The 243,793-nt window shown below is 42.7% G+C and overlaps 2 protein-coding genes across 4 annotated transcripts; one reads left to right on the top strand and one right to left on the bottom strand.

The window, feature by feature from the left end:
* The first annotated feature begins 1,063 nt into the window (after positions 1–1,063).
* On the top strand, positions 1,064–4,432 carry LOC126872426 (alpha-amylase-like). The gene is made up of 5 exons (XM_050632374.1): positions 1,064–1,258; positions 1,894–2,324; positions 2,713–3,079; positions 3,646–4,134; positions 4,227–4,432. The coding sequence occupies exons 1-5, from the start codon at positions 1,079–1,081 to the stop codon at positions 4,236–4,238; spliced, it is 1,479 nt and encodes a 492-aa protein (XP_050488331.1). The 5' UTR covers positions 1,064–1,078; the 3' UTR covers positions 4,239–4,432.
* Positions 4,433–5,611: 1,179 nt separating this feature from the next.
* LOC126872429 (uncharacterized) lies at positions 5,612–192,034 on the bottom strand. Of its 3 annotated transcripts, none has more exons than XM_050632377.1 (8): positions 191,133–192,034; positions 184,629–184,897; positions 182,248–182,301; positions 90,219–90,454; positions 86,863–87,089; positions 83,802–84,103; positions 82,363–82,640; positions 5,612–9,974 (listed from the first exon to the last, which is right to left on the bottom strand). In XM_050632377.1, exons 2-8 carry the CDS (start codon positions 184,675–184,677, stop codon positions 9,687–9,689), a joined length of 1,434 nt encoding a protein of 477 aa, XP_050488334.1. In that variant the 5' UTR covers positions 184,678–184,897; positions 191,133–192,034; the 3' UTR covers positions 5,612–9,686. The 3 variants fall into 3 exon arrangements, with proteins under 3 accessions (XP_050488334.1, XP_050488335.1, XP_050488336.1); XM_050632378.1 differs by having other exon boundaries at positions 191,425–192,034; XM_050632379.1 differs by lacking the exons at positions 182,248–182,301; positions 184,629–184,897; positions 191,133–192,034 and adding an exon at positions 157,236–158,928.
* Between the last annotated feature and the right edge of the window lie 51,759 nt (positions 192,035–243,793).

Raw genomic sequence — 243,793 nt, 5'->3', positions numbered from 1 at the left:
AACTTAACGAGGATGTTTTGACACACGAGTGATGTATATGTTACAGGAACAACGTTAAAAATATTTGAGAATTAAATACCTCGTTTGTTTCTTGTTATAACTGAGCGAACGATGCTTCGTGAATGGTGTTTCATTACGATAATCGAGCTCTAGGTGTTTCAAGCATATATTTTTAGTAGCCTTTGAACTTGTGATTAATTATGCATTAATTATTCGCGCAAGTCACGTACTTCTATAAATTATTATTCATTTGTTATGGCTTTCATTCACGTTTGTCATGAGTCAAGATACCTATTCGTGATAAATATTGCAAATTTATTAAACAGTGTCGTATAGAGCAATATTTCTGTAACAAATGTTTTGCAAATGGAAATACTTAGGGTATATACACAATCGAACTATCATTTTTATCAGACAGAATGGTGATTCAGAAATAAATATCACGTTTCATGATACTCGGGGAAATATATCATTGAAAAGAAACAACGGTTTAATAAAAAATGATACATTGTTTCTTCCAAGGTGTTTTTCACATTTATAGACGTATCTTATCATTCGTAACCGTAATGCACTCAGATACTTACATTTAGCCTTTCTTCCAATAATATTACGATACTTGAATACCGATTTTTCCACGAAATCGAGAACTAGGAAACGATAGTTGTATTTAAAACCTTTTGCTTGTGACAGTGACAATATTTTAATCGATTCTATGATTAAATAACACTAATTGTAAATGAATTCTTATTTAGTCTAAACAAATTTCCAGCATCGCACTTTTTCTTTATATCGTGTTAAATTAAAATCGAAGAAAATTTATCCTAAACCGAATGAAATCACAACATTAAAGGCTCCACTGTTCTGCTTGCTTTAACAGCTCTGTTTGTTTCATTGTCACGACGATAAGAAGATAAGTACCGTGTATGATTTCGTGGGATAGACAATAGACCTGAGTCGTACCGATAAAACGTAGTTCGTGGCAGAGGGGTGTAGACCTTTGGATACAGAAAGCGATTATGTAAGCGACGATAGGTTATATATTAAGAAGCAGAGCATTTTGCAACACAAACTGACCACGATGTTGGCGACTGCGACGTTTTTAGCTGTACTTGTATTGGCAGCGAGTGGAGCCACAAACAAAGACCCCCACTTTGTTCCTCTCCACGATACCATCGTGCATCTTTTCGAATGGAAATGGAACGACATTGCAGAGGAATGCGAAAGATTTCTTGGGCCAATGGGATACGGTGGAGTGCAGGTATGAAATAAAATAATTTCCCGATACAAATACTATCCGTGATAAAGCCAAGTGTTTTAAAAATTGACATACATTTGGTTCGTTTGACGTATAAAAATTTCTTGAATGTTTGTTATCGATTAAATTATACGAATAAAGAAAAATGAATTATTTTCAGTTAAGTCTCTAATAGAAAATTCGGGTGGTTTTAGAATCTCTTCTCACAGGTGTAAATAACAATAAAGCCCTGTATCAGCGATATCTTCAGCCGCATTATTGTTGGATTAATTTATCATTTATGATTATTATCGATCAAGTGCTTAATTAGTTTCACACAAAAAATGATATCGGAGAAATGATATCTATAAGAGGGAAACAAACATAACTCTTTTATCTGAAACCTGATTTTCACGCGTCATAATCACAACATAGTACTAGAATACAAGATAATTATCCCTTTCTACTAATCCTATTTCACAAGTTAGTAATTTATTCGAAATAAAAATTTCTTCGAAATTCATTAAATATGTACATCACTGGCTAAACTCTTTTTTTACTCGTGAATCTTCCTATTTTTTTTTTTTTTTTTTTTTTTTTTTTTTTTACAATGTATCGAATGCATAGAATTCATTATCAACGAGATTCAATCACTGCAGGTATCACCATTACAAGAGAATCTGGTGATCGCTAACAGGCCATGGTGGGAACGTTACCAACCAATTTCCTACTTCTGGACTACGCGATCCGGCACGAAAGAAGAATTTATCAATATGGTTGCAAGATGCAACAATGCTGGTGTCCGAATTTACGTAGACGCTATCTTGAATCACATGTCCGGCAATTTGAACAATGCTCATGGCACTGGAATCTCCAAAGCAGACACGTACCACTACGAATATTATCAAGTGCCTTACCACGCTCAACATTTCCATAAACCTTGCTCGGTTAACAACTACAACGATCCACAGAACGTGCGAAATTGCGAACTGACTGGTCTTCATGATTTGGATCAGAGTCAAGAATACGTCAGATCGAAGCTGGTGAATTTCTTGAATGAAGCTGTCGACGCTGGTGTTGCTGGCTTCCGGTTCGTATAATATTTCAGGATAGATTGTCTTTTTCAGCAAAAATATTCGTCATTTCGATAAATCTTAAGAGCCGAAATATATTACAATATAGATGCTATTTATTAATTAATTATTTGTTAATTAGATTTTTGGTGAGGAACACTTGGGATTGTAGAGCTTTCGTCAACAATGATCAAGGAATTATTTATATCACAAATTGTGAATTATTTGTGTTTTAAAGTTGTTACGCTTGACTCAGTAAATGGAGTAATTTTTTTAATTTCTAATTTAAATCTCAGGTGCTCTTTTCTACCAGAAGTCTATGCTATTCTATTTTAATTAAATAAATGATTTCAATGTAACAATGTAAAATCGCGTGGGAAATTGCTAACAGTATATATAATTCAGAATCGATGCTGCCAAGCACATGTGGCCAAACGACTTGAACATCATTTACTCGAGAGTAAAGAACCTGGACACTCGGCATGGTTTCCCTCCAAATTCCAAGCCATACATATACCAAGAAGTGATCGATTATGGCGGCGAGGCAATTTCTAAACGCGAGTACAACCAACAGGCTGTGGTAATTGAGTTCAAATACGCCTCCGAACTCTCCAACTCGTTCCGGGGTAACAATCTTTTGAAATGGTTCGTCAACTTTGGAGAGCAATGGGGTCTTTTACCCTCTGAAGATGCCCTCGTGTTCGTCGATAATCACGACACGCAACGTGACAATCATCAAATACTCACCTACAAATCATCAAAACTGTACAAGGTAAGCCCTGCGTGAGAATTTGCTTTTATATTCCAAGAAGTACTTAATTTTTTAGCGTTTACGTAAAAGTGTTTTCCTTTAAGTAATTTCGCGGTAAGGTAGGCAATATTTGGAGCTTTGGAAATGATAATTATCGTTCATTTGGCTTGTAAAGCGTAGCACGAGTCGTGTGGTCACGAGGGCGTGAGTCTGCAAGTAGAATAGGTCGTTTAGTTGTCAGGCATTAGGAAGCAAATAGGAACGCTTTTCCTTCGGTGTTTCATGGGATACTCTGATTATAATTTTGAGATACTTTTGAATGAATTAGGTATGAATTACGAACACTGAATTACGTATTTCGAGAGTAATATAGAGTTCTAATATTTTATTAGATTATTTCTATGGAAACATGAAATTACGTATTCTAAGAGCAGTATAATAAAAATAAAATACCAGTATTTCTCTGAACTCTGCAAATTAGGGTGAAAAACAAAGTTCCATAAAATTACCGAATCATGGCTAACAATTATCCAACGTTTTATTCTACGATCATTCGCCTGTTATATTTTGAACTAAACTACTTGCAGATGGCGGTCGCCTTCATGTTAGCCCATCCCTTCGGTACACCGCGAGTGATGAGTTCCTTCGACTTCCAAAGCAAGGATCAAGGACCACCTCATGATGGTAATGGCAATATCATATCTGCAACTATCAATCCAGACAACAGTTGCGGCAACGGTTGGATCTGTGAACACCGTTGGAGGCAAATTTACAACATGGTTCGCTTCCGCAATGCAGTTAAAGGAACGAGCATTAAGAACTGGTGGGACAATGGCAGCAATCAGATTGCATTCTGTCGTGGAAATTCTGGATTTGTTGCGTTTAACAATGACCGGAATGATTTGAGAGCCACCCTCAAGACCTGCTTGCCTCCTGGTCAATACTGTGACGTGATTTCTGGTAACTTGGAGAATAGAAGATGCACTGGAAAGGTTGTTAACGTGCAACAGAATGGCGATGCTTATATCGAAATCTCTAAAGGAGAGGAGGATGGAGTTCTTGCTATTCACGTTGGGGTGGGTTTGTTTTAGAGATGATCGAAAGAGTATAAATTATCATAAAGTTAAGGATAATGATTATTAGATAATTGGAAATATTTTATTTTCAGGCTAAACTGTAAACGAGTATGAAGTCAATCACTATGAATGTCGAAAGACACGAACAAGGATGCTGAAATTTGCATTATATTAAGCGATGTCTCCTGTTTGTATTACATAGATTGATCTAACGTACAATTACACGCGGACGCATCTTGTAATCAAAGAAACATTGTACCTACCTTATGAGAATAAATAAATGTTATTTAAAGTTCAAGCACATTTTTATTTGCCACGTGTGACACATAAAAACTAATTTACTTATCAATTTTATAGCACGTCCGTTTCAAAGATAATGACGGACCTCTTTCTCATTATAATTATTGTTATTTCAATAATTCGAATTTCTAATTACGAAAATTTACATAGCTCGTAATGATTGAATTCAAAAACTAAAACTCACGAAAAATGTACAAGGTAAGCCCTACGTGAGAATTTGCTTTTATATTCTCCCAAAAGTAATCTATTCCAAGAAGTATTTAATTTTTGAGTATTTACTTAAACGTGTATTTCGTTAAGTAATTTTGTAGTAAGGTAGACAGTATTTGAAGCTTTTAGTTAGTTTTATTTGCAAAGTACAGTACGAGGCTCGGCGTGAGTCTGCAAGTAGAATAGGTCGTTTAGTTGTCAGACATTAGGATACAAATAGGGACACTTCTCCTTCGGTGTTTTATGGGAATGCTCTGATTTTAATTTTGAGATACTTTTGAATGAAAACATTGAATTACGTATTCCGAGAGTAATATAGAGATCTAATATTTTATTAAATTATTTCTTTGAAAACATTGAGTTACGTATTCTAAGAGTAGTAGAAATAAAATACCAGGAAAATTAGGATGAAAAACAAAAATTCCACAAAACTAATGAACATTGCTAACAATTATCAAACGTCTCACTCTACGATTCTTTGCCCCTTGTATTTTGAACAAAACCATTTGTAGCTGGCTGTCGCCGTCATGTTAGCCCACCCAATCTGTACATTACGAGTGACGAGTTCCTTCGACTTCAAAGGCAAAGATCAAGGACCTCCTCTGGATGGCAATGACAATATCATATCCGCAACTATCAACCCAGACAATGGTTGAATCTGTGAACACCGCTGGAGACAAATTTACAATACGATTCGCTTCCGCAACGCAGTTAAAGGAACGAGCATTAACAATTGGTGAGATAATGGCAGAAACCATGGTTCACCAGATGTGCCACATAAAAAATAAATTTGATCATAAATTTGCTTCGAAGATAATGGGAGATTTCTTCCCAAATTCTCTGCCCTTCAAATTTTTGTATTTTTCCCCCCGAAATTAAACTCCTATTTTTGTGAAATTTTTCACACAATATCGCATAATCTTCGCGCAATTTCGGGTCTGACGAAAACAACTTAACCAGGCATAGATATTTTTCAACAAGGTTTATTTTAACAGAAACAATGTACTGTTCTTGTTCTCTTTTCACCATTAATTTCTACTATACATAATATGACAGTTAATCAGTAAAATAATACACGACAGGTTCGCGATGGAGAAATAAAAAAGGGGATGTCGGAAGGAAGTTTTTCATGGGAGAATGGTAATGATTGGATGCGGAAATAAATTGCAGAAGGAAACGAAGGGTGAAAGAAGAAAAAAAAATAGATGGAAAATAAAATCATCGAAGTATCACAAGATTGCCTTATCGCCCGCTTCTTCATCCCTCTTTTTCTCCAGCATGCTCGTCTCATTCTGTACATATATTCTCTCATTTATATTTTTTAAATAAGTCGATATGCATACGAATTTCCTCTCATACTTCTCCTTTCTGTATATCCTCTCCTTTCTATATCCACTTTCTTCTATCTCCAGCAAACACAAACACACGTATCTCGTAGCTCGCTACTCGTATGTCCGTTCGCACCCCAAAACGATCCTGTTGCCCGACAATTTAACGATCTCGTGCTAACGCGGTAATGATGTGCATGAACCTCTGCTACGAAACTAAATAAAATACTACGGGTTCTTCTTCTGTAAAAGCACGATATAAATAAATGCTTAAGCATTATGTACAATGATCTCGTTTTAAGTAAAAGCCGCTAGCTCGGTTAATGTCCGCTCGTGTCGTCCAACCTTCCGTTTATACATTTTTCAAAATGTTTCGCAGATCGTCTGTTCAATATAATAAAATTTTCGAGAAACTTTGTACTTGTCTAATAAGAACGAATGAAAGGAAACAATTAAGAATTGAAAATGAACTCTGAAAAGTGTAATATCTTTGGGTCGCAGGTAACCATAACAGTTTGAGTTTGATTCGGGACAGGTTGTTTAATTTTAATCTGTGTTCTATACCTCGTCCGATATATGCCATTAATTGTTTTACTAAATTGTTAACGTACTACTAACATGTAACGGTCAAAGTATGTAAAGGATCGCGGATTTACCGAAAGCTGGAAGTACGAGCAGATGTACTGTGCGCGAGAACGCGCGTATAAGTGTATGTATACATAATATTTATAAACGTATAATAGTCTGCAGTAAATTCAGGCTAATGTAAATCTAAAAATACTGCTCGTCTCACGACTTATCAACTCTTCCATTCTAACAATCGTCCTGGGCGACTCGCTCGTCTAAGAATATCTCTCTTTCTATTTACGACTAAATTGTTATTACATGAATACAATAAGGCAACGGGTTTACTGCTAAATAAATAAACGTTAAACGTTGTAAATAAGAGAGGGAGAAGATTAATTTACAATGTTTTCCCTAAATTATATTTACGGGTCCGTCCATCTCGTAAATCTATATCGATTTCCAACGTATCGGCTTCTAATTTGTATTCTCGTGTTTCTGTAATGTCGTGTCTATGCGTGTATGTATGCGTTTGTGTGCGTTACGTATACATATTCTTTATAGGTATATGAATGTTACCCGCTCGTGGATTTTCTCCGTGTGGTTTGCACGTAGAACGTTAGCAAAAATATAATTTAGTATATTTTATCATTTATAATTCATTCATATAAAAACTTTGTTAAAATATATAAAAGAAACAACGATTTGAGCAAATACGTATCATCCTATCGTACAGCTAGATATAAGTACCGTGTCGAAGAAACGTTCCCTTTCGTCGTTATTGCACATAAATTCTTCATCTTTCCTTTTTCTTTATTTCTTCGCTAATAAAGTGTTGTCTCTTTTTCATTTTTTCTTCTTAGCATACTTTCTCTCACGCTCGCCCTCTCGTTCGTACAACTGTTTCACTCATTCGTTTTTCACACGCTCTCACTAAACAACAAATTGTTCACTTAGTTCGTTCGATATATTATACCTACTGCGGTATGTACTTATTTAATATTTCCTTTTTATTTCTTATCGTCGTTTACGATTTTAATTCTTCACACAACGATGAAGATTAGAATCGTCGTTCGACGCTTTACTATCTGTGTTTGTCGGACTTGGTGTTTCCGCGAAATTATTCGAGTTCATCTTGGATGACTATTATCGCTTCGAATGCTTCTAACTGCATTATTTAGAATATATTTACAATCTCTGTTATCCAATAGACATTTTTTAATGCTTTGCATTAATGAAATTGTACGTAGTATCGCAGAATTATTTTATTATTATTTTGTATCTTATCTTTAATATAGCATTTCATCCCTTGTACAGTATTCAAATTCAATTGAAAGATGTTACAAATATTACTAGGACATTTTATATTTCAGCGACAAGCAAATTAATGTATTTGCTTGATTTCTAATCTACAAATTTATCGTACAACAGAACTCGAATAATTTTTCTCGGTACAATGAATCTTTCTCGCTCGAAAGCTTCAATTTCAGGTAACAAAGAGCAGCATCGATGAGCATTACGAATTTCTAACTGACGTTAAAAATTGCCAATTGTCTCCATTGTTTCGTTCATCTAAGAAAGGCTAGCCTTGTGGAAGACTTTTTAAAGATAGAGGCACTCGTTTCGTTGATCTCGCAGAATGTACATTAATTCGCGCTTTAATCATTCTAAAACGTTAATTTCCATCGCTAAGTCGATATTCCGGAGATTTCGAGGCTATTAGTTCCGCGTGAAATCGATCTTGAAATCCTGACACGTTAATTGCTCACGAAGAATCGAACATGTTGCTTCCGGTTGGCCATTCTTTTTTTTTTTTCTCCAACCGAAGGATGTAATTTGAATAAGCACGCAAACCAAGCGGTCTAATCGCTAATTACTATCCCAATTAATTTGATTATCACGCAGCGTCATCTCTTTTATGCTCATCGCGTGTCTATTTCTAATTTATAAGCGGCAGAACGCGAGAATGCTAACACTTGTTAGTCACCCTCCACTTCCTGCTCGTCGAAGAGAATCTGTTAGCATGACCAGCGGTACAAGTCTCTTAAGAACCGGACAAAGGAATTACAAATTAAAGAGAATCGCACCGTTGGAAGATTTCACGAATGAAACTCTGAATCGGGCTGCCCAGATTCTCTGGACAAGTATTCTTGTTTCAGGCACTGGCGATCATCCTAAAGGTTCACGATTTAATTAAAGTATACGGTAATCGTAGATTGAAAATTTCATTTTAAATTCGATGGTTTGCCGAGCTTTCGGATCAGCGTGCGGACAAGAAGTTTACTAGAAGATGTCTACTTATTACACTTCCTTTATGTTTCTTCCTTATAATAATCGTTGTAGTCCAAAGTTATAAAAATTTGGATGTAGATAAAGCTTACGGTTTAACGATTTAAATATCTGAAGATGTAATTTTATTACATCAAAATCGCACGCTACATTCGTCGGAACAACGTTATATGAATAGGAACGAAAAAAGGAATTCATTTATACGTACGTAACAATGAGAATTCTGTCAAAAATGAAATCAAACATGAAATACCATCTTCATTCCAAAAAGTAAAAGAACAACAAATCCTCTACAAACTTCTTATCCACACTTCAAACTCTATATCGAATCAACGTAAAAAACTAAGTCTTCTGGCTACTCAACCTTCGCATTTCCAATCTTCGCTCTCTTTCTCGAAGAGTCACCTACTCCCACGCACAATTTCACCCGATTCCACGAGCCAGTCATCTATAAGTAAGTACAACGCAGCAAAGTGAAATTTCGCCTCCGAGACGGAGCAATTTTTCTCCAGGTACTCTCTCTTTCTCTCTCTCTCTCTCTCTCTCTCTCTCGCTCTCTCTCTCTCTCATAATATACATATACATATGTATATATACGAAACTCTTTCTCGTTGTCGAACGTCCAAGGAAAAAGGAATATAACATGAAGGACAAGGCGGAGCCTCCGGAACTCCACAGCGTCCGCGGTCACGTGTACGCGCTGTCGCGTATTCCGCGTCACTGTTTGATGGGCTTCTTGAAGACGACTTCCGGCTTGCGTATGGGACGTGATACGCGCCGTTCTATCCTGAGGGCCCTGTTCGGGTCCGTGGAGGGCGTGACCGTGCCCTCCGGGCCCAGAGGAGTCTCCGCCATTGTTTGTCAGTTTCCTGTGCTGCTCGGCCGCCTTCCAGGCAACTGTTGTTGCTGCGGTTGCTGCTGGTGTTGCTGTTGCGACGCGGCTGCCGCAGCCGCGGCCGCGTTCAATGCCGGCAAAGGTGTCTGATGGCAGTGTGCACAGTGCAAACAGACCGTGCAAGCGCCCAGCTTCCGGGCTAACAGCGCGCGAAGCTTCAGGGCTGGACCTAGCTTCATTCCCATAGGCCCGGTTAAATGATCCTCCGAAAGAAGGGGCAATGCCGCTCCATCGATCCGGTGCTCGCGGAAATTCTGCAAAAGAAACAAGGACGATGGTTATTTCTATTTGACAGCTTTGGTTCTTATTGGAAAAAGATTCGACGGTGTCTGGATGCAAAGGTAAAAATTTGTTGCACAGTTCCTAACAAGGTATATAACGTTTTCAAAGGACATTTAATAGATTTATCAAAGTGATCCGCTCTTTAAGTCTGTGTCAAATGTGAAAACGTGACAACGACACGAGGTTTAAGAAACACGCGACCATTACCCGTAGAAAGCGGAACAGAAAGACGTGGGAATTATTTCTACCATAATTCAAACCAACAAAAATACAACGAGGTCTCTAAACACTCCAAACCGCCTTAAAATAAAATGCCAAAAACAAACACTCCGCTCCGCCAATTAAAACCACCTTCTCTTCATGCTCATTCACAATGATCATGAACAATGACACCCACGCGTGCACCCACCGGTCGTCTGAATCAGCGGAACCCACGCGTGTTCCTGAACGCGTGGCGTGACCCACGACCCAGCGGAAGGTCGCGCGTTCCGCGCGGTGTCTCTTCTCGTTGCGCAACAAGCGGCATCCTCAACGGCGTGGAACGCCGCGCAGCGCTCGCTCATTAAACCTCCGTTCCGCAAAAAGTCGGCTCGAGCTGCCCGCTACGGATAGAATCACGGTGCAGGACGTAGCAAGAGGAAAGAGGCGAAACGGCGGAGGAAGGAGGCGGAAGAAGAAGAGGAGAGAAAAAAAAAAGGACGGGCGTTTCATTCACGGGGGCCACACGATCGTAATTGCGGCTGCAACTCGCCGCGATTTACCCCCGCTTAGCGTTGCACGGTTCGCGGCCACTCACATCGTACTACGATCGTTTGCCCGTGTGCGCTCCGTTCGCGAGCACAGAATACGCCGATCGCTAGCTTATGAATGAAATATTCAGCGTTCTAACGCGAACGCCGCACGCAAACCCCAGACCGGTCTTCGTCCTGGTCTTCGTGCATTCCGCGAACGCCAGCCGAACATCCAGATCCAAGTAAGTCGAGTGGTCGGCTTTTACGAAGCTGAGGAACGATTTAGATTTGTTTCCAGCTTTTGTTCACCTTTGGTGGCAAAAGGGTTCGAAGATAAATGTTCGCGGTAGTGGATCTCTAGGTTGAATAGTTCGCATCGACTTGGAGGACGAAGCTCCGGTGGAAGTTTTCACTGTACGAAGTTATTTCGAAACCCTACGAAGTTACAGTGGGAAGCATTCGTTCTTATTCTACAATATGTGTTAAGATAAGATATGTGTTATGCAATAATATAGATAAAAATGAACTTTTTACAAGTTACGGAAGACTTGGAGCGAACTAAACAAAATAAACGGCTGTGGCATTCATCTTCGATTAGAAAGTTCCCTTTCGTTAACTCGAACTCAAATTTTCAGAGCGCGTTAACCAAGGTATAATCTCTCACAATCGCCACTTTGAAAAAGCCAGTTTCTCCGACCGTTCTCAGCACACGGTTACAACAAGCGCAGGCAACCGAGTAGCGAAGCTGGAAAGTTATTCCTCGTCGGCCGGCTCGCTGACTAATTACAAGAAAAGGACAAGAAGGAGGATCAACGAACTTGCACAAATTATCCCGTGCCGCGGTTCTCGCTTTACACGCCGTTTACTCGCGTGAACCTCGCGGCTCGGTGCACGGCTAATTATCCCGTTTCTCCCTTGCAGCTGACACTGTGATCGCGCCAGAATACGGCCACGGGGAATACACAGGGCCATCTATCACGGGCGACACGGCCAACATTGTTTCGAATTTCCGATAGCCACGCTAACGGTATGCGAAAGCGGGCGAGCGTAAGAATGGAAGCTCGTCGCGCTCACCGTTTTCTTACGCGTGAACGTTAATTAGCCGAGTTGTTAGCTGCTACAAGACAAAACAGGGTCATGGGATCGTTATTAGATGCAGACGCGAGGCCTGTTTCACGCCATCGAATCGTGCACGCTGGTTTCGGCTTGTTTGGGCCAAAGCGCAACAAACTGTATCAGAAATATTCGTACGAGCCACGAAGATCTATGATCACACATTCCTCTAAATATTTTCGAAAAATGATAAGTCGAAGAGAAGCGTTTGATATTTGTCCATGTTGCTGTATATTGCGATTGGATTTAGTGATTTGGTTGAGGCGTGGATTTGAGATATTTTTCTAGTCGAACAGATCGCGGATGTTAGTGCATCTATGGAAAATTTAAATACATTGGACGTGGAAAATGATTCTGTGATTTCAACAAGTTAAAGAGTATGACCGTTTTTCTCGTAGAATCTAATACAATTCAATTTCACCAAATCCCTGAAACTCTCTTTAATCTCCTCTCTCCTTTCACGTTATAAATTACAAATTTCATATACGCAACCTAAAAACATATCCTAAAAAACCGTTTAAATTTCTGTCTACTCTATCATACCTTACAAGACACGGTTGCATCCCTCCTTCCGTGAACGATCATCGCAAAAATACCACATTACCAGTAGAAATTAACTAATGAAAACTTGCACCTGTATTACCTATCGTAATTTCAGGTGAAACAAACTCTCGAACTATTTCGTTATTAAAGCAAGTATATCAGAGAGACTAGCGCAAAAGACGTGGAAATTATAACTCGTGTCTCTGTGTGCTACGACGTGTGTTCTTTTTTTTTTCAAAATAGAGACCTGCCGTGATGTTTTTGCCGCGCGTTAAACATCGTAGAGAAATCGTCGAGCTGTATCGAGTGCCGTGCTACGAGAAAAAGGCGTACTTTTATTATATTAAATTGCGGTACGGAATAGAATGTTGCTACGAAAGGCAGGCTTCTGCTCGCGATCTCTTAGCTGATTATTATGAATTACCACTCTGAAATCAGGGTATCAATTATGCCTGCGAGCCGTGGCGCCCCCAAGTAGCAGGAAATTATAGTGCACGATGTCTCCTCGTTGATCGAACCGCGGCTTTTTGCACCGTGCAACGTTCGCGTGGAAATTGTCGAGCTGTGCAACGCCGTGTAGAACGTTCTATTTCATTAAAATGTATTTAGGGTAAAACGTTGCTCCCGGAACACCGAGATTTTTCCCTGATCCGTTGATGAGCATGAATTAAAACCGCCGTCTCCCGATCGTTTTTACCACCCTTGCTCCGTAAAGGCTTGCTAGATTACATACGAAGTCTGTCTGTTCGTTTTGGCCGACTGCGTGCAGAAATCTTGTCAAGCGACAGCGGTCTCTCAAAGAGAGAAAAAAAGATGTTTAATGCGAGTCGTGGCTCTTTTCTTTCCAGTGGGATTCTTTCTGCCTGGGATCAGATGAAGATTTTGACATTTAGCCGAGTGCTTGTAAGATTGGAAACGGGGAAGGAGAAGAAGATGAGCCGCGTTGAGAGATTTTCATGAAGCAATTGGAGCGTTTCCGGAATTGGAAATGCAACAGAGGATCGTTAGGTTTGCGTTGAAAGAACGATAGAGTAATTTCTGATACGATTATTAACACGGAGATAATATGGAGATTCAGTGGAGCCTGGAATCTTTTAATCCATTAGTCGGTAATTGGATACCGTGGAGGAAAATACTGTAATTCATAATTTTACACTTTTTACGGGGGCGTAATATCATACGTCAGACAGTCTAGTCTCGACGATTAGAACGTAATTTGTTAACGCTACGTCATCGTAAATTCCAACTCTACGAATACAGAAAATTTCTTCGAAGAACGCATTCCTTCACGATCGGACTAATATCTAGAAAAAACTAGCATTGACAAAGAAACAAGAAGAAAGTGAAAGGAACCATAAAAAAGTTCGAGGATAAGTTGACAGGAGGTCCTTCTTGGGGGCAGACGTTCAAGATGGCAGAATCCACAGGAATCTCATCTCGGCGCATACATCTCATTGTCTTCGAGCAGGGATACAAGCAGAAGTTTCGTAATCTCACAAAACCTCGAGCCAGCCGTGGTGTCTGTGTGGTGCAGCTGCAGTTGCAGCGAATATATCATCCTCGTGTTGCACCGCGGGCGACCGCGGCCCTCCAAAGGCCCAGCCACGAAGACAACCTATATTTTCTCCACCCAGTTCCAAACTCTTAAGGGCAAACGCGATCCCAGACCGGGTCCAGCATCAATTATACCTTCCACAAACACGCTCTTATCTCGCGCGCTTGCCAGACAGCGCGAAATTCGAGCGCAACAACTTCCAGGGTGTGTTTAATGATTTTTCTACGTTATTGTTCCACAACTAGATATTTGGATTCCATATTTACACGTTACGGTGGACAATGCGATTCTCGAACGGATATGGAAGATATTTTACAGAGAATAATCGATAGAAAGAGGCAAACTTGACCTTTTCTTGACATCTCGCTGATAGAAAGTTTTTCAAGAGAACCGTTTCCTTCCTACAAAATTTTATACGAGGAATATTTCTTCGATGGAAAACTTTGTTAAAGGAAAGGAAGTGATAATTGTTCGATAGAGAATTTTATGAAAGGAAAATTTCTCTGATACAAATTTTCACAGGCAAAAAATTTCCTACATACGCGATTTTATGGAAAGAATATTCCTCTCACAAAAGATTGTGCAAAGATAATATTTCTTATTACACGTGTATGTGCAGGGTAGCAAACGTATTAAGGAAATCGCATTGTCCTATTTGCAACGCGATTCGAACGACGATGAAGCAAGAACTATGGAAACGGACAGGAGAATTCTTTCCAGTCGAGGATCCACAGAAAGTGTTGGTCGAGCGTGAAAAGGATCGAGGTTCCTCGAAAAATAACGGCTTGCTTCTTGCCAAGTTCGAATTCTTGACCCCGAAGGATCTCGAAGCCGCGGTTATAACCTCGGAAGAGCACCGACTCGGAACAGCGTCACGTTAACTGGTCGCGATGGAGCCGTGGAATCTTTTCTCTCGGTCCATCGGTTTCTCTATGGGGAAAAACAGTCGCTGTAGCTTGCCCGTTGCAAAATCGAGTCGAGGCCTCCGGGAACGAATTTATGGAATGTAGCACTGCCGATACTCGTCGACGTTTTATACCTCGTTCTTCGGTTGGTTAAAGTTTCGAGATCTTTCTTAGATTCCCTTCCTTTTTCGTATAAATGATAAGACGACTCTGCATGAAATTGCTGTCTTTCTTTTATATTATATATTATAATTTTAGTTTTCTGGAATTTTAATGTCTTCATACGTTTGTTATGGAACTATGACTACTCTATTCACAGAATTGCAAATATTTTTCGTGGGAAGTGTTTTCTTTACTTAAAGCGATAACGATGGTTACCATATATTTTCTAGTGCTTTGTTTAACTTTGCTCGCTTTACCAATGTGAAAATATTTGAATTTTTTAAGTGTTCGAAAATGTCTAATTTTGTATCATGCACGTGTTACCATGTCGCGTACAATTTTCTACGAGAATTACGATGAATTCTGTAAAAAGCTAAATATTTAACGCCTCTCGACGCCGATTTACGACGCGTAAAATACGTCCTTTAATTATTCTATGGGTTTAAATCATCTTCCATCAACTATACCATGTTCTTCGAGGTAGGTTCGTAATAAAAGTCGCGTCTGTGACATCTAGAAGCCTCGTCACTACAGCTGTTGTGCAATGACAATGACGAGTTAATGAGATGAACGTTTTACGATATGTGAAAAATTCCAAGATGGTTAGTCGCTGACAAATGACAAGCTAGCCCTGGTGAGTAATTTGCCGAGAACATAATGGAATATATCATTGGAAGTTTATTGGTCCATTATGGGCTTTTTGCTATTAAAATTCTTGATCCAAGAAGATTTAGATACTTGTCAAGAAATTTAATTTATCTTTCAAAACCAGACGAAAGATTTGTTTTATGCCGAATGTAAAAAGTCCCAATGATTTTGTCTCTTGCAATGATAGAATAATCTGCTCGCAATAAACTTTGCCTAATTACTATAATATCGAAGAAAATTTTTTAACCATATATCTTCATCAACGTAGAAATAAATAATTTCTTTCTCGAGACTAACATTAAAAAGTATCATTAAAGACTATATAATTAGATTTTACAGGATTAAGCTCTATATTGCAGGAATAATTATCGCTGTAATTCTTTTTCTCGTAGAAACTTCGATATCTTTTCCAATCATACGAATATTATCTTTCACTTTTCTCTAATCCAATACTCCCTCAAATTGACGTACATTACTTTAACAATCTAAGATCTAGACAAATATTTCACAGAAACCTGATATGTATCAGATATATTTCGCATGTCTGTATAATAACTATAATTGCGATATAACCTAATATAGTTGGCAATCTTGCCACAGCTGACAATTCTATACGCTAATCTGCACACGTCGAAGAGAATCTTCGTGACATTTGTAGCCGGACATGGAACGGTTGTTCGACGCAAAGAACAAAGTATAAACCAGCACGAATCTGGGACATAGGAGGCGAAAAACGTCGTAACCGCTGTTATAACTTTTGTTAACGCTATTGCATCCAGCTGCTGCATTCGCTTCGGGCTGTTACGCGCTCACGGTACCGCCTTATATGGCGTTGCAGTATGCAAAACACGACGTGGAATGAACTAGGATGAACCGATGCTCGGAATTTACGTTTATGACTCCCTGTCGGGTTGTACACTACTGGGCATACAACGGATACAGTTTGTAAAAACGAATGCTATCGCTCGTACCTTCGTTCTTTCCCGAGTTTAGATTCTAAGACGTTGCTGCTTCTGTAAGTTTGGAAGTGACTCATCAAAGTATTTGAACACTTAGCGTAGAAAACTTTCGCGAGTGTATCGTACGCGTTATATGAAACATTTTGGAATTTTATTACCACTGTGATGAGACGTGACTATAAAATTTGGAACCGATTCCTAGATTTATGTTACAGAGGGTCCCACTGAACACCGATATCTATTAATGCAATAGATAATTGATTATTCAAATACTTTCTGATCTCTGTGAGAAATACACTTGCACCAAATATCATGCAGTTCCTTTGTCTAATTTCACATTTGTTCCAAATATTATCAACGTGATCTTGATAGTCTTATCACGTCCTATGCTATACAAAATCGTTGTGCATATAATACGTACAGGGAAGTATATTATATGAATTAACGAGGAACGAAGCGTGGAAGGTTTTCTATGGAGACGTTGAATATTATCAGAGGTTAGGAAATGTAAAGGTTCCCCTACCGCGAGTTACTAGCGAGATAAAGGTCGCGATTAACGAAAGGTGGAAGGTGACCGGAATTTCAGATACCTGTTCGACACAAATTCCGGGCGTCGGTTGAACCTAGCATGGCGCATCGTTACATAAAGGAATACCACACGAATTTACGATTTCTCCGCACGCATGGTATTTTCGACACAAGACCAAAACGTACATCGAATTATCTGCAGAGATAACGCTGACAAATTATCGGCTAAATGTTCTACTGGAAACTATTTTATCACATAAAGTGATCGATTTTGTAGTACGAAATATCTTTGCTCTTTTAAATTCTTTAAACGAATTCGATGTAGTTTAGATACCTACCTTTGTCGACATCAGGAATTACAATCAGCGCTCGAAATTTTTTAATACCCAATGGTAGCTCAAAGTGCTAAAGAAATTCAATATTAACCCTCATCAACAATCGTCTACGTACTGGATCGTTTAAGCCCATGTAGTTGTATTTAGATTCTTCTGTTTTAAAAAATTGACAAAACTTCTTGAATACTCTTCGAGGATTTTTCGAATACCATTTAATAGCTTTTATTGCTACATGTTACCTTAACTTGTTCCAGGAAATTTAAACAAAGATATTGGAAAAATAGATCGTAGCAGTGGTATGATTAAAAATGTGATCGTATCAAAGAATTCTTTAAAAATTTTCAAAAGAAGCAAATAGTTTCCTGTAATGTCAATTGAAAATGGAAATTGAAATTTGACTATCAGGTTTTCCGTCAAAATTAAAATTGAATAAAAATGATAAAACAAGAAAACCAAGGATCTACTTGCCTCGCAAATTTTAAGTTCAACTATGACCGCTTTAAGATTCTCTCAATGGTAGAACGGTTAAAACTGATGCTCGCAATGGAATCACGCAGAAAATTCCTCGCAGCTGGCCTACCTTAAACCCGATCGGTGGCTACGCCACTGTGCACCAGCGAACAAGAACCGGTGACCTGCCACGCCCTGTCGAGGTCGTCGCGCGCCTCTCTCGCCGACGACCGGCGTACCGACGTCGACCGCGGCGTACCGACGACCGCTGCCCACCAGCCTAACCAGATCAACATCGCCCCACTGCTTCCCGCTACGCTCTATCTCCCGCTGTGCTTCCGTCTCTCCTCCTTTCTCCGCTCTTTCTTTATCCCTCTTTCACCGCTTCTTCCCTTCTGCTCTTTACTCTTGCCATCCAACCTCCTTTCATCTCGCTTCATACCTCTCTCTTTCTTTTTATATGTGTCTTTTAACTGCCTTTTTTTTCTCTTTTTTATCTTTGACGATGAATTTGTATTTTAATTCACTTACCGAATTCTTGTATTTTAAGATTTTTAGACGACTCGATTCGATTTAGTTACTTCGTCAAGTTTTGTAATTTACATATCTGTTCTCAGGTGTGTTTCGTCTTTTCTTGTTCGGCTGCTAACGAGACGATCTAGTTTTTTTATTTTATTCCTTTATTTTTAAGTTGAACTATTTCCATTTCCTCGTGGGTTACATTAAACGTCGGCCTTCTTCAGGCACACGATTTTTATTTCTATCTTTGGTTCATTTACTGTTCTCAGCTTCCTTTTAAGCGACTTGTTCCTTTTCTACTTTCTCCTCTCGCGATAGAAGTCATTTTCTTTCTCTTATATTTCTCTTTCTGCCATCGGGCCAGTTAAACAAAGTGTCACACACCGTTCTTGCGACCGATTCATTTTATCCTCGGGGTTTCGTCTTCCTTCCCCTCTTTCTAAGTTACAATCCCAAGTTAAAATGTGCTCTGCCTAGCCGCACCCAACGTGACGTTTACGACGAGATTCCCTCGCTTTTTTCTCTCGTTTCTTCTCTCGCGCAGGAAGTCGAATGAAATCATACCTCGAGTTTCTTGAGTGTTTCGCTTCCTCGTGGAATTGCGGTTACCGAGAAAAGATACCGAGGATCAAGAGGTCAATCGGCTGACTCGCGACATCGCGCGATCCCATCTTTTCCTCTTTCGGTCCTTTTCTACCTCCACGGATGAACTTCGATTTTACAAACAAATGTGCGTTCGATCGAGCGAGACATGTTCTCCGGTGTATAACTTCTAAGCGACTAGAACGAAGGTAACAGCGAGGCGGATTAAAAAATTCTAACGTTCCCGTTAACGAATGTCAGAATTTTCAACGTTACATTTTTCCATATTTGTAAATTCTTTGTTCGATCAAAATGTAAAAATACACTTGTTCAGATATAAAAATACACAAACTATACGAATGCGGTTCATCGATATCTGGAATAATTTTTATTTTACAAAATTTCGGACGCCTGCATAATATACCCCCTTAATCAACGTTTACGCGTTTAATTAAGCATCCTGTTCGTTCCCTTCGTTCAACCACGAAACGCAATCAGGCACACAACCACGCCCAGCCTATTGCACAATCGTGAGCTTCTATTTTCCACGCGCGATTCCTACCCTGGATCGCGTCGGGGTTCGTTAAATCGTTGTTATCTCTGATTTCCACGCTGGCAGCCAGCTGTTTTGCGCTATTTTTCATCCAACCGTGTTTTAATTATTATTCTAGCCCGTGTTACCAAACGATATCGAATCTGGAGTAATTAGAGTCAGGACGGCAACGAGGTAAATTAAGCTCGACGGAGATACGAAGTTATTTAGATAGACTACAGCGTGTAATCATGTCGCCTGGAAAAGAGTCGTGGCTGCTACGGAGAGAAAACCGTGTTCCATGGATGAAGGAACTCGCTTTGGATAAGTTAGCGTGGGACTATCCGTGATAAAGTTGCGGTTATTTTTGTGGAGAATAAATTGAACGATAGGAATTAGACGGTTTACTTTATAGGTATCTAAGGATCGTAAAGGGTGGTTTAGTTTCTTTTGTAAAGAGATACACCACGTTATAAAAATATCCAGCCACTTGTCTATTTTTGTCAAGATTTAATTTACTCGTGAAATAACCGATAAGATATTAGTACAATATACAGACTGTTTACTTTGAAATCCATTTTCCTTCGTTTTAAAATATTCAGGTGATTGCGTTTCTATCGATTAAAAAATCATGATAAGGTCTATTTAGTTTGTTTTTTTTTTTTTTTTTTTTTAGAATTAACAGGGCCAATATCTTTTTTCAGAATCATGAATGGGCTTACACTAATTTCAAAATTGACGAATTGCAAAATAAACGATTATGAGATTCCATTTATCAACGAAACTTCAATTGATTAAAACGAACAAATATTTTAAGACTGAAATTATAAATTGTTTATAACTATTATATGTGAATTTAAAAAAAAAATGAACTCAACAGCGCTTTCGAAATAAACCGACCCTATATATCTTTATTTCCGCTTCCCTTTCGACTTTACACGATGATCTCCAGTTTGCATTGTACAAACACGATATTATTATACTTTCCATAAGAGACGTAGCAATCCAGGAACGTAATAGTCCTTTCTCACCTCGCAATTTCCAAATTGCAACACGATGCATCGAAGTTTCAACCGCGAATTATCTATACCAAAGATATTCTCCGTGTACTTAATGAAAGATCCATCGAGCATAGTCTTCTACATATACGCGAGGATATCCGAAGGGTCCAGGAGGACATAAAGAGACCGGTGGCATCGTGACCGTGAGCGTGGCTTCATTACCGGGAAACCTGTTAGTTATGCTAATATCGGCTTACAAACCCTTCATTACTGCTGATGAGCAATTAATACGCCTGCCTGCCCCCTGGCCAGCAGCGCTAATGCACTCTGAATGTCTCTCAATTACACGACGACACGAGCGTTGTCCGCAAGGACGGCCGTAGTCGCGAGCTTTTTCGTCGTTGCGCCTTTTTCACGCTGGCCTTGTTTAATGGGAATTTAGAGGCTCGTTACGGGACAATTTCCTCGTTGTACGTTCCGACAACGGATGGAAATGAAGCGATATACGAAGTCGTGTTTGCTCGATGGGACTCGATGCAACGAATAGGAAGTTGTACATCTTTTAAATGGTTTTCAAGCGCAGAAAGATTATCCTGTTCGTTGGATCGGACAAAGATATCGCGGTTATTGCCGGTGTAGTTAAATGGTAGTTTGCAAGGGTAGTTCTTCTCGTCTGATTTATCTTTGATGACGTCGTTTCGAGTTTATTGAAGGATAATCAGTTTACGTTTAAAGCCTGTTAATACGTTTAGGACTATTCGTCGTTAAATTTAATAGTATAATGTTCCGGTCTACTTAAAACCAATTTCAACGAAGACTCGAATTTTGCTTACTTCGAATAAAAATTATTTTCGTAGCATCCTTCGATCTTCTGTTTCACTCGCGAATCTTCAAAACTTTATCTCCCTAATCACCCGCCGACGAACAAACTTTTGTAATATCTTCGTATTGAAAATTCTCGGTATAAAATTTCGAAAAATTTCACAAGTCAAAGTTCGCAAATTCCATCGAAACTTGTCTTCGTTTTATTCGAACGGAAATATAGAAACGAAGAAAAAATCAGTGATATCGAGTAGTGGATTCTCTAACGGAAAGTTAGATGGTAAATTCGTCTGGAGAGAAGGAATGCAACAGGAGCCCTATATTTCGATTTTACGTTTTCACTGAGAGATAGAGTCGGACGATAGCTAACTCTTAATTAGCGAGACGTGTTCTTCAGACGGTAGCAAGTTCGAGGCAATCTGCGGTTGATTTCCACTTGGAATGCAACTGCCGCTTTTACAGACCAACATTTGTTGAGATTGCTTAAACACGGATTATGATGCTTTCGAGCATTCGGGTTAATTGATGTTTGCCTAATGGGATTGTACAGTGAAATATAGTATAATTACGAGATTTGGTAAATAGCAGTTGTTCGACGGAAACGTAATAAATTGCCACGAATATAATATGCATGAACGTAATAACCAGGAGGAAATAGTTGCTGACGTGTAAAAAGCTGGAATTATATTGTAACGTTAATTACACAATTACGATAACCTATGCTTAATACAGTATTAAGTCAGAATTAATCTCAATCTTTTAACAAGACAATCAATTTGCGTATAAATTACGTTAAATTCCGATTTCTCAAAATTACATTTTCATCGTAACCGATACGCTCAATATGGAATCCAATTACGTTCAACCAGACTTCCAATTTTCACAAATACGGGAGATACAATCGGTCAACACGGATTTCGCTTGATTTAATCTCTAAAAGAAAACTGCGAAGAATCGCACGTTTGTATCCTACATCTATTCAACGTGCAGCAAAGTTTCTTAAAAACGAGATAATTTTCTCCTCGATTTTAATGGAAGAAAGATTGCGTATTACCACATAATTTATGGCGTGCAATATGCCCGAGGGTGGCTCTTCGCTCTAAAATTCTTTCTTCATCTACTCTACTAAGCACCGAGTCTTTAGAATTTGTCTCTATCGCGTAATGCTTGAAATCGTTTCATTCTGCATTTATCATTAAGCCTTGGAAACCAGTCTTTTCACAATAAATCATACTAACGCTCGAACCAAGAGTATAAAAAGCGACAAAGATAAAATATCAATAGTTATCAAATGCTAGATCTACCTGACCAGTCGTCAATGTGATAACTGAATAAATCCAGCCCAATACATTATCAATAGATATCGATATCAGCGTTCAAGACGTTCAGCGATATTTATCGATCCGTTTAAAACCGTCAGCGAGCCAGCCCCAAAGAAGATCGTAACGACGCGCTTATCTGCTCGACAGAGCAAAAAGGGATCGCATTTAGAATTTAAATTGCGACCGATCCTGCGAACTATCAGCGTCATGGCCGTGGACGATCGACTTCGAATGGCGCCACGACACCATTACGTTCCGTCGCGAAGGAAATCGCACCGGATCCGCCGTCTCGAGATTTCGAGCATCAAATTCGCAGCTTATGTGCCCCCTTCTTATTTCGAGAAATCGATAAGACCAGGTCACGTGAGAGGAATAAATTGCCGGTAGCCCTCTACACGGCCCTCTCTCCATCCATAGAAGAACAATCGGAGAAAGTATCGAACGAGAGGTCGAGGGAAAAATGCACGAAAGGTCGAGGCGATAACGAGATCGCGATAGCCGCGACAAAGATCTGTGTCGAACGGCCATGGTATGCATAAAGGCAAGTCTAGGGATTGGTTACTTTCTCGAACAGAATTGATAATTGACCCTTTCCACTTAATTTTTATACGATCGATTGTTATAGCTTTTGCAATGGTCTTTCTGGAAATCAAAGATTTAGATTCGAAAAGGAAAAGGTTAGAAGCGTTTATAGGTCCGTTTATACGACAAGTCTCTTCCTTTTGTATCTTCTTTATCAGCGAAAATAATATGAGAGATAAATTTGAGATTATCAATGCCGTTGTTGTGGCCAGAGTAGACAAAGGATGAATATTCTTGAAGGAAGATCATATTAGACTTTCAAGAAACGTTTTCGAGAAGAAACTTCGCTTCTTGGCTTCCTGTTAGCATGTATAACGGTACGGATATTCTTTCGCGTGCATCGGTTATGAGGCAGATAACAGTCTTTGATAGGAAGATCCAGATTAGCGTGATCTGCATGCAAATTTCAATGCACGATACTTGAATTGAATGTATCTTTGATACCTGCTGATGATTGTCTTGTTAGATTAGAGAATGCAGGTGATTTAACCGATTTCCGCTGAATAGGTTACATATGTGTGTTCTACAAAAGAAACAAGTTTGTTTCGTGAGTTTTAAATGAGTAAGCAAATAAATCGTGTACAAATATAAATAGGGAAATGCGAAGTCTTCGATATATCTCGATGTAACAAACTTTAACTTAAATTTTTGTTCTAAGGGATAGTACGTAAAACTGTGGTTATAAAGCGTCACACAACGTGTCATTTTTATTCATTTTGATGCACAATTCTTTATATATATCCAAATATATAAAAATGGTGAATGTTTTTCACGATATACAAATAGAGAAAACATCTCCTCTTCGTATGTATCGTATATATCGTTAATATAATTTTATGTTACTAATAAAATGTACATGTTGTTAATAAAATAATAGTTAAAAGTAACAAATTTTTCGTCGTAAAAATAGCTTTTGCCCATTGCTTTCTCCACCAATCAATACGAGTTGTCAACTCGTGGAAAAGGGAATTTCGCTATTTATATACTCGTCACTGTATACTTAGACAAAACTGGTATCTGCTGTTGGTATTCGTGATAGTTTGGTCTTGGCGTTTATTTCTTTCAAATACGATAAATCACACAGTGTTTTACTTTAATAATATTCGCCCCTCTACATACAACTTGTAAATCAACACGAGACTTGTAAGTCGACAAAACGATATAGAAATTAACATTCAACTTATGAACGTCTAACTGTCTCTTCGAGTAAATAACTAAAGAACTAGATTTACATGGTTGAATATTTCTTACCTCTCCGTATTACAGAAAGAGTAAATAACTTGCTGGAATATCGTCGAAAAATCATAAAAGAAGTGCTGAAATCTGACAGACATCGAGGTTAGATTCCAGATCTGTGATTCCACCCCATAGACGCGTTGAACGAGGGAGGAACAAGGAACGAGACGCGTGGGTGGTTACACTTTATTATCCGGCATTGTTACAAATTGCCGCCCCCGCGTACTGCTCACGAACCAGCGCATTCTATTATCGGCTAAACCCCTGATAAATGCCTGCCTCTTTCGCGGCGTGGTCCTCGGCAATAACTCGTTATTAAAGTGCGGCTCGCGATAAACTGGCGCCGATAAATCGGCTCGATTCGTGCCGCTCGCAAATTCTAGTTTCCTACATCTGCGCACCCATTTCGCAAATCGACAAAACTCAATGCCTCGGGCAGCATTGATATTTTCTACTGTTATTTTCATAATTTGCCATTTTTGTGCTGCCGGCACGTTCTACCGTATTATTTATGCTATAGAAATTGTAGCGTGAAGTAATATAATATACGCGTATAGCGTAATATAATGCAATATGAAGTAAATTGAATGGCACCGAAGTAGATTGAATAATTTTTTTTATTCCCAGTCTAATCTCAAGGCAATGGGAATTATTGGTATCTAACTAGCCGCCCGCAGCTTCACCCGCACAGTGTTTGCTCGTTTTTATGGTAATTTATGTGTATCACGTTCTGTTTTGATACCATTCCGTTTCTTTTTAAATGAGCAGTCCGTTTGCCGAGTCCCAAATCTTCAGCTTTAACGGATATAAAAATATGGCTATTTTTCGAGAATAAACATACCTCTAAGAGTTGAATAAGTATGGCGAATTTCACGTCTGCAATTTTGGCAACTCGCGAGACACGGTCATACTATCGAAAGAAAATTTTTACCTCTTTTTATACCTTTGGGGTACGTATTTTCAAAAATCCTTCCTTATTCCCCGTGTCTACGTCATGAAAGAAGTATACTTTCCAAATTGGACGTTTCTAGTTACAGCGGTTTGCACCGAGCGTTGATGAATGAACCGGTCACTTTTGCCTTTTACATACAATGTCTAGATAACATTTGTTGATGGATTTCTATCGGATACAGAAGACTTAATTAAATTATGACTAAGAGGATTAAAAGTGAGTAAGCTTTGAAAGAATTAAAATATCGAAGCTTCTAGTTCTATTAAAACTATTCAGTTTCTTAATGTATATTTTCCTCTTTATCTTCGCTGGATATTATTTATCTCTTTGTGTATAAAGTCACTGCATGGTACTAATATTAGTAGGAGGAAACTTCAAAGCTACAACGATTAACAGAAAGAATTCATTAATCTTGGTCAACGAATAAATAAGCAAACATTAAAGAAAGAACCTTTCGGTTCATCGATCGATCCATGGCGTTTATCAAATTTCTCCAGGACGTTGTACGTATTAGTGCTTGTCAAATCAGTGAATCATTAATTCATGATTGATGAGGTAAACCTCGATCCGATGGGTATATTCAGCAGAGGCCAAGATCTAAATTCGTTCAAGTTCGACACATCACGAAACGCATTATCTGCCGGTGAAAATCAACCAATCGATGATTTATCGTTACGATGTTCCTTCGATAATAGTAGAATTCTTCTTCATCTCGCGTAACATCTGTTTAATGAGCTTCTTTTAGCTTTCCGTTGTAAGAACTTATCAGATACTCTCTGCCGTGTGTCTAACACAATTTCTTTTAATATTCAAACGTGTACTCATTTTTCAGAAGAAAATTGAATCTCTGTAGATCCGGCGATAAGTATTTGTACGTTCTCGATTCTGATCGCTACACGAATACTTTAATATTTCGAGTTTCGAAACGGTGTGCTACATTATTTCACATTAGGTGAGTCAATCGTTCGTAGTTACATCGCGCTTTTATTTATCAAATGTTTGTCGATAGAATTATATAGATCGCCATGAAGAATACGATCAAAAAATTTATATCGGCTCCTTCGCTGTCAATTTATTCAGTGGGTAAAATTTTTCTCTGCAATTTTCCTGTCTGTGTTTCCATCGGTTGACGATAGTTAGAAACAGAATTGTTTAAAAATGGAAGCAAACTTCTACCCGTAATTCTATCACTGTCTTCCGATAAAACGTTCTAAATATTTTAAATGTTCCATCATAGAGCTACGTATGCGAACAAGAGTGTTAGGTAAATTTAACTCCGTGTTAAATCAAGTTAGTCGTTCGGATGAAAATGCACTTGCAAAAGGTAATGTTCGAGCGCCTTCTGGCAAAACAAACATGTTAAGCAACAAATTACAAGCTGCTTTTCCTTTCACAGCAGCGGCAACGGTATTCTACGCGGCGAAAATTCCGATCGAACCGATTTCCCCGCTTTAGCCGGGAGCTATCGTTTCCATCGATCTACAAGCAGCTATTTCCCGTGCCGCTTTTCGTCGACGAGCGTACGCACGGACCCGTAGCGAGTCGACCCTGAACTTTCTAAGCTAATTTAAATTCTAGAATGGTGCTCGTAGGTGCGTCCTGACCTTTGGTCCCGACCTCGACCGCTTTACTTCCGGTGAAAACTCGTGCTATCAATGTTCACCTCCGGTTAACGCACCACCGAGGCAGTGACGGTCCACTGTCAGGTGTACGAGGGTACTGTATGTCATTGGAACGATCGACGAGATGCAAACGTGTTAAACTGATTAATTTTCTGGGAGATTAGAAAATCATTTTTTGTTTGATAATCGAAGCTACATTTCTTTGAAAATGGGGAAAAAATAGTTTCTCTTGAGAGGAAGATATTTATTTGAATATCCACTGAATTTTGTAAACATATTTAGCATTGCGTTTATGAATATTTTTATTAGATATATAATTTTATTTGGTCCTTTGAATCTTGTCAAAAGCCGCGGTAGTTTCTTACTATAATTTCGATTAACTGTATTCAAGACTTAATTTATCTCATCGTATAAATTACACGAAATAGGGGAGGAATTCTGAGGGGTAAGATAAACTTGTTGGAAACAGTTAAAAACTCAATCCGAGCGAGTACAAGCGTAAGATCCATAGCTGGCGAGCTTGATACCGCGTGTTCGCGCTTTTCCTTGCTCGAGGAAAGATCGAGCAAGCTGATTTATGCCCAGTTTGGAGACAAATTAACGGCATGACGTCTTATTCCCGAGCTCCGATGGTTTCCCTACGAACATATTTTATCTAGGCTGGCGAAATTTCTCGGAGAACCGACGTTCCAATGTTTTTCAAAGTCGGTGTCGTGCAGAGACCCGCGATCCTATCGACGAACTGTACAGTTAAAACGGTATAATGGATGAAATGCAAATTATCGGTGTGATTTATTGGCCGGGAATTCGTGGCCGGTCAAAGATGAAAACGGAAACACAAAAGAGACTGGACGATTAGTGTTCCTGCGAACACGTGTTCGAGATTTATCGCAGTGGAATCTCCGAGTCGAAGTTCTCTATTTGAATTTCGTATGGCGAATAAACTTGGCGCGTGATTTTAGCGGAACGAAATGTAAAGAGTGTGGTAGAATTTTATTGGGCAAAAATCCGAAGAATTTTTAGAAAGTCGATAATTCGTTTTTGTTTAAAGAACTTACGAGCGGATTCTTAAAAACTTGTTGGTAATACTAAAAATAGGAAACATACAGGAAATATCGAGTAAACGTCTATAAACACAGCAGTCAAAAACTCAATTTCGTACTTCAGTTTAAACTAATAGGGAAGGCGTTACAAAGCAACATATCATTATTGCTTGTTAGCTAGAGCGCCATAAACGTTCTAGTAGAAGTACTAGAAACTGTACTAGGTAGTTACAGTCACTCTGTCAATACAATTTCAAGCCTGAAAAAAGTACAACTGTACCATGCAATAAATTACAGTACTCCATTACTATATACAGGTACTTGGAGGAAAAACAAATACAAGCTACGGAATATTAAACCGTTCTAATTTCCAACAACTATCCGAATTACATCGCCATGCCACAACACTTAAACAAACCTAATCCAAACCACCTTTCAAAGAACCACTCGGTACGTACTGATATGTACCAAAGATCTTTCGTTTACCAAGCAGTCTCTCCAAAAATTTCGGTGGATCCCTCAGAACGCCTTCGTCATCCCTCGGATCGTCCACCCACACGTCTCGGGGCAGGCACAGAGCGGCCCGTAAAAACGTCGGCGCAGAAAGCGCATCGACCTCATCGCGGGCTTCACCTTCAACCTCCGGGGCTGGCTCGTTGCAGCGGCAACACTCGAAAGAGCATAGCAGGGTGATCAAACGGGGAAAGTGGTCGCCCGGAGGAGAGGCTCGGCTGTTCGAGGCGGTCTCTTCGAAAGGCAACCTTGCAATGACCTCCGCTGAACCCAGGCTGCACTCGACGGCCACGGAGGGAACGAGCGACAGAGAAAGGCCAAAGAAGAGAGGGCAACAGAGGGACTATATTATACAGCCATAACCGTGGCTCTCTCACACGCATGTACACCTACGTACGTAGATCTCGTATATGCGAGCACACACACACACACACACACACACACACATACACACACGCTTGTGTAGTCAAGGGGAGAGCGCACCTATGGCCACCGGCGGACCTCCGTGCGGTCGCCGGTTTATCTGCAGGAAATCTACTCTTGTAGGCATGCCAGCGGATCTGGGCGGGGGCGTGCGGGGTTGCAGGGACGCGGTGGAGACCCCACGACGGCCTGATGTCCCCCGTGGAACCGCAGCCGCCGCCACACTACTGGCATCCGCGGCGGGGAGAAGCGAATGGCAGCGCCGCGGATAGAGTAGAACAACGTGCTACCAGCAGGGGATCGCGGCCCCGATACAAGATACTGCCACGTGTTACACGCTGTTCGCCACCAGAAGAAACGCTCGCCTCTGTCCCTTCTTCCTTCCCACCCCCTCCCCCTTTCTCCCCAGTACAGAGTCGTTCCTCGTGGTCTTTCGGTAGTAGCCCGGATATCCAGGCTCTGGTGCCGGTTGGCCACCTCGAACAATGTGCTTCGATCGTCTTCCGGGTGTTTGAATAATGGCCAAGCATCGACCGGGACACACCATGCTCTCGCGCGTCCGCCATACCGGGGATGGCTTGAGTTTACGACTATTGCGTTGAAATATATAGTATCATATATTTTTCGAGAAATATCGATCTACATCGGTCTTGACACTTCGTACCTAGACATCACCTAGACTAAAAGTTACAAATTCCCATAGCTTTGTCAATCCCTACCGTCCAGTTGTTAAAATCAACTACCTGTTCCTCTCATGGCTTCACGCTGCTTAAATCAGCCGACCACTCCACCCGCCATCCCATTAACCCGATCCCTAATCAAATTAAAGTACCATATCGTTACCCTCAGCCCAGCGCCACGCTCTTCCCAAACCCTCCTTTACTTCAGAACCACCTGTTCGCCTCTCTCTCTCTCTCTCTTTCTCTCTTCATCCCAATTGCACACCCTCCTCGCGAGACTCGTGAAATCGTTTACGCAACAGGGAATTTCGCGGAAGAACCGCGAGGCTCTTCCATGGCAGAATACACCGTGGCAGAAAAAAGCGGCTGGGGCGTGCTAATATCGGCGTAGCGAGTGATTACACAGGCACGCACGCGGCCATTCGACACGCGAAGGGTCAGACAAGAAGGCTACCGTCCGAGCAACCAGCGTTCAACTTTCTCCGGCGAGTTGTCATTAGCTCGTCGCCCGGCTCGTTTATCTCGCGCTTCATCCCTACGCGCGCGGAATAACCTCGTTTCCTTTCTCGCGATTCCACCGGCCGGTTATCGCCGTACGATCGGCATACATCGTGCATACACACGAGTACATACTTTCCAGATGCCATTTGAGATTACGCAAATGAACGACGACGATACACCACCGAGCGGGCAAGAGGGGGAAAAAAAGGAAGAAAAATGGCAGATTAAAGGAATTGAGATGTTCGCGGAAGGGGACACCTCGCGGCGACAGCCAGCCCTTTCTTTATCGAACCAGCCGTAAAGCCACGGGTTTACCGATAAATGAGGGGTTTCGCTGTAATCTGTATCTACCAATTAGGTAGCTTACACGGCCTGCACGCAAATTAACCTGGCACCATCGCTGTCATCCGACCACGATTATTAGTCTGCTTCCCTCGCGGACGTGTTCTTAATGCGCGCAACGGTTCAGAGGGAATTTGATTTATACAGAGCGTCGAGTTTTATGGATTTTATGAGTGGCGTGGAAATATGCGTTCGAGAGGAAGAGGATTATCGAAGAATCTTGGATTTAACGACAGCCCTCTTCTGTTAAAGGAATGAAATTGTTCGATAAAATTTCCTTTCTACCAATTGAATTCATAAAATTCATACGATTTATAAAGGTAATGATTCTCCTAAAAAAGAAAAGAACAGTGAAACGTCATAAGAGATCTCGCGTTGTAAAGTGAATTTAAATGACACAAATAAGCCGAAGAGAATTATCCGAAGAACTGCAATCGCCTCTACGTAAGAAGAGAAACTTCCATTTAATTTATCATTGCTTTTCTGAACTCAGTTAACGTATCAAAGCGTTTCCCAATACGCCGTTGTTCCCATTACATTCTCAATATTCCACGCGATTGTTGTCATCGAATGGCTGCAGGGTATTTTCGTAGTGTTCGTTTCCATTCTACTCGAAAATGATGCAGTTAATATCGTGTGCACGCGTCGTTTCCCATAAAGCCAGAAGAAGTTCACGAGAAGGCCCTCTAGCGAAACGCAAAACCGGGGTTACATCGATCACGTCCTTTTCAGAGAGTGACATTTAATACCGTGGGTGGTGGGCGCCACGCCAAGAGAAATGTCATGGGGCAAACGGGAACGCCGGCAGCGGTGCACCGGAGAAAAATACCCCCGACAGTGACATAAATTTGTCAGTCGAGCGATTCCAACCGGACAGAATGATACATTCACCTCATTTATCATTTAGCATGGTTTTGCGTCTAATTTCATTTTCCTTGTTAAGTAGTAGTCGCGTTTGATTAAGCCTTCGCAACTCTCTGTGATACATTGCGAGTAATAAATTAAGATACCTTATTAGACAAATCGCTGAAACGTTAGTCGAAAATTATATAGTTACTTGTTCGTCTTTATTTCTGGTTTAATTTCCTGTTCGCTTGATTCTTCGTCAATTTTCCTCCCATATCTTTATATAGCTTTATATAGCTATTACTCGCTGTTTCTTTTTTTATTTGTAAGTAGATCTTTCCAGGAACGAATCTAAATTAAAACAATATCGAGCTAAAGAAATTTGAATTGAAACAGAAAGGCGCCACTTGCAGCGTAATTCGCTTTGAAATAAACAGATCAATAATACTTGGCGTAAATAAGGCTGATGATCATTTTACACTTTCGAATTAACAAGTTACTATGCAGTAAGTAGAATGGCCCTTCTTCATCAGCCGCTTTACAGCCACTTCATTATATCACGTCGTCTCTAGCCAGCTCCCAATTAAGTTTAATAATTTAATAGCAGATTTCGATGTCGGAAATCACTTTACGCTTTTACAGCGTCGTAATTCACAGTGGCGTGCAATCGAGTGAAAAGTTCATTTGATCGACACTGGGTCGCGCCTAATTGAACCGAGTTTTTGATCGCGATCAACCGGTGAATACGTAAGTCGTGTTTACCTAACAAGATTTAGCGGCGCAAGTAAAACACAGCAGTTTTGTACGTGACGTTCTGGTTTAACGATTTTTCGCTTGGGAATCGCAATCGATTTCGTTATTCGTCGCGAGGTGCACGCGTGTTGGCGTATGCGCGATAGCATAAACGACTTTTACGATCGCGAAATTTATATTGCGGTCCGACTGAAATTTTACGAGTTCTCGCCGTGTATCTCTTACAAATTGCATTCCCCTCTAACTAACAGCGCCCGTCACTCGTCGCGATTCTAATTTCTATGCTACTACGGTTTATTATTAATCGTGCAGGGGATCTGGTTACTCCTGTTCCTACCAAAGGGTAATTCTGGCTATAAAAAGCGTTTGAACGATCATACTACCAAGAAAATGCTTCCTTTAACGATCAGAAATGTTTCATGACCCTTTAAGAAGATAAATGCACGCGTGCTAGAACATCTGAAATAAAAAGTTGCCAAAGATGAAATATTCGAATGTTTTCTCCGCACAAGCTAACGTTTCCACTCAAATACTCCACTGTGGACCGTACTGTTTCTTCGTTTTACGATTTTCGACTTGCCCCAAGATCCTTAATCTTTCGATATCGATTTTACGCGAATTCACGTGCCGAGGATGCTGCGGAACGGCAGAACTGCTCGGTTGCACACGAAGATGACGTAACGGCCGCTCCCACATACGTTCATACATCACGCGAGTCTCGCGAGGAATGGATGTATGTATAAAGGCACCTTTCCAATACGCCGCGTGCACGGGACATGCAAACCGCCAGGCTACTGGAGTGAGATATTAACTGTCCAATCGGTTCGCGTTAGATCGAGTCTTGCCGCGTTGCGATAAACGCGATTTGGTAGTCGACGAATGGCGTTGTACGGTTTGCTCAAGGCGTTGCTTGGAAATTTGGAACTTGACGAAGCCAAGAAATATAGCGTTAACATTGGAAAGATCGCAAAATGTATATCAGCTCGTTGATTAGAATAAAGTTCGAATGTGACGGCGAAATGGGAATTTTCAAAAGTGTGAGATATGATTTTTGGAAAATTTGAAAAATCACAGTTTCACGATGTTTATGTAGAAAGAAATACGTAAGTCGGTAGATGAACGATCTACCCAGGTCTTCGTACCTGGAGCCGTTCTGTGCGAAAAGAAAACTACTAGCGAATCACGGCGATTTCTCCTTCGCCGTGCTGACACGATAGACTTCGCCGGATTAAGAGAGGAGTATATGGCAAAAGGTGTCTGTGGAGCAAGGTGACAGCGACGCGTCAGCGTACTCGAGAAGCTACAAGCAATATCAACCAGCTCGTACAGCACCGCTAATGAGACAGCTGCCCTTTTTGCGAGCGATTCGCCCATTTCGCGAGTAATAAAGTGTACGCTGCGCCTCGGCGTTTGCTGCAGCCACATCATAAGACGCGTATGACACTTGAGCAGAGACCGCTGAGATAATGACATTGTGAATTATCTCTGCGACGAGTATAGTAAGAACTGCAATTATCGAGATTCGTGTAATAATCAAAGACAGAACCGGCTGATATTTCGCGTAAAATAACGCAAACGTTCCTTTTCCCTTTAACGAATTATTACGTCAGATTATAGCAGATTTAGCTATGTACCGGGAATTTAGAAAAATGGGCGGAGAATTCCCTAAAAATACGTTGCACGTCGTCATTAGTCAAAATTGAAAAGAAATCTTACATTGTCCGTTCCAAGCCGTGAAAAAAATGTTATTTCGAGACAATTCCCCTGTACTTTTACATTCAGTACAGAGACCCGCAATCACATAACTTGGCCAGGTCAGAACCCATGCTTTAAACTAAAGTGGCCACTTTCGAGGGGTCTGGCTCGTTTTATGGTGCATTCCTAAACCATGGAACGTAGAAGGAGATGGTTCTTTCTCGTTGTTTAACTGCGGAATCGATGTTTCTGCCTCCGTACCGTGGCTTTCTCATAGACCTAATCCGTGTTGAAGAAGGTTACGATGGAACCGTAGGAGAAAAGCTTTCCTTCGTGGAACAGAAAAGGAGAGAGGCGCTGCGTAATTCAGCAAGCAACTCTCGGAAAAACTGCTGTTAGAGTAATTGGCCGTTTTAACGGCGTTATTATTGCCGTGCGCGTTGCGTGCACTTTGCGTGCGTCTAGGATTTCAACCAGAATTATAGTTGCAACCGAGCGATCTAGCCAATTTATCTCTGGCCTCAGCCGTGGATTGCCTGTTGCGAGGCATCGAGAGTTCGAGTATAAAGATGCTGGGCTTCGATTTAGATGATCGTAATTAGGCGCCTGAGTATTTTATTAATGTTATTGAAGATGTCGTGTCGAGATACTTGACATCGGGGTCACGAGGAAGATGGAGAAAATCGAGTTTATATTGGTCGTTGTATACCATTCAATGAGAATGATGCGAAACTAATATGGGCTGCTGTTAGTATTAGTAATGGTAGCGTTATGCTAATGCTACTCGTTTTGGTACCTTTCAATTACTCTTCCAATTCGATTTGTATGCATTAGAAGAAAGTTTATTTGCACTCGTATTTATCTGCTGGATATTTATTAATACCATCGGCATCTGGTGTTTATATAGTTTTCTGACACGTTTATGGCTGCTGATAGATTTAATATTGGACTGTAAATGACATTCCGTTATTAATGATAGCCACGTGTCGTGAAAGTTAAAAGCATTGATTAGTTATAAAATAGGTATGTCTCAAGGCAAAGAATTAATACATTGCAGTTACTAAACAATCACGAGCTAACATTCTTATTGTGTTTCCAGAAGAAAGCGGTATAAATATGACAACGACAGCTTATAAACGGTTCAACTTCGTAATACTCACGTTCAAGAAACGCTAGTACAAATAGTTGGTCGTCTGACACGCGACGTCACATTCTACTTAGAATCCGACCGCTAAAGAAACCTCGCCATTAACGTCTAAACGAACAAAAAGACGTTACGACGTTGTGATTCTACGCGTATGACGTCGTACGATTCACTGCGTTTATATTTCTAACGGTGCGCTATCTTACGCGTTGTAACACTAACACTTTATCAAACTGCGTAGCTTTATCGATACGAAACTGTAACGATGTCACGTTAAATCATGTTTTATACCAACGCGTGGTCTTCAAGGCTGTAGCAACGTCGCATCCCTCATCTGCATCCAGCCTAATCCGTATATCCTGCGAACAAATTTTATTCAGCCGACTCGGTGAAGCTAGCGTACCCATATACATTCGCCGAACAAGCAGCGTGCATCCATTAAAAGGATGCACGGTGAAAGAATCGCGTACAAATGTTCGTCGAACGAAGCGGGGCCCGAGGGGCGGCGAGGCTGGCAGAAAACGCGCGTCGATGAACGGCGAAGGGAGAGGAATAGGAAAAACCACGCCGACAGTGGGAGAAAGACAAAGAAACCCCTGGAGACAGAGCGAGAGGACGAAGCAAGGAACGAAATAGGAGGATCGAGCAAGGGTCGAAGGTTCACCGATCGTTCGTGTTATGATAGGCCGCGGGCCCAATAAAAGCACTGGCTAGTGAACAGAGAGGAAACTATCGGAAAGAGAAGGATCGTGCAAGACAGAGAAAGCAACACGAAGAGAACTAGACGGAGTTACACGCGGTATTAGAAGAGGAAAGTGGAAGTAAGAGGAGGATGAAGAGCGAAATGAATGATAGGCGTACAGAGACGAAAAGGAGGAAGTGTAAGAACGAGGAGAAGGAGAGTGTAACGAGTGAGCGAGATGAATAGAGAAAGTGTGAGGTATTGGCGAAGACGGAGAATGATGGTTAGTTGGAGAAAAGAGAGAGACAGCTGAGGGTAAAAAAGTCAATCGGAGCCCTCCCATTACCATACGTTATTGGCCGGCTTCAGGCCGGTCAGTGTTTGCCATAACTCCAGATAAATAAACCCCAGGGGCAGATAAATCTGCGTGCGCGCCGCGGCGTGTATAATGCAAATGCAATCATGTCCGCGATCCACCGGTCCTACGGACCTTAAAACTCGGACGTGGCCCCTTAAGAGCCCTTGCCTATAAAGGGCACGCAACCGAACCGCGGGGCGAATTTACAACTTCGGCTCCGAGCGACACGCTGTAACCCCGTGCAACCGAAAGAACAAAGAAGGGGGCAGAGAGGAAGAAGAAAGAGGGAGAGACGAGTAAAAAGGAAGGAATGAAACGAGCGAGATGTTTCGATGCAAGTAATTAAGACAAAGAAAGGGGATTGTATTACTGTGGCTTGGTTTCGCCAGTGACTTCGACAAGTTGCTGTTAAAAATGGGGTTGATAGAGAGAAAATGTTCATTGTACAATATTCGACGACGAATATTTGGATTGCTACAAGTCAAATTTAGAGAATCAACGTTCGGAATTTGATAAAATATTCGTTAATTGCGATTCGTTAATTGATCAAGCTACGTAAACCTTAATGACCGGAATTTGTATGGAAAGAGCTAAAATGAGTATTTCATGGAAGCCACGCTTATCGAGGAATTATATTAACCGAGAATACCGAGTTACACGAAACACGGAATTGAGAGAAGAGCGGTGTACATGAGGGCCGATGTATCTGCCGATTGTATCGATCGATGAAACGATTTATGGTTAATTATATCGGCCCGATAGATTTTATTGGGACCACTGGCTTTCGATGAGGCAACGTAATGTCTCGATTTCTTGAGTCTCGACGTGTATCGCGCAAAAACGTTTTTGTTCATCAATTATATACGGCTCCCTTTCTCCTTTATTGGACACGAAACTTGGTATTAAAATCGAAACGATGCGTATGGACCCGTGAGAATCAAGGAAAGTAAGAGCTGTCAGCGTGAACGTGACATTTATCTCGATTATATGAGAGAATGCCTTGTGTTCATTTCGTTTCCAACATTATAATGTCGATTGGCTGGATGATTATCTTGATTTCATTGCTTCGCTTCTTGATTATCTTGCTTTCAACAGAATAAAGACGTTAAAACGCTAAAGATTCGCGATTGAATGTTAATAATCGGGGATCGAAAGGCTTATGGAACATCTTAGTAAGTTCTATTTAAAACACAGACCGTGGAACTTTCTTAGATACCATTCCCACATCGTAAGTTCTTATGCGAACAAATAAAGAAAAGTTCTCTGTAAGAAAGTGTATCAGTTTGAATAGAATGTATAATACATAAAATGAAAAATGTTTATATTATAGGAACAGGTCGTTCGTTCATCGATACTAGAAGTTCTCAATTATTATAACAGATATTTAATATTATTCAATGAACAGTACTGTAATAGTATTAAGCAACTATTACAATTGAATTGATAGTTTCAATATGTCATTTATATTATTTCTGTAATATTTACGTAGATAATTCACAGTTCAAAACTCATTTGTGTTTCTCTTTGAAATGAATAGTTAGGAAGGTAAAAACAATTTACTGAATACAATCACATTGAATAGAAAAGATTAAATGGCATAATAATACACAGATAGTACGTATTCATATATTCTATTGTAGAAATATACAAATTACACATAAACAATGTAAATGTGTTTGTAATTAACAGACGTAATTACTGTTGAACTCGGCGAATGTAAATATGTTTGTAAACTTTCATTGAGCTTTCAAAGGTTCATTAAAATCGCTCCAAAAGAACTATACAGTTTTCCTCAATGAAATTTCACATCTCCTCGAGGGAACATCCTTTGTAACTGTTGCAACCTGCGCGATAATAAATTCCTCAATTAAAACAAATATCACCGGTCGATTGATTTATCGCAGTCATTGTTGAAAACGCACGGTGCTACAAGGCTGTCTGGTTAGTAGTATATTAATGACGATCTTCCTTGAAGCCGTGTGCTACAACATGCCGCAGCGTTCTATACGCCATAATAACGAGAATGATGATCGCGCTAATGCACATAATTAAGGCCGGCGTCGATTCCGTGCACGTTGGTGATAACGTGTCGTTCGTGCATTAGATTCACCGTGTGCAAAATATCTGGCTGTGTACCAGGAATCGATATAAACGATCCGGCAAGATCATCTTTTAGGACCATACGTCGTTGAACATCGCGCGATAACGGGAATGTGCACAGTCGTTTATCAATCATCGTGACACTTTTCCTTATTCTGTCATCTTTCTAGCGAAGGTGAGGCACTCGTGAAGATTTTTATTATTTAGAGAGATTATTATTTCTTTTATCTCATAGTGAATTATTATCTGACTTTTCATAATCTTTTTGGAGCTATAAAAGCACGCGTGTGACGTAATACAGTGTTAACTAAGAAAACTCTAACGAGATCTACACAGCATTCGAACCGACGAAATAACGAATGAAAATTGTCAGTAAATTACGAGAGTGTAAAACGAAGGTGCTTCGTCATTAAACGGAGGTCCTCGAGCAACATGATAATTACGTTATTCTTGATAAGATCGCTATTCAACGTTAGTCGACATCAGCCGTCATTAACGCTACAAGAAGAGTTAATTTCACGATTTGCTAACACCCTCTATCATCGCGACCATTAGACATCTAGCTTTCACTGAATTTATTTTTGTCAGTGTCAAACATGCATATGCTATCCTCCCACGTTTGTATACTAAATATACGCGCTGCTTTCATCGTAATTTATTAGAACGGATTCATCTTTTGAACGTTACGAGTCTTTGTAGGTGGCCAGAAATTAACTTTTAATTCATACCTTGGCACCAGAGAAGGCATTACGGTATGGCGTGGATAATTTTCTTACCTGCAACAGAGAAAGAGAAATTTTGGTTAATTAAAATTGTAGAAATCTCGTATTACAGAAAATTGCGAAAGATCGACATGTTGGAAATATTATAGCTTTCTTCGGTTAAAGAAAATTTATTTTGTGACGCTGTGGCGTCATTTTCTTTTCAGACGAGTAATGCTTGTTTGAATTCTTATGAAGTTGAATCCTACAACTTTTAATTATTATTTTTTACGAATCAGTTTAACATCTGCCGCTGGATACAGGTATGCTAGAAATTCGCAATAATCACAAAAGATCGCAGATGGTGCAAATCGAGCTGACAAATTACGAATTCTAGGACGAATTCTTTTCGCGTAATTCAAACAGGAGGAAAAAACATTCAGATTCTCCGACTATCGATGCGATATAAACGCAGGGAATTTTCCAACACGGTTTCTTCGATTCAAATTTAACAGTTTCATAAAGAATGCCAGTGGCAGGAAGAATGTCCATCATGTTGGGAAATTCCGTGGAACGACGTTCTTCCCGTGGCACGCAGAATATATCCTGTTGTTACGAATCTAAGAAATTTCCGAGTGTTTGCAATTTGACCTAATTATCGAACGATTTCCCGAAGGAATTTCTGCGAAGAACTAAATTCTTGCGTTTGAACGAAATTCGTTTCAACAGAACAAGAACTTCTTTTCAATTTATATCACTTTGATCTTTGTATTTCCATGTTTTTCACTTTGCGACCATTTTTTACCGTATTAATCAATCTGCTTTTTATTCGCGTGAAATATATTCACGCAGAATGTAAATCAGAGTATAATGAATCCTACGTAACAAGGACTGGTAGGTGTAAAAGAATGCACGACCTACGTTGCAATTTTTAATTAGAATCGCACAAAAGAGTAGATCGATCAATTCATTCCCTGACACGATTCTGAGAAATTCTTTGAAAGAGTCGATAGCTCGCTGACAAGATAAAAGATCTGCCGCAAGAAGAGGTCATGCTACGAATTCTTTTTTGCCCCGATTTACTTCTTTTCGCAAGACAGTTAAAGAAGAAGAGAAGCATTCGTTATCCACTTGGACCTAAGGTCTTGAAATGCTTCACATTACGAATTAAATCATACTTCACCGTGTGTTCCGAAAGAAATCAACTTATTAAAATTTTTAGTTGTAGAAATAATTTACGAAAAGAAAGGAATATTTCTTTATATGAACTAGTCGTTATCTTTTACCGATTATTAAACGCTATCCATTATAAATTTCTCAAATAAATATAATAACTGACCTTAGACTTTTGAAGCAGGACATGTACCTGTACCTGCATTAATCCAGCGATAAAATCTCAATCAAACCACCATATGTGTCACGTTCAAACACAAAATTCAAAGTCTCATCGAGTTCCCAATTAATTTCCTCGCTGAACAACACCCTCCACTCCGCTCTTCCCTGCAGCCGAGGAACATTCTAAACCGATGTAACGATATTTCGAGAACCATTAGGAGAAGAGTTCTCTTCACGAGCTGGCTCGAGAGATAAACGAGGTACACGGAGGCGCAGCGATCGCTTGGTAGAAAGAGAAAAACGTGACACGATGAGATGGCGAGGAAAAGGAAGGGTGAAGCGCGACATTAAATTGGGATTAGCCGTTGGTTTAGATGGCTGTAAGTACTGGGAGACACGGTCGAAGATCGGCAATGGTGACAAAGCTCGGCCTTTGGTTTAACCCCTGATGACCACTGCGGCACCGTCCACGTGAAAGAGAAGACAACGAGTACCGAGATCGCGACGTGTGTGGCCACCTTTAAGGACGCCTCGAAATGCGCCACGTCCTCCTGATCATCGAGACGCGATGAGAACCGCCCGACCGAACCGCCGCAAGAGCGATCTGAAACCATTCGAAAAAATCCTGTCCCCGATCATGTAGATCCATCGTCTCGTGTACTCGGCGCAGTGTTGCTCGCGAGATCGATGATTTTTCTGACTTAATCCATTTTTCTTTATAAATATCGATTTGTTAAAAATAAATGAACTAGAAGTAAATAAGTTGCAATTATCGTAGTATTATTGCGTTAGACAGCGGTAAACGTATCTGTGTCACTGTCAGATTCTAATATTGATGCGAGGTTATCCATTGAGAAAAGAAAGCAAGATAACGACTATATGTAATACTTTCCTCAATCTCAGGTTTGCACTTACGACCCAATATAAAGGCAAAGCTATTATTAATTTAATAATACCTTAAATGTAGTAATAATTGCATTTAATTATAGCATTTTAATTTAATCGTAATAATAATAATTTAATAAATGTAATAATAATTTACGAGTATATTACTGATTCGCATTTAAACGACTCGTTCACATTCGAACATGCGATATTACGTAAGATAGAGTAAGGTTGGGATTACATTTGCTATCATTTGATTCTGATTGTTGGTGCCTTGTCTAGTTGGACAGCGTACAGATTACAGGAAATGAACTAACAACACCATTTGCAAAATAAATGATTATGCGATTTCATCTATTAGAGAGATTTCAATTGCATTGTGATAAAACGAATATTTTAAGGTTTCAATTATAAATTGTTTATAAATCGAAAGATCACGTTAAAGTATATGCAAATTTCTCGTCTTCTCAATTTCTTCGAGAAATGGCTGCCATTTTCAAAACAAACGGTTCAATAATCGATATTTGTAACAATAGCTGCAATATATTTTCAAATATCTAACTTGTTGCGTTTGATCTTGACTTGCCCTATGTAAGATATAGTCTTTTGTGTTGGAAAGTTGATTTGACAGAAATATATTAACATGCTCGCTACCATGTGGCGTGTGGAGAACCGACCGCTTCAGGTTTATTGTGTAGATACAGTTTATTATAGTAGTAAATCACAATGTGCTGCACGATTTCACTCTACGTACGTACAAAATGTGTTAAACTGACAATATGTTCAAAGCAGATTTCAATTATTTAAGTGATCAGAAAATTGAAAACCATGGCTGTCACATGTGTATGATGCCCGGCTGTCACGATGAATTAGGGCCATCGCGCAGATGTCACGACGGTAGCGAACACGTTACTCCTTACGAAAGTATGAAAATACAGACAGATAGTTGAAAGCAGCTGGTAAAATAAAGTTTCCAAGTGGCTCGAACAATAGCAAAGAATTTTGATTGTTACAATCTTCGCGTTGTGATCCTAGGACAATGATTTTTACATGGAACAGTGAAGTAACGTTTAAAACACAGAGCGTGGAATAACTAAATCCTCTGAATCTCAAATCAAAATTAATCGATGCTATTCTCCGATGATAAAATTAAAAAATCTATCCTGTTCCTTAATTACCCTCTTCCTCCGAATCACAGAAATCCACATTCCTTTCACACAAAAAGAAGAAGAGGAGGAAGAAAGAAAAAGTATATTACCCAGTCCATAACTCAACTCCAATTCGCAAATCGAAGCATTTTGTAGATGCAGAGCGGGTTTTCACTTCCTGCACCTGCAGCTACCGTCCGGTTCATCGGCTGCGGCGCGCGCGCGCATTCCAATAAGCAATCCTCATAACTTTGGTACGGAGGCCGGGGTTGGCTCGATATTTCATCCCGGCGAAAGAATCCAGCCGCGGACACGGACGGAAAGGTGGGCATCCGCATTAATGCAGATCGCTCTCGTCGGGTCGTTGCGGCATGGAACATAACGACGATACAGCATTGCCTTCGGGATAGAGCCCCTGGCGCGATTAATGCCGATTAAAAAGGCAAAAGTCCCGCCTCTGATCATTACGCCGATGGAAGCGGCACTGGCAATTCCGTGCTCGAAGTAAGGTAGCCGTCGCGACCCCTCTTATTCCCTTTTCTTTCTCTTCTTACCTTTCTTCTTTTTCTTCTTTCCTTCTTCTTTTTTATTTCCCTTCGTCCCTTTCACCTTTCTCTCTTCCTTCTTCGCCATACGATACGATCCTTCCTTTTTCTTACTTATCCGCTCTTCTTCAACCTCTGCTTGTAACGTGTTCTTTTTCCTCTCTTTCTTCTCGCGTCCCTTCTTCTTTTTCTACGACGATCTCGGCTAAGGTCGCTGCCGTTCCGGGGCCCCTCCAGGGCCGAGTAATTACTTCTAGTCCGGCGCTGAGCTTCGCCGGCGGTTCGATAGCCAAACTTATAATTTAATGGTTAATTATATAAGGAGTCCCCCGCGATTCGGCGGAGCCACTGGGCGGACACGGTGACGTGCAGGAATTCCTCTACCGAAAAGAGAGAGAGAGAGAGAGAGAGAGAGAGAGAGAATGTACACGGTGTCCGTTTTCCTGGGCCACTCATGTTAAATCCTGGTGTTGCAACTTCGTAGCATTGAAGTTGATGTGTTGGGCGGAATTTGGTCGCGGTTGAACTTCGTCAAGTTTGTGAGACGTTTTCGGGCTGCTCGAAAGATAGTTATATTTCTTTATTTAGCGCGCTTGAATTTTAATAGGCTTCTGAATTGTAAAGTCAAAGAAGAAGAAATTTATATGGCACAAAGGTAATGATAATAGAAATTTAAATAGCGTATTCCCAATCGTGCGGACAAGCTACATCGTTTAAAATCGTGTTTCAAGTTTTACTTCCCAGCAACAGGTGACAGACACTCTTCGAGCTATTTTATTTCTTCGATAGACGATCAGGACAGCACTACGTTTAATTCCACCGTTTTCTCACTTAATTTCTTGCTACTGTCGTTACACATCCCGGCGAGTATGCTCATAAACGTTAGATTTAAATTGAACCAGAAAGCAGATATTTTGATATTAGTTTATTGAACTCTTCCTAGAAACTATCTACATCTTCTCTCTCTAGAAATTATCTACGTATTCAAGCCCGGCTTTAGATATAACAGCTTCTTGAATACGTAATATACCCGATTAATTAAATCTTATCTCGATACACCTGCTGTGCCTTCAAAAAAAAACCATGTAAACATGTAATATCAAGCACAAAAAAAATATGTAAAGAAGAGCTTAAAAACCTATCATCTTGGCAAAAAGTACGACTCATTCGTAGGAAGAAAAAATCAGTAGTCTGGCATTTCGTCGAAAAAGAAACGATCGTACGTTGTCGAGGAATAAGGAGAGCTGGCCGATCGAAAAAGATTGCTACAAGCTGATGGAGTCATCTCTCCCTCCGCGAGGGAATGCCTTGCATGGGAATTATCTAAAATCGTCGGCGAGCAATTTCCAGGAGCGAATTTGGTCAACGTTAAATCACAACGTTAAGCGCGAGTACACGGCTTGGCGATCTGGCCGGGCTCATTTTCGAATCGGCCACGGCTGATTGATATGTATAACGCGAGCTGAGCATACGTTATGAATATTGATAAGCTGCCACGAATATCTGACCCACGTCCACCTGGAACGCGTTCCACGGCCTCCAGCGACGATTTTCCAGTCTTTTTGCGGACGTGGATATAACACGAAAACAAGGATATTAATATCGTCTGATTCGGCAGGGCCAGGCGTGATTGAATAAAATAAGAAATGAAAGACCAAGATTCTATAGTTGCGCGGTTATGTTCATAAAAATAGTAACTGCGGCTACCGCTGAATCAGCGAAACGCTATATTAAATTTCGATCACTGTGTTCCTCTCACTCGCATTTACCAATCAAAATCAGCAAACAGGTTAAAGAGACTAACGATAATAACCCAATTTGTAACAAATTACCCGCAAACTACCGTTAATTTTCCAATTCCTTTAATTCGCGTAATTTCAATCAGCAAAAAACAGGCCACCGAGGGAAAAGCGGACACGACCGAACACGAGGTTCGTTAAAAAACGCGTCTGAATGATCATCTACTTAATTGATACGATACTGTCGCAATTACCTCGAGTTTTCTAAACCCGCGGGAGCATCCACTCTACCCAAAGAATAAAGAGGCAAAGTAACTGTACTTGAAGCAACTGTATCCAAGTAAAGGGATCTATGGTAATTATCGATGATGACGAAACGAGGGACAAAGTGGAGCAAAGCGATTACCAAGGATCGATGACTAGCTGATACGCATCTGTCCACTAGGTTAACGTAATAAGTATATACTAGGACAAAGGAGCGATCTAGTAGGTGGGTTATACCCAAGGGGAAAAATGCCAAGTGACAGAATCCAAAGATTCCATGGTGAACCTGTAACGTCGTTCCGCGTCCTCGCACACCAGGCGTGTCTCTTCTGTTTCTCGAGCAACGAACGCCTAGAGCGGAATCTCGAGTAAGCTTCTTACTCGATTTCTGTCCATCTCGCCTGTCCATCAAACCGTGTCCGCGCGATAGATTCCTGGTCACGCTTTAAATCGACCGTCTCTCGATTGCGACCGTCCTCTTGCCCTCGATTTTGTCGTTCCATACCAGGATATTTCTCGCGTTTGCATAAGAACGAGAGTATACACAGGGAAGATTGACTTTTTTCTCGAAGAAGTAAAAATCTGATGGATTTTTCGATTAGTTAGTGAACGTGTCTCGGATACTTTTTATTTTTATTTACCGAAGTTGTTTCTCTACGGTGAGGATGTCCGAATATTGCTCGCGTTTCATAATATTTTTATTTAATCGTAGGATTATTCGAGTAAAACTAAGTTTCCTAAATATCTCTGACGGATATCAGTGACGTTGATTAACAGCAATTTTAATATTTGTTTGGCAAGTTAAAAGTTTCGAAGAAGATGTACAGGATATATCGGATAAAAATCTACAATGCGCTGAATCTTGTCTTTTTAGTGGAATCGACAAGCTACTTCCTAGCAACGTACCGTTTCCCTGAAAACGTTCGCGAGTCGAATTACCACGATCTAGCATACGGGTCTCGCCGATTCTATCGTCGTTCCTGTCGACAACAAGTTCCATTCTCATCGAGAACTTCAGAAGCTACTCTCGGAACACTCGATCCCGCGACGATATCATCGTTTCATGTAACTTCTGCCGCATGAGAAATCGAAACAGAGGAGAACGCGATTCGTTCCACGCAACGGACGCCACCATGGGAACGTCTAATCACCATACACTCCTCGTCACTTTTCAAACAATCACGCTAACGTCGAACGATGCACCGTGTCGTGACAAGATCTTTCTAAGAAATCGAGAAGCTTATTATACTTTCATTGGTTTAATTTTGCGCGTTAAGTGCAAAAGAAATAACAATGTGCTGTTTTAGTTTCGAAATTATTCCGGCACGAGTTGAAGGATCCAACATAGTTTGAAATATGTTTTAGAGGATGAGAAATTCCAGTAAAAATCGTAAATTCGGATTAATTCGATTTTCCCCGAAGTTCACGATCGATGCTCGTGATCGTCGCGATTTATGCAGCTTCTGGCGCTTTCTCCGCGCTATTACGTAAACCAATGCGGCAAAAACCGTGTAATATAGTCTGGGAATTCTCCGTTAGAACGGAATTCTGCGTTTTCTACCGCGGTTTCTGCCCGATCGACCGAAAGCCAGCCGAATTTAGGAACCGAGAAGGATATATTTTAATATTGTTGCTAATTTAAGATAATTATATTACTAAGTATATTACTTTATTATACCGTCGTATAATTTGATATATCGATTATTATTAATTTCTACGAGCTTTCAAAAGAAAGATATATCTTTCCTTTTAATACACCATTACGTGTACATTATCATAAATTGTAATTTTATAATCTTGTTATCGAAATTGGTCTATATTTATCTTCTCCCGATAACATTTTTAATATCGGTAGTCAATAACCATTACCTAGCAGTAATTACGGTCATAAGTTTCTAGATAGACGCAACTGAACGAGCATTAGAACGCTGTTGACGTTCACAAATAAAGACGAAGGAGTCAACTAATCGTTGCAAAGAGAAAAATTCGAATCCTGTTAGAGGGAAGCTCTCCCCCCGTGGAAAAGAGTCGACTCACTCTGTTATTTCAACGTTATGAATAATGCATTCGCGATTGGTACCCATTGATATCGAACGAGTACATATAATTACAATGGATCGTGATAATTGCCAGGAACGCCGAAAGAGATTCTACAATGTTGGATCGAGCAACATTCCAGCGCCCCTAAAGCGTCTTCTTTACTAAATAATTTGTTTATTTCCTTCCTAAACTGACTGTACTCCTTATCAAATTTAATTTAAATTAATAAGTTCTAATTAGCTTTAACGGATGAAAATTCCAATCTTTTAACAGGATAACTACTGAATTTTCATGAATTTCTAATATTTATGAAAAATTTAATGCAAGAATTCCTTTAACTACGTCCATAAAAATGTCCATAAATTTACAAATAAACAGCCGAAGTCTACATCGGAAGTACTCCCAAATCTCGAAATAAATTCTAGAAAAATTCCAATGTTATTTAAATTTCCCCATTCTCCTAAAAAAAAAAAAAAAAAAAATATTTCTATCAATCTTTATATCATAAATTCCACAATGGCCGCAAATCTTGGAACATTCCAGGCATTCCAAACGTTCACAATTGTCTCGCCAAAGTCGTTCGAAATCCTAACAGCCCTTCGCCAATGGTGTAAAATTAATACCGGACAGTGAGCCCGCAGCGAAACGATCCATAACACGCATACGCAATTATTGTCGTTAGAACGAAACTAAATCGGTCGTTGGGGCCGACTACAAATTGCACGTTCCTCGTCCAGGCAAATTAGCCGAGGTGTAGCTCGTCGTCCTGCGAATATATCTCGCAAGGAATGCGCTTTCGTGACGGTTTTATCTGATTCTACCATCTAGACAATGATTATGAATTATACAATTGTCTGTCCGTTTCGGGGACGAGCGCCGTTCTCTGCTTCTCGTTTATAGAAACTCCGATTGGTTAATTATACCGTGATCGTGCATGGCACGTTCTATTGTTGTCGGCATTGGAAACGTTCGTTCGTGCTAGGATTAAATTTTGGTAACGAGCAATTACTGACCTCTATGAATTACGCATACGTGATTTGATAACGTCGATGCCTGCAAACAGTTCTTGTGTATGTAATTATTGGCAAAATGAATAGGTAAAATGATCAGAGCATATAAAATATTTCGACGATCTCCTTCGTTGAAGTTCTGATTAAGGTTCAGGTTGATGTCTATTACATGTCGTAGCTTGCGAAATTAATAAGTTGTTTAACAAACTTCGATTTTAAATACGCAATTAGTACCTTAGTTTCACGCTGGTTGATATGATTGAAGAAACCTGTAAGGCAACTTCTGTAATATCTGTCATAATTCTCGTGTGCATATCAAACGTGGACTTCACATGGATATGTTAGACCTTTGCTGTATAATAAAAAATTTCCAGTTAAATGAAAGATAAATTGCAAACTTATGTCTACGAAGATTAGACTCGCAAATACGTGTAATAGACTTCAACTATCTCGTCGGAAATATTTTCTAGATTTCGATCAACGCTCCTTCTGAATATGTATAAACCTGTCGCTAATAAAACCCCAATCAAGCAATCGTTAGAAAAATATAGATTTTTAAATGGCCACGATTTAAATGTAGATTTTTAAAACCAATATCGAAGAAACCTTTGACGGTATCCGGAATCAACCTTAAAACTTTCTAAATTCTAAAATACTCTAAGTAGAACAAAATTTTCATCGAGATCTCGCCGAACAAAAACTCTGTACAAGAACCTGTCGTACAAATTGGAAACGCCTTCCGCCTACGGAAATCCAGTTAAAACCTATTAAAATCACAGACTTAAAATACGTTTGTTCTCCGTGACAAACATTTCCAAGAAAATGAACCGTGACTGTGATAAATAATCGGCGAAGTCTCGAGTGGTACACGGTCTAATGAAACCTGGACGCCTCCCGGGCGCCACGAGTTCCACGCAAGAAGAGAACCGAGCGGAGCGACAGACGATCGTAAAAAGATAATGAAGAACGACCGCGGGTGTAGCCGAATAAATCGAGGGGCCGTTAAATGGGAAGCCGAAATGCCCTAATTGTCGATACAGAGACCCCCTATTGGCCTCGCGGTACGTATAATTACACGAGAATGACTCGGCGCGACCAAGAGCGCTGCCTTCCCTTCTTATCGCCGCGGCTCGAGCCTGTGGCTTGGCTCGATCCCACCAGACAGTCATTTAATCCCATGACGATCAGTGGAGGTACTGACCTTCGGCTCCGGTAACGTGTGTCCCAGACATTTTGCGGATCATACTACGTCCGCGTCGCCGCTTCCAAGCTCCATCCTATGCTCCAGCTCGATTGGATATCGAGGCACGATTTCCATGCGATCGAACCGATTCTTATCTCCATAGTGGCAGGTTATTAATTTTCTACGAAGATCATGCAGTATGTCATAGCCTGTACCATGGACGTGCGGCTAAGCGTGTGAAGGATGAGGTTTATGGAATTGATCGGGAATCGATGGTGAAGCCGAAGAATTTAAAATGCTTCTCTGGAAGCTGACGGTCTGCAAGATGTTCCATAGGTTGAAATTTGAAAAGAAATTTTATTTACGCAAGGTAGTTGATCGCGATGATAAGAAACGAAGATGCGAGAATTTCTTCTTGTTTCTAATAGATTCTAAGAACGAAAGTCTTAAACTGATAATAATGGACGTTCTTTTATTGGAATCTTTGATAAATGCAAGCTTTCTATCGTAGTGAAATTGGTGAAACTTTAAAACGTGGAGGAACAGAGTTTCGTTGCAGGATAAGCAATAATTAAAAAAGAGTTATTTCAGTGAGAGTTAGGTGGTCGAAGGGTTGTGTGCAAACTCGTGCAGGTCTACATTTCCATCGATCCTGAAGAAACGGCCGAGCATAAGCCGGAGGAGAGGTCGGCCGGGGCGTATACCAAAGCCACGTGGCGTGCGCGCTTCTGTGATTGCAGAGTTCGGCCTGTCATTACCTGACCCTAGCGTGACCTATTCGCGAGAGGCCTTCGAGGTTCAGGCCGAGCGTGTACGTGCGCACACGACGCTGCCAGCCTGTGCAATATAGTAAGAAGATACATGAACGCGTGTTCCAAATCGTGCCAAATGGAAACTTCCTCTCCTGACCCGTTTATTGAAAGTGGGTACTAACACGGAGATCGATTTTTGAAATCGGTCGAGGAATTCTTTCGTGAGAATTAATCGATGGGTTGGACCGAATGTTGGTTTTCAGCAAATGGTAGAGCTTCTTTTTTCCAGAAAGGAATTAGATCGTTAAAACGTATTAGTTTCCAACAGTAGTTTAAAGATTGCGCGCTAAATATATAATTTTACGTTAGGAAAACTTCTAAAGTATTCTACATCGAACGAAACAATATAATTATGTAGAAGTGAAACTGGTCTTGCAATTATCTTGAGCAAGACAAAACTGGAATGAAAATATGAAAATAATTCACGAGCAAAAAAGTTAATATACTAGCTAAAAGAATCTCTAGGAATTAACATTCTTTTGTTATAAAGAAACTCTCAATTATTCCGTACAACCGCTCCTCTATTTCTATATCGAACGCACGTAACTAAAACGAAGAAGAATACCTAATTTCCTATACAACATAACCTACAACAACGTCGAGTCTCATATTACCATAAGTAGTTTGGTATACTTTGCCACGTCGCCGTGTATCCTAATTAAAGAAAATTATGCAACCTGCGATCAAACGGGGCGGCTGATTATAATTTCAAATTAGCGCCCGTAAATTTCGGCGACCGCGAACACCGCCTCGTAAATCACAATCGAATACAAATTGACCGTATTCGCGGCTCCGTTATCTGCTCTTTTTAATCGGTCAATCTTCAGCGTATCGATATCTCTCTCTCTCTCTTCGCCACAAAGTTCTTATACGTGTAATTCGTCATTAAAGGATTAAAATGAAACACATAACGGCCATCGGCAACTACCGACTACCGGCGAAAGAGGAAAGAAATAGCAAAAAAGGAGAAAGAGCAAGAGAAGAAAAAAGGAGGACCGAGGGTCGAGCGAGCACAACTACCGCGGCTGAGTGCATTTGTTTGCCGTTTCCATGGGTTTCGACCTTAAAAGCGTGCCGACGAAACCGACATCGCGGATATCCTATCTCGCGAAGGGATCTCTCCGGCAAGATTTTTGCGGCTCGGACCGCCTGCGCCAGAAGGAATGCGTTTACGCGCTCCTGCCTTCGAGTAAATCTCGTTAAAGGCTTCCCGTGGATTAAAGGGAAAAGAGAAAGAGAAAGAGAAAGGGGTTAGACGTGCGAGAGGAAAAGAAACGAGAGAGCGGAACCTATAGGCTACCTATCCCAGTACTTCGGTATATGCATAACAATTTCGCAGGAGGTTTCATGGGCCAGCTGAAAGAGAAATTCACCGGGAGAGATGGTAATCTGATGTTGCGTTATCGGGGAACGCTGTGAACAGGTCGGATTATCGTTCCACCGACGTTCCGCGCTCCTCCTTGCTGTAATTTAGTGTATAACTGTTCGCGACTGGCGCACCGTGCCAGGGATAACTGATACACGTGTATACGCGATGATTAATGCGTTTACGATGCCACGTCGAGTGAAACGTTTTTATGAATAGTCAGTCAGTCGTGATGGGTCATTGCGAGCCGAGTGGAGACGGTTCTTTATCACATCGTTGTGCGATCCTTCTTTTTTCCTTCTTTAATAATGTACGGTTATGCGAGATAAACGTTATTCGATTAATCGTAGGTAAAGATGTTTGTCACAACTTCGGAAGGATATAGTTGGCTGTCACATCTTTGTGAAATAGAATTGATATTTCCCCGCTTTTTCACAGATGTAGAATTAAATAAAGAATCCTACTTGTTCGCTAGTAGAATGCAACTTGCTTGCCATTTGCCAGAGTAAAGAACCCTTCCTTGAACCTTCACGCTCTCTGCACCCGTACACATCGAAAGACAAACCCGTAGATTTTCTTCAAAAGGACCACAACAAGCCAGAAACTTCCTCCTACTACCATTAACCTTGGCATCACACACGGCACACATCCGCGTGTTCGTAACTGCAAGTGCAACGTGCAACATAATTGCAGACCAGGCTGATACGTAGTAGCCAAAGGCCAGGGCAAAGCGTAGAAGCGAGTCGGTGAAGCACCGTAGACGCGGTCGTTTCGCTCTAGAGAGGAAAAATTAATTTCGTGACCTCGTTCAGGAAGAACCTGCCATGGCGGAGGCGGAGGTGGGTCTGGACAGTGGATGAAGAGGAGTAAAGAGAGTCATGAGCTCCCACAGGGGCTGACCTTCTGACCCTATCAGCCGGGCCTCTCTCCGGTATTGTTTATAGCGCTGAACCGTGCACCGGCTACGAGACGGCCATTGTTTCTTCAAGACCCTATTGTCTCCGGACCTGGCTCGTTCTTCACTGGCCGCCACCGTCGCGCCAACTTGCGAAGATACAAAGACCGGCTCTAATTATCATTCGATAATTGCTCAATTCCAATTGGACTACGATCATCGATAACGCGACAACTGACAATCTCTCGCGGAACTTCACGATTACAAGTACGAATGGACTGTGAATGTTTATGCATTTACATAAAAACGCCTAACTCAATATGACTCGATCGATTACTGAGACAAATGGCGTCACGAACACATAAGGATGAAAACAATACCCGTTTCCCGGACAGATTTTTGATACGGGCAACTTAAAAAACACGGAATTCGTGACATGTTACTTTGTACGTTCACGTGGTAGATGTACACAGAATTTATACGATGACGTATAAATTTATAATTAATGAACAAAATATTTAAAGTAAAATATTATAATATCTAGCGAGTAAAATAAATCTCTATTAACGTTCTTTAATTGTATACATAAAGACCTGAATTTGCATAAATATATCCACGATCAACTTTATATTCTACAAGATAGAAACTAGTTCTTTGATATTCAATAAAATTGCAGCAACTTTCTTTAAGATACACGCTTGGTAGCATCGACGTACAATAAAATGAGCTTCGATATTTGTATCGAATAAACTCGAGAATTACGAGGAGAGAGGATTCGCCGTACGCTGATTTTTCCAGATGTTCGTTTCTCTCGATGATCGGCGCTCAAAGTGCGACAGTGCGTGAAATTAAGAACGCCGCAAACGTGACACGCGTGTCTGTGTGGATCGGTCATCGAAGTCGTAATCACAGTGATCGAAGTAAGAGCTAGAGGTCGAAGACTCGTGCTCGTATTCCTCGGGGGTAGAGGCACATCCTGCTTCCCCCTCCTTTTTCCGCCCTCATTTATGTCTTATTTCTCCCTGCCTCGTGTACACCTTTCATCTGGATGCAAATGCTGATGTCCGAGCCGTGTACGACTATCGATACGCTGGTTCGATGTCCTGATAACGTTAAATATAGTCTTGCAGATTGTGTCAGATAATTGTGATGGCGGATGAAGTTCGCAAAGAAACATAATTAAATATGTAGCATTGAAGATTTACTCTGAAGAGGATGATAATTATTTTATAGATAGAAAGCGAAGATAGATTTCTCGATGATCCATATTCTTCGATAAAATTTCATGTTGTAAAATTCTTCCAAAATATCTCAAAAAAATTCTATAAAATTCAACAGGTCTCTGAAATTTATCAAATCGATAAAGAATAAATCGTTTAGGGTTCTCGGCTGAGAGATCTTTAAGTATGTCGTAATAAGGGTCTTGAAACAGGCTTCCAAGTTGAATTATCCGACAATTTATAATACACGAAAGTAGCATAGACAGAGAAACAACGAAAAGAAAAGGATCTCGCAGCAAAGGAGCAATCTGTATCGACAGAGAGGAAACCCTGTCCGTCGTCCCCTAATAAAAGGCTTCCCTGTGCCATGGAAAAATAGAGTAGCGTGCAAAGCGAGCGAGAGAGCGCAAAAATTTGCGTACGCGGCGCACCGTATCGACGACATAATCACTGTGATCGACGTAACGTCGGCAAAAGTAGAGACTCCGGTATTCCTCGAGGACAGATTCACGTCCTTCTTCAGCTTTCATCCCTCTTCCGTTGAACCCTTATTTTCTCTCTCTCTCTCTCTCTCTCTCTCTCTCTCTCTCTCTCTCTCTACCTTTCTTTGTCTTCTCTTTCCTTGTACGAGTTTTTCATGGCCTTGCTCGAACGGCAGAACGTTGCATCGCAGGTGGACGAGCGAGGAAGGATCGTGTGTTTCGAGTTTGAAAAGTGGCGTCGCGCGGCCTACCTCTAATGACAATGTAGATGTGGATCAAGGTAATGGTAATGCGTGGCTAGGCCGACATGCTGTACACGATTCACGGCTGCGAGCGCATCCGTGCGTAAATCGCGACCAGAATGACGGGCAAGCTGTTGACGTGTCACGAGATGCGTTCCAGAGTTTCAATTTCCTATAATCATGTACTTGAATTCGTAGTTTTTCATTTTTCGTATCGATGAAAATGTTATCCGCGTTCGCTTTTAACGACGGCCAATTATTTCATAGATTAGGGATAATCCTAGCGTATCTAATTTTTCTATAATGTGTGGGCAGGATCTTTAAAACACACTGTTATGTAGAATATATAGGATCGACAGGCGATAAGAAGAATCAGGATCAACGTGCATAGTACAGTGTTGCGTCACGGATGTAACGAAACGCTACAATGCAAAGGGTTGAAATCAGCGTTGAGAGAATTCTCAGAAAGCCTCTCACTGCCTCTTCAAATTACCGATACCGACGTTCCATGGCGGAATGTCTCGATTGCTTTCATCGGAACGTCGGATTCTGCGAACTTGCGGGACGAACGGTGAAAACGCGTCTTGGAATTGGAACGATCGCAATTAAAAAGAAGAACTACACGTGCATTGGCGCAGAAGCAGAGGCACGTAGTCTTCTCTGTGCCGAGTAAACGCGATTATCCTGCGTTTCTATGTGCGTCCACGTACACACGTACGAACGATCGTGTACCGACTGAACTTTCACCGCAATTAAACTAAAAGCGCAATTTCAACCGCGTCCGCGTTCGCTCCTACTAGGGTTAATGGCACGGGGTAGCGAAACATTGACGTAACGCGGAATTCCGCGAGCTACGGGATGAAAATTGGATTATCGTCGCGGCGAGTACATCGTTCGAACGAACGATGCCTCGAATTGATCGATTTCGAACAACTCGCTCCGACTGATTGCCGTTACGCAACGTTGCTGTCGATGGACGATTTTTCGCCTCGAAATCTATTTACGAAGATATTGCAAATAGTACGATAGATCTTTTGCATTGTTTCGTCAATAGATATTATATTTTTATAAATACTTGAAAAATTTGAATGTTCGACAAATAAACTCAATAAACTCGCCTAAATTCATCTGGTCTGTTCTAATATTCTTTCCTCCAAATATCCTGAAAATGTTTTATATTTGAAAAACACTAGGGGATCTCGAAATCTTTATCAATCTGCATCAATCAACAGCAACAAAGTACCAACTATAAACGTCTGGATGAAGCCATCAGTATTGCTGACGAAACGCGAAAAAATGATTGCCAATAAGAAGAAACTTACGCAAGGAATTGTCCAACAACATCGATCTCGCTTTTTTCCCTCTATAAACGCATCGACTAAGACACCAGGATCTGCCAACGAACCGTAATCCACGGAACGAATGAACGAGAGTCGCGCGGATCTCGAAGCGTAACAGATCCTGACGTTAATCGCGGATCATTTTCTCGCAGCTGATGCACAGCAACGGGCTCCTCATTACCCATTAAGATCAATCATTGTTTTTATTAGACCTGGATGAGGATATAGGTTGGCTACGAAACGAGCGACAAGAGGGTGGTCGATCTACCGACTTTCCATCCACGAGCATCGTTCAATATCTTTCTTGCGCATTCAACATTCCATCCGCTTCACGCGCGCATCGTCGATTACGCGGTGATCAGCTCGGCTACACGCTTTTTACCGCTTCGATCTGGCTTGATTAAGTTTTTCGCGTTATGTAAACAGTCGAAGGTGGATACGTTGCACGGTAGCTACCGTGCGTCTTCTTCTCTGTAGACGAGAAGACAAGTAATGCAATATCAGTTAATGGCTGTCGTGTTAGGGATGGATCGTAACGTTTGCTGAATGAGCTTCTGCAGGCTTTGACGTAAAATGGATTTGTTAAAAGGAGTAAACAGGATTTAAGTGGTCTTCTTTGAATTTTACGACTCGAGTGAACGGAATTTTTTAGTACAATAAGCATAATTTTAACGATGGAATTCCCTTTAAAATTGTCTTTCTAAATTAAATGCGCTCCCTTTAAAGTCTTAGAATCGTAACGCTTCTATAGAATCTTACAAGTAAACCGAAGAACTCGCATTTTGGAATGTTTAAAACGATTGTCTATGCAACCATCTGGGAATCTTACAAATACACTCAATGAAATTCCATTTTGTCATCCTGCAGACGAGCTAAATAAAATTCGTGTTCCTTCGATTACCGAATTCCCGCGTCAATTTATTCAACCCATATCCCGAGATTCGCTCACGTTCAAATACCTGAACACCATTCGTATGTAAAACGCGGTATATCTCCTGAAAAATCCTTTGAAAACGATTGAAACTCCGATCATAGCGACGAACCTAACCGCGAGAGGCCGCGACCATCCGAATCTGATCAACGATTACGCACAATCGAGCCAAAGGAACGGGCATACCCATCAAATCGGTTCTTGAAATCCACCTTTCCCCGGGTAATAAGCACCTTTTTCAAGGATCGTGAATCCTTGAAGCCACCTGGTACACCGATTTACCGTCCTTCTATTGCCGTTGGTCGCGGGTTCTCGTCCTAACGCTCCAAGACTCCGAGAGATCTCTCCAAACGGCCCGGGGCGGTGTTCCAGGAAAGGTGAAACTGGGAGGATTTTACAGGAGGATGGTCGAGAGGTGGACGCACGCGCCGGGGGCAACCAGGGGCTCGCACTCTGTAATCACTTTTCCCTCTTTCTCTTCTTCTTCTTCTTCTTCTTCTTTATTCCCTTCCACGTCGTTCGCCACACCGCCTCCTCTTCTTTCTTACAGAAACGCACACGTGTGCTACACACGTAGAGGGGCGAGGGGGAGGGGCGATGGGGCACCGTGTTTCCGTTCACCAAGCATACAGATTTGTGTATGAGTACAGAGTATGCTAATTCCGGACAGACGACCTCTATGCATACGGTTTTGTACGTGTACGTATGCGTGTAGGTGCGTTGGAGGTGTGCACGCGCACGAGACTAACAGAGGATCCTGAAGCTGCACGACACGCTCACGCGTCCCGCTCTGCCAGCCACACATCTGCGTAATTGTCCCCGCCGGCAGCATCCGACCGAACGTTCTGTCCGACATGCGCTTATCGTACAGGTTCGTTCAAAATCGTGCAAGATTTCTCCAAGGGGAAGTTGATGTTCTCGAGCAACAGAAATCTTACGACTCGTAAAAACACAGAAATCATATCGCTCTGATTTAATCGTAGACTCGGATACCCAACGGATAATTTGAGAAACATTGAAAAACTTTTCAGTGTAGATAAGAAGGATAGCGAGATTATGAATAGAGAAGATATGCCGAGAGAACCAACGTAAAAGTTAATCCTCATCTTTTCCACTTCTCGCGCACGCGATAGGATCTTTGATCTATTAAACGCAACATTATCATAAATTCAATGAAACTCGCGTAGGAGTGGTTGTATCGCGTTCTACGGTGGAATCTGTTGCGGAAGATTTATCAGGCTGTTGCGCCCGCATTTATCTAGCCGGATAGTGGATAATTTAGTCCTACGTACGGAGGTGTAATATTCTGATTACATATTGTGATCCGGAGCGTGGGCCGATGGTGGGATGTATCTAATTGATAGTTTCCAACAAATTTACAAGCTACTGAATGGATTGGAGATCGCAGCAGGCAAACGAACGCGATCACCGAGATATCAAACGCTGGGGAATAATCGGCGTTTATTCCAGAAAGCGAGCTACATAAATTTACCCCTTTAAAACGCTAATTTTCGTTCAACGTGGCAGCTAACGAAATTCTTCCGTTGGTTAGTAAGTAAGATCCGAGTTGTTGGTTCGTGAAAGCACACAGTCAATTTCGAAAGCGAAAGTCACGATCGTACAGTAAGAAGGAGAAAGATTTAAAGTTTAAAAATAGACGACAGAAGACAAATGCGCTTTTAATAACTGTGCATTTGCTTAGCAAAATGACGATAGAAACCATTCTAAGATAACAGAATTAATAAATCTCCACAAAATAAAAAGGGAACAATTTTTATAGAAAAATCAACCCCTTCAAACCCTTCGTGCGGCTAGTGGTAAAATCATCTAAAAACAAAGTATCCGAACGCGTGGTCGTTTTTCGTAAAATCCAACTGCCTTTGGTGGAACAGAGAGGAACAGAACCCAAACAATAACTGCCATTCTGTGGACTACCTCTTCGAGTGGTCTGTCCATCGCAAAACCGCCCCCGCTTGATTTAAAAGCTTCCGCAGGACCGGAGCACCTTACCGAGCCGCAGGTATTCCAAACGAGTTTTCGATTCTCGCGAGTATTCCTAAGTATTGGATGTGGGTTGGGTAACTACCAGCCATCCGACGTAGCACACGCTGCCTGCATAAATCCCTTGGAGCTACGTTGGCCCGTTCTTGCGGGTCCCGACGTTTCGATCGCCTCTAGTATTCGTCGGAGAACGGAAGACAGAGAGGAAGACCAGGGTCTAACGATCGATGGTTGCGTGATTTATTTTTGGAAATGGCCGCGTCGACGCGGCGAAGATAACGCCGATGATGATCCAAGAAACGGGGGAGAACGGTGAATCGATACTTTGGCTCGGTGTTTCGTGCCCGGAAGCAACGTCTAGGATCGTTTTGCACATTTTAGCCGCGCCTGAGAACCAGACGAATTCTTCCTTCCTGCCTCTTATACCAGGAAGAAAACTGATATTATCTCTAGCATAGGTTCGAGCCTAGAAGGGATCCTCTATCTATGGCTAACCCGTGGGGATAGAACAACCGAGGAAGACGAAAGAGTCAAGGGCGAATTATGGGTGAAAGTTAATGCATTGTGCTATGTGGATTATGATGGGATCGTTGGGAGGGGTTGATCGGTATTGTGATCGTGTTGATCGTAATTAGAGAAGAAAATAATTTAAGAAGCCAGGGATGTTTTAATCGTATTGGTGTTCGTCTTAAAGAGTCTATCTGTGTTCCAGAACTGTAAGAATTTAATTAATATCGGTATACAGTTGTAGCTCTCAACAATGTGTAGAGCAAAGTATGCACTATGAAATATGCTAAAGAATAACTTGAGAGTTGTTTCTCTCGTATGATCTCACGACACGACATTTGAGAAGATTCAGTGGCATTAGGCTGTCAGTGAACCGAGCCTCGAAACGTCAGACATTATTCATTTCTCACCTCTCAAGTGTAATAAAGCATAATAAAAATCAACCGTATAATAAAAAGAAAAATCTCAGCTATGCTTCGCAAATATTTTTCATTTATTCGCCGACAGCAAATCTTCTCGCCATTCTCATTTCCATGACGAACAACAGCCCAAAGAAATTCAAACTTCTAAATTTATATTCAACTATCTATATCCGAGAGATATTGCTTGACTTTGCAAATGGCCCCAATTTACGAATTAACGATTTAAAATATTTCTAAACGATATCTCCTGCCACGTCCTTATTGAAAATCGTCATCGACATTCCCCGAATTCTATCTCAGCAATTAACGCACATATTTCAAACGTTATTTGCTCCATCTTAGCACCAACGACACGGTCCTCCATCACGATCCGTAATCCTGGCAATTTCGAAAGACAAACGCATCGCGCCACGCCGTTAATCAGGGAAACCTATAAAATCCGCGTCGAAGCCGACTAGGGAGACACGTTTATGCAGTATTAATACCGTTCTCGGCGACGAGGAACAGCGAGAACGGTATAAATTTCCCATAAAATCGCTGCGGCTAATTGAAAAATCTCCGATAGCAATGCATCATCCTCGCTTTCTAAATTATCCTAGCGCGCTCCCTCGCTCCACTCGGCTCGGCTCGCGTGTGCACGAGAAATGACGCATTAACAGGTAACGAGAGACAGCATGATCACGAGCCCACGATCGCGAGCTACGAGACGAGATACAAGGCTGGCCTATGTATGCATCCAGGCAAAGCGCACACGTTCCTGGGCGGCCTGGATCATTCTTCTTTTAGCCCTCTTATACTCATGAGTTTTCGTTCGCGGCGCAACATGTGTTACGATTTCGACATGGTCGGGGGCCCGGCGCTTACCACGCGTTTCTAAATCACGCCGTCGTCGACGCGATTCGTTCTGGTTCTTGCGATACGTCCACAGAAATCGAACCCGCTGCCTCGTCACGATCGTATTCTCGTCGTGTTCGTACTAATGGGATCGAAACGACATCTTCGACAGTATCTGCGGTAAGACAGTGCAACGAAAAAACTGGAGGATACTGCGATCCGTTTGAACGTGTGCGGTTGAGGATTAGTCCAATCTACGTGTACCTGGCAAATTTTCAAATTCGATTTCACAGGGATTCGCATGAGAAAATCTTGCTCTATATCTTCGATTTGTTTTGCCGACTATTCGCTCCTATTCAATCGTGAATCATCAAAAATCACCAATATTTTATTGAAAATTTCTCAAATTGAAATTCAACAGAGATTTTGTTCTATACAATCGAATCGTCTTTTCTGATAGAATTGCTCTCGTGTAAGTTGTATCGCAATTACCGAAACACCATATATTATTGTACATATGAATACGAAATAAATTAAGGTTTCAACATTCATTCATGATCTTTCATCACAAAATGCAAGTTTGCCTCTCGTCAAATAAACGATACTTAAATATTTTAGTAGCAGCGTATCACTTTGGTTCTCGGACGTTTCATGAAAAGTGTAGCAATTTAAAAAATTATAAATTCTACAAACTCGTATCTGTCTGTGTTACCCCATCCTGTCGAAGTTTCTCCAATTTACAATATTCCGGACAGCTATACAACACACACGCAGCTTCGTCTCGCCTACGGTGGTCGTACAATAGATACGAGTAGATACAAAAGAGATACAGACAGCTAGGAGCGGGCAAGATGAAACGGAGAGCATCTCTCGCAGGTCGGTCCGGTTACGTCTGCCAGGGAAAGTGTGCAGCTCTTGCGGCCAATAAATCTTCGGCACACTCGGAGGTGGAGGGCTCCTCGCGTCTATTCGCTTCTCCGCTCGCTTATGACACTTCTGTACTACCAGACTGACGATCATCGCGTTGTTCATGCGACCGTCGCTCGCTTGTCGCGCGCGAAGCTCGCTCGCTCGCGTGATCGCGCGATTGCGACAGAATACGGTGGGGTGGCGCGATTGCGCGACGAACCGGCCATTTGTTAACCCCTTGCACTCGCGTTATTTCTTTCTCAGCTTCTGCATGTGTGTCTGACAATGTATATGCATGTATACAGGGTGTCTCGCGTAATATAAAATTGAACAACTTTTTTTTAAGGTGTAAGGAACATTTTTGTTAGAAATTGAGCATTATAAATTGCCTTGAAACTGTATTATATTTAAATATGCATGATTTTTATGAATCAGAATTTCTTCGTTTCGATTTATGAGAATACTGATGTTATATTTCATAGTTTAAACGCAGCTACGATGTCTGTTGCGGATTTTTTATTATTTCGAGTCATGCAAAGGAAACCGAGATGGCGAATTAAAATGGAATGGGAAACGTGTAACGCGATTTATCAAGCGGTCTTCTTTCGAGACAAAGCAAATTTTGCGCTCGCTATCGTAGCAGAACAACAGAAGGTTAAGTTGCCAAGTGGTCACAAACGATCAGCTCTATGCATAGTCTCACTTTGTCATTAAGCGAATCAGAATGCATTCGCACAATGAGAAATCTGATACGCAATAACAATGCAAATTTGTTTCATCGTACGTAGCTACGTTTACAAGATAGAATGCAATTCGAACGCTTACTATAACTCAGTACTGAGCTCTACCATGACGTGATAAGCTGTGAAACTTTTAAACGTTTGTCGTAATTCGTTCGAACGCAAAAGAATCGAAAATCTTAAAGATACGAATCTTAGAAAAAAGGTAGAAACGAAAAAAGTGTAAAGTATAAATTATATAAATTACGAAATCCTATTCTAAAATTCCTTAGTGGAACTTATACGAGCCACCCTGTATGTGTACATATATAAATACGTCTGCGAAGATCTCCGAAGTACAGAGGAGGTAATGAATGAGATTTATTGTGCGCGTCGATTAGCTGCTCCTCTTGTTTTACGTTTCACTCGCGCGCCCGGCTGTTGGGAAAGCTCGGGTTGGTTTCTTAATCGCGACGCTTTGTGATTTATGTTCTGAGTTTTCGTTTTTTTTTTTTCTTTCTGTTCGTTTCAGACGATGATGTTAACGTAATAATTCGCGAGGTCTTAGGGAACAGGGGCTGCTTCGTTGGGGCTAATTGGAAATTAATGAGAACTACGCCAGGAATGCGTGTTACTTCTTATGACTTTGTGTTGCTGTAGATGTTCTTTTTAGAATGAAATTGTTACATATTATATGTTGAAAGTCGAAGAACTTGAACACTATAAAATGAAAATGATACTGTGCGTCTGTTCAAGCAACGTCGGTGAATTTTCTTTTGGTCAGAGCTGCTAGCACGATTGTGCAATACACAGGAAAGATACAGCAATTTCTGAAACGCTAAAAAATTTCTACCAATCCTAACGATAAATATCAACACGTACTATCGAAGAGTATCAAATTAAACTCGCACGAAAAAGAAGCAATCACGATATTGTACAACCTAACACGAACATCCAATCAAATTTCACCCAATAATAATCCGATTGAAATACCCATTCCCCTATCTGGCTCGGAACTCGCCGTCTAACGACTTCATCTACCACGTTCATCAGAATCAGCCGTTAAATTGATCGTGCAGGCGTCGTTTGTCGCCCGAGCCGTAGCGTTGCATTTATGCAACCGTGCATTTAGATGACGAAAGATAAAGCCACTAAAGGAGCACGAAACGAATGTAATAATCTTGTTAAAATTCCCCCTATAAAAGCAATCGACCACGAGTCAACTAATAAACAGGCGCAAAACCACCTCTCTCGAGCGAAAAATTAACAAGACGGAGATTTATTAAAAATTTCATCGAATAAGAGAAAAAGAAGGGGGAAAAATGGATCAAAGTACGAAATCTCGTGGAATTTCGATTAATTGCAACATTGTGGCTCGCTCACGTTCACGACGTTAGCAGTTCAAAAGGTGAGACCAAGCGAATAAAAGTGGTTGCGTCAGTGTTGGCCGACTGAAAAGATCCATTGTTTCCGCTCTGCGTTCCCGAAAGGAAAAAAGAAAAGTTCGCTTGTGGCTTTATAATTGCCCGGACCTGGCCTCGCTATCTGTGTACGTTTTATCGTTGCAAGTTTATCGGGCCGCGTTATTTCTTCATGGTTCAAGTGGTACGGCCGCACTTATGCAAGCATTACGAATCGAAGTCTCCGCGTTACGAGCGGAAAACAGTCGGCGAAAAAGGTGAAAGAGTCACGATCTCCCTCTCTGCTTTTTTCCCTTTCTTCCTTACGATTTAAAGATCGAGAATATTCCGATCTAATCGCAAGATTTAGGCTCCTTGTTCTCGAGATTTTTATCTAATCAAATTTTTTACTGTTTCCTGTGGAACGTGTACTACAATGAACATCGATAATTCATAATTTTAATAACTAAACTAGTCGGAGCAAATGGAAATATATCTTTGCGATAGCTAAAGAAGGTTATCTCGATTGTATTCAACCGCTCAACTAATCAGCAAGATCTTCGCTATACACTCGTGTTGGCTACTCTTTGAACCATTCGATCTAATAAAGCTACTACAAATCCGAGAAAGGATATCCAACGAGACCAACTGAATGAAACGACTAAGGGAAGTAACAGGTCAAGAGCCAAGCGACTCGAGAAACTTCGTCAAAATCTATCGGGTTAAGAGAAAATGCAAAACCAAGAGAAGTACCGCTGAAGTCCTGACCACAAACGAGTGAAACGAAGTGAAACGGCAACGCAGTAATTTAAAAAAAAAATACCAATCTTCCTCGTTGAAGAACCACCAAAGATCAGATCTTGGACCTTCGCGAAATTGCATTCCCGGGTGACTCTGTCCCCGCAGGATTATAATCGTCTATCTCGAGCGAGCGACGCTCTCTGTTCTGGGTTCTTCGAACCCAGAGCCTCAACAACCGAGCGCAGGTACCGTTCGCCAGGGTCAACACAGGGAGGAGAACCGGAACGGTAACGCCATAGTAGGTGACGTTATTAATTGGTTAATGGGAAGAAAAAGAAGAAACCGAAGAAGGAGGGCCGGTGTGTACGAGGAACAGGAAGAAAGAGGAGCGCGCTTGCTCTCCAGGCTGACCTCAGGCGCCTCCGACGTTGACCAGCCGAGGTCCGGTTGAAAGGAGCGGTCCCTGCTGGATTAATTATCATTACTCTCGTAGAAGGAATGGGATCGTGTGTACCCCACCTAGCTTCACCTTCGCCGTGACTGGCTACCGCGCCCGTGCCACGACCCACTTCTGTTCCTCCGGGTATAATGAGAAGTCCGCTGGCAAGAGGAAGGAAAAGAGAGCACACTGGCCACATCGGGCCATAGAACTGGTCCGACGAAGACGACAACAGTGGCTCATTCTTCTTTTTACGACAGGTTGATGCTGGACGTCGCGGAATCTTTTCGCGGGTTGGTCCAGATATGCGCGACGCGTAAGGGTTTCTTGAGTATTGGGGTGTTGTTGATGGCGAACGCGATGAAATGAAGGGAAATCGGAGGTTCTTGTGGTTGATCGTGGATGGTTCGATGGTTTATAGAATTTTGGTTCACTGGGTCGCGAAACGTAGATGGAAATGTTATAGTTCGGGGAACTTGAAGAGTATTATAGAAACTTTTTATGGTTCTTGTGAAGTCGAGTGATGTGAAATGAATGGGGTAAGAGGAATTTCGAAATCCTACGTCGGATAAATCATTCGCGATTCCTTTGAATAGTCTATCAGAATTTACAATTACCTCCAACTGCTCGATATTACGTATATCCTAAATCTACCTTGTCGTCTGCAAAGCTATATCCCGAATAATCCCAATCAACTGCACCACCCGTTGAAACTGCAATCCTTAACCAAGAAACACAACCTTCGTCCGACGTCATTCCGCAGCAACTAAATCACTTATCCACCTCGTGATCGTCTGCCCGCCGGTTCTCTATATACGAAAACCTTCGGACGATTCTCTTTCTACGTTGTGCGAAGCAATCGAACCGAAAGGTTCCGAGTTCCCTCGGTTCCCTGGCTGACACGCAAAAAAGCAGACGCATTAAGGAAGAAAAGAGCAGCAGAAAGAGTTGACCCTCCTCTTCCTCTCGGGTCTCGTTTCCATCATCGTCTCGTTAAAAGCCATCGATCCCATGCGGTACGGTCCGAACACGCTGGAAATGCGGCAAACGAACAGGCCGCTGCCTTTAAAGGGACTCCAGGAGCCGTCTCCCCCTGTTGGACACGTAGCTGCACGTCGCTCGTCTCCGTCGTATCGAGAGGTATCTGCTCGACCTCGTGGTTGTATCCCCTTCGCGTGTACGCCAGGTTTCAACAACGAAGAACCGAAGCTCTCTTCTCTCGGTCGAACGTCATAGACAGCTGGTATCTTTATCGAATCGATTCGGCTGACAAACTGGAGGATACCGCAAGACGAATAGCCGATCTGCATGAGCTATGGAGTCGTGTGCATTGCGATTAGTCAGCAAGACTCCGAGTCCCCGTGCTCTAATGGGCATCGTTAGCCGTTCACATAAAGGAGAAGGAGAGCGTGTCGGTACGCGCCGGGCTGAGAGAGCAGGCTATCTAACCTAACCTGGACAACGCGTATACCGACTCGGCCTCGTTGATGAACGGGTCCAGAGAGGAGACGTCAACGCGTGTACGTTCCTGCCGATCTACTTGTTCGGGGTGTCCTCGCTAATCGGGTCGTGATCGTCATCTTCGACTACTGCTGCCTAGTCTCAGAACCTTGGGATATGGGAACAGGATCCGCGATATATAGATTGCTACCGTTCGCTATGTCAGATTCAATTGGTGCGATTCTTTTCGTACTACGTTTAGAGGAATTGTTAATGGAGCTTTGGTGAAGGTGTTTTTTAGAATAGTAATAGGTCATGGATTCTATTTTTTTTTTTTTACCTTTTGATTTTGTAACGAAAGATTAAAGTTAAGATCGGACTAAAATCCTATCGCAATCTTCAGGCCATAATTTACACCGTGAGTGTAATTTAGTCCAAGGCAAAGGATTAAATTTTACCTTTGAGTCTACCATCATGCATACATTAGTCCTCCCTGTAAATTAACCAATAATACATCTTCCTTGTAGGTATGTAGCTGGACATGAAACACATTTGAACTAAATAACAGGAAGATCAGAAAATATGGATGAGCACAATATATCTTAGAAATAGTCCAGAATGTGTCTTGCGAAACTTCGATGAGGAAAGTGAAAACATAATTTAAAATACCCGCGAAATGATTGATGAAGATCAACTTCGGAACAATTTCTCTTAATTTCCCTCTCTCTCTCTCTCTCTCTCTCTCTCTACCTATCTATCTATCTCGGCTTATTAAAACCACTATAAAGCGTAATAAAGTTTGTAAAAACAACTTAGAGAAATATTAGAAGTATAACGATATTAAAAGACCACTAATTCGAAAATATCATAAAACGAGGAAGAAAATTTTCAATTTTTCCTTTTAGACGACGAAATGCCGGTTCAAACTCAATTAAACTCGAACCAACGAAGAAACTCGTGCCATTTAAGAGCGATGGTTAATGATCGTGTTGCAAGTACAACCCGGAGAAAGGCGAAAATAGTTTACCAGAGGGGATCGACGCACGATTTTACTTCCGTGACGATGATCGACGTAGATCAACTGGGACGATGAGATGAAAATGCCACGTGGAAGTGACGCCCCCGCGGGCAACGATTTCTATGCGCTACGATGTTACAAAGTAGATTCTTAAGCAAACTGAAGGTTTACGTGGTATTAATACGGGTCACAAATTATTATGAAATGTAGCTTATTGAATTGCATAGAGCGGCAGATTTCATCTACTGCGATAGTTCGTGTCATAAATTCTTATCTCCGTAATAAAACTACACTGTTATATAAATGTAATTGAACTGTTTGATGCAGAAAGAAAACTGGGAAATAATACTATGGGTTAATAATAATAATAATAATATTTTTGAGATGAAAGTCAACGAATCTACATTTCGAATTGAAATAAATTCCCATTAAGATTTCCACTGTTTAATTAAAAAGCAAAGGGAAGAAAAAAGAACAATTATTTATTCCAAACCATCCCCTCTCCGACAAAGCCCAACATCTTTAGATCTTTCAATCAAAATCCAATTCATCAGTCATCTATTGTACAATCGTTTCTTCAAAAAGAAGAAAAACGACGAAGAAGCTGCGAGAGGAGCACGAGGAAGAGGCTAACAAGAAAAACGAGCATGACGTAACCGTCGGCAACCCAGATCTGTCACCCGAGAAAGAGACGAGGGAGGATCAGCCTCTCGTAAGAGGACGAAGGGAGAAGACGGGAGAACCACGAGTGCTGGCCATTCATCAGACCTGCGACTGGATGAGAGTGTATATCGAGAGAGAGTAGAACAGGTCACCGAAGAAGCATCGTCGAAGAGATCGAGGATTGGAGAGGAAGACGGTGGAAAAAACAGAGTCTAAAACGACCGGCGTCGTCTCGTGATCTCGGGTCTCATCATCGTCGCGCAATCGTTTCAACCGAAGGAAGTACACGGTCTATACGCGCCAGGCTTCGCCGCGTTTTCTAATCATCTCTAAATGATAACGAGATACGTGTAGAACGAGACGAGGAATCTATCTGAGGAAAATAGGCATAGGTGTGTCTATTACTGCCGCGTGCCACTGAAGGAAACTGGAGACGTCTCCCCTGAGGTAGAGAACACGCGAACTTTGGGCCACGCTTGCAGTATACGCTACTGGAAATATTTATTACAACGCTCGAATATTAAATATTTTACCGAAAACTCTAAACCGCGGATTCTTTTCGAATTTTTCAAAAAGTATAAATTTTCGGATTGATAATGAATTAAGTATCAATTACGAACAACCACCCAACCACCAGCATCGTAACGATCAGTTTGCTTTAAGTATTTTGTACATTTTTGCATGTTATGAACGTTTCACTGTATCTAGCATTATGTTTCCTTTACTGTTATAATATTAAGATGTATGAAAAAGTAATTGTCGAAGTTTTAGTACATACCGTGCAGTAAACTACGATTTCCGGTAAGTAGTAAAACTGGAAGTCTTTACTTCAACGTAGGTGTGCATATTTGTGGCGGAATTCTTTTTATTATAGGACATAACATGTTGCGAATAAGGAAGAAAGGTTCATTCAGGAATATAGTAAAGATAAAACTAAAAGGATTTTCATATTTCTGACATTAGGCGAAAGAATACAGCGTATTACCGGCAACATCAAATTATCAAACTTCATTATCAAACAGTAAATGTAATAAAGGTATTTTTGAAGATGAAAGTGCTGCTATCGACATACCGTAGCTCGAAAATTAGTCATCAATACCCCAAGATATATGAAAGAGGAAAGAACTAAGAATAACTTGTAGTTTATTATTCTTTACTTTAAAGACTCGAAGCTAATCTCGTCGTTTTCCCTTTAACAAATTTTCTCAAGCAAACTGCTCGCTCCATAGATGAAGGTAACTCGACCACTCTACTGGCCACTCTTTGATCTCAAATATTCGCCAAAGGAAAAAGGTCAAGATCCAAACAGCAGCTGAGAAGCTGCATCTAAAAGGATACAGATATCTGTGCTACTATTTCAAGTAAGCGTCCGCAGTAACTTAATCTGAAGCATGCACCAACAAACCGGCGAGTATACTCGCCGTGGAGAGATGGGACTGGTAGATGTTTAGGGTAAGAGAACCGCGACAAAGAATTTCATGAAAGCAAGAGCGTGCATCTGTGCGCTACTGTGCAATGCAAGGACGTTCCTTTTAAGGATGGAGCCCACTGTTTTATGCACATGTTTCTACAATGGTGCACCAGTTTAATGCTGATACCAGCCGATGCACTCACTTCCTACTGCAAACTGCACGCTGGATTGTTCTCTAAACACGTGTCGTGCAATATTATCGAGTCGTGGGTCTGCACATGTTTATTTGCCTGCGAGGGATAAACGCGACTTTTTAAGCCAGCTGCGAAAACGTAGAAAATCGAAAATTCTGTCATTTAATATATTCTATATATGTTATCGTATACGCCGCATTCTATCGTCCCATATAAGAAGATTAATGTTTACGTCGAATTTAATTATCAAATATAATTTGAGAAAAATTATTTCAATATTGCTATTAATTTTGTTTAATATCACGTAGCTTAGTTATTCTTTATCTTCCAACTGCGCGACGAGATATCTCGATTTTTTTAAACAAACCAAACTTTCACCAAATCTTTCATCCACTTTCGATCATATTTTTCTCTATGAGGAAATAAACTTTAAACAAGACACGATCAACCAATGAAACGGTGGATCAATCGACGATCCTCTTGCTTTCATCGACCGAAACAGAAGTCGCTTTCCCCGTTTTATCAGTTGTCTGAAGCGCGATACATCGATCGCAGAAAGTAATTACCGCGATCAGGCTCACGGAACGACAGATCTACCAACACCTAAATAGGAGAGCCGGCGAATTCCGCGGCACGACTTGTGACACCGACGTGGAAAAGGTTAACAAGCTGCACAGATATTCGGATCAGAAATTATGGTAAAATCGAACCAGTCCGGAGGAGAACCTGTTGCCGTGTCTAAGATCGAGAAGTCGATAAGACTTCGAAAGCGGAGGTGGAATCTCGCCCGCGGTGTAATTAAGCATTGACCTATAACGAGCTATAATTAGTTATGTCCCAACGAGCCGGATAGGAATCGGTCGATAAACTGGCCGATATCGTCCAGACACTAACGCTTCCGTCACAGTAAATTTGTGAAAATCAGCTGTAGTTAATTATGCTGGTCGTGAGATCGAGCGAACGATGAAGCTATTACAGATTTTATTGTTTCGACAAAGCAGTTTAATATTACGCAACTAAGCAACGTTTGGCTAATTTCGTTAAACGTTTACTTCTGAAGAATTATTAATTTAAATACTCTAAATGCTACTACCTTTTATTGAATGTTCCACTACTAAAATAGAAACGTATAGCCATCTCTTACAATCAGAAGAGAGGGAAAAGTTCTGAAGCAACATTTCGTATCTTTGAATTAATGAAATTAATAAGTTATAGCTACTATTTCATTAGCAAATCATCAGCAACGCTTAATTTCACCAAAGCTGTCCACTAATTTCAGTCGCTACCATTGTAAACTATAATTACCAATGGGATTATCAATAAACTTTAACTACCCAACGATACCGGTGAATGCTATTAGGTTTACAGTTTCATCAAAAGAACGCGGAAAGGCGTAATAAGAGCACAGAAACCTAGAACGCGCAATTAGGCTAGCATAACTGTCTGAACTCGATCGACAGTTGCAACGAGCATTGGCTCTGACCATTCTAGAACCAGTTTAGGTAGCCGAGCACGTTGATCAATCACTTTTAAGAACGTATACAATGAATCTGATAAGAGGGGGCGCTGGTTTTTAGTTAGTCCTGGTAAGAGGATAAAACTCGAAGCACGAAGACAGGACTTCGTGTAATTCATTTTGTCGGATCTTAATGATGTATTAGCGCGATGAATCTGATAGCAGGTGATGAATCGTTTCCAACTAGTTTATTGAAGTTTTGGACCGGTCCTCGATCATTAGTGGAAACAGGACTAACTCAATTTAAGCTTCAACATGCTATACAAATGATCGCACGTTTCAAGTTGTTAGTTTCGCGGGGAAAAAATCCAAGATACTTACTACTTGCTTCATTCTAATTGGATGTTTAGTTATGAAGTATATTTATGTGGTTGAATAGACAGAGACATTAATTTCTTCTCTAAAATCTAATATCTTAAAATTATCCTCATCTGTTCGCTTTTAACTTTCCATCTATCAAATTGAAATTCTATCGTCCATGGAAAATATTCCTCCAAAAATCGTGAACGTAACTGCGAATCATTTCCACTTCACCGAGTCACCTCTCGAATCAATTTACCCTAAATTTCTCCACGAAACACATTTTCCTTCGATCTTAACCACAAAGAGGTCGATACGCGCGCATGTTCAACGTGTGTTCGATCAACGATGTTCCTCGTCGAATCTCATTCGACTTTGTCAATGCTGGAACGCTAACAAGGGACCGATGGATCGACGGTAGCCGGAAGAAGTGCTCACCGGTGTTGGTCGAAGAAGGGCAACGAGAATTATAGCGAAAGACAGCCAGTGGAACCAATAAGACGTTGATTGCAGCTCCGGGCACGGTAACCGGCTGTCGATATAGGAAACTCGCGCGTGTGCCTCGTATACACGTACGTGTGTCACGACCCTTCTCTCTCTTTCTTTTCTCCTGTTCCCCTTTTCACTCGCCACCACGTATATGTAATATGTAGCTCTTTCTTCTTAGTCTCGTTGTGTTACAGGGGCCCGGCCACGAGATGCGGGTTAAGCCTTAACTAGTCGAGAATATGTGGTAACCCGACGTTTAAGCCGGGGGCTTATTGAACCGCCACGTAGGAAACGTGAGTGATGGCCCCAGGCTGGATCATATCGATCCTCGCGAGGAGAAAACCCGAGCAAAAATTGGCGGGCATACGTGGTCTTCAGAGCCGGTGCTCGTAATTGGAAACGTCGACGACACCTTCTTCACCGGTTTTCGATCGTAGCCAAAGCGTTTCGAACTACCAGGATCTTTCGTTCAGCGATAGTTTAGCGACGAGAGGTTCGAAGAGACTTGAAGTCGGCTAAGAAAAGAAATCAAAGAATCAGGAACTCTGTGACCTATAACTGATATCTTTCCCGATTATAAAGTAGTATACGAAGGATTCCATTAGCACGTCCCCGATTTAAAAGGATTTCCTTCGAGAACTTGTTTCAAATTAACGACACTTTTATCGAAGAATTTTATTATACGTAAAAGTTAACACCTTTATCGAGTGCTTCAACTTTTCAGGATCCTCAAAGAATTAAGAAACTTCGTTTTATCTCGGAACTCGTTACTTCGCTCGCTATATATCTCAGTTTCTAAAAATTAAAAAAAAGAAAAAAAAATGAGAAAAATATCGAGATAGCAGAATGGAGAACAACGAATGCAAATACCTAATTAAACGTCAGCGTCGTTCCCGATTTCGACATTCATTACGTCACAACGTTCCATGGTAGACGGTATTATCGCCGAATTCCCACAGCCGGCTGAAAAAGTCCGATAAACCGAGTAACATTGAACGCGTTCGCTTTCTACCAAACGCCATTAATCACAGAGCGAGGGGACAGGTATCGAATCGATCCATGAAAAACGCGCTGTTCCCAACTCGTTTTATCACCTATGTCCTATTGGACACGCGACGTCTCGCGAGAAAGAGCGATGAGAAAGAAAGAAGTTCGATCCAACTGGCTATCTTTCATTATCATAATGAACCCGTGTAAATAGCCACCGGTTAACGTCCCTCTAATTACACCTACGTTCAATTAACATATCAAGAGACATTTTCATCTGGAAATGACAGAACACGAATGCTACTGAAAGCAGTATCCAGCGTTTTATCGCCGCTACACGTTTCTAAACGTACGGTAGCGATCTGTCAGTCGAAGAAAAACGGTCTGGCCGGGGCTTGACTACATATCGGCTTGCATACATCTACCTACGTGCCTCTGTATGAATTTCTCTTTCTCCGCGCTTGCACGAGGACGGACAGAGATACCGTCTGTTTATGTGTATATTCCAGTGTAAATCAGAGTGTACACGATGTTGGTCTCGATTCCTTCCTCTGCAAAATGGTTACAGACCTTTTAATTCAAGCTGCTGGACAATCGGGGCAACTGGTTTCGCTGGCTTGTGTCAAAATTAGGGGTTCGGAGTACGCGAGCCAGAACGTATTGGCAATTGCACGCTTTTCGAGTAAAGAGAGTGACACGTGAGTGCGTATTGGAGTTACGGAAATTTAGTGGAGTTGACAGAAGGAACTGAGAATTCTGGAATTATGGATTTTCAAACGAGGGATGTGACGTGCAACGTTTCTGGATTAATGAAATTTAGCGAAACCAAGACTAGACAATAGGGAATTTCGAACTAGCGTGCTTACGATTAAGAGCAATGACGCGTGTAAATTTTTTCGAGTTATGTAAGTGTAATATAACATAGCAATTCCTTCCAATTAGCCTCCAAAATAGAAGAATAAGAAAGATCGAACAATAACGATAATCTGTAACATTTTATAATACAAAACACTTTGCCAAGCAATTCTTCCTTATCCGCACTATCGCTAGCAAGAATCCAGTTATATAAGGACCAGTTCCGTTAATAAATAGGCCAACAGAAGCCCGATTATGACTCACCCTATACAAATGCCTACGTATGTATGTACATACACGTGCAAACATTCTCTTTCGCGATAATTCGAAAAAAAAGTGCCAGGTTCTACCCATTGACGTATTAGCTGCACCATTACCATATAAACTCACACGATCGGCTTCGTACGGTCGTTTCACCGTTCGCGTTTTGCCACCGATGTGTTCGTGTAATTACACGCACGCAGCGTCAAGGAGAAAGCGCGCACGTGGCCCTCCGGTTAATTAGCTTTCCGAACGATTAGCCAGACAGCGACCACGTGTCCAGTCATTAAATCGATCCTTGAATCGCGAGGATTCCATGAAAACCTCTTGGCTATGGAATAAATCGCTACTTTCTAAGTCGCGATTTGCATCAGGCCACATCGCGATCCACAGCGATCCTGTCGTGCTTATCGACCTCGGATAGAGTCGTAAGTTTCTGAGTCGATCGAGTAACTGTTTCTATCGACAACACGGCTCACTTGAATTTTGATAAGAAACTTCGTTGTGTTCGGATAACAGAGAGATTTTTACGAAAAATTGCCAGACCCGTGTTACCGTTTATCGCGAGATGTTAAGTTGTGCGAAGGCGAAGAAGACGAAGAAACACGGACTAGCTTAATCGAAATCGTTCCGTCGAAGATTTCAATTTTAAGTTACTCAAATTTTCGAATCGCCGCCTTTTCGAATAATCACGTTCCCGAATTTTTCTAAGCTTCGAAGCTTCTAAATTAAAAATTCACCATTAACCAACTTATCTCGAACCAAAGGTTATGCTATCGTTCGAATGCAATTCACCAATAACTTGAATTTCTTTGTATTTCTTTGCAGCACCTCTGATATAATTTCATTGATAACAAACTTCTCTTCGCAATACATCTGTCTATTATCGTCGAACGAATTAAAAGATAGTACAGCGAACGTCCCGTTGAAATTTCCAAAATCATAAATTCTGAAAGTATCCTAAATATCCGCGATACTCGAGACTTCAATAACTATTACTAAAGAGCGGTGTGCGTGGAGGTAACGAGCTCGGTTTCATCGTTCATCATCCGAATCCTCTCGCGGCGAGATGCCACGGGGAATCGCGCCAATAAATCGTCTGCAACGAATCGCGGCAGAAGATCCGCGCGTAGGTTCGCGACAAGTCAAACAAAGAGGCTCCTCGTCGCTGGCTAGTCGACGTGGGGCCTAAAGGCGGCTGATTTATACGTTAGCCGACGCGTGTCCGTGTATACGTATAAAGGTAACGTACTACAAGATCTTCAATTACACAAGACTTTTCCAGCGTAACGACCGCGAACGCGAAACCCTTTTCATCTCTCGGGGAGCGCTAACAACGAGCGAGATCCTCCGCGTTCGAACAATCCCGCTCGATGGATGGCTCTCTTCCTAACCGAGACGTTGGCTACCCGACTGCTATCGATACTGGCTCCAGTAAAGATGGATAGAAGGGACGAAGAGGTATATACGCTCGCTGACAAAAGTTAAGAAACATAGTGATTGCTTGAAAATTATATATATTTACAAGTATACATATTTTTTATCTTTCGAGGTACATTGGTTGGAATTAAAAATACCATAAAGAGATTACAGTCCACGCGTAAGCGTACAATATCTTTTAACGTTAACTGTCTAAAACGATCAGTGAAATTTAACGGTGATAACGCGCTGGCGTGGAGTTTTTCACGCGGAACGGTCCTGGTTCGCTAAGACAAATAAAAGAAACTACGCGTAGATTCGTGTATCGGGATATTTCACAAACTCGCGCGTTTCCGTTCACAAACGAGGAAATGCCAACAGAGCGATCGTTTCAACACGATAAAGATCCGAAAAATTCCTCTAAAGGAATTTAGACGTTTCTTCTGGAACAGAATGTTAATGTAATTGAGTGACCAAATCAATCTCACGACTTCAACTCGATCGAACATTTGTGAGATTACGCCAGACGTCAAAAATGTCAAATTCAAGGGTCATTCGACGTGCTACTACATTATTTTTTATTTAGTTCTTCTTAAAAGTAGATATATAATGCAAACAAAGCGTGTTTCTTAATAATAACTCTGTTATCAATGTAGAGAAAAATGTCAAACGAGGGAGACGAATGATAGAATTAGAACATAGAGCAGCATTACGTTCTTTTTATATAAGCGCAATAATACATGTGCGTTCGACAATTACGCTATATTAAAAGACCGAAGAAGATCTCGATTTTTATCCAACAAATTCGCGCTTAAATATTCCTTCAGACACTACGTGTAATAGCGATTCGTAAAAAGATTACTTCCCGTAGGCAACGTAAACCAAAGCCAATCAGCCAAATCAACCTTTCACATACCAAAAAGACCGACCAACCGTCTAAAAGGAGCAACTCAAAAGACGGGAAGAAATCCAGCTGAACACGAAGGAAAAAGGAAAGAAGAGGTTAATACGTAGATTCAGAGCGGACTTTCTAACGATTCGGCGCGGAGCGTGATGTGACCCGGGTCGACCTCTCGTTTCTCGATGCAGAGGTAACGCGTAAGCGGTGCGCTTCTCGCGGCTAAGCCTGTCGGACGTCGTTCAATTAATCATTAATAGGCGATAATATTCATCCGGGGATCGCGCGTCGATCACGAACCGAGCGTGTCGAATGATCTTCTAGAAAGAGAGACGCGTCAAAATCGTTCCAGATCGAGGAGGCAACCGTTAGATCGTTCGCCTGGCTTCTCTTCTTCGTGAATCTGGGCTTCCTCGTTACATCGAATCTACGATTTACGACGAGGTACGCGTATAACCACTGCACGACGTAACACGACTACGTCGGGATAATTGCACGGCACGCAGATGTGTCTGACGGTTCGACATTTTTGGAGCGGCGCACGCGGAATCGGTGATGAACGATTTGCATGTTGGGCGAGATGCGGAGGATGAGGTGCGCGGCTTTCTACCTCGTTTTGCTCGCGCTTTAAATAGATCTGCGTAAGCGGTCGCTGGGGCGAAGCTTTTTCAAGAGGATCGAGCGAAAGCGGAGCAACCAGAGCCGAGGAAACCAACGGATTTCTAAAACCGGGAAGAATCATGCGTTCGATGCATGCTATCTCGTCGTGTCAGCTTCTCCGTTTCTATACGAGTCGATGTAAGATCGCGCGCTATCATTTGAAATTTTGCAGACGCTTCGTCCTCTTGTAGATTTTCGCGATTGTTAGTAGACGAGCATTCAGTTTGTTTTTAAATTGCACGTATCTTTGAATCTTATATATTTTGACAAATCACACGGTATAGGTATTGAAATGTTGGAAATTCCTAAATATATCTACGGTTAACTAAAATATCTAAAACAAACCCGTGATCTTATTCGCACAATCGACACATTTAAGAGATAAACGACGTTCATACTTCTCTCTCGCGGAAGAATCTTGGCAGTTTGCCCATTCGATCAGAACAAAGGTGTGGAATGGTCTACAAGCGAGGCACACACGAGGCCGATAAAACGCGAGCGAAAACGTACGGAGGAGTTTGCACGAAGAGGATGCGTGGGACGTGAAGACACGATATCCTCTCGTGTGCCACATCACGAAAGACGTACGAACCGATTCGATTCGCATTCATGACTTTCTAACGACCTGGGACCAAGTGTCTTTCGCCTCTTTTGCGCGTCAGTGCACACACGAGGGACACGTTCCTCGAGGATGCTTCAATGTGGCCACTTTAAAAACACTTCTTCCCTCTCGCTCTTTACAGGTCCCGAAACACGTTCAGTTCCTTATGAGTTTCTTATATCGAGACTCGAACGCCTCTTGTTAGCGTAAATTACGTCTCGCCTGCTTATCGTCTCTCTATACTCTTTCCTTTTTCGCTCGTGATTCCACTGCTAAATGGTTGTATCAAAGACGAGGTGAAATTCAGATGTTTTACTTTGCGGTTTATGGCGAATTACGGACGGTTTTCGGCGGTTATGGGGAACAGGAAGAGGGAGAGGTAATCATCCTTTATTCGCGGTTACTGCTTCTAATTTGGCGAAGTATAGCGCGCAGTGTGAAGATTCTCTGCGAGAAACCGTTTAAGCGATTTGCCTCGGATCAAGATTTTTGTAAGTTAGCCCTTTTTCCTGAAAAAGTTCCCCCGTTAATCAACCTTTAAACTACATTATTTCAAAATTCTGTCACCGTTCCTGTCATTTCTGGTACAAAAAGAAGCTGTCAAAATCGAAAAATATCTATTAGACAAAAGAACGATCGATTTGAAGGCGAAACAACGTGCAAAATCTCGAAGCAGGTATCATTAACAGGCAATTAAAAAGCTCTTCTCTTAACGTATACCTATTCGAGCGATCATAAATCGCGAGTGCCAAACGCGCCGCGATAATTAGGTACGCAGTCCTCGTGGCAATTATTTACATTTCCCGACGATTCAGTTTCTCGCCGCGTTCGCTTTGGCGTTTCTCGTTCTCGTTCGAACGAAAGTGAGCGTATATACGTGGTCGCGCCACTATTCCAGATCTAGATAAGGATCGACGCTATAATTCCAACCGGGGATCTCTACCGAACGATCTACTCTCACCGTTGATCAGACCCGCTCGCGGTATCCTTTATAAGATAATCTCGAGATGCCGCGACGCGGCTCGCTATTTACGAACTGGGGGAATCTTGTAAATCGTACGTTCGTGCTTCCACTATCTACTATTCGTCACGAGAACCTGGTCCCGCCTCCGTCGTCGATCACAAGTGAACTTTTGCCAACGTTTTTCGAGGCAGTTTCAACGAAACCGTACGCGAACACAAGCTGTACGCGATCTATCATGCTTTTTTCGAGCGGATTTATGATGTGATAAATTGCTCGGTTCGATATCCGCGCCGATTATTGCACAGGTTTTGTGTTCCCTCGTTGCTCGCCTTGTAGATCCCAGCAGAATTCTGCGTGTACTTTCTTGATGTGTACGATGATTTATGGACCTTACAGGGTATATCGTTCTAAATTTTGTGGGAAACTTGTATTTATTTAGATATTGCTAACGTTCCGGGTTAAAAATTGTTTCCTCGTCGAGCTTGATGTGTACATATTAGGTTCTACTGCTGAGTAATATCTGGCAAGTTTATAGAGCAACATGACTCGGTTACTCGTTTCGAGATTCGCGTGGAAATGGTTTTGTGGCAACGGTATCGGCAATTTCACATTGAATAATAGCATTAGTTTAGAAACCCTCTGGATATTATATTTTATATTTAAAACTCTACAAATCTTCTAGAGGATTTAATATTAGAGAAGTGAAAATACAATTACATAAAGTAATTCATTGCGCTAATTATTCAAAGAAACGGAGGATCTGCAATGATTTCGATCAACATCTAGGCACAGAAGAAGAAATAGCCACCGAAAACCCTCAGAAATTCGCGACTCATTCGCTGCGAACGAAATCAAAGGACGTAGAAAGAGAAGGTCTTGATCGAAGCGTATACTTTACATACATTCGTATTTGATCCCTCGTCATTCTCGAATCGGTTGGGATGGTTGATCGAAATACTCGATGTCTTCCCCTTTTGAATCCAGTGTTCATGAATATGCATGTCTAGATGGGTGCCCGCGCAAAAATTTACGGCCCTGACAGGCTGACGTTTCGAGGACCGGCAAACGAGGCCTGATACTCGTGGATATAATCGGGACTGGCAGCCCTCGAGGAACCACGTTACGCCTCGAAATCGGGCCGAATCGTTCGACCGTGTTTTCAGAACGTCATACGGAGATGCTGTGAGAGGTTTCTTGTTCTCGATGGAATCGACCGTGTTATCGGAAGGGGCGCCACATCGCGCTGGATAAACACACGCCGAGGATTCGAAGAATCGACGCTTTCGAATTTTTCGGATGCTCCGGATGAAGAAACACTTTCGTGTTTTTATTGAAAATAGACGCGAGTTGAGACGTCGTGGAGACGGTAATCGATGAACGATGGTTATAGTTTTTTTTACTTCAGCCAATGTTTTCTTTTTCCTTTGACGAAAAGAGATGAAGCGTGGTTGTTCTTTTGGTAGACAGTGGAATGGATCGTTGTAATAGGTAAAAGTAAAAAAAAAAAAAAAAAATAGAGAGATTTGTTCGTTCGAATTCTACAAGAATTCATTGGTACAAAAATATGTACAAAGCTAATGTTACACGTGTAACCAATTTGTTTCTCCTCGATAGAGATCAGAATGCAAAGAGAGAAAAAAGGAAAGAAAAAGAGAGGGACGAATGTCTTTTATACTAATTGCAACGAAAGAATTCACGGCGATCGAATCACGAAGAATCCTTTTGACGTTTGACAATTTTGAGTGGTCAATGTGACAGGTTAATAACTTCGTTCGGAGAAAGCAGAGCCCGAGAGAAGTGGAAGAAACAAGCTCGTGACACGGTGAGCCTTAGTAAGAATACCAGCTCATGCTAACGAGCTCGGTAACGCTTAATTGTCCGGGATTAATCAATTTGCCCGTACCGCTATCAGATCCATAATTATAGCGTCGGGTTTAAGCTCTAATTATAAAACAATCCATCGTGTCTTTGACGATGATCGAGCAGGATACTCGGTTGAATGAATATCGCACTTACGCGATTAAAATCAGACACGGTTCACAAAAACGTGGTTTGAACCGGTTGCGTGACACCATGAAGGATTACTAGAGTCGAATGAAAAGGAATGAAAGGACGCGGCAGATTCTCATTCAGGGTTTAAAAATGCCAATGAAAAAAAAGAATTACAAAGACAAAAATAATTACAGAAAGAAGTGTTCGAAGAGACGAAGAGCATTATGATAGATACGATGTTAATTCCTTATTGTCGGACATGGTCGTTTGTTCGAGAGAATATCGGATTATTCTAGGAGTGATTGCGTAATTTAGAAATCTATTGACGTTGTAAACGGATGTATAAATTACCGCGGTTATTGCTATATTAATTCAAATGTTAATTTATTCTATTTCCAAGTTATTAAAGTTATTAAGTTATTACATTATTATCTTATTAAAGAAAAATTATTAGAAAAGATTGATGTTAGAACGATAAAGGAAACTACGTATCTCTCTGTGAGTAAAATATGGACTTCGAAGTAACGGTGTATTTCTGCCTTTTTCAATGAACTGGCGAAGTAGAATTATGCGTGTGTAAACGTTGCTTGCAAAATTCCCAGCAATAGCATCGTTAAAGGATCAAATAATACCGAAACGATAAAAATCTCGAACTTAATTTCATAATTCTAAATTTACAATAGTGAAACGTTCTATTCGCAAAGAAATATCCGCATATACATATATCTTCATCGTTATCTAACAGTCTAACCCTGCAGCGCTCCTAAATTCAAATACACGTCTCGTCCTCTCAAACTTCAACTTCACCCTTTCACTCGATTCTATTCCCCTCGACATCCTGCAACCACTCGTATTTTCACTAAGCGTCGGCTAACGATCAAACAAACGAGCGCACTAATACTCGAACAGGGTGTCGAAGCAGCTTTCCAGAAGAGACAACTTTTCCCCGTTCCATCGAATCTGCCACGTGAAAAGACAACAAAAACGAGCGAACACCGCCAACGATTACGAATAACTTCACGTTCGCAGCGGAATGTTCGCCCGGGGATAGAAGAGAGTGAAAGAGAGAGAGAAAAAGAGAGAGAGAGAGAGTTACAGCTCTCGTGGCGAAAAAGGGGGAGAAAGTGCGGACGCGAGAGATCAGAGAGGGGTGCAGGGTCGATTCTAGCTTCGAGGGGTCATTATAGAGCTCTCCTAACCGGAGAACAGCCATCTCTTTGGTCGATGCCAGCCAGACTGTCCGGATTGACTGATGTTAGGTCATTCAGAGCTTCCTAGACCTCCTCCGGTTGCCTCATCGACGTGACGACGTGGAAGTCGAGAGAGGAGGCTGCTCTCGAGGCTCAAACGATATTGCACTGCGGATCTCGATACGCCTCATTACGCCAACCACTTTCAAAAGCAATTAAAACTGCCACGTTCTCCAAACTACCACGTTCATTTGTTCCAGCTATTCTCGCTGTCGTCGGTCATTTGCTCGAGTTTCGCGATTTCAACAACCCACGCGTTTTTCTGCCAATCGTTTGGTATTTCCTCGGTGTTTCGCGAGACACCGCGAGCATAGAGAGAAATTTCTCGGTGAAATCGGAGCGACGCCGAAGCAATTAAAAGCGTAGCCTTTGGTGACCCGTTCTTTTCATTATGATCACCGAGTACGATAGCATCGAGCAAGTCGTAATGGGCGGTTAAGGTTTAAAATATAGAGTAATTGATGGATGTTTGAGTAGCAATACCAGGAATTGTCGTGTCAATCTCGTTTTTAAGTGCATAGCTAATGAACTAATAAACCGTCGTTATTAACCCTTCGTCTTACGATCACTTTTACGACTACATTAAATTTAAAGCAAACTGTTTTCAGAAATAAAACCACAAGTAATATATATTTCCATGTTCGGCAGCTCGTTAAACGTCAATGCTAATGAATCAAATTTTCTTTATTAATATCTTTCGTTCTAACGGCTCCAATTATCATTATTTCGTGTCAGATATCTACCTTCTAATCGTAAATCAAATCGAATGATAACTTCTAAAAAATACGAAATATATATGCCGCAAACTTTCCTTTAAATCGCGGACGATTATCATGACCGATCATCTAGATAAATCGCAACCAAAGTCTTCCTTTCCTGACGCGAATAAAACAGACTGACCCAACCTCCACTGACAATTTCGCGCTAAAAAAGCCTAACCTCGATTGGTTCACCTCTGTCATCACGGTGCAAAGTTTTCCCAGCGCCCGTGGCGCTTCTTATGAAACTTGGCAAACACTAGGCACCGCGTTTATTTGCCGTAGTAAATGTCGCAATCGCCATTTGCCATATTTACGGTTCTACTGTGCAGTTTCGAGAATAGAAAAATCCCCAAAACGAGCTAAGAAAATGTAAATACGTTTAAATGACTTACCTGTGCGTACTCTGCGCAAATATCGATCGACGATACGTAATTGACGACGTCCTCGATGGTCCATCGATTGACAGCTTGTCCATCACCGCAGGGCATGTGACCACATAGGGATGGACACCTGACTGGGGGTGGTGTGGTAGGCCGAGGGGTTGGTTTCGGCTTCGGAGAAACGCTTCCCGATCTCCTGGTTTCCGTCCTCTGCCTCTTCCGCGGAGCAAAGCCACCTGGACTCGAGAGATCCAGAGGACTCGTTACACCCGCGTCTCTTTTGTTCGCACCTGATTAAAGATAATTCACTTATCATTACGCGGTACTCGCTATCTAAGAGTATACTTTGTTGTTTATTCACACGCGAAAGACTTTTGTAAACGAATAGTTTAGAACGTTTAAAATAAAAAAGTTTGAGTTCCCTAAGACAAGATAATCGGTTTTAATCTACAAACGCATATTACTTTTATCGTGTGTGTGTGTGTGTTTGTTGTATTATAAAAAATAGGTGTAGCTCTCCTGAAACCATTCGCTTCCTATCTGAATTACATTTTTATAGAACACACAAGGTGCGAGTATTTTGCATTTATAAATTAAAACCGGTCGCATGATATCTCATTCGATAGAATTTCACTATTGAAGATTTTGGGAATTTGATTCGAACAGCCTCTTGCAGTTTATATTTAAAACGATTATAGTTATATATTTGCATTATATTGTTATATATTTGATTTCTAACATTTCAAGGTTGGCATTAGAGAAAATGTTTTATTCTGTATTTTCTTCTCTTTCGTTTTTGTTATCCTATAACTTGCTTCACGTAGTAAATAATTGATACTTTAGTACAGTGTTTCAGTAAACGATGTGTAAAGTTAGAATTTACATCTGTTTTTAACTTTTGTGTCGAGCAACAGTAAGATAATGTCAATGCTAGCTAAAAATCTACTCACGAATTAAAAGAAGACTTCGCTTGTAGAACGAAATTGTTTGAACAGCTGTCTTCTCGGTTAATTTTCGCAATAAAATGGATATTCCAGTGATTTCATAACGAAACGACGTGTTACGCTCATGCCGGTCGGTGACAAACTAAACGCTTGAAGGTTACTGAACGACGCTCGAGTCTCAAATACGTGCGGCGTGTAATCAAAATATAAAAACGATAACATTTTCCGAGAATTTTAATAGCAGGTAATCAACGCTAGTCTATAAACAGTTTCGAGCCAGCTGCGTATTACGTTACATTAAAAATATTATTTTCTAACTGTGTCCTATTTCTCATCGCATGTATACAATTACATATTTCTACGAAATATTATTTAATAATATTAATTTTACAAATATTCGTTTCTTAACATTCATAATTCCATAATTGACACTCTAATAGTCGTAATAACAGATAATACAAAAATATCACGTAGATGTATGTTTCAATAAAATCGTGCGTAAGTTACCTTTGAGGTACGTTTCTAATTCTGCTGCATTCTGTGCTGCATTTGCAGTCCTCACCATGTGCAAAAGCGCTTGCGTCGACGACATATCTAACATGGGTGGGAAGACGGGGTTGCCAAACAAACTGTCTTGTTTCTGCTCTTTCGGATCCTTATTGGAAAGGGGTGAGGTGGTGGACACGGTCGACGGTTGCGGTGCACCCAACGGGGCCATCAAACCGACGAAGGGTGTGGCGCCAGTTTTGAATCCTGGGAACCTTGGATCTAAGCCTGGAGGATAGCCGTTCCTTGGTGAACTGAAGTAGCTGCGAATTTGATTAATACTCTTCGTTGATATTAATTTAGTAATGGATATTAATATATATACAAAAATTGATACGGCAATTATAACAGGGGATATTAATATATATATATTAATTAGAATGGCGAAAGTTTCAGCTTGGAGTTAATGAAATAATTATACGACTATCTCTAGGCTATCTCTGCACTGCATCACTGGAGCTATTAAAGGCAACGAGTTATATCAGCGAGATATCGTTAGTATTCTATTATCGCCCATGTCTGCAATGTTAATAAAAGAAGAGAATCGTTCTCTGAATGAGATATAATTTATAGCTGACAATTTGTGACAGTTTTAACCGCTAAACTAAGTATCAACGATTTACGATTTTACTACGCAATAAAAACGAGTATTATGCGCGCACAGATACGTATGGATATATTGTCCAGGATAATTGTACAAGAACAAATAAATAAAATTCTCTTTAATCGAACTCGAATTTCTTGCTTATTAAATATCTATCATCGTGTCTATTCTTGCGTATATCATGGACCAAAATTTCCTAAGGTAACACATTAATGCAACACCTAGCTATACGTCTCATAAATTAATCCTAAACGATTCTACATTCCAACGATAGTTAACGCGGATCTCGAAAATAAAGTTCACTGAGCACATCGAACAACATTATGCAATAAAATTTTTCAGCGTAAAGTACCATTTACTGGAAATTGCATTATAGAGAACGAATGTCCGTGTCCAGGCAACCAACAAACAAGTTCTCCCACGAAATCTCAGCTTTCCTCCACATTTCTGTTTATCCGAACGAAATATAAGATTATTGCAAATTATTGTAAAATCGATGCAAGAATCGATTCTAGAACAGTTTTGCAATCGATGTTACCTCCAAGATTCTACAATGCTTTCAGAATTGCTATAGAAACCGGAACCAATTATAGTAAAAAAAAATTCGATTCTTTACGATTCTCTGAAATAAAGATTCTACATAGTCGTTTTAAGAAACGAGATGAAATGGCCATTTCACGGATATTGGATAGACAGTGGCGTTTTTCGCAAATCTGCAGGGGATTTCAAAAGAAAAACTGACGTGTACTAATAATTTTGCTCATCGCTGTATATTTATTCAGTGACTTGGAACGACCAAGGAGGCACTTTCTCCTGGAAATGCCACAGATCGCAAGCATCGCGAGGATCTCATCGTCACGCGGATCTTTACTCGGCCGATCAGAAGTACCTTCTGCCAGAGCTGGGAGTCTAGTGCCGGAAGCTGCGCGGTTGAAAGTCGATGTACACGTCCGCGAACCTGCAACCGGTTAGACGCGACAATATTCTACGCCGGCAAGATACTCTGTCCACTCTGGACGAGCATCGATATTTCAATGCGCGTAACAACACGATCAATATTTTCCCTTTCCTATGTCGGCTTTGCGCAGTGTCCTCGTCGAGGATCGCTCCTTACGTCTTTCCCATCGTTCCCACGTATGCACACGGAACACAGTATGAAGAATGTCAAGGCAAGCGTTATGATTCCCAAGGTCTCATACTCTCTAAATAGTACCGGGTGGCGTTAGCTGCGGCTGTTGCGCTCATACCGGATGATTGCGTTTGAGAGAATAGCTCGTTTTATGTGTGTTCGTTGCAAGAAACTGAGAAATCTTCGTCGATCTCGATCGATCGAAGTTCTTCTAACCGCCGAAATAGTATTTTTCGATCTTTTTCTTGTCATGATCTTCGATTAGAATAACTGAATAACCTTGCAACAAGCCTTGACGCTAGACTCTATCGACTTTATCAACTACTCTCCTCTATTCAAATGTTTTGCGTTTTTCCAATATTTCCAAATTTTAGCAAATTTTCACCTTTCAAGATGCATGTGAAGCTTCTTCGTTCTTTACCGCCAAATACGAGGGTCATCCAGAAAATAATACATTTTAAAAAGATTTTTTGATTCGTAACTTTCCATACAACCATCAGCTCTACTTGAACACATAGCGTAACATTATGCAAGTTTTTCTACATCTTCGTCATACGCTTCCGCCGCCAGTTCACATAACCTCGTCTTACGCAATATCTTAAATCATCGTTTTTTGCGATAAGTTGTGCATCGTTCATGCTATAAGTTGACCAAGCAAAATTTTAAGTTTTAGAAAAAAAAAAATTCAATGAATATCATTTGGAATGAAATCGCATACACTTTTTTGAGTTCCTCTGTCACGAGTCATGGACAGCCTGAATACTTACGATCACGTACAGTTCTTCTCTTCCCATTGAATTCCCGCAACCATAATCTTACCAATAATTCATTCGTCATCCTATCGCCGTCAACTGCTGTAATTCGGTGGTGAATTCCTTTCGAATGAATTTTTTAGCGTTCGAAAAGCGTAAAAGCGTCACCGGCGGGATTTTCCATCCGCATCGTCGTTTGAAACGCGTGGTACAACGACAGTGTTAAGTATTTAAGCACAAAATGTTGTACGACTTATATACGACTTATATAAACACATTCCGTCGTTTTATATGGCTTCTATACGTGAACGTGTAGTATAATACATTCTGGACGACCCTTGTAAATTTATATCAACTTTGCACAAGTCACGATGACAATTCACGTTACATTTTTTCTTGTTGCATTATAAAAAATAGGAAATTGTCTCAACTAATATACGAGAAAAGGAAGAAGATATAGAGCTAAGCTGATTTGAATTACTGCTAATAGCAGGGAATGGAGGCTAGATGCTTTCAGAGAAGCAGCAAGCTACTCACTCATTAGGGTTGGCGTTATTGTACTTGGCAGCGAGGCTTCTCATAAAATCGCTATAATTTCGTCCCATCATCTGTTCCATGTGTTTGAGGTGATGGGGTGGTGGTGGGCCCTCGGGTCCACCCAAGGGGGTAGCATTTGGCGGCGTTCCTGGGTGGCTGGAGGATGAGGGCGTCACGCTCCTCGACGACGTAGAATTATTGTCTGGTGTAAGGCGTTCTGTTTTAACCTGAAACACAAATATCGAACATCGTTCTTGAATATGTACATTCTGTGGTGAGACACAATTTGAAAGTCCACCAATTCGATTCCCCACTGGAATACAATTGGAAATCAAAGTTCATTGAACGTTTCGTTCGATATGCATACAAAAGCAAATTTCTTTTCTCTGACAATTTGTTCACGAGTTCCTTAATCGTCATCCACTTACATCCTTCCCTAAATTGGATATCATTTGGCGAGCAATTTTACATATAAGTCGATGAGCTTGTAAAACACGCGTAAGTGTCTCTTAACATTCGCATTGATACTTCCGTTTTAACAGCACACATTTTATACACAATTCACGATACAAATTGATGACCTCGTAAGATTACACGTATCGTATCACAGGTCAATGTATCATTAAACACAACACATGTTTAAAAATAATTAACTAGAAGTAATAAATCATCCTTACGCTATAATACAACACATTGTTAAAAGACCCAATTAAAATGCAATTAATCACGACACTTGATCACTCGAACAGCTACCTCGCCACATCAATATAGAAAAAGCAGTATCCTTATAAAGAAAAAGAAAAAATAAAAAGAATCCCTAGTACCTCCGCTCTCCAATATCAAACGCATCAATCATCCATGATCTTCGCACTTCCACCTTCCACCGAGAAAACAATAAAAATCCTTGTAACCAAAAGGCAACTCTCAGATCGAGGCAAACGAAAAATCTTTTGAAATTCCATATCCTGTTGAAACCAGCACGAGCCACCACTCCGTCTCTGTCCTTCGACATGGGAAACGTCATCCTGAACCGCTCTAAGAGGCAGTTCAGGGGAGGATCCGAGCTAGCAGGAAATATCAAAGTGCGCATTAATTCCCAGGAACAGATTGCATCTGAGATATGGTAATGAAGGCAACGCGTGGCGTAACAGTTGACTCCTCTTCGGCGGCGAGAACGGCTACGTGACACCAAGAAGAACGAGACTCGATTGGCGTAGAATAGGGTCCCCGAGGAGTCCGAGGAGCCGTTCCAACAGACCACGGTAAATCTCTTTCTCGCCTCGAGACCTCTTCCTGACAAGGGGCCGGGGTTCTCGCAACGTAGACACGATCCCAACGTGTACAAGCTTCGAACGAGTCTGCTTGAATCGCTCGTCCACCCGTTTCTGCCAGTTTCTTGCGAAAGAAAAGCGACCAGAGGGACAGAGTTCTGGGCAAACGCGAGCCAGAGAACTATTCCACGATAAATGGAGAAATATTTGCCACCGTGGTCGATTTGTTGGGATTGATGCAGGTCGAGGAGGATGGCCACGCTTTGGAGAAAGTAGGATCTTGGTGCTTGCCGCTACGTGCAAGGTCGAAGGTTTCTAATATTCCTTTCTGTTTTTTCTTTTTTTCTTTCTTTGGAGTAATTAGGCGAGCGACTGGGAAGACGAGATTGGTGTGAGATTACGAGCGATGAGGTAGGAGTTTAGTAGCTATAATTGCAGAGTTTAATACGTGCAATTGAAGAGAAATTACGATCTTATGATAAATTGTTTCGGTCCTCTTCTTCTCGTGTTTCTTTATGGTCGCGCGGGATATCGTCCTAGTGTTTCTTATTGATTTTGTGAGCCATTGAAAGACGCAATAAAGGCACGCAAGGGTTAAGTGTTTTATGGATTTCAAAGGAACTAACTATAAGAGAAAGGAAGAAGATGGGTATTTAAGAAACTTGTGGAATTGTCTATCACAATCTGAAATTCAAAATAAAGTAGTTAGATGGAACGAGTAGAAGAATTACATCATCCACGTTAATTACACAGTTCACCAATTAAAATATACCGATCAGATTAAAGTCGTCCATCCTTTCAAAATCCATCGATCAATCTGATCCAAGTCCAATTAACCCCGATCTCTTATTCATATTCATCGGAACGAACTCATCTTCGACATCCAAGATACTTCCTCCATCAGCAAAATAGAACCACATTGACGCGCATACCGTACTAATTAATGGATACATCGATTAAAAAGGATCAACAGCCTGGATCCATTAAATTCCAGCTTTATCAAGATTCCCTGTCAATTCTATCGTTGACTGTTGTTTCTACGCGAGGATCTTCATTGAAACGATGCAGGATAGTATTGCGTTGATGAGAAAGTTATGTCGAGCTCTATAAGAGTAGTGTTTTATATTCACAAAACGCTTCACTCCCAGCAGTTGTAGCTATAGACGTAAAATATTTTTACTTCAGAAACGATATTTTTGGAACAAATTTCAAAATAGTAACTCTGTCGTTAATCATCGTGCTTTCAAAAGAATTATTAACGTAAATTTTTCATAGCTTACTACATACCAGTTTTAGACAATTTATACAGTAATATTTATATAATAAATTGATTTACTTTTCTATTCACAAACCGACATTACTTTCCCATGGACCGGCTGGTAGCTGTGAAGAAATGTTCACGTGTCATTGGATGACCATTCTTCCCGAACGATGACCATCGATACTTCTTGGCCACCGAAGCGTACACTTTTTCCTTTTTCCCTCTTTCTTTTCTTGGCCTCTGCGCCACGTTTACAGAAGCGTCGAACGGCCGCGAGGATGTCAGCGACGGAATGACACTGCGGCTTTGCTTGACATCGCTGCCATAGAGCACCGACTAGGTCTGCCTCGAACGGGACCGCTCGTGTACACGTGTATACGCTACCGCTTCGATTGGTAAACTCTATCTCGAGAAGTCTCCTTCAGCCTGTTCCCGATGGCAATCAAACACTCGAGATCGCGCTCGCCGCAAGTCTTTTGGATATTTCGAAGGCAAACAGCGCGACCACCATCGTGTGTAAAATTCCTCCAAGATTTTTCTTCCGTTTTCCTCCTTTTAAAGTAATTTTTGCAGGTTGAATTGGAATTAATTTTAGACGGACTGTGCGTGATTGCAGAGAATGCTCGCAGGGACGTAGAAATTTCTGGGAAGAGTATCAGGTGAGAAATTCGATGCATAAACCAGAATGACACGTTATCGACGATTGGAAAGATGATATCGCAGAAATCAATGGAAAAATTATGAAATGAAGAGTGCGAGCGGATAATTAATATTTTTGATAACATTAAAGATTACAAATTAGGTTACTCTTGGTACAAACTTACTTGAGTAGTGTCGAGACCATTCTGGTTCTGTCGCCTCCTTCCCCTTGGCGGTCTGGGGGTGGCCGCACCGGAAAGGTGGGCACCCTGGGGGCTTCCGCCCCTAGCGTCGACCGCTGTGTTCGCGGCCAGGGTGGCCCCGTCGGTATTTTCCGTGTGTGTGCCTAAATCGGTCGCCTCTCCACGATCGCCGCCACGAGGTCCAGAGCTTGCAGACACGTTCTCACCTGATACCTCACCTGCAGAAGAACGAATCGATTTGCTAATCAATCTTGCAGCCTTTAATATCAAAAATAGATGTATCATTCGTTAAGACCGATCGTGATAAATATATGAAAATAGATACGAAGTTGGAATATTACTTCGATCCAAGTAGTATGACGCACGTGGGTCTGATAAACCAACGAATTTTGATTATCTATCGATTTTCGACCGAGGCATCTATCGGTATAATATCATTTTCCGTATCACCTAGCTTCTAATATCTTCCTATATTTTTAACAAATAGTACACCCTATTTCATCCTGTTTTTGGATTATTCTACACCAATTGCAAGTGTCTGTATCCTACCTGTCGATCTCCTTCTAACTCTTCATTTTCCCAGAACAACATTGGCAAATACCAATAAACAATCCCGCCCCCATAAAACACACTGTCCTAAACTCATTATTCACCTTCCTCACCCTGACCGTCGCAAATCCATCGAACTAACCACCTAACCACCCAACACAGTTCTCCAGGCCAGCAACAGCAATCCATCGAGCGTAGCCAACGGCGAATTAAAGTCGAGCCCTCGTTCCGATCAGATAATCCATAAAATATCGGTTTCTCACGTGACGAGTAACTTCGTTTGCGAATACCTGGGCTGCGGAGAGTCGAAAGACGACGTTACCCGCGGCTTCGCGTCAGCCGCGGCTCGTATTTCGGCGGTCGGCCGGTCGGTCGTCGTCGATAAATCCAACCTCGTGCCGTACGGTTTCCTCGCGATCCACTCTCCTCCTCTTCCTGCTCCTAACACCGGTTTCGTAACGAGGCGGTAGCCGCGGCCTGCGTCGTAAAGCTTCCTTAACGTCGCGGCGTGTAAACGGTGTCTTTCGACACCAGGAATTTCGATGAAATACGTTAAGAGGGATAACCGTATAGGACGCGATTACACGGCGACCCAGGCGAGGCGCCGCTAGGCGGAGAGACGAGATTTACGCCCAATAAATGAACCCGTCCGTGGCGCCATTATCTTCATGCTCGATCAGTAAAGACGCGTATCTGCCGCGTTTCTGAGACGTGCGCGAGTGTTTTAGGACAGTCAAGCTTTCGGCCAGGGTGTACGAGGAATCAAAAGAATGATCAGATTTAAGGGAAGTGGTGATGAGAGAGTAAAAGAGAGAGAGAGAGGGTCCAGGTCACTGGCCACATTAGCTACCAAAAATATCCAATAAATTCTTGCCACCGTTAAATTGCCGGAATTTTATGGTCGGCTGTAACTCGTGCACACGGCCGAATTTGTTGGACGATAGGATCGCGATCGTTTCAAGCGATGAGAGATCCTCGTGATTCCGCTTTGTGTCATTGATGCACAAGTACACGTATGAGCGCTATCGTTCGAGACGAATTCGATGCGTGAGTTAATTTATAAGGCGGACTTTCGAGGATTGGAAACTTTTTATCGCAGATTGGTTACTGATGAAGTGGTAGTTCCTCGAGAATTATATCGCGGGATTAATTATGTATCGTTAAGAGCGTTTATCGCGTTCAAAGTTATTTATAGTTATTTGATTTCTCGATTCTTAATTGGCATTGGAAAATATGTGGGTGATCGACAGTCTAGGTCAGATTCGGACAATGTTGCTTAAAATTTAGAATGATTAATTTTATGTGTAACGCTAATATATATGATATCGATAATTAAATTCTCGATGAAGTTTCTCTCTTTGTCTAGATCGATCGTTTCGAAGAACGAGGCTTTAAATTTTCATCGCTATACTCTGAACGATCGTAAAAAAAACTAACGTGAACTCGTTTCCTATTAAAAGCCAGCATCTAATAGAATTTTGATGGGAAGCTGTAAATATACTACTTGAAAACGATGAAGTCATTGGATAATGACTGTCATAGAACTGACTTTTACGATCGATGTTCCCTCATCCAGATTCTTCGTTCCCTCCATTTTCTCCAGGTTTCCTCGTTAAACCGTGCTAGAACTTTACCAATTTCAGAATAACCATTCCATAGAAGCTGTAAAATCGGTTTAATGTGTATCTTCACACTTACGTGTATTCGCGGCGCATCGTAAAACACGCTTTGCCGTAATTTAATGCTCTCCGATCTTATTTTACAGCATAAAGGATCGAGCGGGTTGAAATTGAAAAGTTCTATAATCGAGTGATAGAGAAGCGAGTTGCTCGAGGTTAAGAGTCTCGAACTCTCGTGGAATTTACGCTTCTTCCTCGATGATCAATATTTCCGTTAAAAGGGTGATTCTTCACTAGGTCTGCTCCTCTAATTAGCCTCGTTGAGTACAAAGTTAAAATTTCATTACAGGCTTGTTTCATAAAATGGCAGAGGAAATTGAAATTCTAAAATGTAATTGTATCGCTGTTTAGATAAAAATACCACCGAGAAACGTAATATTCTTTCCTTCTTTCTCTTTTTCTTTTCATGAATTGTTTCATGAAAATTATAAGAAGACGTGGAATCGCCACGAGATATTTAAAAACGACGAAAATATTTTCGTAATTAAAATTTTCCTATGTTCGAATTGGCACGTTGTTTAAACTTATCTGAAAGAAAGCTCATAAAATTTCGTGCGTTCCCATCGCGCATGCCGTCACGTTCTCTTCGAAACATACACTGGAACCGCAACTTTTATGAGCGCGGTAGCAAGGCTAAGTCACGTACCGCAAATATCATAACTCGTATTACGGAACTGTCGAAACGCCAAACTATTGTTTGCCAATGGTTCCCTCGATTCTATACAGTTGTTTGCGGATGAGTGAAAAATTGTTTGTAGTTACGATGGTCGTACGCGGAAAACTGCAAGTCAGCACGTGAATCGTTTCTAAATCGTCGACGAGCTGTCTTCAAACATTTGTCGTTTCCACGTACCGGAAATGATCGTGAAGAAAATAATGCAACGCTATAAATAGCTTCGTTATCGTCTATTTCTAGATAATTAATAATCTGATATCTTCAATCAATTGAGTAATCAAACCAAAAACTGACGTTTCAAGGAGATTTTTTAACAAAATCTTTTCATCAAAAGTTCTCTATCGAAAAAAAATGTTTTTTCGTTCAATTTGAAACAATTTCGAATCATTTGCATATGGAATTTCTCGATAATTTCGCTTAAAAGTAATACTATTAAAAATTATGTAAGATAAAAATGTTCACTTACGGATTTTCCATAGAATTCTTCTTCTCAGGAGCAATTACTTTGTATCCACACGAAACTTGCTGATTAGAGTTGTACGGTATTCAGTATCAACATTGAGAGAGTTTTACGTATAGAATTTGTGACAAAACTGAACACACCGAGTTCAAAGAAGTAAGTTTTCATAGCAGGTGAGTAGAGGTTCGAGGTGCGACGACACGCTATTGTTAGCTCGTATTAACACGTCGTTACGATATTTCACACTGAAGCCTCATATTGTTCCCGAGTTCGAATGGAAGAACTTTGTGCCTCCTACATGTTTTTACCCTTTCGTAAACAAAATCTCAAATATTGTTGCAATATATGGTAGCTGGTTTATTAACGCTTGGCTCAAAAACACAGGTGAAAGATACACAGACAGAATTGTCGAAGAAATTAGCAAGCAGAAATACGATAATTTTTCCTGTCTGATGCTGTGAAAGTTGTCAAACTTATCTGAAATCCAGTTACGTTTGGACAAAACAAAACAATCTCGATATGACGAAATAATAAAATGAATTAATAATTTAAATCGTATCAACAGCCAACGTGTCAAGATTCGTAAATTATCTGATCCCAGTAACAAGCATAGTCCATGATTTAAACATATTTTAAACGAACATCATCACAATCTCGGTGTATTAAAAATAATTTCTCAATCGTGCGAGAGAAACGCGTTTCTCTATCAAACATCACAGGATTGCAGACAACGTAATCATCGCAGGATTTATAGAAAAATGTCGTTTAGACACGAAGACCCAGTGTGCACGAAGCGTCTTTTCACAGACGCGTATTAGATGGGTCGATGTTAACAGCAAATACGTTTCCACGCAGCGGTCATAGTAAAATAATGTGCACCTTTCCACGAAACAGCAGCGATCCGTTCTCGTCACGGCCACAGACGTTAACATTTTCAGTAGCGAGGCGTAAGTTACAGCTGCAAACGAATGTAGTGATATAAGATGAAAGCGTCTTCGATGTCGCTTGACATTTTAATAATGACGCGAAATGTATCTTGCTGTACGCTTCGTAGACCGGACACCTGCGTAGACGTATCGTCATGTCTCATAGACGATGCTTACGCTTCGTGGACAGTGGGTCTAAAGGTGGAAAATCGAAGTATCGAGAAATCTATCTATATTATACGCGGTGGGCATAAATTATTTCGCGAGATTATCGTTGAAACGAATTGACCCTCGAGGTCAAGAATAGAGAGTCTCGCGACAGGAATAAAAATGGCACCGTACCTTTTGGCTGACGTTAATTATTCCTCGAATTCGACGCTCTTTTTCGACGAAATCCACGCGAACCCGATTCGCTAACGTTTGCTCTTCGTTGAGGACACCTGAGACCAAAACGAGAGAAAAAGGAGAAGGGGAAACGATAATCGAAAGCCTGTCACAGAGATGACTGATCGTAGCTTGGCTCTCTTAAGAATCGTCTGGCTAGTGGAGATTGTTGCGAGTTCATGCTCGTTTCTAAATATAGCGAGAAATTGTGGAGAATAAATAATGAAAAGGTATTCGGAGGATGAAGATCGTTTCATGCGATTCAATACTTACTTTAGACGAAGCTTAACCGCGATTGTGCTTTAAAGTGATACAATTTTTGAATGAAAAGAATTTGAATGGGAAGAAACCTTAAACAGTTACGCAAAGAGTAATTATTCAGCAAAGAACTTTGAAAGAATGAAGAAACAGTTGGAATTTTTTAAGTGCAGACAAAGTTCGACGATCCTTCAATCGTAGAAACAGCGACGTTTTTCTTTTTAACTGGTTGTGTTTGAAGAGAAGTAGAAGAAAAAAGAAAGGAAAATAAACGTGTTGAGAAAACAAATTTCTTTGTCTTAGTTCTCTTACAAAGAACGATTGAAACAAGGTTTAGATACATTCGCATAATACAAATACATTTCCTCTTGGACGATCTAGTTCCAAGCACTTCGCCATCTGTGAAACAAAATTTACAAACAAATCAGTGGAACAACGAGAGAATTACCGAGTACATAACAATTGTATATTTCATATTATAACGAATGGAAAAGAAACCAGAACGTAGATCGCCTAAATTTCATGGAATCTCTCAGAATTTCAAACCACTATCCGAATCGATAAAATTCTAAATTTATGAACAGAAATTACTTTCTCCCGAGAAAAGTATCTAATATATTCAACACGAATTCAAAACGAAAGTTGACTTCGATTTTCCGCTTAATCCAATCTCGATATTACATACATATCAAATTGTGTTTAATATCGCCTGAGCTATAAACTTTTATAATAATTAATGCAGCGATGTAATAACGTTTCTCGGAGATTAGGTTTCTTAATATTTTATTACGGAGAATGTATCTTGTTCGATAAGGAAATACTGGAATTAAGCAACTCTGATGTACTTACACGTTTTCAACGATACTCTAAGCTCTTATGTTGGAAATAATTGAATTATGCAAATTCTACGTCGTCATTCTTAGCATATTTCGATGCATGAACATCGAGATAGTCAAAGTAGTATAGATAAAAATTACTCAACACGATTCTCGTGCATACGTTATTCGCCTGGACCGCACCCAATCCGCATTTGCATTCACAATCTTCACTCCTGCATCTCCGTTACGCAATGCACTGATTTTTTTTTCCAAGCCGCTGCAACACATTTCTCTGATTTTCATTCGAAGGCGGAGTAATCGTCGTTTGTAAATTCGAACAGAGACACACTTTATACTTTCTTTCAAATCGAATAAAATCTAAACGATATCGTTTAATTCGCTTGATCGTTGATGCGTTTCGTCATTCACACTTATCACACCTGACGTATGTATGCATATCGCAGCGATTGTAAAGTTCAACAACTTCCTCCGGGTTCCAATGTTCGAGTGGTAAAAAATTATCGAAAACGTGATTCGTATCTCATTAGCCGGGATGATGTGACACGTCCTAACAAAGATCACGTAATTCGGAATACATTGCCGAGAGAATTCCGTGTTCTCAGCGAATTTTCTAAGCTCCTAAAGAAAAGAAAAATTTCGCAATTTAGTACTAACGTACGACAATCTCATCGTGTACTTTAAATATAATTTTCAACGCGAAACATCGTAATATTTTACCGATATAAATAAAAGAACGAAAGAATTTTATTTTCTTTCCTCTCAACCACGAAATAAGAACGTTCCACGACTTGCCTCCGAAACCATTACTCCGTCCAAAATGAGAAGCATCATCGTTGCAAAAATAAAGACCGTTTTCTTCATTAAACAGCCCTGAAAACCGAAACATTCATCATCCAAAGCCAATTATCTCGCAGGCTACGATTACAAGAAGCACCGACGAATATTTTTCGCGTGCTACTGACGCCACGGAGGTCTTAACCGAGACCAGTCATCATGATTAAAGGTTGAAACGCGAAAGAGCGGAAGCTGCTGTTTCCTCTGCGGCCTCCGCAAGGCTGGCCACGCCAGAAAAACAGCCGATGGATCGCTTGCTCCGCGAGGTTTGAACGCGTGCAGCACGCGTGCACGCACCTTTCCTCGCATATCCGCATCCGGGGTTAGCGTGGTGGTTAATGAACGATAAAGGCGGCCCTCCGCTGCACGTAGCCGGTCATTATAAATCCTCGACGCGACGAGCCATTATCTTTAAAACGCACGATTTTCTTCCTCGCCCTGTGTTAAACGTTTCTACTGTACGTTCTAAACCATTCGAGTTGAACATGGTGGAGGAACATTTGAATATAGCATTAATTGCAAAGTGTACAGCATCCGTATGTCGCTAGGAATTTAGTATTTTTATCGGATAGAATATATAGAATGGTGACAATTGAATTTGTAATTATAAAAGGGATTGTCATTAAAGTTAACAAGTACCTGGTAACTTACGGATGGCAATGGATCTCTTCACGACTTTTGTCGTTGTTTTCTCCATCTTTTTAGCCTTTCTACTTTTTATTACGAGGTATTCAGAGAGCTATATAATGTTCTTGCTTTGAGAATACATTATTTAGACCGTCGTTAGCGCATAAGTCGCAAAAATTATGGGAGATCTGGTGTATGTAGATTTTTAGTGTTTGCTATCTTCGTAGAAGCTTCGTTAGCTCGACAATGAACGTGCTTGGAATTTCTTTCTCCAATCTCATTTTTCTACGGTTAATTTTAGTTGATGGTTTGAGTACCTGTAGCATCGATAATTATATGGGTTTCTGTTAGTTTGTCGATTAATTCCGCAATTCTAATTAGACAGAATAGAAGCCTCGAAAACTCGCTAAACCTACATTCGTACATTACATTAACATTACATTACATTAAACGTACATTACCAATAGAACGAGTAAAAATCATCGAGCCTCTCGATCGTCCTCGTACGAACGATCAAAAAGTTCTGCAAAATTCTTCCACGTCGAAGATCTCTAGAACCCACTTTCTAACATTATTGCAGCCATTTTATTCGTTACGAACGATATCCGGCGCGTTGTATCCGTTGTTCTTAAATGTCGGTCCAAGAAAGATTCTAATCAAAGATCAACGATCAACCGTAGCAGTCAAAAAGCTGCGACAACTCTCCAACTCGTCTCATAAAGCTACTTTCCATAACAAACGACATTCTCCTGCAGAGGATTGGAACAAAATAACGTCGTACGAGCTCGCCCAAGATAAAACCTAGTGGACACCACCAGCGTCCGGCATTAATCGTCCTCGTAGCCTGTGGTGTGTCGCGGGCGACAATAATTACCGAGCGTAACGACCTTTAAAGGCCGGTCGAGGCCGTACCGTCGGTATAAAAGAAACGCGAACGTAGGAAGCAGGAGAGAGAGATTAGTGTCGTGGCGTTAACACGATCAACGCACGGCGTCAGCAGCGGCTAGGGATCCGCTTGCGTTGTAAATCTGCCGTAAGTTATGCGCGACCGGGAGGGCTGGCCTGCGCCATTAAAGCGGGTTATGCCCGTTTCAAGTAGAAAATCATAAGTACCGCAAATACGCCGTTATTACTATAGACGCGCCACGAGCACGCCACTTACTTTGTAATCATGACTAATGCATAATGCAGTAGCCGGTGCGCCGGTTTCCCTCTGCGTATGTCATTCGCCGACGGTTCATGTGGGTGCGTGCATTCGTCCTGCGTTTGTACTGTTTCGTGAGTTCGACTATGAATGCTTTCGATCGTACGAAACGCGTCCACGGCGGATCGATTATTTCGAGCTGAGAATTTTTAAGCGAGCTTCGATAGAAATTTATAGGCGTCGTCTGTAGCTGGCGAATCACGGTCGAAGCTTCGAGAACGAGACGATATCCAAGTATACCAGAACGTCTGTAATTTCAGCTTTTTGATCGCCGCGTAACGCCGATCTCATCGCGACCATATTTCACGCCACGGGATCTCGTTCTGCATTGGTAGCATCGCTGGGTGCTATCCCTCGGGATGCTCGCGTGTTTCTAGTGCCTTCACCTACTTAATCGTAATACCAACTTCCCCTTGCCCCTCGCTTCACTTTGTACGTTCACTCTCGTTACCGCCTCTATATCCTCGCGCGTTTATTGATTTTCGTGGTTAACGAGTAGCGTACGATGGTTAAAAGAAGTTGGTAGAAAAGAGTACACTTTATGCTAGTGATATTACGAACAACTGTTGAAGAAAACGTAGCCCCGGTTCCAAGCACTTTCCATCTTTTTAATTCGCTGCTCTTTTCAAAGTAGGTAAAACCTACTTGTGTTATCGTTAGTGAAGATATTTCTAATAAAAATGGAATCTTCATATTCGTATTCGTTTGTCGCCTATCATAAACGTTGTCATTCACAAACTTAATACCAAATTTACAGATTCATCATCGTACAATGAAAAATCAATTCGAAGAGAAACAAAAGCATAAACTTTGCAAAATCATCCTGAGACCTATTATCGACTATTCGCCAGTCAATACACAATCGAAATGAAAGAGCTAGGTTAACTTGATATAATAAGAACGCGTGTTCTTCTTAGCAAGGCGTAACCTTGGTCGTATGGAGAACGGCCGAATCAGCTGTTTCATTTGTGGAAGGCCTACCGCGGTACACAATGGACTATCACGTGACTGGCGAGCGTTTATTAGCCGAGGCGAGCAGAGAAAATACTCGGTGAAAGAAGGGGAAACGATAGAATTTATTACGGTTCTGGTTAATTAACATCCCTCCAGGAACACGCGACCGCGATACAGCGAGGTGTGTCTCTCAAATGTGGGACTTGGAACACGTGCTGGTGATTGAAAGCGTTCTCCCGAGGTGATTCTGTGCGTACGTGCGGCACACGATGATCCTACATATTTGATTTTTAACCTCGTTCGCTTACTATAGGAGGCCCTTACGTAAATATAATTCGATGAGCTAATTTATCGCAAACTTGCATATTATATTAGAGCGGAAAAATGCCTAGTTCTACATATAACAGTCTAATAAGTGAGAAGGAAAATCTGTTTTGTGAGAACGTGAGAAGGAAACATGAACGTTACGAATGTATAAATCTAGCTTTTCTACATTTTTACTACGAACGATAGTAGAGCTACTTTACGCATTATGCATATTTTAAAGAACATAAATATTTCAGACGTGTAAAGATATTTTATTCAAAGTAACTAACGTAAAAAGAAGAAAAAGGAAAATATCATGGTTAACTGCGAGCAACGATGATTCACCAATCTTTCCGTAATATCGAAGAAGATAGTTTGTTTCCAATAATTAATTCCGAATATGCAAATCGATATTGTATAAAAAAAACTTGCATCGATAGAATCTGTTGTAGGTGTACGTACATCGAGCAATTGTCCATGTCCTAGAACTGTATTTTTACGCAGTATCCATTTTGTTTTTTACTTCGAATGTTAATGAGATTTTTTGCCGCGAGTTCTTTCTTATTACGTGTATCTCATTTTTACCATAGGCTTTGATTCAAAGAAACACGGGAGAAACCAACATTGAAAATTATTTGAAGACATTTTCAATTAACTGTTTTTCTTTAACATCTTTCAGTTAAGATACGTTTTGTATCCTTCTTTTCTTGAAAAGTAAGATTTACTTGTTTATCGTGAGCATGTGTGTTCTTCTTGCGTCTATTATTTAACGTTATGCAAGTAACATTTCATAATTAACATCGCAATATTAATATATTTTTTGTACGAGACACCTTTTTTGTTGCTTTAGGTGCAACGTCGGCATTAATTATCGATTTCCGGTAGTTGCTCTTGCACAAACAGAAATAAACAAATTATCGATAAATTCCCTATAATAATCCGCATCACAGTTCTTTCTAAATTAATTACAATGAATTAATTGTGTAATCAAGTGTTTCCAAGTTCTGCTCAATATCCTTATCCGGCTGTCGTTTTGCTCAAATTTCCTGTATTTTAAAATCTAATTTTTAATTTCTTCGCTCACAACTAACGTTAACCATACAAAGGTGAAATTATACTTGCCGATACTTTAGCGCCTTAACCAACGATAAGTATATTTACCTTATGGTTTTTTTAATGATCAGATGCACTGAAATTGGCCGTTTAACAGTGTGGCCAACGGAATAATTCCGCTAGCCGATCGTTAAACATAAACTTATAGTTAAGATTGAACTTCATCGTGAATACATGGTTTCATCACACTTAGTCTATAATCCGTGGCACGAGCGTGACTCGATATTACAAAGCGAGAACTGAAAACGTGGGTCATCGGTGAGCCACGACACTTACTGGGGCTAAAACTATCATTATGCAAACAAAGATATCCTCTCGAGTTGCTATACCAGTCATGCAGGGCTAAAAGAAGATCAAAGTGCCAATAATATCATAATCTCTGTAATCAAATATTTTAACGCGGTCGTTTTTATCATTCGGATGATAGTTTATAACTCGAAATAAATTCTGTAATTCCGTTCTATCCGACTGTAGCGCTCTATCAACTTAACCGACTATCGTGCCAACGCTATATTGACCCCCGATGGATTCCGAGCATCGTCACATGGAATCCAACGCTTCCACCTGCCCTCGATCGTCGCGGTTACAAAGCGAGCAACGAAAGGCTCCAGGAAGAAGAGAAGCAGCCTGTTCACCGTTTGTTCCGCTAGTGGCAGATAGCAGCGTACGGTGACCTCCGTAGCCCCCGTCGTACGAGCAGGCTACGCGAAAAGGCAAACGGAGAAACGAAAAGAGCAGAAGAAGAAGACGAAGACGAAGAGGAAACGACAGCCGGGGAAAAAGAGAAGGAAAGGTGCGTGCCTGCGTGACGTAGCTTTCGCAGGCCATCACGCATATGTTACCCTCCGTGAGGGGCCCTGTACGCGTTCACAATACGATCCGCGGGGTCATTCCACCTCTTCAGCTTCTTCGTATTCGTCGACGTCTCTTCCGTGGACGCTCGCGAACTTTGTTCCGCCGGTTAGCGCACGTAGGTGTCCACTTTCTATGGGTGGCACTCGCCGCGAGGGAGAACACTCTTCTAATCCTCTCGTCAGGGTCGCGAGCGTACGACGGAAGGACGTAGGTGTCGTGAATGCTGGGCGTGACTCGCGTGTCACTCCGGCACGGATGAAGATCGACCGATACCGCGAAATACTATTCCAATGGAGGAAGTGGCATGTTTTGGAGAATACTTTTTCAGTTTAAGAATAAGAGAGATAAGATGAGGAAGCATACCGTAGAAATTAGATATCGTTGTAATTAGGAAGTGGTTAGCTGAGTGAAGTTTTCTGTGAATCACGTGTTGCAATAACGACTTATAGTACAGTTGAAAAATACTTCGTTTGTTCCTTTAACAGGTTTCCGATAATAGCTTTAATAGAATTGTACAGAAATAGAATCTTCGAGTCGATAGATTCGTAGTAGCGATTGTACTGTAGACAGTGGTTTCCTGAGTTTCAGTGAATTCCTTTACAAAATCGTCTTACAATCCAGCGAAACGAATATCTTTAGCTTGCAGTGACCAGGATCTACGACAACGAGAGCAAATCTCGACAAAACTTGGAGAAACCTCGTGAAATCGCGGAAATCGCGCGACAAGCGTGTAAAACGACCGACTCCCACGACTTCGGTCGTTTCGTGTTTCACCGTCTGCTCGTTCGGTATTCCAGGGCAAAACGTGTTACGTAATCGCTTTATCACGGCCAAAAGTAAACGGTACAGACGGTGGAACCGATGGAGCAAGCTTGTAAATTAAGGCGTTCAGTGGCGACACCCATTGACGTAACCTAAGCCTGTAGTCATACGCACTCTATAGAGGGCCCATTCGATCTTCTTGTCGTCTACAATTTACCTTTCCAATTTTTGTTTTATTTTCTTAAATCTCTGAGTGTCTGAGTCTCTAATTTTCTAAGCACGGAGTCGTTACACATCCTAAAACGCCTCGGAATATCCTTGAAAACTCTCGAAACATATCAATTTAGCTTCTAGCCGATTTTACTACCTCGCTATATCTCTTCCGCCAACTATACAGCAAAGAGCAAAAAGAAATATCCACGTTTAGAACCAATAGGTTCTCTGTTGGTGTTTCGTTACTGGCTGCTGCTGAAAACGAACGTGACACTGTGGAAAATTGCAGGAGCGACGAGCGCAGAAGCATTTAACGTCGCGCCAAGATAGAACCGATTAGATATGCATCTAAACAGGTTAATAAACCACCTACACACACCGGTCCAATGGTTGGAACGTTTCCACATGCAGCCGCAACTGGAAACGGAGTCTTTACACGTCCTGGCACCGTTTTCTCTCTCTTTTCCTCCGTCATTTTTTTCCTTCCTTGTCTCCCATCGGTTCTTTTTCTCTTTTCTGTCTCCGTCACCTTGTTTCGACGACGCGTGTTCCCTCTTCAACTCCGACGACCAGACGAGTTACGAGTACGAACGGATGACAAACAAAGAACGACGTAGATGACCTCGTGGACGTTTCGTGCACGAGCACCGATTAATACCGGCGATTCTCTCACCTGTCGCGTTCTTCGGCCGTAGGCAAAGACGTGAGAAACCAGTCGCAAGAAAAAGTCGGGGATAAAGTGATAAAATGCGGAAAATGCTTGCTACGGAAAGGAAATAGATAAGCAGTGACGGAGGGATATTTTATGACGTCAAATGGGTTCTGTGACTCTTGGCTTGGGTTAATTGATATGGTAATTTTCGACGCTTTTAAATATCCATATAAACGCAAGGAAAATAGCGAGTGATTTCACGAAATCTGTTACGTAACTATATTATACAATCAATTAAAATAAAATAAAGAATCCTTCGTGAACTTAATTACAAGAAGGTACATCTAAAAATTATCGCAGAGAAAATTTTGGTCAAATAAATATTAAAGTGACTAAAATACAGAAGGATACATGATACGGCAAATTTTGGAAATATTTTACTCCGAGCGATAAAACGATACGCAAGAAAGATTCAAGGATAAGAAATAAATTACAACAATACTCGTATCTAGATTTCTGATATGTATCGCAGCTATACTATACGCGAACACTAGTTTACTGTTTCATAGTTCCCAAGTAATATAAAGTCTCATTGGAATGAAAATGTAATGGGTAGTAACGTTGACGGTTAGCATCGTGCCATAGACATGTTTGTCTTGGCAAGTTTATGCGAAACAAAGATAGAAAATTCATCTGAAACCATCTCGAACCAGCAACTCGTCACGCTGGGTAATTATTTCTCGAATCATCAGAAGTCACATAAAGTTTCTCAAAATACACATACATGCCACTGCAATTCAGAATGTAATTTATCATTCAAATCAAAGACGATGCTTTGGCCTTTGTTTTCGTTTATCGCTTAAGTAATTTGCAATCTCTCGGTAATTCTCAATTATCTACATCCGTTTGTCTCTTGATGGAATCAATCTTTTTCCATCAATCAAGAAATCCAAGATATTTCCAATTTCAAACTCATTTCCTCCTCGCACGAAATATTACAACAGAATAATTTAAATCCGATAATCAACGAACCACGTACAAAAAGAAAAATTTAATCGCACATACACATTACCAAAATTCGCTGTAATAAGATACCTACCATCGCAAAAATTCGCTATTACCGCGGTCAAAGTACTATCCACAGCTATCAGAAAAATAGAAAAGGTCCCATCTCTACCTCGTCCGATTCCAGCTAGCTCGTCGAGATTCTAGCTCGAGAATGAGCGCCCTTCGAACAATCCTCGGACGATTAAAGCGCTATCTGTGCCAGCAGAGGCAGTCGACAAAGAGCAAGGTGGCTTCGTGCGCGAGAAACGATTAGCACCGACAATCCTCTCTCGTCCTGCTGGTCGGTAGAACAGGAGGAGAGGTGCTGAAGGAGAGAGAGGGGAAAGAGTGGAAGTCAGGTACGTGGGTCGAGCAGGGGTCACAGTCGGACCACGACGAGTCACCTGTGGTGTGACCGATGCGAGCACCGAGCGAACGCGCTCGCTATCATCTCACCGAGTCTCTGGCCTTCTTCGTCATCGTGGCTAATGCTAACTGCTCGCCTGCTGGCGTACAGTCCATCGCAAAACTCGTTGCCAACTTTTATTAAGATTCACCGATAATACAGGTAGATTGTAGGTTTCTCAGGTAGCCGTGAGTAATTGAATGTACAGAGTGTGTTGAATCCTTAACCAGATAGATAGAGTAGAGCTACTAGAGTTGAAATTACCAGTTCGCAATTCTTCGTAGTAATTTCATAGATTTACGTGTACTCTTGGATTCTTGTGTTCTCGAATTTGAACGATCTTTGGCAAAGTATCTTTTACGAAGGATTATTTTCCCTTTCCAGAGGCTGCTAGCTTCTCTGCCTCTCGTTCTTATCAGTCACGATCTCATCAATTATCCGCTAACAACGTCGATCCGTAATAATCATTTAAATAAAAATGATCTCTGGCTTCGAGCCTCTTGCGCAACGTTATCCATTCCACGCGTTGATTTCTCGCTATCCCATTAATGTCCCTTCAATCACTACTATTTCCCAATAATTAAATTAGAAAATAATTCCAACGTCATTAATTACCAATGCCATTTATCCCTTCCTGCGAGAGAGAAGTCGAGAAACGTTACGAGCATCTTTTCTGGCGTGTCAGAATCAATAGTTCCCGCAATTAGTTGTGCCACCAATCAAACCACATTGTTCAACATTCATCGGCGCGCACAGGCGGCCACGGTTACGCCACGTATCGCGTGTCAAGGAGTTCGTCAATAATTATTCCAATGACAAGAGCCACGCTAACGAACGCAATCAGTGTACGGAATGCCATTGATCGACTCATCGAGCACCGTTGTTTTTGAAGGACGCACGAGCATCGCGAATGAATTTCTCAATTTCTTCGCTTTTTATGGTCATCCTCTCGTATATAGCATCTTGTCTTCCTGTTTGCGATCGTCGAAGTTTCGTCGACGAAGACATGCAAAAATGTCTGTAACTGAAAAGATTCTTCGAGTGCAAAGAGTCGAGCGCTATTCTAGTTCCACCCTATCTGTCCTAAAACTCTTCCACAATCTCTAGACCCAAATTCAACAGCTCATGTATAATTTCTCTTCCAATTGTTTCGCTTCTGATACGTAAACGTATACCAATAAAGTTTGAGAAAGCGGCTCAATTAAAACGGATGACAGTGTTTCCACGTGCATCGATCAGAGAGTATCCTTGCAAGTGATGCGTTACGCGCGCAGTGTGATCGAAAGAAAACGGTTAGGTGACCCTCGCCGACTCCCGATGGTCACGAACTTGGTCATCCTTTCTACGCTTGTATTTCGCCGGACTATCGGTTATCCGTTCCGCGCGCATCTGACGCTTGATAGTAATTGATGCCGGTTTAACAGTAATTACCGGCGTAATATATTGCCGTTCTAAGAGCAGGCATTCCGCTCCTTGCGAACGAATGAAACGCGCCGTGGCCAAGCATCGGGTTGCTTGACTAATGGGTGTCTTTCGTTGGAGGTGCGTTCGATTCGAATCGACCATTCGCACAGGGCCTTTGATCCGAGCTTCTGCCACTCACGATCACAGAATGACTGCTACGCTCGGCATTACGAAAACCATTCGGACAACTGTTTGGGAATTCGATGACTAGCATCGTGGCATTGTGTGCGCACTATAATCTCATACGATTGGAGGTAAATGGATCGTAAACGACTATGAACTGGATAGAAATTTGTTATCCGTAAGTTATTCATCCCCTGAATATGATACAATGTACAAAGAGTTAGGAAGTAAAGATACGATGGAAATGTACTGGCTGTATCGCGAGGATCAGCGAGAAAAAGAATCGTCTAGTCATGGCTATACCGAAAAACGTGACCGATCCCACCGATTACAGTTTCCTTCGGCGATATCGTTGGCCTGCTAATTAATCGGCAGCATGACGCGGTATTCGCTCGAGAGAGTGGCCAAGCAGAGATGCAGGACATATGGTACCATCGTATGGAACGACGCCATGGGCCACCCACGACAGGCCCTCGCCGTATCGACGACAAACGTAAATTAGCGACTTATCGTATCGCTGTGGTCGTTAGGGCGGTCGATTCGCGCGAAATTCGAAGACGTTTTCGTGACTCTACGGTATCTCGAGAAACGTCGTATACGGATCATGGTTAGTTTTCACAATGTGATAAAAAATGAATTCTTTGCATTCTTTTAAATTCGCCTCCTCGTAGTTTTCTGTTGCCTTTAAGCTTTTCTTCAACTCCCCTCTGCAACACAATATATCTTAAGCTCAACGAAAGATCAATTTCTATTTAATTTCCACCGCTTCTCCTCCCACCGTGACCGCATTTTAAACGTCGAAAACCCACGTCACGCCCAAAACTGTAACGCAAAATTGCGAAGCATAAATCAACGCGTGAAACCGAACGTCCCGTTGAAAGAGGCTCATTTTTCGATTCAGCTGGTAGAAAAATTGCTCGAATCCTTCCGTCGTCGCGGCTGACCCGAACAAGGGTCCAAAGGTCGACAGGCGAGGAATGCCGGGTCCTGATATACCTCGCTAATGAACCTTCCACTCCCGTCCATCCAGTCTATTTACCGATGGACAGGGAAACACACCGTGCCGTTCGAAAGCCCGCTCTCTATCCTTCTCTGCCTTTCGTCCAAGTTTGGTTGGCTTCGTTTCCGACCGACAAAACGTCCTAAAAGGCAATCGAATGGCCAAAGGCCAGCCAGTGACTTCGAACGTTCAAACGATGCCTCTTCTCTCTTTCTCTCTCTCTCTCTCTCTCTCTCTCTCTCTCTCTTCGAGTCGATATCTTCGTGAGGATGTCGATCCTTTCTTCTAGCCGTTTCGACGCTGTGCGATGGATAGATTAGACGGTCTTTTACACAGATTTTTCTCAATTTCCTAGGACGAGTCAATAAAAGCTCTTACAGCTGCTAATGAGTTGTTCGATGAGGCAAACTTTAACCCTTAAACCCGTGGATCCCTAGAAAGCACCGGCCATTAACGGAATACCATAAAACGCGGGAGAATGTTGCCTTTACGATAACATATATTTCGATCGCTGTTACCGGCTGGAGAACGCGATTATTACCGGATTCGTGCAGCTTGATGTCGCGAAAGAATGCAATCGAGTACGAGTTCGCGTAATCTACGTTACACTCGAGCTGTACTGTTAATTATGCGACCGCGTTACATTCTGCACGATTCATGATACAGCGATTGCTATGTGGCTGCTTGATATTGATTAATTGCCCTGATGTACGGTGGTGGGGAGTATGGATGGTTTTCTTTCTGTATGTCATTAATCGTTATAAGTATGATTTTTGCAACTCTAATGATGCATTTTAGAAACAAGTTATGTATCACACAGATCTGCTGCCTACTAAATATGTAAATAATTCTTCGATTATCGTTCTTGCTATTTCGTTATTCATTCTTTACAATCCGACCAGCTTATTTGACACCATCAAACAGATGCTCGAGAAACGATCACGCTTCGATCGGGCAAACTTCAAAGAGGAATTTTAATAACGAAAACCACTTCGATCGTCATTCTCTTATCGTATTCGAACAAACTATAAACCGACGGATATTTTACGCGTAAACGTAGAATCACAAACTTCCACTACGCGTCACATCATTTTCCCCATTCTAACCGTTTACTTAATTCTTTCTCGCTGCCATAACCGTATACATCCACCTTAAATCAATCCAACCCCTATCTAAATTAATCTTTCAGCAAAGAAGAGAACGCGACAGCACTCAGCGTCGAGGTTTCCGTTTCACCGTGATACGGTGATGAATTTCTGACACCCGAAGCTATCTTTATTGGATCCCCTTTATATCGCAATCAATTTCCAGCTGCACAAAGTGCCTTTTATTGCTCACCTCTAACACCGTCATAAACCGCACGAGGAACCGCGGAATACTTTTATTACGTGCATTCAACTTTTAATAACCGCACGCGATACACTCGTGTGTACGTACCGTATACGTTTGCGAGTACACGCCTGTGTCACGTTCGACTTGCACAACCCGATCGACAGCGGATAAATTGCCGGTAGATGTTCGTATCGCGAACAGACCGGACGCTATACTCGAGACTCAACGATACAAATCTCATTTAACAATTATTCTTAATTGCAAGGACGACCAAGGCGATAGATAATTAGTCGCATGCCACCTGTCGATCCCAGAACGATTCATAGTCAAATATCGGTCGTCAGAGATACGCGTAGAATGTACGTCTGTGAACCAATGCGATCTCTTGCGAGAAACTCGCATTAGATGTTCTTGATGTTATTAGATGTTAAACGTAGATTCGCGTATGCCTATTAATAGGAAGATCACTTTGTCGATCTATCATCGATCTCTATTTGTAATCGTCAACGCATCTGATTTCCTACTCATGCATAAATATCTCTGCAACAATGAGAATTGTCAGGACTACATGAATTAATAGAAAATCGATGGATGGTTATTTCTTTTTTTTTTTTTTTTTTTTTATTCTTCGACTGATGACAAATACAAAGTACTTACGTATACGGAGATTCTCGACGTTTCACTTTAAATACTATGTAATACGTCATTTCCGCGGCCGGTATTTAACGCGACGACGGTTTCTGAGAATAGATCTTCCTTTCGTGATTGATTTCACATGTTATCTTTCACGATCGATGTTGTAGCGTAATTATAGGAAAAAGATTTAATAGAAATCTTGACATTTCTGCGACCATTGAGGCAATCAATCTAGCGTTCAAATACGTTTCAAAAGTGAAAACGTTCGTCTCTACCTTTGATTATTTGTTACTAACTGATTCCATATTTTTGGAATAAAATCTAAAATACGTTTACAAGCATCGAAAATACAGCGTCAAATAATAATATATACTATGCGAGATTCGGAGGATTATTAATTCTTCCACTTATCGAAAGATGAACCAGTTTGCACAAATGTACATACGTAATAGCGATATACAGTTCTAATGGAATTACGAAGAGATAGAAAACTGAGACGTTATGATAATCAGGTCGTATTATCTCGATATTATCATCGATATTTTCGCACGTTTCAAGTCTTACTGAACAATATACTTCGTATGGATGTTTTCTGATAAACAGTCAGTTATATCAGAGGTTATTAATATAAATCATGATAATAGCGTACGGTAATTGATAATAAGCAAAAAGGGGAAATGAATTTAAATGTTCCATACTAAGTATTAGACTAAGTAAACTAAGTAAACATACTAAGTAAACTACTAGCTGCATTATAATAAAACTATGCATTGCAAATTTATTAATTCATAAAAAAATAGTATCGAACACAATCACAAAGAACCAAATCGATGAATATAATAAGTATTATGCTGCTTCTCCAACTGAGAACTTCTTTCAATTCTCTCCAAAGATAAAAACAATCGGAATTAAAGAATTATTGTTCATCTATCCAAAGAACTATTATTCTTCATCGTAGAAACAGCATCCCTTTGAAACTATAACCTCGTAGCAACCACAACGTTCAGGTAACAATTAAAATCGCCAATCACACACGTGTCTCGCGAGATAACCTTTCTCAAGCTTTCTCTCGTCGAATACGATAGAGTTTGAGAAACAGCATGGAAGAAGAAGATAGGAAGGAACAGAGAGTAATAGAGAAGCGGCCCGATATGGTCATGCTCTCTCGATGCAAATGAGAGAACCGAGAAGAGCGTTGCTTCAGTGGTAGGCGAATGAAAGCTCGAGCAATTAAATTCTCATTGGAAACCAGACACGTGTTACCGCGTGTCTGACGCGGTGGTCATGGCGATCGCGACCTCGAGATCCTCGATATCGTGCATTACGCGACAAATCGACAGTCCTGCTTCCTGCTACGGCAACGAAAGATTCATTGGTTTGATCGTTCGTTCTATTCTCCTCGAACGGAGCTTCGTGATTATCTTACAAACTACGATGTCTCAATAACTCTCTTATTAATTCCACGTGCGTAAACTTGTCCAAATATTAACGAATCTAGTATATCGCTGTACCTACTCCAACCTCGACAATCTGCCTAAACTTTCTCAATTATCAACGATTTGTATCCTCTTAAAAATCCTGCGAAACTCAATGTCTCTTTTCTAAATTCTCACGAATCTCGCTAGTTTTGCCAAGATATAAGATTTTGTAATTTCCCTTCGTTACGCTCGTTCAAACCTCGGCAATCCAACTCCCAATTTCCTTTATATAAGAACAACGCCCAATATCCTCAAAATCTGCATCGATTCCCCATTATCCGTAATTATTATTCTCTCAACAAACGTATCGAAATGCGCGTTACCTTCGCACCAACAATTCCAGCCGATCATCGCCGTGGAACAGTCTGCTCGACCGATTCACAGAAGCACGTCACGGTCGACTCTTAACGGCAGCCGTCCATCGAGGCGACGCTAAACGAAATAATTACCAGCGTCGCGGGATCGACGGGGCCGCGTTTCGCGTATCACGACTGGCTCGCGTAGCAGCGTGTCGTTTAAAGGAATTATCACGACGTCCGTCCGACGTGGACGATTAATCTTCGCCTCGGTGCGAAGCCGGGTCTTTTCGTCGTGCGAGCTGCTTCCAAGGCGCTGCGCTGCGCTGCTTCGTTTCGCTCGCTCGGTTGCTCGGCGCGGGAGGAGGCTGCCGATCGAGAGAAGGAAGGTTTTCGCCTCGCTTATCTCGTCACGACGATCTGCCGACAGATACACCGCGCGCCTTGACACGTAACAATGCATGCATGAATTAATAGCGACCGCTGCCGTGCTCGTACTTCTCCTCGCTTACAGCCAGATTTACATCTTTATCGCGGCCTGGGAGGTGTCGTTCAAGCACAGCTCAAGTCGAACGCGCCCGGTTCTCCGCTTCTTCGAGATTTCTTGCTCCCTTTTTCTCTCTCGTGCCTTCGATCTTTTTTTCTTTTTCTCTCCTTTTTTATTTTTTTTTATTTCGATCCTCCAACCTTCGCGACGTAGGATAAACGCGGTTTTTCACGCGTCGCTGGGTGTCTCGCTGGGATTTATTGCTTCTGATCGAACCCTGGGAACTGGTGTAACAACGGCTCGGTAAGGAGGACTTGCGAGATAGACTCTGAGACTAACAATATGTATCGCTGCGGTGTGACAATTAAGCTATTAAAACTTCTATTGGCATGTGATTTTAATTTCATGTTAATCTTATGTTAATTTAAAATATACAAAAACTTCCATTTTCCTCGCTCTTAAATGATCTATACAACATTATATAACCTTGATTATATAAGTGACTGCAAATATAGTACGTGTTGCTTCAGTTTCATAAAATTTTCGTTGAAACGAAAAATAGTCGAGATACAATGGTCTATTTTCAGAAATCTGTCTGTATTTCTTCTCACTCCTCTAACTAACAATAGGCAAGCGTTTTGCCGGCATTTCCTGTTTTCCATTTTCTCATACCACCGAAGTATAATACAACTTTCTTAGAATCATTCAGCTGTACCCACTGTGAATCTTCGTAGGCTAAGACGTTATTCCACGAGTTATTAGACATAATTGCAATCTCGAGAATGCTTCCACGCGGAACAGAGAAAAGAAACAGAAACGAAACGAAAAATGTCGGTAAGAAGGACAACGAAGCACAGTAATGAGGGTAGTATCCGAGAAAATGCAATCCACGATGAAGAAACGGTCGTAAAACTTTTATTTCGTTATTCTTTCACCAAGAATAGTTTTCGATTAACTAGAGAAATATGTTTAATATTTTCAACCTTAGAAATACCGACACAACTTGTACGTTATACAGACAATAAATAGAAATAGCGTAAATCCTTCTATTAAGATTTATTATAACAATTTTAGTTGGACGTGAAAAACGCGAAAGGTCAAACACCTAATTTGGCCGATTTACCGATTCGTAAGTGCAATTTCCAAGAAGAACTCGAAGCAACACCGGAATACACGGTAATACGATATTAATTATACGTTCGCGTGGTACGAATTAGCCACGGTAATTGGTTCGTATCATAGACGTGGTAATTAGTGGCGGATCGAACACGTCAAATTTTATGAAACAACTGTATAAAGGTAGCTGCATGAATTTTAATCGAATTATTAAAGGCATACGTTGTTTTATAACGTTATCAAGCGAGTCATTGGCCACGAATTGATTTATCGAGCTCGGAGAGATTAAGTTTCGTGAGATATCGAAAGCTTTGATTTAGCTTTGATACAAAATCACGACGAGCTAATGCGATCGAAAAGGTCAAAGCAATAAAGGTAAGCTCTTCGAGCTACGTTCTTTCGAGTGGCCCGACTCGTCCGCCATTTCGATCGATCGTAACCAAATTATGAGAATTCCTCGAGGTCCGATAAATGATATTTAACATTCGTAGATAATATCTACCTCTGAAAATGTGTCGCAAGGGACGATCAAAAGCAGCCACATCGTTTTCAGAGCTGTAGTTTCATGAAATGGTAGTGTGGTACCCGAAATAAGGAATTCTGCTTACCTGAAACAAAAGAAACGACTGTGGTTAGATAAATAAATCCAACGATTGAGTTCAGATCAAGCATAAGATCGAGTAACTAAAATTTAGAGCTAACAGAAAAACCTAATCATTGTACGGAACTGTCTCGTAAAACAGTTTGCTCGAAGAAATCCAGGAAATAGGTGCGTTTTACCAGTGGAACAGAAATCATTTACGGAGTAACAATCAGTCCGAGTTAATAACAATGAATTGGCCAGCGATGATCAACGGTTCAAACGACGATGCCTCGTAAATCTTGGCTCGCGATAAACCTGTCGATCCGCTGCTAATAAAAGGAGAGGATAGGAGAGAGACACAGAGGGAGGAGATTACTTGGGCGTAACTGCCTACGATTTGACCTCGCTATTGCACTAATGCTTACACGGATTCATTCACCAGCAATCTATGGGGAAATTCATGAGATCGTTGACTGATGCTAAACGTACTCCCTTGAGAGCGTTGAATATCAAAATAGTATGTTAGCATTCGTTGAAACTTTTTACGCTGTTCTCTAATTCGTAGATTGCAAACGTATAATCTTCTTCGATATACCGAACAGCATAATTTTATTTCAGAAAGCATTCTTCAAATTACGTACAAGATCAACATCAAAACGATAAATATTCCAACGTAAAAATATTCAGCATGTAACGCGCACGCTTCACAACGAGACGGAAATAACACGAAACGTAATTTATATTCTGCTTATCATTTGTACAAATTAAATTTATTCTTCGAACTGCATCCGGATATCAGGAAAAATTCTGCGCGGTAAATTGAATTATTTAGTAACTGTAAGCAGCAAATGGAACTAGTACCTTGTAATACCTAGACGACGCACTTTGCATGCTAATTACCCCAAAGCTCCTCAAGATTTTGTGGTACGAATGCACATGGTAACAGAGAGATTCATTCAGGAAATGCTGCTGCTACTAATACAGAATGTTAATCAAATTCCGGCAGTTGATAGCCTCTGGCATGCCTAACGATATTTTTCCTTCCTTATCTTCTTCTTTCTTTTTCTTTTTTTTTTTTTTTTTTTTTTTTTTTAATTAACAAACGCTAAGTCCGATGAAATAAACGCCGGAATAACACGAAAAGCCCCCCAGCTGCAATTTGACTTTCGAACGGTTTACACGCGTCGAGTGTTTCGATGGTCAGCAGAGATTTATGGAGTAACGGGGCGTTTTAGTATCGAACTTGGTATATTCCACGGGTTTCCGTGCCGATAGAAAGTCGTCGATGCAAAGGTTACAACCTTCGTACCGACTTTACTCGGTCAAACGTGCACCATATTATTCATGAGCCCTGTAATTGACGACTGCGTGACCGTTTGCATAAATTACGCGCCCGATAAATTGAATCGAGCGCAATCCTACGATGCTCTATCATTTGATCGTAATATGTACGTGTGTTTGCCGGCGACTCAACGCGTCGAGGTGGAGTTATGTTATTCGTAAGGATAATTGATCTTGAACCGACACGACCGAGGAATTAGGTGGGGTTCTGTTCATTTAGTCATTGAATTTTCTTTTGTATCGAGGCACGAGTGAGAGATTACGTAACGTTTTGTCGATTTATCGATACAGTTTCAACGTATCATTACTTTCACCGTGAAATTGAAATGACAAAAATTAGGAAGCTTACGCTCGATGTGTACACGTTCGCGTCGCCCTACGAGTTCGAATTACCTCGAAAAGGTTTACCTTGATCCTAGTTCAACCCTAATCGATCGGTAAACACAGCGTGGCACTGACAGAACGTCAACTTCATCACCATCGTCCTTCGAAAGAGACAACGGTTGAAAGTTTCTAAGAAAAAGCCGAGAATCGGACAAAACCACCATCCACGAAGGCTGCTTTATCACACGAGTCGTTACCAACACAAACACGGCGTGGTGGAAGGATTCATGGGGCAAACGTTGACACGAATGACGACTAGTACGATGGTCACGTGGGCAGGACACAATGCAGGGTGCGGCCTCACCTCTGACACGCCGGGGTCCCGACCTATTCCTGTGTACACGGGCCAAGCTGTAGCATTGTGTGAGGGGGCTCAACGTGGTACTGCCCAGCCCACGTGCAACGCCAACACGCGACGAAGAGCTGCGAGGTGAGCCTCTTTGGAATTTCACCGCTCGGGGAATACGACGACCAGGTAAAGACTCTTATGGCCTGTGCCACGGTTGGGACTGTACGTGTACGTGTAACAGGATTCGACGAAACGGAAGAATCGGGAATCGCCGCTGAAGAACGGTCGACTTTCTATGGGTGTAAACGGAGATCGTGCTTGGCGAGGGATGAAAGGCAAGGCTTGGACAGTGGACGCTGGATTTTTAATCCAACGTTGATTTATGTATTCATTTAAGTGTCTTTTATCGGACAAGGTGGTAGTTTCTCTGTTTCGATTGGTTTTCCATGGTACTTGGCAAGTATGTAATGGATTGGCTGGGTCGATGATGACTTCGAGAGAATATTTGTCGTTATTGGTTTATGTGTGAATAACATAATTTATCGAAGGAATATTACAATTGATGGAAGGAACGAAATATGAGAATGTTAATTCCTTATGTATCTTAAACAATTTATCGCGTGATTCGTTCATTCATCAACCGCGTCTCGTTTAGCAGACATACGAATTACAAATTGCGCAAGAAACTTTGGAAAAGGTTACAATCTTACGAAAGCCTGTTCATAAATTCAATTGGGATTTCTTTATGGCACGGCGCTGTATCGGATTGAAACGCAAACGTGCACATATCGCAAACCTGCATCTTTATCTACACCTTCCATTCATAAAGTAACTCTTGTTCTTTGGCAATTCTACCATAGTTCAAACCGGAAAACCAAGATCCACCCACAACACATCTTGGTTAAAACAAAAAGTGCCACGTTGGGGGACAAAATCTATCGCGTCTTCGATGATATTTTATCACGTTGAAAGAAAATTCTTCGCATTTCCCACTCGTGTCGCTTTCCAAGCAGGAGCGTAACAGACGTGTCAGCATCCCTTAAGAAGTTAATCTACACAGAACCGTCTTAAAAGGAACGTAATTTATTTCGAAGTGAATTGCCAATTATCAAAGCGAGAAAGTTTGCCGCGATTAACATCGACGAAACATCCTAACGGATCGCTATAAAACTTATTACCAGGATACCTCGAGAATTGCCGAAGGAAAGGGGCCGTTCGCGGCTCCATTATCTCCGCGACACTTCGCGAACCGGGAGAGCTGCTTGACATCTTTCTTCTCCGCTTCCTCTTTACCTTCACCTCCGCTATGTCTTTTCGCGGAGGTTAATGCGACCGAATGCAGTGTCCACGCGAGCCCCCGCGTGCCCGTCGACGCCCACGGCATCTCATATCTTACGGATGAAGACATTTACGACAATCCTCGCACGGGCCACCTCACCCACCTCTCTTCCGTGCCGTGCACAAAGACCTCTGATGTCACTCTTCCTCCGTGTTTCTGTCCCTTTTCTTCTCCCTCTCTTTACTCCTACCTTCGCCATTCTTGCCTCCGTCGCAGGGAATTTTCTTCGCCTTTATTTATTTCTGGTCGGGTAAAGTTAAGGGACCTTTCACGGTTGACGCTTGAAGAAAAAAGGTGCCTCGATATATCGACCGATATTCTCTCCACGGTTGAAACGCTGTCGATTCACTAAGGTATTTTTAAGATATTTCGGTAAATTATGAAGTACAGAGTAGCACTGAGTGGAGGCAGGTCGAGGAGAGATTGTGAATGGAGTAAAAGCGCTTTCAACTGCAGAGAAGAGATATTTTCCTGCATCGATCGCTGTACGCATGCCAGGGCTAGTAGTTTCAACTGAACATTTGAGATACCCGGATACTCGTGAGACAACTGTGTACACAAAAATTACACGGCTGCCCGCGTATCTCACGAGACAACCGAATGAGACAGTCGGCAGTTTCGATATCCTCCGAGTTAGGTCGTTATGCTACGTGATACGAAGTATACGTTGGCGACGGTAGGTTCGAAATACTCCAAAAGAGAAGCCGCCATCGGCATCATCATTCTATACGTGCATTCATATGTGTGAGTCGAAAATAAAAAAATTTCGTTTCAAACTATCCACCGGCATGATATCACCTCGATGTCGTAATAATGTTCGATCAGCGGCTTCTTCTTTGGGACTAGCGACTACGGAACTCGCATCGAGTTTCTTAACTTAACTTTTATTCAAACGTAGCTTTGCGACGCAGCGTTCTACATTCAAACCGTCATTAGATATTAGGTCGTCCGAAAAGTATCTTTCTTTCGCAAACGTGTTTTTTTACAACAATGAAACCAGGTTTGTGAAATGTCGCGGTGTTTATCTATATAGAACAAAATGGATCGTACAAAATAATATAAAAGAAAAAACGTTGTGCGTCTATTGTTTCCTGATAAAACGAACGAAACTTTTCGGGCAATCTAATATATTATTCCGATCAAAGGAACGCAACATATGCAAATTAAAGGAATAAGGCGAAGCCTATTTGCAACGAGATTCTCGGGTGTCAAGAGCCAATAGAACAAACAACACGCCTAGACAAGCACAAATGTCTCGTTCTGGAAAGTTGCTCAATTCACCAGGAAGCAGATAGAATTGAAATTAAGATAACAATAAGAGGGAACTCGTGTTCGTCGCGCGATTTTTATCACGGCATCGTCAGCAGTGTCGAGACGTTCTCTCGATAATAAAAGAAAGCAACGTTGAAATTTGCGAAACTGAACGTGCTTCGCGGGCAGACGGCACTTTCACTGGGCATATGCAGCACAATAAGTAATAAATGCCATGCACATAATGAAACAGATAATGTATCAAACACCGATCAACGATTCTGACGTAAGACGCCTTTTTTGGGACGCGTAAAAAATATGAAATCCCCCCGCCGCGCTTTCTAATATGTTAATAACGAGGCGAGCGTCACGACGCTGGTAATACACGTTCCACGATCCAATGATCTAAAGTTGGTTCTCGTCGAATTAAAGAACGCGACTTTTACGAGTCGTAACAACCAACTTACGTCCGACAATCATCATGATCCTTTTACGATATCGCAGTCTTTAAATTTCACTGATAATACGAGGCAATGAGACGATTTCTTTATTTAATGAGAATTACGAGTTTTTTGGTTTTAATGAAGTTTCAGCTTTTTTCTATGTAATACACTGAAACATTTTTTTTTTTTTTTTTAATGTTAAGGATAATGAGATGTTCGTGGTTTTAGAAAATCGCGAAAGGACGCAAGAAAAAATATAAACATCGTGACTGCAACAAGCTAACAATCTGTAGCCACGAAATTCCATGCTGATCGAAACAAGGGAAACAAGCTAGCTGTAAGAGCACTCCAAGCGAAACAATGTCGCCAGAATGTACGACTCGACCCCGAAGCTCTTCGAGATCTCGTTCACACGGCGCAACCTTGCTGCCCGTGGAAGGATTTGCATTTTACAAAAATGCCACGCCGGGTATTCTATCGGAGCCTCGTGGTCTATGAACCGGAGACCTGGTCCAGAGCGCGTGTTCGCCGGTGTTCGTGTGTCTCTCCTTCTCAGGGTCGAGAGACGTTACTTATTTACGCAGGCTGCATTGTGGGGAACAATTGCGTAGGCCAGGCTATTAAATCTCCGACCTTTGTGTAATTACGCCTAGAGGTCACCTGGCCCAACCTTTCGGCTGACAAGTCGGAAGAAAATGAATTGCCTCGCGACACGTCGCGTTGTCGGCCTTAGCTCGCCCCTTTTTTGTATCTCCAACAAACGGAGGCGGGCGCTGCTAGTTTCCTAGCGAATGCTTTCATCGAGATTCGTTAGAGGACATTTAGAATGAAACAGCTCGCAGGAAAATTGCTATATACGAAAACGATTTTATTTTGAATATATTGGCAAACATATTATTTCATACCGTCAGCCAGAAGGGTCAGGGTAATTGCTGTGTCTCTACTCGAAGCATTCAACGTCACATTTTCCTAATGGAAAAACGACCACAATCGAACTATTACGTTCGTGCAAATCGCGTACAATGAGAGATAACTTTCTATCAGTCGGATTATTTTTTAGATTCTCTAATTCTTCCGATATCTGCAAAATGACTGACAAATTTCATCGTGGAGCTCGGTTGCGCCAACTAACGCCCACGGACAACGCACAGTCATCGTCGATTTTAATAACGATATCGGGCATTACGGAAAAAATTCCATAGGAAAGGAAGACTGGAGGACTTTGAAAGGGCAAAGGCGACGGAATCTCGGTTCTTTGCTCGCATCGAACCTCGCGGTAGAAGTTTCCAGACGGCAGAAAGACAGACAAAGACGCACAGGCTGGATATGCAACGGTGCAGATTAGGCCGTTTCGAGGAACGTGCTCGCACGTTGCTTTTCTTGCACGGCGCGACACGTCGCAAAAGTCAGAGGTGACGTGTCACCGAAGGTGATGACTATTCCACGCGGCTGTTGTGCAACAACGGCAAAATAACGGCTGCCGTTGCACGCGAACCGACCAAACGATCTCGTCGTTCACGTCTTTCCTGTTTGCCCGCGACCATCCTAACTGAACACGTACGAGTCGCGAGCGTAAACCGTTTCTTTCGAAACCTCGTCTAATCTGTTTCTTGTTACGAATCAATTTGGCGGGAAAAGGAATGGCAGATTGATCAACATGTTGTTCGGAGAACACCGAGTTCCAGCGAATTGCTCCGATGCAGGAAAACTTAGCGTAAAATACTTCGCGCATATAAACACTTCGTTATAAAAGGAACATTTGTATGTGAATAAAGCGATATAATTCTCTTAGCATCCAATTCACAAAAAAACAAACAATTTAATTCCGTAAGTTTATTTATCGCAAGATGATGGCGTGATTCCAGAGTAAATATAAAAGAATACTATCTGAACCATCGTTATTTCCTCTCTCTCCTCGTTAGTTTCCGCAACGTATTTACTATAACAAATGGAAAATATGCAGAAATAGTGTATTGCGCACACGATAGTTCTTTAGCGACTTTTTATCTGTATTGGACTGGACTCCTTCTTAGACTTTGACGAAGTGTTTTTGTAGAATTAAAACTATAGATTGTCATCAATATTTAATATGTTTTTTGTAAAAATCTTTATCAGATTTCTCGGAAAATTCAGATATCAGATCGTGAGAATTAATATTGTTCACGGGTATATACTATGCAGCTAGCCCTTTGGTATACTAATTCGATTGCAGGTCGTTTCTGGGTAACAATGCTGTATTAATACCTTGGAGAGGATTATGAACAGAAAAAGTGCATAACCATGCAGCTAATGCAGTTGAATTGATCAAAGGTCATACAGCGAGCTTCTTGATGCAGTAAATTACAATTTCTTCCCAATGACGTCGACGTATTTAAGTTAAAAAGAGATAATATTTCAACGCGTATGAAATAATGCGGAATGAACGCAGTATCATTTGCTAAACTAAACATAATCGAACTACGATCAGGTGGCCACGAAATTAACTGATTTTGAACATCTTAGAAATCGTGATCGCATATAGCAATCGATTAGACTCATTCGATGGTTAAACGGAAAAATCGATGCTGTTTAACTTCGAGCATATTACAAACGTAACGCTGATATTACGAACAATATTCCAAGCGAGCCCGGGACACACGAAAAATATAAAATTCTCGATATCTTAAATAATGTGTGAAAATCTAGAAAACGTATCAAGGAAACGTAAAGTTTTAAATGCACTGCTGGTTGTATCGACGTGTCGAGCAAAAGAGAGGTTCGACGAAAAGGTGACGCCAAGGTCACGAATATCATTCACAGTAGACAAGAGAAAATGATTATTTATGGTGCAATCAAAAGATATACGGTGTTCTCTATCTTGAGAAACGAATAATAGAGCGCTTTTTCTTTCAATTCTTCGTGGTTTGAAATAATTCAAAGCGTATTAGCTTGACTCCAGGCGATTATTTATCCTTAATAACGTATTTTGATTAGACGAGTAGCTACTGAAAGTAGATTTGAAAGTTCGCGTCTACGCGAATCTCGTAGCGTGTCACTCGAAGCAATAGCCTGTTACGAAATTAGCACGTCTCTCTTAATTATTGCCATTACTGTTATTAGTTAATAACGTCGACTACTTCGGCCATTAAGTTCCTCTTAATTCATTTCAGTTGCACAACGTTACTGTGAAATTCCGCGCGGGAAAGATGAACTCGAGACTTTCGTTTGTTTCGAGGAACAAAAATGGTGTATAATTATCAAATGAAAGATTACTTTCTTTTTCTTTATTCGAAGTGGAAGCATTATTGGCTTCGTGCTGCATCGTTGTAAAATAAAATTAACTGAATGAACGGAAAGAAGCAGGCTACGATTGCATTCCATTTTCTATCTTTGTGAACCTTTGAAGATCAGTTTCATCGTTAGAGATAGCAATCGTAAACCATATCACGCTACACAATGGGAAGCATAAATTTTTGCCGCGATGAAAGAACCTTTATTTTCATCGTGGAAACGCGTCACGCATCCTTTGTGTTGATCTTTACGATGATCGAAAGGGGAAGGCATCTTTCTTTCTGTACTTCGTCTTATCGAAGCATCATTACAAACACGTAGCTATATTTTCTCAAAACTCACGAATCTTATCATTTTTCTTCCACGAACATTAGCAAACAGCAATTTGAATATTATCGATGTCAACTATTAAATCCACCTTGTAAATCGTCAACACCGCCGCATTAGACCAACTAACTCTCTGCATCGAAACCTTCCAAACCAAACGGAATCACACACACACAAAACATACTACGACTATCAAGATTCCTCCATACCATGTCCTAGGTTGAGAACCTCTGACCCCATAGAACGAGCACGAGGCGGACCGGTTCGGGTCACGGAGGAGTGTTCAATCCCTGCTCGTGTTCTCCCGAAGCTACGAACGAACGAAACGGACGCGACCCTGCCTCTTCGGCCTCCCCTTCGCGTGACACGCGCGTTTCGTGCGTGCGCCTTCTTCAGCTTCTTCGGCGAAGATTGAAAAACGACGCGAGAGCCGGCTAGAGGGAAAAGGGGCAGAGCTCGATGGCGAGAGAACGAATGGAAAAAGGGATGCGGGGGGCCGAACGCGATACAACGATATCGTCGATCGATGTCCACTTGGATGTCAAGTCGGAGATTTCAATGGGGTGATAGGCAGCTGGACTCGTGTCCTGCCTCCCATAACCTGACACGCGGCGGGATCGCGGGAAGACGCCTTGTAAAACGATATTAAAGGATTAGTGTCTCCCTCGGTGCGACGAGTTGCAGACCTTGAAGAGACTTCGATCCGGTTCACACGGAGCGTTGCACGCGATATTGGTCGACGAGAAAGATCTGAGGTAGGTTCGAATTTGGGATCGGAAAAGAAGCTTCGATTCTATCAGGGATGGTTTTAATCCAACGAAGAATCGAATCGATTCATCGGGGTATACAATCGGTTGATTCGTTCGATTTCTGTAATCGCTGGTTCCATTAATTCTACCCTGCTGCACCCTCTGCAATGTCTGGTTCACGGAAACCCAGCACCTGTACCATCACAAAATATCTCCTTGTCTCCCTGGGTGAGATGTTCAGGGTCGATCGTTAAACCGATTTCAAGAGCGTGGAGATCGTCGGCCGTTGGACAGGTTCGCGTCCAGTTCACATAGAAGAACCCTCGAACACCCCGGCGGCCAGTCTTTCTTTCTTTTCGAGCGAGGTCGCTTGACCCCGAAGCATAGACGCGACCGCCAGGCTTCCAGGTTCAAACAGTGCCAGCTACACACGTACACGCACGCACACGCTACACGCGCACACGGATGTACGCGATGGAACATGCGTGTGGACGCCTCGTAAGGCGATGGAATGCGCCAGTCCCCCGTTCTTCTCGGATGGATAGCTTTGTCTTCGTGATCTGACGTCTCGCTCTGAAAGCCACTCGTCCGCGAACGCACCTCTTTATCCGAGTGACGCGACGCCAGGATGCTCATCGATGGGACAACACCGATGTTCCCACTGCCCTAATCTTTCCAAATCGAATTCCAGCCAGCTCCCTAATGTCTACAGTATCGAGATACAGCCAAGTGATCGATTGGACTCGCGTTGCTTTTCGGAGGGAATGACGACTATGGTGTTTCGCTTAATTTCAGGCAGAGAGATGGTTCGGAACAGATGGTTTAAGGCGCTTGGGTTGTGAACTTTGCTCTGAATTGGTTCTAACAGATTGGCTTGTTAGAGCAGGCTTGGTAACATCGCGGAGGACGTTTATGACAGTCGGTGAGACGGTGAACGACCTTTGGAAGTCTTACTTCGGTGATCCTGTGTAAAGTATCTTTGGTCTTTCTTTTTCTCTCTTTGGCTTCCTTTTGGATTGGTCTTGTGGATCGGATGCAGCATGCGTCGATCGGAATCGTACAAATTAAAAATCTCACGGAATCGATAAAGTTCAACAGCACAGTAATAAACAGGTAGAATAAGATTTAAAAGACATAAATACAGAGACACGTGATCCCCAATTTATACGACGTTACGGAATATTAACTAGTCAACTGGGTTGTCAATATTTCGAGCCAAGGAAATTCATCTGAATTACAAATCCCCGATACATTTCACGGTAATAAATGATCGTATTGATATTTCCTAGGAGCGAACCAAACTAATCTTTATTTATCAATCTCCGATTCTTTACGAAAAATAAACGTCTACGTGGTTGAAATACAACATCTGGTGAACAGCGAGAACGATAATTGTACGGAACAAATGTTATTCATACGGAATGACTCTATCTGAACGATAGTGTTTACCAGTGATTCTAACTGAATATTCATCGACTTGACCCAGCCGCAATAATCTCGATGTAAAAGAATCTGAAATCTCGTGTCGCACTGTTCACGTAACGCATAGAACTCATTAACCTACAGGGTCAATTGTTTCGTCTTTGATGCCTGTTAGAAAGTCGACAACAAAATACGATGACATGAATATGCAACAAGAGGGGCACATAGAATTTCAATGGAACGAGACCTCTCTGATCGACCAACCGCGGATCAGGGAACGCAAGATGCTACAGCAAAGTTGCGGCCAGTTGCGTCCCTCGAGATGAAAACCATCACGAATACGCGTTTATCGTGATACTTTTAACGCGAATGACACGTGTGGTTCCTTCTGTGGAAAGAATGTGGAAGGTTATAGGAAGTTTTATGAAATTAGAAAATATTCAATTTCTCCCTGGTATAGAGATAATTTATTCGCCGTGTCTGACTAGTTACTTGTTCGTAGGAAATTTTAAACTTCCTTCGATAGTTTAGAATCGTATTCGTATTGAAATTATTTCGCTATTTTGGTATTAAAATCGCTTGATATTGGTCAGAGTGTAACTGTGCAAGACGTTATAAGTTCGTCTCGCCAATTAGTAATATAGTCGTGTGAGTCGCTTAAGAGTTTCAGCTGAAATATTTTCGATACTGCTAATTATACCGGGAAATGTCCTAGATAAAGTCGAATGGCTTGAAGAGAGGCAAGGAAAGACGTAAGATACTACCTTTGTATTTCTTTTTCTAGTCTTTCATATGACAAGTTTTACAAACTAAAAACCAAAATATTTACTAAACTAATAACGTTTCCGCGTAAGAAAGTTAACAATTTTTTATGGAGAACCTCGTGCTGCATCGACTACTGTATTAAAAAATATACGATTCCATTTAAAAGAGCAAGGTTTATCTCCGCATGACCTTTACGCGTCCACCTACGGAAAAACTAATAATATCGAAGCACGCCCCCCCCCCCCTCCAAGCTATTCGACTTTTACGTGAAACCTTTTCCGGTATAATTAATAGTAGGAAAAATATGTCAGTTCGAGAAGTTTCTACGAGCAATTTAATACTAGATGAAATGTTATCAGAATTAAATCCGAATTATTAAACATTCTAGTATAATAAAAATTATCTGCCTAAAATCTAAATTACAGTATCTTTATCTTTCATCGACAACACAGTTAATTAATTCTGAAATCAATTAGGATTCGCTTGCTTGACCCCCGTACGAAATAGCGAATTTATTCGTGAAACGTGTACAACACACTGACGTATTGTGTAATGAACATCTTTGAAATTGGTTTTAGGCCGCTTAATTATAAAAACGCTGGTATTGAATCGTACTGTCATCAATATTCAGCAATTTGTAATGTCAACTGGAACCTTGGGCTGTCCGGCAACATAATTATGATAATGATCGATCGGACGCGATATTTCATCGCGATAGCTGCGTATGACGCGAGACCGCTGTTCCTACGGACTCGATGCCAAAATTTTCGTTCATCTATAGAAATCACTGCTATAGTAATACGTTTATTCGTAATAAAGAAATCGAGTATCATTCGAGTGTAATAATGGAAATTCCTTCGAGGAAAAAATTGGTATACATATGGATATCATATGGAAATCGTCACTCGCGCATCGGTCATCCTTCTCTGTCGTGGTAACACAGGTGTAAATACGTTTTACAACTGTTAATTGAGCGTAACTGCAAGACGTTCGAAAAATGGAGATTCGAGGAACGTGAGTATTTCAAATTAACTGAATGACGACAGTGAACTCTGTGTATAGAGAGTATTAATAACTCTGTGTACACACAGAGATGCAACCCGCGAAACTGTTAATAAATCTGCACTTTACTTTCTCCGTTCTGATGTGTTTACACGAAACACGACATAATCGTTTAATATGTTTGCTACACAGTGTCTCTTTGGTAATTCAAACTGTATTCTTCCAAATCAATTACGCGATATTCTTCGCTTAATTATCAAGTATGGATAGTACGTATTCCTCAAATATCACTCGACTGGCCCCCGTATAAACTGTCCACACATTCAATATAATTTTCATACTTTTTAATTCATTGTACTCTCTGTGGTTAATTGGAATATACCTTGTCATAATAGCCCAGTTCGATTTTCACGCACCGTTTCAATATTCTCGATATAATTTGTATATTCGGTTGATCTACACACACGCATAATACACGTACACCTGTTATTAACATCTGCAATTTAATGCCCATATACCTTATTAACGCTTTCAACTCAATCTTCGTGGCTTGCCAAAACAAGCGATTCCCGTACGCCATTAAATATCCCCAATTTAATCTTAATTTAACATCGTGGAGGATTTATGCTGAACCTTTCACCGAAAGCACCAAATCATCCACGAGGCCATCAAACAACCGCCATCATCGCGTTTCAGTTTTACCAACATCCTCATTCCACCAGCACCATCAATCCACCTGCCGGCTGTCATCGATTCGACCTCCCTCAAAACGACCATTTCGCAAAGCGGAAAAAGCCGCGACGAAATTGATTGATTCTCCTTGGTACCCAGTGGCGGACCCACTGGCTGGGTAATTAATGGACCGTTCACACCTCACCCACGCTATTTGTCTCCGTTCCTCTTTCTTTCTTGTCGTCCACGGCCTAGTCTTTTGCCGTTCTGGTGCACAGTTCGTACGAGAGCACACGGTATCGTTCGATAATTAATCACCCAGTGGCGACCACCGGCTGCCGGGATCCATTAACGAACCGATCGTCTCCGGTTTCCTTTTTACCAGCGAGAAACCTTGCCGCGCTTCCGACTTCGACAAGCCGCGGAAAGGCCTCCGAGGCCTACTCGCGGTCCGATCATTTGTTCTCGCGGCCGAGATTGATACGCGCACGGCCTTCAAACTGGCGCCGCTGAATTAACGACCAGCTGGCGGATATTTGTGTAAATTGATATTTTTCCGTAAATAATCGAAAGAGCTAGAAAGACCTAAATGGACATTTGCTCCACTTATCGAATATTTTAACAAGTACAAGAAGCGAATACAAGTAAGCGTATTTTGGATATGTCATAGGTTTTCCGTTGTTATACGCGCATTCCACGCGTTTCAGTATCTTTAAATTAAACGCAGAGAAATTCCCAGTCTATCGTCTACAATTAAACGTATCAACGAAATACAACGCGACGAATCTCGTTACTTTCGGAGCAAATCGCGTGGACCTAGCCACCCACAATCTCTTCGAGCGAGTAATTTATCCTTGTGCCGTTAATCGCTGTCCGCAGAGACGACAAGGGACGTCGTCGGTGTGACAATAACGAAAGAGCGTCATCGACGAGCCGCTGAAAGACAAGACCTCGCCGATGTTGTATAATGAATGGATCGTTCACACCTCGCCCACGCCAGTCTCTCTTCCCTCTCTCTGCTCTCCTCTCTCTCTCTCTCTCTCTCTCTCTGTTTGTCTATCTGTTTCTCTATGTCTCCCTCTTTGTCTCTTTCCCTTTCGTTGCCCGCGAACAGCGCGCGATCGGCACGATCTCCTAGGAGGCAGGGCCCACAGCTCGATAATTAATTACTTTGAGCGATCGAGGGCCGTAGATCCCGCGGAGCGGGACTCTCCATTGGGAGTAGTAGGCCAATTTGTCAGGGCAGTCACGCGCTTTTCTACGAAGCCACCGCTGACAATGAGTAAAAGGGCTGTCGTGGCTGATTACTATTCCGCGGACGAGCGTAAACGCGACTCGAATCGAGCCGCGGCCAACTACGACCTCCCGCCTCCTTTCTGCCTTCTCCTCCACCCATTCTCGGCTTTAATACGCACCGCGTATTAGATAATTAATCACACACACTCCGGCGTATTCCCTTATCTAAGGGAAACAGGTGGTCTCGAGCTTGATTCAGCAAATGAAGCGAACAGCAACAGAAAGTTGACAAAGGTCGGTTTTATCGGACGAAGAATTTATAACTTGACTAGGGGGAGTGCCGTTCCCTGTTAATAACAACTTCCGTTTCCTGGACAGATTTTTCTCCTACGATAAACTTTAAGCGAACCAGAAAATGTCGAAGCTCGAGAAAGGCCAAACGAAATGAAAAGAAAATACACTATTTTCGTGGTATTTTGGTTTATACGTTTAGGACGAAATTAAAGGTTGAAAATTAAACGCTTTCCCACGGATAAATTTAGGAGAGAATGGCTTTAAGCGTACATCCGTGAGATTCGCGACAACACCAATTATTCGTGTTACATGAAAAGATTGTATAAAAACAAGACACAGCAACGTTGCAGATTTTATTGTTAACCTTTTTATATGTAAATGTCGTTTGCCTGTATCCTTTCAGTATGTTCCATCAGATCACTTCATAAATTCAAGCGAAAATAGGACTTTGAACCGAAAGATTCTACTCATCCTACGATTTGAACCTGGTTTTTACTCGTAGAATATTCTACTATCCGATTATATCACACTTATTAATTCTGAAGTTAATTGAATGGATATCTCTAACCTTCTGAGAGTTGAACAGTCCTAACAAGTAAAACCGATCCTTCATTCCGGAATGTTAATGAGCATTTGTATATATATTTAATAAACGATGTCTGGGCGCGTGTTATTAATAATTAATCTCACTATCAGCTCAGTATTTACGTACACGCGTGTATTTATCGAATCTGACACGTCGATTTTCTTATTCATTGACATTCACATATCCTTCGTATGTATCGATAGCTATCGATGCTCGATAACCTTAATGCGAATAATTTATATCACCGCGAAGAATACTCGTCGCAGAAGTTGACATCAGTTACGTTCACGATGGCTATAAAACCACGAACGAATAATCATTATTCTACGTTATTGCGACACTCGATATTATGGTTTCGTTCGTGTCAATAATCGCGTTACACCGTCGAGTTTCCATTAGCTTTATTGATTTCTCGTTCGACTTTATGAAATCAATTTAAGATAATTGATTAATTTCGCCGATCAGTTTAATTATTACTCGTATTCCTTCTTTGACTGTAGATAATGCCCAACTACATTTAAATGCTTTCCCAGCAATAAATATTAATTAAACGACGCGATATGACATTTTGTAAATTTTTGAATAATTTATTTTTTCAGTTTCCGACACGCTGAAATTTTATAAATTATAAGCACCACGAGTTTAATATTTCGAAAGCATAAAAATACAAATTCTACGCTATTATGAATATTCAAAGGTGGGAATTTATTATTCTCAAAATTCGATAATTCCACAAAAGATCCGGGATGCAAATCGGAAAGGTTCGATCGGAAAGCGATAAATTAATAGCTTCGAGTCCTGAAAGCTGGAATCGAGTGGACAAATTCGTTGGAATGATCGTTCACCGTGCTACCACGGAATTAACAAGCCAGCAAAAGGGCAAACATGTCTGATTGTGCATTCAACTTCTGAATAGAGTCACGTTGTCGCTTCTCCAACGGCATACGCCACGATTTTCGCAATATTAATCGTTGTACCAGGTTTCACGTCGAACGAATATGCGCATACATGATCGTGTCTCTCGAGCATCTTCTTCCTGATCGATCATGTCGCTACGAAAAAATTCCAACTGGCGGGAAAAAATCAACGTGGATAAATCGCGAACGAATTAATTCACGGCGGTACTTGAAACTGAGCCAAGCTTAAAATGGTCGTGGCTGCTTCTTGCGAGAATCGATTAGTGGCACTGTTGGATGGTTTCAACGTAACCACGTGGATACTTCTTGCGAAGGAAGTTTGCTGAGATGCTGCTAAGCCATCTTTCTCTGTAATTTCTTCTTCTAAAAAATCTACGATGAAAAGGTGACGACTGAGAAATATCGATACCAGCCCATTCCATGTGCATATTTAAAACCTTACGACCTTCGATTTGACTAGCGCCAGCTTCTAAAACATCCAGAACTCGTTAAAGACTCTGGGAAGCCTTAAATCATCGGTAGAACCAGAACAACTAAACACCTGCCGATGGTTCTCGCCTGATCTGTTTTTCTTTCGCTTGTTTTCGAAGAATGCGTTCTTCCACGATCGATGGACGGGATTCGAAGCAAGCACGAACGTCCCACGGACGTTTTCGGAGGCGTCACGTAGCCGGGTGGCCCTGCACCAAGAGGGCACGCCGCCGCTGCACCTGCCAGGTCATTAGGGTACAAACGCCAGGTAGAGATCGACGTGGACGCGCCGCACTGGGACGAGGATGAAGAGACACGCCGACCTTTCGGCTTCGAAGAGAATTGGAACCGAGTGGCAGCAAAGCAGGAAGAAAAGAAAATCGATGCTTGGAAATGAAAGGAGAAAATCAGGTAGAGGTAAGGGGTGTAGGATACGGAAATATGGGTTGATCGAACGAGAGTGAAATTCTCGAAAGAAATGAAAGTTAGATTATGGAAGATAGACAGGTTTGTATTTTATTATATTTTCTTATTAAATTTCAAATAGAAACAGTAAGACGAGGGAACGTTCAATGCACCGGGGGATGAATTTCAGTGTCTATAAACTCAATTTACTTTTTCAGAAGTTTCGAAATCTCGGAATCGGTTTCGACATATTGTCACAGCGAGAAGAGAAATAATTCCCAGTAAAATAGCGAAAAAAAGCCGACAACTGGTCACTGTTTTCTACTTTTTTTTTTTTTTTTACTAATGAATTCCTTCGAATAATGTAAAAGCGGTAACACAATCGCGGATAGAAATATGAAAAGAAGAGAAATAAACTGAAAACGGAACCAGGATACGCGGTGGTGGAGCGTGGAAGAAAGGAACAACACAGAGGGAAGGGAATCGTGGTTGGATGAAGAAGAGAGTCGAGAGAAGAAGAAGGAAGGAAGAAGAAGGGGAAAGCCGCGTCGAGAAAGGACCAAGGAGGAGGTACCCGTCACGAACTGCGGGCTAATTGTCCGGGAGATTGCTCCTGCAGCCTGCTGTGCGCTGCTGTTGCTGCTGTCTGTCCTGCACGTTGTTTCCTCGACCTCGAGGCAACCTCCGAGCGTCCTTAAGATCTTGATCCTCTCGGGAGATCGACTGGATCTCCGCTCGATCCGCCACGCACAATATTGTTTTGCCGTGCAACATTTTTGCGACTGTGTTCCTTTTCAATGACTCAAAGAGGTGCAACGTAGCGACTCGCAGAGGAAGAAAGGGAACGTGAGAAATTAAAAGGGAACTGTATCCGAAAGATCATTAAAAGAAGATAACTTTGACATTTCTAACCGCGAGGAATTAAAGCGTTGTTAAATTCGAAAGAAATCGAAAAGAAATGAAAAGTGAAGATTCTTAGAAACAAATGCTAATTTATTCTAACGAATACAGAAACTTGGAATATTGAAATTAAAAATTCCGCGCGCGATACCATCCAGAAGTACTTCATCGCAAGAGACACACGATGGTTATACAATTTTTCGCCATATTCGTCATTTTGCGCGCATTGACATGGTCGATCTACGAGTTGCACGAATGATAATTTCGAGAGGCGAAGGAACCTATCGATAATGGAGATTAGAAAGCGCAACGAGAAGCCAGCAAGTAGAATAAACAGCTTATAATTCCACCCGATATTTTTCCAGTAGTTAGCGAGTCGCTTCGAGACGGTTCTGAAATAATTAATGACTGTCGCTGCGGAGGAACGTTGATCGGTTGCACATGTTGGTTCGTGTTACGCGATCGTGTCACTTCGTGCAATTAAACACGCGCGAAAACGAAGGCAAAAGACAAAGAGTGACGTAACAATGACTAGGAAACAGGATTGTTAGAAGATGGTGGTGTATAATCGTTGATTGTGCGAGCGCGTGCATCGACGAATTATTTCAAACTGCTAACAACCTTCCTCGAGAAATTCATTGCGGTTTCAATCGACTGCAATTTCATAAGGAATCTTGTAATTCAACCATATAATGAACTCGTTGGATCGACGTAATAAATTTGTGATAAAAATCGCCACGCGGTAAAGAATGCCAAAGAGAGATATAATAATACTTGCGAAGATGAAGGCAAATCATTTGTGGTTCTTTTTTCTTTAGGATACTAATGGACAGATAAAAGCCACGGGCTCGTCGAAACGAGTGCCAGACGATCGCACGAGGAACACTGGCTACCCCATAAATCGTGGAAAACAAAGGAGAAGTCGATCGAGAAGAAGAATGCAAAGCTCGTAACGCTAATTATTCGACGCGTAATCCTTTTGGCCTGGCGCAAGTCGGCCTGAAGCGAGCGGATCTTAGAAGCTCCGTTAATATTCTCAAAGAAATTTATGCGACCTGTGGCGAACGCTGCTCCGCCATAAGTTACGTAATCCCGCGCATGGTAGCACGTACCAGCCGAAGTAGCGGCGACGATAAATCTTCGAAACGCGGTAACTCACGATGTTTCTCGCCTGGTGAGCCGAGACACACGAGCTCTCGGTTTCCAGCTTGGAGAAACGAGGAAAGCACCGTTGAAGCACGGTGGGGAATCGTGAAAAAGAATGGGCCGCGAATGGTGTCGTGCGCCAGAAAGCGAAATCTCCCGGGTTAGATCGAAAGATGTCTGCTAGAAATGCTACAGTTTTCCTATGTATTTACGATGAAACGCTTGGTTTTGCTTGGAATTGTATTTTTCGTTACGCTAAATACAAAAATTGTCAGATCCGATCAAATATCGCCATATTACACCACGAACGCGAACTTAATTAAGCACTTCGATCGATAATTTGCTTGCCATCGATCTGAGAAGCAACCTCTCGTTTGTAAAAGAAGCTATTTCTTATATCTGCCCCCAGACACGAAGTTTCTCGCCTCGTAAAATCACGCCAACTCCAATCGAGAAAGAAACGACGGAAGAAGAAGAAGAAGGGGCCGTAGAGAGGAATAAAAGGCAATGAAAAAAAAAAAGGAAAAGAAAAGAGGCTACGAATGGTGTCGTGCGGCAGGAAGCGGGAACTCTCGCGAGTCAGATCGAGAGACGTCGATCGATTGCACGACGCCTGCCAGGGATATAGAGAAATTTCTTGTAGCGGCACGTTTCTCCTTGTTTTACAGAATGACACGACGTTCGAAGTCGACCCAACATCGCTAGAGCGCCACGGTATTAGTCGTTGCGAACAGTTTCTTGCCTTTACCCGGAAATATCGCCTATTATTCCCTGCCAGAACCTAACGTCCGTGATTTATTAATCGAGAACAAGCTTTCTTTCCGACGTTTTGCAACAAAAGCAACCGATTCAGCGCGGTTAACGTTCGTCGCGACCTCCTCGTTTATGATGGAAAGAGGAACTCGACGCTTTTTAACCACTAAGTCAGCCGTATCTGGCTAAAGGATGATGGATTTGGTTCTTGCCGGAGCGAGCGTGAAAAGAAAATGTTTTCACCTGCGTGTTGCCACTCTGGCTACCGTGATGAATGACTCTTGGAAAATTTGAGCGTGTTAGAAAGAAGAGAGATTTAAGTTGGAAAGGGTAATAGCGCGACTGGCTCGTTTTTTTTTTTTTTTTTTTTTCTTATCTTGAGAATAATCGATTCAAGTTCAATGTCGGAAACGATAAAAGCAAAGTGTTCACGGAGCCAAATATTTTTCGAAAACAAGCGAGATAGACACGTTGGTGGCGAAGCCAGTGATCTTATTTCGAACAGAGGAAGAAAATAACATTATACAAATTGGAATCCGCTTACTTATCCATTAGATCGATAGAACGAAAAGTACTGCTGACTACGTTGTTTCCAATCTCGCTATCGGTGATTGGCGAAACTAAAATCTACGCAACAAGCGAAAAAATCCAATCCGAAGAATCAACTGACCGAACCAGATTCGAGCCACCGTTTCTATCAACGAGAGAAGATAGAGCAACAATTTCCGCTAGGAAATATGGAGTTTCATCCTCCAGGTAAAAACCAAAGAACGATACCCTGATAAGGGAGACAGTCGAGCACTCGAGACACGATAAACTCTTCGAAATAATCCGACTTCGGGTTCAATTATCAGCGACGTCAAGACATGGGAGAACCGTCACGTATACACCGGTTATTTCACGTGCTCGATAACGTTGAATCGTGATCGGCTACCGGTCAGCGGCCGGCAGAGAGCACAGCCACACGAGAAATATCGCGTGTAGAACACGAAGCACGCTCGTGTTCGTTTGCTGACGCGTAGGACGGTTGCACGTATCTAACGAAAGTATACGATGCGTGATACCAGCTGCTTTCGAAGCTTTCCTCGGTCGTAGAACCGGAATTTCTTCTAGGCAAATCGCACATTTTTTTCATCGGACATTTACATATGCTCCAACCATCGTCGCGCGCTCCTCTGTGGTTCGCAAAAGAGAAAAGAAAATCGTTTATCTGAATTTTGAGTTAATTGATCTTTTTCGTTACAATTCTATAGAATAGTTAAAATTTTTCTACGAATATCTGTGAATCTTAATGGTTGTAGCGTTAATTTAAAACGGAATAAGAATTATTTATGCACTGTGCATCGATTCGTTGCATCGTATATTTAAATTTGAAATATATAAAACATATGAAACAGAAACTCCAGTTACGATTCTTCTCGATGAAAACGATCTCCGCGGTTACGTACAATTTAAATCATTTGGCACTGTGTTTGGAAATTATACTATCCAAAAAGTAAGAATACTATTTGAAAAATTTCTCTTCTCTGCTTTCCTCCTCTTCTTTTCTGTCCGAGTTGAAAAAGTAAGTTCTATTACAGGATAGAGAGGATAAGGACAAGGACATTGGGCAAATGGATTTCCGAATAACGAGGATAAGATTAGATTCGACCAGAGCTACTTGAATTTAGGGCTTCCGTGTGGATTTCGTGTGGAATTTTAACGAGAGTTTAATGCTCGTCCGTTAGGAAAGTTTTGCGACAAGAATGCTAATTGTACAAGTTGAAGGAAGACATTGGCGGGAATATGTCAATCGTGTCGTGCAGTTTGAGTTTCTCGTTTGAAAGTGTTCAACGGGGGGAGATGAATTTCGTATTGTGAACACTTTGTACTCGTGTGTATAGAATCATCGATATCTCGACGCAACTCGCTTAAATACGTGCTCGGATATAACTTTCCGTCTTTGTAATCGAGTTCCTTGTTCGATACAGCGTGAAAGTGCGACAGAATTTTAACGAATCGCTCATTTATTATGCCTCGGAAACAGTCTCTAAGTAATCCATCGTTATCTAAATTATTTAAAACAAAACGCAGAAGAATACATTCATTCCACTGAAAGCAAAAAAGAAAAAAGAAGAAAATCACGAATAATGACATTCGTTAGCGAATATAACGATTTCTGTTCAGTCTTTAATGGACCAAAGTGCCTTCATTAGTCTTCTCAGTACTATTAGATCATCCGAAAAGTGTCTTTCTTTCGCAAACGTGTTTTTTACAACAGTGCACCTTCGTACAAATGCGAAACCAAGTCTGTGAAATGTCGCGCTGTTTATCATACGTAATTCGACAAAATAATATAAAACACAAAACGTTGTGCGTCTATTATTTCCTCATAAAACGAAAGAAACTTTTCGGACAACCTAATAAATTGCCTAAATTACACTTGACCCTTGTCGTAGCATTCTCGACCAAACAAAAACCACTGTATTCGATCGCCTAATCCGAAACCCTCGATTCTGTCCAGTCACATCCGAAGAAAATTCCATCGTCGAATTCGCGGCGAATCAGAGATTGTCAGTGGTTCGAAACACGAACATCAATCACGGGATATCGAGGAACAGATGCGGCCGGTCTGTCCGGCGAAAAATAAACGCCGCGTCAGCCGGCCGTGTACAGCGTACGTACGTGGTCGCGTGCAAGAGGACGCGTCTGTAACGAAAGTAGCACGTGTAGAAGTATAGGAGAGCCGTGCGCGCAGGAACACGGTGGCTGGCCAGTTCGAGACTCTCGAGAACTCGAAGCCTCGAGGTTGAGGCGAGGTGGTGGCCCCAGGGCGTCGGGTCACCCAGATTTCAATCTAGATACAGCATTCCTCGGTTAATTAGTACTGGCTGACTGGCCGTGAGCTCCATCATTGGTCCGAACTCCTGCTACGCGTCTGCTACTCGAGGAGCCCATCCTCTGCCCTTGCCTGTCCAACCGACGCTCACACTTAACCTTTCTTTCTCCGATTTCTGCCTACGCGTGTCTCTCTTTGCACGCTGACTCGCTTCGAGTTTCCTCATATCGGTGTCGAGTTCTACGGTTTGTTGGAACAGGCCGGATAATGTCACTTGGGACGATCGTGTGGATCGAACCTTCTCGGTTCACGGAATCTCGTTTCTTTTCAATTTGAAATTAAGAAACTAATCTATAGCAAATAAACATGTAATATCCTACGTTATATCTCTCTTAGTTAACGATATCAACAATTTCTCAGAAAATGTAACTTAATGCTAGATCCATGCAACCGTAATCATCAATGTAGAACAGTTTATGGTAAAGATCCGACTTCCAAGGAAATTCGCGCGAAACATTAGCATGAAATTAATATTAACTAATTCGTTGAGTCTCTGGAAGAAAAGTCATCCGACCCGAACTCCGATAAACCGACAAATCACGATCGGACAGTGGAAGGACGTTCAAAGTCTTCTACCAAGGATTCCTCGAATTCCTCGCACGATGATCTAATCGCGGACAAGTCGTAGTCCCACTTTTTATCGAGGATCGTCGTTTCACCTACGACACCGGGATCGCTCGAAGGTAAAAGGTTAACCGTGTGATCGATTCCAAGTACGATCGTAAAACTGAATTTACATCCTTCGCGAACGTTCGCTATATTCGTAGCGATGCGTTCTCCGACCATCGCACAAACGCAACGAAAAAAAGAAAGTGAATTAGAAATAGCGTAGAGAAGATTGAAATTCGGATCTGTAAAGTGGAAGAAAGAATTCTTAGAAATCGAGACATCGAAATCTTTATCTATGGCCGAGGAGAACGCAAAAGGGATAACGAAAACTTTCTTTGTTGTTCCAACAAAGAAAAACAATGAATTCGAAACGGCGAGACAAGACGATTGCATAAGGCAAGGCGGTGCGCGATCTGCGTAGAAAGATAACTCAGTTTGCATGGAAATACTCGCGAAAAGTGTCTGATAATCGAGACAGCAGCACCCTGCGCGCAGTATTAGATATACATATCTGTATCATACGGTCGATCGTAAAAGGTCAGAACGTTATTTTACCCTTTGCCTATCTGTTGGCTAACCTTTACGATCGATATCAGTGATCTCATTAGGAGTTAACAATAAAATGTCGTGCTGGCCCGACCTATTGCATTGTTGGATTCGTACTAAATATCGTTCTCCCTCAAATTGGCCAATAACTTTGAGATTTTGTCCTACGTAACGTAAAAACGCCTTCTTTAATTAAACATCGCCATTGGATCGATTGAACATTGCCATTGAATCGATTAAATGTTTCACTCGAGGAAGATGGATAGAGTGTTAAGCTTCGGACAAGAGAATGCAATCAGTTTGCCTGTTCTTTGTTGACAGAGTTGTATACTTTCCTAAACTTGTACCGCATAAGATCAAGCAATCGAGCAAAGAAGTAAACTAAAAAGCTGTACGAATGAAAAAGCAGAAACAGCGAACGTGGTTCGTTTGCGTATCCTTGGATTTCGACGGCGTTGCTCGATCACTTCCTTTTGACGTTTAGTAGACCGAGTCGACGCGACGGTTGCTATTAATCTGCGCTCTCGGTGATATAATGAAGCCTTTTTATCGCGAGACCGGTATCCACGGCGATGGCAAAAGTGCAGAGGTTGCGCTCCGTTGCGAGGCCTTGTACCGACAACTTTTTCGTTCATGCGTCGTCGGCTATGGGATCAGAGGTCGATGGACAGATCGTGGAATTCAACGATCGTCGGAAACCGCACCGGTATCGCGCCTTGCTATCCCCCCCAGCCGACAGCTCGTACCTTGATTCCGATCGACCATGCAGCAAGATCTAATTCATCATCCGAGAATTCTACGTTGCGAGACGAAAGACCGGCAATCGCGTGTGCGATAACGACGCGATATGGATATGGTATGATGGCGTATCAATCTTTGATCGATAATAATCGGCTGTCAGAGCAGAGTGAAAATCCATTATCGGGAGTGTTGGCAATTTAGCTTAGGTTGCAGCTAACAATCGATTTTCTAGATTTCAGTCGAATCTTTCCTTGAAATTCGACAGAATATGAAACTTCGGATGGAAAATTATTGGAATATGACGTTTGCGGATGTTTGGAGGCTGGAAAGATCGACCGTCGAGAGAAAAATAAGCGAAGCAAGGTGAATTTGAAATTCTACCGAGGGAAGTAACATTTATATTATTTTATGTTTTATCAAGTAGAATCGATGCTTCTAACTTCTACAAGGAATTCGACGATTCATTTGTTATTCTGTTTGTTACTTGCATAAACTGGTAATTAATAACCAAATCGAAATGACGTCAATTAGTACTTATTTAAAAATTGGCTGAAGCTAATTGTAGCTTCGCTCTAATTTACGAGCGTGTGAAGTAGAAATATTTCTACAGAATAAATTAGACATTCTTTTAGGCTTCGGATGCTTGAAGGAATTTATAATAGTTTCCTAGTAATCGAACAGCGCGTATATAACCTGTAAGCTTCGTGCCACGCCGTAAATTTTTGACTTATCGTGAACTCAGCACACCAATTAATTAGTAGTAAACGTGGTCTTTAATGTAGCGTCACGCAACGCCGACGCGACGTAGATTCATTAATATGTATTAATCGCACGAAGTCGATTAAACGGTTATTGCTTTCTGCTTAAATATCAAACGCTGAAAATTAAGATGTCCTTTTCTCGATAAAATCTGTTTTCACCACGTCCAGCGATCTTCCAACGTTTTCTATAATTATACAGCATCCATACAAATCAAAACTGTGGCATTTTAATTACATCGATATAACAAATCGTTTACTATAAATCTTTTCCTACATGCTTATAATACACTCGTGCTCGAAATTATAGTAATTTTATTCCCAACCGTGATACTTTTTACACGTACGAATCTTACATATATCATAGCAAAATCGACGCCAAGTCTCTGTCTCGACTAATTCGAAACAGTTTCAATGTCCCAAAAATTTCTATCAGACTCGGATTTATAAATTCTCAGTCTCCACAACCTTCGTAAGTAAAATCTCCGTAAAAGAAGACTTCTCAGAAGAAATACGAAACATTGAAAAATCAGTCAGAAAAATCTAAGAAAACTCACCATCCGTGCAAGCTTCCAGAACAAATCAACCAACGATAGCTTCCTGTGCGTTTTCTCCGAGCAAATAAACCGTTCCAAACGAATCAATTACGATTAACGGACTAAACATAGCGAACGCGACGACAAACGTTGCACGGTGTATCAAACGCCGGTTTCTCGGGCGTTAATTTATTCGATAAACGAACGAGAGACGTTCTGCTGAAGTCGAGCTGTCTACGGAGAGTTCACAGGCGACTTTCATAATCCGACGTTATTGCACAATCGATAATCCTCCCCGGAGTAAACGTTGGCGTTTTAACGCTCGGACATGGTCCGCTAATTCGGTCGCTTAATCGAAACCGGCGGTCGTTCGGTCTCGCGTGTATCCACTTGTCAATATTTCAGATCCATAAGCCCGAGCAATCCGTTCAGGGCTTTAGATACAATCGATATCACGTGGAATCTGTCCTTCACGGTTCGCCAACTATCACCGTGTTCCGTCGACGTTCAAATTTTCAGAGATCGATCGTTTCCTCTGATCGATCCGAAACGTTGCGATAAGAAGCTGTTTACCGCGGTAGATTTGTAAAAAGAGGAAAGTGGAAAACTGTAATTAGAGGATTAGTAGGAATTATGGTAGTAAATCGTTCGGTTGACGACGGTTTGTACAATGTTTAACATTTCGCAAAAGAGGTTTAACAAGAGGCGACTCTGCTGACGAAGAAACTACTTTTTTCATAGAGACAAAATGATACAACTGATACAACTTAAATGTCCTTTCTGTGAACCGAAAATTGTTGCAATATTCTTTTAAATTGACGATATTTATGAAAAATATCCATCCAATAAAGTTAAAGATGCCGCTCGGAGTTCGTCCCGTGCTCTTTGCTTTTACCGTGTTTGAATGATATTTTTCAAAATAGCGACGCTTCTCTAATTTCCAATGATTTCGAATGAAAGCAACGTACGAAGATAGAACGAATAAAAATCTCGGTAATAAAACTTCTGACCTCCAATTTGTTCCTGAAACTTTAACCCTTTAGGTAGACGTGCTCGGTGTACGTGTGTATAGAAGAAAGTAATCGGAATTGGTTACGAACTCTTACGTGCGTCAAATGTCATCGGCTTGACCTATGAACTCTATGCATACGATAAGCAATTGCTGTAGAAACGTGAATGACCTATAGAGATATTCCCAGCAACATTTCAAACGAATCAACAGCCTCGATCGTTTCTTTCTATCGAGCCAAACTTGTTCGACTCTCGATTCTCAGTCAGCGTCATTTCAAGCGAATTACAACTACGACGATGAAAGAAAAAGCGAACACACAAATCTTTGCACATACTCGCAAACGACAGTTCTAACTACGAGCAGTATCTACTAGAGTGCTGAAATTGATTTGCAAATAGAAATCATGAATATTTTTTGCGATTTATCGTATACTACCATTAAACGAAGTTAATGAAGTCATACGAATCCAGTGAGAGTGATGTTAATGACGAAGGAGTGTCGAGCGTAAGTATGCGTCGTATATCAAAAATGCCACCTATCATTTGTAATCGATATTACGAGCTAATAAATAAAAAGACGACTAATAGAAGATATAAAATTTTTTTTGATATTCGTGATATTTATAAAAATATGCTAGCTTTAAAAAGCCTGAACTCTAATAAATACACCGATAACTGTAAAAATCATTCTCGATCAAAATTAATAATTTCAACGAACGAGTTTCCAGTTACGTCTTATATTTATATGCATTTTATTCAAATGACCAAGACGTCTTCTAATTGAAACGGAATACCCACTGATGTCCCCAAATGACGTCGAAACTCGCAACAAGATCTCTTCTATCGATCGTAACGCGTCTATTCGGTTTGACGTTTCGACACGCTCATAAAACCAGACATCCTCGGGTTAAGTTGTCACCGTGGCCTCTCGACCAACAACTCGCTGGCTACGGCTTCGCGCAGCATCTTGGAGGGGGCATTAAACGTGGAATCATGGTGAAATACAGTCAGATAAAAACAGCAGGCTACGACCCTCGGGATGTGGTCAGGTCGGGTTACGCATCGCCTTTACGAAGGACTGACCTCTCTCTTCGGATCGTAGGAGGCCAACGAATGGAAGATGGAACGGGCAAACGAGCCAACGAGAAATACCTCGGATCGAGGAAACGTCGGATAAAGTTCTCTGGGATCGGAAGTTATTGATTTTCGAGCGTTTGGATTTTGGATTATTATCGAGGATTCGTGCAACTATCGACGAATAATGCAAGAAGCTCGTTCCAAAGAAGTTGTAGCGCAGAGAATTTCTTCTTTGAAAATGGATAATGTTAACCAGGGTTTGGTAGTGAAAAAAAAATTGCTCGCGAGTATGATAAAACTGTAAATTCTTTTTAAAAATATTTAAGACAGCTCGGAGAATACCCGTCTAATAAAAAGTGTATAATAAGAGAATTTGCCGTTTCAAAGGAAAATAGGAAAAATACACAGAAAAATACAAAAGCTAAGTAAGGATAAATCCTGAGTAATTTCGCTCCAGACTTGCAAATGTGCAAATGGCTACGTTTTTTGATTTACATTAAATAAATAGCGGGTTTATCGACGAGGAATTTATCGTGTTGCCTTTTTCATATTTTCTTCAAATTTGTAGAAACATTTTTACATTCTATTCTCGGAGCACTGCGTCTTAGATGCATCTTGAAGAATCTACTCGAAGAAAGTACGACAAAAACGATGTTCGAAGAAGATCGGAATATCGAAGGGGAGAAATACGGAAATTTCCGACTCGCACATTTTATTCTTAACACGCTTAACCAACAGCTCAAACATCGCGTAATACTAGACACAATATTTGCTCGGCTCTAAAATGAAAATACAGAATCTTCCATCTTTTTTAGATTCCGCATCTTTTTAAGGTACCACCGTCAAAACTGAGATTTTATTAGCACCCAATCGTAACTTACTAATCGTATTATATCATCCTTCAACGAACCAACTAACACCTGGAAATATTCGTCATCCAAATTATCGTCGTTCTACAGTCGACGTCGTCGTCGTCGTCGTGCTGCTCGATAACTCCACCGATCGCTGTTCGAGAATCAGAGAAGCAGTAAACCAGCGGCGAGGATTATCCGCGGGTGCAGGCCTCTCCATAAAATCGCTCCATTTCCGTGGCGCGGCCAAGGTCAAGCCCGTTTCCTTCGAGAAGGTGGAATAACGCTCAGCGGGTACGCGGCTATTCGCGGCGGAGGATGCGAAACGAGCGTGTAAACGTCGCGTATTTCACGCCAATGAAAACCGCACGGATCATTACGAGCGATCGCGGTCGGACGAGGAAATTCTCTGCTGCGGTCGACGCCGCGTCTGCATGGCTTACGTTACGGCCGCTCTGCTTCGGAGGAAGGTCGAAAATGAGAACTCCGAAGCGAGAACGTCGTGTCCTTTATGGGAGTGGAGGAAAAATTGCGAACACTCGCAGAGACCGAAGAAGCGAAATAGGCCACGTTGGGTGCAGATGGTGACGATGAAACGTTGATGGAAATTGGAAAAGACGAAGTAGTTTGTTCGCGAAGGGAACAAGCATCGAGGAAAATTACAGAAGGAATCTTATTCAATTTGGGTAGAAGTCTTAACTTAGGATAGAACTATTTTATTTTTATACAGAAAATTAAAATTCTCTACGATTAGAAAAAGCACAAAAATTTGTAGAAATCGTAATTCATAGATATAAGAAATTTACTTTTTCTCAGAGAGACTGTTGACTGGACTATCCGGTCCTTATTTACTAACTGTAACAATATCGGTGAATCGACAAGTTACAAAATGGAAATTAATTAGATGACTTGTAATTTATAAAATTTATACTTCCACGGGTTTCATTTATCTTATTACCGAACGTATTACTCAAAAAAGAAAAAAAAACAGAAACCAAAAAAAAGGGGGAAGGGAACTAATTAAAACCCTTAAATGAAACCTCGTAAGAAATAGGAAAGGGCGAAGCAACGAGAGCAAAGGGAGAACGAAGGTTCAATAAAGTGGCCGATTAAGGGATTCCCGTGTGTATTTCGCAGGCTGACAAGCAAAAAGATCGACCGATAAAAAAGCTTACCACCGAGGAGGCGGAATTAAGCAACATCAAAGACAGAAAGAGAAGGATACATTGTAAAGGAACACAAGGGAAAAAAGGGTTCGAATTAACGAAGAGACCGCGGAATCGTCGCGAACAGATAAAGAGTAAAAGGAAAGAGGAAGGGAAGCGGGAAAAAACGAGGAGAGGCAAGGTGAACGAAAAGGAACGAATCGCGGCCAGATTAAAGAAGAAGGGGCTTTCGAGAGAAAAACGAGCAACACGGTTGAAGAAAGAGGGAAACGAGCTTCTCTCAGCTGGCGAAAGAAGAGATCCAAGGAGAGAGCCCCGACGTTACGTTTACGCCCACCGAATCGTAGTACAGGCCTGGGGATCACGCCCGGGTGAAAAAGGTAGAAAGAGACATTAGAGAGCCGAACGGGTATACCTTTACGATACCGTCCTCCGCCATAAACGTCACGTATCTTTGGCTAAAGAGAGCTCGTAGTGGCGCCCCTCGCGTACTCACCGGCCCTTTATTAACGACGTGACTTCACCGACTTCCGGGACGATGAAAAGAGACGGTCACATCGAACGAGACAGTTCGAACAAAAGGAAAGGACTAGAAGCGATTGTATCTATGTGCTTGTTCCTTCGGGACAACCGTGTCACCTAAAGTGGAAGTGGAAGTAAGGAGAATAGCGGAGAACGGGGAATGGTTTCTGATGAAATTCTTATGTACTTTTTTATAGGATAATGGAGATACAGTTTAATGAGAGATTACTGTTACGTGAACTAATACTTTCGATGTTTTTGATTTGAATAATATAAGTGGGAGTTGAGGAGTGGAAGCGTTCGTTATTGGAAACGAAGATGCTGAATTTATACGAGTGGAAATTCGAGATTTAGAGCAGAGAGAGCGAGGATTTTATAGGGAAGTGAAACGTCGTAAAATGGTGGTTTACGTTTATAAGGAGCCACATAACGATATTAACAGCGTCTTTGGAGCACTGAAAGTGACCCGCCGGTAGTAACTTAATTAACTTAATCGGATTAGAGAATACTTGTTTCGATAATCTCGAATCTTGTCGTCTCATTTAAGTAAGCCGAATGCTTATACAACCTAATAATTTCAATTAAAATATTCGTCTATACAATCCTGCTTTCCACGAAAGATTCCCAATTTTTAACGAAGGCCTGCGATTAAAGTTTCATCGAGATCGGTAACTTGAAAGATTTTACTCTATGTCGTTCAAACATTGAAACAAATTCCTAAATTCCTGCACCACCGGTCTCGATGATATCATCGCACTCTAAATAACCCACGAAACTCTCATCAAAGCTTCTCTAGCTCAAAGCTTCCTTCTCCAATTCCATCGCGCACAATCCCAAAACGTAACGCCGCATCTTTGCAAGCCACTGCGTGTATCTATTTCCCCAGAATCTACGCTAATTCGATTAAATACCATCGCTGAATTACACCTATTTTTCTTGCTGCAACCACGAACCATCGCAGTAGGTACGATTCACCGATCTTAAATATCGACGTAAAAACGCGGTCCAACGATTTCTGGAAGAGAGACAGGCGCATGCTGCCGGACAACAAGGCCGAGGGTGAAGAGAGGAGAGGAAAAAGTGAAAGAGAGAGAGAAAGAGAGAGAGCGGTCCAGTGTCTTCCGATTAAGAGCGAGCTTGCGTTCCAAGGCGGTCGTAACGCCGCTCTAAGAGCCCGTACCTGTCCACGGCCGGGTAATACCTGAAAACATGTCTCTATCACGAAGGGGAATCTCCCTCGTCCGGTAACGCCTTCGCATAAAACCGACGTTTTATCCCGTCTCCGGCGGCCGCGACGTGTTTACGGCGTTTCTATAGTCGACGGCGCAATAACCAACGTCCCTCGTCCTCTCGCGGACTCCACGAAGCCAGAGGGATGAGGAGTGGAAAGAGAAGGCCAGAAAGGGTTGCAGGAAAGAATATTTTCGCGGGGCGGCGTCTAAATTAAGAGACGACGGTAGCATCAAGTCGACTATCGGCATTTTCCAACCTCCCCTGATCCTCATACGTAGCTATCAACGTGTCGCGATTCCGATAGGAACAAAGTTTAACCCGAGAGCGAACTTTTGGAGGTTGTGGACTTTTCTCGGTGAAAAGGATCCGCAGAGACGACTAATCGGCTCTCAGCAAACCCGTTAATCGGTTAATTGGCTAGTCGGCCAAAATCCTATTCGATACGTTCAGAACGTTTTTCCATATAGCTGTCACTTTAATTTTCCTCATACGAGGATAGTACGTTGATTATAGTTAGGTAATCCAGTGAGAAAAATTTCCCCTTCGTTCTCTGCCACGTTCTTTGGACTAATGTTCTCCTGTCAGTCCCTATCAAGTTTCTCTTTTGGTTCCACTACCCTTGGTAGCCCGACAACGTCAAGAACAAGCTGCGCGAGTTCGAGTTGATCGATAGGCCTATCTGATTGGATATTAATTAATAGACAGGCCAATTATGGAGCGTATTTGCACAAGTTTCGTATATTGATCGTAGGTAGGTCCAGCGTGAAAACTTTCATCTTCGTTCTCCTCCACGTTCTTTGGACTAACGTCTTTTTGATAGTCTCTACCAACGCTGTTGCGTCGGTTCTACTATCTTCGATAGCCCGACGACAGCGTCGAAAGCAAACTCGCGAATTCGAGCCGATCGATATGGCTGTTTGATTGGATATCAATTAATAGACAGGCTAATTATGGAGCATATTTGCACGTGATAGACCGGATGCAGGCGTGATACCGACGTTGGCGTTCTACGCTCGTTGGAGATCGGTCAGTGGAAGGTGCAGCTGCGGTTAATGATTGAGAAACGTTTAATTGCTCCGCTGGCAGGCTTCGAGTTGGCGCTTAATGAGATCGTAAGTTTCATTGTAAGATAGCGATCCAAGTTACTTCGGTATGGTTTTTCGTCTTTTTTGACAGGCAACCGCGTGTTTTACGTTTCAAGCATTGACAGCGTCAGAAGCTAAATCTTATATCGCGATACGGTACATGTCAAAGTTTAGGCCGGTGTTAATTATCGATAACGTTATTTTTTCCACTTTTCTTCGCGATGCAGAGGTATGCGTGCCACTTTTCTTTATGACCGTTCACGCGATATTATACGTACTGACATTCGCAAAGCGGAAATGAATTTTGGTGAATGGTTATCCGCGTTGGTTCCCGAATGCCTCGATCTAACTTTATTTTAGGATAAAATGAAGCTTCGCGACGACGAAAATGCGACTGAGACACGAAGGGAGATCAACAAAATTAAAAATACGACAACTTTCAACTACGACTCTCGGACGATATTCGAACAATTTACGGTGGTAGTCGTTAAAAAAAAAAAATTCGTTTTAACCCTTGAAAAAGGACGAGATAAAAGTCGAAGCTGAAACTCGTTTAAGAAACCCGCAACGTAACTCCTGCAATCGTCTACTTCGATAACCACGAGTAAGAAGAATACCACAAACCCTGCTGGACGATAGTCTCGAAAGAGAAAGACGTACCTGTGGCTGTCGTTTTCATACAATACGACGAATTAAAAGCATACGCGTACGGCACGGCAGAGTGAGAAATCGAATGCAAACGCGGCGATTGAATTTCACGATGCCGGGCCGACAGAGGGGGCGTTCGAAAAATACGATTCACACGGTGAAAAGAAAACGGTGAACGACGACGGGTACGCGCGAGGTTTTGCCAGCTCGTTCCCGCAAGAAGGACAAACGTTTTGGTATTCCGTCGACGTGTCGTCTGGCTTGTCATACCGACACGCCAGCGACGACGCGCTTCGCGTCTTCGGTACGTAGTTGGTAGGCAGACGTGCCAACCCGACGCACGGCTAAATATGCTCGAAGTCACGGATCCAGCGATCGACTCGTACGACAACGAATGCGACGCACCTGTGCTTTTGTTTCCCTCGCGACAATCGCCTTTCAATTTTTTCACCGCAACCAAAAGGAAAAACGAGCAGGCGGAGACGAGAGGCGAATAGGTTACGATTAGTCAGCTGATCCTTTGCATTTAACAGGTGGAACGGTCGGATAGTCAACGGAGTGTAAATGTTTCAGCCGCTACGCGAAAATATTTCCAAGCTTGCTATTCTAAGGAACGTGGTACGGTAGAAGATTCAGGTGACGAAGTCTTACGTTGTTGAGACACGAGATTCGCGTAGACGGAACGTACGTTATATCGTATTATAATATATTTAAGATATCGTTACGTTTATCGGATAGAAACATTAATCAGAGCGCGAAAATATTTTCTGGTTTGTTGTTTGAGAATTACACAAAATGAGACGAAAATATCTATCGATGCATCTGTACGATCGTCGAAGTTATCAAAAACCAGAAAGTTTCTATAGTTTTCTACCAGAAGGAATCACGGCTTCGAGCATTCGATCATCGTGCCGATAAAGATCTCGATTCGACTAACTCGCCGCACACGAGAGTCGCGAAGTGAATCAATGAAAAAAAAAAAAAAAAAAACGACCATGGTACACCCGCGATAGATCGTTCGATCACGACCACACGACTCACTCCGCGATTAAAATTGACTTCCGGCGGCGGCGCGGCCAGCTCACGCGACCGAGATTCGTTCGGCGGATTGTTCGAAGCGGCGACCGTTGCCGTAAAAAATCGTTATCTGACCAAGGGACCGGGTCATTTGCATTTTCATAGGGCCGCGAGGTGTAGTTCACGGCTCGTTAGATCGGCACCATGCACCGACAGCTATCTCGCACACGCGCCACCACACATTTCACGCATCTTATTCCTCTCGTTAAAAGGTACATATATATATATAGCAGCCGCTTCTTCTTGCTCGCGAGCATTCGATCGACCGCCAACCGGAAAAGTGAAATCATGCCCGAGACGAAATAATATCGGTATCGGGATAACAGAGTCTTGTTAACCGTGACGAGCTGCGTTCTTTCAGTTTATTACAGAGTTTCGTTCTTGCTTTTCGATTTGCTGGGATTTCGAATTTACGAAGCTGAGCGTTACGTTCAGTCTTGGCTTGCGGATCTTGGTGGTTAAAGTTTTGAGATGTATCGTGGTTGGTTCTGGATACTTGTTTCACCGGCTTCCTGAGACGCGTTGGATTATACGTTGGTTTATCATTTTTTCGAATTTGTGGAGTACACGGGTTCTACGTTCGACGTATTATTTGAGCCACGCGTTTAAGACAGCGAAGTTTCTCTTGGTTTCTAATTTCTTTGTATTCAGCATAGAAGCTATTCCTCTTAAAACCTCTGGCGACCACCCTGCACACTGCATCGTCCACACGACAAACAAAACGATCGAGCAGTCGTCGAATTCCAAAAGGGAATCGACGAAGAGAGAATCGCTGGAAGAAAACAGCAGGCGCGTGCGAACAGTTGCCGGCGCCCTGTCGTTCCGACAGGTGACAGCGGAGTCCTTAATCGCGCGATGACGTTTCCATGGCGCGAATCGGGCGAGTCACGTCGCTTAATTGCCCCCGCGAATCGTTCAATGGCTTCCATGGCGTTCGTTGTGCGCGCGTTTATCTTTAGGGAAACGCTCGTTCGCTCGGCCACGACAGAAAGAAACGAAGAAAGCGTTGCCCTACCTGGCGCCATTATCTAGTAGCCAGTGAGAAAAGTGTCGATAACGAGCAATCAGAACGGGAAGAGAGGATGGCCAGAGCTCGATAAAAGGGGAATCGAATCGGGATTGTTCGGCCAAGATGAAAAATCGGACAAGCGCCAGCTGGCGAGGCGTAATTGCCCGCGAATGTTCCAGCACTTCACGCTCGTTCCTCCACTTCAGGACGATTCGTCTGCATGTCGAGACCATGTTCCCTCGAGTTAACGACGCTGGAAACGAGACGAGAGCTTGCGGTGTTCGCGCACGGCCTTCGGAAACTTGATTTTTCGTTTGCCGAACACGAGGAAATCTTAGAATCGGTCGCGCGATTCGTCTTGGCGACACTCGGGTCTTCTGACGTTCCAGGAAGATCGCAGAAACTCGGTGATAACGCGGATATTTCAAGATTCTGGATAATACACGGACGATATGTGGGTGATACGCGGGAACGAATATAGCAGAGTTTCAACGTTATAGAGTACGAATATACTAAATAATAAATTTCAAAAGCACGTGCATCGTGTTTCCATGAAAAGGCGAGTCGAAGCCGCAAAGCGAAATCTCTGACGAATAGAATCTACCGGCTTCCATGGAGGCGCGTTAAAATCGGAACACCTGTTCCACAGAAGCAGGAAACGCTCGATCCTCGAGCGATTTAAGGCGAACGGTAAAAGGAGGAGGCCTAGAGAAAACGGGGGCTATGTTCGTTAAAGCCCGTCTCCCGCTGTTCGAGAAACTAATAGGCGCGCCATCACGACGGAAGCACGGGAGCCGCCTCGAGATTGCTCCGCGAACATTCCTAATCACGTTTTCTCGGAGACAAAGCGTGCTGCAACCGCGAGAAAGCAGAGAGAAGGAAACATCGCGCCGGTCAGATGACGGTCGAAAGGAAACGAAAGCTATGGGCAGAAGATGAGGAAGCGAGACAGAGGAAACGAGAAAAAGTGGCGGACAACGCCAAGAGCTCGCTCGAGGTGGGAACAAAAGCCACTTCTTCTTGTTTCTCGTTTTTTTTCTTTCTTCTCTTTTTATTTTTTCTTCCTCTACGCCCAGAGAGAAGGCTTTTGGCTCGCCACGTACAGGGATCACTCGTTCACCATTGTGACTTCTTGCACGTATGAAAAACCACAAACCACCAACGTTATTTCGCGGCTGCGAACACGAAGGGTCTCCCTTTCCACGAAGCCCAAACCGCGTAATACCATGGGCCCTCCGCTCTCTCTTCCCTCTCCTCTTTCTCTTTTCCCTTCTAGTTTGTCCCTTCGGCGGATCCAGCTCTCCGCTCCATTACGCCGATACCGAAGCAGCTTCTCGTTTGATCGACAGTCATCGACTCGCGCGTCGATCATTACCGTGTCGCTTTTAGTAGGCGAAAAGAAGCGAAGAAGATCGAAGACACAGGACGCAGAAGAAAGTAACGCGTATTCGGAGAAATTTTGACGATGAATGTTAAAGACACGGCGGATCGGTTGTGAGCTTTGGACAAATTTTTAACCGTCCTCGAAATGATCGGAAGAAACTTCGGGTTCCGAGATAGCGATGACAGTGATTCTCCGATAGAAAGAAGAAGAAAGCAGAAATACACTGTGCGTTGCATCAATATGTAATCGATAGGTCGGTGATCGGTAAGACGTCAAATTGCAAAGAAAAATCTCTGTCAAGCTAAAGCATAAAACTGCGCGCCTTGCTCGTAAAAAAAAACACATCATCTTCGATGCTTGGAAAATCTCAGATTTCATCGCTTCTAACGCGGAAATTCCTCGTAACGCGCTGCAGTTCGAGGAACGAAACCGATTCTCCAGGCCAGGGGCCCTCTGACCGCAGAAAATCGCGGTCGATGTTGACGTTTATCGTAACCGACGATCGCGTGCTCCGCGACAAACTATCGAATCATACGTCGGCTGGTTGTCGGATCGCGGACAAATTAAACATGACAAGGTGACGGCGATACGTGGGCGATCGTTCTGCGCTAGGAACTCGGGTTTGTCCGGCTGCGCGCCAGCCAGCCACAATGGAAGCGAAACGATTCCGCGACCGCACGCTCCATCCATTCAACGAGTTCCTCCTCTCTTGTCGAAGCGACGAGAAAACTTGTCTCGCCGCTCGACACGCTGGTGGCTAGTTTGGAAACTTAACTCTCAAACCGAAGGGGTCTCGTTTTTCTTCGCGTTCAACCAAGCGCGCGGCTTAGACGGATGCGTTGCCGCGCTAGGAAGAGATTTTCCTTCGTTTGGTTATGCAACTCGTTGCAGATTTCCTACGGAGATAGTGGTTGGAACGGTTTTTGCTAGAAAAGGAAGAAATGAAAATGGCAAGGAAGGAGACTCATATCTTACGGCTTGAGTAACTTGCTTTTTCTTTCTTTTTTTATTTTTTTTATTGAAAATTGTTTTTATAGTCGCTGGTGAAAGCTCGCGTTTCGATGTTGTCGAAGAGAATTTTTCTTTCTTCGATTCGTTGGACAAACAAACAGATATCGTACGAGGATCTTTGATCGAGAAGTTAAAAGGGGAAGAGCTTTTTTGTGATTATTCAGGATACGCGTATTTTTACTGTTAAAGATACATTTGAATCTGAATTTGTATAAATTAATAAACACGACGATGGACGTCATCGGTAGAAGGAAGTGGAAATGTCGTAAAAACGGCAGTATCTACATCTTGAATAATATCTTCTTCTTGATGTTAAAAACATCGACCTTGATCTATCCCGTGTTACTTAAGAGAGTGTTTCTTGATTTCATTATATAAGACAAGGATAATGTACAAAAGATCGTGGTTAAGAGTCTCTTGGTTGGAAAATTCAGAAAAACGAAGAAACGAATTTTTGACAAACGCCTTTCCCAAATTATTCTTCATCTCCTTCTACTTCGAGTATGATTCAACGGAGAGAAAGATTATTTTTCTGCTAATTACAGTATGTTAATCAACTTCATTAGTCTTTCTTCGCTGATCTTCCATCTCCAGGCTGAATACCAAATTACTTCTTCCTTTTCAAAGGAACTTCATCCTTGTTATTTTAATCACGTCACTAACATCGAGTTACTTTAACCTAGAGAAACTATTCTGTTCGAAACTACGACACATTACAACGACGCAACACGTGGGCGGTGCCGCGTGTAACTCATTGTCAGTCAGAAACAATGAAAACGAAACGAATGTACATGGCGCTTCATTCACGAGGGCAAGGATGTGCGATGCAGATGCTTTGTGGCCCATAAACATGTCAATCGGCGACGGCCGTCAACGAGGCTAGTGGTCAGCGATGCAGCGAGCAGTCGCGTTTGTATTTTGAGCGACAGCCAATATTTAACATGGCTGATGGCGAATCTTACGAGACAAGGGAATTGCCAGACGACCAGCGTGTTATCCGAGGAAAGAGAAAGGTCGAGGATGAACGTTTAAGTACTTGGACCTCGGTTCGAAGCTTCAAGACCCTACATGGTGCTTTCGATAGCTAAGAAGATGCTTCCCTCGAGGATTCAAGTAGCGAGAGTATCTCGTAATACTTATTACAATAAGTAGCATTAATCTATAGCTACAGGCCTCTCGTCTCTAGAACGTCTTCTTCGGTATCTCAACAGAAGAAATCAAAGCTTGTAGAAAGTCGTGCCTTAGAAATCGCTTTATCAAGAAAATCTTCTCAATCGATGACGATTACATTATTAAATTCGATTGCCATAGCCGAAGAAGGTGACCACAGTCGCCGCAATAAGCCGCAAAAGGTAGTTAGAAAAAAAGCTTAAAACACGGGGGAAGAAAAATTACCGCGTTACACTGCCTTCCGATCGTAACTCAAATCTTCCCACTCGAATGCCTCGGGATTGCTTTTTACATAACCACGATAACAATGTACGACTCGTATTTTCATCTACTGGCGATTATCTGCGACGCGGCGAGCGAACGTCGATCATTAAAATCGGCGAGGTCAAGCGGTTGCAAAATTCGACGATCCGTCGAACGTTCGTTCGATGGAAACGTACGCTGGAAATTTGACAGCGCGATCATCGTCGTATGATAATAAGTGATTCATGAACCACTGGAGATCGCACTTGTTCCGATAACTCGAAAATCGTTCCTTCGATACGACTGTTTCAACGTTTTGAGCTCGACGAGACGCACGATCCTGCACGTTGTCACAGATTGAAACACTTTGAGCTTCGCTACTTGAAAAACAAATATATAATCATAAAAAATATACAAACTAGCGAATCAAATTCACCGGTAAGACAGAGAACGATTTACAAGGTTAAAGTATTATAAAATAATTTTGTTAAGGTGTGTCAATTTTTTCTGAGAAAAATGTAGTACCACCATCGAATTCTGATTCGATACTTTTGGAGTATGTTTCAAAAGTTATACGAAGTTCCGAGCGCGAAAAATAGAAAATTTCGTAAATTTTGAATCGAAAGAAATTTCCTCCCCTTTTTGTACTTGGTCCGACAGAATAGCACGTACAAGGGGTTTGACCGGACCCGGTATTTCTCCCGGACCCTATTTATCAATCTTTTTATTCTTCGAATAAATAATTAAATAAATACAATGTTCTGGAGATGTTGCGCGTATTACCTCAGAGGGAAATCCGGTGTGCACGGTTTACATCGAGTCACTACAAGTACGAACATTAATCTCATTAGTGGCCGCGTGAAAGAGTCGGCTGACTCGTCTGGAGAACGCTCCGTTCGCCATTACTTCGCCGTTATATCGCGACGAATTCGTTCCGCGAGATCGTAGCTGTCGCCAAATCACGAGTTGCATTGGGCACGAGTTAACGAAGACGCATCAACTGGTCGAAAGATAATATATGTCCCGTGAAAAAGCCGCTGATTGCTGTCGCCATTGTAACGCATTCTGTGGCAAACGGGACTGACGACACGTGGGACACATGCAAATGACAAAACGTTCCATCATCATCTTCGATACGTCAGCAGTTGGTCCGTGCCGTCAGTCATTTTTTCATCCCTGATGAATTGGATCTTCTCCGCGAGTGGTGTAGAACGAGAATAAATGTGTTTAACTTGGGAAGATCCACTCCGATGAAAATTAATGTCAAAACTTTCACGAGTCGAGTGGTGAAGTTGCCCGGTGAATAGATCATTATTTTCGAAGATGATTTAAGTATCTTTTAAGCTATGTTTTCTTCATTTTGGAAAGTCCGTAGATTGAAATCCACATAGAATTCTCTATCATCCTACGTTATTCCAAGCCATTCCTCTACGTATGATCATTATAATTCTACATCATTTAGTGTAAGTAGAACGTCTCTGTATTCTTGATCGTTTTTCTTTTCCGAAATTATTGATAAGTAAGCAATTATCAGATTTCAAGGTTTTACCGTACGAAACAATCATTTTTTAATTTCCCAACTTTCAAACGTACTATTTTCCTGATCGATCCTTCGATAAAACATTAACACGACAATTTAAGTGAAACGAAACGATACGAAGCGAAGAAAAAGAACAGGATGCAACTATAGAAACAAAGCGCCACTGTCAACCAAACGAAAGCTGCAAAAAACGATGAAGCAATTTCGCGACAGAAGCCGTCGAACTGTCTGCGAATAGTTGTTCGGAGAGCAATTTCGCCGGAGTAGGAAAGAAAAAATCAGCGGAGCCCCTCTTAATTAGAAGAGCCCGACGAATAAACCGAGCCCGATTCGCCAAGATAAGGCTGTTGGGAATTTCGGCAGCTAAGTGGCAGCCTATTCGCTACCGACAGCTTCCACCGGCTCCTAATTGTCAAGATCGAGAACCGTAATTACACACTTCGACATTAGTTCCCCCGACTCTCTATCTTCTTTCCCTCCTTCTCACTCTTTCTCTCTCTCTCTCTCTGTCTCTCCTCTCTTTTTCACTCTACCGAGACATCCTTTTAAGATGCTGTTGGATCCATTTTATGGCGTAAGGGCACCGAAAATAACGTTCAACGCATCCACGTTCGAACCAGTGATAGGGAAAGATAAAACGTCTGTTCAGGAAGAGGTAATGGGTTCGAGAAGAATTACGTGTTTTGTTTGAGGAAGTCGAGAAATATCGAAAGGTTTTTAGAGGAAGAATTTTCGTGGAATTCCAGGCAGTATGGTGCAGTCCCTTTTCCTCGAGTTTGGTAATAAACTGGTTGCTGTTGTGAATGAAACATTCGAATTAAGAAATAACGAAGAGGATAGATACCAAGGATGAGATCTATACGTTATTATAAAAATTCGAAGCAAAGAATATAATTGTTTTTCATCGAAGTTTAGCGATAAAGTAGTTGTTGCAACGCCAAATGTATTTTTAACGAAGTTAAGTCGAGCTTTACAAGAATATCGTACGTGATACATTCTGATAAATATTATTTCAAACAAAACCTACAAAATTCGAAGTGTATTTTGAAAAATATGAATTATAATCAAAGTAAAGACGAATCGAATTTTCGATCAGCCTATCGACGAATCATTTTGCACAGCAATTATAAATAATCATCGAACGATGCTATCGTTTTATTACGCAAGTCCAAGTGATCTTAAAATGTAATTCGAGATTCCTTATCGATGATCGTGTTTGTTTCCCGTGTACGTCAGTCGATAGAATATCGAGTACGAATTCCAATAACGAAGAGTAACGCCTACTTTAAACGCACATGTGTTTCACAACTTGGCGCAAGCCGTCACCGCGAATGGCATCCTGTTATAAAGAACTCGATAGAATTTTGTTCCCTATCAACACGTATGACTGATTAGAGCAGGCAGCGTCGACCATGAGGAAACGATTGCCGACCTCGAAACGATACTTCGTCATTCTCTCTATCATTGTGATACTTACGAATGTCCACAGAATTACGCGCTTACGGCTATTAATTTTAATAAAATGATCTCTTTTACGAAGATTCAAATGTAATAAAATGTCAGCAAATGCCTATTTCGTCCGAGTATAGATATAGTATTTGTACCTTTACTTTCACAGAAATCTGAATATTCTTATGTACTTGGTATAAGCTTAACGACAAGTTCAGAAAGAAACTTGAAAAAGTTTTTCCTTATTATAGTTGTCACACTTACGAAAATCTAGACAATCGCGCACGTATTGTTATTTATCGTGTAAAAATGATATATTAATTTCTCTTACCAATGAAATACAAGAGATGCAACGATGAATATTGCAATTTTCACTCAGAAAAGTGTGAATAGCGACATATAACTTACGACCTATGCCAACGTCGTACTATCCGTGCCGGGGTACAATTATTGTAATCAATGGAAAGCATTGTTCTCAATGAAACCTGGACGATGAATGGCAACGGTATGTAAGTCCGACTACCGCAGGATAAATATTTTGGACGCGAGGCGCTTCGAAAAACTGTATGTTTACAAAATATCTTTCAATCCATCGAGCCTTGCTACAGATAAAAAAAAAAAGATCTACGATATTCGAGAAATAGATTCCACGAAATTAATTACTAAATATAGTATTCAACTTTTTCTCCACGAATGCCATACATTTCTCAAAAAATAGACGATTGGACGAATAAAAATGCGAATCAACGTTGAACTTCGGTTCGTTATACTACCTGAAATTGATGAAGATGCTAATAGCTTATTTGCTCGACAAATGGTGTCACTGAAACTGGAAATAACGCAAAAAATTCCGCACTAACGAAAGATTTAAGTAACTCGAAACTAATACGATAACTTTTTCCCTGTCTCAACTGTTCCTACGATAGAACATTACAATAGGATTACGCGTCTCTCAAGAGATGATTCTCGTTTCGTCGAACGACTTTAAGGAAACAATCCACGTCAAAAATATATGGAAGGGTCGCGATTTTTCTTTTCAAGTAGCTCTGTTTCTACAAGAAAGACCTAAAATATAATAAATATCACGTCGCTCTGTGTTAAATATTGCGCTCTCCTTAATTTTAACGGACCAAACCTGTGTCTGCCGGCTGTTTCGTTGCGGAACTATCTATTCGCCAACGACCTAACGATTCGACACTCTATGAAAGAAAATGTACGAAACGAATCGACTCACCAGTGTAACACCAGGCCGGCCAGACAACAGGGCTCTCGGTGTCCAGCTCCCTCATTCTCTCAGCGACCCGCGGACATCTCCACTCCGTACGCCCCGACGTAGCGGTGAGTATGTCCAGTTTGATTTCCGACACGAACAGCTTCCCTTGCAATCAACGATCAACCCCCTTTTCCGTTCAACGAGACTCAATCGCCCCGATCAGCCTACGCGCGAGTTAGCTCGAGTTCGTCAAGCTCTCAACGTTTCCAGCTCGTGCACGTTGGCGATACCCAAACCACCTGTTGAACGTCAAATCTGCAGCACGCGCAAACGCACAAGTCCGACAAGGATCATGCCTCCGGCACCGAAACGATCACTTGGTTGTGCACGGGTCGCCAACGAACGCGAAAGATCGTCGAGCCTGCCTTTATCGAACGACTGCACGTCCAACGATCAATTTCATTAAACAGTTAAGCGTAGATAAGAAATTTGCGACGATAAAGCACGAACGACGATCCGTCATCGGCGCGACGTGGTTTCGCTCTGGCCTTGCTACCAGAGGACGGTGGTCGTGTTCGTAAGAGCAGAGGAACAGCACGGCATAACGATGTTGCACGCGTGTTACACGAAAAACACCGTCGCGTCGCGTCGCGTCGCCTCGAATCGTCGCGTCTGCCGCGCGGTCGCGCACTAAATGTCACGGAAATGTCAATGAGGAGTCGCGGACGTTTGACACCTTCACTGTCCCCTCCTTCCTCTTACTCGGCACACAGTCACACGAGTGGAGGGTTAGTCTCGTCTTCCTCCTTGTTTAAACGAGAGGCTCGTCGTTCACCGATCCTCTCGGAACACTGTATCGACACTCGCGCAAAACTCCGGCGATCCTCCGCGTCGGCGATCGTCGACGATCGTCGTCCGACCCTCGACTGACGCGGTCTCGTACTGGTCTACTGTCGCGTGGCGAACACCTCTCGAACGCTCCTCGCCGCTTCCCCGAGTGCCTTCGAGTTTCCAGTTTCCACGATTGTTTACACACGACCGCGGACCTCGGCTAGAACCGAATCGTGTCTCCTCCTTCCTCTCTGTCCTCTATATTGCAAATCTTCTCGTACGAACATCCGACGAGCCAAGGACGTTAGACAGTGTCTTTCTCTCTCTCCCACATACACACACACTCTCTCTCTCTCTCTCTCACAAACGTTTTAGAAGCTTCGCGTCCCTAAGAGACTTTGTCGGAGGACGCGTCACCTTTACGACGACGGCGACGACCCGGTAGCGACGGACAGTCAGAGAGAGGATACGCGATCGATCGATCGTTGCCTCCACACGTTCGGGAGGATCGTTGACGTAGCGCAGGATGACACGACACTACAACACCGCACTGCTGCGTGAGGCGACGTCGAAGGGGACAGACGGAGACAGCGGGAGAAGGACGAAGCTTGGTAGGGGGTGAGAAGAGGAGACACACGCGGCGGGAGAGAAAGGGTGAAGGAATATATAAAGAAAAGAGAAGAGGTAAAAAGAAGAGAGAAAAAGAAAGAGAGAGAGAAAGAAAGAGAGAGGGAAGAACCTGACCACCGGACACGCTGGCTTGGTAGGCACGACACACAGGTAAGCGGAGTGGCACTTAGGTTGGTGCACCTGCCGCGAGAGTCCGCGTCGTAATGGGAGCGGGGCAACGGGCGGCAGGTAGGCAGGCCCACCGCTCGTCAACCTGCGGAGAAGGGGAATCAGTCACATGGCGAGGTGCCCCGCGCTGCCTGCGAACAAGGAGGTGGTAGCCGAACCAAGTGGTGGTGGACAAAAGGTGGCAGTGGTGGTGGTACTCGACTGAATCCACGGTGGTGGCGGCCGTGCTTGGTAGGATACGCGACCGCCGCGGCCGACGAGAAGGAGTAGGAATCGAACAGGACCTCGAGAACCGAGCGCACCGTCCGATCGGAGCAACCTGTCGCTTCGGGATTTCTTTGTGGATATGGTTCCTTCGGACGCGTCTACCGACCATCGTCGTTCGGTTCTTTTCGATCGGACGCGAAGAAGAAACGCGATTTCGTTGAACTATGTCTGCTCTGGGACGAACGAATTTCTTTGGAGAGAAAAATGACGCCGCATTCTAGGTTACTGTCGCACGATTCGAAACCAACGGATTGCATCGAGGTTTCCGACGATGGTTTTGTAATAGATCGAAGATCGTGAATATTACAATATCTCGCGAGGTATTGCGTAGCTTTGCTTCGATGCTGTTTCAACTATTTTAAAACCGTATCTCGATACTAAACGTAGATTCTCTGCCAGTAAAGAGATCGGGATCTCCGCGTGGGAATTCCGCAAGAATCGAGAAAATTCTACTGAATTAGTTTTACAATGTATTATATAATCGTTCGCTGTCGCAGTTTCTTACATATTAACGCAAAAACGCTCTCATAAAAGATAGAAAGTCTACCGGAACGATTTGTCCTGCAGCGATTAGTCCGATCGTGAATTTCACATTCTACTTAGGCTACCGCTACCGGATACCATCGCAAGAGTGAAAGATTCGCAAACACTTGGCAAATTCAGGACTCCGTAGCTTGTTAATACAACTTGTACGACGTACGGCAGAATGCAAACTTAATTTGAATTTTAAAGAATGCAAATAAAATTCAAGAAAATATAAGGAAAACGTATTAAAAAAAAAAAAAAATAATATGTGGAGGACATTTCGAAAGAGAGAAAGAGAGAGAAAGAGTGATTCCTTCATTTAGGTTCGACTCGGTGTTCGGACAAAAGGCACACGCGGTACTTTCGTGTCTCCGGTACCGACTATGGCTTCCTACAAAGGTCGTTGGCGAGTTCCATATTTGGATTCACCGAAGGAACAGAAGGGTATTGAATTCCAGGCGTTTCCACCGATCCACGGCTACAACCTGATGGCAGATTGTCCCCTGACTCGTCGTCGAGGAACGTCGTACGCTGTCTAACTACGTCTTTCTTTACGTCTCTAACTGAACGGAGTTACGTTTCGTCTAGCTGGACAGTATATCGATAAAACGAGACAAGAATGCCTTGTTGCAGCCGCGAGCGGATATGGATGCGGTTTCAGAACAATCGCGTGTACCCGCAAACGCAACGATCAACTATTCAACTGTTTTTAGAAATTGTCATCCGTTCGAGTGATTAATTTCATCGTTCGGAAAGTAGACAAGATCTATATTTAATAGATCGTCGGAGAGAAATCGTCGGATGAAACCTTTAACGTACTTTGGGTCAGTTAGATTGGCGTTAAAAAAACAAATTATCGTCTCGATCACATATTCAAGGAAGAACGCTCGAAAACATAACGTCCGCTAATATACTATAATCATTCTAGTTAGAAAAAAAAATATCCTGAACGACGAGTACCACTCGACCTAAGCTGCATTCTCAATTCAGCTTCATCGTTATTCCACTTCCACGCGGACCATAACGCATCCCATCAACGAACCACCAATCTGCCTAGGAAGAGAAAAGAGGAAGTCGAACGAACCTGCGACGAACGTAACAAAAAGTCGAAGCACCTATCGAACGGCTACCTTAACGAAAGGAAAGTCGCGTAGGATCGTCAGGGGCTGGTTAACAGGGCCATAACCCCGCGATCCCACGACTTGACTCGCGTATGTCGCGACATCGTTATCGCCGCGGAATATCGGTAGTATACGCCGGTGTCCTGGAAGTGTTGCCCTAGGCGTCTCTCTGCGTGGCGACCGGACAGTGCAAACGGCGAACGAAACGAGGCTGCAACCGTGCAGAGCACGGTAGGGTAGCTCAGCACGCTCGAGAGCACGGATGAGAGCTTGTTAGGTTAACCATCACATTGTTTCACGAGGGCGTGGTGGCGTGTTGTTTGCAACGAGTGCGTGGCGAGGAGGCCTTCCTCTCTGTGCATGCTACTCTCGGCCGTCTCTCTCTCTCTTATTCTCTCTCTATCCCCGTTCCTCCGACCGCTATGGCCCGAAGATCGAGTCGTGGCATCGAGAGAGCGATATATCGCGGTCGATATATATCACTCGGCGAACCACTCGACTTCCATACGTCCGCTCCGGAGAGCGTACATATGTACGCGTGCATCGCCCGCGGGCTGGCTTCAAGGTCCTCGTTTAGATATCCGTTCCCTTCGAGATTATTCGAGGCAACGACGACGAAGACGATGACGACGACGACGACGAAGACGAAGACGACGACAACGAGAGTCGTTCGCCTTCCAGTTCGTCGATCCTTCCTATCCGAAGCCGATCGGCCAGCTTCCGGAGCTAGCCATTACCACCTCGGCCATTTTCTCTTTCGCGGCTCCAGCCGCGATTAAACGGTCCGTCGAACCCATCCCTTCGTCCCACGACGATGTAGTAATCGCCTCGGCACCGTCGATACCAGAGATTAGCGTCAATCGAAACCCTGCCCAGTCGCTGCCGTTCTCCGAGCCGATGGCTAGCGCGAGACGCGATTAACTACGCTCGTCGTGATGCTGCTTGCTGGTTTCTTGGTACTACCAAGACGAGTGCAGCGATTCTTTTTGTAGAATGTTTGTTTGGTGCGTTTCTAAAGAACGTGTGATTGGCGCATGATTAGCCAACTTTTGGCAGATTGCCTGTTGTTACATCTCGTGACTTGAGCGATTCGAGCAAATATTTTTAACATATTTTTCTGCTTCCCCAAATAGTTTGAAACGATTCGTGCTACTATATGTCGTTCAAACGATGAAATCTTGATTTGATATCTCGAAAACGCGTCGACTTTACGATTAGACGTGCAACGCACACGGTATCTGTTTGAGTAATGCAAATGTTGGGTCAAAGGTTTCCAGTTCGATTTAAAATCCGTAGAAAGCTTCGGAAATAGCGCAGCACTTTCTAAGTAATATTTGATCTATGATAAAGCGGCGTTTTACCACATTTTCCATCGCTCCGAGCGACTGAACAATCATCTTTCTATGTTTCCCTCCTTTCCAGTGAACGTTCTCCCTTCGATCTGATCAAAACTCTCAAACTTTCATCGAAGTTGCCTGTCTAACGCCAGACTGCAAACAAAATTAACACAAATTTGCCAACATAGAAGTTTATGCGCAATTCTAAATGGTTTTCTTCTCTTCTTTCCGTTCGATTAAAATATCCTCGTCGGGCAACAACTCGTTAAGTCGGTTTAATTCTTACGGAAATTAGAACTGTCAAGAAAGTTGACAAGTAATACTACCTTTCTGAATAATTTCCAGTTTACGTTAAAGAAGTACTTCGTACTTCCTCCTGTTTCAAGATGCTAGATCATCTCTTATTCATCAATTTTATCTCGATTAAAATATTTCTACCTGCTCGTTGCTTGCTGTAAAGTCCTATACGGGATACCCATTAAAACACATTTTATTAAAAGCTTTAGCAAGAAACACAACATTTGTAACACTTTTGCTCGTCTCGTCCTTGCTTCTTTTCCAATTGCAACTGTCCTGGCTAATTATAACCTGCAGCAAAAGTTCGCTATGCAGCACCGATTAAAGCTAAAATTATCGGCATTCCTAACAAGCAGTGGAATACTCTTATTTTAGCGAGCAGAGTAGATGGATTTAACCGAACAAATTACATTTCGCGTATTCTTTTGTCCGCGATAAAAACATCTTCCAACTAGAATAGCCGCACGGGCTATCGAAAATTTACGACAGTCGACAAAACTGGAAACGCTTGAGTAACCACTCGTTGCCTTCATTTCGATAAAAGTCGCTGTTAATTTTATCGAAGGCAGCTGCAGCTCTTTGATGCTTGCGAGTACCTCGAATCTGACTCTGTCATTTTAACTGATTTGGCAATTCTAACATTAACCAGTTCCTCGAACCTGATTTCGAACGAGCACACAGTTAAATCTTTGCTCGTGCCCCGAGCAACCTGCGCCCGGTCTATATATTCCGGAGGAACGACTATCCGGAGAAACAGAGTGAAGCAAACGGAAGACGATCGGCTCGAAATCGACGCGTTAAAGTCGTCTCGCGGGACTGGAAGCCACGGCCTAGCCATAGCTCATCATCGGGGCCGAAGTAACCAGTGGCGTTCATGAATACGTGTTCATTATTTATGAGCAACGCCTCTCGGCATCAACTGGACCAGCCTCCCTATCTACCGGTAGGCACGAAGAGAGGCAGCCGGATAACGTATTACGTCTTCATATTTTTTTCCACCGATGCACGGCTGGTAATTAAAGGTGCCCCGCCAAGGACTCGGATGATTTATCGGCCGTGCTGCTTCAGCCTGATAAGATGGGACCAGCTGATAACGAGCTGCCTTTTGTACGTTCCAGGCACCGTGGATCGAACTGGGTCTCTTTTATTTCCCTCTTTCCCCTATCCTCTTCTTTTCATCTTTTCTTTCCTTCTTTCTTTCTCGAGTCGCTGCTCAGAGTGGTACTTGGCTAAGGTTCGAGAGTATCGAGGTGACACTGTAACGAGTAGTGTCAACTCTCATGTCCATTGGCCTACTCTCGTGTTGCGGTTCGTGCAAAACAAGCGATATCGCTGATGAACAGGAAGTTGTAAATTTCGCGATAAAGTCGAAGCTAACGGACACTGGAAGGTGTTTATGAACGCTCTGATCGAGGTGTTGCGTGGAGGATGGTGCGGGGTACGTTGAGGTGAATCGAACTCAAGTCTCGTACGTTTTAAAACGTTTGAGAGATAATGATAAAAAATACGTATTTTATGCAAGAATCGCTCGGAATAAACTAGCATTGGAACTTAACATAACATAATATAAAATTCGAGGCGTAAAAGAAACTACGAATATTCTTCATCAAGTCCACGATGTGACTGTTAAGTACTTTAGCTGTAATTTTCCAGAAACTTCGCTCACGCTCAAGAAAGAAATCGGCAAAGTTAAGCCCAAACGTTACAGCGTAGATGAATCGATAAAAATTTAAGGCCGGTACGTTTTAGCTGCATGGAAAAAAAACTAAATTGAAACAGCACCTGAACCTCTTAACAACGTCTCTTTTCCTCAAAGATCCTTCATGGAAGACCACTCTCTGTCCGGAAGAATCAGTCCTAATTCATGCTTTCGGCTCCAATCATCGTATTTCCCGGCGAAGATTACAGCGTTCCGAAACACTATAATTCACGCTGGATGGAGTCTCGCTTCTAAACAAACCGAAGCTGCTTCGAAAACCTAGCTCTCGGAGTTGCTCACCGGCAGTTGTTTCAAGTAACGTCAGAAACCATAGTGTTTCATTTCGTATAATATCGTTGCAGCGATGTAGCTTTCAAGCGTCAGCGGACTTTACCCTCGACAACGTTGGTACTCGAGTTTCTTGTGGTTTCTCTACTCGATAGATACGGTAAAGTCAAAGTGGTTCCACGTCGATTGCAACTGGCTACCGAAGAATGAATAGCATTTTACCATATCGATATTTCACATCTCGTTCTTGTTTCCCAATTTACCTTCGTGGGAACTGCTCTACACTTCCAAATTTTTCATTCATCGATCCATCAATTAATCGCTGTTTCGATAATCGAGGTTTCAACAGATAAGGATCGGATGAACGTTGGCGTCTGCCAATGACCAATCTGAAACAAAGTGAAACCAATACCTCGTATCACCGACTCCAGGCCCATGCAACACCAAGGAACCGTGCTTAAACCTTTACGGTCCCGTTCAGCGAAGAAATTTACGCTCGTCGACAAAACAGAGAGCTCGAGGCGGTCCTCGGCAACGGCCACGACGACGATACCCGATGATGATTTCGAAGATTTAATTAAGACGTCCTGCCGGTACTAAAAACACCCTGCTCCCCTCCCGCTGCCCTTCTTCCTTCTTCACGTCCCACGAGAATCCCCATCGCGAGTTTCTCTTCTCTCGTTCTCGTCTGTTCGCTCGTCTCTTCCGGGCCAAGTTAAGAGGGACGCCCTATCGAATGGCTCGGTCGAATTTTTCAGCCCGTTTCGAAGGACGTTTTATTGGCCGCCTGATTTACGAGGAGCCAGGCTCACCGCGTAATTTGTTGCGCCGTATTTAATTTGCCTTAAAAGCGTCCCGCGTTAAAATAAAAGGAAAAACAGAGAAGGAGAAAGAAATCATTGGCCCAAAGAGTACAGAACCGGAAGGGGAAGAGCGTAACAACTTGGCCTCTGCAAGGCCAATGGACTCGCGTCTACACTCTCGGAGGCGTAAAAACGATAACGGGCAGCTGCTTTACGAAATTTTTATTATGATGTACGCGGAGAACACACGACGAACCACGGCCTTAATGAGCCACGAACCAAACGAGCCAGGCTGCACGAACGCCCGTGATACCGTCGAGAGATTTCGATTTCAACTGACTTTCAGGTCGATAGTCCGTCTACGGGATTTTGAAACAGGCATTGATTCTCGGATAACGGTGAAAACTTGGATCATTATTCTATATATACGTAAGAATTGAATTCTTCTAAAAAGTAGATAAACGCAGGAAACGACATAGAATATTCGTATTTATATGGAAGAAAATGGTACATGCTTTTCTACCTTTTTTTCTCTCGTAACGCTTATACAGATGCGCATTCTACAGATGCGATAATTAACAGTTCTAGCCGTGAATAATCTGCAACACATCCACGTAACTCGATGCGCATAAATATAAAAATCTAACGAACACGAAAACCGTAACGCGAAGAAGACCAGCAAAAACTGGAAGCAGACATTTTCTCCGAGGTACTTAACACTTTCCGGTGACAAAAACGCTCGATTTTCTCGGCCACTTTATTATCTGACACAATCTCAATAAACGAGCCAATTAATAAACACGTTCCATACTAAAACTCGACACTCGACGCTTCGTTCATTAATTACGTTTCCCGCCATCGCATACCAACCGCGTCATCAAACTTAACCTCAAACAACGCCGATTTTTCAGCTTCGTTAATTACGATAAAAGAGAACTTTGTGCCCGAGGGGGGAAAACGGCGACGCAGCCTTTTATTAACTAGAAACCAGTCAACGGCGTATTGCATAAACGCGTTAATTACAATCTCATTTTGATCGAAGCGAGCTTCGTCCTGGACGCGTTTTACCTCTTCCATTTTTCATTCGAGCTTATCCTTTCAACCCGGTTTAATAGTGTCCCCTCGGTGGAAGGAACGAGCATGGGGCACGTCACAAAATTCATTACGTATAAAAAAATCCCAAGGGAGTAGAGAAGAGCCGAAGAATAAGAAGAAGAGGAGAGGTACTCTCCTCGCGTTTCTCCATTCAGGATCGCGTAAAGTTCCGGTGAAAAAGTTTCATGGCCTTTAAACCAAACCTCGCAGAACCACGCGAGTTTTTTGCCTGTACCCGGGAGAGAAACGAGGCTGCTTTAGTAACGTACGGCTAATTTCGATGTAATTTACAGGAATGTTCTGCTTCGCCGTTCAGCACGCAGGAAGAGGATCGGGTCGAATAATGTTCGCGGATTTTAGTTAATTAAATACCTTGTTCGATGCCCGGCCGCGTGTATAAAACATAAACGCCGTGCCCGTTTTATTATTCGCTCGTTTCGGTGGCCGTTTCGAATAATTTAAAAACAACGATTCTCGTTAATCCGTGGACTAAACGCAGAGGGATCCTCAGCTTCCACTTAGCCGGGCAATTGTAGAAAATAGAGAGCCGAGACGGAAATAATTAATTGAGTATCGAAGGATATAAAGTTTCGCGGAGCTACGTATATATAGAGTTTCTTAATAATAATAATTCTGTTGCCACTTTCGTCTCGAGCGAGAATCCGACACTGAAAGACTTTATCAGTAGCGCGATGAAAAGTATCTGTCGCATACAGATGCAAGATAATCACGTCAGGCGAATAATCGTGTTTCCAAAGACTCGGATCATCGATACAGGAAATGAGGAGCTGCATTATTTTACCGGGAAAGCTTGTAAAAAAATTTTCTGTCGCTATCGAAAAATAAAAATTCGTATTCGGTTGAACCCTCGCCATTCCGGTGACTGACCGTTTCCAACGCTAAAGAAAATCGGAAGCAGTCGCAACCGGAACACCATCCGAACACAGACGCTCGTTCGAAGCTCGATTCCCGGCTGTCTCTCCTTTCAAAGTCCAAACTTAGTCGTGTTCATGGCGATTTATATCGCGAGACGATAAATGGAATGACGAACGCGAACACGCACGATTATAACTGTCGAGGTAACGCCGACAGATGCCGATGAATCAGCGGAGGTAAAGGTCAGAGGAATATACGCGCACTTGAAAGGTCAAGGAAACGTGGTCGAACGAGCCATAAGTAAAAAAAAAAAAAAAAAAATCGGTACGTGATTTGAGAACTAATTAATCCACGGGCTTTCTCAACGTTGCTTCGTCTAAAAAAGTGTTTGCTTTCCTTGCACGCTGCTTACGCAATCGTTCTTGTCCGAGCAACTCGTTAATTATATTGACCGACGTGTGCTGTTAAAACGATCGACGTGTAATCGAAATCGATCAGTCGTGTACTCGCGCGAGCTCGACATTCGGTTAGAACAACGTTTTCAAGGCAAGATACCGTGGATCAAGCAATCATGGAAACTTGTTCCACGCTCGCGTGTGGGTTTTCATGGATCGTGTTCTTCCACGATGAAAATGCTGGCCCACGCGTGTCATTCAACGCGCTCGATCAAATTATTTCTGTTTTATTAATGTCCTTGTGGTTGAACGTGTGCCGGTAAGTTTCAGCGGATGTTTTAATAGAACGCTTGATCTAAGCTCTGACAAACGTATTTGTATCATACGAAGAATCGTACAGTACAGTTAAAAATTGCCATAATTTTCATGCAAAAAGCGGAATAAAAATTTTATCCGGATCGTCCGACTTTCTAGAAGAGAAGCGTTAAAACGCTGTTTCATTGCTCTATAGATCAAGACGCAAGAATCTTTCATCTTCGACGAACTGAACCTGTCGACAGGCACGCAACCATACGTTCGGCTTTAATTATCAAAAAATAAAATCCCTCATTAGCTAACACGTTGTACATCTCCTATTCCTATATTCGGTAGTTAAAATGGCTCCTGGTCGATAACAAATTAATCTCCGACCTCCTAAAACCTGACAATTACATAACGAAAACTCCAACTATCCACGATTATTCACGCTTCCAATTGGAATCGAGTGATTATTTTTCCTTTGGATATCAAACAACTGCGTGCTAGTTGTCATCGATCGAACGTGGTTATATAAAATGGACGCTTTACGAGCGATAATAATTTAGAAGGGAGGAAGCCACCGGACTCACGGAAGGCGTCTTCGGGAACGAAAAAGATCATCGACTAATTTATTATTCTCCCCGCTCGAACCTGTTAACGCTTTGGCCAATAAACGAGGGACCCTTAATTAACAGCGAATCGTTTATCGCGTTTCCAACGTGACATCCGACGTGTCTCTAGTTAATTTATATAGCTGCACGCCTAGAAGCGGAAAGATTTATGTCTAACAAATGAAAACGTTAACGGTTCCAATGAATTTTACACAGCATGTTTGTTTCTTCCAGCCTTTACGTACTTTTCTGTTTTTTCTTGTCCAACCTTTTCGTATTATTTTTACTCCTCTTTAATTTATTTTCCCTCTATCGTTCGTTTTATTTATCCTTTAGCTTTTTCATTCTCGATGCCGCTATGGAAGATTCGATGTGCACTAGCAGCACAGGAGATTTGTAATTAGCGCAATTCCTAAAAAACGAGCTACTCATTAGAGAAGTTACGAATACGCTAGCATTTCGTAATTGAGAAAAACTCGCTTGAGAAACACCAAGAACCTCAATGATGGTCTAATAATATAAGTTTCACTGTAAAATAGTCGACCTAGTAACAGATTCGATGTTTTACGCTACAGTTTGCTCGTCTTCGATCTTGAAAAACCCTGGTGCGTTCAAATTTTTCCTCGACAGTATAAATCTGTTTAATTCAGCTCTCCTCGCCCCTATAATTTAATACAATTTGGTCGAAGAGACAGGCGTGTGAAATTGTAAGACGAAGGCTTGCGTAAAGGAGAAAACATCGTAAATTCGTCATCGGGACGTTAAGTACGGACGTATCGCTGGAAGCTAGTAATAATTGAGGGAACTGGCGCCTGGAATGTCAAATGTTATTACAAGGGGGTGGCGTGATTCCTCGAATCCGATGGACATGGACCACTAAAAAAAAAAAAACGGGACGCTCGATCGATGTTTCTTCAGCGTTTTAATAGTCAACGATCGCTATCGTTGACGGGATACAAGGCAGTAAAATACTAGAAACAGTCGTAAATTGGCTAAGCAGAGTAAAATCGAGTAGCGTCCGCAGAGACGACGTAATTGCGACGTTTTGCTGCTGGACAGTGGCGAGATGAAACTTGAAGACTCTCAGAACGATGTGCTAGAATGACGAATAACCGGACGACGAAGGAAATCCCCTGTAATTAAGCGAGTTACGTCGAAATGTCTCGTAATCGTGTGTAAGAAGAATAGAACGAAGCGAGATGTCCTCTATCGAATTTGCATTTTGAAAATATTCAAAAAGACTCGTATCTACGGAATAGAGCAACAAAAATAAATGTCCATCGTGGGTTTTGTTTAACAATCGTCGTTCCTTTCCTCTAAAACTCGCGTTTTTTCAGCTACTATAGTAACGTGGGATTTAAAATTCACGAGATCGTAGGATCACGCCTCGAAACGATGATCAAAAGGCAGGAATCCATGGAAGAAAGAGTAGCAATGGTGAATCCCGAGGTGGTTTCCCATCAGCTACCTCGACATCGCAACCGCGGCTCTCCGGAGCGTAAGAATAAGGGAAAGAAAGGCTGAAAAGAGCGCACAGAGTGAAAGAGGGAGCGGGGCACGCACGGCGCACAAAGTGCAATTTCACCATTTTTGCCTCGTAAAATCCGGCCAATGAACGACGTAAAAATGAATAACTGGAGGATCGTTCACCCGCGGAACGAACGCGTAGCGTCCCGCTTCGTGTACACGACGCCTCTTTCCCCTTGTAGCCTTCCATCTCGTCCTTCTTCATCTCGCTCCTCCTCTTCCTTCGTCTCAAGTCTCGCCCCAACCTTGCTCCGCGAAACGATTTTTATCTTCCGGGTAGAATAGATTATCTTTATTTACGAGCGATCCGTGGCGCGGGCAAATTGTTTGGGAACGGGAGGGCCGCTTATTTAGAAGCCGTAAACTATTCAATACGCCAGCGAACCAGGATCCACCAACGCGCACACGCGAGTCAAAAACGAGCCAAAAAAAGGGTGAAATCGGGTTTTCGCTTCGCCACCTTGTCGTAGCTCCGCACCAGATTCTCTCGCGATGTTGCCTGTTGTCCGTGCGATACCGCGATTACAAGTGAAGGTGTGGCGAAGCGTTCGTCGCGATTAAAAAATTAAATCGTCGAGACGCGCGATATCAACGAATTCCTCGAGGCTACACAGGGCTACGTGGATTCCACGTAGACGAGCGATTTCTTTTTTCGGATACGAGACGAAGCGCCAGACGCGTGACAATTCCGTGGAATGTGCACACGCATTGCGTGTCAATAGCTTCGGATTACGCTAAGCTCAGGCTCGGCTCTGTAGTTCTGCATACGCGAATGGGTTAATACGGCCTCTGTTTCGAGGTCTAGGTCGCGAGAAACCGTAGTCTTTGCGAGATCCTTTCACCCCGCGTCATCCCTGGACAAGAAACACGGAAGCTCTTATCTGATACACCGGCCAGGCAATAAACTTTAATCGGGAAGGCTCGTTATCGGACCGAATCCCGCGGCGATCGACTGGACGGGGAATTACGGGTCGAGGCCGATAAACGTTAGCCTCGTTCCTTTCGTTGAATAAGATGAAAGGTTGCTCGGGTGAAAAGCGTTTTCTGATGGATTTCTAATTTAGTCGGACGGGATGAATTGTTCGGCGTTTCGAGATGTTCCAGGTAGATGGTGTAGTTTCGCTTTTAAGTGGGGAGCGATTCGATCAGGGTTGCTACACTCGAGAAGCGAGAAGAGGGAACGTCGACGCCACGGAGAAATAAAAGTTGGAAGGTTGAAAAGAAAGGAGGAGGAAATGACAGGTAAGTTTGGGAGGAAGTTTAGGATAAACGAGGACCAATGGAAACGGATTTCTAATTTTCTTCTCTCGCCGAACACCTCAAATTTTGCAGAAGCATAATAACGTTTTACTATTACGCAACTTTTACGGATTATTTGATTGCTTCGCCCCTAACGGGTTAATCGAGGCGTTCGCTTTCAACGGAGGGTGTAATTTTAGCTTAATGGAAGTTACGTTTTCGTTTTCTTCATAGTGGGTGGTTACAAGCTATTAAAGATCCCCATCCAACATGTAGCAATAGGTAATCTTGAGCAGTTAATACAAATTCCTAAACGTTATAAAAACCTTGACGAATATTAGGAATTTAGATAGACACTGATGAAAACTCGATGTTCACTTGTCGTTCGCTTTTCCCAAAAATATAAAAGAAATTCCAAGTGTATTCGTGTTACATATCCTGAATCATTGAGGGATTTCAGGCGAAAATTTTAACCGACTTACAGCTAATAGAAAATTCGATTACGATCCTCCGCAACGTCAATTTCTCCCAAGACCACGATTCGTGTGATTAAAGTTACGCAGGATATCCTCGATTCTGGTCGTTTAAAACCTGCAACCATCAAATCCCGAGAAATGCTAAACTGCTGCAAAGAAGCGACGCGAGCAAAAAGAAGAGAATCGAATAATGCCCTGAAAAGATCTCTCACGATCGCTCAAGCTCCCATCAGGCAAAGGTCAACTCTCGACGAGTCAAGACGGAATGTTAATCAAGCTCGAATCAAGCGTTAGAAACGAAATACAATTAAGGAAACCAGATAGAGGCGGAACGCCATAAAATGCACGGGACGTGTGAAATGCTACATATCGACACGCTGGCGAAGCCTCATCGGTGATCGATAATGGCAGCGTTACGATGGAAGAGAAGGAAGAACAACAAGACGCGACCATAGAAGAAGACGAGGAAGACGACGAAGAAGAAGCAGAGGCAGAAAGTTCCACCAGAAGTGGAGAAGAGGTAGAAGAAAGAAGCAACGATGTAGGAAGAAGTAGGAGAAGAGAAACGATGAAGAGGAGCAACAAAAGGCTGCGCCTCGGGTGCCGGGCGGGGCTCAGATGTTTATCCCGGTCGACCTCTTCCCCTAGCTCTCTTCAGGCCCCTCTTCGTGGTCGCTGGCGTGCCCCCTTCACCTCCGCTTCTTGCGGAGAGAAGCGCGCCCTCGGCGATCCGGAGCTCTCGAGCGTTGCATCTCTACGTTATGCGTGCTCTTCTGCGCGAGGATGCACGGTCACAGTGGCGTCGCAACCGTCACTTTGTCGTGATGTCGTATTTATGGCTACATCGACCGACCGTACGAAGATCGACTCCTGTTGGCTGTCGTCAGCGGAATTTCAACCCTTATGGATTTCTTACGTTATCGTACTCTGAGAACGACACCATCGACTGCAACGTTTGTAAAGTGTTTGCACGATCTGTGACCAACGTTTCTCTAACAATTAAATAGTCGATCAAGAATTAATTGGCACAGAGGTTGACAAAGAACGATCGGTCTCGCGTCGTGACTGAGAAAGCGAAAGCTATGCACGGGAAGATATATTCGTCGATGGAAAGAGAACCGACCCAACGTCGATATTGTCGAGAAATGAGATTCGACTCGCGCTTCACGCGTTAGACAAAAAGCTTCTTACGCAAACTTCGATTATTCATCGTGCGAGCGAGACTGAAATCCCCTTGGAAGCATCGGGAGCAATCTCGATCGCGGCTAAACGTATTCGCGTGAATCGTCGCTGTACGTCGAAACGATCTTCCTCCTGCGAGACTCTGGTCTGAAAGAAATTTCGCTACCTCACGACAAGAAGATAATTGCCGGCGCTGCTAGCCGCCTACCGATCCGATCACCGATCGATTATGCAAAAGAATGCGCCCGAGATAGCGCCCAGCCCAGGATGTCGATGCTACGCGAGGCGAGGCTGTTCACTTTGATAGCCATATTCGCTCATAATCGAGTCGACCGGAAAGGAAGCGAAGAGGGCGAGGTCGTCGGCTCGTGACGGGCCGCTGGACGCTCTCTGATAAAAGAAACTGAAAAGAAATAAAAGGAAAAAGGAAGAGGGAGAAGGGCAGAGAGAGAGAGAGAGAGAGAGAGAGAGGGAAAAAACGTAACCTTAATCAGACACTTCGCATCGCCTCTATTCAGCTCCTGGCGAGCGGAGTGATCTAGCTCGCAGCAGGTTCTTCGGGACAAAAAATCGATGAATGAACCTTCGCCAGAGCGAACGTTTCGCGCTTCCTATCGTCTTGCTCCAAGTTTCTGACGTGGATCCCGCGAATTTTTTTCCTCTGACTGACCACCTACGCGACTTGATATTTGGGTTCCGAGGTCTGGATAGCTTCCTCCGATTTGACACGGAATTTTTTGAGAAAATTGACTTTAGAGGTCGAGCTTCGAACGAGAAAGCGCGTGTTTGACAAGGTTAGTCGAGGCTTGACTTTACACAATTGCCACGATCGAGGTTGATCGACGCAATATCGTTGCAAGAAGCGTGTAATTGACAGTGGATGAGTGGCTTTCTTATTGATGATGCGATGAACGACCTCTACTCTAAATAGAAATCACACGCGAGAACTCTGCTGTTCTAAACTCGTCTCCTAATAAAAATCCGCAGGATGACTTACTTTCTGCAACATCTTAAGAATCCAAAACTATAGCAACGGATCTCTTTTTCCAAAACGATTCAAAAACAATCGCAAACTTCTTGGAATGTTTCTTCGTGGCGAATCAATTACAACGGCGGAGCCTCGCTCCACCATCCATCGAACCTTGGTTCTTCCTATTCTCCCAATCGTCCGCATTGACGATAATTAAAGCAGCAGAAAGCGAATGACAAAGGGCACGCCGTAGGAATCCATAAGAACAAAGGAGCGCTGGCTGCGCGAGGATCGTTAGCGGCGAGCACGTACACCGCTGATGACGCACTTCCGGCCGGTTGAACCCCCATGGTGGCCCCGTGATAATTCCGGGGGATCGAGAAACAGCTCCGAGGATCCATCCACCGTGACTCCGTGGCCCCGTGACGACCCCGTGGTGGATGTTTGCTCTTGTTGCGGTGCGCAACACCGGAGAGGCCGCCGCTCGGTAGGAGAAAGAGTGCGGAGGCGAACGAAACAAGATAAAGTGGAAGAGACGGAGGAGGAGGTGGCGGTGGTGGTGGAACAGGCGAAAGGAGAGCGAGGGGCAGTAACAAGAAAAACAGGAAGACCCGCGAGGGGAAAGGAGGTGGACGAGAAGGAGTGCTCGGATCCAACGCCTAGCCTCCGAAGGAGCCGAGTGCCAGCCCGATGGTAGCGGTTCGCTCATCATTGTAATTACTTCGCGAGGATGTACCAGTATATTGGATCATTATCGACCGCTCCATATCTACCACCTAGCCCATAAGTATAGACTTATGCTCCCGATGCCTCGTAACAGCTGAACCCCCCTTCGTGTATTCGCTTCTGCCAAACGCGCGTATATCTTCCACCTCTACGAGGGGAAGGGGCAAGAAATCTTCGAGTATATTGGCACACTTGTATGTAGCAGGAGAAAATAGCCGCTGCCACTTGCAATATAACTCGCTCCGTCGTTGTCGTACGAGATTATTGCCCCTGCGGACCGGATTGCGTAGGGTGTCTTCGGGTACAAGACAAGGGGCTATTAGAGGTGTGTCATTTCGAACGGGGTTTTTGGTTTCGTTCTTTTTGCAATTGGCACGACGTTTCGAAGGAAGTTTGAAGATATTCGATATTCCGCATATCGACGGATATCGCGTACTTCTTTCTCGCTTTCTTTGCCAATTATTTCCTGTCTTCTCGAGTTGTTTAATTCGTTGTAGAGATTATGTACTCGGTTACCTGTTCGGTTTACGACGAGCAAAATGCTTCATTCTAAACGGCGAAACGCTCTATGTGTCGGTGTAATCTCCTTCGAATGAAATAAATAATTTAAACAAGTTCCAAGAGCTTCGCTCGATCTCGGTTTCAACGAAAGCTACGTTCGCGTCTACGATTATCGCGAGCGTGTAACTGCCACAAATCCTCGGAAAATAATAAAAGCTTCGAGCAGCATTGCACGCGAACGATCGCCAATTACTTTGTCGCGTCGTAAATCACGCGAAAAAAATTCCCATTCATGCAAATCGGTATCAGCGAGCACCGCGGGCCGAATATCATTCAGCTCGTCCCTCGAACGCCATTCGAGCGAGTTATTTCAAGTGGCAATGGTTATTACCCCACCCTATATATCGAAGGGAATATATACCTTGGCCGCAGCGATGGAGTCACGTATGTCGATGATACGGGAGCACGTGCACCGGTGTTGGTGTCCACACCGGCGAATCTCGATCTTGGCACGTACGAGCTAACGACTCGTTCGTACGAGTCTCTGATCAAATAACCGCGACCCGAACAACTTTCTCGGCGGATCTGCATCTCCCTGTCGAAAGGGCACGTTCGAGGAACGTATCGAGAGAAGAAGAAGAAGAAGAAGAAGAAGAAGAAGAAGAAGAAGAAGAAGAAGAAGAAGAAGAAGAAGGAGGAGGAGGAGGAGGAGGAGGAGGAGGAGGAGGAGGAGGAGGAAAAAGGATCACGGAAGCGCGTATCCAACGACGATGGATATTAGACGAGTAATTGGAATATGAGTTTTAGATCGTTACTGGAATTCGATTTAGATCGAAGATTAAACGTAGATTAATCTAAGGGCTCAATGGAAGATTGGTACACGCCTGTTTTTTTTTCTGTTTTTATCAGGAATTAAATGAATAGAGAAAACGATATATACCATTCGAATTTGCCTGGAAGACTTGATTATAAATTTCTCAGTTTTTATGGATACACACGGTGATGTGCTTTAACGAGAATACGAATGAAATTCATTTTTCGTTATAAACGCATCGGATAAAACATTTAAAGCATTTAGAAAGTCGTAGAATAGAAAGTATCAACATTCTAGTTGTTAATGCAGACTCACACGCAAAGTTCACTCTGGATATTACGCGTCTAATATCGAGCTGGAAATTGTTCTACGTTACAGAAACTGTCCCTTGGAATGCCGTAGAAATTCGATCGCGAGCTTGTCAACCCGGTCGACGTGACCGCGCGAAAAGAAAGATCGCTTCCGCTCGAACGATAATCATCGATACATCTCGATACATCTCGAAGGATACGCACGCCTTCTTTGTCCGCGAGATCTATCGTATCTCGCTTCTTTCTGTCGCACGAATCTTCGATTTTTGACCACCGACACGCTCGAGATACGATGTCTCTTCTAAGCTTCTCAACCGTATCGAATATCAACCGCTTTCCGATACGTAGCGAAATAATTAAAAAAGAAAAAGAACGTTCTCTCACTTCGTGTTACTCGCAACGTTCGAATCCATCTCATCTTCCAAACTCGGATCAAATCCGACTCAAAGCTTGTAAAAAGCAAGCCTCGCCTAAGGTGCGAAGTTCGAACGTATAGCGTCAAACGTTCGATCGAAATCGATCATCGGATCTGTTGAGCAACAGCAGATAAGGGAACCGAGCCGTTAACTCGGAGCAGCGAGGTTCAGGACACCGGAGCCAGGATCGATCCAGGACGTGCAACGGGAGCAGTCGAGGCAACGGGAGCGTATCGAGAGATGCTTTGTCGATAATCCTTCAGGGTAGGTCGGCGTGCATCGTGCTCGGCCCTATCGAGCCGATGCACAAGTCCAAGCGAGGCAAGTTGCTCGTTCGCTCGGGATCAGAAGCAACAACGGCAGCATCGGCATCAGCATCAGAAGAAGAAGAAGAAGAAGAAGGAGAAGAAGAAGTAGCAGAAGAAGAAGAAGAAGAAGAAGAAGAAGAAGAAGAAGAAAAGGAGGGACAAGAGCAGAAGGAGCGGCAGGAAGAGGAGAAGAAGGAAAAGAGGAGAAGAAAGAGGTGGAGAGAAGTTATCGGGTCTCTTTCTCCATCCTTTCTTTAACCTCTGGCTCGCTTCTTCGGCCGCCTCCGACCTACGTGTAGATGCTCAGGTGTAAAACCGTTGATTGCCACGCCAGTATTTTCTCTTTGCACGGCACGATGGTAGTAGCGGTGGGCGTGCCGGCCACGACCGAAGGGAGACGGCCAAGGCCTCCTCTCATCGTGCTACCGCGATTATGTTTATTATACTTTGGCACACGCGTGTGCGTACGTGCGAGTACTTACATCTGGCCTCGCCTTTCCGCCGTATAGCGAGCATCATCGCTCCGGACGTGACGCCGGGACGCGGCGTTATTCGCGCCAACTGCCTCTTACGCGAGAGAGCTTCCCATTCGAGTTCGCTCGAGCCAAGAAGCTCGTTTCCAGAAGCCTCCCGATACTCGACGGTTAATTTGGGAGACCGTGGTTAAGGTACGACCGGCGGTAAATTAAAATTTTGATGGAGTTCGCGCGACGATCGACCGTTTTAAAATTGGGAACGGGAAGTTGGTGGGTAACCACTTTGCCTTGGAATTTGGTCGGCGACTCGGTGATGAGCCATGCGCGCTTATTTAATTTTGCGATACTTAGCCGAGAATAATCTTTGATGAAGTAATACGTGTACCTTGCTCTTAGTAGGAATATAGTGGAGGTAGAAATTAAAATAAACTGCCGCGATTATTTGAAATAATTCCTCGAATTCTACCGACGACGTAAAAATGCTAAAATGTCAGTCTTTTAAATACGCAATTTCTTCTTTGAACAGTGAAGTAACGCGAATAAATCATCCGCTTTGAAGATTTTATCGGTATACTTCGTCAAACTTTATCTTCGTAAAACTTTTCTGTAGGATAAAACGCTTCGTCTAATATCGATATGGAATCAATGACGAAATTCTTAAACTCTTGCACACAGCTGTGCTCCACCTTCTCGATTACGATACTATCGCGTAGGCTCGTTACAAAAGAAGCTGATCGAATCGATATTCCCGTGAAGGAACGGCAAGCGCATCATTATCAATGACGCTCGTGTCACGAGCACGCACGTATCAGGTTCGAGACTGAGCGGCGAGGATGAGGCTGGCTTAGAATTCCATCGAGGTGGAGCCTTGACATTTCGTGGCCTGGAATCGACCGGCATAATTGATCGGCCTCTGGCGGCTCCCATTCGACGAACGACCATGCTATTCCATTGCGTCTGGTACGGTTACGACGAACTCTGCGTACGACCTCGCCGACCGGTAGAACGCGGCCACGTTGACTTTGTGAACTGGATTCTACCGACTCTGGTGGGGATCCGCTATTCCTCCACTTTTAAATATCTTCGCACTTTTACCGTGTTCGCTGCTATATCGTAGAAAACGAAGAGTATACGTTCTTCATCTTCTACGAGAAAGCAGTTTTTAAATTCCGTACACGGTCGACCGATCCTAAAAATTATATTGTCTTTCTATATCATTAATTTTTGGCATACCGAAGATATCAAAGTATTACTTCCCAATAAGTTTCCAGAATTTATCAAGTATTTTTAACAAACGCTATTCTTGTGGAATCCTAACGGATATTAATCGATAATTCTACCAATTGATCCAGAGATGGGAATAAATTTGAAAAAGGATCAAAGGACAAGGCGGCACGGGCCACGGAACTTTTCAACGGCTCCGGATGCAAAGCGCGACGCCGCCAAAGCGCAACACCGACGTGCCCAATGTACCATCGATATCTTCACACTCTTTCCGCCGAATTCTCGGAAGAGCATACACGTGCCAGCACTGGCGGCACATCTAATGAATGCACGCGAGTGGGGGATATCGATGGGCTACGAAGGGAAGAATCTGCGCGATCCGAAACAAAAGCAGAGTCAGTCTGTCTTGCGCCATTAAATGTGTAACTTCTCGGTACTATTTGCATAGCAACGCGTCTAATGATCTCGCGGTGTCTATCGTTATTTGTTAGTTGTTACCTGTTGTCTGTTAAGCGTAATTGTTAGTTGTTAATTGTTAACTCTGATTGTTGATTAGTTCTAATAAAACTATTGTTCGTTAAAAACACCAAGAGTAGTTCCTTACGCACCTATCACCATACCTACCTCAGACCCTTTTCCCGCAACTATTCCCATTGACCGCAAACTACGCAAACACAAGGCAACGACCAATTTCATTCGCATCCTCTGTAGCGATTATCTGCGCGGAACCGCCTATTCGATCATTGAACCGCGAACGCCGCCACCGTTCTATGCAACGACTTCCAATAAATCGGCTGTGCGCACCCAACCGCCACTTTCATAAATTACACCGTCTCCGGCATCGATGTTCCGTGACGCCAAAAAGTTACAGCCATCGGCGGGACTATCGATAACTTGGCTCTGGTACCAGGCGACACCGGACGTTCTCTTCTATGGACTTTCCATAAATCGGACACCGAGGAACTCGCCGATAAATCTGGATGCAACTATGCCCTCGAGGAACCATTTACGACGAGGAAAATAAAAAAGGGAGAAAAGGAAGAATCGAAAGGAGAAAAGAAAAAAATCTACCACGACCAAGATACTGTCTACGAGGACGTTCTCCCTAGCATACCTGTCATTATCGCGAACGGTCGTTGCAATTCGTTCTGGTTAAACGTGGACGTTCGACCGGTGGCGAATGGTGGCCGACTACGGCAAACAAACGCTACACTGGCGCAATTTCGCGTCGTTAACGACGTCGAGGCGTCGAGGCGAGGGACGCGCGTGTGTGAACGCGCCAATAACGCCGCTCAGGGCGTACTAAAAATTTTATAGCGTCGCGCGTACGTCAGCGTGAACAGGGCGGAGGATGAACAGGAGGAAAGAGCGCGGAAAGGAAGGCGAGTAAGAAGCGAACGGTGGCGATACCCTGTTTAACAAAGTAATGACTACAATTATTCTGCTTTACATCTGCCTCGCGGAGCCACGGCCACGATCCGACGTACCTTCGAACGGAGACGGTGCAATTTACCGCGGATAATCGTCGATCAAGAAGAGTTACAACTGCCGGAGATTGTGTCAGCTACTCGGTTACATTGAAACGATGCTTCTTTTTTCACTTTGCACGATCGCTGTCCGGAGAACGCATAAACCGATGGTTTATCGCTCAATCTCTGTCCTCTTCGGACTTCCTAGCAGATAAGGAGAGAAATTTGAACGGTTCAGAGCTTCGAACATCCGACTCGATAGAAAATAATGTAAAAGTTCGATCGTAGCATGGACCAAGAGAGAGATTTTCGAGAGTTTCGAGAGATTCGGAAAATCGTACAGCTATTAAAAATCTACACGCTAATGTGTCGCGCTAATTTATCACGTCAAACGACTCTGGCTGAATTAAAACATCCACAACTGCTTCGAACGAGATCCGAAACTCCTTCCAACACGAAATTCGTCATTCGCAGGAGCAAGCAAGCGAGGAGTCCTCGCGTGCAGAGGGGACATATCGTCTTCCTCGTGAGATAACAAAGCATTCCAACCCTCGACCGGCCCAGGTCCCGGGCGTATAGGAAAAGTTGCTCGCGTGGTTCGTGTCGTGGCTCGTTCAATTTACATAAACACGTACTCATCGATTGCTGGACCAGATTGCCGGCCGTTATTACTTCTACGACCGGTTAACTGCGACATAGGACCACGAATAATCGCTAGACCCTAATCGTTTCGTTACGCATCGACCACGACCACGTTCTGAAGATCGATATACCGTGGTCCAACGAAATATCTGGTCCGTTTTATTTCGGATACGTGTCTCCGTTACGCGCGATCGACTCCAGAAACAGCGTGTTTCACTGTTTCAAAGTGATTCTTTGATCGTGACGATGCTGCCACCTTGAAAACGTGCCTTGTTCTGCGGTGATGTAGTTTTTTGCGACTCGTGGCCCGATGATTTTGGTGTAGGGAGAATCGGAATGGCGATAGACAGAGAGGCAGGTGTGGAAGACGGTGTAGGTTGATTGCAGGTTCACCTAATTTCGGCTGATTGCAGATGGTCGTGCAAATTAATAGCTTCGAAGAAGACGATGATTTCGAAACTTTTTCCTCCGATATTGGCACTATTACTTTAATAACTGCGATGCTAATAAAATGAAAAGAAAATTGAAATTGTGAATTCTAAGAGAATCCTTGTAACGCGATACTCTGTGTCAGATTTTATAACGAAAAAGAAAAATTAACAAGAAAATTAAGGGGAATTAATATTGGAGGAAGAGAAAAATCTTTGAATCGAAGCGAACTCGAAACAAATTGATATAAAATTTGTTTTTAGGAAAAATAAAGCAATTTCGAATTTGCATACGATGCAAAAAGGAAATGACACGCGGAATAAAACGAACTAACTTTTGCCTTGCAAATGGAGGAACAAAAATATTTAATATATAGTTTTACCATCGCGAACTTCTCGGATATATCTACGTATTTTATTTGCAAAATCATCGACGGTCTACTAACAAACAACGCTTAACCTTCCATTATAACATCCTGTCATTATAAACGGCATTTTATGTTCGCTTGATATTTCCAATTTTAGCAAAACCATCCTCGCGCTCATTTACCTTCATCATTTTCGTTATTCGACCAGATTTCGCATAAATTCCACTTCTTATGATCAATTGTAAAAAGATCATTGCACAGTTGATTATCCGTAATCACGGAAAGCAGTCTTAGAAAAATATATAAGAAACTATACGTTGCTAATAAGACGCACGGAATTGCTCAAGAACTGATCATCGTATCGTTAAGACAATTTAACCAATAATATCGCCATAGTTAAATATCTAAATTAACAGGTTAATAAGTTAATGCAAGTTGGTAAGTTAAACAGCGAAGATGGTAAATTAAACAACCAACGAATATCGTTTCGTGGTTGAACGAACGCGAGAAAAGTACCGATATTGCAAACAGGCGTAGTAAAATTAAAACAAGTTAATTCTAAAGCCAGCGGCGATTGAAACATAAAATTTGTCTCGTTGTCGATGTAAAAATTTTTAACGATCCTAATTCAATAGCCATGGACGGTAAATCGATAAATCAGAAAGAAAAAAAAAATGATAGACAGAAAGGCGAACAAAAGTTGTTTGATAGCTCACCAAATTGGCACGCGAATGAAGCACCGGCATCAGGAAATCCATTCTTCTCCGAACCTGGAACAAAAACGAAAGATAGATCGTCAGATGGAGGAATCGATAGCGGGTTAAACGCAGACGGATAAACGGCAGAATCGAACAAATGCAGATGCAAGGCACCACCCACGGCGTAACCCTTTCCCTCGACTGTCATTAAAGAGACCGCCCTAGATGTCGATTCCAAGGACTCGCATGAGCTCAATGGAGAGATTTTAATCAAATCGATCGTGGAGATTCGATCGAGATTCGTGGGATCTACGTTTCATTGTTCAACAATGTCGAGCGTATGGTAACGTGAATGTGTATGGTAACGTGAATGTATGTTAATGGTTGGTATTGTGCGGATGTTGTGCTGTTGCATCGAATGGCTGGGGATTATAATGCTTTTTAATTATACATATATCGAATGATGTTGTAACATCGTGAGGTTCGTTACGAGAACCGATCCTATGGTAAAAGTTAGATTTTTATCGAGATAAGTAGGAACAATCCTGTTTGAAAAGAGAAAGCTTAGAAAACAGAGGTTAATTATCATAATGGTGATAGGTTAAAGGGATAACAGGAATCATCGTATTGCTAAATGGCAGTTGTAATAGATTTTGTACGCAGATTAATAGACGGAGAATATTAATTTTTATGTCAATCCCACAACGTATATGTTGTGTAACTTTTTTCAATACGGACGATTGTCTAGAAATTTGTATCTTTACGATTCGATATTACACGTTTTATCTATTTTCCGATTTAGATCTTGACAATTTCTAAAAGAGAGGAAAAAAACGACACTTGTAAGAAAGCAGAACAGGAACCTTTAGCAGGCGTGCACTTGCTAAACGGAAGATCGAAATCAAAGAAGCCTTGGGCCGCACTGCCGGACGAGCTGAAGCACGCTAGAGGGGGTAGCAATTCCAATCACTCGGGGATGGAACGCGTATCGATCGATCGATCGACGAATACCACGTGCTCCGCGACTGCAACTGTAGGTGGTAGTCGGGAGCACCACCCACGAAGTAGCTACTTAGCATGCACGACCAGCTAGAAGGTAGCTACCTACCTATCTGACAAGGTTAACTAATACAACTTCCCTGGTCGAGCAGATACTCTTTTGATTGCAAGCGCGTCGATGAATCGATAGAAGAAATGCGATTTCTAACGATCAGCAGCGACAGAAAGATATTTTTCGTTGCGGAATATCAGGTCAGGCGAGAGAAGGAGAAGAAAACGGAGATCCAGAAAAATCCAAAGATTCGAAATTTCAAAGACTCGAAACTCCAAAGAATCCAAGCGCTCGTTTTTAATAAGATACGCGAGTATTAAAACGATTAATCACTCGCGAGGAAATAATGCAAAGCAACCTGGAACACGAATGCAAATGAGAGGAAACCAAATAGAAACAATGATGATCGGACAATTTACAACGTTTACACGCGCAGCTATCGACGAATCGCTAATTAAATCAGTGCGATAACCTAACAGAAACGAGCTGTCGTTACGGATCGATTTAATTGGTCTTTGGTCAGCGGTATGTATTATTCCACGTTGGTAGACCGGTACGTCGAGCCACGTCAAAACGTTGAAAATGAGAAAACCTCGCAGCGGGGCACCTGCTACCGAGCTTTCCATACTTCCGACCGTGACTTTTTTCTCGGTCCACGCGCTCCAGCGGATTGGAAGCCGGTCGCTTCAGCGGACGCCCAGCATGGGGTGGCTTCGTGCGAGCACCACGACAGTGAAATTGCGCGATTACTCGTTTTCTTGGTGTTTCAACGTCGGGGCTCGTCGGAATACCGATATATTAAGTCATAAATTCGCGACTAAGGCCTCGCCGGGATTAAGGACTGTACTTCGTGCTTGCGAAGTATACCCCTTTTTGCGAAGACAAATTTGGTACCGGCCTGCGTGCAAAAAATTTATTAATAACACTGATCCGTAGGAGAGAAATTTCGTTCCTTTTTTAGTTTACGTTTCATTTAGGTTCGCGAAGTTTCTCCAGGGTTTTCGAAGACAAATTTTACGTCGCTTCGCGTACAACAATTTATTAATAACGTAGGGGAACGTCGTACCTTTTTAGGCTGCGTTTCGTGGAAGTTGGCGAAACTTCTTTATTTTTGGATTGTTATATGAATGCGAAGATTTATTAATGATATTAAGCGCTAGGGTCGTTGATGGCTCAGGCGGAATTGGATCCTTGAATTTCTTCGTTGAAGATTTTTATTTTCATTGAGAAAATTTCTTGCCGCGCATGATTTATCGATGATTGTACGGTGTAGGGGGCGTTAATAAGGGTCCAGAATTTTGTCAACTGGCAAATTGATAACTCTTCTTATTAAAGCACTTTTTCTTACCTCCATATTCTTCTGGAATGAAGTGAAAGCCCCAGTCGAGGCTAAACATTTTGGCAGATCTTTACAACAGTATTTTAGTAACATTAATTTATCGAAGGTGTTTTTTAAAGTTACGACCACAAGAACACTGATATATCCTCACAAGAAGTATTAAACCGTGTTTTTCATTAATACAAAAAATTTAGCTCGATTTGGTCAGTTTTAATTAACACTTTTCTCAAATCTATGTCAGTTTGCTGACAGTTCCAGAGCACAGCTACGCGATTTTCCTGAAATCGATTATCTTCGCTGAAACTTACGACATCCCCAAACTTTGCTACCAAAATCAAATTTCTCCCACAAAATACGAACAACACGCGTATCATATGCCAATCAACGACACTGCACAAAGTACAGTCTCAAACCATACGCACTACAGGGCCTTTCAATAATCGTCTAGAAACGACGTTCGATCACCTAATCATCTCGAAACAAAAAATCTTGCCATAAATACCAGCCGCTCTTTGCAACATGTAAACCCAATATTCGCTGGTTACAGCACGGATTACCATTTTGCAGTACAACGAAGCAACCTTGAAAGACGAAGGCGCGGTCAAACAGGCTCGACAAAAAGACTCAAAGAGGCTTAGGAAAAAACGCGGACGCGGATTTCCCTTTTGCACGTAGAACCCGATGCTTTCAGCATCTGCGGCGTTTCCTATGGCTGCGTTCCTTTATCACGATGGTTTTGCCACTTTGCCGCTAGAAAGGAACGCGCACTTACCCGCGGATCATAAAACACGTCGTAACCGTACTATTTCGCGCGATCCTGGTCGATAGTCCGCTTTTGCAGACTGGCGGCCTGCACTCGCCTCGCAGACGAGGCGTGCCGATCCTTCCCCGCATGCAGAACGGGGCTACTGTTTTTCGCGTTAGCGCAACACGCCGTAATGCCACCTCCTATCCGCTGGATTAGATGTTTTCTGGAATCGTGCGGTTTGCTAGAATGATCCGCGACCAGCTCGAATCGATCGCCAGCGATGGGAATAAGTGCGCGTCAAGTAGCTTCGAATTCGATCGCAACATTTTTGGCCAACGAAATGAAACTTTCAAGCAGATTGGAATTTTTCGGAAATATTTTCGAAAGAACGTGAGCCGAGGAGTTGCAGGCGCGTGTAGTAGAATCTTAAGATAATAAATTGACGAACCGCAGAATGCTATGGCAGACTGACCGAAGCAAAATAACGTTACAGTAGATCAAACTAAATTAAATGAAATATAAATAAAATAATATAGTAGATTATCGATAGATTGGCAAGCTAGGAAAACGAACGAAACCTGTGTAGATCGCAGCTATGCTTCGTGAATTCACATGGAACTCGCTCCCATCACTATCCGCAGGCAATTCGATTGGGAATTGCTCGGTATTTTAAGTCGGGGCGACTCTTTCGCGGTAAACGGTGGCAGCCGTTTTCCTGCGCTAAACGCGCGGAACGTGTTTGCGAAACGGAACCAGTCGATGGAACGAAATTGGAGATATTCGAGGGCGATTTTGTGGAAGTGCTGCTAGGTATCGATAATGTTCCGTAGCGATGGGTGATTTGTTTTATGAGCGCGGATCCAACGTATATGGAAGATTGTTTGACGTGGTTTCGGATGATTTGATATTTCTTGCGGTTTCAACGAATAAAGAAATAAATTGGAATGTTGCCGTGGTTAATTGACTTAATTCGACTACGGTCGAATGATACAATAATAGACGATAAAACGCTTCGATCGATTTCATTAAAGTGATAAAATGGACGCGAAAAGATACGACGAGATGCTCGTAGCTCTCGACTACAATTGTTTATTTTATCTCGGATATATTTTTATTTTCATCCTAACTAACAGCAATGAAACCGGATAACTCGTTCCATAAAATCGAAATACTAGGAAGCTTTAGAAAGTAGAAAGCGCGTTTCGAACGTTCCTCGATGTATTCTGCTCATAAAAAATGTCCTGTTCGCCCAGCATTCCGACTTCACCGGGCGAACTGGCCGAAGCGTGAAACAAACTGTTCGCGCATTTCTCTATTCCGCTTGACCATGAAGAAATAAATCGCACCACCGCTGCGCCGATCATTCTTTATCCTTTAAACTATGACTCACGAGCCTATACAGTTACTATAGGCGTAACGTAACAATCTACAGCGTGAAAAACTAAGGAATTCCGAAAGAAAGAAGTCATGCAAAATAACGTTGCTACCGAGACAACCTTCCTTTCTGTCGACAAGTATGACAGAGAGAGAGAGAGAGGGAGAGGGAGGGATAGAGGGGAAAAAATACGTGAACTTTGCCGTTTTTGTAGGTTGTGCAACAACGAGTCGTAGAATTCTAGGGTAAATCAATTCGCGTCGAAGCGTGACTCAAGTGCTATAATTGCGGTAATTGGAATCGAAGAAAAAGAGGTTGATGTTCCAAGTCTACGGATACCAGTCCTGGTTCTGGTTGTTTCAAGTTTTTATCCTGTTTCTTACGTCGATCAGACTGTTAGAAATTTTAGACGCTCTTTTCGATTCCCGATTAAAGTACAGTTGAATCAAGACATCGAATAGGTAGCACACTATAAACTCAAGGGTGACGTGCTCGACTTACTAAAACTTCTAAAACTAATCTCTAAATTTCGCCATTCCTCTCAATAACGTCTAACAGTGGTTTTACAGTATTTAACCCGTTAGCAGTATCTCGAAGATAAAGAGATAATTACTTCCTGAATTCTTCGTCACTTTATTACACTGCCGAAGGGTTAACACGAACCTCCAAACACCATTCAAGAATCCCATTAACAGTTTCCACGGAACGGTCTCATTATTTACAGGCATTGTTACTGGAAAACGAGGCTCGTTCGCTCGCTCGTTGGTCGAAGTAGCCCATAATCGTTCGCCAAATGAAACACGACCCTTGAACCCGTGGCGAGCCCGTTTTGCACCGGAGGTCGTGAATGAAGAGCGGACTCGTTAGTCGCGATAGTTGCGCGTGATGGATGGTGGATCCGAGGCTTCCTGGTGGACCAAAAGGAGCAGATCAGCGAGAAGAACGAGCACGTGGCGTGGGAGTTCGCGGGGATGGAGCGAAGGGAACGAAGGAGCACGCGTTGTGGGCGGACCTCGGAGAAGGTGGTGGAGGTTCAGGAGGCGGCGTTGGTAGGGGCCGGCGAAGATAAAACCAGAACCTACGAAGGTGAGGCGATTCCAACTTCCTCTCGATCGGAGCACACCGACTTTCTTCGTCACTCGCGTATTACGTGCAATTTTCGCCAAGCATCGAGCTCGGTTCTGACAGGTTGGCGTTGAAAATAGCTCGAGAAAGTTGCTTCTGGAATTTTCATTTCATCCTTATACCTTGCTTTTCGAGAATTACGATTTAGGAGCAAAACGGATCGTTCAGGAGAATCGTTCAGTCTCTAGGAAGTACCAACGATTACTATAGAATTATTTCCCCCAGCGACTGACCCATATTTTTCTTTTAACGCAGACGATAAAAATAACGCCACGTGTGACGAATCAGCTATTCGCACTAAAGTTCCGCAACCACGTAGCCTTGTACGAAATTGCTTTTCTTCTAAGCCATATTAGAATTTCCAAGTGGAACTCACCGTACTTTTCCAAGCTATTGAAGTTTGAAAAAATAACGCTAAAATATCCGACAGATTAAATACGGGCTCTCCTTCTTTTACGCGCGATCCTTACTTAAATGTCATCCTCGATGGCGTAAAATCAACTTCTCTATTGCTAACTCGACGTTCCTATACGATCTCCTCGACGATCTCAACATTCTGGAAAAGAACAGGCTCCAGGCAACGCAACGAGCCAATCCTCTAATCACTTTCTCCGACTGCCCTTTGGACGCCGGATTTGCATCGAGTTCGCGGCTGATTGCTCGTCATTAGCGACGCGTGGCCCGCGCCCACGTCGGGTCAACGTCGCCGAGGTAGAAGAGGAGGGCGATCCTTGCTAACGAACCGTGCACCGAGGTCGTTCGTGCGCCACGCGTAATCTACGATATACCTACGCACCTACGCGCTCACGAACACGCGTATAAACATAGTCTGTGCTCGTGATCAACGCGGCGATTCACTCCACGACCATCTCTCGTCTATTTGTTCCTCGATATACGTTGACTTTCCGTAGTTAGACAGATTTGCGATATTGACGATGAAATGGACGACGGAGACTTTAGAAGAAGAAGAAGAAGAAGAAAAAAAATAGAATTTTGTTATGGCTATGGTTGGATTGCCTCTTATTTTTATTGGCTAAGGTTTCTGTGTTTATGGAGGTAATTACTCGAGACTATATCGAGGAACTGGATGGGGGTACCGAAGCACTGCGATCGTAATCTGAGAAGCCTATAAAATCTCGTTCTCCGTGTAAAAAGTTTACGAATTTAATAGAGTTGTCGAGACGAAGGAAATAAAATTAATTATGGAGATTTGGAATAGATAACGAAAAACGTATGGAAATGACAATCGAAGCAGTGCCAGAATTTGGTGTTCCACTTGTCGTCCTACGGTTATTCCGATTAAGCAAGCTTTCTACGCGTGGCCGTAACAAATATAGGGAATTGCGAAACATTCGTCGACATTCCACATACCGCAATGAAAGGAACGAACAAAATTTCCATTCCACTTGTGTAAGAAGCGTCCTCGGTAATGTCGATAACGTTTAAGTGCAACGCTGCTCGTAGAAATAGCAAACGAGCCGGAGCAGAACAACGGTAACAGAATAAATCAAGGGCCAAGGACGCAATTACTCTTTTTTAAGAATTTAACTTGCCCGGGAGCGAAGCATCCTTCGTGAAAGGGGACTTAATGGAAAGGGTTTGGGCCTCGGGTAAAAATCATCGGAATACCGATCGTAACACTCGGTTCGGCCGATTTTTCCTCGTGTTCGTCCCACTCGCGCTTTAAACCGTGTCGTTAATCACAGAGGTTGATGCGTTAGCGAAACAGGAAGAAGCAGGTAATTGCACGAAGAATCGAAGCGAAATTCTTTCTAGTGGCGAAACGAGAAGCAACCGGCCAACAGATTATCCAGCCACGACACAATAATGAAGCTCTTTCGATGTGCAACCAGCGTTTATCTAAGATCGGTTTATAAAGCCGGCAAAACGACCGACACGCTACTCGACAGATAACAGTATTAATCATACCCCTGAATGGACTGCTTGATTATCCATCAGTCTCGTTTTATTTACGATTACGCGATATCGCCGCTTGCGTCTGTAATTAAACATGTAATCCGCTCTCTAAGCGTCGATTGCATTTACAACATCCGATACAGATTCGTAGCGACACGTTCCGCGGTTCCACGCGAAGATTATCGATAACGATAGAAAGCGAGAGTGCCGCTGAGATAATGTGTCCGCGATTTAAAATTCAAACAGCGGAAACGTCCAAGTACGATGGCGATTATCTTGCGAATAATTTTCGCGCGTACGTTAAAACTTCAATTTTCTTGATACAGAAAACTTTCAAAACGGAGATTCTATTTCTTTCTACCAGAGTGAGAAGAGAAATTTGACTGTAACTTTTAGCAGGAATATGATCAACTTAAATTCATCTTATTTCGCTACTTAGAGATTTCATTGCCTAAGCATACGAAATCGATTTTGTTATTGATTAGAATCTTTCGAGTTGAAACTCGGAAGAAAGAATTTTTGCGCAAAGTTGAAAAGACATGTAACGCCGTTATCTGGAGATACGGCAATTTGTCTGGACAAAGGCTCGGAGAAGAAACGATTTTCTGGCCAGCAAAGTCGATTTCTTTCTTAATGGACGCGAGGGTTACGTACTGCCTCGCGATAAAGCGGCTTTACTGCCGATATCCGGAATAATTTATTGTCATTACATTCATCATGTTGACTGTAATGCGCGACACTCGCGTTCGAAGAGAAAGCACTGCATCTGGAGTAACGTTACTAGGTACTAACGCCGATTTACGAGCGACATTTGTCCATGCGTTTAACAGACGCCATCGACGAGCATCGGACGACAATTTCACCGGTAATTTATCCATCGAATCGAAAGCCAGACGCGTGAACATTTTCGTGACTTTTAACGGCGACGTTTTATAATGAAGCGACAAGTTTCGAATAACAAACCGCGCGAAACTTTCGATACAAAAAAGGCTAGAAATCCGTGGAGTCTCGAATACGAGACGCATCGCTTGTTTTTGTATCGTTAATCGTGAGAGATAAGAGGAAAAAGTAAGTTAGAAATTAGAAATATTTCGTCAGCTGATAGGAATTACGTAACACGCGCGTATCAACGAAATAGAGCGATAAAGAAACCAGCGCGATGACAAAATTTTATTATGGATCTTTGGCTATTTGATTTTTCGATTGTTCGTGATTTATCGACTGTTGGAACTTGGTATTTCACAGTCGTGTATGCAAAATGTAATGCATTAAAAATTTACCTATTTTTTCCAAAAGCTCTACCTCTTTCGAGTATTGAAAATTCAACGTATAAAACGCGTATACCTACCGGTATATAATTTACTAGGAAAATGTCAAACTTGACATATTACAGGTTGCAAAACCGTAACACGCAAATATCCAAATTACGAACGACCTTTGAAAGTAGTTTATTGACTACGAACCAGTTGCGATAAAATGTCACCAAACCGCGAAGAAACACATCGAGACAATATTACGTATTCCATTGCGCCAATCTGCCTATCAATCTACATAATCCCCACTCTTATCAAACACATTCCCATATTGCCTTTCCACGCGCTCGTCTATCCAGAAACAGTGGACGAGTAAAATCAATTCACCATCCGGCCGAGCTGAGGTCGCGTGACACAAAGAAGCGAGGCAGTCGGAGGCGCGTAGCCGAGCGGACGCGGTCACACGCCACGAACAACAGGCTCCATCAGCGTGGCCGGCCGTTGTAAAGATCGAATCAATGCGTCGTTACACCGTGTCACGAGGCCACGTTGCACGCCGCTGCATGCGTTTGCACCAGATGCACTTGCACACTCGCTAATCTACTGCTACCAAAACATAAACGATGCCAAACTTGCGCGTCGTTAAACTGCTATCCTCGCTAAACTGTGTCAAGGTCTGCAATCACATTTCACAGGAACGAAATTTTTATTGTCACTTTGTTGCACTCCGGTTTTTTTTTCTTTTCTTTTTCTTTTTATATTTAAGTTGATATCATCGGACACACCGATTAGAAACAACGATAGGAATTTTTTGGAAGAAACGCAAGACGACACCGCGGGTACACCGCGAGACCCGAAGCGGAGTCGAACACGAAGTAGAAGCGAGTTCTAGGTACGACTGGTAGGGGTCTGCACGGGGTCTCGAGAAGAGCTGGAAGGGGATAAGGTCGAAGGTCAGGGCTATGCCGTACGACCCGTGACCCATGACCCTCTCGATCCCTCCGACCCGGCCGACCCTGCCTCCCCTCTCCCAGCTGTTCTTTCTTCCTCCGCGTCCACATCTCTCCGCGGCTTCTTCTGTGCCGTTTCGACGCCGCCAGACGCGTCGCCATCTCTTCCTCCCTCTTCTTTTCTTTCTTTGCTGTATTACGGATGGCACGTTTCCGTGGGAATCATCTTTTGATCGAGGAATCTTTACTATATAGCGTATACATGCGGTAAAGTATACAACAGCTGTGCATAGTAGTTAAGATAGAGTAGTAAAAATAAATCTTTGCTGTATCTTTAGTACACGCTATGAAAAGAGTATATGCTTTTAAGATCGTTATATAGTAACTATCAGGTGCGATGGAACTTGTGTTAAAAATAGACAATACATTGAATTACGGCTGCTAACGAGAATATCGTTGAATCTGTTGATAGCGTTGCAAATAATCCGAACGTAGAATATAATTCTCAATGTGATAATACATATACGTGTGTATATCAAGACTTCTTCCATTTTTATGCGCTCGTGTTTCTTCCTCTTCGTTCTATTGGGCTGGAAACTAAGTGATTGCGGATTTTGTCATTAGATGTTATTGACAAAATTCGCAATCGCTTAGATGCCGACCCAATAGATAGAAGAAAACGTAGAGAAGTTTCTGTGCTTTCGAACTGTTTGATTTTATAAAACGTTCGTAGATGTAATTTCTACGTAGAGTGTTTCGTAAATTACGATTTACATTTTTGAAGAATTCAGGGAGTGCCTTTGAGAAATAGATGCATCGAGAAACGTGATTATTCTTACGATTCAATCTCGTTGTAAAGCATCCGCCTTGCTTCGACGAGGAAGCAGATATCGTGTAATAATACGAATATGTGATGTTATAAAAATTAATAGCGTGTCTAAGTAACATATTTTTCTTCGGTAACTGTTACATTAAAAGAGGAAATTACCATGTTTACGCTGGTCATGCCCGGTATCCTGTTTCCTGACACACTACCTTTCTAATTAAAAAGGTGATGTGATAATTTTTGTAATGAATTTTAATTCACGCAAGGAATGAATTCTGTGGTATTGTGCATGAATGTTACGTAAACCGCGATAGGAATCTATAGATGTAAAGGGCGGATGTGTATCTCTGGCGAAAGAGTTAAATATGGCAAGCTAAGTGAGGATACAGTCGAGTTTCTTCTTCTCTTCGTGACTGCATTTCTTTTTTCCAAGTGACCGCTCACCGTGAGATTCCTCGCTTCTGGAAAAATGGCGAAACGTGATCTCTGTTTCCTCTGTGAGAAGCCCGAGCTTTCTGCTTATTCTGCATTTTTCCCGGACGGGGATACGGAACACTGGATCACGAATCATACTTGCAGACGTACATATGATTGTAATGCTCTCTCGTCCGCTTATTTCTCGATGAATAATTTCTATCAAAGCTTTGCTCTTCGAAAGTTTTCGCGATACGATAGATCGCCAATCCCAGTATACTTTTTACGCAGTAACTTTCTTCCCACCTTCTTTTTTTTTTTATTGGTATTTTCATCATTTCACACGTGGCGTATAAAAAATTCTGTAATTTTATTTTATCACGTCAATGATAGAAGAAAGTATCGAGTACTACGTAATACGCGTCAAGTATCAGAGTATTAGAATACAATGGATTTCTACAATATTTCCTTCTTAAAATATTAAACTTTTATCGATTCAGCTGAAGTCTAAATGCGAATTAAAGTTCACAGAAGCCACCGCCATAATGACATTCGTTCTTAATAGATTCAAAATTTATAATGCAAAATGTATACCAAACTGTTTATACTATAAATCTTGAATAAAATGGAATCGCTGGAAAAATTCAATTGAATCACGTACGAAGTTTCATTTGCGAAAACAACATTTCACATGCACCGATCTAACATACAGAGAGTCCAAGAGTGAAACATACTACGTAAAAGAATCGTGGCGGAGGAACGCGATATTTTCGCAGCGATCGAGCCTCTGTATCCGCTGGTTTTAAGAGCGTTTCAGTGTCCAGCCGCGCGCATAAAAGCGAGCCACTTAATATGGATGTGTGCGGAAGACCCGCATCGGACCTCTGAACCATGACCCCTGCATCGGGACCATCAGCCAACCGGCTGCCTCGAACGCAACAAGAATTCCACGTTACGCGGACGAACGTGTCCAATTACCGTGCACGCACAACACACCGCATCCTCGTTTCCCCGACTGATTCTATTTCGTTTACGAACCAGTCGAATTACCAATCGACGAGTCAATCAATTCCCGTTGCATCTCTCCAACGAACTCTGAAAACGAATAGATCGCAGCTTACGTAGTGCGTGCGTTGTTGCTGCTTTTTCTTAGTTTCTAGAGAATTTTGTTTCACGTCGAAGAATACGATGGCACGATCGTTGTCGACAGAATCGACGCCTGACGACAATTTGGAAGAATAGGAGGTTGAACGAACGTTTAACGAATTGACTGCTTGTGTGATAATTTGGTCATGCAATGATAATAAGAGGAAAGTAGCAATAAAGCGGCCGAGTTCATAGAATTCTTCATTACGGAAAAAATAATATTCCAGAAATAGAAACGTAACCATCTTTCGAAGGAGATCACGGAACCTAATAGCACGCGGTGTTTCGCAACTACGATATTACGATCGCCATTCGATCGAACTTATTCCAGATTATACGACTATCGTCGACTTGAACGTACTCGCCCTTCGAACCTAGTCCATATAACTCTTCAAGCAACTTCGTTCCACGCACTGAACAAACAGACAGGCAATTTCACGGAACCGATTCCATCGGCATCAACGCAATCGAAATCGGTTTACGATCGCGTCTTTATTGCCTCTCGCAGATCGAAATCGCACTTTCGTGCCGCACGTGTCGCGCAAAAGGTCGCATCTCGCGAGATGTCTTTACGTAACGTGGCTAATAATACGTGTTCGACTGACTTTAGGAAGCCGTCAACACCGCGAAATGGGAACATCGAGCATCGTCGACAGATCCGTTGCGTTGAATCGACGCCGTACGTGCAAAAAGACGGAAACACGTACAGCCTGGTTCATAAGTATAGGGACACCCGCTGATCTTACACGAAACGTGGCGATTAATCTAGATTATCATCGAAAGGATTAATCGACCAGAAATTTATGCTCAGGCAAGGTAAAAAAACATATGAATTTATGGCAACGTATCGTAAAAGAAGTAGCGAGAATTAGCTGCAAGAGATAGGGCAGGATATTTAGCTTTCAACGCAAATTCGTCGATCCTGTTTTCCGATCAGAGTTAATATATCGTTATGCCATTCATCGTCCATCATTGTCATCCATTTCCTTCGTAACAGAATTCTGTACGATTCAATTTTGTAGAACGAAATTCGTAGAAACGCAGAGTGACGTTGCTTGGTCCGAAGCTTTGGTTACCTCGCATTTCAAGGCAAGCCAGTAGACGTCTTGTCACGGATCCGGTTACACTCTGAATAGATGTTTGCTTTTGCCGATTTTGTTGAAAAGCTTCTTCTATTCCGAATCTTAACGCTTCAACCTGTTGCGGTAGATGTTACGTACACAGTGGATTCGTTACATTTCATAAACGAAGACAGATGGAACATACGTTTACACGAACTTTTCTCATTGTTTTTAGATGCACGATCAACGCGCAAAGTGGGCCACACGTGTTCCGTTACACCCTGTATATACGGAACAAAGGATGAACTAATTTCCAAGGCCGGGCACCATCCAGCAGAAATAAATTCACGTATCGTCTCGAACTGTTGCAACTTTACCAGTTCTGAACGGGGGTGTACACGTGCACGTGCAGCGGCGGTATAGCACGAAAGAGCGTGCAATCTGGCCGCGTTTCGCCAAAGCTTTGGGACAAAGGTCATCGTGGCTCACGCATCGCGCCGCTGGGAAGCAGCGACGTGACCGATTCGATCGTCTCTACGAGCCTGTTCGAGCGGACTCGCGCGACTCTCTCGTCGCCAACGCGCAGATACCTCGCGTAGATTAAATTCTGAATAAGCCTCGATCGCGATGCGCAGTCTACACCGCCGTGGACGTGGACGAGGCCGTCAGACAATCGTCGGGGACGAATGGCTTAATCCTTGAGCATTTCTTTCGGCGAGACGCGTTTATTTTGTTTGCCGGTAGAGAAGTTATTCCGGAGCGGAGATTCTGCGAATTTCGTTCGAGACCAGCCTTTCGCGTAGCTTCAACAAAAGATATAACTTGAATTTTTACTTCTGAAATCGTTCGACAGTTCCAAGTTTGGTACTTCAAACTCAACCGCGTTTAGAACTAACGATTCGATCGTAATCGCGATTGTAATAATGATTTTGAGCGAATTGCGGCGAAATCACTCGTGTAAGATTTACCAAAGGTTTAACTTTGACCATGTTACCGTAAGCCTCGTTATTCTTTCGTTTTCTTGTTCTAGTGCGAGAAAGTAGTTCGAGTCCGTTCCTAGTCAGACGTCTCGCAATCTATCGAAAAGTAAAATTTCGTACCTTAACGTTTGTCTCTATACAGCTACTGTTCTCGCTTCGTTGCAATAGTTAAATACTAATTATACTTTCCCTTCGAGTTGAGATGAAACGAAAGAGAGAAAAAGCTCCGTGCATATTCGACCCTTTAACTAACTTTTAAACGAGGTCTTTCGTTCGACGCATGGAATGTACAGTCCCCTCGAACGATTCATTTACCAACCACCTATAAGTACCATTATCAATTATTCGCGACGCAAATTTGCATCTCTGTGTGCCCCAACTTAATTAATTTCCATGTACCGATAATTAATACGGTTCCGTATGCGATATTAAAACTTAGCCTCCGACAAAAACCAATCAACCAATCAACATGGCCAAAGAGACCAGGAAAAAAGAGGGAACCAAATCAAAGAAGAGAAAACTACCACGCCTCCACCGCCCTTTAATTATCGAAACGCGCAGGATCCGATCAAAATAAATGGATCACCGTGCAAATTCCTATAAATATCGAAACAGAACGATTCGAGCCAGCCACCCTGTACTTCCATCGTTCGATTTAACACGCGAGATCTCACGCAGAGTTGTCGTTGTCGTAATTGTCGTTGATTTCTCAGCACGAGAGACGTGCCAGAAGAAACTGGCCAAATAAATCAAACATACAAACCGAGAGGGTAAACGATTAATAAGAAGAAAAAGAGGAAGAAAAGAAGAACTAACGAAAAGAATTAAAGAGGGTAAAAGACCAAGAGAAAAATAAAATCGGACTTAGAGAAGTAGAATTTCGTCGAACGATCACGGCATATCGATATTTATCGCCACCAAGTCGGTATGTAAAGGACCGAAAGGCACAGTCTCTCTCGTTAATCATACACACGGTGGCTAGCACGTAACCGTGGCCGGTCTACGAATTGATGATTCCTAATTAAGGGCCAGCGGCGCAATTAATGAGACGCGCGCTTTTAATTGCGGCGATCAATAAGAAGTACGGCGCAGAGTCCACGGGATCCCGGTGTCGCCCGATAAATGCTCTCGTGATACCGTATACGTGTGTACATGGCCACGCGGATCGATTTCATACGATCTTGGTCCCAAGTTCTTCTCTCGCTCCCTTCCACCGCCGGAATTTCGCAAATCGACTTCCGTCCACGCCGCTCGTTAATTACGCGCCCTCCACTTTTAATCCGAACCACGACGCGATCGCGGAATCAGATAAGGTCCCGATTTCACCGGATTCAAAGAACACTTTCGGGGAATCATCGGCGATTCCTGGATCGATCCTTTAGGGTGTCCAGACTCGGGGTGATGAGTATAATTTTTTTTTTTTTTATGGAATATCACAGTTTCGGAGAGAAAATGACCATCGGCGTCATGATTCGATTACCTTTTCACGATGGTGATTGACTGTTTGAAGATCTTACTGTTAATGCAGAGGAAAAGGACATAAGAAGAGATGGAAAGGAAAGGAGCATAATCCAGAAACGAAATATGGAAAATACACGCAATTGTTATTCATTAACTCGACAAATAATTATTCATCGTTCGAAGAACTTCTCAACCACCCACGTGTCCAATGCTTCGTCCTCCAATAAGGAGCCACCGAAATTGAATTATATTAAATTTAATCCTTCGTTAAAAATTGACCATACACGTCGTCGGTTAATCGTTGCACGCTGGCGCCTCGCAAACGAATCGTCGACAGAAACAATTACAATTACTCACCGATGCGAGATTCTTAATTACGTAGCTTCTAAAATAACTAAAAACTCGATCTGGCTCGTAATTGAAATCCAGTTTCTTCGATTTATGTATTTTCGCAAAAATTCACGGTCGACATATGGCGTCGAAGCGAGGCGAATGATTATAACAAGGTGGCGAAAATAAACGACACGGTGGAGCGGACGCGTTCATTAAAACCAGCCTGAAACCACGCGGACGCGTAAATCAAACGAGCACAGAAGCGTTCGTACATTGCCGTCGAAACTTCTCAATTTGACTTCCGCTCCAAGTGCTCGATAATTGCGGTTCCTTAAGAGGTGAGACGAAGACAACGCATCCGGTGCAGACGTCTCGCGTTTTCTTAATTGGATCGCTATAGGCCGGATCCAACGAATATGCGCGATTAAACTTGGTGACTGGACGTGCCATGGATTGTCCCGGGAATACCAATTACTTCGATTTTTATCAGATTTTCAAACATTCTGAAATAACCACGCAGACAAGTTTTATGGATGTCAAGAAAATACCGATGGAAAAATCTTGGTTATTTTATTTAAGGCTAGAGGAATTTCAAACGTAATTATTCACAGAATCTGATAGACTGTCTTAAATATTTCGAATTGATAGAATTTTACAACCTAAGAAGAGAAAAAAGGAGTTTATACTATAATCTATCGTTTCCAGGCAAAAAGATCGTCATAGCTTGGATCTCTTCTCGCAAGAATATCTTTGGAAATGCGAACTAGCTGACCTGACGACAAAAATTGTATCAATTTCCCATGTGCAACATGCGAAATGCGAACAAAACTGAATCGTACTATGACAAAATTTACTATATAAACTCGTTCCATAGATTAATCCTTAGCTTCTATGATTTGAAGACAAGCAAAGAATTCAATCGCAAAGAACAGGCACCAAACATTACCAGGATAAGACGAGGCACGTTCGATCGACACACATGTACATACTGGAGAGTGTTCCTCCTGTTAAATATGACATCTGTAGTGCGAGGCTATCAACGACTCACATGATCATAGAGTATGCGATAAAGAAAGGAAAAGACAACGTGAAAAACATTCTTAAGGATAGATCCAACTTGCCTCATTTTACACCAACTTCAAATTCCTCTTCGCTTTTTCAACCAATGCTCGGAAACTCGACCAACCGTTCAAGAATTTCAAAAAATTCTTCTCTATAAATATTTAACGCAGAAACCACGGCTGTTTCGCCGTTCTCAGCCGTATTAGCCATTATTTCGCGCCAAGGAGAGCATCCTGGACGCGTGACATCGGTCATCGAGAAGCGAAGGGGGTGGATGCGTGCGATGCATCGGGAATTTCAAATCGTCGGCGGATCTAGACGCTAGAAAGGCGGGCAGGGTACCGTCTGGAACTCGGAGCTGGACAGGTCGGCTTCTTTTTTGACGAGAAGGGGACCTGGACCGAATCGAGACGAATAAATTCCAGTCGTGACAAAAGGAGAACGCTCTTGTACGAGACCTAATAGCCTGCGCTGGCCACCGCAAACGGACACACACGCCGAATCTGTATTCCTCTCTCCTGGAAGCCCGATGGAACGAAATAACGACCCGACGTTTCTGCCTCGAAAGCCAACCTCTTCAATCTGAGTTGAAGCGCGCGTTCGCTCGCGCAGCTCCCGCCGAGTACGGATTCCGTTTCCTATAATTTAGTGGACCATGCAAATAGTGCCATACAAATTTCACCGAATGCCTTCCTTCGCTTTCTATTGTTTGCCTCTAGCCAACTTTCAAGCTCCACAGCAGAAACCAGCCCCGTGAATTCTGTCGTTCTGGTTTTCAAGTCTTCCGAATACGCTCGTTGGCTATCCGAGCGACGAAGAACGACGGATTCTTTGTTGGAAGAAACGCAGCAAACAAAGAGCGAATCATCAAATTCGTATCGATAAATTTAAAAGAAACACTACAACTACAGAAACACGTGCTACGACTATAACTTTTCAAAGGCAAAAGTAATTGCTTCTCCTAGGAACTTGTCCAAAATACTTCACGAAACAACGATACCAATAAATGTCGCGTCAAACGTATCTACAACCTCGTCGAACCCAAAGTATCTGCGATCTTTCACCAGCAAATGAAACGTAACCACCAAACGATCTCACGAGCTGCCCGGAGTCTTTATCGAACTCCGAACACATCGTGCATGGAAGGCATAAGAGACAAGCTGCAGCCCGAAGAATCTTCGCTCGGTAGTTCCCAATAAATGGTCAGGACGCCAGGAAGCATTATTTCCAAGCCTGTCAGCATCTTCAATCAAGGCCAGATGGAAGTCCCGGCAGGGTGACTGGGATAGCTGGTCGGTCCCGGGCGCAGTCTCTCGTGCGGTGTCCTGCGGTCGATGTAAATGAAAAATGTAAATTGGTCCGATTGGCCTTACCGATCGCGGCCTTTCGGCCCGAGGGACCTCTGTCCGTGAGCGGAAAAAACATCTAAAACGCTTTACGCGGCTGGAGTGGCCAAGAGGAGGACACGGAGGAGCAGAAACCGGGCGGAGGCAAGAGAAAAAGAGGGAGATGCAGCCTTTCGCTAGACTGAAGAGACAATGCCATTGTTTTTAGACTTCAAAGGGACCTGGCCGCTCGCGAACTGGGCCTTTGCTCTCGCCGTCGCTCCTAAATTCTTCTACGTCAAGCCACACGGTCCCCGTGACCGCGAATCCCTCTGCCTCACCCCTTCGCCGGTCCTCGTGTAATTCCTTTTTCTACTCCTCGGCTGATACTCTTTCTCCCTTTCTCTCTTTCGTGCTGCATTATGTACGAATACTGCTACGAAGGGACGTTCGTTAACCCTCACGGATGGGACGCGTTCTTGCGACATATACCTCTCATCTCCTGCACTGTCGCGAATCCCTTCCTCCTTTCCGTCGGGCTTTTAATCGACTGACTCTCTCTCAACTGCACAGATGGGATATGGGTGTGGTTAATTACGACGAAAGATACCGGGGATTTTTACTGGAACCTTTAGTGAATGGGCAGCTTGCTTGATGACGGGGATAGCTTTTTTGCAGCATTTTGTGTAATTAATGGCAACGTTATAAAGAAGACGAATATATTTGCGAGCTACACGTGGGAAAGATTTGAAGGTTCGATTAAACCGCATGTCGAGTCAACGCGTTACGTTTAACGTTCTAAATAATCGATATAAATTCCAAATACCAGAAACATTGTACAGTAACCGTCGTCCCTCTAATACGACGCCACACTTTAATCAAACGTCAGCCAATTCATCATCCCACCGAACCTGCTCAAACCTCGGACACCCTCTCGCCAACGACCCAAAACAAACTCCCTGGTACCCCCGCGACCAAATAAAGAAACAAAGAATCAAACAGGAGACAAGAATCTTCGCAAAAAGAGGACTCACCCCTATAAGAGCAATCTCCCCATCAGCCCTCGCGACGGTAGGGGAACCAAGCAAGGGGGAGCAAGAAAAAAAGAGGGAGAGGCAGCCAGGGAGAGAAGAGAGACAGGCACTTTGATGCTTGGCCGAAGGAGCCGGCACGGCGGTCAGAAGCGCGGTAATTGCCGCGCTGGCGCGGCCTCCGCTCCAATAAGCCATGCCATATGCTCGTGGTGTGGCGCGGCCGGGACCGTGGCGTGGCGCGGAAGGCCTACACGCCGCGCGGCAGCGCTCGCGCGTATGTAAATGCGTATTGTCTTACCCCGCCGATAAAAAGACCTCCGCCGCGCGGCGGCTGCATTACCGGGGCCCAGCCAGTATATTAGCCCTTTGATTTATGCCGGATCGCCATATAAGCCCTACAATGTCCGCGGCGGCCAGCTCGTACACGTTCGCCGGATCGGGCCCGCGAAACCCGCCTTCTCGAGCCAATTCACCTGGCAAAAAGTTGCTCTTTTCGAAATTTCGGGTGCCAGACTTCTGGATGGATTTTGATGAATGTGTTTGAGCGAGGGCTGCGAGAAGGGAGGTGATTTAACAGGTGGAAAAGTTGTAATATCGTCGCCGAAACTGGATGTTGGAATAAGATTGAAAAACGGGAGGAACGATCGATTTAACGCCAACGAAATAAAAGATAGAATCCTTGGAAAAGAATTACATACACAGGTAGAAATGTTAGGAACTCTTAGAAAATCCGAGAACCGAGGACAATGCCTCGTACACTTAACGTCTCCACTAAATAATTCCACTCAACGTTTTGCCAATAATATCCGCGATAAACACTGAAACGCATTCCATGGTGAAAACCGCGGCGTGTTAAGCGGCGTGTTAGAGGAAAGCAGCTCGACCGAAAGTAGCTGGAAACAACGAAATAAATACAAGTTTTTAGCCGCGTTATCTCTGCAGGCATTCCGCCAGCACAATTGCTGCGGCGGGTTGGCTCGGCGCGCACAACGGATCAGTGTTAAAATTCTTATCTAACTAATTTAAGAGGCGTAGTTTTCTTTGGTTTCGCGAGGCGGATCTACGCTGCTCTTGGCGTCCAATATGGTCGTGAACGAGGTAGCGAACAATGCCGGACAATAATGCTTACCGCTCGATTTGCATGTTCACGGGAATATCAGCGGATTCGCATCGTGCAATTAATAAATTTGTCGGCCTGCTGCATTATTCATTTGCCACGGTGCTCGACCACTGTTCTCCGCTTCTTTCTTTCTCGAAATATGTTTTTCTGCTCGCCTGCAAGGTAAACGCTTGCGAGTCGATTTAGGCGCGCAACGCGTCAAGTTTGCAGAAGTGGCGAGATACCGCGACAACAAGTAGGAGAACATGATTCTTCTGGACAATTGTACGAATAACATCCTGTTGAAATTGTTTCCACTACTCTTAGATATATTTGATGCAAGCTGCTCGACGTTCGTAACTCGCGACTCGTGCAACATCGGTGCGATTTCAAAGAGGATCCGTTCCAGCGCACATCGATCGATCCACCTCCTTTTCCAGCTCTCTCGCGACTCACCCCAAGATACCATCCCGAAACGTCGAATTTCCGAGGAATAATCGCGGAAAAAACGTTTTGGAAATTCGCGCGAGCCACTGTAAATTATCGTGGCGGAGACCGAAGGGGAACGTTGGATCGCGTTCGCGCTTTTTCATTCGCCTTCGGAGGCCGCAGCAGGATCCCAGAAAGAAGCGAAGGCAGAGAAGAGAGTCGAGAGAGTCGGTTCGTGCGGCGACCAAAGTTAGTCGGCGTCTTCCACGACCGGTAGCCTCCTGGGGACCTCGTTATCGGTACGATGTTGATATATGGCGTGCATTGCTCCTCCATCCACGCCCTGTGTGCTCTCTTTGCTCTCTCCACCGCCAACCGTCTCTACCGTCGAAGTAAAGCGACGGAGAAAGAGGAACAAAAAAAGAGGGGAAGGAAGAAGACAACGGAGAGAACGAGAATGAGAAAGAGAAAGAGAGGCTGGCTCCTCTTGTTACACACGCAACAGACACCGTGTGTGCGAGTGGCCTCTCTCCGCGGATATTCAGCCCATTGTTCGGACCGCCCTCTGTGGGCCCCGATGCCGGTTCGTTCATGCGATACTGTCTTATTATAAGGCGGCAATATCGGGGCCCTCTTGTCTCACACTTGTAGACAAGGCGCAACGTTCTTTATTCTAAGCCTGGCCGCGGGTCGAAGGGAGGAAAGCCGCGAGCAACCGACCCGGGGAAGAAAGAAACGTCCAGGAGAAGAGGGCGCGGATTTACTCGCGACGCGATGTTATAAATTTCGCTTCGGACTGCCGTTGAATGCGCCGCTTCTTTCCAGGTCCTGGGCCCCGTGTATGATTCCTCTCGCGCGGCTAGCAATAATTTTTCCACTGGCCCACGGCGGCCCCTTTTTCTACCCTGACGCCACTTCCGCTCGAGATTTACGGCCGCTGACAGATTTACGCGGACGAACTTCTTGATGAAGTTTTCGGGAACTTTGAGATATATTTGGTAAAGGTGGGATAGGCGGAGTGTGGGAAAGTGAGAGTATCGATACGTCGCGACGTGGGAAGCGGCTGGCGAAATTGTTCCAACATGTGCAAACGTCGCTTGCGCGAAAAGTATTAGACTAAAATAATATCTATCCACTATTAATTTAATTTAAGTTTAAGCGCGTCAAATTTCCTACCATTTAGCGATATTTTCGTAAGACTAAGAAACTTTGATGCTGCGAAAGTGACGTGTAAAAGTTGATGAAAAAGGTTTGATAAATGAATATTTTGTAAAAGTCATTGCGCAAGAATTTCCGAAGCAAATTCATCGTCGAGACACACGCAACTTTATGAAACGTTCTCGACTTTAAAACATTGGCCTGCTCGCATACTAAACGATCGATTATTAGTCACATAAAAGCGTAGAACTTAATCAACGTTGCTCGCATTTTTGCAAAGAATTCTACGCTAACTATTACGGTAGCCTGCTCGGAGCGATAAAGCAATCGCGTTAGAAAGTACGAAACCACAACGGTATAAAAAAAATTTGCTTCCCACGCACTAGAAACGAACAGCCATTAAACGCTGCTATGACAGCCGCTATGGCTACCGTCATAAAACAAATATTAAACGGTCACTTTCAACGCGGTCACAGGTCGATACTCGTGCATTTGATCTTATTACAGCGAATACGCGGTTTACGATCGATACCACGCGCGTAAACCGACGAAATCGCGAATAACGAGAAATCTACTCTTGAAACAAAGAAGAGTGGTTCAACTTGCCAGAGGAAAATGATTCGAGCAACGAGAAAGATTAATAATATCGCGAAGAAAACTCGGAAGCGCTTGTACAAGTCGAATTCAAGAGATCCAGAGTAATTTAGATGATACGAATTACAAAACTTGGCAACACCAATCAAAATTATATAGCTCGATCGAATCTCTCGACCGTTTAAATGGACAAAATGTATCTGTAATCGAAAAAGATTTATTTAACCAGTTACCGTCCGGCGAAGAAAACTCGCGAACCATTTACTCGATTCTACTTATTTTCTCACTTTGGAGAATAAAATTAGTCGATAAATCGCTGCAGAAAGTCAATGTCGGTGTAACCAAGCGGTCGCAAGCAACGTAATTTAAATTATCCACGATTCTCCGGATATTTTTCCCTTTTACAAAACGACGATCGTCGAGAAGACATCGTCAGGATGTCCTCCGCCCACGCATGGGAACCGAAGATAGAAGAGAAAGAGAAAGAGAAAGAAAGAGAGAGAAATCGAAGGAAAACGAAGAAGGCGTAGGAGGAAGAGAAGAGACCGAGGATGCGTTCAGAGAAAGTAAACGCGCGTACATCAGGGGAACGGAAGGGAGACAGAGAGGGATTCATGAATGAAATTGTAACCTGCTGCGCGGCTCTACGATAATGTCCTCTTACGCAACGCGTCATGATCTTCCTGTCGCTGGGTCAACGACATCCCGCGAGGCCTTCCACGGTAAGCAGTAACGCTAGGAAGAAAACTGGACATTGTTCCTATCGTACGAACCACTCAGAATCTACCGATCGATTTTACAAATTGAAACGTCGAGAATAGCGACCACGTTGCATATATCATTTTCTTCGATTTATTTTGTATAACCTGGTCGTGATAAATTTACGAATGTTGTAATTCCGCGATTTTTCGAACTGTCTCAGAATTTGTCGGAAAAATACCAATTTTCTAATAAGATCTTTCACGAACGATTACACGACACGAAAGATCTACGAAACAAAGTCTAAGCGCCGTTTCAAATTTACACGCATACCCCGAAACGATTCGGTATTCCTTGGTCTTCCCCTTTACCGTGCAAAGAAGTCCGTAAACTCCAGCATACATGAATAAACAACTCCGCACAGCTCCGGTTAGAAAAGTGAAAAAAGAAAACAAGTATACATTCGCAACACCGGCGCATCATGTAACCAACAGACCTCGAAGGCTACTCGCTGCTCTGCGCTCGCCACACGTTCTAACCGTAAAATTCTTCCATAAGAATCAAGCGAAAGAACAACGAAAAACGAGAAGAAACAGAAGCGGAATATGGGATTCGCTATGAAGGTAAGTCGACTTGGCGGATCTGCCACCTTCGAACGATGCTCTTGTTCGCGTTCGTTGCGCTATATACTTTACTTCACGGAGCACCGTGATTCGTTTACGGAGAACAATCGTTTAAGGTTAATCAATTTTATTATCAAAACTCACGGAGACTCGACAGAACCAGCAGAGACGAGCATCAGTCAGCGTTGGTCGGTAATGGGACTTAATGCAACGTGGAAAAGCTGGTGAATGAGTTGCGTGACACGTAGGAGGTTTGCAAGGCCTCCATGCGAAGATCCGCGTGACTCTACGTCTTGGTATAGGAACCTGGACTTCCTGTCCGCGCTCACATGTCCGACTCCCAGCCATTATAGCATCATCTACTACCGGTGCTCGTTGTGGGAGAGTAAGCATCGCTCACACGTCACGTTATGTGACCAGTCGAACGGTGGAGGAGGAACTTCTTCGTCCTCTTCTTCTTCTAGTCGTATTCCGCTTCTTCCTTCGTTCGTTCGCCTGCTACCTCTTCGCCATTCAACTCTTGGCTTGGTTTCATTCACCGAGCCGTTCGTGAATTCGTGGCCTCGTTTGCAATTTCGTCGGAGCCCCGCTCTGTCCAGCCTTAATTTTTTTGTCGATCCAACCGTGTATCATCGCTGGTCCTCCTTTAATGGGAAGAACGTAGAGAGAGGTCGTGGAGTCTTCTTTTTGGCGGTCTCGCGCGAGAAAAGTTGCGACGATTCTTTTTGAAAAATTTTGAAAAATTGATTCCTTCGGATGCAATTGATATTCGAAAATCATTTGGAGGTTGTTACGGGAATTATAGATAACGATACGTTTTTAGTTTCTATATCGCGGACTGCTCTTTCGTTTCTTATAAAAAACGTTCCATACTTTCATGAAAAAGACACGTGTTTGCACGACCAGTTGAGGCATAAAATGGATTAAGACAGGGAACGAAGAAAACGAAAGATATTCTTCAAAAATGCTTCGATGTCTTGCGCTGTATCGTTCGATAAAATTTCTCTTTTTACGAACTTTTACGAACAACGTTTATATCCACGGAGCAACAGCTCGAATCAATGTACGAGGACTTGAGTAAAGATGTCAAGCCCGCCGAAACGCGACAAAAGATCGCCCCTGTCGTATTTCAGGGCCTAATCAAATTGGAATTGTACGCGGAGCAGGGAGCGACGTTTTACGCGAGCGGCGTTTGCATTTACGACACGTCACGATTGCGCTTCGAACCGGTGACACGACGTGCCACAAATTTTATTTTACGATATGTTGACTGGGCGCTCGAATAGCGGTTACAATAGCGGTCCCGCGAAAGCACAATTTACTGCGCCGCGTCCTTTACGCTTTTCCATGACGAATCGACGTGTCTTCTATGTCTTTATACTCCAACAGAACGTAATACAATATGATTTAACACGGAGAATGTAATAAAATTTTATTACAGCGTGCTCCTTTCGTCGTTGCCGCCTTATTTGAATAAGTCCCGCCGTAACATTCGTGTAATTTTGTTTTCGTCTCGTGTTCGAAATCGATGAGTCGCTTTCTTGTTATGCGTTTCGTCGTGGATACAGGTGAATTTAACTGTGCGAACGACACTTTGACAGAGTTATTACGCCTTATTCGGAACTTTCCTTTCAAACATAGTCGTGTGTTTGCGAAGATAACATTTTCTTTAGCGTAAATTGAAACACACCGGTACCTGCTAACCGATATATGTATTTTCTCGTGCAAGTCTCGGTTACACGGTTGCGCTGTCGCCGACGTATGCCTCGCGACCCATCAGCAACGACGATCGTTCATCCTTTCGGCGTAGAAGGATCATGGACACACCTTGAAAGACGACGAATCGGAAGAAGCCGTCACAGCGATGCAACCAACCTATTTGTGGCAAGAAGGAACGACGAACAGGCCTGCAAATGAGTGCACAACGTCGTGGTCGCCGATCGTTACTTTCAATCAAGCGTTCTCCCGTATAGCGGTCCCCAAGAGATCGTCGATCGAGTCGAACGGTCACGTATCGACTCGAGGTGATTCGACCTGAATGCCAGATATCGATTTACTACGATCGATCCTAGCCCCGTGACGTCACAGATCGTTTTCTACCCGAGTTTAACAGCCATGACTCGGCTGCAAATAGACGAGCAACGTTGTTAATTGCCGCGACGGTCGCACAACCGGTAGCTCGTTAATTGCCACCGACACTGGCGACGTGGATATATACAGTCGGTCGTGTAATAACACGCCGGTTTCTTGGCGAACATCGCGCGAAAGCGAACCATCGCCTCCCGCGATCTGTCGCCAGAGACCGAGTTGGTAATTATTGACGCTGCCTATGTACTTTTCAGCGATGATTAATGCACTATATCGTCCCATCTAATTGCACAGCTGACCGATTATACCGTATCGTTGGAAACTAATGAGAAAGCGAAGGTAGCGAGGAGTGGCCACGCGGCTCAACCTCTTATACCTTGTACCAGTGAAATTTCGAAATTTGATTTATCCTATTGGTGGATGGCTAACAACTTGGATAAAAATTCTGCTGTAAGTGGGAAAGGAGAAACCTTTCGGAAATCTCAGAATTATTCGTAACTGAAGATATTACCATCGCTTGACTGTATTTCTGACCAAGAAAATCGAGAGTGTACTTACTATCGAGTTCTCCGAACGAATTTCTCGAATTGAAATACGATTCGATTGGCTTTTAAAAACGTGGAACAAGAGTGTCAAGAATGAAACGGAATCATCAGTAGCGGCTCGGACAGGCAGATTTTTCCGTCGGGCGCAAATTAACGACACGGGAACGCTAAATCGTCCAAGGACAAATGTCGCATCGGCGACAGATTCTTTAACAAATAATATTACAGAAGGACGCGCACTGGAACGATAGGAGTAACGACGTACAAACGGTAGAAACCAGTTAGCAGATACCAAGGAGACCTTACAATCCCGACAAGATCGACCTAATGGGAATTTATTGAATCGATGAAACTTTGTTCTCCTCTCTCGCGGGTCCCACGAACAGAACTCGCCCGTGTAAGAAACGATCCTGGCCTCACAAACGAGCCGCGCCGCCGTGTCGTACGAGAGAAGCAACGGTCGAATGCGTATGTCGGACTATGGGGGTTCCCCTCGTTGCATCCAAGTGTGCCAGTGCGTTATGCGTACCCGTAACATGCATCGCGATCAGTTTTTACCAAGCAGCCTGTCGGCTGCTTATCCTTCCACTGGTTTACATAATCCCGGGAAATTTATATCTCGCCGCTATCCCCGATTCCCTTTCTAGAGAATGTTGCCGCGCTCGATTCACTCTGATCGATATGCAGGATTCATGGAAAACTTGGATGGAGACGAACGATCTTCGACTGGCAATTCTCAATATCGTTTCGATGTACTGTGGTTCGGTTCACCGAGGTACTGGGACTTTGCCAAGTTGACAGATTACGCAGATTGGGTGCATATGGCTGGTATAAAGTTTCACAGAGTTCGATATTACAGAGCGCGCTCTATATAGAGCCAAAGATCTAGAAACGTGATCTTAACACCGTTTCAAACTCCTGTCAAATTTCTTAATTAACGAAGGAAATATACGTCGTTTAAGAAAGGAATCTATCGTTCCGAAGCATCGCTTATGCCATTTTTAGAACCTATGCTACTTTTCAAAACGTCAGAATGTCTATTCTATCCAACACTGTATGGAACCGATTCTGTAAAACGCTACATTCGCGCAGAATACCATTCGCGAATAACGTTTCGAATTAATCAGCAATGCGAGCAGTCTATATAACGCTAGGTGTACATAAAGTACCACGCAATCGACATATGCTAAACGATCTTCTACAAAACGCCCCCTATATAGGCGTGCAACTGGTACAACTCATAACCAGGATTTTATTCAACGTTGTGTCGAACTGAACGCAACGAAACACGCGAGATACGTTGGCCAGGGTTTCATTAGCCGTGCGTTATGCGTTCGCATGCCATAGAAGGCGGCCGGTCTCTGTCGATCGGCATGGCACGAAGTGCGTTAACGCCGCTCGCGGCTGCTCATTGTGGGAGCGGCTGAGTTACGGTCAGCCACGATGTCTTTTTACGCGGACACCCCGGCTTGTTAACGATAGAAATCCGATCGATACAATACCATTATTTAGCCGGTGTATACGGCCGGCCATTAGCGGCTACGAAGCCAGCTCTTTCCACGGCTAATGATTTCATTTCGACCTCTCTAGCCGGCTCGAGATCGAAAGGGATCGAGACGTTTCATCCATTTCAATGGATCGTGGGGACCGTCGCCGCTGCGTGCCTGGCATCGACAAGCTCCGCGCTGACATCGGGGCTCGTCATCGGGCAAATGTCATTAGACGGTAAATACAGTGGTCGAGTTGCGAAACACGTGGACAAATTGGAGCGCGATTAGAAACGGTACGATCCGAGGATCTGGGTTGCCGTATGCGAGACAGGATCTCCTCTAATGACACGAGAAACGGTAGATGGGAAACGGTAGACTGGGATTGGGAATTCGTGGAAGACGTTATTGGAGCGAATTCGAGCGAGATTTCTGCAAATTGAGTTAATAGTGCCGGAGATACGTTCGAGCGAAATTTTAATTAGTCTCTGATTAGACGAACGTTAAACTGTACGTAAATAACGTTAATGTTTGAGAACATTATCCGAACGTGTTTGTACTCACAATGCGCGTCGAAGATCCTAAGACTTCGTGCATTGTTCGTCAGAAATGGGTTGAATAAATTACGAGCCTGTACATCTTCAACTTACCTGAAACAAACAGAAAAAGTCCAGTTAGTTACAAGAACGAATACACTTCCTCGGTTTCATTCAACATGATATCCGTTCCATTCAAAGGAACGCTCATTCACTGCATCTTAAAATTCATATTTCATTCATTTCTTACCGACGCTATTCAAACCATAGCCGATCTTCGTAATTCGCGCTCCTCGTTAACGCCGTGTACGTATAGTGGCATGGAAGTACGCGATTATTCGGAAAGTTAATGGGCAAGAAAATATAGAGGAAGAGATAGAATTCGATTTAAAATTTTAGTAGATTAACGTTCGAATTTGTAAAAAATTATCGCGCTACTATTTTTCAAATCCATCCGAACTAGGCGCAACTTTGCAACGCTTTCGCGAGTCAGCGTGCCATTTTCAACGGTCGGAAACAAAGATCACCTACGATGGAAAAATCCTTCTTCCAATCTCAGCCAGAGATAAGAAAGGAAAGAGTGCGAGTAAAGATTGAAAGCTAGGCATGTGGTTTATCGGCGCGATACGAAAGTCCACCCGGAGGGCCGGAAGCGACCGCTTACGATTCTTCGTTGGCCGGATAAGACCCGGCTACGTTCTGACCTTTAATTAGTTACCGCGGGGCTGCCGGTAGAATGAACGGCTTCCTGGCCTGCTAAATAAATAAACGAAGGCTACAAGAGGCTTAGGAGTATACATACGGCCGCCAAGTATACGGTGGATCGTTGGCGTGCAGGGACGAGGGGGCGGCGGCCGTAAGGGAAACATAATCGAGCTTCAGGCTGCTGATTATATGCGAATGCCACGCTCGGTGGCTCAAGCACATCGCGACGAGACTCGCGTGGAAATTCAAACGCGGCCGTGATCCTGCTCCTTTCTTCCTTTCGCGGTAATTAATTGGCCGGTAGAAGCCGTACGCCGCGTCCAGAGACCGCACTCGACCGAATTTCAACTCGACCGTGAGCAAGCCTTCGATGCGATCTAACGAGTTCGAGATGTCGAGCACCGTATCTCTCTATCTTTCCTTTTCTATAGTACGGTACAAGCTGCGTGCATCGCGCGCTGCAAATATCCGATTTTTCCGCGCTCCTTCAATTAATTCGTCTCACCACGGAGCGAAACACGGTTCGTTAGTGGTAACTCCTGCGTGGAGCGGTTGGAATTTAGATTATTGCTTGGGTTAGGAAAGGGGGGAGGGCTTAGACCGCGGAACGGCAACGGGTATCGAGCAAAAAGGTGACTCCAACAGAGATACTCGAGAGAGGAACAGGTAGGTACGTATTAAGAAACTGATTTAGTTCCTATCGATGCCTCGTCTTGCCGCATTAATTTACCAATCATGTTGCCTTCCAACAGCAACCACCTCTTTCCCCGTCTACTTAAATAAATAAATCGCTTTATTTCATCGATCGAACAAGCAGAAATAAAGCCGCAAAGATAAGAATAATCTCTGCGGTCTTGGAAAACGACACAATCCGAAAGAACAGCTAGGTTCGAAAACATTTATCGTATCCTGCATAAAGCACGATTCGTGTCGATTTACACCGAATGGATCCATCGCGTTTCAAGCGGTACACGCGCGCTTTCGATGATTCCTAATGAGAATTCACGGTTCGGTACTGAGTTCTCTTGCCGTGCAAACGCGATCCACGGGAAATATTAAGATTTTTGCCAGCCCGTTCAATTAATTCGTTTCGCCGAGAGAGATCACGGTTCGTTAAAGGTATCCTGTACCGCGCATTTGGAATTTAGATTATTGCCAGGCCGTTAGAACGGCGTGGCCGTTTTATAATAGTTCAGATAACGTTGTAAATGAGTACGATGCTGCATCGGTTCGCAAACCAGCCTCTGTGTTCAAGCGGTCTTGTTTCACGACCGCGAGAGAAAGCTGAACCGCTGTTCACCGAGTACAGGATACGCAGAATTTCTGTTTCGAATGGCTATTCATTCAGCGATTTAAAGGGAACGGGCTATTCATTCATGTTTCGCGGAGAGTTTCGCGCAGGGAAGCACTTGACAAATGTTTCCTTTCTCGAGGAAGATTTAAATGAACGAAAGTTGACGCGACGAGAAAGGAAATAGTAAGCGTAATTCTCGGTTCGAGTACAGGATACCCTGGAAAATTGGATCTTCTTCTCTCGTACGTTTCTCGCAACTGGATACACTCGACGAATTTGATATTACTCTCACAGATGTAGGCACACTGAATCTAAAGCTAATTTTTATCGAAGAATTCCTTTAAAAAATTAGAAAATAGTATATAATAAAAAAGAAAAAAAGTAGCTAATGAAAATTACACAAGAAAGAATTTCCATTGATTCTAGGAACGGTGTCTGTTCAAACACTTCGACAGAGTAATTTAGCCTTTCTGATTGACTGTTCGGAACATGTAATTTTCAATTGCCAAGGGGAAATAGTTCTTGTATACGAAACTCATTGCCTGGAACTCATTAGGCGAGCGCATAACTGTACATACAACGTGAAACATGTAAAGCGTGACAAATAAGCATCTTCGCAAATATTGGACAGTTAAGAGAAAATTTTCTTTCCAGTTGGAAGCTATTAAGCTTAAAACAAATTTGAGGAAAAGTTACGTTCTTTTACTTCGACTAGATTTAACACGAACGAGGCAAAGGACGCGAGGATATGATCGACTCTGAGCGACACGTTAAATATTTTCGATTTTACACACAAAAAAAAAAAAAAAAGAAAAAAAAATGGAAAATGTCGAGAAGATCCAGCGGTTGTTAAAATCTTCCGAACGAAAAGTTAGAAATATGGAGGGTAACGAATAAGAGATAAAACTCGTAACGCTGCAGCTACAACACAGAAGAGAATGCAGCACGTTCAACTTCCGTGACGATGAGGAAGGCTGCCCGCCTTAATAACGCACGCCGACATTTTCTTACCTCCGACTTAGACCTGGCCCATTGCTAACCGTCACGCTGGCGAACCTAATTAAATTACCGCTAATTAAGATCGACCTTAATGCGTGCTTTCGTGAGCTCTATCGCCTATTATAAATTCATTTTCGCGCGTGCACAAATTCGATAGGTGTTCTTGCATCCACTCCGAGCAGCACTTAAGATTATCAAATTCTTTACAATTATCCAGTCTCGAAGTACAGCTGAAAGAATTTTTTCGTTGCTTCGATGTTTGATTTTGAATAATTTGTTGGCGGAGAATAATATTCTAAAAGTTTGCTACGCGATTATCGAGGCACAACGTTATCGGGTCTCGCGATCTGCTCTAAACGGCGGTCTAAATTCTCACCTGGAAATCTTTCCGATCGTTATCGGGGCTTAAGCCAAAGAAACGATCGAACAAAGGCCAGACGGGTCGAAAGCAGGGCTAATGAAGTAATTTCAATCACGACGCAAGAGATCTATATCGTAGCTGCGCGACAAGCCTCGAAACCTTTCGTTCGCTTTTTAATTATTTAAACGTGCAATTGCACGCGACCAACGGCACGCACTGGCAGAACGGCAGAATCGTGAAAACATATCGTTAAAGTAACAGCTACGCGTACTTAAGCCCCCGCAATGTGCCTCGGATAATTAGATAAAATGATACACACGGCGGCGCGCACGAATCGGACGAACGCGGTCACTCCATACGAAACCGTGTTAATTGGACTATGTCTAATTAGAGGTCACTAGAAGGGTCCAGACAAGACACACAGGAAGAAGTTTGACTTCTTTCTTTCGTTTGTAAAAACAAATGAAGATTGCAGGGGAAAAGCGTGATAATTAACAGATCTTAGCAACAACTTTATCGCAATAACCGTCATTTCATATTTTCTTTGAACTTAACAAAATTCGTTCGAGGACGGGTCCAAGGAACATCGTTGAAAATGTTTTATGTCGACGATATTAAATTTAGGTAGTTTGTTCTTCGATTCCTCCTTCGCTACGTTATCTAAACGCTAACGTATCGCAAAATTCCTCGATAAAACGAATACACTCCGAGCCTGAGGATTTCAAACGAACCGAAACAACGCATCAAACTCTAAAAGATCCTTTCTCGAAGCAGATCGTGCAATAAAAATTCCTTCTCGATTGCATAAAGCCACGGACAAGCACATCGGACGAAAAACCTTGTGAAACCGAAAAAGGAAAAAACGAGGCTCGTAACGCGTTACGCTACAAGGAGATAGAGATGAAGCGGTTCGAAGGCGCGCTTCTGGTTCGCTCGTTCGACCTTCCTTCCTTTCGAGGCCTCTCCTCTCCTACGCCTTCCTTTTCCTCGACCGTTCTTCAGGGTCTCCCCGCGGAATGAATAGCGTGCGTTCACGGTAAGGCGCTCCTCGTAATGGTGGCACACGCCGTTACCACTACGTAGGGAACGCAGGAAGAAAGACAGCCGGCCGGTATTCTGTGCGGCTGTGGCCGCGGCGGTGGCGCGCGGCTCTACTTACAATAATTAACATGATTGCCATTATACGTACGTGCGCCGGCGTGCGTCCTAATAGCCAGCCAACGACCACCGTCGACGATTCGCGGATGCTTTCAGAGTTACCCTCGCCAGTTCCGTAGTCAGGAAATTTATCGAGCTACAGGCTTTTTATTTCGTGGTAGCGAGGGTTGATTTTTATCTCACCGGTTTTGCAGTGTATGGCTTGGAAATTATGGTGAACAGATATTCAATGATAATTCGGATATTTAGCGATATCATTTGTACGAATGTCTTTAAAGGATAATTTCGAGGGAGAGAGAGAGAAAAATTTTGAAATTTTTCAATTCGCGAACAAATTATCGGTGAGGCGAAATTTTTTCATAAAACTGGACTTTTGGAACGGGGATGAAATAATATGCGAGGGACGAGTTTCGAATGGAACAAACCATATTATCGCAACAATATCGAACGTGTTACTCGTGCAAGTGACTTTCTTGTTTATGGCAACGCTAGTGCTTAATCGTTTGAGTAATAAAAACGATTATTAATTAATTTATTATCATTATTATTTGTTAGAGACTATATTAAAGGGATATTAAAGGTTACTATCAGGAATGGATGTTAAAATATATTGTCCCTTTCATAGCACTTCTCTCCTACTACGATTGAAAAATCTATTATATTATCAAGGTTGGCTAATTAAATCTAAGGAATTATATAAATCAAGGAAATTCATTTAATTACGTACTGCGGCAAACGGTATCATAGAAAATTGCCTGATATTAACAATGCAACAAATTATTTTTTTCTACATCTTTATAACATTGTAGCAGTTAGCAACTAAGTAATTAGTCTTTCAACCCGCTAATTGACTTTGATTTAATCGGATGAAAACTGATAAAAAGCTACTCCACTTAAAACACACGCAACATCATCAATACCGAAAGTCCGTTTTTTTAACTCGTTACTCTACTTTGTTACTTTTTCGCGAATAATATATCTGCCTGTTCTTTCATTTTCGGAAAACTTTGCAGATCTATAAAATGTACGAACAATCGTAAATCTGTCGTAACCTTTAACTCGTCACTCAACGAATGACGCGAAAAGTCCAGATTTTCTTCTTTCCCGCTTTGATTTCGTCCTCTTTGATCGCATTGGGACATTTGCATCGATAAGTTGCGAACTTATCAAAATACTGTGGAGTATCTTTAGACGACGATAGCGAAAATTGATTTATCGAGCCTGCCAACTCGTTGGAAAAGCTTCTCCTCCCTCCAACGCTCATTACCATCGCTGAATCTCTCGCTCTTTCTAAACCAACTAAACCACCCCGCGACATTCTCCCACGTGCTCTTCCCATGCTCCCTCGTCCACTTCCTCTATGGATTCCAGCGGTCCACCTGGAATCGAGCAGCGTGCCACCGCGTCCAGCATCCCCATCCGTTAGCCTATCTAGAAATTACCATTTTTCGCGAGTAAAATATGGCCACGCGATTCCATGAAATCCGACGCGAGTTTCAAGTTCCCCCGGTGTCGGCGTTGCGCGCGCGTTAATCTCTCTCTGGGCCCCCTTATCTGTCCCTCTGTGTTGCCTCGCGGAGAGACGAAGAGGCAAGGGACGGTAGATAGCGGTTATCCGTCCCTGAAGCAAAGGAGTATCGGCGAGCACACACAGCCGGGCAAGAGGCAACCAGACACGAGCCATTACCGTGGTGGCCAAAGGTAGCGAGTCGGACGGTAATGGTCATTACGAGCACGCTCCGCTGATTGTGCGCCGCCACGAGGCGGAGAGGGCATCATCGTCGACCCGGAGACCCGCTCTCTCTCTCTTCGTGCTGCTCCGCTCGTGCTCGAATATTCTTTTATTAAGCTAGGCGCTGGCCGCACGGACTCGTTCGTTAGCTAATTTAATGCCAGCCACTGAATACCGCCGCCGCGCCGCCGACGCCGGGGGCCTTATATCACTTTAATCGACCGAGGCCCCTGCGACGAACCTCGACCCTTAACCGTAGTTAAGTGCCGCGAGTGCGAATGTAAAATTGAGACGAAAGTGTGAGACGAGCTTGCGATTGCGGATCAAGCGGACGAAGATGAGGATGAATCGGAGCGGGTGAGACTGTCAGTTTCTTCTCTGGTTTCTATCGTCGACGCAACGCGAAGATTCTTCATTCGAATTCGTCCCCATCTCCTAAAGGATATATTCGCGTGTGACTATATCTTCTTTGGTACATCCATCAGTCGGTTAAATCGCAATACGAAAGAGTCATTAAGAGATTTACGATCAACGGTATTACTTCACGAAATTGTTAAATTCTGCAATTCCGCAGTCAAAGATATTCATTTATTCGGTACTATCTAAACGGGACTTTAGAAACCAGTATGCTTAAACGAAATACGCCAATTAACCATTCATAATTAGTTAATTAGCGGATAACCATCGCGCGTTTAATAACCTTATTATTGAATAAACGCTGAGCTGAATTTTTTCCAAAAAGATTCCACGAGAAATTCAAAAGAGAAACCTATTATTTACCGACGCGTGTCGGCGTTTATAGTCATTTCTCCTCCTTAATCAACAGGTGGTTTAATAATCAAAAGAATACTACGAATCTACGAGTAGTCGTTAAAAATCCATTTTATCGCAGTTAATTTAATCACCTATAAAACGATATTTCGCAGAAGGCGTGTTACTCCGGAATTCACAAGCCTGTTAAAACCAGTCGTCATCGATGACAACGTACGTTTATAATTCTTCTGATAATCGTTACGGTTCGACCGGTTCGACGATTATAAACCGCGTATGGTTCGTTAGCGAATTTAATACCTAAGCTGGTACGTGCATTTGTCGCCGCGGTCCTATATCACTTTAACGCATGCGAAGTTCACGGCTGCACCAGGTACGATGAACTCTTCTGACCGAGAGATATACCTTCGCGTCAAGAGACAAAATTTGCACTCGATCCAGCTGCGTAAATGCGGATAAATGAAAAATTCCAAGTTCTACCGTGCAACGACATTTCACTGACAACGTCGATCCAATTAAACAAGAGAATACATTTGCTCCAGTGAATATATTTATACTCTTCACCTACGTTCGCATCCTTAATCGCAGGTCACATCTTCTTCGCGCCTGTTCCATGCAAAATGTGCGAGCCAGAAACGGAAGAGAATGGTCGAAGAATCCAAAAGGAACGAAAACCGTGTGCCAAATGGAACAAAATCGATCTGAATACCGATAAAAGCAGTTCCATTTCTACGCGAACGGAAAGTGGAATTTGAAAACGACCTCTCGAGGATCAAACATTCCATTGGAGAGGCTGCACCCCTAGGATCCTTGGCAGGTGGCGTGGCACGTTCTAAGCAGAGCTAAACGGAGCTAAACGGGCAACTAAAGCAGAAGATAGCGGCAACCCGGTAATTACGGGCCAATATTGCGATCGAGAAACAGTATGCACGCGGCTTAAGGCCGCGGAAGCCGCGGCTGATCACGAGATAGGCGTATTATGGATACCCGTTTCGCGTACGAACCTCCTCCTCGTTGTTGCGTCTCCTCCTCCTGCTTCTGCCTGCCGAAAGATTAATACGCTCCCGAGCGGTCGTAACACCTGATCTGTCCTGGCCTGAAATTACGCTACACCCTCGATACCAGCCACGAGAAGATGCTGTATGTCGAGAGATCTCTCCGGGAGAGGACTCCCGGAAGATCGAACCAGAGATCGACCCGCGATCGTTGAACCTTAAAAGGTCGATCGGCCGGGGAGAGCTTTTAAAGCGAGGACGCGAGCCATGTTAAGGCAGCGAGTTTGTAGCGTTGGTTAAGAGGAAGAGCTGTAGTTCGGGTCAGCTGAATTTTATGGGTGTGGATTAACGAGAGCGTGTGAGATTCGTACGAGTTGGACGATGCTGCTGACGATCGTTGGTTGTCAGCCAACTCGGTGTGACTTTTGGAATTGGCGCGAGGTGCATTTAGAAGATGTTTTACTTTTGCTCCGAATTTCACGCTGTCGTCAAAATAACAACAGTAGAACATTACGAAAGATAGGAAAAGCTTCGCAATGGTGAACTTTCCAAATTATATCGCGACTCGAGATCGAACGAAAGTTTTTAACTGGAGGAAACGCTAGGAAAGCAAGGAAAAAGTAACTTCCTAAGAACGGTTAATAAAACACAGGCGGGACTCGCAAGAAAGCGAATTAACGAGTCCCTGATCCAGCCTGTAGGCAGCCAGTGGCGATACGCCCACGCACCGCTGGTCACAATGTAAAACGGGCCCAGATGTCGGAAGATATAGCGAGTTCGGTCGAGCGCCGCTCTACCTTCGTAATTAATTATCCCGCTGGATATTACGGTTGTCACGAATACGGAACGCTGCCAACATCTCTGTGCTCAAAGAGAAGCTGGCCCCCAACGTTAACCCTTTCCCTCTTACGATCATTTGCGATCGTGTAACGGAATATCCTGTGTGGTATGAGGATAATTTACATAATGAGTAGGGTGAATTTTAATTGTTAAAAGAATTTATCGTTAGAGAAAAGTCGTGTATAAAATACGATGATAGGATCTCGCTGTAAGTAAGAAAAGAATAATTTCTTGTATAAAAGTAAGTCGAACGAGTTTTATTTGATCAAAGATCTGTTTCTTAGAAAATTAAACTTTGAGAAAAAAATGAAGAAATTGGTAATTACGTCAGGTAAATTAACGATTATCTAGAATATTCGTCAGATTGGACGTTCTTTATGTAAATGATAAAAATTTCTTCTTCTTTTTCTTTTTTTTGGAGGGGGGGGGGGGCAAACCAGAAATTTCGTATTCGTTCGACATATCTTTCACCCTTATCTTGTGATCACTTGTAAGAAACGAGGGGTGGCTCGGTTCTAAACTCGTTCCGACGAAGATCAAGTTCGAGGTTTCCGCCGTATGATTTATAATGAACGATGGCGAGAGATCGCGAACACGTTTTTAATAAACATAATTTAGCGTATATGCGATGCGTTATCGCGCAGTTAAGCGTATTATAAATGCCGCGATCGACAAGATAACGTTATAGTTCTTGTTAAGGTCCCAGCTGGGATGGATTCAAGAATCGTTGATTAGGGTTGAAGCGGTTCATGAATAATTTGATGTACGGTTGATTTTAATAATGCATCGCGCCGTGAAGTTAAAGCGATGAGTATAAAGCTACTACCGAGGAAATGGCTCTTAAACGAAAAAGCAGGAGTCTACAGGATGCAGTGAAAAAGTGGAAAATATTCAACAGAAAATAAAGGGGGCGATTTCTAAATGACGATATTAATAATTAATATGATTTTGGTCGAGAGATATACTTGGTGCTTATATCAGCATAATTTAAAAGGGGAAACAGATATTGCTAAGAAACATGGTGCAGGTGTTAGGGGAATTTTGTTGCCTAAAAGGCGTACTATCGGTAAATCACACAATTTCCGATGACTGTATAACAACGAAAGTTCATTTTTCAAACGATCTTATAGTAACGTGTTCGTGAATCGTCAGCATTGGATGGTAACAGGGCGATACATTTCCTTTAGTTACTTTCTAATATACCGTTTTTCACGTTATGCTGATTTAATCTTTTCAGAACGTTGATACTATCGACTTAAATACACATTCATTGTTTTAACACCTGGCTGACAGACAAGCTTTGATAGATAATGTCTGGCTTAGGGCTGTTTATATAATCAGGGTTAAAGTAAACCAGTCAACGATAATTTTATACGTCATTTATGTCTGCAACTCCTACGCTACCGCTTAGTTCAATCATCCTAATAACCACATAAATTCTGAATTCTATAATAGAGCCAATCTCAATTATCTTCATCCTTTCATCATTCGCGCATCAAAGTAATTATTACCTTCTTCCACTCGTATTGTACATTGACCAATTAAATCATCTCGAGCCTATGAACGCTTCATTCGTAAACTCACCACTAATTAGACGTATGTAATTAATACGATTCTGGATCGATCAATCCGATTTGAACTACTCGATACTAACGAACGAAAATGTTTATCAAACTCCTTTTGAAGAAAACGAGAGGAGAACAATCTTCGTTCAATGATACGTACAGATTCTAAAATCCCGATGAACTAGTAGACATTATTCGTACGAAATTATCTGCTCGGTATGGATCGCAAATTAGCGAATAAATTTCTCTTTACGCACCATGGAACAGCCTGTACATTGCCATTTCTATCCAGACGTCATCAGGAATTGCTTACACGTGTGTAGGTATAGTTGACGGCGGTGCAATGGCAATATAGAGTGGTCGGGTGCATCGGTATGCACACGGCGGTTTCAGGTCCGCGAAGAAAATCGAAAGTAAGCCGACGGCAAAGAGGCGGCTCCGTTGTGAACGCGGCCACGTTACTGTATGCAAAACAGCAGTTTAAAGGCAAGCCATCCCGCTAGTGTGCGCTCGCACAAGCAGAAGTATCCTTCGTTCTCTTGCACGCTGTATGCTTCAGAGTAAACAGAAGCGACTAAAACGGGGTAGTTTTATTGTCCGCCACTGTCCGACTCACGATTTCACGGGTAGCAGAGATAAATAGAGGAAACGTGCCTACGAACGAAGCTGAGATTATCCAGGATTGGGTCTGGCAATTCATTCAAGAATTTTGAGACGGATCGAGATATGATAATTACAAAAGAGGAGGAGCAGAAAGGGGAAATACATAGACGAATTTCATCCGACGTTTAATTTTGCTCAAAGCAGCTATACGCTCTCGCTAATTCACGCGTGCCTTAAACAAACGCGCGCACGCTTCGCCGTGGCAGATGCTCGCGAGCACGTGCGTGATCGCGCAGGGCTAGCAGTAGTCGAACGGTGTGTGCGTGCGATCGAAACAGAGGTAGCGCACACGAGCAGTTCAGATTGCGAGATTTCATTCTCTGAACCTGCAATTTACGAAATTGACGGGGGCAATTTGTTTACCGGTAATTGCGATACAATCAGGCCCGCGCAGCTCGTTCCAAACTGGCTAGAATCGGCTGTGTTCGACCGGGCGACGAGCCGTATCGAGGAGGCGTGCACACGCGGTTTTACGCCAACTGGCACGCGTGTAAAAGTACGCGCCAACCTTCGACATTAACCGTTAACGTTACTGTTCCCTCGACTTAATTTCGGCAACCTCCGACGTATCTCGAACCGTTCGCCTCCGCTTCGTTATTTCACCAGGCCCTTTAAACGTCAGCGTGATTTAATAGAACGAAGGTACGAGATGATAGGTTACCAGCGAACCTTGCGCAACGCCGCCGTGTATTTTCGACCGCGGACGTGCTCCTATTTAACGGGCCGCTCTCGGATATTGCACGGTTTTAAGACAAAGTTTGAGAGGTCCTGGTATACGAAGAGGGCACCGAGTGAAAGAAAAGTGAATATTTGAACAGCGTTTAACGTTACTTTTGCCCCACTGTGAGAATTCTTGTGCAAGAAACTCTAGCCCTAATTTTACATTATAAAAGGTATGGAAACCTTTCTTCGATCCATCAAACACTTAGCATTTGTCGACGATTCGTGGATCGGCCAACCATACTACAGCTAACACGCCTGTGAGCGGCTATTTACTACAAACGCAGTTCGCGTCTTCGTCCCGTGACGATCGCGGCTGTCGTTAATTCGTCGGACGGATCACGTTACGCTTCGGTAGATAAATGTTTGCATTATTGGACAGCTCTGTATAAACTACGGGTCCGAGCACGACGATATAGGCGAGACCCAGGGCAGCCCTAGAGAGAGGAGCCCTAGAGAGATGCAACCGTCGTACGGAGAGGAGTCATCTCGAGCGGACGTTTTAAATTCGAAGCAACATCGAATTACGAGTTATAGGAATTTCTTTGAAACAAAATTGCATCACTACGCTCGTAACATTTCTACGCGTTCTAAATAACATTAAGCCACGTAAATCACCCATCACCTCCCACGATCGTCACACATTACCCACAGCCATCCACGCTAATCTTCCAATCTGAATACTCCATTACCAACTTCGACTCGCCATCTAACCCCAACCACATTCACGAATCGACGACGCATCATCACGGAGGTCGTAGCGCAATCTACCATATACCGGTTTTGCATAGTCGTCGACGATGAAACGTCACCGTGGCGGTCGGACAGTCGAGTTCCTGCTTCGCAGTGCACGAGGAGAGGATCACAGAAGAGAGCAGAAGAACGTCGGTGATCGTTGGTTGGCCACCGAGGTCATCGTCCAAGTCATCGATCAAGCACCAGAGCCAGGGTCATCCCGCGACCCGGCAGCAGCTGTGTCGGTCGGCGCGGTCAGTCATTGATCTACGGATCCTGGCGTAGATCACTCGACTCGATATATACGGCTGCGGCCACCGTGAACCGTTCCGTGGACGTACGAGCCTCCGTGTTGATCGTACACGCGTGCGTGCACACTAACGCACGCTTGTATATATGCACGTGAGCGGCGTGGCAGGCTACGGTGTGTACGGGCGCACGCGGGATGAAAATCGCGCCCAACCATTATTTATACGCTCGTAATCTGTCATAACCTGAGGCCCCCCTTATGCAACCTGACAATATCGTTACGGTCTAACGGAAACGCCTACCGGGCTCTTTCGTTTCTCTGCCTCGCTCTTTCTCTCTCTCTCTCTCTCTTTGACTCTCTGTCTTGGGAACGCGACGACAGTTATCAGCCTCTGAATCTGATGGCGAGAATTTCTATTTATCTTTGCTCCTCTTCCTATTCTTCGTCCACTTTTTCTAAAAGGTCGAGAAGTTGACGCTTCTGCTTCGAATCCGAGTTTCGTTACTATACCGCGGTATATGCGATGAACGTGTTGACCGAAGGCTTAAGAATTTTTCGATGAATTCTCTTAGAGTTAGGAAACGTAAACCTTGCTGTAACGACTGTTCCAGTGATTATGGCGCACCTTTGTGTTTCTACCGTGAACTGTTCGCTACCAACGCTTGTCGCAGAGTGATTTCTCTTTCGACCTGCTACAAGGGTCAACGCTGACTACCTCTCTTTTTAGATATCATTGTCCGTACAAGGGAACAAGTAGATTTCAATGCGATTGCTATCGTCTTAATTACGTATGCACGTCGCGAAAGGTACTTTGATTGATAAATACCGTAAAGGATAGTTTCATTTCTCATCAAATCCTACCATTCGCGATCTCCCCTCAATTTTTTCTTTCTTTTTTTTTTCTAGAGGGAAAGTTTTCGAGCAGCAACGTTACCTCGCCGTCGCGATCGTTTATCAGCTACATGGCCCCGACTAGTCGATATATTTTGAATTAACACGTCCCGTTCCGACAGAAAAGTCTCCGCCCGTTGTGATTTATCGTGTCGCGAGCTCTGATCTATCAACCGCGACCAGATTAAACGGAAACTTCGCCGAGAAATCAAGCGTTTTCGTCGTGAGTCAACGATCAAACTTTCGTTCCGCCCTCTCCGTACAAACTAGTTCAGATTATGGCGAAAGTTCTCGCATAGGGAGGAACGGGATCGATCGATTAAGCGAACATAGTTTTGTACATGAATCCTTTGGCTGTTGGATAACTGGTCTCTGATCAATCGAGCTGTCCGGATTATATTTAATATTCTAAACGATCGTTGTCTACGACCTAGCATGCTTGATAGATCTAACGGTTCTTTTATTCGACGTCGAAACTCGAAATGATACGACGGTATAACGAAAAAACGATTTTTATTCGTGGCTGGAACACGAGTGGGTGGATAACTATTTTCAACGACTTCCACTGTTTAGAAGATTTCGAAAGTTAACATCGTACGAGTAAAAGTTAGTTTCGTTGACTTGGCAAAAGTATCGTTGTACTTGGATGCCTATAAATCTAAAGTACGAGGCTTCGACTAAAAATGGGAAGCATCGCGGCGCAAAACTTATGGAAGTGGTATAAAGGAACAGAATTTTTAATTAAGAAATTCCTTTGCATCATTTTTCATTTCTATAGAGCATAACGTGTTTCCTTTCGTTCAACGCTTTAATTGATCGTTATATAATTTTTTGCTGAATTTTTTTAGCCTCTTCGACGCAACGTTTCTCAAGCATCTGTCGATTATACATGGGGATACGCGAGCTTCGGGTCTTTGCACTCGTAAAAGCAATTCTTCTGCAGCGGCAGGGGTCTCGTGAAATTTCACCAAGGTTTTACACTCCGAGAGCCGAATTACGGAGGGCTAATAAACGAGCATTGCGTGTGTCGTCAGGTACTTTTATAACGCCAGATTGTAAAGGCGTAAAAAAGGTACGCGCGGGAAATACAGGCGGTTATCTGCGGTGTTGATCAGCTTTCGCGACTCCATCATAAAGTCATCCCCCGGGAGACGTCGAAATTTAACACTTGGGATCGTTGCCCACAAAAATCTGGCATGCCTTTTAATCCACCGTCGAATCTTTCATAAATTTTTACAACGACTAGAAATTATCAGAAACTTTGCACGAAAGGAGGTACATTTTAATTTTTTCGCGATATAAATCGCAGGTATAAAAAATTACTCCAACGCCTCATCGAGGATTTCAAATATTCCACTCTTCGTCTCGCCAACTTTGGCAAACTGAAACACAACACCACCCAAGCAATCCGATGGTCTCTACCAACAGCCGAGTTAACACTTCGCAAATCAAAATTATTAGAAATTCGTTGCAAGCTGGAGAGACTGTCGGTATGTTCATAAATAACGCAAGTACTGCGGGGATTCCGATCATTGGGCAGCACGGTAGGTACACATGCCATTTCCCACCGATCGCACATGGATTCCCTTTTATCTGACCTACGGCGAACATCGGCAATCCTCTATGATGATGAGTCGTCGAAACGCTTCGAGCAACTCGAATTCCCTCGGTCTTGTTCGAACTTCTCGACCTCTACCTCGCGAGTACCTCGGCAGCACCGAGACTCCCTCAAGGACGCGACTGGGTGCCTCCACGATTACGGGGAATTCTTACGGAATCCTGGAATTCTCTGAATCTTCGCGAATATTCGAGACACAGTCGGCGCTCTCTCGATAAGAACGGTTTCTATAATCGCAGATCATCGTAGATAATGTTCTACAACGATCGCGACTCCTATCCGCGGGTATCTGCCTTTAGTCGCACTTTCAACGAGTCTCCCGCTTCGTAATTCCGCGCCATGCCGCGAGAGAACACAGCCAAGGTAGGATACGTCGCGTTAATCGAAGACACGATCCGAGTTGGTGGGATTAGGAAGTGTCGAAACGCTGTCAACGAGAATTATGGCAGATTATGCTCGCCACGATGCGCTCGACTCCTTTAATTGCCGCGCTCTGTTCGCTAACAGTGGATTGGAAATTGTTGGTTCTTCGAAGAACCGAGAGAGGAATTTGGGAAGCGTGTTGGAAAATTCGACGCTTCGTTGTGCTCCGTGGCAGACTGTTTAAGAGCGTAGGATAAGAGATTTTCACGTAATTTAGTAGTAATTTAATAGCAAGAAGGATTCAGTTTACGCTCTCTTCACTCTGTTTCTCGACGAAATCATCGTCGGACGACCATGGTGTCACCTTCGTTCGTCACAGTCGCTGACCACAGCCGGGTAAATTCTGCTAGCTACTTTTTACGTTGAATTTCCATATAGGGAACACGCGATACGATGCGGTCCACGATGACTGCAGAAAGGGTTATATACCTAACGCGTACTCGACGATTCTCGATCCTCCCCTCGAGGAAACAGCACCGCCAAGGGAATCTGGTGAAGCTGGCGAGAATTTTTTTGCGGTCACCGATTCTTTGTTCAATGAATCTTGCCTTCAACATCGACTTCGGTCGATTGAACGATGGGAAATTGTTTCTGCGCGCAGGATCCAGGCGTATGGTTCGAATTCTGCCAACGACGAGGGTGTTAAACTTCGATCTTACATTTATCGCGTTAAATTTCTAACATTCGCGATGGAAATTAGAGAAAATTCCATTTTTGATCGAATAGATCGAACAGATTTATTATTGAATATCATATTCGATTTTGAATTTTGTATCGTGAAGTGAAAAATTATTGGACAAGTGTTTCTCGTTGAAAAGAGTATACCCTACCTTAGGCTAATCACAATTTGTACAAAATATTCGTAGAAAATGTTCGTTTGTATCGCTAGGAAACTTAATTCCGACGATCATCATCGTTCGAGCGATAATCCAGTGATCTGTGAATACAGTGAAAGTGCCAGTTTTCAATGAATCCCATTTATTACCGCGCCGCTACATTCTCGTGCTCGATTCAATCCAATTACGAACACGTAATTCTTCACATCGAGCTACTTAATAAATTTCCTGATCAAGATTAAACCTTAATAACCGTAAAACTATCAATTACATTCGTTAATTCAGTTAACGTAATTAAAAACCCTTGCTCTTCTTTCTCACTGATTATTATTGAATTATTATACCGGACGGTGTGCGTACGATCGGTTAAATTAATTAGAGAGCGCATTCGAACTTGCCATGTTAAATAATGATAGGTATAACTCTCTAGCGATTTAGTCATCGAAAGTTGTCATCGTAAAATCCTATGCAACTTTCCTCTTCTTTTCTTTTTTGGACGTTATAATTTCTTATACGCGAATATCTCTTCTCCAACCAACCGAATCTACCGAACGTTCTATAGAATATTCCATTTACCGAAATTACGCCAACAACGAACTTTGATTAATCGCGACAAGGACGTTGATCTTCGATTTCTAAATTACTCTATTATTCTCTGTGTGAAGAATAAAATCCTTCTTTAAATTTATCCGTAATTCGGTAAATTCAATCTCGTGGATGACGAACATGTGTCCGTATACTTTCGAACGGTAGCGTAAATGCCATCTTCTCGCAATGGGGCCTTTCCAGTTTTAAGAGTTAAAAAAAAAAAAAAAAAAAGAAAAAAGAAAAAAAGGGAAAAAGAAAAATCCATCCCAGAAGCTATCGACCACCCCAGGAACATCGTTTCCCCGTATCGTCATTAGGTAGCTCCCTAAAAATGACCATGTAATCACAATTTCGTCCGCGTAATCCCATCATCGTCATGGCATGCCTTTACTCATCAATTCCCCATGGCAGCCGGGTAACCATTGTCTCGCTGACGGATCGCGTTCATTTCTCAGCCGCTTCGTATTCACCGTACCGAGCTACAACATAATCGACGACAGTGCCGAGCATTAATAACAACGACAGAGGTAGTCTCGATTTCGCGATCGATCGTCGAAAAAGCCGGAACAATTATTATAGACGGCTGGCTGGCTCGGCTGCGAACTCGTGAAAGCGCGTATCGATGCTTGTCTTCGTACTTTAGCGTGGCGGCGGACATTAAAAGCGTGCATTAACCCGTTCTCGAGAACGTATAGGTGCACGCTGCTCGACATGATATTAATAGGACAAGCTCACGGTAGCGGAGAATGATTTAGATGGTTCGTGTATCGATCGGGTAAAGTGAAACTTTTTTCGGAGAAATTTTTAGCCGACGTGGGATGCTATAATGGATGTTTTGAAACTACACTTGCTCTGCTTAGGCGATAGTGGAAGTACGTATTGGGTGATATAATGTTTAACGCGCGCAATTTTATTATCGCAGGAGCATCGATAGATCGTAGCGAGTCTTTAAAATGCAACAGAGTCTGCCTTATCGAAGCTAATAGAGGGACGAGAAACTGTTTGGTTTCGTTTTTCCCATATGAAATTTCGTCTATTGAAATACGGATTAAGATCCATTTTTTATTTGGAAATTGTGATAAGTCAAAGTCTCTGTAACTGGAAGATTTTAACTCTTCCCTTGAAGCTCGAGTCACCCAAGTTCCACTGTAACTAGAACGTTCCAACATTGGGATATTCGCGTAATATTCACTATACACCGTAGTTATCATTCCCTCGGAAGTTACATCGTTGTTTCTTTCGCGTTACATCGGTTAACCAGCTCCGCTCAATTTTCAAAGCTAATCTAAATCCTGGTCGAGTAATACTCGTGTGCAAATATCCCCTGCGACCGTGTTAAATTCCTGGGGACGCTATCGCGAGTAATCGAGCTTCGGCTCGTAGCGTTTGCCTGTGGTCGGGAGCTGGTGGATGGCGTGGACGTCGCTCGATTCTCGCTTCTTGCTGCAAAACGATACCTCGCGAGCGTTTTTCAGTCGGCGCGATTCGACCGGGACCCGATCGCGCTTCCTGGCACGACCGTAAGGTAAATCGCAGCCGGATAGTCGGCTGCTTCGTGGAAGGTGATAACGATACGGTACATTAGCGGCTGCGTGAATTTCTCATTAGTCATCGACGGTGGCCGCCGTAATTTCCAGCACGCGCTGCCGCCTTTTCCAACCTCCTCCGGCCGACCTGATCGCGTTAGCGGTTCAACCTCCTGCTAGTCGGAATGTTCGGCGCGGTAAAGCTGCTTTTCTTGCGAGCTGGAATGTGTGACTGTCTAACGAGAAGACGCGCAGGCCAAGAGATTGAAGCGCAGTGAATTTGGATGGGAATTACTGAATATATTATTAGTAGGCTACGAATACTTGTGCATTTACGAGGGAAAAAATACACAGAGTGCGCGTAATACATGAAAACACGTAAAATATTCAAAGTATGGTATTCGTTGCGATATTTAGTGGACCTTTGGTTCGCAAAGTTCTTTTGTGAAGCCAGCGGGTAATTCTCGTAACTCCTTGTTATTCAGGCGTATATTTAACGCATATTTGAATTTATCACTGGAAACTTACCCTTTTGCGTTCTTTCTGACTTTATAGCCTTTAGGATACAGTCGAGATCACGCTGAAATTGTCGAATTTCGTCTGCGGATCACGTAGGAGATGAAGAGTACTAAATGTTAACATGTTCGGTACTGTGCTCGGAATTAAAATACAACGCGTGTCACGATTGAATATGTTTCTTAATATTCGATGTATCTTGAAAATCTCGGTTCCACCATATTTTCGTTTCTCTTTCTTTCCAAATCTTCGCAAATAACAGTGTGCGCGAGCCACCTCTAGTAAACTCGGGTGAGAATACAAGTTTCGTAACGACAACAGCGACCGACGAATGCGCGTTCCACGAGGAAGACTCGTAAGTCGTACACGCTTGATATACTCCGTAAGAATCTCAAAGGAAACAGTTGCAGGGTGGTTGCGCCCAGTTAGACAAAGATAAAGAATTCACGGAGTGCACGGGCTACCGATCACGAATTAATTAAATCCGTGTAGCAATATGCACCGAACACGGTTCCGCGTGTTCATACACGAGATAGGGATTTGAATTGTTCACGATCACGCGCCGTTTCACCTATAACTGCGGACAATATATCGTGATTATCCGTTGCACGACGTGCTCCCTTGGCCCCTGTGCACCCTCGATTCGCTGGAAACGAAGTAGCGTTTGTTCGACAGTCGCCTATTGACGACACGGTTCGTCGAATTACAACAATTTAACCGCGTGGAGGCTGATTGCAGTGCGATTAAGTAAGACATTATGAACGATCCCGATTATTTTTGCGAGTCGGTAGATCTTAATTATCTTCGTGCTCCGTATATTGGGCAACAATCTTAATCGTATTGTTTATATCATTCTCTTGATATTTGTCGGTAATTAATCGCCCCATTATTAAGTGTTCTATTCCGCTCGTACTTTACTTTAAACACCGGTTAAGACATTTGCAGTGATAAAATAATGGAATTAAGATATCGGAAGTCATCTTCGAACCGATCGTGTTTTTCCTTCGCTACAAATTATTAACTCTGACGATGTTCCAAGAGAAACGTTAAATATCTTTTTATTTGCCAAAACACGAGCAAGATCGGAGGCATAAAATTCGAAGATCATAACGAAATTAAAATTGTAGGAACGGAGAAGCATCGATTCTGATGCTTAGCTCAATTTTCAGTCGTATTCGCCACGATCGTTATCTCAGACTTTCGATAATTTCACGTCTCGTGACTTGGCTGTCTGATTTCTCCCTCGTCCACTTAATCCATCCTGCCCCGAACAATTAATCCAAGTTGAGACAAAGGAGAGCAAGGAAAATCGGCGCACGACTTCGCCTTTAATTACGAAATACAGTTAGGATTATATTGCCCGAGGCCAGCTGGCAAAGGCGACGTGCACTCCTAGCGAAATGAACTCTATTATGCTGTATTTACTTCTGGATCAGCGAAGTCACGATCACCGAGCATATTCCAAGCTGTCATCGAGTCACGGCAGGCGCTCGCTCAACGTTTTCACCGTGTTCGATTTATTACATCCGGTTGGTACACCCGGGACACCTGCATATACATATGTTGCCTGCACGATTTGGTACATTCGGTACGTCGATGGTGATTCCGATCACGCTCGTGAACGGTGCAGTTTTTTCATAATTACGCGGATGAGAAAGAATCGGAACCGTGGTGAACAATGACTCGATGACAAGGTCGTTTTCTTTGATCTAACCTTTGATATCTCTCGATATCGAGATACGTAAGAGACACAGAACGATGGTGAACTCGTTCAACAGCATCGCTGAACGTAATTCTTGTTAGAAATAAAACCTTTGTGCGGGAGCAACGAATCACCCGGTATGTGTTTCGTACAAATTGAATAAATTTGGATAAAGATACGAAGCGGTATCGATTAAGCAGCTGCAATACCGTAAGAGGATTAAACGGTCGAGCGATCGCTGGAAGCGTGTCAGCCGAGCAGACAGTTTAATCGAAAGCGAACGGTCGCGTTTCACGTTCAGCATTTTGACACGAAGAGACCACGAAGAGGTTGGAGATCGTGGTGTCACTATGAGACAGTGCCAGCACCTGCTCTGCTCTAAGTTTCCTTTCCGGATTCGACCTTGAGTAGAAGGCGATCCGAACCGGCCTCTTTATTCGTTTCGCTCGGCCTACCAGCCTTCCCCGGCATCGTAGATCAAACAGAGCTGATACGCTCCTCTCTGATAAGATTCATCTACGAGATTTTACCGTTTCGTCGAGAGGCGAACGTGAAAGGAAAACGAGCGACGCGAGTTGCTGCGAGACCTTAAGGCGACTTCGCACGTGTGCTGTTTCTTTGATCTTGAATTTAGTTCGCCCACGTCTGAAGTATTGTTCGATTGTTCGGTCATCTTATCACCGATTCCTATGCAGTGAAGTAGAGAGCGTTCGACGATCCAGAAATTCCTACGCTTATCCGCTCGTAAAACACGCCGTTCTACGTCGATCTACCATCGCGACTATACAACGCTGCTGTCTCGTCTTCAGCTTGTGTTGGATGCAGCTGTTGCTTGTCCCCAAATTGTAACTTTCTTTGGACGAATCACGTTTTGGCCAGCGTCGAGGCACAGGAATCTAACTCTTTTTGTTCACATGCTAATTTCCAACGTATCTCAATTTTTATTATCCTACGACTATCCTTATATCTTCTTTTCTGTATGCTGAAGAAATTTTTATCGATTGATTTTGCGAATAAATGAACAAACGAATAACACAATTAGCAAAGTGTACTACGTACACGCGTAAAATGGCGAATGCTCCGGGCGTGGTTGCATCTCGAATTAATTTGACAAAAGGTTAGCTATCGGTGCACCGGTAACCCGACCGGGTCTCGACCGCGAAACCCCTGAAAAGGGACGACGAAGAAGAGAGATAGAAAGAAATCGAGGCGATGCAGAGAGGAGAGCCAATGGCGAAACATTCTTACACGCATCCTGTTTGCGGTTGACGAAAACTTATCGAGGCACGAAATTTCTGGGAATCGGTGTTACCACGAGAGCACCGCGGGACTATTCGTTCTCTTGCAGCCTGCAAAGGTTCACCTGTGCTCTAGCTGTGTCTCGGGGCGAGTTCGGTTTAGAGGGGATCTTCGACTGATGGGATTCTTTGTGTTGGTTCGACTGTCGGATAGCATGATGCAGGTATTGAGAGCAAAGGGGTTCGAGTAATTTGAGATCTCGAGAATGCCGATGGCTGATTGCTTGCTGGCATTATCCGAAATTGTCTGAAAATGAACGTTCGGATGGAGTTTCGCACGACGTGGATTATTTGTCTCTGGGATGGGATGGGCTTTTGGGATTTGGTCCGATCTCATTGCGTTTCGATGGGAATTCGGGTTTTCCTCGAACCGTACGTGTTGCGACGCAAATTTAACGAACGATAAACAATATCCACACGCAAATGAACCTCTAAATAACGGAACTAATTTTAATAACAGAGTTAAGGCCTGGCAACTCAACTTTTTACGAGGAAGAGCCTGGCATAATGCGTTGCTGACACGTTTCTACAATTTCACCGGCAAAAACGGAAGCCATTAGCTGGCTCGATGACTGTATAAATCTTCGAACACGACGCTTGCTATTACGAGAATTGTTTCTCCCGTTCTTGCCATTAGAAACCGCCTAATGATCCGAGCCGCCAGGAATCGACCGATTTCGCGATTTCGTTGCCCTTTCTGCGAAAGCTGAGACGACACGCGATGTGCACGGTGACTGAAACTCGGCGAAAAGTCCAACGTGTAACGAGAAAATAGAGGTGAAAGATAAAAAAAGATCGGTAATCGCGTGTTGCGTTTGGTCCAGTTTCGCCTCGAGGAGATACTCGTCGATTTGGAAGAAACGTGTATGGTAAATCGTCGCTTCCAGACAAGCCTCGACGATCGTGATCGCCGATCCGACACACACAACCGCTGCCTTTTTAAAGGAAACGAGGGAAACTGGTTGCTTTGACATTTTTCTTCCAATCGATCAATCTGCTACTTTGCGTAATTTTGGTTACCAAGGTTGCTCGAAAATCTTATTAAATCTTGCGAAATTGTAGAAATCAGAAAGCATAGAATGCTCGGTTGAATCGCAATCCATCTTTTTCGTGACGAAATCCTACGGTATCTCGCAGATCAGAAACCACAGGATACTCGGCTGAGCATCATTCACCGTTGCAATTCCAAGCGAACAACCACACCCAAAATCAGCCCTTCGAGTGTTTGCAAATGTACAATAAGACGCAAACGAGCAAAGTTCGCGCAAATGAGCGCACGGCGCTCGAAATTCTGACTCGGCCAAGATTCAACAACTGGCCCCGGACTGTGGCCACTAAATGAAGATTTATAGAAGGGCTGCTATTCGCACGCCACGCCATACCATACCACTTGGAGTGCCTCGTGGCGGCTCGCACACAGCCCGGCAATCCACAGATACGAGCAAAAATACGAGTGTCCCTTTCGTGAGCTTCTAGCGTGCTCGCATTCGTATGCAGAGTGCACGCACAGCGATTACACAGGGTACAGTGGGAAAAATAAAAGGGGGTCGGCGGCCCCGAAAGCACGGTTGCAATTGGTCGCGATTTTGTCCACGATAGCCGCCGATATTTATGAGCCCAGCTGGGCCTCGGGAATCGATGTTGCCACGGTGTTGGTAATAATGAGTTATGGCCACGTGAATTATTATAAATCGTCCCTGGTATGATGCATTGTCTCACGGCCTGATGCAAAGTGAAAAAGTAACGGAGGTACGATCAAGTCGATTCGGTGGTCCGTGTCGCGCAAGACGAGGCGGCTTTGGATGGCGAAGTTCGATAGGATATTTCGGTCGACGTTTGAGAAGCGGAGTTGAAACGTCGTCGAGTTAGATAAATCGTGCGACACGACAGAATGAAACATGTGAAAGATTCTTCAAAATCTACGGCAAGCGAAACGATGTAAAAAGAAAGAAGGAAAAAGAAAAAAAGAAAATTAAAAGTGAAATTCGACGATTTTTACTCGGCTATTATATTCAAAGAAGGTAATTTTCTAGTCGAAGAATTCACAATATTATAATATCCTTAACAATGGCAGTCTTGTAATATTCAAAACTAGAAAAATTACAATGTTATCTGTACAATTGTCCAGAAGCAAAATAGCATGAAACGACTGGACAAATTCAGATAACAAATCCAGATAACGAATCCTTCCTCTCGTAATTATAAAATGATCGTGAGCGCATGAAAGAGAGACGCGTTATTATCGAGACATCATAATCGTACAAACACGAATCGGAAAGTGATACTGTTTCTACATCGCGATTGTTTATAATCAACCTGCCGTGAAACTAGTGTAACTGAATAAAAACAAGTGGAAGATGGAGGAAAGATGAATAAATTTGAAGGGAAACGGAAACATATAGTGTAATCCAGAAAAGGATCAGAATTAACCGTTTCGTAACCAATTTTTGGTTTCTAAATAAACGAATATTGAAAAGAATTTCGTTCGAAATTGGAAAGAACGCGTATTTAAAAGTTGATACTCTACTTAATTGGTATTTCTGTTTTCACAGACACTTGCTTTCCAATGTTTCTTATGGAAGCTAAATTACTTTTGCGAATGGGATTTCTGTGATAACAAGCAAGAAAGGGAATAAAGTACCAGTAAATAAATATAAAGATAGATGGCTATTAAACTACTAATAGCTCATAAAATATTAAAACTTGCTAATTCTGTTAGCATGAACTTTCCTACCGTTCTCATATCGACATGCTAATATACATTTCTAATAAAAAGTATTAGGGTCGTGTCATTGTTAGTCACGCAACGTCGGAGCTTTAATTAGGTCAATCTATTTTATCAAGATCTCTTTAATTGGTTACATATACAAAGTATTGGTTATTCAGTGATCATAAATAAATAGAGATAATTAACTTGGAAGACTTCATCTGTCTGATAATACTTGCTTAAGTGTGTCTTAATTATGCACAAGATCGAGCACTTAACGAAATGATTGTAATAAATGAAAGTAGACTGAACGATTTGTATGAATATATTATAAAGAAATCCAAGGTAGAATAATATATATTTGTCTACGGAGAATAAACTTTCGTTATTTCGTTGATCGGTCCTCGATGACTTAATGAAGCGCCATTTATCTCAAATTATCGCTTCGTTACTCGACCGCAAGCTTACGATAAATTCTCTTCCAATCTCGCTAAATGCACGATCGATACACGACATGTCGATTATCGTAAAGCGCTGCCCGACTTTGCGAATAAATAAAAATACGCGTACGTTTAAAAAAGATTTAAAAGAGGAGGAAAAAAGCGAGTAGTCGCTAACTGACCGCGACCAAAAGGAAAATGCTGACCCAATGACTGAATTACTGTGTCCGCTAACACGGACACGTATGATTAGCGGCGATCGAACGGATATTAGAAATTCGCGTGGCATTTCGCAACGACTGTTCCAGCAACGACGTTCGATACTTTCGTCGGCATCTCGGTCTCGACTTTTAGTTGAAAACTGTGTGCATTACCGGATACCACGAAAGTTTGAAATATCGAGTCGGATTGCGATATTAGATACGGCTAATTGAATACCAAGGAAGTTTTCACGTAACTTGGGTTTCCAAGAGGCTCGGCAGCGTAATTTATTATCTACTTAACGCTTTTTCGTAATGATTAATAATGCTCGCGCGCACGCGTGCAGCCCACTGCGCATTACGCTTTGCCCGCGATGATTTAACGACCGATATTTATTATTGCGTAAGCCATCAGTGGAATTGTAATCCCTACCGTTTAAATAATCTTTCACGGCGACTATTTTTTCCAATTAGCTTACCGAGTCGGTTTGCCTTACGTAAACTCACCGGTCTGAACTTTGCAAAAGGCGTCACGGACGTATGAGATCGATTAATTGTAAAAAATGGATCTATCAACGATATTCTCAGTGGCTGATTTCAAATTGTATACACGAAATTCTGACCGCCAGATGGAATCGATTCACGCTGTGGAAACGCTAATACAATTTCGTCGTTATCCTTATTTTTCAAAAGATATATTCCACCAACGTTTATTGCTGGATAATTCACGGTTTAAAGCAAGACTGAAACAATTTTTGACGAGAGCTACTTACTGTCAAAGGTTACGAGTGTCGTTTATGGGCTGCAAACTATGTCCGACGATAATTACCTTTCTTCGCTTAACGTTTTACGTGTTGCGTTATATCTATGAAATTTCTCCTGTCTGACAACGATGGTCGTTCTCCGTTTAGTCTTTTACGTGTTACGACAGCTCGGCGTTAAGTCGGTTAATCTCAAACTCGCCACCCTGACGGTTCCATTGCTCAACCCTACACCCTACGAACAGCACAAAACAAATTCGACGAGCACCGATATTCACCGGTATCTCACTCGGAACAAGATCGATGCAGAAGAATACCGCATCAGTCGCGTTTAATTATCGACTGAATCCATTGCACCGAGCGTTCGAGCGGAAGCAATCACGATTCCGTCGAAGCGGCCCAAGGATGAAAAATATCGAGACAAGGGATCATCTCATTTTCGATCTTGGCCGAAGTCGAGGCCTGCAGCAAGAAGGGCCCGCTGTTCGATTTTTCTTTCTCACCATGGAAGGATGCTTCATCCTGAATGGAGCACAAGCGCTATGACGTATCTACCATCGGTAATTATTGCTGATTAACGACTGGACGCTCCGTTATCTCGACCAACGTCGTTCGAACAAGAGTTTCGATAGTTCGGTCCAGTTTCCATTTCGGCCTGCATCGAACTTGTCAAACGAAACCATAGTACCGCCCTAACCGATACGCCGAGCGGTTGATCAACCAGAAGGAAATAAATTTTCAATGGTATTCAATAAGTGGATTTTATTGGTACGATTGCTGATCGCAATTATCGATCATCCCGCACGGGGGGAGATTACCGAGCTCGATGAAATTAAGTGGCTACGGGGTCAGCAGTTGAGAAGAAAGTATTTATATCGTACTCGAGAACCAGTTGGAAGTTGATGAATGAAAGGGGTCTATCGTTTCGATAAAAGTGGAGATTAAGAGAAGTGGTTCGACTGTCGGGCAGAGGTGGAGAAAGAACGATCGATTTTTGATAAAAGCGATGGCGCAATGACGAGGGTTCGGAATGTTTCTTCTAGAAGCAGAGGAGAACTATACCCGTAAAACGAAAAGTAACCAGAATTCCTGTGCTATCTCTGTTTAAGTAAATCCTGAAGTTTATTACAAAATAAACTACGAGGCCAAAATATTCGAAGCGCTTCTCCACAAATTCGATCATTCCACATTCCTACAAGCTACTCGAGTACATTTCGTAAAATTATCGACCGTCGTCCGTGACATTCGAATAAAAATCTCTCCGAGCCATCTCTGCAACCAACGTGGTTGCGCTCAACCGTGACAGACAAACCAGAATAATCGTTCCACGACACAGAGACGATGCGTCTAACCAGAAGGCAGTTTGCTCGGTTTCTATGCGCTTCTCTATTTGTCTGGTTGTTCGTTTTGGTGAAGGGCCGCGCCCCGGACAACTGTGCTCGTTCTTTCAACTCCGATCCTCTTTTTTCTCCCGCTACATACTCTCGGCCGCGTTTCTTCCAGCTTCCTCTTTTTGCCACGATCCTCCTCTCACGCCTCGTCAGCCACTTCTTCGTCGATTTCCTGGCGACTACCGCGGGTCGACGTGATTACTTATGACTACTCGAGACGCGGCCAACCAAGAGAGGTGGGCACATGCTCCAGCTCCCCCACTTTAATCCATCCTCTTCGTCGTTCCTCGTAGGAAGAGATTAGGGCTGTTAAGAGGCAGACTCCAGTTTATCGAGGCTGATCGATCATCGAGGCGACGACGAGGACAGGCCTGATTCCTCCAGTTTATAAGTTGGATCACTATCGACCACGAGATGTAATTTCCCGAGATGAATTTCAGCTTTCTTTCTGATATTGTTTATCAGATATATGCACAAGCGTTGGCCTTTTCGTTCAAGCGTTCGTGTATGGTTATTTTTAATCGATACGTGTAATTTTCTGCCTTTTTGTGCAATTGTTTGGTCGCTGTCGATCTATCCGAAACGCCATCTTCGTGATCGATCGGTAACAACATTCTCGGGAAGCAACGGTGAGAACGACGAGCGACGACGATAATGCTGGAGAAGTTCTTCCGCAAGCGTCGTACTCTCCAGATTCGACATTGATAGATTTTCACTTGTTCGGACAGTACTTTGGAAATGAAATACTTTCGACGTGTCATTCTTTCACGACGGAATCCGAAGCTCGACGGAAAGTCGTAAAAAATGGGGCAGAACATTGCGAACGTTGATTTGAATTGTGTATAAATAGAAGAAAATCGCAGGGAAAAGGCTAAGACCTTTGCATACAACTAATAATATCGCTTCATCCCTCGGAGCTACTCAAGCGATTCGCGTCTCAGGAAAATATTTTCCTACTTTTAAACCTCAAATTCTACGCATAGAACACACGCACACGCATATTGCACCGATACACTGTACTCACCATAGATATTTGTCCACCAGCAACTTTTGAAACCTGCGCGGAACATACAAGTGCCGTTAGTGACGAAAGGGATTAAGCTTCAGGCGATTCACTCTTGTTACAAATTTTTTTATCACTTTGGCGCCAGTGATCCTTAGTTAACCCGCATTCAACTGTACATGCTACACACCTGTCTACGTGTTGCAAGCAAATTTTCCAGCGGGAATGCGCGCGTCTCCGACCGTGAAGACCGTTATCATGAAGCAGCGAGATTCAGTAACGATCCAGGTTTTCTTAGACGGCAGAGAGGAGAGGAACGCACAACAGGCGGCTCACAATCAACGGAAAGCATTTCAGGTATTAGCCCGAACACGTGGCACGTGGACCGTGTCGCTCGATCACATGGCAAGAAGTTAACTACCGCGGCACACCAGTCGCGGGGTAACAGGGAGAAAAAGAACAGCAAAAAGTTGTCGTTGCAGCCGACGATGAGCCTCTCTCAGAAGCTATTATACCGGAAGCTACCGACCGACGATTATGCGAAAGCGGAGGGGGCCGTGTACCGTTTTGTGTGGCACGCACGTCGAATCCTTGCATCGAGAATCTTAGGTACACGGAATCTTTCACCCTTTTAAGGAGGGGTGGTATTTTACTTTTCAAAGAAAGAACTCGCTTTGTACGGTTTCTTTCTTCGGAAGCGATTTTTATACTTTTTGCAATTTCATTCAATTATTTTCTGTGTAAAAATGGCCATGCCAATACGTATTCCTTCGATACGATCATTTCTTCGAAGCAGGACATCGGCAAAATTCACGATAATTTTTTTTAAACCAAGCTTTCCATTAGCCGCGAGTTTCCTCGACATGATGGAACAACTTTTAACAGAACGCGAGACAAAAACTTGTTGGCAGCATGTGACGCGCACAAGTGCCAGTGTATCCATTTCTCGTAGGCTCGCAACATCCAGAAGAAACTTAATAGCCAACGTAGCTGTACTAAAATTGCTCGTGGAAATTACAATTTTCGCTGAACAGAAGCATGTACCGTTCTTTATCAATGAGCTCTACGACATCGATATCCAATCGTTAAAAAAAAAAACTCTTGTATAGTTGGTAATAATAATTAGAAGAGGCAAAACGATTTGGAATAGCGAAAAAAAAAAAAAGAAAAAATAAAACTTCGAGGAAACAGGAAATCGTTCTTGCCATAGATATCCTGTTCGTGGAAAGCTGTAGTCCACGCAGCAGTGCCTTTCAATTATCTGCGCAAGGTGTGCTTGTATACTCAATGCATAGTAATTGACAGTAATGTGGACCGCTTAAAGCGCGTGCACGCGCTGGAGTAAATTAATCCGGACGCGAGTTGGCGTTGCGTCACGGAAATATTGTGACATTTAAACACCGTGAAAAATTGTTTCGCTGTAAGTAGAAATTAAGTGTGTACAGCGTAATTGAAGCTGTTGCACGAAAAACTACGAGTGCGTTGTAGTCGGCGCTTGGAAAAAAGATTCGTTGGACGTTCGTTTCCGTCGAGTGGCGACAAACTTATTTTTGCTTTTACGTAATTCCATAGGAAGAAACGAGAAAAAAAAAGTGGCGTGAAATAAAAATTGAAAGCCAGTGTTATTTTTACACGGGATCGGTCATACAAAGTGGAAAAAGGGAGCCATTTCGTGCCACATCGATCCACGATTTACATTCCCAAGTTTTTTTATAGCAGACCGATCTCACGAAAGGAGGAACGATTTCGAGCGCTGACTCGCAGTTCCAGGAAAAAAAGATCTCTCGTGACGAGCAGTTTGACGATCTCGCCTTGCCCCGAAATCGGTAAGGTCCGATCAAGTGGAGAAAGTGAACAAGGCGGCCGAGAAGAGATAAGGGGCCACCGACCAGAACGTTTGACGCGGCGAGCCTAATTGCGATCTCTCGATCTCTCGGTCGCCAAACAAGGAAGTCGCTACTGTCTTATTGGTCGGCGATCCCTCCTCTTGACTCTTCAATACACGAGCTTACACGCGTCACTCGATCAAACAGATTTCACGACCACGATTTCGCGCCGATATTGCGCTTGAAACGATATAAGGTAAGATAGCGATACCACAACTGCGATATTTCTCGAGTACTTCAAGGATAGAGCGGTTTAGGTATTTCAGTAATTGCTGGAAAGATTTACGAGTTCCTGCAAAGACTACAAACTTTCTATCAAACAAAGCTTCTTGCGATTCGAGAATTTGATCGCGAGTTATTCGCAGATTTTCTTTGAAAGAAATCTTCAAACTTTTGTACCGATCAACCACGGACAAACTTTCCAATCCAAGCTGTTCCACCGTTTTTCCACAAGCATACACGTATCCATATAATAAAATCGGTACGTTTGATTTCGATATCCAGATACAACTGACTTTAGTTTCCCAATTTACGATTTTAACGAGCGATTGAAGAAACGTAAACGCAAGAAAGCCATCGAATCGAATTCTCGCGGCCGCGTGTTTCCCTGGATCGCCGGCGTCGCCGCCGACCGGATAATTGCCGATGTCTGGATAACAAAAGCGTGTCAATAATTAATCGACGCTGAGAAGCGGAGATTAATCAATTTGGTTAACGCCACACGGCCGGGCGTGCGGTATCGTCGACAGAGCAGCTTCTCTTTTTCTCTCCTTCTCTCTTTCTTTCTTTTTCTTGTCTCTGTGTCTCGCCTTCGCGAACGTCGGTTCCCGCTCGTGTTAATTAACCCCATTGAGATCCCAGTTAAGATATCATTGTTCCGTGGCGAGTTCGCGTTTCGACGAGAAACAAAATCGCCAGGCCGCGGCCGCTCCACCTTCCCGCCAAGGGGACCAAATAAATCTTACCGCCAACCGGACCCGACTAATTTTTAAGATCTCCGTTTTCAATTGTAATTGCACCGCGCCTGGCCACCGATAAATTATGGATCGACCGGTGTTTCGGCCAGAGTACACCGTCTACGGGGAAAAAAGCCCGAAGACTTTCAGAGAGATCTCTACGTAGGAATGAGAAATTTGAGGAATAGTAGCCAACGATTTATCTGTCTTTCGTGAGATATTTAACAGTCGTATCGGAAATATTTTTAATTCGAGAATTTGTCGGATCGTTGCAGAAAAGTTTTCAGGGTTTCTTTAAAAACAGAGAAAAGTGAACAAAGTCTCCACAAAGATATAAGATAATCTTACATGACATAGGAAAAGATATAGTTAGACATGCGGCGCTTTTCTTACGTTACTTTAATAAAAGTATCGATCGAAATTTTTCTGGTCTATCAAGAGCTTAATTGCCTTTCGAGTGCCCAGAGATCTAAAAAAACGAGATCGCGTACGTCGTGCAACGATCGATTATCGTTATGGCGCGCGTAGCTCGTCAAACTAGAAGATTCAAACGAGTCGAGCGAGAAACTGGATCGCCCTGAACGCTATCTGTCACGGTCAATGATTCCAACGCGATTTCCGTGGTAGAGGCACGACAGTGAACAAACGATTCCTGATGTCCATCAACCGAGGAACACGGGAGAACTGGTGAAAGATTGGCTTGGTAAATCAGTTAAGGAAATCGTAACACTCTGTACATGATTGAGACGGTCAGAAGAGATCATGGTACAAGCTTCTACTTGATGCGTTACGATATTATCACGCTAAAGAAGAATTTGTATACGATTCGTTTGTTTTAAAATTATCAAATCTAATAATTTTCCGAAAATTTATATCGACGATTATAATCCGTATTTCTAAACGGTTGTAAACGCGTTGCATACACAAGTATAATATATGCATATTTATAAAGTATAGATATTCCTAAAATAAAAGAAGGACGTTGTAGAGAAAGTCGAGGAACTTGTGCAAATTCTAATATAAAATATCTAATTTACAAGTATGCAAAACTATGTAAAATACAAGGATATTATGGAACTTTATAATTTATCGAAGAGATGAATTATGCAGCTTAGAAATGAATAACAAACAATTTATGCAGACGCGGAAATAAACAGTAAAAATGCAAGTAAATTAACGGCAGTAAAGTCAGTGGAAACAGTACCGTCGTAGTCAGACCTAATGAAGGGAGATATAAACCATTGTTAATAGGTTTAGAAACACAGCTGTAAATTTAATATCCGTCGTTCTATCTAGAACCTTTCTAGCCGTTATCATGGAGAATTTTTTATATCATATCCATAAATGTTACTTTAATTCACTTGAATTCTGCGATA

This window comes from Bombus huntii, chromosome 13 (genome assembly GCF_024542735.1).
Source record: "Bombus huntii isolate Logan2020A chromosome 13, iyBomHunt1.1, whole genome shotgun sequence".
Classification (NCBI taxonomy): domain Eukaryota; kingdom Metazoa; phylum Arthropoda; class Insecta; order Hymenoptera; family Apidae; genus Bombus; species Bombus huntii.
Note: the sequence above shows the minus strand (reverse complement) of the source record. Positions and strands in the feature narration are given on the sequence as shown.

What these genes read in the sequence shown, in the direction of transcription:
- LOC126872426 (XM_050632374.1), top strand. Translation starts at nt 1,079, where the DNA reads ATGTTGGCGACTGCGACGTTTTTAGCTGTACTTGTATTGGCAGCGAGT. An exon ending in GCTGGTGTTGCTGGCTTCCG is followed by an intron (nt 2,325 to 2,712) that starts GTTCGTATAATA and finishes TATATAATTCAG; the next exon opens with AATCGATGCTGCCAAGCACA. An exon ending in AATCATCAAAACTGTACAAG is followed by an intron (nt 3,080 to 3,645) that starts GTAAGCCCTGCG and finishes AACTACTTGCAG; the next exon opens with ATGGCGGTCGCCTTCATGTT.
- LOC126872429 (XM_050632377.1), bottom strand. Translation starts at nt 184,677, where the DNA reads ATGTTTAGCCTCGACTGGGGCTTTCACTTCATTCCAGAAGAATATGGA. An exon ending in CATTCCAGAAGAATATGGAG is followed by an intron (nt 182,302 to 184,628) that starts GTAAGAAAAAGT and finishes TTTTTGTTCCAG; the next exon opens with GTTCGGAGAAGAATGGATTT. An exon ending in ATGGTCTCGACACTACTCAA is followed by an intron (nt 87,090 to 90,218) that starts GTAAGTTTGTAC and finishes TTTGTGTTTCAG; the next exon opens with GTTAAAACAGAACGCCTTAC.